The 288,358-nt window shown below is 36.9% G+C and overlaps 1 protein-coding gene and 1 pseudogene across 1 annotated transcript; both read left to right on the forward strand.

Moving 5' to 3' along the window:
- The first annotated feature begins 32,620 nt into the window (after nucleotides 1-32,620).
- Nucleotides 32,621-240,777, forward strand: SLC26A7 (solute carrier family 26 member 7). Its single transcript, XM_068525701.1, has 18 exons — nucleotides 32,621-32,813; nucleotides 88,796-88,906; nucleotides 94,600-94,772; nucleotides 133,088-133,252; nucleotides 158,462-158,614; nucleotides 162,279-162,361; nucleotides 164,987-165,134; nucleotides 167,150-167,263; nucleotides 175,262-175,339; nucleotides 176,517-176,612; nucleotides 184,385-184,491; nucleotides 185,498-185,564; nucleotides 190,675-190,812; nucleotides 196,476-196,524; nucleotides 234,167-234,267; nucleotides 239,424-239,478; nucleotides 239,561-239,664; nucleotides 240,742-240,777. The coding sequence occupies exons 1-18, from the start codon at nucleotides 32,621-32,623 to the stop codon at nucleotides 240,775-240,777; spliced, it is 1,971 nt and encodes a 656-aa protein (XP_068381802.1).
- LOC137751607 (serine/threonine-protein phosphatase PP1-gamma catalytic subunit B-like) lies at nucleotides 185,830-189,539 on the forward strand (annotated as a pseudogene).
- Nucleotides 240,778-288,358: the final 47,581 nt, after the last annotated feature.

Below are 288,358 nucleotides of genomic sequence, written 5' to 3' on the forward strand. Positions count from 1 at the left end.
TAATTTCACTTATTGTGTTGTTCATTACTGTTTGTTTGCTCTTTAGTTTTTTTAGGTCCTTGTTAAACGTTTCTTGTATTTTCTCTATTCTATTTTCGAGATTTGGGTCATGTTTACTATCATTACTCTGAATTCTTTTTCAGGTAGTTTGCCTATTTCCTCTTCATTTATTTGGTCTTGTGGGGTTTTATCTTGCTGCTTTGCCTGCAAGATATTTCTCTCTCTTCTCATTTTGTCTAGTTTATAGTATTTGAGGTCTGCTTTCCCTAGGCTGCAGGGTTGTAGTTCCTCTTGCTTCTGTTCTCTGCCCCTGGTGGTGAGGTTGGTCCAGTGGCTTGTGTAGGCTACCTGATGGGTGGGACTGGTGCCTGCATTCTGGTGGGTAGAACTGAGTCTTTTACCTCTGATAAGCAGGGCCCTGTCAGGTTGTGTGTTTTGGGATGTCTGTGAGCTTAGTGTGACTTTAGGTAGTCTGTGTGCTGATGGGTGGGTTTGAGTTCCTGTCCTGTTTGTTGTTTGGTGTGAGGTGTCCAGCACTGGGAGCTGCAGGCAGTTCGGTGGAGCTGGGTTTTGGGTTCAGATAGTGGCCTCCATGTGAGCTCTTTCCCTAGGGCCGGGAATTCTCTAGTGGTCCAACATCCTGGGCTCAGTTCTCCCACACCAGAGCCTCAGGCCCGACTTCTGGTCGGAGAACAAAGACCTCACAATTCGCTTGTCCTGGCAATAAAGGGAATTAAAAAAAAATTTTTTTTAAAAAGACTAACAGAACCCCAGAAAAATGGTAAAAAGTAAAATCAAACAAACAAAATCAGAAATGAGGAAACACGCACACACACAAAAGAAAAAAAAAAGAATCAAATAAAACAAAAAGCAAGAGAACAACAGACAAACAAAAGAACCCAAGAATGAAATCAAATAATTAAAAAGAAAACTAACAAAAACACAAAACCAATAAACAAAACCAAAGCAGAGTGCCAACTGAAGAATGAAGCAAAGAAACAAAACAAACTGACAAAAATGATAAAAGAAAAAGACCGAACAACAGAAAAGCAACGTAGAAATAGAAATTTAAAAAAAATAATATTAAAGAATAAAAAAATGACAAACAATACCCCAGACAAATGGTAAAAGCAAAATCAAACAAACAAAAACAGAAACAAGGAAACACACACATACAAAAGAAACAAAAACAGGACCAAATAAAACAAAAAGCAAGAGAACAACCAGACAAACAGAAGAACCCAAAGTGAAATCAAACAATTAAAATCAAAACTATCAAAAACATAAAACCTAAAAACAAAACCAAAGCAGTGTGCCCACTGAAGAATAAAGCACAGAAACAGAACAAACTGATAAAAATGATTAAAATTTTAAAAAAGGGAAGAAACACAGAACAACACAAAGGCAAAGTAGAAACAGAAGTATAAAAAAATATGTTAAAGAAAAAGAAGAAGAAAAAAATAAGGGAAAAGAACACAGAACAATAGAAAAGCAAAGTAAAAATAGAAATATATATAAAAAAAATTTAAAAAGATGTTATAAAACACGAAAATCCCAAAAGACTAAATAAAAAAATTAAAACAACAAACAAAAAAAGCCATAACCAACAGCAGAATGAGTCAAAACATATTAAAAATAATAGTAATAATTATGTTTCCCTGAGTCTCAGCTGTAAGTGTCCTTGCATACACTGTGAGCCACAGCCCAATTCTTCCTCTCCAAGAGGCCCTCCTCTGCCTCCGGACTGGTCTCTGGACCTACTGTGGGCCCTGTGGGGACCATTCAAAATCTGATCTGGCCCAATTCCTGCGTGTACTTGCCTCCAAAGTCCTCAGATGCCAGAGCTAGACTGTTTTCATTTGTGGGAACACTCATTGTCTACTCAGATATTACATAGACACAGGGTCTACCTAGTTGATTGTGGGGATTTAATCTGAAGCTTGTGCAGCTCATGGAAAGTTTTTTGATCCTCTTCTTTAGTCGCCCCACCCCTGGGGTTCAGCTTTGGTTTTATCCCCACCTCAGCATGTGGTCCACCCAGAGGAGTCTGGTCCTGAGGCTGCCTTGGAGCTCTTGGGTCTGCCCCAGTGAGAACAGGGTGCAGAGGTGGTATGACTGCTTAGATCACAGAAGCCCTGGGATGCACCAAATGTTCAGGGAAGCCGGTGGCCACAAGCACAAGAGATATGGCCCTAGTGAGGGTCTTTTCTAGCTCCTGGCATAAGTGCATGAGGACCAGCCCTGAGGGGGCTGTTTTTATTGCCCTGAAGCTGGCCTGTGAGGTCCAGCCCTGAGAGGGCTTCTTTTATTGTCCATGCAGGTGCTGGCGTGTGGGGAGAGAGAGGCTACAATAGTGGTTCCTCTCCCTGCGTGGGACTCAGCAGTAGTGCCTGCTTCCATGGCAATCCAGTCTTCCTCCATAGGCATTCCTTGCTATGGATTTCCTCCCTCCCATCCCCTCAGTCTGTCTCCCCACAGCCAACAGCAGTTCTCACCCTGGGCCTGTTCTCCAATCCCAACTCTCCAGCTCCCAGCCCCCTTGCACATCTGTGAACACACATCCCAGTCCAGGGTACATAGGGCTGTGGTATGGACCATCTGTGTAGTTCTCACTCTGTCGTGTCTGCCACAGATTGGCTGCTTCACCCTCTTCCAGCAGACTCAAATGCTTCCCTTCTGTCCCAGTCGATTTTCCTATCAGAAAGAGGTTTCCTCAAATTCGGGAATCTCTCCTCTGTTTCAGGTCCCATGTGCTAGGGTGCAGGTCCCATATCGATTCCTCTCCTCCTCCTTCTCTCTTCTTTTTCTTGTCCTACCCAGTTATGCAGGGATCTTTATAGTCCTTTCCCGTGTCCAAGGTCTTCTGCTAGTGTTCAGCCAGTGTTCTGTGAGTATTGTTTCATCTATAGGTGTATTCCTGATGCATCCGTGGAAAGAGATGAACTCCACATCCTCCTACTCCTCCACCATCTTAACTCTCCTGGATGTATTTTAAAAGTATATGTGGGCACCTACCTGATAGAAATACTCATGGAATTAAATTCTTTCAATTTAAGTACTTTCAGAGGTTATCTAACCAAGTGAATCTGTTCATAATATGTTATTTGTATTTTTGTTCATATGAGGATCTGTGTTATGAACTAGAATTCTGATACATTATATTTTTAGCAAGGTATTTAGAGAAAGGGAGAGAATCTTTCATGTACTAGATACCAGTTATCTTACCACTAATTCCAAACTTCTCATTTAATGAAAGGAATTATTTGTTAGAAAAGTATTTTTCCACTGTACTATTTTTCTTACAATGCTAAGGGGATTCCTATTTGCTTAGTACTGATATATTTTCCAGGGTGTATGTCCCATAATCAGTTCTAGTTGAGCATGTCTTGCTGAATTTCAGAAGCATCTAAGGTAATCACAGTGGTTTGGCATGGGGAAACCATAGTGCCAGAATGCTTGAGTAGGTGACAAGGAGGGGGAAAAGTAGTGAAGATGTTTCCAGGTATGCTAAATTTGTCTATTTCGTGGTGCTAGTGTCTGTTGAATTAACACTCACAGGACTCTAAGTATTATATAAAAAATCAGGCACTGCCTATGCCTAGCAGGCTTATGATACAACTCTGTGTAGCTTCAATGTATACAAAATGTTGATTTGTCTAGGGGGAAAAACGTTTAGACAATACAGATGATTGAACGAGGTGATCTCTTGAGATTTTTTTTTGGTCCTGTGGTTCCAAGAAGGGCTATGCATTTCTAAACCTGGTGATTACTGACAAATTAAGGTCTGACAACTCTAGCCAAGAATGCTGCTCAGTGTTCATTGGGAGAGCTGAAGTATATTGGGAATATTCCCAAGTTGGTGGAGAATGCCCTGGATTTGAAAGATGCTTTCATGACTGATTGTATTTAAATTTTGCATTTTTAGTATGCTTTAGAGAGCCTGATGAAGAAGCAACCCTGAAACAAAGAATAATTTATTTTAGCCTAGTTAAGACTCATCAGATTGACCCTTTCATTAAGGGGACTGTAAAGTACTGTAAAGCAGAGTGAGCCCCAGAAGGAGAGAAGAGGAAATGTGAAGAGAAAAAGGAATAAAGAAGTTGATCACTGAAGAGACAGTGTGGAAAAACAGTAGGCAGCTTTCCCCTCAGAAAACATGGGAAAGGGGCATATAACCTGACATCTTGCTTTTCAAACAAATATGTTTCTGAAACCTGAAAAAGTAAAGTAACTTGTTCAAAATCATACAGTGTGTCAGTGGAAAAGCCTAAACTCTTAGCTCCCTGTGTTTTATTTCAACTATGTCTATACCTTGCCCATAGAGTCTTCCAGAAAACCAGAATTTCTACAACATATCTCTTTAATTTCCTTGTTGCTACACAAATGCTGTTCTTTAAACACTTAAGTGCAGTTATTGCCTTTTAGCCCTGTGACCCTCCTTTACTCTGTCCTTTATCTCTTTTCTTCTCCAACACCCTTAAGGATGGTATTCTAAATCTGAGTTTTCAGAAACATCTGCTTATTCCAAATAGATTAGATGGCAGATGTAGAAGACTGGGACAATGAAAAGAATGGATTTAATTTTGCTGTGAATCTGAAATTCATTTTCATATTTAACTTAGTTTAACTTCTTTTCAACTGTTATACATATAGGCACACCTTGGAGATATTTTTGGTTCTAGACAATTTATGTCAGAGAACCAAAAATTTTTGGTTCTCTGACGTAAATTATAGCAATATTTTTTTGGATCGGTCTCCTAAAGCAAAGGAAATAAAAGCAAATATAAACACATGGGACCTAATCGTATAAGCTTTTGCACAGCAAAGGAAACCATTGACAAAACAAAAAGACAACTGTTGAATGGGAGAAAATATTTGCAAATGATATACTAATGAGGAGTTAACCAAAATATATAGACAGCTTGTACAACTCAACATCAAAAACAAACAACTTGATACAACTTGATTAAAAAATGGGCAGAAGACCTGAATAGACATTTTTCCAAAGAAGACATACAGATGGCCAACAGGCACATGAAAAGATACTCAAAATGACTAATCATCAGAGAAGTGAAAATTAAAACCACAGGTGACCTCACACCTGTCAGAATGGCTATCATCAAAAAGACCACAAATAAATTTTGGCAAGGATGTGGAGAAAAGGGAATTCTCATACATTGTTGGTGGGAATGTAACTTGGTGTGTCCATAATGGAAAACAGTATGGAGGTTTCTCAAAAAACTAAAAAATTAAACTATCATATGACCCAGCAATTCCACACTTGGGTATTTATCAAAAAAAAAAAACCCACAAAAACACTAATTTGAAAAGATACATGTACCCCAATGTTCATAGCAACATTATTTACAATTGCCAAGATATGGAAGCATCCTAAGTGTCCATCAACAGATGAATGGATAAAGAAGATGTAGTATATACATACAATGGAATACTAATCAACCATAAAAAAGAATGAAATTTTGCCATTTGCAACAACATGGATGGACATGAAGGATATTAAACTTAGTGAAATAAATCAGACAGAGAAAGACAAATCCTGTATATCACTTATATGTGGAATCTAAAAAATAAAACAAGTGAGTGAATATAACAAACCAGAAACAGAATGACAGTTATAGAGAACAAACTAGTGGTTACCAGTGGGGAGAGGGGATGGGGGAGGGGCAAAATAGGTGTAGAGGATTAAGAGGTACAAACTGCTATGTACGTATAAGATAAATAAATTACAAGGATATATAATACAACACAAGAAATATAGCCAATATTTTATAGTAACTATAAGTAGAATATAACCTTTCAAAATTGTGAATCACTAAGTTGTACACCTGAAATTTATATAATATTGTACATCAACTATACCTCAACAAAAAAAGAAACAAAAGTTATGTTTACACCAGACTATGGTCTATTAAGTGTGCAATAGCATTATGTCTAAAAAAAAAGTACATGCCTTAATTAAAAAATACTTTATTGTTAAAAAATGCTAACCAACACCTGAACCTTCTGTGAGTCTTACAGTAACATCAAAGATCACTGATCACCATGACAAATATAATAATAATGAAAAAGTTTGAAGTATTGAAAGAATTACCAAAATGTGACACCGAGACATGAAGTAAGCAAATGCTGTTAGAAAATATGGTGCTGATAGATTTGTTCAACACAGGGTTGCCATTAACCTTCAATTTGTGAAAAATGCAATACCTGAGAAGTGCAATAAAGTGAAACACAATAAAAAGAGGTATGCCTGTAATACTCAGTTCTCTGAAATTTTCAGAGTATCTGTTTTTTTTTTTTGGTTTTTTTTTTTTTCTCTTCACAGTGTGACCACCATCCTTATAGGTGTGGAATGTTGGTTAAGAATATATTTTGGGGCTTCCCTGGTGGTGCAGTGGTTGAGAATCTGCCTGCCAATGCAGGGGACACGGGTTCAAGCCCTGGTCTGGGAAGATCCCACATGCCGCGGAGCAACTAGGCCCGTGAGCCACAATTACTGAGCCTGCGCGTCTGGAGCCTGTGCTCCACAACAAGAGAGGCCGCAATAGTGAGAGGCCCGCGCACTGCGATGAAGAGTGGCCCCCACTTGCCGCAACAAGAGAAAGCCCTCGCACAGAAACGAAAACCCAATGCAGCCATAAATAAATAAATTAATTAATTAATTAAATACAAAAAACAAACAAACAAAAAACAAACTTTAAAAAATATATATACTTTGGAGATCACTAGCTTATAAATTAATTGGTTTTAATAAAATCTGTTAGCCTTATAATAAATTTATTAAAAAATTATTGCTGAAAGTTTTAAACCTGTTATTTTTTCATAGTGGCTCCACAAAAGCTTCATTAGTTGGTTTGTGTATTAGAAAATTTTATAGATTCCTTAAGAAGCAGATTATGAAGTAGAATAGTTGCTTATCATTAAGTCATTACTAAAGCAGTTATATATGTATGTATACACACACATATATGTCATAGTTCTTGCATCGATTAAAATTGGGTAGCTCCTCTGTTATTTATGAAAATGTTGCAGAGAGACTTAGCAGTGAAGGGCGCATATCTTTGCCTTCTTTTCATCTGCATAAAATACCTGGCCCATTCTCAATTCTAATGAAGGAATTGAGAAGTTATTTTTTAAGTGTTTGGTGCTCTTAAATAAGACAGCTAAACCTGAATGAGACCCTGTATTTTTTTCAGATGGTAAATGATCATGATTGAAAACAGTGTTATTCAATGAATACACATGTTATGGACAAACAGTCTTCGTGTTGCTACTTGGTTTTCTCAGACATATTCAGATAAGCAGTACATACATTCAAGGAGAGCATGTCATTCTTTTCCTTGACTGACTCATAAATTAGTTCAAGGGGATTCTGTGATATCTCCTGTTACTTCAAATTTAGCTTTTCTTCTAGTAGCAGTCATTGATGTCCTGCAAATAGATGCGACATGAATTAGTGAGGTGGTTTCCCAGGTATGCTGGAGTTGGAGGTTTTTGTGGGATGAAGTGCTCTGGCCTTGTTGCTATGCCTTGGATTTCTGCATGGTAGAATTGTATCTAAGCTATCTACCTCTGGTATTGATAGCTTAGTCCCCCTAAGTCCTAAAAATAACCATCAAGAGGAGAAGGAACAACTAGAGGAGATAGAAAGAAATCTTACAGGACTTTTGTTCATGTTTAGGACTGGTTTTAGGGACTGTGGCATGTGCTTTCTAATAAATTATCCATGTGAATATTTTTACTCATTCTTATCAGGAGAAAAAGAGAAAGTCATAATTCCCACCAGTCCAGGAACGTTGTGAAACAATGTCAGCCATGAAATATTTATGAAAGCTTTTGGATGGAGTCTGGGGAAGAAAGAACTGTGAAAAGTCTGGGAGCCACAGAAATATTTTGATAATTAAGAATCTTTGGGGATTTAAAATATATGTCTAATAAAGTTTGGTTCTTTAAAAGGAATGATTCCTAACGAATGTTTGAAATTGTGTGTATGTGTGTGTATGTGTGTGTATTTCTCACAAACTCAGGAAATATTTCTAGTAGTCATTGATTAATAACTCTTGAGTCATATCTGAGTTGATATATTACCAATTTTAATGCAATGTTTACTTAGTTTAACCATCTGTTAACCACTAGTCCATGGGATTCTGGTTTGGGACTTCTATAATAGTCTCATATAAGAAGTAGATTAAGTAGGGTCAGAGTAAAATCTCCCCCAAAGGCTACTTGGGATTCTTAATTTCTCTTGACATTTTTGGAAGTGATCACAAGCTGCATTATTCATTACTTCTTAAAAATTTTACTTACATACATAACCCTAAGAGCTATAAGTCTCTTATCTCCTTGAGAGGCCTTCAGGACAGAAGCTATAAAATATAACTGGAGTAGACACTGGTTCCCAGCTCATATAGAAACAAAATTTGTAATTGAATATTTATATCTCAATTTGAGTTTTAGAAAAGTAACATCTTTTCTTTTCCCAAAGAAAATCATAGATCCTCTTGACTGCATGCAAAAGAAAAGAGAAACCTCTAACCTGCATAGAAGGAAAATAAATTTGAAGCTGGTAATTAAGTAGGCCTCAAGCTTCATATTTCCAATTCTCCCCACCATCTCCTCCCCTTCTGCTGAGGTTTTCAGGGAATAGTAGAGTTAGGAGATGCTGTGAGAAGTTCAAAAACTGTGAGTAATTTTATAATTAAAACATCCTGGACAGCAGGAATTTGTTTCTTTAACAAAGTATGTTAGACTGTTAGGTGAAGGTAGGTAAAAGCAGCAGATAGCCAATACCCTTCTGTGGGTAGTGTGTGCATTATTTTAATGCAAAGTGAGACGACTTTGATGTAATATATTATGGAAAATATCAATTACCATCAAAGTCATCACTGACATAAATTCGTTAAGTTCTGTGCAGATTTTGCCCTAGCAACCTTTATCCAGGTGTTCGTAATCGTTCGTTGTTGACAACCACTAGGTGACACTGTTGCTTCACCAAGTTAGTGCAGGAAGCTCCATTAGCTACACAAGTTATACAGGAAGCACTATTGTTTATATTAGCCTGAAATTGGACTAATACTGATCATCAGCATTATTACAAATAGTTCTGACAGTACTATTTATTATATAAAATCTACACATGTTTATAATAAAACAAACTACTAAGTACTACTACTGCTGTTGCTACTTCTAGTACCATACACCACCAGGCCAATGTCTAAAATTTGTCAACTCTGTGATGACCTTTGTGCTTTGTACTTTAATTTAATCCTTCTCTCAATCAAACTTGTAGGAGATTACGAATCTAAGAAGTGGCAGAACTGAAATTCAAACATTGTTTGACGGCTTCTCTGGCCCCTTTATTGACAGATGTGGCTGCTAGTCACACAGCGAGCTTAGTGATAGGTTGCCACCTGAGCTCTGTGATGGTATGTATTTCCAATCAAGTTGTCTATATCAAAATAAGAGGGCCTATGGAAAAATAGTAGGGTGAGTTTAACATAAACATAATATAGTTTCCTTTCCATCACTTTTTTTTAATTGGCGTATAGTTGTTTTACAATATTGTATTAGTTTCTGTTGTACGATGAAGTGAATCAGCTATATGTATACATATATCCACTCCCTCTTGGACCTCCCTCCCACCCCCACCCCACCCATCCCACTCATCTAGGTCATCACAAAGCACTTTTTAAAAGGTGTTCTTGGAAACTCATATCTGTGAAAAAACTCTGGGTCTATCTGGTATACCTATTAATATTTTTTATTCACAGGAGGAAACCTTAACTTAGGATTCTTAGATAAAACACAGGATTCCCATTTAAATTTGTGTTTCAGAGAAATGATTTCTTAGCATAAGTATGTCCCATACAAAAATCTGTATTTCTGGTACACAATAAATATATACATTTTTTGTATAAGTATGTCCCCAGTATTGCATGGGGCATATCTATATTAAAAATAAAAATTATTTCTTATTTATCTGAAATACAAATTTAAGTAGGTCTCCTTTATTTTAATTTGCTAAATCTGTCAACATTATCTTATCTATTATTTCAGTTAATTTGGGGCAGTTTAACAAAACTCACTCAATTTTCTCCCTTTCTATCTTGGACTCTCTCCCTTCACTATTTCCCCCTCCATTCCTGAGGAATATATATTTGTCCTTTTAGAGGATGATCCTGTGATCTGTATCCTTTATCCTTTTGCTTCCTGCTTCTCTCCAGACTTGCTCCATTTGTTATCACCATGCCTGTCTCACTTTCACTGTTTTTCTCACTACCATGTCTTTTTCCCATCTATAAAAGTGATTAGAGATTTGTACCTCAAAAAACCCTCAAGCTTCTTCTGTACCCTATTTGGTTATACTTCTTCAAAGAGTAGACCCTATTTTCTTATCACCCATTTACTCTTCAAACAACTGCAACTGGTAATAAAACTTTTCTCCCAAAACTCATTCAACAGCTTTCTAATTGCTAAATTCCATACTTTTCTAAGCCCTCGTCTTACTTTTTTTCCTCTCTATTTGATGGTGTTCCACCTCTAGTTCTTTATTTTAGTCTCTCTGTATTTTTTCTCATGGATGAATCATCACCTTCTTCTTGTGATAGATTCTCAGATTCTCATTGTAGAATGAGACTTGTATCTCCATTGTAGTAATGACATCACCATATAATATACTCAGTCACATAAAAACATTCCTCTTTGACATTTTTTGGCCTCCAATTTTTCTGCCGTATTATGTGGCTTCTACCTCTACTACATTCTTGCATCTCTCTATTCCTTTTGATTTTCATTCTGATTACATTATCATCAAAAGGAAGAGGATTCTTCAAAAGGATTTAAGATTGACAGTAAAGGAATTGTATTTCATCTTTCTCACCTTCATCCCCTTAACTGATGATTATCCTGGGACTGCCAGAAGTAAAAGGCATATTCTGTGGTGGGGTTCTTTTTTTCTGGACTTATGAATAAGTTGATAAGCTCTCTGCTTTCAGCTGGTCGCTATTTGACAGTGATCTTCTAGTCCATGAGAATGGAGGTTAGATATGAAAGTAATTCTTTTCTCCTATACCTGAAATGGGTCATCAGATTCAGAAACTGCTTTGTTGCTGAATGTGATATAGGTACTTTCACTACATTCACTGTTTTGGGCATTATCTGCTTAAGATGCTGATTAGAATGTGAGAAAGATAATACATACAATCTACCTTATTCCTAATCTCAGAAATCAATTCCAGAAGGGAAGTTTAGACCTTGAATTTTTAAATCTATTGTTCTTGGTTTTACAATCCTAATTATGTTGTCTCCTGAAGTATAATTCTCCCTCATTCTTGGGACTTCCTTGGGAATGAATAATCCATGGAGATGTATCAGAAAACATTCTGATCATCCAGTGTAATTTTTAAAGCAACCAATTAAAACAGTGGCTTCAAATAATAAGACTGTTCATTGGATTGGAGACTTTTGGAGTATAAATTTAATTAAGTGGAGTTTTTCTTTTAAGTACAGGTTAATAGGCTGTCCACCAACAGTAATCCCTTCTCTATAGACAGCTGAAAGAATTGACAGGCATAAATACTATGTGCTACTAAGCATATTCATCACTTCTTACTTCACAAGAGTTTTAAGTTTCTAGGTACAGTAAAACCTTGTTTTTATAGATTGGGTTGAGACCCCCCAGTCAATTTGTTAAAAGCAGTTTATAGATGAAAATATTTCTCCTGGCTCTCATAAAGAATTGATTTAGATTAATAACTGCTAGAGCAATAATGTTAAGTTTACACTCCCATCAATAACCATGGCATATATCACTAAGAGATTTATGCAAACTTTCTTGCTGAGCATGGATGCACTGCTTCAGAATTCTTCTGAACTCATTTCAGTAATTCAGTTAAGAACTAATTCATCTGTTTGACCCAGGATATGGATGGCCTTTTTGTTAATCATTTTCAGAATGTAGAAGGTATAAATACCAGAAGATAAAATAAAGTCAAGAGTTTAGGCATTTCAGGATCACCTTGAGGACATGACAAAGGTTAGAGTCTGAAAAGGAAGAATGGAGCTGACATGCAGATCTTCAAACTAAACAGGGATACATGACCTTTTTTTTTTTTTTGAGGATAAATAATGTCATAGTCCAATTCAGAATTTTGATTTCAAGCAAGGCAGATAGAAATAGATTTGGGTTGTTATTCTATTTGGAATCTAAGTAGGCTGGTTTGCAAAAAATATAAACTGGATAAGATTGCTCATCCCAGAAGAAGAAAATATTCCATTCTAACTGAATAATGATGGGAAGTAAGACATTTATGGTTTTCTTACTTTATGCTTTCAATGTATTAAGGCATATTAAAAAGTCAGTTCAAAACTATTGAAATACATTATTCAAATCGTCTTAGCAACTAATGAAAGAAATTTATAGGCACTAACAACTAACATTTATCAGTGCTTTTCCCATATGCCAGACATTGTCCTTGGTACTCTACTTATCTAAATCCTCCCCTCAAAGACCTTGAAAAGTTGGCATGGAATTTTAGCTTTGTTCGCCAATGTGCTGGTTGATTATCTGGCTTCATAGTACAACACTTCAACTGTTTCTTTATTCTTGTTCTCCTTTTGACGTGAATAAAAAGTAATGCTCCCCGGGCTTAGTTTATCTCCTCTAGTATATGTTTTGTTTTTTTTTTTTTTTTTTACTGCCAAATATATAGTGAATATGGTACAAAATATCATTGTAATCTATGTGCAATATAGATCTTGCAACTTCTCATGTAAATTTCAGTTATGCCACTAGTTAATTGGGAGAATGAGAACTCTGGTACTATTCCCTACATGCTACTTCTTGAAGTGAAAGAAATGCTTTATGGAAGGCCTAAAAAGTACCTCAAAGATTTGAATTTTCAATAAGCTAAAATTATTCAAGTATTTGTCTACATCTTCCAATAAATGATAAATATTTCTTTTTTTTAATTTGACTCCACTGTCTGAGTTATACTTAGCCACCCAATTTGACTTCCTATGGGGACAAATAAGCTTGAGCACTGAGAATTTCTGAATATTATTATGTACATTTTGGTAATAAGACATTAGTGGTAGCAACCCATATTTGAATTATGTCGTTAAGTATGGAATGTAAACCAGCAAGAAAAAACTAACTCAAAGGAAAAATATGTTTCGTGGCTTGAAGGTCCCAGGAAATTCTAAGTGTAAGTGCTCTAAATTCCCATTGGGAAGTCAATTCATCCAGAAAACTAGACATCCTTAAGTATTGTGGAAGTCAACATGTAACATGTTGAAGAATGTCCCAATAAGACCACTCAAAAGAAGAATTTCTTATACATCTTGGCTGGCATAAGATGTTAGTCCAAAAAGCCTCATTGGAGCATGAGAACAATATCCACCAAAAAAAATGACATGATTAGTAAGATGTGTATCCTAGTGTTATTTGAAAAAAAAAAAAAAACTCCATAAAACTGGAAGAACCAAAGGATCTATTCCTAGGAAGATGGTTATGTAAACTTTGGTACATATTTATGAGGGAATATTGTGCACTCATGAAAAAAATGGTGTTCTCTAAGAGTTTTTCATGATATAGCAAAGGCTTATAATGTTCAGTGAAATAAAAAAAAGTTATGTGTACTGTATTGTCTCAACTATGTAAAGAAAAATATTTCATAGAAAAAAATGGAACTATGTCAAAATTTTAATCAACAGTGTGATCATGGAACATATCTTTTTTTTTAACACCACCATTTCTATACTTTGCAAAACTTTCTATTTTATAATAGTAATTTGATTATGTAATAATCAGAAAAATTAAAATTATTGGAAAAAATAAATGGCTTCTGAATTCTTATCAAAGTGCAGGTGTTCTACTTTTTGCCCTATTGCTCCTTGGCACAAAGTATGCAAAACCATGGAAGCTGACCACGGAAAGTAAAAGCAATGGAATAAGTAGAAACTTGGGTTTTAATATTTGATATTTTAATACATATATATATATATATGAGAGCATTTGGTTACTTTTCAGTTTTGTAAGTTTACTCATATTTCATATACACAATAATTATCTTTTGATAAAAATACTTTTTGTTGCAAGTAAGTGAGACCCTAAGAGTAATTATCAGTCCTGAATCTTAGACTAGCTCCTTATTTCATGCATAAAAAGCTGAGTGACCGTTTCTCAGGAATGTTATAAAAATGTTTTCACACTGCTTGAATCCTCTTCATTAGGAGTTACCTCTAGGTACTATTTCAACTTTAAGACTTAAGACCTAATGAGGTAACGCTACAAGATCCGTGCTAGTATTGAATTTCCACTAAAAGTAATTGCATAAATCAAACACTGAAAGTGTTGGGGAAACTTGCTTTTTTGATGATCCCTTTGCAGAAATATAGGCTGTATGGAGTATTTTAGGCATTCTTCTTCTGAGTAACACAACAATCCCAGAGTCGATTTTTTTTCTCTGTTATTATGATACCTTCTAGATGAGACTCTGTACCCAGAGGGAAAGTCTAATGAAGTTATTAGACAAACTCTATTATCTCTTTTAATAGAAGTACTAAACTGAAAAATTACATGACTACTGAAGACATATATGATTTCAGTAATAAGTTTGATATGAATTCTTAAGATACCTTTGTGGGCAAAATGAAAAAAACATTATATTTGACTGACTGTTCTCAATTCCTACTAAATAAATTTCAGTCTGAAGGACAGAGTCTAGTAGATGTATCTGGGTTTTCTTATTTATTGATTTGAATAAGGACTTATATGACATGCTTCATCAATTTTTGGGTAATGCTATGGACTGTGTTATGTCTCCCAAAATTCATATGTTAAAGTCCTAACCCCCAATATGATGGTATTTGGAGATGAGGCCTTTAGGAGATAATTAGTTTTAGGTCATGTCATGAGGTACTTCTGCTTTCTCTCTGCTATATGAAGACAAAGTGAGAATGTGACTCTTTGCAAGCCAGGAAGAGGGCCCTCATCAGGAACCAAATTGGCCAGCTCCTTGATCTTATACTTCACAGTCTCCACAGCTGTGAGAAATAAATTCCTGTGGTTTAAGCTACCCAGTGTATGGTACTTTATTATGGCAGCCTGAGCTGACTAATAATACAGGTAACAATGTTTGGAGGAATAGCTAATATGTTTAAGTGAAGTGCATAATTATCAGTATTAATAATGACTAGATCAGATTCAGAAAGATTTTGTCACAACGAATTAATTGACCAGATTCAATATATCAGGTAAGGTTTAATATAAAACTTGGTGCTTAGATTTTTATAAAAGGGCTCCTACATAATAAAGGATGGAGAATATATCACTTAACAGAGTAGGTTTGGAAAAAGAGTTTAATTGTATGGTATTGTTTACACTTTTCAAGCCAGAACACAGCTAAGCACTGTTAAATTTTGGTATCACATACTAAAAGGAAAATCGGCAAGCTGTAGCAAATCATGAGGAGGGTGATCATAATGATGGACAATTTTAAAGTCATATTACATGGGGACCTCCCTGGCCTGGTGGCACAGTGGTTAAGACTCTGCACTCCCAATGCAGGGGGCCTGGGTTCGATCCCTGGTCAGGGAACTAGATCTCACATGCATGCCACAACTAAGAGTTTGCATGCCACAACTAAGAAGCCTACCTGCTGCAACTAAGACCCTGCACAACCAAATTAAAAAAAAAAAAAATCCTTCTTCATGTATAAATAAATAAATAAAAAGTCATATTATATGATAATTTCCAGCTAGAATGGAGTTGCAGGAACATTTATCTTCCTGCCTGAAAATAAGAACCTGACAAAATATGAAATAATATTGTCAAGATTTTGGACATTGGGCAACAAAAGACAATAATCTTGGAGAGGTTGGAAACAAATGAAATGAGCCCAGTGATTGTCCCAATTTACTGCTAGGAGAGTTTCCAGGCCATTGTGCAGCAGAGTATGAAGGTGGAGGAGAACCCAGGAGGAGACAGTCTCCCTAAGTTGAAGAGAAGGACCTGGAAGTCTAGAGAGGCTGAAGTAGCTAGATTTCACATGGCAGAGTGCCAGAGAGAGAGCCCCAGAAATCTACACCTGTGCATAGTGTTAAGCTAAGTAAAGATTAGCACAGAAATGTAGGGAATTTACAGACACTGGGGAAATGATTAGAAGGAGCAATCCCAGGGACTCACACAAGGTTCATGTTTCCATTACCCAGAGTGAAAATTCCATGGTCCACAAAGCGTCAAGTGGCAATGAGTTCAGCCACAATAGTGGGAATAAATTTTGCTCTTGTCCCACCTATCAGTATAATTCAGGTTTGGCTTTTAATTTTTGAGATGAAAAAAAAGATGGATGGAATTAACACTGGATTAGACATGGTAGAGTAAAAAATTAGTGAACCTGAAAACATAGTAATAAAAACTACTCAAAATGAAACATAAACATGTCTTAAAAAAATACACAAAGCACCATTAAACTGTGTGACAACATCAAGTAGCCTAATATATATTTATTTGGAGTTTCCAAAGGAAGTAGGATAGAAAATATTTCGGTAGATAATTGCTAGACATTTTCCAAAAGTGTTAAAAACTGTAAACCCACAGATCTAAGAAGCTCAACAAACGCCAAGCACAAATAAATAAATAAATAAATAAGAGCAAAATATGTTGGAAGGAAGAAATACCAAGGTACAGCATAATGATTGCTTAAAACCAATGGTAAATAAAAATCTTTTTTTTTTTTTTTAATTTTTAAAAAATAGATATTTATTGGAGTATAATTGCTTCACAATACTGTGTTAGCTTCTGGTATACAACAAAGTGAAGAAGCTGTATGCATACATATATCCCCATATTCCCTCCCTCTTGCACTTCCCTCCCACCCTCCCTATCCCAAGCGAAGTGACAGTAGCATCGAGATACATACACTATCAAATGTAAAATAGTTAGCTAGTGGGAAGCAGCAGCATAGCACAGGGAGATCAACTCGGTGCTTTAAGATGACCTAAAGAGAAAATCTTAAAAGCCTCTGGAGAAAAAAAGAAAACATGTACAGAAGAACAATAAAGATGGCAAAAAAATTCCTTGTTGGAGACAATGCAAGCTAGATGACAGTGGAGCAATGTCTTTAAAGTACTAAAACAAAAAGAAAATGACAATAGCAGCAAAAAATACCTGCCAACCTAGAATTCTACACCTAATGGAAATATCTTTCAAAAACAAAGTCAATGAATCTGTAGATTGCTTTGGGTAGTATAACCATTTTCACAACACTGATTCTTCCAATCCAAGAACATGGTATGTCTCTCCATCTATTTGTGTCAACTTTGATTTCTTTCATCAGTATCTTATAGTTTTCTGCTTACAGGTCTTTTACCTCCTTAGGTAGGTTTATTCCTAGGTATTTTATTCTTTTTGTTGCAGTGGTAAATGGGATTGTTTCCTTAATTTCTATTTCTGATCTTTTGTTGTTAGTGTATAGAAATGCAACAGATTTATGTGTATTAATTTTGTATCCTGCAACTTTACTAAATTAATTGATTAACTCTTGTAGTTTTCTAGTGGCATCTTTAGAATTTTCTACATATAGTATAATGTCATCTGCAGTGACAGTTTTACTTCTTCTTTTCCAATTTGTATTATTTTATTTTATTTTTCTCCTCTGATTGCCGTGGCTAGGACTTCCAAACTATGTCGAATAATAGTGGCGAGAGTGGACACCCATGACTTGTTCCTGATCTTAGAGGAAATGCTTTCAGTTTTTCACCATTCAGAATAATGTGTGCTGTGGGTTTGTCATATATGGACTTTATTATGTTGAAGTAGGTTGCCTCTATGCCCGCTTTCTGGAGAGTTTTTATCATAAATGAGTGTTGAATTTTGTCAAAAGCTTTTTCTACATCTATTGAGATGATCATATGGTTTTTATTCTTCAGTTTGTTAATATGGTGTATCACATTGATTGATTTGTGTGTATTGAAGAATCCTTGCATCCTTGGGATAAATTCCACTTGATCATGGTTATAATCCTTTTAATGTGCTGTTGTATTCTGTTTGCTAGTATTTTGTTCAGGATTTTGCATCTATGTTCATCAGTGATATTGGTCTGTAATTTTCTTTTTTTGTGGTATCTTTGTCTGGTTTTGGTATCAGGGTGATGGTGGCCTCATAGAATAAGTTTGGGAGTGTTCCTTCCTCTACAATTTTTTGGAAGAGTTTGAGAAGGATGTTAGCTCTTCTCCAAATGTTTGATAGAATTCACCTCTGAAGCCATATGGTTCTGGACTTTGTTGCAAGATTTTTAATCACAGTTTCAGTTTCAGTACTTGTGATTGTTCTGTTCATATTTTCTATTTCTTCCTGGTTCAGTCTTGGAAAGTTATACCTTTCTAGAATGTTTCCATTTCTTCCAGGTTGTCCATTTTTATTGGCATATAGTTGTTCTTATAATCCTTTTTATTTCTGTGGTGTCAGTTGTAAGTTCTCCATTTCCATTCCTACTTTTATTGATTTGAGCCCTCTCCCTTTTCTTCTTAATACATCTGGCTAAAGGTTTATCAATTTTGTTTATCTTCTCAAAGATCCAGCTTTTAATTTTATTGACCTTTGCAATTGTTTCCTTCATTTCTATTTCATTTATTTCTGCTCTTTTCTTTATGATTTCTTTCCTTCTACTAACTTTGGGTTTTGTTAGTTCTTCTTTCTCTAGTTGCTTTAGTGTAATATTAGGTTGTTTATTTGAGATTTTTCTTGTTTCTTGAGGTAGTCTGGATTGCTATAAACTTCCCTCTTAGAACTGCTTTTGCTGCATCCCATAGGTTTTGGGTTGTCATGTTTTCACTGTCATTTGTCTCAAGGTATTTTTTGATTTTCTCTTTGATTTCTTCAGTGATCTCTTGGTTCTTTAGTAGCGTGTTGTTTAGCCTCCATGTGTTTGTATTTCTTCTTTTTCCCCTGTGTAATCCCTATAAAATTACCAATGGCATTTTTCACAGAAGTAGAACAAAAAATTTTACCATTTGTATGGAAAAACAAAAGACCCAAATGCCAAAGTAATCTTGAGAAAGAAAAATTGAGCTTGAGGAATCAGGTTCTCTGACTTCAGACTATACTACAAAGCTACAGTAATCAAAACAGTATGGTACTGGCACAAACACAGAAATATAGATCAATGGAACAGGATAGAAAGCCCGGAGATAAATCCATACACCTATGGTCACCTAATCTATGACAACAGAGGCAAAAACATACAATGCAGAAAAGACAGCCTCTTCAATAAGTGGTGCTGGGCAAACTGGACAGCTACATGTAGAGTGATGAAATTGGAACACTCCCTAACACCATACACAAAAACAGACTCAAAATGGATTAAAAACCTAAATGTAAGGACAGACACAATAAAACTCTTAGAGGAAACCATAGGCAGAACACTCTTTGACATAAATTGCAACAGGATCTTTTTTGACCCACCTCCTAGATAAATGAATATAACAAAAATAAACAAATGGGACCTAATTATACTTAAAAGCTTTTGCACAGCAAAGGAGACCAGAAACAAGAGGAACAGACATTCCTCAGAATGGGAGAAAATATTTGTAAATGAAGCAACTGACAAAGGATTAATCTCTAAAATATATAAACAGCTCATGTAGCTCAATATCAAAAAACAAACAACCCAATCAAAAAACGGTGGAAGACTTAAATATACATTTCTTCAAAGAAGACATACAGATGGCCAAGAAACACATGAAAAGTTGCTCAACTACACTAATTATTAGAGAAACGTAAGTCAAAACTTCAATGAGGCATCACCTCACACCGGTCAGAATGGCCATCATCAAAAAATCTACAAACAATAAATGCTGGAGAGGGTGTGGAGAAAAGGGAACCCTCTTGCACTGTTGGTGGGAATGTAAATTGATACAGCCACTATGGAAAACAGTTTGTAGGTTCCATATAAAAGTAAAAATAGAACCACCATATGACCCAGGAATACCATCACTGAGCATACGCCCAGAGGAAACCATAATTCATAAAGACACATGCACCCCAATGTTCATAGCAGCACTATTTACAATAGTCAGGACATGGATGCAACCTAAATGTCCATCAACAGAGGAATGGATGAAGAAGGTGTGGTACATATATATAATGGAATATTACTCAGCCATAAAAATTAATGAAATTGGGTCATTTGTAGAGACATGGATGGAACTAGAGAGTGTCATACAGAGTGAAGTAAGTCAGAAAGAGAAAAACAAATATTGTATATTAATGCATATATGTAGAATCTAGAGAAATGTTATAGATGACCTTATTTACCCAGCAGAAATAGAGACACAGACGTAGAGAACAAATGTATGGATACCAAGGGGGAAAGGGGTGGGTTGGGATTGACACACACACACTCTTGATACTATGTATAAAATAGACAACTGATGAGAACATACTCTATAGCACAGGGAACTCTACTTAATGCACTGTAGTGGGAGGGAAATCCATAAGGGAGGGTATATATGTATATGTATGGCTGATTCATTTTGCTGTGCAGTAGAAGCTAACACAATATTGTAAAGCAACTATACTCCTATAAAAATTAATTAAAAACAAACAAAAAAAACCAAAGGGAAGATAAAACATTTTTCAGATATATAAATAATTTATCCAGCAAACCTGCACTAGTAGAAACATTAAAGTAAGTACTGCAGGCAGGAAAATCATACCAAATGAAAATCTGGAACTATCCAACGAAAAATGAAGAATAGTGGAATGGTAACTCTGCAGGTAAATATAAAAGACTTTTAAAATTATTTTAATGTCTTTTAAAGATATGCAACTTTAAAGCAAAAATATATATATATTTTATTTTCAGGTTATAACACATGTAGACATAAATGTATGACAACTGTAGTACAAAGGAAAATGGAATTATGCAGTTGTAATGTCCTTATACTAAATGTGAAGTGGTATGCTATCATTTGAAGACAGACTTTAATAGTTAAAGATGTACATTATAAACTCTAAAGCAATCACCAAAATAAGAGTTATAGTTAATAAACCAACAAAGGAGTAAAATAGAATCATAAAAACAATCCAAAAGATGGTAATAAAAGGAAAAAATAAAGAACTGATGAGATAAATAAAGAATAACAAATTGATAGATTTAAACCCAACCATATCAATAACCACGTTACATATAAATAGTCTATATACTCCAAATAAGGCAGAGATTGTGACAATGGATTACAAAACAAGACCCAACTCTATGCTGCCTATAAGAAATCCACATTAAATACAAGGACATATAAATATTTACACATATTTCCTTCAGCATGAGTGTTATTGCTCCTACAAATAGGACAGCTGAAGCAGCAGTCATAGATCTACAATCATGCACTTCTAAGGAAGTGAATTTCTAGCACTGCATGGGATAATTCCTTCTTGGTATCATCAGATCTTTTCATGTCATGCTGTGTCCCCAGCCATAGTTTATTTTACTTACTGTTTATCAATTGTTGGTCAGAAATGAGAAGGAGCTTTTACTAATCCTTAGTGAACTGCTGTTCTTTATTGTTTCCTTCCTTTTTTCTCCCTCCCTTCTTTCCTTCCTTTCCTCCTTCCTTCTTTCCTTACTTCCTTTCTTTTTCAGTTCAGTCTGCTATAACAAAAATATCATAGACTGGGTGGCTTAAACAACAGACATTTATTTCTCACATTTCTGAAGACTTGGAAGTCCAAGATCAAGACACCAGGAAATTCTATATCTGGTGAGGACCTCTTCCTGGCTTGTGGATTGCCAGTTGCTTGCTGTATCCTCACATGGCTGAGAGAGCAAGCTCTAGTCTCTTTCTCTTCTTATAGACACACTAATCCCAACATGGTTTCCACCCTCAAGACCTTGTATAAAACTAATTACTTCACAAAAGCCCCACCTTCTAATACCATCTCACTGGTTGTTAGGGTTTCAACATAAAAATACTGGGGGGACACAAACCTGCAGTCCATAACACCTTCTGTCTTCCCTCCCTACCTCCCCTCCCCCCATCCTTCCCTCCTTTTTCTTTGAAAATGCCTTGGATCCTGGTAAAACATTCATTTGAAAGTACAAGTGATTCTTTTCCCTAGGCATTTTTTTACTTCACTAGAGCTATTTCCTTTTGACCCCTATTATGAAGCAAAATAAGTCACAGAACATAAACTAATGGCAGAAGAAAAAACATGTTAAAGAAACAGATAGTAAAGTGTTATTTAATCCAAAGAGAGCAAAGTAAGTTACGTTAGCAATCAACACTGAGAGCACAGGTTTGTGCTCATTTTTCTTTACTGGTTGGCTTATCATGGGTAAAATATTAACTGCACTGTTAAGGACTGTAATTGACATATATGTGTATCCACATTTAAATGTAGCAGTTTTTCTAAAATGAACAGCATCATAAAAGCATCAGAGCTTTTTTGGGGATAGCACTAAATGAATTAGTCCTGAGAGGTTGTTATGTGTCACAGGGATTAGGATAAAGACTAAACAGTGGGCGTTTTATTGTATTTTATTTTATTTAAATTTTTTTTTATTGGGGTATAGTTGTTTTTATGATGCTGTGTTAGTTTCTACTATACAGCAAAGTGGAGTTCCCTGTGCTATGCAGCAGGTTATTTTTTTTTTTTTAACATCTTTATTGGAGTATAATTGCTTTACAATGGTATGCTAGTTTCTACTTTATAACAAAGTGAATCAGTTATACATATACATATATCCCCATATCCCCTCCCTCTTGCGTCTCCCTCCCACCCTCCCTATCCCATGCCTCTAGGTGGTCACAAAGCACCAAGCTGATCTCCCTGTGCTATGCAACTACTTCCCACTAGCTATCTATTTTGCATTTGGTAGTGTATATATGTCCATGCCACTCTCTCACTTCGTCCCAGCTTACCCTTCCCCCTCCTGGACCTTCAAGTCCATTCTCTACAACTGTGTCTTTATTCCTGTCCTGCCCCTAGGTTCTTCAGAAGCTTTTTTTTTTTTTTTTTTTAGATTCCATATATATGTGTTAGCATACGGTATTTGTTTTTCTATTTCTGACTTACTTCACTGTGTATGACAGTCTCTAGGTTCATCCACCTCACTACAAATACCTCCATTTCATTTCTTTTTATGGCTGAGTAATATTCCATTGTATATATGTGCCACATCTTCTTTATCCATTCATCTGTCGATGGACACTTAAGTTGCTTCCATGTCCTGGCTATTGTAAATAGAGCTGCAATGAAAATTGTGGTACATGAGTCTTTTTGAATTATGGTTTTCTCAGGGTATATGCCCAGTAGTGAGACTGCTGTGTCATATGGTAGTTCTATTTTTAGATTTTTAAGGAACGTACATACTGTTCTCCATAGTGACTGTATCAATTTACATTCCCACCAACAGTGCAAGAGGGTTCCTTTTTCTGCACACCCTCTCCAGCATTTATTGTTGGTAGATTTTTTGATGCAGGTTATTATTAGTTATCTATTTTATACATATTAGTGTATATATGTCAATCCCAATCTCCCAATTCATCCCACCCCCCTGTTTCCCCCCTTGGTGTCCATATGTTTGTTCTGTACATCTGTGTCTCTATTTCTGCCTTGCAAATCAGTTCATCTGTACCATTTTTCTCGATTCCACATATATGCATTAATATACGATATTTGTTTTTCTCTTTCTGACTTACTTCACTCTGTATGACAGTCTCTAGGTCCATACACGTCTCTACAAATGACTCAATTTCATTCCTTTTATGGCTGAGTGTATTCCACTGTATATATGTACCACATCTTTTTTATCCATTTGTCTGTCTATGGACATTTAGATTGCTTCCACCACCTGGCTATTGTAAATAGTGCTGCAGTGAACATTGGGGTGCATGTGTCTTTTTGAATTATGGTTTTCCCTGGGTATATGCCCAGTAGTGGGATTGCTGGGTCATATCGTAATTCTATTTTTAGTTTTTTAAGGAAGCTTCATACTGTTCTCCATAGTGGCTGTATCAATTTACATTCCCACCAACAGTGCAAGAGGGTTCCCTTTTCTCCACACCGTCTCCAGCATTTATTGTTTCTAGATTATTTGATGATGGCCATTCTGACTGGTGTGAGGTGATACCTCATTGTAGTTTTGATTTGCATTTCTCTAATAATTAGTGATGGTAAGCAGCTTTTCATGTGCGTCTTGGCCATCTGTATATCTTCTTTAGAGAAATGTCTATTTAGGTCTTCCACCCATTTTTCATTAGGTTGTTGGGGTTTTTTTTGTTTTTTTGTTTTTGAGCTGCATGAGCTGTTTATATATTTTGGAAATTAAACCTTTGTCCATTGATTCGTTTGCAAACATTTTCTCCCATTAAGAGGATTTTCTTTTCATCTTGTTTATAGTTTCCTTTGCTGTGCAAACACTTTTAAGTTTCATTAGCTCCCATTTATTTCTGTTTTTATTTCTACTACTCTAGGAGGTGGGTCAAGAAAGATCTTTATAGTGTCGAGTCTTAATTTAGGTTTTTAATCCATTTTGAGTTTATTTTTGTGTATGGTGTTAGGGAGTGTTCTAATTTCATTTTTTACATGTAGCTGTCTAGTTTTCCCAGCAGCACTTATCGAAGAGACTGTCTTTTCTGCACTGTGTATCCTTTCCTCTTTTGTCATAGCTTCGTTGAGCATAGGTGCATGGGTTTATCTCTTGGGTTTCTATCCTGTTCCATTGATCTATATTTCTGTTTTTGTGCCAATACCATATTGTGTAGTATAGTGTGAAGTCAGGGAGTCTGATTCCTCCAGCTCCTTTTTTTTTCTCAAGATTGCTTTGGCTATTCAGGGTCTTTTGTGTCTCCATACAGATTTTAAGATTTTTTGTTCTAGTTTTGTAAAAAATACCATTGGTAATTTGACAGGGATTGCATTGAATCTGTAGATGGCTTTAGGTACTATAGTCATTTTCACAATATTGATTCTTCCAATCCAAGAACATGGTATATCTCTCCATATATTTGTGTCATCTTTGATTTCTTTCATCAGTGTCTTATAATTTTCTGAGTACAGGTTTTTACCTCCTTAGGTAGGTTTATTCCTAGGTATTTTATTCTTTTTGTTGCAATGGTAAATGGGGTTGTTTCCTTAATTTCCCTTTCTGTTCTTTTGTTGTTAGTTTATAGGAATGCAAAAGATTTCTGTGCATTAATTTTGTATCCTGCAACTTTACCAAATTCATTGATTAGCTCTAGTAGATTTCTGGTGACATCCTTAGGATTTTCTATCTATAGTATCATGTCATCTGCATCTTGTTCCTGATCTTAGAGGAAATGGTTTCAGTTTTTCACCACTGAGAATGACGTTTGCTGTGGGTTTGCCATAAATGGCCTTTATTATGTTGAGGTAAGTTCCCTCTATGCCTACTTTCTAGAGAGTGTTTACCATAAATGAGTGTTGACTTTTGTCCAAAGCCTTTTCTGCATCAAAAGCTTTTTCTGCATGAGATTATCATATGTTTTTTATCCTTCAATTTGTTAATATCATGTATCACATTGATTGATCTGCGTATATTGAAGAATCCTTGCTTCCCTGGGATAAACCCCATTTGATCATGGTGTATGATCCTTTTAATGTGCTGTTGGATTCTGTTTGCTAGTATTTTGTTGAGGATTTTTGCATCTATGTTCATCAGTGATATTGGCCTGTAGTTTTCTTTTTTTGTTATCTTTGTCTGGTTTTGGTATCAGGGTGATGGTGGCCTCATAGAATGAGTTTGGGAGTGTTCCTCCCTCTGCTATATTTTGGAAGAGTTTGAGAAGGATAGATGTTAGGTCTTCTATAAATGTTTGAAAGAATTCGTCTGTGAATCCGTCTCGTCCTGGACTTTAGTTGTTGGAAGATTTTTAATCACAGTTTCAATTTCATTACTTGTGATTGTTCTGTTCATATTTTTTATTTCTTCCTGGTTCAGTCTTGGAAGGTTATACCTTTCTAAGAAGTTGTCCATTTCTTCCAGGTTGTCCATTTTATCGGTATTAGTTGCTTGTAATTGTCTCTTATGATGCTTTGTATTTCTGTGGTGTCCGTTGTAACTTCTCCTTTTTCATTTCTAATTTTATTGATTTGAGTCCACTCCCTCTTTCTTGATGAGTCTGGCTAAAGGTGGATCAATTTTGTTTATCTTCTCAAAGAACCAGCTTTTAGTTTTATTGATCTTTGCTATTGTTTTCTTTTTTTCTATTTAATTTATTTCTGTTCTGATCTTTATGATTTCTTTCCTTCTACTAACTTTGGGTTTTGTTAGTTCTTCTTTCTCTAGTTCCTTTAGGTGTAATGTTAGATTGTTTATTTGAGATTTTTCTTGTTTCTTGAGGTAGGATTGTACTGCTGTTAACTTTCCTGTTAAAACTGCTTTTGCTGCACCCCATAGGTTTTGGATGTTTGTGTTTTCATTGACATTTGTCTCTAGGTATTTTTTGATTTCCTCTTTGATTTCTTCTGTGATCTCTTGGCTCTTTAGTAGCGTATTGTTTAGCCTCCATGTGTTTGTGTTTTTGACATATTTTTTTCCTGTAATTTATTTCTAATCTTATAGTGTTGTGGTCGGAAAAGATGCTTGATTTGATTTCACTTTTCTTAAATTTACTGAGCTTGATTTGTGACCCAAGAGGTGATCTATCCTGGAGAATGTTCCATGTACACTTGAGAAGAAAGCGTAATCTGCTGTTTTTGGATGGAATGTCCTATTAATATTGATTAAATCTATGTGGTCTATTGTGTCATTTAAAGCTTGTGTTTCCTTATTAATTTGCTGTCTGGATGATCTGTCCATTGGCATAAGTGAGGTGTTAAAATCCCCCAGTATTATTGTGTTACTGTCGATTTCCCCTTTTATGGCTGTTAGCACTTGGCTTATGTATTGAGGCGCTCCTATGTTGGGTGCATAAATATTTAAAATTGTTATATCTTCTTGGATTTATTCCTTGATCATTATATAGTGTCCTTCCTTGTCTCTTGTAACATTCTTTATTTTAAAGTATATTTTATCTGATATGAGTATTGCTACTCCAGCTTTCTTTTGATTTCTGTTTGCATGGAATATATTTTTCCATCCCCTCACTTTCAGTCTGTATGTGTCTGTAGGTCTGAAATGGGTCTCTTGTAGACAGCATATATATGGATCTTGTTTTTGTATCCATTCAGCCAGTCTGTGTCTTTTGTTTGGAGCATTTAATGCATTCACACTTTAGGTAATTATTGATATGTATGTTCCTATTACCATTTTCTTAATTGTTTTGGGTTTGTTTTTGTAGGTCCTTCTCTCCTCTGTGTTTCTCACTTAGAGAAGTTCCTTTGGCATTTGTTGTAGTGCTGGTTTGGTGGTGCTGAATTCTTTTAGCTTTTGCTTGTCTGTAAAGCTTTTGATATCTCTGTTGAATCTGAATGAGATCCTTGCTGGGTAGAGTAATCTTGGTTGTAGGTTCTTCCTTTTCTTCACTTTAAATACATCATGCCACTCCCTTCTGGCTTGCAGAGTTTCTTCTGAGAAATCAGCTGATTACCTTTTGGGAGTTCCCTTGTATGTATTTTGTTATTTTTCCCTTGACTTTAGTTTTTGTCAATTTGATTACTATGTATCTTGGTGCATTTCTCCTTGGGTTTATGCTGCCTGGGACACTCTGCACTTCCTGGACTTGGGTGGCTACTTCTTTTCCCATGTTAGGGAAGTTTTCAACTATAATTCTCTTCAAATATTTTCTCGGGTCCTTTCTCTCTCTCCTCCTTCTGGGACCCCTATAATGTGAATGTTGGTGCATTTAATGTTGTCCCAGATGTCTCTTAGGCTGTCTTCATTTCTTTTCATTCTTTTTTCTTTATTCTATTCTATAGCAGTTATTTCCACCATTCTGTCTTCCAGGTCACTTAACCGTTCTTTTGCCTCAGTTATTCTGCTATTGATTCCTTCTAGTGTATTTTTCATTTCAGTTATTGTATTGTTCATCTCTGTTTGTTCTTTAATTCTTCTAAGTCTTTGTTAAACATTTCTTGCATCTTCTCAATCCTTGCATCCATTCTTTTCCTGAGGTCCTGGGTCATCTTCCCTATCATTATTCTGAATTCTTTTTCCGGAAGTTTGCCTATGTCTGCTTCATTTAGTTGTTTTTCTGGGGTTTTATCTTGTTCCTTCATCTGTGACATAGTCCTCTGCCTTTTCATTTTGTCTGTCTTTCTGTGATTGTGGTTTTCGTTCCACTGGCTGTGAGATTGTAGTTCTTCTTGCTTCTGCTGTCTGTCCTTTGGTCAACAGTGGGTATTTTAAATAGCAGATCTTGGCTCAATTGCTAATAGGAAAAAATGTTCTAACAATTAGAATGTCTGAAAATTGGAAGAAGCTATTTTTCTAAGCTTGTCAATTACAGTCATTAGCAGAATTAAAACATAGGTTGGATTCAGGGCTGGGCCAGCCTATATGACATTTTAGGTAAATTGTGAAAAAGGTACCATATCTAGTGGATGAGTTAATTAAAGTTGCTCTCTCTGTGTTGATGTATTGCCATGTCAGTTACATGACTTAGTAGAACATGGATTCACTTTCAGCTACTACTTACCTACTCGGATGGGAAACTTTTGCAATGTCCTCTTATTAGGAATGCTGTAGATCAACTTCCTGAAGTAGGCTTGAGTTTGGAGTTAATGCCCTCTAATATTTATGAGTCTACATTTCCAAGTGTAATGTGAATATAAATCACTGCTTTAGGTGTTCTGGTCTCCATATAGACCACATTCAAAGAAGCATAGTGTCACAATAAAAAGTAATGTGAGAAGAATTTCAGTCTTTACTAGTGTTTCTCAAAAACTATTAAATGTGATCCAGTTTACAGTGCACAACTTTTCTTAAAATGTTTTTCTTTAACATTTTTCTTCATTTGTGCCTAGCTCAGTTCCCTTTTTTCATAATTGCTCCAGAGCAATTTTCCTGTCACACACTAACCCTCTAAAACTCTCTCTGAAACTCCTGTCCATGAGGTTTTCTCTCTTTTGTCTCTTCTCTTTCTTCTTCTGCATTTACTCTAGTTTTTCCTCTTTACAGTCTTCAGATTCTATAATATAAGAAAAAGGAATTGTGTTGAAAAAGATAGGATTTTCCTTATATTATGAAAGAATAGGGAGAGGTTGAGCAAGTAAAAACAGAATTTCTCCTTATTTTTCCCACTACTGTCTCTAACTCTCTTTCTATCTCTACCTATTTTCCTGATTATTTAACAGCACAGTCTTGAAACTAGGCTGAGATAGATTAAATGATTCTTTGGTAATTTCAAGAGTAGGGACATTCATATGTTAATACTTACTGAGTAGATCTTATGTCTGCAGAACCTTCCATTAGATCCTGAGGAAAGAAGCAAAGTAAGCTATGTGAATAATCCCTACTCACAAGGAATTTACAATCTCATGAGCCAGACTGGTTAAAATCACACGCAATAAATTTTGAGGAAGAAAATCAATAGACAGTGAAAATGACTATAGCTGTATACCCATGAATAGCCTGGTTACCTGGATCTTGGGTGTTCAGAAAGAACAGAACTGTGGGGAAGCCAGGGAAATTTTCATGGAAGAGGTAAGTATTGAGTAAATGTTTAGACAAGGAAAAAACCATGGAACTAGGGAAATTAGTATAGAAATAAACTGAAGAGTCAGTGTGCAGCAGATAGCAAGTGTACTAACTTGCTAGAACACAGGGTCTAGGCAAGGTGGGAAGCCCTTTTCCTCACTGGGAATGCAACTCTCTATCCTTTGAGCTCCCATGACACTTATTGTGTGACTTGATTGTTAGTTCATCCTATTCTGTCTTTTTCTATTTCCTTCACTAAATAACCCCTAGAAAATAGACAATATCTTCCCCTCCCCCATCCTTCTATCGCATTTCCCACAGTCTAGCAAAATGTGATTGATCAATAAATACTTGCCGATTTAAATAGAGTTGATATGTAGTTAGAGGCGGGGTAGAGATGTGGAGAAATGGTCACATGCTTGTGCTAATAAGTTTAAGTGTAATATTGGAAATCACTGGAAGTTCTAACATGTCAGGGATGTGATCAAAATATTTTAGGAAGAAGAATTTTTCTGTTGTTCTACATGGGAGGTGGAAGATAAGTTCAACTTTTTATTTGTATAGGTGTTACCTGGAGATTTGGGAAGAGATATCTTATATAGATGACATGTAGTACTGAACTTTAAGCTAATTTTAGCCATCGAAACTTTTGAATAAATATGTTTACTCTTGAACTATATGGGCTGGGTAAAGTGCTCTAAGAGTCTCGTGGGTGTGAATAAATTTTTTCACAAAGGTTTTTTGGTATTGCTGGTTATAATAAATCAATCCTACTCTTGATACCATGCTTTGGAGTGAGATTTTGGCATGTTTCAAATAATGTCTAAGCACATGGAGTTGGAAGAAAACCTGGAGTTGTAATTCCAGATTTATACTTAAAAAAATATTTTTAGGAAAGATTTACTGTAACTTTTAGGAGTTTTTTTTCTTTTATTGAGAGACTACAGAACTATTTTATCAAACTAATTTATTTTCCCTCCTGATCTTAGGATGTTTTAGAGCAATTGCTGGCACTAATATGATTAGATATTTCTATATAGATTCATCTTTAATTCTAAAAATTCTATTCATGTGAATTCTTTGTTACTAACATTGAACACAATTTTTTTTTACATGATTGAAATTACACAAATCATAGCTGTTGATTGGTGATTTCAGTATTTAAGCTTTCAATTATTCTTCTCATTTTGTTAACATGGATTTGAATTTTTCACCTAGATATGTTTAGAGAAAAAACTTTACTGCTTATTTTGATTATAAAAGTAATAATACTCAGTTTATATATAGCTTCTGAATTTCTTTGTTTATGTAATGAGTAGAGTATATAAAACAAAGTTAGATTGCTATTTGTGAAGAAAAAGCAACATAGCATCTCTATTAAAGGTGGATTTCCTTATCTGATGAGTCTACTTCTGACACCAGAAGAATAGGGCTAAAATACTACAACTGAGTCTCTGATGGGACTCCAAATCTAAATTAATGAAAGGTTCATAAATGTAACATATGTAAACATTTGGAAAAACACAAAGCAAATTCTATTCTGTACACATGAATAAAGTGTACATATATCACTACATATTTAGGATTCATTGGATTTATAAAAAGAGAGGTATTTTTGCACAGATAGAAAGCCAGTGATGTCATTTTTGGAAGACTGAGAGAGTGGATCTTCACCTTGATTTAAAAACAATGGGAAAAATTATAGCAGGAAACCTTGGAGGTAGCCAAGGTGTCCAAGTACTTCGTTATTCTAAAGACTTCCAGAAAACAGATCTCTACTCTCTGGACAAATAGGCATTAAAAGGGCTCCAGCAAACTTTATACATGGTGTTCTTTTTCTTAGCTTCACAATTTTAGTTAATATATTGGCTTTTTGGTTTAATTCGAATGGCACAGCTCATAAATGTAGGCTTTTTATTCTGGGGGCTGGGCCTTACAATCATAAAATAAAGGTCTTTGACAGCCTGACTGTTCCATTATAAAATGTAACATCTTTTTTAAAATAGAGAAACCCCCCAAAAGTCTTGTGAAAATAGGCCAGAATCATAAAAAATATTGGGGACATTTCAAACAGTAGTATGAACCATATGTCATTCCTCAGAAATTTCAGTTACAAGAGCACGAGTGTGAGAATTATATAATTGGAAAAATAGAGGAAACTGGATGAACAATTCAGAGACAGGAAAGAACTGTTGCCACAAGTAATTGTTCATTGTATGCTTATTTTCTTAGCCCATGAAATGAAATTTCAGTTTGTTTATGAGAACTGGCTATTCTGTTCCCAGACTGGGCAGTGGCTGTCTGAATGTTTCTGTATGAATGAAAATCTCGTCTCCCAGGCAAAAAAAAATAAGGACATTTAGCAATGCCTCTTACGTTTCTGAATGTTTTAGAACTGGCAGTTGTTTGATATATTGAAAATATACACTCCCCAAAGAAGTAAATCTAGATTCTCTGAATACATTTTGCATGGCAAACCTCTCTGGCAATTTTATGGTTTTGCATAGCTTGTAGGGAGAGACGGGAATAGCTAAATGCTTCCTGGGTTCATTAGCATAACCCAGCCCACTTCCAACACATGCCCAGAACTACCTCATTAGCTGCTGGGATTTAAGCCAAAACATAAGACTACAGTGAATATAAGGGGAATTACTGGCAAGAGAACTCTACACCAACTTAACACTGAATCCATTACTTTTCCAAGATGAGAAAAATATTATACTAACAGGGACCATTTCTCCATCTCATTCAAATAAGAATTCAAGGTTTTAATCTGTATCTTTCATCTAGCATAATTAGCTGTACCATAATAACACATACAGCCTGGCTGCATATATTTAAGTGCTGTCTCTCTCCCTCTTTCTTTTATTGATTTATTTTCTGGATTGCTTTGACATTGTAAACCACAGACGAGTTGGAGCCTGGCATTGAAAGGAGGTGTTCTGCAACGATTTTTTTCTTGTTTAAAGAAGTTTACTTCTACAAGAGGTAATCTGAAAATGACAGAGGCAAAGAGAAAAAAGAAAAGTGTGCTCTGGAGCAAGATGCATATGCCCCATTGTGAAGACTTTAAACAGTGGTGTAGAAGGCGGCTACCTATTTTGGAATGGGCAGCACATTACAATCTGAAAGAAAATTTGCTTCCAGACGCTGTGTCTGGGATAATGCTGGCAGTTCAACAGGTGACACAAGGTAACGTACTGCATTTGATTTTCCTGTCTTATGCAGAATAGATATCACTTTGCTCTCTTGGAAGAGTATTGTGACCTAAGATCTACTAATGAAATGTATTTTAATTAACTTTGGGGGAATAAACACATTGAATATCTGTATACAAATGTTTTCCTAGTTGTCTTTTGTTTTTGCTATTTTTTGATACCTAATAAGCATCGAACCAATTTTTTAATGGCATTATATATTTGCAATGTTAAAATTCATACTATATGAGTAAAGATCAATAATTTCAGTAATCGTGGGAGAATGAGTTTTTATAGTTTCACCTTGCTGATACAGCTTCCTACTTAAGCTGAATCAAGCTATAAAATATCTCCTGGCTTGAACAAGTCACTTGTAAACCTAATTAGCAACATGCAATTACCTTTGTAGTCTTGAGAGTTGCTATAAGCAAGAAGTAGACCTTTCTGTACATAAAGGAGGCTCTTTGCCAAGATCATTATTTGCAGAGAGAATCCTGTGTGTCCTTAGAGCTTACGTTTTCACATGCTGATTTAATTCTGTATCACATTACATACTGTTTGTTTCTCAATACGAAATTTAAACTGGTGAGAAGTCTGATTTTAACTTTCCCAAAGCAGATTATAAATGATATTCTGGATTTAGATAGGTGTTTCTCTTGGTGAAAGCTCTTAGGTAACTAATGTGCATACAGTGTATGAGCATGTATCTGTTTTTTTGTGTGTGTATTTTCCTGAAAGGTATATTCATTGTATTCTTAAAAATTAATTCAGGTAATAATTTTCTACCTGTAGCAAGAAAAGGAACTGATTTTTTCAGCCTTGAGAATTTGTAAAATGTTCCTTGGCACAGACTCTGTAGATTTATATTTTTTTTTGCAGTTTTACTACCTCCCTGGCTTGAACTATTATTCATACCGTTAAATTATAAGCACTTTTCTAATTGAATTATTCTGTAGCTGGAACAAACTGGTTTATGTGTTTCTGTTTTCAGTATGATTAGGAACATATGCACTGGCGGCTTTACTTTAAGATCCATAATACTATCGTACTTTCTGGGATTCCATTTCCCTGAATAGTCTTCTATTATATGTTTAATGACCATTTTGCCAAAAGCAAAGCATAGTAGTCTTTCATAAAAATGCAAAGTAAATAGCAGGTTAAGGCATTTTTTAGGATTGTATTTATTGAATTTTAAATTCGAAATGAGACACTACCATGGACTTTGAAACTAAGGTGATGAGCTTACGAGGACTTTTTCACCAGACAGTTTCAGTATATTTTATAAATTTATTTTGCTTTAATTTATTGTAAAGTGAAAGAAAAATATATTTCTAAAGCTAAATTTTTTTCATCTTTGTTAAATATCAGGTTAATAAGAAAATTTGGGGATATGATAAAGATACCTGTGATACATCATTAGCATTATCATTTATGTGTCTTTGGTAGTTAATTGTATGGCTTTTCTTTGGATATAAATATTGAGGGGTTTTGTTTTATGAGTCATGCATTTCACTGGTTATGAAGAAATATGTTGGCCAGCCTCCGACTGATGAGAAGCACAAAGCTTACTCAGCCCTTGTGTCTTGAAAGTTATGGATCTGGCTCTTGGTTCTCTTGGAAGGCTCCCAGGGATTGGGCAAGGAAGGCTACACTGCTAGAAAGAACTTAAAGGTTTTTGTTGGTGTATGGACAGACTAATCCTTCTAAAAGTACTTTAAAAACAATTCTCTCAAACTTTCTCATGCTTACCCACTATGGGTAAATATCATAAGCTACCATTTGTTGTAAGGGGCATTGCTGTAAATCCCTTATATACATTATCATCTTACCCTATCACAACAAAATCCCAAATGATAGCAGTCCTCCATTTTCCATATGAGAAAGTGGAAGCTTAGACAAGTAAATAATTTTCCCTGGACCTCATGCCTGATAAGTGGTAGAGTCAGAACTTGATTCCAAAGCTAACACTCAACATTTTATGCTTTATACTCTACACTGCCAAAATAACTAGACTTTTTTCATAATACCAATGTTATTAGTAATAGAAGGCATTTCTTTGGAAAGGTGCGAATATCCTTTCCTTTAAATTACCTTTGCATTTAGGTTTCACCCCTGTAGTTTTTAGACTCAAAGGCAGAGTGACAAGGGAAATAACTACAGTAGAACATGGAGTAAGGAAGGCACTTAGATATCATTACCTGCTATTCATATGAATAGAGTATTGGCAATCATTATCAACTCCATTTATTTAGGAAAAATTAGAAGAAAAAAGGGGTAATTTTTGCTCTTGCATCATAATGCAAACAATAGAAACAAAGATCTGATTTTACTCTACCAGTCTTTGAAGCAGCTTTTCAGTTATTCAACATAGTTGAATTACATGAAATTGTTGAATTCAATGTTTTTTAACCTACAAATACAAAAAATTATATAATTCAATCCAGTAGTTGTTTTTAATTCTTCTTTCTCTAGAAATGCATTTAAAATTAAGGTTAAAGGAAACTAACATTTGAGCCTTTTCTATATGTCAAATACCAAGGAGCCATTTTAAATTATTTTATTAAAGATTTCCTAGTTGTTAAATATAGACACTTGTCAGTCATCATCATAATTGATTCCTCTGTAGTATTTTCTGTGTTGACTATAGCCTTTCTAAAACCATTTCTTCTCTTGCGCTTTAGACACTGCTCTTCTGTTTACATTCTGCTACCTCTCTGGCCTTCTCTTATTATGAGCCTTTGCAGATTTTGCTTCCTACTCTATCTACCCATTAAACATTAGTGTCCTGGAGACTCAAACCCTGGGCCTTCTTCTCTGAAAATGTCTTAGGCTATTTTATCTGCATCAGAGGCTCTAACCACCTTCACTGTACTACTGAAACTTTCTTCTCAACCCGAGATCCACGTATTCAACTATACAAACCTAGAATCTCCTAAAAGCACTTCAAATGCAATGCTAGTCTTCTAAAAGAAACAAACTGAATGATACCACCATCCTAACCGGAATTATAATAATAAATAATAATAACAGTAATTTTTAGACACAAAAGAACACTTGACATATATACAAAACTGAGGCTTACAGAGAATAAATAACTTGCTTAAAGTCACACAGTAAATGAGTTAGAAGAGATAGGATTTTAACCCAAGTGGTCTGACTCCAGGGACTATGTTCTCACCTTTGTACCAGACTCTCACAGAGTCTCAAGTCATTCACAACTCTTCCCTCTCTTTTGCTACTCTACCATCTAGTGTACAATCAACCACCAGGTTCTGTTGTTTCTATTCCCTAAATATCTTTCCAAACTAATAGTCTTACTTCATGTTCCCGGCTACTGCCCTAGTTCACTGACCTATTGAAATCATCATCTTGTGGGTCTTCATTCTCTACTCTATCTCCTCCTGTAGGCCATTCCATACTGTAGCTGGAATGATCATAAAAATCTAAACATCAATTCCCCGTTCAGAATTCTTCAGTGACCCTCTGTTTTCTCTAGGATAAAAGCCCGATTCTTCAGAATAATCTATTAGATCATTAATAATCTGGACCCCTTAATGCAAAGTTCTACTCAAAGAGATCATTCCTCTGAGAATCCCTCCCAATCTCCTAGGAAAGATGTATGTTTTCTTACCTCCTACTCCCTTTGTACTTTTTACATATCTCTATAATAGGCCTTAACAGATTGTATTGTAATCTTTTGGTACAACTCTTTATGCACTGGTGGGTAAGCTTTGGAAAGAATGTCTTAATCTTTATATTTTTGCCGACTTGTACCTGGTGCATCGACATAGGTTTTCAGTAACATAGGTTTTCAGTAAATGTTTCTCGATATCATTAAATAAACAATTTAGCTCCTGAAGCCTCTGATTGTTCTACGGTAACATGCTGCCACTCTAGGAAGGAAATAAAATTTAAATTAATTCTTATGTTTTCAAAATAAATGTAATAAAGATATCGATAGTAAAAAATACATAAAAATGTGAGTAATTAATTTCTTCCAATTCCCCTTACTTTCCTGAATTTATAAACTTATAACCCACCAGACAAATCTGGTAAAAGATTTGTCTGTGTTTCCTTCGTCCCAGTGTTTAATTTTTCCTCCAACCAACATTAACCCTTCTGTATAGTTCATATGAAAATCTAGGTGCCTGGCTTCTCTTGAAAAAGGGAAATACCTGGCCATAAGGGGCCAATGTTCCCATGTGGTAAAAACCTGCTGGCTCCCCCTGTGGACAGGGCATGTGCTTTGTATTTTGCTACAGTTCCCACCATTCACACATCTGCTACCACCCTTCCTCCTAGTATCCCTATTATCTGCCTATCCCTATGAGTGTCTGAATTTGTATCCCCTGCCAAGACATTTTCTAACATGTTTTGTTGAAATGCCTTGAACTCATTCTTGAATAAAACCTTTAAGAGAGAATACCTAAGACTAGGCTCTTAACTTAAATCTGCACAACTTTCAGGTCTGTGAACTTGCATTAATATATTCTAATATACTTCATTTCCTTTTTTGTTTTTCTTTTGTTTTTAATTTTTTTCTTTCTATTTTTTTTTTTTTTTTCTTTTTTTCTTTTTCAAAGAGCAGGTGCTGGGCCCCACTGCAGGCCAGCGCACCCATCTGGGGAAGGCAAGGGGTTCTGTCCATGTGCTCTGGCACTCGCCACAGTGGCCACTGCGCTTGGGAGGGGCAGCAGCTGGGGGGTCTGGTACCCCAAGGCTCCCTCTCGGATAGCTAGAGAAGGCTTTCTCACCGAGGGCGCGTCGTCCCCCACCCATCGTCTTCCCTTCGGGCCCACGGAGGCGCTCCACGAGCCGCCAGTCCTTTACTGGGCAGAGGACGGGGGCTTCTGCAGTATGGGTAAGCACACGGCCCACAGGAGTGTTCACTGTCAGGGCTGGGGAACGACCTGTGCTGCTCTCAGGCTCGTCTAGCGGGCTCTTGAAGGGGGGGGGAGCATGCCCGAGAAACGTGACAGCACCCCTCTCGCAGGCCCTGGCCCACCGCTATCACCCCCACGCCCGCCTGCGACCCCCACAAAGGGGCACACGTGGCATTCGCCCGGCCTAAGTCAGTCTCCCCAGGGCACACCGCAAGAGGACGACCACGACGAGGTGACACCTAGCTCAACCGAAGGGGGGGACAGGCACGCCTCTCTTACCGTCTGGAACCCCCCAAGAGAGCTGTTCACGGGACACACCACCGTGGCGGGGACGAGAGGAGCACGCTGGGAAAGGGAAATGACACCACCGCTCGGCCTCAGGCACATGAGGGATGACCTGGAGCGCTCCAGGGGCACCACAGAGGGCCCGGAGAGGCACCCTCAGGCACCGACAGGGGCGCGCAGCGCAGCGCAGGGCGGGGGCACGCAGCGCAGCGCAGGGCGGGACCCCCCCCCCCGGGACCACCCCCCCCAACCTCGGGGAGAACCACTGGCGAGGCACACTCCAAGGAGGCAAAGCGAGAGTGTCTGCTGCGTCAGAGGACCACAGCTCCCCCGAGGCTGTGAGTCAGTGGGCGGGAGACTGAGGGTCAGGGCCGGAGGCCGCACCCCTGCCTTCCACACACCCCTCGACAGGGCTGGGGGGAGGGGAGGCGAGGGGCAGGAACGTCTGTCCCTAGTCTGGCGTGGCTTAGGCCCGGCCAGGGAGAGCGTGAATACTTCATGTCTTTATAATTCTATGTATTTTCTGTTACTTATTTTAAGAAAGTATTCTAGGAAGGGGTTCATAGGCTATACCAGACTTCTAAAGGAGTCCCCAAAGTAGATATTTACTCCCCAAAGTACATAAATATAAGTGTATGTGTGCTCATTTCAAAGAAAAAAAGAAAAGGAATTTTAGGTCATTCTTTCACCATGTTCAAATATTTCTTAGAAATGATTTGTGTTTTTTTTAAATATTAAAAACATTTGGGATCTCTCAGTACTAACATCAGGTGAAAACCATTATAACTGGCATCTACCACAATGTTCTTTAACTGACATCTTGTAGGACCTCACTACAGAATGTAGTTTTAAGGTGAAAAAACATTCTAGAGAATGTCATTGACTTAAACTTGTCACTAACATGGTTGGCAAGTTAAGCAGTATGACTCTAGAGTATTTAGTTCACATTCTACCCTGCATGACCACTTGCAGGAAATATTTTCTTTTTTTTTCCAATCTGAAAAACTCAAGCATTGAGACAGGGTGGAGACCTAAAATGCATGACTTGCCATATAAGTACCTAATACACTGAGGAGGAATATGAGAATGTTTTGACTTGCATTCCAAGGGATCACCTAGAATTTTTGTTGCCAAACCATGAAAATTTTATGCTGCCATAGGGTTGCCTGATGTTCAAACCACAGTGTTCTGAGCCATAGACAAAGGGTGTATGTTCCTTATAATTATGTAAAACTTGTGGCATTACTGGCACCAAAATATGTGGAAGCTGAGCTTCATTGCACTCCTGAGGGCAGCTTAGTGACACGTGGAACGATAAGTGGAAATTCCTGAAGCATACTGCACTTTGAAAATTAAAGGCTTATCTGAGAATTTTTCCCTCCATGGTCTCAGCCCTGAGGGTTAAGAATCCTATCATTAGCTACATATCTCTAACCTAACCCCCTTAATCACTATAAACATGTAGATTATAATGTAGAGAGATTATAATGATTTATTATATCTAGTAACTTTTCTCCAGGAACAATGACAGCCAGATATTGCTAAATAAATCTAAATTATACTTTCCCTGACCTCCATAAAAATGTACCCAGGAGCTAGGAACACTCTGCTGGCTTTTCACTTCTCCACTTCCCCTCATCCCATGACACATGCTCTTACCCATAGCTCTAGGCTTCATTCAGCACTTCTGATTTCCTTTTTTTCTTAAATGTAAATTAATGGTGATTTGTATATTAAAAGGCTATTTATATATTTCTGCACTTAGAATAATACTCCCTATAATATTTAGACCTGTTCACATGGAAGAACCATGACCTTCCATTTTAGAGGGTTGAAAACTTGGGAAGGTTTTCAGCAAACAGATGTGTAGTGGCTGTGAAGATAAGGTGTGTGACGTATATAGTAATAGACTTCTGTTTTTGCCAGCTAGGATCCATCCTTGCTTCTTTTAGTAATTATGCCTTGGATTTGTTTTGAGGAACAACCCCTCTTCCATTTTTGGTATACATGGTTCAGGTGAGATTCTAATTTTGGCTCTAGGATGGTCAGTAAAATAAGTCTCCCTCAACCAGGATTCTCAAATTTGGGGCCCACTGGAACCACCTTGGGGCCTAAAAGAACATTGGTACCTGGGCTGCGTGACAAACAATTAAATCAGCTTTCCTGGGAGTAGTTCCCAGACATGGAGGCATTGTGTTTCTTCTTTTTTAAATTGTCCCAGATTCTAATGTGCATCAGTGTTGAGAGCTGCATCCAGACAGTTGTTGGTCCAGGTGAAGACTTGTGGCTCGTCTTGATAATTAGAACAATTCCATACACCTGGCCAGTGATTGGTTCAATGGTGACAATTTCCCCCCTAGGCACAAGGGGGTTTACAACACAACAAACCAGTCATTTCTTATTTTAAAATGGTGATGGCAATACAAATGACCTGAAAGTTCCAATCACTCTGGATCCTAGGACATGTGTGGAACCTTTCAGGAAGAAAGGAAAAGACATCTTCTTTTGTGCTGAGACTACTAACAGTAAGGATGATGTGCCTCTACAACTTCCCTGGGCCTCCAAAGCCTGAAAATGAAGCCACCCAGCAAAGGGCATAGCAGAGAGAAACTGAGTACTGATGATAGCTAGTACACTTCTGACTTTTCACTTGCATGTGCAAACACTTTTTTGGTTGTTGTTAATTAGGTTTAAGTTGGGTTACTTCTAAGCACCTTAACTACACATTTGAGGGTTATTACAATTTAAATGTGTTACAGAAATTGTCTCTAATTTTATAAAACCCAGCAAGATAGATATTTCATACTTTATATTTATACTCCTTTTCATGAGAAGAGGAGTTTGAGGTTGAGAACATTGGGTGACTTGCCCTCAATTCTAGTACTGCTAAGAGGGATTGAAATGTAAATCTGCTGGGCTCCATCTTTCATACCTCACTGATTTCTGTCCTCCAGTTTGCTTTGTGTATAACAGACATAACCTGAGTGGGACTGGGAATGACACTGAGTAGCACACTGCACAACAGCCCCTCAGGCTGCCCCATCACATGATGACATGTCACCTTCCTTGATAAAATAAAACCCAGAGATTCTGGTTGAGAGGGGAAGAGGGCTGTGCCAGTGGGAAGAAGTACCTATACCAGAGCTCCTGTTCTTTCCCTTGAGAGCCTCTCATACCCCCTGCTACACTAGCTTAGGTTGTGGGAGGAAGGAGAGATGTGCTTTAATACTGGCCTGAGCATCAACGAACAATAGCTTTTACCATGTGGCAGAGGTGACACAGGATAAAATGTCTGTATGAGAGTTTACTAAAAGCTAGGGAGCAATAAAAGGGGAAAATAGTCCTTATACTCTATTCTTTATTATGCTGAAAGTCACCCCCATCTATTCAGTTGTCTATGCCAGAAGTCTAGTCGGGATCTTTACTGCCTTTTCCCCCTTCAGCCATATTCAATTATTCAAGTTCTATAAATTCTTTCCTCTTAATGTCTCTCTAATGTATCTGAATGCCCATTGTCCTTGTGGCAACCTCCCTGGTAATAGTATATATTACATTTGTTAAATGCTTAAAATGTGCCACAAACTGTGCTAAACATTCACTGCGTGCTATATCATTGAATCTTCATAATAACCCAAGAGTTTGATATTATTTATATTTTACAGATGAAGGAAAGCTGATTAGTTTGCTTGTATTGCAAGGTAATACAATTTCTATAAAGCATGGGAAGTATTTAAATGTGTGTCTTTCTAACTCTTGAGTCCGTGCTCCTATCTTAATAAAAAGTCACCATTAGAGAATGGACTTGAGGATATGGGGAGGGGGAAGGGTAAGCTGTGACAAAGTGAGAGAGTGGCATGGACATATATACACTACCAAACGTAAAATAGATAGCTAGTGGGAAACAGCCGCATAGCACAGGGAGATCAGCTCGATGGTTTGTGACCACCTAGAGGGGTGGGATAGGGAGGGTGGGAGGAAAGGAGACGCAAGAGAGAAGAGATATGGGAACATATGTATATGTATAACTGATTCACTTTGTTATAAAGCAGAAACTAACACACCATTGTAAAGCAATTATACTCCAATAAAGATGTTAAAAAAAAAAGTCACCATTATTCATTTCTTGCCAGTTAGAATGTCTTCTCATTTATAATTTTGCCCCTCTATTATCTATTTTCAAACTACACAAAAAAATTAAGTTATACAGTGGGTATCTTTGTTTTTTTATTTTTTAAACATCTTTATTGGAGTATAATTGCTTTACAATGGTGTGTTAGTTTCTGCTTTATAACAAAGTGAATCAGTTATACATATACATATGTTCCCATATATCTTCCCTCTTGCATCTCCCTCCCACCCTCCCTATCCCACCCCTCTAGGTGGTCACAAAGCACCGAGCTGATCTCCCTGTGCTATGCGGCTGCTTCCCACTAGCTATCTATTTTACATTTGGTAGTGTATATATGTCCATGCCACTCTCTCACCCTGCCACATCTTACCCCTCCCCCTCCCCATATCTTCAAGCCCATTCTCTAGTAGGTCTGTGTCTTTATTCCCATCTTGCCACTATGTTCTTCATGACTTTTTTTTCCCCTTAGATTCCATATATATGTGTTAGCATACTATATTTGTTTTTCTCTTTCTGACTTACTTCACTCTGTATGACAGACTCTAACTCCATCCACCTCACTACAAATACCTCCATTTCATTTCTTTTTATGCCTGAGTAATATTCCATTGTATATATGTGCCACATCTTCTTTATCCATTCATCTGTCGATGGACATTTAGGTTGCTTCCATGTCCTGGCTATTGTAAATAGAGCTGCAATGAACATTATGGTACATGACTCGTTTTGAATTATGGTTTTCTCAGGGTATATGCCCAGTAGTGGGATTGCTGGGTCGATGGTAGTTCTATTTTTAGTTTTTTAAGTAACCTCCATACTGTTCTCCATAGTGGCTGTATCAATTTACATTCCCACCAACAGTGCAAGAGTGTTCCCTTTCCTCCACACCCTCTCCAGCATTTATTGTTTCTAGATTTTTTGATGATGGCCATTCTGACCGGTGTGAGATGATATCTCATTGTAGTTTTGATTTGCATTTCTCTAATGATTAATGATGTTGAGCATTCTTTCATGTGTCTGTAGGCCATCTGTATATCTTCTTTGGAGAAATGTCTATTTAGGTCTTCTGCCCATTTTTGGATTGGGTTGTTGGTTTTTTTGTTATTGAGCTGCATGAGCTGCTTGTAAATCTTGGAGATTAATCCTTTGTCAGTTGCTTCAGTTGCAAATATTTTCTCCCATTCTGAGGGTTGTCTTTTTGTCTTGTTTATGGTTTCCTTTGCTGTGCAAAAGCTTTTAAGTTTCATTAGGTCCCATTTGTTTATTTTTGTTTCTATTTCCATTTCTCTAGGAGGTGGGTCAAAAGGGATCTTGCGGTGATTTATTTCATAGAGTGTTCTGCCTATGTTTTCCTCTAAGAGTTTGATAGTGTCTGGACTTACACTTAGGTTTTTAATCCATTTTGAGTTTATTTTTGTGTATGGTGTCAGGGAGTGTTCTAATTTCATACTTTTACAGGTACCTGTCCAATTTTCCCAGCACCACTTATTAAAGAGGCTGTCTTTTCTACACTGTATATGCTTGCCTCCTTTATCAAAGATAAGGTGACCATATGTGCGTGGGTTTATCTCTGGGCTTTCTATCCTGTTCCATTGATCTATATTTCTGATTTTGTGCCAGTACCAAACTGTCTTGATTACTGTAGCTTTGTAGTATAGTCTGAAGTCAGGGAGCCTGATTCCTCCAGCTCCATTTTTCTTTCTCAAGATTGCTTTGGCTATTCGGGGTCTTTTGTGTTTCCATACAAATTGTGAAATTTTTTGTTCTAGTTCTGTGAAAACTGCCACTGGTATTTTGATAGGGATTGCATTGAATCTGTAGATTACTTTGGGTAGTAGAGTCATTTTCACAATGTTGATTCTTCCAATCCAAGAACATGGTATATCTCGCCATCTATTTGTATCATCTTTAATTTCTTTCATCAGTGTCCTATAATTTTCTGCATACAGGTCTTTTGTCTCCTTGGGTAGGTTTATTCCAAGATATTTTATTCTTTTTGTTGCAATGGTAAACGGGAGTGGTTTCTTAATTTCATCTTCTGATTTTTCATCATTAGTGTATAGGAATGCAAGAGCTTTCTGTGCCTTAATTTTGTATCATGCTACTTTACCAAATTCATTGATTAGCTCTAGGAGTTTTCTGGTAGCATCTTTAGGATTCTCTATTTATAGTATCATGTCATCTGCAAACAGTGACAGCTTTACTTCTTCTTTTCCGATTTGGATTCCTTTTATTTCTTTTTCTTCTCTGATTGCTGTGGCTAACACTTCCAAAACTATGTTGAATAATAGTGGTGAGAGTGGGCAACCTTGTCTTGTTCCTGATCTTAGTGGAAATGGTTTCAGTTTTTCACCGTTGAGGACAATGTTGGCTGTGGGTTTGTCATATATGGCCTTTATTATGTTAAGGAAAGTTCCCTCTATGCCTACTTTCTGCAGGGCTTTTATCATAAATGGGTGTTGAATTTTGTCAAAAGCTTTCTCTGCATCTATTGAGATGATCATATGGTTTTTCTCCTTCAATTTGTTAATATGATATATCACGTTGATTGATTTGCATATATTGAAGAATCCTTGCATTCCTGGAATAAACCCCACTTGATCATGGTGTATGATCCTTTTAATGTGCTGTTGGATTCTATTTGCTAGTATTTTGTTGAGGATTTTTGCATCTATGTTCATCAGTGATATTGGCCTGTAGTTTTCTTTCTTTGTGACATCTTTGTCTGGTTTTGGTATCAGGGTGATGGTGGCCTCATAGAATGAGTTTGGGAGTGTTCCTCCCTCTGCAATATTTTGGAAGAGTTTGAGAAGGATAGGTGTTAGCTCGTCTCTAAATGTTTGATAGAATTCACCTGTGAAGCCATCTGGTCCTAGGCTTTTGTTTGTTGGAAGGTTTTTAATCACAGTTTCAATTTCAGTGCTTGTGATTGGTCTGTTCATATTTTCTATTTCTTACTGGTTCAGTCTCGGCAGTTTGTGCATTTCTAAGAATCTGTCCATTTCTTCCAGGTTGTCCATTTTATTGGCATAGAGTTGCTTGTAGTAATCTCTCATGATCTTTTGTATTTCTGCAGTGTCAGTGGTTACTTCTCCTTTTTCATTTCTAATTCTATTGATCTGAGTCTTCTCCCTTTTTCTCTTGATGAGTCTGGCTAATGATTTATCAATTTTGTTTATCTTCTCAAAGAACCAGCTTTTAGTTTCATTGATTTTTGCTATTGTTTCCTTCATTTCTTTTTCATTTATTTCTGACCTGATCTTTATAATTTCTTTCCTTCTGCTGGTTTTGGGGTTTTTTTGTTCTTCTTTCTCTAATTGCTTCAGGTGCAAGGTTAGCTTGTTTATTCGAGATGTTTCCTGTTTCTTGAGGTAGGCTTGTATTGCTATAAACTTCCCTCTTAGCACTGCTTTTGCTGTGTCCCATAGGTTTTGGGTCGTCGTATCTCCATTGTCATTTGTTTCTAGGTATTTTTTGATTTCCCCTTTGATTTCTTCAGTAATCACTTCGTTATTAAGTAGTGTATTGTGTAGCCTCCATGTGTTTGTATTTTTTACAGATCTTTTCCTGTAATTGATATCTAGTCTCATAGCGTTGTGGTCGGAAAAGATACTTGATATGATTTCAATTTTCTTAAATTTACCAAGGCTTGATTTATGACCCAAGATATGATCTATCCTGGAGAATGTTCCAGGAGCACTTGAGAAAAATGTGTATTCTGTTGTTTTGGGGTAGAATGTCTTATAAATATCAATTAAGTCCATCATGTTTCATGTATCATTTAAAGCTTGTGTTTCCTTATTTATTTTCATTTTGGATGATCTGTCCATTGGTGAAAGTGGGGTGTTAAAGTCCCCTACAATGATTGTGTTGCTGTCGATTTCCCCTTTTATGGCTGTTAGTATTTGCCTTATGTATTGAGGTGATCCTATGTTGGGTGCATACATATTTACAATTGTTATACCTTCCTCTTGGATCGATCCCTTGATCATTATATAGTGTCCTTCTTTGTCTCTTGTAATAGTCTTTATTTTAAAGTCTATTTTGTCTGATATGAGAATTGCTACTCCAGCTTTCTTTTGATTTCCATTTGCATGGAATATCTTTTTCCATCCCCTCACTTTCAGTCTCTATGTGTCTCTAGGTCTGAAGTGGGTCTCTTGTAGACAGCATATATATGGGTCCTGTTTTTGTATCCATTCAGCCAGCCTGTGTCTTTTGGTGGGAGCATTTAATCCATTTACATTCAAGGTAATTATCGATATGTATGTTCCTATTCCCATTTTCTTAAATGTTTTGGGTTTGTTATTGTAGGTGTTTTCCTTCTCTTGTGTTTCTTGCCTAGAGAAGTTCCTTTAGCATTTGTTGTAAAGCTGGTTTGGTGGTGCTGAACTCTCTCAGCTTTTGCTTGTCTGTAAAGGTTTTAATTTCTCCATCGAATCTGAATGAGATCCTTGCTGGGTAGAGTAATCTTGATTGTAGGTTTTCCTCCTTCATCACTTTAAGTATATCCTGCCACTCCCTTCTGGCTTGCAGAGTTTCTGCTGAAAGTTCAGATGTTAACCTTATGGGTATTCCCTTGTGTGTTATTTGTTTTTTTTTCCCTTGCTGCCTTTAATATGTTTTCCTTATATTTAATTTTTGACAGTTTGATTAATATGTGTCTTGGCGTGTTTCTCCTTGGGTTTATCCTGTATGGGACTCTCTGTGCTTCCAGGACTTGATTAACTATTTCCTTTCCCACATTAGGAAAGTTTTCAACTATAATCTCTTCAAATATTTTCTCAGTCCCTTTCTTTTTCTCTTCTTCTTCTGGGACCCCTATAATTCGAATGTTGGTGCGTTTAATGTTGTCCCAGAAGTCTCTGAGACTGTCCTTAGTTCTTTTCATTCTTTTTTCTTTATCCTGCTCTGTAGTAGTTATTTCCACCATTTTATCTTCCAGGTCACTTATCCTTTCTTCTGCCTCAGTTATTCTGCTATTGATCCCATCTAGAGTATTTTTAATTTCATTTATTGTGTTTTTCATCATTGCTTGGTTCCTGTTTAGTTCTTCTACGTCCTTGTTAAATGTTTCTTGCATTTTGTCTATTCTATTGCCAAGATTTTGGATCATCCTTACTATCATTATTCTGAATTCTTTTTCAGGTAGACTACCTATTTCCTCTTCATTTGTTAAGTCTGGTGTGCTTTGACCCTGCTCCTTCATCTGCTGTGTGTTTTTCTGTCATCTCATTTTGCTTATCTTACTGTGTTTGGGGTCTCCTTTTCACAGACTGCAGGTTTGTAGTTCCCGTTGTTTTTGGTATCTGTCCCCAGTGGCTAAGGTTGGTTCAGTGGGTTGTGTAGGCTTCCTGGTGTAGGGAACTAGTGCCTGAGCTCTGGTGGATGAGGCTGGATCTTGTCTTTCTGGTGGGCACATCCACGTCTGGTGGTGTATTTTGGGGTGTCTGTGGCCTTATTATGATTTTAGGCAGCCTCTCTGCTAATGGATGGGGCTGTGTTCCTGTCTTGCTAGTTGTTTGGCATAGGGTGTTCAGCACTGTAGCTTGCTGGTCATTGAGTGATGCTGGGTCTTGATGTTGAGATGGAGATCTCTGAGAGATTTTTACCGTTTGGTATTACGTGGAGCTGGGAGGTCTCTTGTGGACCAGTGTCCTGAAGTTGGCTCTCCCACCTCAGAGGCACGGCCCTGATGCCTGGCTGGAGCACCAAGAGCCTTTCGTCCACACGGCTCAGAGTAAAAGGGAGAAAAAATAGAAAGAAAGAAAGAAAGAAAGAAAGAAAGAAAGAAAGAAAGAAAGAAAGAGGCTATAATATAGTGAAGTAAAATAAAGCTATTGTAAAGCAAAGCTATACAGACAAAATCTCACCCAGAAGCATATACATATACACTCACAAAAAAAAGGACCAGGGGAAAAATTAATATATCCTGCTCCCAAAGTCTACCTCCTGAATTTGGGATGATTCGTTGTCTATTCCGGTATTCAACAGATGCAGGCACATCAAGTTGTTTGTGGAGTTTTAATCCGCTGCTTCTGAGGCTGCTGGGAGACATTTCCCCTTCTCTTCCCTGTTCACACGGCTCCTGGGGTTCAGCTTTGGATTTGGACCCGCCTCTGCGTGTAGGTCGCTGGAGGGCGTCTATTCCCTGCCCAGACAGAACGGGGTTAAAGGAGCAGCTGCTTCGGGGGCGCTGGCACACTCAGGCCGCGGGGAGGGAGGGGTACGGAGGAGGCGGGGCGAGCCTGCGGCGTCAGAGGCCGGCGTGACGTTGCACCAGCCTGAGGCGCGCAGTGCGTTCTCCCGGGGAATTTGTCCGGGGATCACGGGACCCTGGCAGTGGCGGGCTGCACCGGCTCCCGGGAGGGGTGGTGTGGAGAGTGACCTGTGCTCACACACAGGTTTTTTGGAGACGGCAGCAGCAGCCCCAGCGTCTCACGCCCGTCTCTGGGGTCCACGCTGATTGCTGCGGATCGCGCCCTTCTCTGGAGTTCGTTTAGGCGGCGCTCTGAATCCCCTCTCCTTGCGCGCAGCGAAACAAAGAGGCAAGAAAAACTCTCTTGCCTCTTCGGCAGCTGCAGACTTTTTCCCGGACTCCCTCCCAGCCAGCTGTGGTGAGCTAACCCCTTCAGGCTGTGTTCACGCCGCCAGCCCCAGTCCTCTCCCTGTGATCCGACCGAAGCCCGAGCCTCAGCTCCCAGCCCCGCCTGCCCCGGCAGGGGAGCAGACAAGCCTCTCGGGCTGGTGAGCGCTGCTCGGCGCCGAGCCTCTGTGCGGGAGTCTCTCCGCTTTTTCCTCTGCGCCCCTGTTGCTGTGGGATCCGCGCTGTTAGCTGCGGCTCGCGCCCGTCTCTGAAGTTCATTTAGGCGGCGCTCTGAATCCCCTCTCCTCGCGCACCAGGAAACAAAGAGGCAAGAAAAAGTCTCTTGCCTCTTCGGCAGCTACAGACTTTTTCTCGGACTCCCTCCCGGCTAGCTGTGGTGCGCTAACCCCTTCAGGCTGTGTTCACGCCACCAACCCCAGTCCTCTCCCTGCGATCTGACCGAAGCCCGAGCCTCAGCTCCCAGCCCCCGCCCGCCCTGGCGGGGGAGCAGAGAAGCCTCTCGGGCTGGTGAGTGCTGGTCGGCACCGCTCCTCCGTGCGGGAGCCTCTCCGCTTTGCGCTCCGCACCCCTGTGGCTGCACTCTCCTCCGTGGCTCCGAAGCTTCCCCCCTCTGCCACCCACAGTCTCTGCCCGCGAAGGGGCTTCCTAGTGCGTGGAAACCTTTCCTCCTTCACAGCTCCCTCCCACTGGTGCAGGTGCCATCCCTATTCTTTTGTCTCTGTTATTTCTTGTTTCTTTTGCCCTACCCAAGTACGGAGGGAGTTTCTTGCCTTTTTGGAGGTCGGACGTTTTCTGCCAGCGTTCAGTGGGTGTTCTGTAGGAGCAGTTCCACGTGTAGATGTATTTCTACTGTATCTGTGGGAAGGAAGGTGATCTCCGTGTCTTACTCTTCCGCCATCTTCTCTCTCTCTCCTAGAGTATTTTTAATTTCATTTATTGTGTTTTTCATTGTTGCTTGGTTCCTCTTTAGTTCTTCTACGTCCTTGTTAAATGTTTCTTGCATTTTGTCTATTCTATTTCCAAGATTTTGGATCATCTTTACTATTATTATTCTGAATTATTTTTCAAGTAGACTACCTATTTCCTCTTCATTTGTTAAGTCTGGTGTGTTTTGACCCTGCTCCTTCATCTGCTGTGTGTTTTTCTGTCTTCTCATTTTGCTCATCTTACTGTGTTTGGGGTCTCCTTTTCACAGGCTGCAGGTTCGTAGTTCCCGTTGTTTTTGATATCTGTCCCCAGTGGCTAAGGTTGGTTCAGTGGATTGTGTAGGCTTCCTGGTGGAGGGGACTAGTGCCTGAGCTCTGGTGGATGAGGCTGGATCTTGTCTTTCTGGTGGGCATGTCCACATCTGGTGGTGTGTTTTGGGGTGTCTGTGGTCTTATTATGATTTTAGGCAGCCTCTCTGCTAATGGATGGGGCTGTGTTCCTATCTTGCTAGTTGTTAGGCATAGGGTGTCCAGTAGTGTAGCTTGCTGGTCGTTGAGTGAAGCTGGGTCTTGATGTTGAGATGGAGATCTCTGAGAGATTTTCGCCGTTTGGTATTACGTGGAGCTGGAAGGTCTCTTGTGGACCAGTGTCCTGAAGTTGGCTCTCCCACCTCAGAGGCACAGCCCTGATGCGTGGCTGGAGCACCTAGAGCCTTTCATCCACACAGCTCAGAATAAAAGGGAGAAAAAATAGAAAGAAAGAAAGAAAGAGGATAAAATAAAATAAAATAAAGCTATTATAATAAAAAATAAGAGAAAAAATTAAGAAAAAATTTATTAAGAAAAAAATTTGTTTTAATTTTAAAAAATAAATTTATTAATTTTTTATAATAAAAAATAAGAAAAAAATTATTAAGAAAAAATATTAAGAAAAAAAAATTTAATTTTTAAAAATAAATTATATGAAAAAACTTATTAAGAAAAATTTTTTTTTTAATTTTTAGAAATAGAAAATAAGGAAAAAATTACTAAGAAAACATTTATTAAGAAAAAAAATTTTTTTAAGTAAAAAAAAAAAAAAAAAAAAAAAAAGGATGTACCGAACCCTAGGACAAATGGTGAAAGCAAAGCTATACAGACAAAATCTCACACAGAAGCATACACATATACACTCACAAAAAATGGAAAAGGGGAAAAATTAATATATCCTGCTCCCAAAGTCCATGTCCTGAATTTGGGATGATTCGTTGTCTCTTCAGGTATTCAACAGATGCAGGTACATCAAGTTGTTTGTGGAGTTTTAATCCGCTGCTTCTGAGGCTGCTGGGAGAGATTTCCCTTTCTCTTCTTTGTTTGCACAGCTCCCGGGGTTCAGCTTTGGATTTGGACCCGCCTCTGCGTGTAGGTCGCCTGAGGGCGTCTGTTCCCCTCCCAGACAGAACGGGGTTAAAGGAGCAGCTGCTTGGGGGGCTCTGGCTCACTCAGGCCGGGGGGACGGATGGGTACGGATGCGGGGTGAGTCTGCGGTGGCAGAGGCTGGCGTGACGTTGCACCAGCCCGATGCGCGCAGTGCGTTCTCCCGGGGAAGTTGTCCCTGGATCACGGGAGCCTGGCCGTGGTGGGCTGCACCGGCTCCCGGGAGGGGCAGTGTGGAGAGTGACCTGTGCTCGCACACAGGCTTTTTGGTGGCAGCAGCAGCAGCTTTAGCATCTCATGCCCGTCTCTGGGGTCCGTGCTGATAGCCGCGGCTCGTGCCCGTCTCTGGAGCTCGTTTAGGCGGCGCTCTGAATCCCCTTTCCTTGCGCACCATGAAACAAAGAGGCAAGAAAAAGTCTCTTGCGTGTTCGGCAGCTCCCGACCTTTTCCCGGACTCCCTCCCAGCTAGTTGTGGTGCGCTAACCCCTTCAGGCTGTGTTCATGCCGCCAACCCCAGTCCTCTCCCTGCGATCCGACCGAAGCCCGTGCCTCAGCTCCCAGCCCCCGCCCGCCCCAGCGGGTGAGCAGACAAGCCTCTCCGGCTGGTGAGTGCTGGTCGGCACCGCTCGTCCGTGCGGGAATCTCTCTGCTTTGCCCTCCGCACCCCTGTGGCTGCGCTCTCCTCCGTGGCTCCGAAGCTTCCCCCCTCTGCCACCCACAGTCTCCGCCCATGAAGGGGCTACCTAGTGTGTGGAAACCTTTCCTCCTTCACAGCTCCCTCCCACTGGTGCAGGTCCCGCCCCTATTCTTTTGTCTCTGTTGTTTCTTTTTTCTTTTGCCCTACCCAGGTACCTGGATAGTTTCTTGCCTTTTGGGAGGTCTGACGTCTTCTGTCAGCATTCAGTGGGTGTTCTGTAGGAGCAGTTCCACGTGTAGATGTACTTCTGATGTATCTGTGGGAAGGAAGGTGATCTCCCCGTCTTACTCTTCTGCCATCTTGCCCCCCCTCTCTGTACATTTGTTTTAAATTCCTTCAGCTGTGCCATTGCAAATGGCTTTTTAATTTGCTATTTTACTCTTCATAGCATCCTTGCTTCACACCATCTCACTGGCCTCTTTCACTTTCCCTTACTGTCTTCCTTCTTATCCCTTCTTTCTTGGCTCCCTGGAATTCCAAATACTTCCCTGGAACTGAAACCGCAGGTGCATTTTTGTTGGCTTGTATAATGTTGAGAGCCAACGTATAAATATTAGAAGACTTCATTTTAAAATTGAGAGTTTTTTCCTCATTTAAATCTAATCATCTAACAGCAAAGGGCTAATATTCCTGAATGGAAACAATAGGCTGAAGTTGACCGGTGCCTGCACCCTTTGTGTAGGCATGGACTTTGCAATTTGTCATATTCCCCAACACTCCCTATCCTTTTACATTAATACTGCTTCACTCCTGTTATTCATCCTCTTCAGATCTAGAGTAGGATGTTCTCAAACTCAACTCAAAGACACTTTGATTGTCCAAACCTATCAAAGCATTCAGAAAAACAAGTTGTTTTATATAAAAAGCAAACTATAAATATCCAACTTTTCTCTCTTTACACAGGCATGAACTTCTGAAAATGTTTATTCAAGGCCCTTCAATATCTGGATCTCACGTACATCTCTCCTTACATTCATCCTATGTTCTGGTTACACTGAACTGCTCTTAGTGTTCTAAAGGATCATGCTTGTTTTGCCTCAGGACATTTGCACATACTGCTTCCTCTTAAATGGATAATCTTTCTCCTCTGGCCCCCTTCACCTGATTATATCTTAGCACATTTCAGGCTGGGTTTAGCTCTGTAGTTCTGAACCTTGGCTGCATATTATAATCTCTTTCAGCACTTAAAAAAAATACCCATGCCCAAGCAAGCCCTATGCCAATTAAATCAAATCTCTGAGGAATTTAGGGCAAATCATTTAATGTTCTGCACCTCAGCTTCCACAACTAATGATAAAAAATAAAGCAAAATGAGCAGCTAGGGTTGAGAACTATGGGCTTTCAGAAAATGCTTGATAGATACCTCTATTTTGTTTTCCCAGAGTACCCTCTCTTATTCACTTAATTAACTCTGTCACATTTGTTTTTGATTTATATTTGATTTTTCTTCTAAGCTATAAGTTCCTTGGTGGCAGGGACTGTTTACCGTCTAGGATGACAAATCATCCTGGTTTTAGCAATGAATGTCCTGAGTCCTAGGAAACCCTTTTATCTCTTATCGATGTATTTGGCACATAGTAGGTGCTCAAATGTTTCTTGATAGTAAAAACTCATAATTGAGATGATGGGATAGAGCTTTCCTGTGGCTACTCTCCCCATGGAAACTTTTAATCTCTTACTGTTTCTAATATTTAAGCTTGTAGGTCTGTTGATCATGAAGCTTTTTGAGCATGGTAATTATTTTCACTCTTGTGAGATCTCACCTGTACAATAAGCTACAGTATGAAAACATGATGTATTTTGCCTTAACCCCTCCAGTGATTAAAACCAATGATCTTTGATTAACAATACTTGTCTGTGAACCAAGAGAATGTATTTCTATAGGAATTTTGTTTCATACAGTTGTGTTTCTTGGATATATGTAAATTTACCCTGAGAGATCCACTTGTAATATCACTTAACCCTGAGCCCACTGATGCTGTAAACCAGACAGCTGATTATATTGTAGTTTGTTAATAACAGTGCTAAGACCACCATAAACCAGTTGCCAGAGGGAAATAACTTTTATCATTACCCACACAGTTTGTGTTTGATTTCTTATATATAATTCTTGGAAGTGCCTACTACCACCTAATTATTTTGTTTTCAAGAATATTAATCTGTCTTCCTAAGGTTCTTTATTCATTTCTATTTTTAAAAATACTTGAAAAAATAGTCCTTTGCTATGTTCTTGGAAAGAGAGAAGAAAAAGACAACAATCCAGCCCACAAGGGCCTTATTATTTTTTCCTTCCTCAGAAATTTGTACAAAAGTATATGAGAATATGATCTTGTTATTTCAACCTTGAAGATATTCTGGTGTGGGTACATAAGAGTGGGAACATTTTCTTAATGAAAGTTTGTAGAGTATTGGTTTCAGCCACTTTCTGAATAGACTATAACCTTGGGAGCCGCCAAAGATTTCTGTGTTTTTATTAAGAAAAATGAAGAGTAGTACAATCCTATCTATATAACATGACATGAAATGAATATTTGGTTGTAAAAACTGGATCAACATAGAGAACAAAGTGACAGTCTTAAAAAAAATTGGCAAGATTTGATTACCTAAAGGTACATGGTATTGTATGAAATGGAATTTTAAGAAATCAAGTCCTGCCAAGCACTCTTTCTGTGGAGAGGATCTCAAGGGAACTATATACACAGTTAACATTTAGGGAATGTATCCTACTTTATTAGCTGAATTAGTGTTTTAAAGCATAGATCTAGCAAACCTGGAGTGGAGCAAAACAATTTAGGCGTGAGGTTGAAGAACTATTTCCTTTTTTCTTGTAAAGCTAAGATTTGGATGTGCTTGTAGAAAGAAAAGAGATGTATCAGAGCTGACCTTGAGGCAAGCCCTGGTCTTTTTATCATATCAGTAGCATGGATGAAGAAATAGTACAAGAGCAAAAACATACACGTGTGGACATAGCCTTTCCCATCAAGAAATCTGTCTTCCTCGGTGTTCTACTTTGACCCCTCCTATTAGCAGTCCTCCTCTTGGGTGGGAGAAGTGGAAGGTGGTGGAGAGGAGTCTGAGGACTTCTGCTCTACCACTTGAGCTGAGGTTGTGGCACTGTAACTAGAGAGAGGTGGATGGAATCAAGATATTTGAGAAGGTAGAATTGAGGTCAGGTCCAGGGAGGTTAGCTAAGGCATACAAACTCAGCCTGGGAGTGTAAAGTTTAGCACCTGGGTGTCAAGAAGTGGGACCAGAACACAAAAGGTAAAACTGGAAAATAAAGTGTCAGAAGCTCAGGCAAAGTGTAAGAGCAACTCAGGATTAGTACCTGGGCCCAAGATTCTGGGTAAAAATTTTCAATTACAGTCTGGGGACCCAGCAACATGGATAGATCTCATAGCCTTTTCTAATTTTCTATCCAGGACATGAGCAGGCCTCAAATTTTGGTAGGTGGGCCTGATCCCATAGGAGATAGTGAGAAGATGCACCAAGCTGGCAAAGAGAAATAGGGAAGAAGACATTGGCCAGCAGTTAATGTAAAGTGGGGAGAAAAGTTCTTATCCTCTGCTGGTCCTGGGCCTAGTGTGTGGTTTAGAGGAGTGCTATATAAACTTGGTCCTCAAAAAACAAAACACACACAAAAAAAACCCAATAAAATATGCCATGGTAAAGTTCCTGTTCAACTTTACTCAGAGTATTCAAGGGGAAAGAGAGTCAGGACCTGTGAGAAGCCTTGAAGCTCCCAGTCATGCTCTATGTGGTCAGCACCTCCTAAAAAATCTAGCATTCAGCACCCTTGAGTTGGTACTGGGTTCTGCAATGAACTGCTTATTAACCTCATTTCCTGACCTCTGTATAATTTTCTTGACCACTTAACCTCTCTTATGCCTGCATCCACCTGATAATCAGGACATTATTTGTTTTGATCCTTTGTTTTTCTTCTCATACTCTTCATAGCTTTGGGTAAATGTATCATTTTATTCAAAGGCCTCTTTCTTTGCTTATTGGAGGCCCATGAAAGAGATACCAGTACTTTACTTGACGCACACTAGTTTACTTACAAATGGAATTAATTCTTATTAGCTTCCTTAACAATAGATCTCACAATATAATTGGAGACCTGGACACAAAAGCAGGTAATTATAATAATTTTGATAGGTTGTACAAATGAAGAATGTATAAGGTACAGCAATAGCACTGATAACATTATCAACTCTTCCTAGAGTGGGGATGAGATTGGTAGTCAGGGAAAGTTTCAAGAGGAAATTATACTTTAACTGAATCTTGAAGGCTAATACAAGTTTCCCAGGTAGCCCATGGATAAAGGCCACTATAGAAAGAAGAAAAATATGTAGTGTTAAGAAGAATAAAAGAACATAGCTTGTTTAAATACTTCTCAATAATCTAACTTGGTGGGAGTTGTAGCTGGAGAGGTTAGCAAAGTCCAGATAAAAGTCTTCTTGAGTAACATGGAAAAAGTGTTTGGGCTTATTTTCCAGGGTAATGGAGCACATTGATGGATCTTGAAGGATGCCAGGGAGTGACAAAAGTTTGTGTTATAGAATAATCACTCTGGCAGCAGCTTATGTTACATACTTGACAGAGACAAGAAACTAGTTAGGAAAGACTAATTAGGAGAAATCCTGTTCAGGAAAGAAAAAACGGTGGTCTGAACGGAGAAAGGCAGCATTAGGAGCAGTAGGAGAGACAGAATCCACCAGTATTAAATGGAATAAATAAGGTGATCAATGTGCTCTGCCATGTGAGGGTGAAAAAGAGAAGGAGATAACATTTTTGATAACTTCTAGGTTTCTGAATTGGGTGACTATATGGGTGACAATGCCATTTTCTGAGATAGGGCATAAGTAAACAAGGAACTACCAGCATTTTTGTCTGTTTTGTTTTTAATGCATATTGTTTTGTTGTTATAGTAGAATTTGTTGTGGGAGGGATCAAAATAAATAATTAATAAATAATTTTCATTTTGGGTTTGCTATGTGAGTGCCTGTGGGATCTCCTATAATTGATTTCTAATCTCATAGCGTTTTGGTCAGAAAAGATGCTTGATATGATTTCAATTTTCTAAAATTTACCAAGGCTTGATTTGTGACCCAAGATGTGATCTATCCTGGAGAATGTTCCATGTGCACTTGAGAAAAAAGTGCACAAGGAAACCTTGTGTTTCCTTATTTATTTTCTGTTTGGATGATCTGTCCATTGGTGTAAGTAGGGTGTTAAAGTCCCTCACAGTTATTGTTACTGTCAATTTCTTCTTTTATGGCTGTTAGCATTTGCCTTATGTATTGAGGTGCTCCTATGTTGGAAGCATAGATATTTACAATTGCTATATCTTCTTGGATTGATACTTTGATCATTATGTAGTGTCCTTCCTTGTCTCTTGTAATAGTCTTTATTTTAAAGTCTATCTTGTTTGATATGAGTATTGCTACTCCAACTTTCTTCTGATTCCCATTTTCATGGAATATCTTTTTCCATCCCCTCACTTTCAGTCTGTATGTGTCTCTAGGTCTGAAATAGGTCTCTTGTAGACAGCATATATATGGGTCTTGTTTTTGTATCCATTCAGCCAGTCCGTGTCTTTTGGTTGGAGCATTTAATCCATTCACATTTAAGGTAATTATCAATATGTATATTCCTATTACCATTTTCATAATTGTTTTGGGTTTATTCTTGTAGGTCTTTTTCTTTTCTTGTGTTTCCCACCTAGAGAAGTTCCTTTAACATTTATTGTAATGCTGGCTTGGTGGTGCTGAATTCCCTTAACTTTTGCTTGTCTGTAAAGCTTTTGATTTCTCTGTCGATTCTGAATGAGATCCTTGCTGGGGAGAGTAATCTTGGTTGTAGGTTTATCCCTTTCATCACTTTAAATATGTCCTGTCATTCCCTTCTGGCCTGCAAAGTTTCTGCTGAAAGATCACCTGATAACTTTATGGGGATTCCCTTGTAGGTTATTTGTTGCTTTTCCCTTGCTGCTTTTAATATTTTTCTTTGTATTTAATTTTTGTTAGCTTGATTAATATGTGTCTTGGCATGTTTCTCCTTGGCTTTATCCTGTGTGGAACTCTCTGCACTTCCTGCACTTGATCTACTATTTCCTTTCCCATATTAGGGAAGTTTTCAACTCTAACCTCTTCAAATATTTTCTGAGTCCCTTTCTTTTTCTCTTCTTCTTCTGGGACCCCTATAATTCGAATGTTGGTGTGTTTGATGTTGTCCCAGATTCTCCGAGACTGTCCTCAATTCTTTTCATTCTTTTTTCTTTATTCTGTTTAACTCCACCATTCTATCTTTCAGCTCACTTATTCATTCTTCTGCTTCAGTTATTCTGCTGTTGATTCATTCTTGGGTATTTTTCATTTCAATTATTGTGTTGTTCATCACTGATTGTTTTTTAGTTCTTCTAGGTCCTTATTAAACCTTTCTTGTATTTTCTCCATTCTATTTCCTAGATCTTGGAACATCTTTATTATCATTAGCTGAATTCTTTTTCAGATGCCTTGCCTATTTCCTCTTCATTTATTTGTTCTTGTGGGATTTTACCTTGCTCCTTTGTCTGCAGTGTATTTCTCTGTTGTTTCATTTTGTCTAACCAATTGTGTTTATTGTCTTCTTTCTGCAGGCTGCAGGGTCATAGTTCCTCTTGTTTCTGTGGACTGACCCCTATTGAGTGAGGTTGGTCCAGGGGCTTGTGTAGGCTTCCTGGTGGGAGGGCCTGGTGCCTGAGCTCTGTTGGATGGAGTTGAGTATTTTCCCTCTGATGGGCAGGATTATGTCAGGTGGTGTGTTTTGGGGTATCTGTGAGCTTAGTACAACTTTAGGCAACTTGTCTACTGATGGGTGGGGCTGTGTTCCTGTCTTGCTGGTTGTTTGGTGTGAGGTGTTTAGCACTGGAGCCTGCAGGCAGTTGTGTGGGGTCAGGGCTTCGTGTTGATATGGATACCTTCAGGAATGTGCACACTGATTAATATTCCCTGGGCCCAGGAATTCTCTGGTGTTCCAACATCCTGGACTCTATGTTCCCACCAAGGAGGCCCAGCCCTGACCCCTGGTTGGGGAACCAAGAGCCTGCAAGCTGCACAGTGTGGCCTGACAAAAAATAGAGAAAAGAAAAGAAAAAAGAAAAACAAAAAACCCAAACAACAACAACAAAACAAAACAAAAACAGACAAACAAAGCTCAGGGCAAATAACAAGAACAGCAGCAAACAAACAGTAGCAACAGCAACACAACACACACACACACACACACACACAGAAAAGAAAAAAACCCAAGGGAACAGACAACAAAACAAGAGAATTCTGATATAAGGACAGTCAATAAGGATTATACTAATGAAAACAAAGAATGAAAAATAAAACAGAAACGGGGGCAAGCAAACAACATCAACAACAACAGCAAAGCAAATAAAACATAGAATATACACTTAAAAACAATTGAAAAAAAAGAAAAGGGGAAAATATATATAAAATGAAGAACAAAAACAAGACAAAAGCCACAGAGCAACAAAAAAATTAAAGGAAAAATATAAAAATAAAAACTTTATATATATTAAGAAAATAACATAAGATAAAAACATTTTTTAAAAAGTAGAAAATAAAAAATAAAATGTAAAAAATAATAAAAGCAGCAGCACCAACAAGTGAGCAAAATGAAACAAACCAACAAAGAAATATTAGTACTAAGAATATTTTCCTGGAGCCACCTCCCCAGGAGGACTTCCAATACTTCTATTTAGGTCTGGACCTGCTGTGGACACTGTGGGGCCAGCTCAGACTGATCTGGCCCAAAGTCCAGTGCTGCAAAGGCTAGACTTGTCTCAGATTTTGAAACGTTCGTCTATTCAGGTATTTCACAAATGCAGGATTTACCCAGCCAATCTTGGGGATTTAATTCACAGCTTGTGCTGCTGCCTAGAAAGATTTGTGTTTCTCTTCCTTGGTTGCACCCCCATTAGTCTCAGTTTTGGTTTTAACCCCACCTCTGTGTGTGTGCCACCCTAAGGCATCTGATCCTTGCCCAGGTGAGTGGAAGCAAAAGCAGTGGCTGCTTGGAGCACACTTGGGTACTCCCAGTTGCTGCAGTGGCAGGAGCTGGTGTACGAGAGCGTTGTCAGCCCCGCCCCTTGCGTGCCTCTCAACAACGGCACCTCACCTTCCAGGCAGACCCTGCTTCCTCTAGGGGCATTCCCGGCTGCACATCCCCTATTTCTGTCCCTTCTATGTATCTGTGTAGCCAACTGCCTTTCTCTCCCTGGGTCTGTTCTTCCAACCCCACGCTAAAGCCCTCTGACCCTGCCAGCTTTGGTGGACTCTCATCCCAGGCAGGGGTGCCCAGGGCTGATTCCTAAGGAGATTTTGGGGTGAGCAGCGCTCAGGGTCCCAGAGCCTATGCAGGTGGAGGTGACCCTGGCCAGAGTGGCGGGCAGGCCCACTAAGGTGGGAGCCCCTCCCAATGCCCACAGAGGCCGAAGAAGCCGGCGGGTGGGGAAGAAGGTTATAATGGCGGCTCCGCCCCTTGCACACCATTTGACAATGATGCCTTGCTATGGCTTGTCATGCTTTTTCCACAGACTTTCCCAGTTTTGGTGCCCCTTGCTCCTGTCCCTTTGGGTTGTCTTTTCACAGCCAAGAGCTCTCCTCTCCCTGGGTCTGCACTCCAAACCCCTCTTTCCAGCACCCAGCTCCCCGTTGCAACAGGCAATTCATGATTCAGGCTGGAATGCACAGAGCTGCGGTGTAGATCATGCGTGCGGTTCTTACCTTGTCTTGCCTTCCACAGACCATCTGCTGCATTCTCCTTTGATCCCCCGAAGTTCCTCTTCTGTCCCAGCTGATTTCCCCTCTGTGAGGCAATCTTTTTTAATGTGGGGATCTCTGTTCACCTTCAGCTTCCCTCCAGGTTTTCTGGTCTCTTTTTTGATTCCTCTTTTCTTTTTTCTTCTTTCTTTCATTCTTTTAGGTGTCTGAAGTCTACCGCGACTGTTCATCAGGAGCTCTGTGGGAACTGTTCCATTCGTAAATGTGTTTTTGATGATCTTGTGAGGAGCGACAAATTCTGTGTCCTCCTGTTCTGCCATCTTGACTCCTCCCCCACCTGTGGGATCTCTAGTTGATGTATGTCTGGATCTGGAGTTTAGGAGAGATATTATTAAGATATATTAAGATTAAGATCCTATGACTAATGTCATGGGAATGGATGGGATAATCATGGTTAATGTGTACAATAAAAAGAGGAATCAGAATGGAAGAAGCCTTGGGAAACACTGATATTTTAGTGGCTGAGGGGCTGGCAAAAAGGAATGAGAAGACGTGGTCCGTGAGATCATGGTGCTCTGGGAACCAATAGATAAGAGCTTTAAGAAAGGTATGGTTGACAGTGTAAAAGGTATGTATGAAACATAGAGTTTCCAGGATGAAAGCAATAATGCTTAGAAACCAAAAATGTAAAATTCAACAGAAAGCCCTGGAAAATATTCTTAATGACAAAATCAGTTGTACCAGAATAAAGTGTTTCACAACTCCTCAGGAATGTGGGCAATCTATGGAAAAAACTTGTAAAAATTCTGTCTATCCTTCAACCCACACGTAAATTATAATCTTCCAATAAAAGTTTCTGTGATTGTGTCTCTCATAATTTCTCTATCTTCTCTAAACTTTGACTACACAGATTATTCTATAAACTGCACATATAATTGTTTTATGTTGGATAATGTTTGTTTCAGGCAAGGACCTTATAGTTCATATTTCATGTTCCTGTAAATCTCTCATGGAATTTAATAAGTGGATTTGGATACATAGTAAGAGCTTTATGAGTACTTGTAGGCTAACAGTCAAAGACCTCAGTTTTGAATTCCAGATACATCACTTGGACAAGTGCTTTAGCTGCTCTAAGATTAAGTCTTCCTATATGTACAATGGGGATAATAATACTTAGTACACAGAATTGCTTTGAAGAGTAAAGGAGAGAAAATAAAGCAGTCAGGGCAGAATCTAGTACAAAAGAAGTGTTCCATAAAGACTTATTTTAATGTTATTATTGTTACCATCTTCTATTTCTCACGAGATGTAAACTCCACGGAAGTGAGGATTTTTACATGGGTTGTCAATTGATTTATCTCAAGTGCCTGGCATATAGTAGGTGTTTAATTCTAGGTAGATATTTTTTACCTCTGGGTTTTAACTCTGCTACTTGAAGATAAGAGGAAGGTAAGAAGGTGGAGAATATCAGTTTGCAAGAAATCTTTCTTTTTTTTTTTAATTTTTGGCTGCATTGGGTCTCTGTTGCTGCACACCGGCTTTCTCTAGTTGTGGTGAGCAAAGACTACTCTTTGTGGCAGTGCATGGGCGTCTCATTGCGGTGGCTACTCTTGTGTGGGACACAGGCTCTAGGCATGTGGGCTTCAGTAGTTGTAGCACACGAGCTCAGTATTTGTGGGACATGGGCCCTAGAGCACGTGGGCTTCAGTAGTTGCGGTGTGTGGGCTCAGTAGTTGTGGCTTGTGGGCTCTAGAGTGCAGGCTCAGTAGTTGTGGTGCACAGGTTTAGTTGCTCCACGGCATGTGGGATCTTCCTGGACCAGGGATCGAACCCGTGTCTCCTGCATTGACAGGCGGATTCTTAACCACTGTGTCACCAGGGAATTCACAAAAAAATCTTTCAAAACAAGTAAATTAGAGAAATTCTAGGCCTCTTAAAAAATGTCAAGGACACCCTCCCAAATTTGCCAAGGACGGATACTTTGAACATTTCTCTCCAAATCTTAGCTACTACCAATGTCAATTGTTAGACAGACATCATTTAACATCTGCAGGTAGTCTTTGCATGAATATACACATCTCTGTCTCATTGCCCTTTCTTTCCTGCCCCATCTACCCAGGTAAAATAGAAACAAGTGAAAACAAACAAATCCTAAAGGGAGTGGGAAGAGATGCCAAGTAGCCTAATTAGCATTTTAAGTTCATTGCATCATTCTGTTTGGGTCTCTAGGCACATGAACCAACGTTTATATCCATGATTGAGTAAAAGAACATTTTAGTAGTTATTTGTATCCTATAGGTCCATGACCATTTTCATTAAACTGGGGTATTGCCAGAGGATGGCACTGCACAGAGAGAAGCATCATCATTATTGCCCTGGTACCATCTTGTGTGGCCAAGCCGCCTCCTTCTTTAAGGCTGCATCTTGTGACAAGGGAGTGCCAGCCTGACTGCAGCTCTCTGCACTGGTCTGCCCAGTCTGCTTACATTCATGGTCTGATGTTTACTTATACAATTGTATCACTAAAGCTAAGAGATTACTTCTTTGTTTTTCTTTGAAAATTAGAAGTTTGACTATATATAAGTAACATCTCTTTTATTAAAAATATTAAAAGATGAGAGTGACAAGGAAAAAGACCTTCAGATTGACCTACTTCAAGACCAGGAAAACCAGGGACCATTATGGTAGTCTCTTTCTTTTTCTAATCAGGAGGTCTTAAGAGTCCAATATAAATATGGTAAGAAGAGACAGAAAAATGGCATATGTCATGTATAATTAAGTATATACTTGCACATTTGTCTCTGTTTCATGTCATCATTGGTCACCACATGAAATCAGGTCCTTTCTTGATCATCTTTCCCTTCTCTTCCTCTGACACTGACATGTGTGTCCTCCGCCCTGGCTTGTACTTCCACTGATAGCTTCACAGGAAGCCTTTACCAATGCATCCTCAGGAACCACTTTTTTATTTAATCAAAGTATAGTTGATTTACAATGTTGTGTTAATTACTGCTCTACAACAAAGTGATTCAGTTATATACATATATACATTCTTTTTTTATATACTTTTCCATTATGGTTTATCATAGGATATTGAATATAGTTCTCTGTGCTATACAGTAGGACCTTGTGGTTTGTCCATTCTATATATAATAGTTTACCTCTGCTAACCCCAACCTCCCACTCCATCCCTCCCCCAATCCTCTGCCCCTTGGCAACCACCAGTCTGGTCTCTATGTCCGTGATTCTGTTTCTGTTTCGTAGGTAGGTTCATTTGTGTCATATTTTAGATTCCACATATAAGTGATATCGTATGGTATTTGTCTTTCTCTTTCTGACTTACTTCACTTAGTATGATAATCTCTAGTTGCATCCATGTTGCTTCAAATGGCATTATTTCATTATTTTATGACTGAGTAGTATTCCATGTGCATAGTACATACCACATTTTCTTTATCCATTCATTTGCTGATAGATATTTAGGTTGTTTCCACGTTTTGGCTATCGTGAATCATGCTGCTATGAATGTAGGAGTGCATGTATCTTTTTGAATTATAGTTTAGTCTGGGTATATGCCCAGGAGTGGGATTGCTGGATCATATGGTAATTCTAATTTTAGTTTTCTGAGGAACCTCCATACTGTTTTCCATAGTGGTTGTACCAACTTATATTCCCACCAACAGTGTAGGAGGAGGAACCACTCTTACTTAGGGAATAACTGAACTTTCAGAATTTTCACAAGACATCCTGTTTGCCTTTCTTAAAAGCTGATTCTCTCATTTAAGAGCATTATCTCCCAAACACCCCTCTCAAGTGGAAGCTAATCGTTCTTCCATTGCCCTTGATAATTTATGTATAAAACATATCACACTTATATTTACATTCTCAATATGTATCTTGTTCAGTACTGCATCTCCATTTGCATGTGCCACTTCCAAGGCCAATTGTCTTCACATGGTCATATATTTTTGTAGAATTTCCAGAGATATTTTAACAGAAATTAAGAGTACTGTCTTTTCCCAACTCAACTTCCCTTGAATCATGCTTCTTATGTCTGGTGGCTTTGGAGTGACTGCAGATATTTTTGGGGTCTGATTAAGAGTAAGTTGCCACAAAAAACTGACTTGATGAAGATCAAATAAAGCTCATTGTATAGCATTGTATAAAGGACATTGTCATGACCTGGTTAATTAATGTCTGTAATTTTCAAATAATATTTAAGTTTTTGCATAAGAAAACTTGAAATGCCTTGAAATTTTATAGTTACCAAGAATTCTAATAGAGGTTTTCAGTTTGACAGTTTGAATTTCACATGATATTTTTAACTAGTTATAAAGCTAAAATAAAAATTTCTAACCTATTGATATGAAAAATGAAAAGTATACTTTACTCTGATTCCCCAGAAATTAGAGCCTGAGACAGAGGGCTTATGTACTACTTTATTATTAGGGAGTGTAAGCCCAGAGAGCAGAAGTGAGGGACAGGGGACAGAGAATTCCTGTTACAGGGCTGGCTGCTTCTAAGGGAGACAGATGGCTCTATCACTGGAGCATACCCCCGAGTAGGTATCAACTGCACCTCCAAACCATCTTTCAGTGGGGAGAAAAGAGGAAACATGGACTGCTCACTCTCTCATTGGTCAAAGGCTCATCTCTCAGTGTTCTTCTGAGTTTGCATAGGTGAGTCTGGGCATTAACAGTTGAATCCCAGAGCAAGTGTTAACAGGGAAACCCCAGGGTATGAGAAAAAGTGGAGCTGTCAGATTGCACCACATGAAGTCAGACAGCCTTTGCAGAGCTACAAGAAACAGGCAACACCAACAGCACTGAAATGATGTATTAGAAATGTCTGATATGCAAGAGGAAAGCCAAAATTATCTTTCTATTCTCTCTATAGAAAACATTGCAAAAATCATTGAATATACAGCCTAAAATTGTAAGGGGAAAAGGTATTATACAGGTATATCAGACAGATAGTTAATAAAAATATTATATTTTTTTCTGGATATTTGATCATGGAATTTGCCAGCGTTTTAAAATTTATAATTTGTTGTGATTTCTCATTTTAAATACATTGCCTTTGTAATTAATTTTATATTGTAATTTTATCTTTTTTCTAGGAAGCCCCTATGATATATAGGATTTAGGGCTCACAAAACCTGGATCACTCCTGTGTTCAAGTTTATCCTATCTGAAAACTAATAAAAAAATAAACAAACAAGTTTTCTTATCCCATGTCCTCATTTGGCACCAAGCCTTTCCCTCTCTTCTCTTCACAAACAAGATTTTTCAAAGACTATTTCATGTTTCCTGACTCCTCTCCCTCCACTCATATCTATTTCTTAAACTGCTCCCCTTGGTTCCTACACCCTCGATTCCCCAAGAAGTGCTCTTCTTAAGGTCACCAGAACCCTGTATTATCAATTCAACAGAAACTTCTGCTCTTTTTCATGAATACCATTCTGTGGAGTTGCTGCAGATGCCTGGCCCTGGCTTTTTTAGACTCTTTTCTTCTAGTTCTTTTTCTATGCATCTGACAATTCCTTCACTCTTTGAATTCTGGTGTTGACTAAGGCCTCCAGCCTTCTGCTCATCTTACTCTAATCTGACCACTCTCTTTGAGTGACTTAATCCAGGACTTTAGTTGTCTTTTAGGAGGTTCCTGTCATTTCCTGCTCATATTTAATCAATCAACTTTGGTCCTCTGACATGTTCTAGGAAGAAAGGGTTCTCTGCTAAAGCCAAGGGCAATGGAACTGATTTGTTTTTTTTAAGTGTGTCTGAGTAACATCTATTTATATATGATGGAACTATATTTCCTTGAGAAATGGTGTCTTTTTCTCTACTGCAGCTACCTGGATATAAGCAGTAATTTCCTAACTGTTCTTTTTTCCCACCAATCTAGTGTGTCTTCCATACAACTGTTATGTTGACCACTTAAAAAGCAAACTTCATTACCTTGTTTCCATTAGAAAAAAATCTTCTAAAGACTTGTATAACATTCATGATAATGTTCAGATTGCTTTAAAAAGTCTATATAAAAAATTAAATTGTATGGGTTTATGAACTCATTGTACAAGGTGAAAAAATATCTTTCAAAGATGTATAAGAAACACCAGTAGGCTTGTTCTTGGATTTTTATGTAAATTATATACAAAAAAATATAAGCCTGAAACCTGTCATGTCTAACAATATATAGTGGACATCCCTCCAGATTAATGGCTATGGTTCTAATTCAGTCTTTTTTACAGCTGCATAATATTCCATAACATCATTGTACCAGAATTTATTAACCATCTTCATACTGATGGGCATTCAGGTCATTTCCATATTTAATCAGCACATAAAGTATTGTAATACACAGTATTAGGTATACATTCCAATGTAATTCTTATGTAACTATGTATTCATCTAACAATTCCAATAAAAGTATAATGAGATTTCACTGAACATACATGCATCCTGTGCCCTTCTCTAAACCAGATATTATGGTGAGGGCAGTGCAAACCTCCTATTGGCTGGGCTGAGTCATGTGGCCATGCCTAGATTTGGGGTAGAGGTCAATTCCCTTATTCTCAGCCCATGTATTTCAGGTGGAAAGAGTGATTTCTTGAAGGAAATTGGTGTGCTGCTAACGAAAGAAGGGAGAATGGAGTTGGGTGGCTAAAATATAGCAAACATCTTACCGTAACAGGAGCTAATGGCCTGTTCAAACACTGAGGCAGGTGAGTGACATTGTTCCCATGTTGTAGACAAGGATTTCATCCTATGGGAGCATAGGAAGAACAGAAACACTGAGGCTTTGAAGTTCTATACATGTATCACTTTATTAGTAAAATCTGACTCAATAAAAGTTCAGTTAGCCTAAAGCTATGGTGGGCGACTTGATCAACTTGGAACACATGTCCATTTTGTTTACCCTATAAAGGTTATTATACCCTATCTAGAATTGAGAAGTGAATATTCTCAGCAACATGTAGGAGTCAGTAGTAACTAATTAACTTTGATTTCTAAGGCCTCAGAGGTTTTTCCAAACAGAATCCATGTATCGAGTAAGGGTATGTCTAGGCCCACTTCTCTGGAGGAGCTAAAAGTCAGTGGCCTGTGTAGTATACGGAATGCCCTTTGTTCAGTCTGTCAGTAACCTGCCCAGAAACATTCCACACGGTGTGCAGCTCCTGACTTTGTATGTGCGTGTGTGGGCACATATCCAAAATTAGCTTTCATTATCAGATTTATAAATGCATCAAGTTTGCCTCTATTCCTGGGACAAATAACTTCATTTGAAGAAGAAATGACATGTGTAGCTGATAGGCCATTTGTTGTGACTCAAGATTCTTATCTTCCCACTGTCCCAATGTTAAGAGATTCCAAATATTTCCACCACCTCCCTTTAAATCAGAGAAAATATAAAACTAGTTTAAAAAACAGAGACAAAGAAGAAGGTTAGGAGGAAAAAAGAAGGAGAGAGAGTTGGAGGGAGGGAGAAGAGAATTGCACAATACCTTCATATTTCCTTAAGTAACCATCCTTCTTTCTAATTGTTAACCTAGAAAACTGTCTCAGGTTCACCTTGCCTTCCATATGAACCTTAAGTCGGCGATTAAGGAATGCAGCACAGGATTTAATCTTTCATTTCCTTTTGTTGGGTCTCATTGTTAGTATTTTCTCCAATTCTAAACTGTTTCTTTTATTTATGGAATTATTGGTATTTAGCCCTTGTTCCTTGCAATGAGAACTTTAAAAAAAATTGGTTTTTTTTTGATGTGGACCATTTTTTAAAAGTCTTTATTGAATTTGTTGCAATATTGCTTCTGTTTTATGTTTTGGTTTTTTGGCCACGAGGCATGTGGGATCTTAGCTCCCCAACTAGGGATTAAACCTGTCCCCCCTGCATTGGGAGGCAAAGTCTTAACCACTGGACCATCAAGGAAGTCCCTGAGAACTTTTAAGTGCATAAATTTTTAGCAATTCTAGGCTCAGAGTAAGTTCTGAAAAGCATACAAAAATACCTCTGATGCTCAGTATTCAAGATATCATTCTGTCATTTCCATTACTAACACCCAGGCTTTCTAAGAAATAAGTTTTTGTCAATGGCTAACTTTTATTCATATGAAATACTTTTAATGAGGGGGTGTTTTTTGGATAATGCTATGATTATTTTTTAAATATTATTTATTTATTTATTGAAGTATAGTTGATTTACAATGTTATATTAGTTTCAGGTGTACAACATAATGATTTGATATTTTTATAGGTTATATTCCATTTAAAGTTATTATAAAATATTGGTTATATTTCCTGCGTTGTACATTATATCCTTGTATCTTATTTATTTTATACTGTTGATTGAAAAAAATGCACAACCTAAAAGTTGAGAATTATGATTTACTCGACAGACTTACTGAGGACTAAAGCCTGGATAGCTCTGAGGGACTGTTTCAAAGGGGATGGGAGGAGCAGGATATATAGGAGTTTTTGAAAAAAAAAAAAAAAAAAGGACATCTCAAGCTATTGAATTTAGCACTTTTCTATGTATAGGAAGATGCAAGAGTCTGGCCTTAATGAAATTATTCCTTTGATATGCACCTTAACTGTTTAGAGCCAATGTCCTATTTTTTTCTCCATGACGCACCTTCGGGGATGGCAGCTGCAGTGGCTGATGGCCTGATGGCTGCAACATCTTTTATTTACTGATATGGCAGGCAACATTCTTTGTCCACAGTATCTAGTACTTTGCATCTCTTAATCCACTTCCCCTGTCTTGTCCCTCTTCCCACCCCTCTCCCCACTGGTGACCACTACTTTGTTCTCTGTATCTATGAGTCTGTTTCTATTTTATTATATTCATTCATTTTATTTTTAGATTCCACATATAAGTGAGATCATGTGGTATTTGTCTTTCTCTATCTGACTGACTTCACTAAGCATAATACCCTCTAGGTCCAGATTTCATTCTTTTTAATGGGTAATATTCCATTCTGTATATATACCACTTCTTTTTGTATTCTTCTGTTGATGGGCACTTAGTTTGCTTCCATATCTTGGCTATTATAAAAAATAATGTTGCTATGAACATTGGATGTATATATGCTTTCTAATTAGTGTTTTCATTTTCTTTGGATATATACCAAGAAGTGAAGTTGCTGGATCATATGGTAGTTCTATTTTTAATTTTTTAAGGAACCTCCATATTGGTTTCCATAGTGGCTGTACCAATTTACATTCCTACCAACAGAGAACTAAGGTTCCTTTTCTCCATATCCTCACCAACATTTATTATTTGTTGTTTTTTGACTATAGTCATTCTGACAGGTGTGAGGTGATAGCTCATTGTTGTTTTGATTTACATTTTCCTAATGCTTAGTGACGTTGAATATCTTTTCATGTGCCTGTTGGTCATCTGCATGTCTTCTATGGAAGAATGTCTATTCAGGTCTTCTGCCCATTTTTAAATTGGGGGTTTATTTTTTTTGTTGAGTTGTATGACCTATTTCTATATTTTGGATATTAACCCCTTATCAGACATATTTGCAAATATCTTCTCCCATTTAGTAGGTTGTCTTTTCATTTTGTCAATGGTTTTCTTTGCTGTGCAAAAGCCTTTAAGTTTAATTAGGTCCCATTTGTTTATTTTTACTTTTGTTTTCCTTGCCTGAAGTGACAGATCCACAAAAATATTGCTAAGACTTATGTCAAAGAGCATACTGCCTATGATCTTCTAGGAATTTTATGGTTTCTGGTCTTACATTTAGGTCTTTAATCCATTTTAAATTTATTTTGTACATGGTGTGAGAAAATGTTCTAACTTCATTTTTTACATGTAGCTGTCCATTTTGTCCATCGCCAATTTTTGAAGAGACTGTCTTTTCCCCATTGTATATTTTGATCATAGATTAATTGACCATATGTGTGTGGGTTTATTTCTGGTCTCTCTGTTATGTTCCATTGATCTATGTGTCTGTTTATGTGCCAGTAACATACTGTTTTGATTACTGTGGCTTTGTAGTATATTCTGAATTCAGTGAGCATGATACTTCCTACTTTGTTCTTTTTCCTCAAGATTGCTTTGACTATTTGGGGTCTTTGGTGGTTCCATACAAATTTTAGAATTATTTGTTTTAGTTTTGAAAAATGTCATAGGTATTTTGATATGGATTACATTGAATCTGTAAATTGCTTTGGGTAGTATGGCCATTTTAACAATATTAATTCTTCCAACCCAAGAGCACAGGATATCTTTTCATTTCTTTCTATTATCTTCAATTTCCTTCATGTTTTTTTTTAGCATCTTTATTGAAGTATAATTGCCTTACAATGGTGTGCCAGTTTCTGCTTTATAACAAAGTGAATCAGTTATACATATACATATGTTCCCATATCTCTTCCCTCTTGCATCTCCCTCCCTCCCACCCTCCCTATCCCACCCCTCTAGGTGGTCACAAAGCACCGAGCTGATCTCCCTGTGCTATGCGGCTGCTTCCCACTAGCTATCTATTTTACATTTGGTAGTGTATATAGGTCCATGACACTCTCTCACCCTGTCACATCTCACCCCTCCCCCTCCCCATATCCTCAAGTCCATTCTCTAGTAGGTCTGTGTCTTTATTCCCGTCTTGCCACTAGGTTCTTCATGGCCTTTTTTTTTTTTCCCCTTAGATTCCATATATATGTGTTAGCATACTGTATTTGCTTTTCTCTTTCTGACTTACTTCACTCTGTATGACAGACTCTAACTCCATCCACCTCATTACAAATACCTCCATTTCATTTCTTTTTATGGCTGAGTAATATTCCATTGTATATATGTGCCACATCTTCTTTATCCATTCATCTGTCGATGGACATTTAGGTTGTTTCCATGTCCTGGCTATTGTAAATAGAGCTGCAATGAACATTTTTGTACATGACTCTTTTTGAACTATGGTTTTCTCAGGGTATATGCCCAGTAGTGGGATTGCTGGGTCGTATGGTAGTTCTATTTGTAGTTTTTTAAGGAACCTCCATACTGTTCTCCATAGTGGCTGTATCAATTTACATTCCCACCAACAGTGCAAGAGTGTTCCCTTTCCTCCACACCCTCTCCAGCATTTATTGTTTCTAGATTTTTTGATGATGGCCATTCTGACCGGTGTGAGATGATATCTCATTGTAGTTTTGATTTGCATTTCTCTAATGATTAATGATGTTGAGCATTCTTTCATGTGTCTGTTGGCAGTCTGTATATCTTCTTTAGAGAAATGTCTATTTAGGTCTTCTGCCCATTTTTGGATTGGGTTTTTCGTTTTCTTGTTATTGAGCTGCATGAGCTGCTTGTAAATCTTGGAGATTAATCCTTTATCAGTTGCTTCAGTTGCAAATATTTTCTCCCATTCTGAGGGTTGTCTTTTTGTCTTGTTTATGGTTTCCTTTGCTGTGCAAAAGCTTTTAAGTTTCATTAGGTCCCATTTGTTTATTTGTGTTCTTATTTCCATTTCTCTAGGAGCTGGGTCAAAAAGAATCTTGCTGTGATGTATGTCATAGAGTATTCTGCCTATGTTTTCCTCTAAGAGTTTGATAGTGTCTGGACTTACACTTAGGTCTTTAATCCATTTTGAGTTTATTTTTGTGCATGGTGTCAGGGAGTGTTCTAATTTCATACTTTTACATGTATCTGTCCAATTTTCCCAGCACCACTTATTGAAGAGGCTGTCTTTTCTCCACTGTATATGCTTGCCTCCTTTATCAAAGATAAGGTGACCATATGTGCGTGGGTTTATCTCTGGGCTTTCTATCCTGTTCCATTGATCTATATTTCTGTTTTTGTGCCAGTACCAAACTGTCTTGATTACTGTAGCTTTGTAATATAGTCTGAAGTCAGGGAGCCTGATTCCCCCAGCTCCATTTTTCGTTCTCAAGATTGCTTTGGCTATTCGGGGTCTTTTGTGTTTCCATACAAATTGTGAAATTTTTTGTTCTAGTTCTGTGAAAAATGCCAGTGGTAGTTTGATAGGGATTACATTGAATCTGTAGATTGCTTTGGGTAGTAGAGTCATTTTCACAATGTTGATTCTTCCAATCCAAGAACATGGTATATCTCTCCATCTATCTGTATCATCTTTAATTTCTTTCATCAGTGTCTTATAATTTTCTGCATACAGGTCTTTTGTCTCCTTAGGTAGGTTTATTCCTAGATATTTTATTCTTTTTGTTGCAATGGTAAATAGAAGTGTTTTTTAAATTTCACTTTCAGATTTTTCATCATTAGTGTATAGGAATGCAAGAGCAAGCTCCTTAATTTTGTATCCTGCTACTTTACCAAATTCATTGATTAGCTCTAGGAGTTTTCTGGTAGCATCTTTAGGATTCTCTATGTAGAGTATCATGTCATCTGCAAACAGTGACAGCTTTACTTCTTCTTTTCCGATTTGGATTCCTTTTATTTCTTTTTCTTCTCTGATTGCTGTGGCTAACACTTCCAAAACTATGTTGAATAATAGTGGTGAGAGTGGGCAACCTTGTCTTGTTCCTGATCTTGGTGGAAATAGTTTCCGTTTTTTACCATTGAGGACAATGTTGGCTGTGGGTTTGTCATATATGGCCTTTATTATGTTGAGGAAAGTTCCCTCTATGCCTACTTTCTGCAGGGCTTTTATCATAAATGGGTGTTGAATTTTGTCAAAAGCTTTCTCTGCATCTATTGAGATTATCATATGGTTTTTCTCCTTCAGTTTGTTAATATGGTGTATCACATTGATTGATTTGCGTATATTGAAGAATCCTTGCATTCCTGGGATAAACCCCACTTGATCATGGTGTATGATCCTTTTTATGTGCTGTTGGATTCTGTTTGCTAGTATTTTGTTGAGGATTTTTGCATCTATGTTCATCAGTGATATTGGCCTGTAGTTTTCTTTCTTTGTGACATCTTTGTCTGGTTTTGGTATCAGGGTGATGGTGGCCTCGTAGAATGCGTTTGGGAGTGTTCCTCCCTCTGCAATATTTTGGAAGAGTTTGAGAAGGATAGGTGTTAGCTCTTCTCTAAATGTTTGATAGAATTCACCTGTGAAGCCATCTGGTCCTGGGCTTTTGTTTGTTGGAATGTTTTTTTATCACAGTTTCAATTTCAGTGCTTGTGATTGGTCTGTTCATATTTTCTATTTCTTCCTGGTTCAGTCTCGGCAGGTTGTGCATTTTTAAGAATCTGTCCATTTCTTCCAGGTTGTCCATTTTATTGGCATAGAGTTGCTTGTAGTAATCTCTCATGATCGTTTGTATTTCTGCAGTGTCAGTGGTTACTTCTTTTTCATTTCTAATCCTATTGATTTGAGTCTTCTCCCTTTTTCTCTTGATGAGTCTGCCTAATGGTTTATCAATTTTCTTCATCTTCTCAAAGAACCAGCTTTTAGTTTCACTGATTTTTGCTATTGTTTCCTTCATTTCTTTTTCATTTATTTCTGACCTGATCTTTATGATTTCTTTCCTTCTGCTAGCTTTGGGGTTTTTTTGTTCTTCTTTCTCTAATTGCTTTAGGTGCAAGGTTAGGTTGTTTATTCGAGATGTTTCCTCTTTCTTGAGGTAGGCTTGTATTGCTATAAACTTCCCTCTTAGAACTGCTTTTGCTGCATCCCATAGGTTTTGGGTCGTCGTGTCTCCATTGTCATTTGTTTCTAGGTATTTTTTGATTTCCCTTTTGATTTCTTCAATGATCACTTCGTTATTAATTTGTGTATTGTGTAGCCTCCATGTGTTTGTATTTTTTACAGATCTTTTCCTGTAATTGATATCTAGTCTCATAGCGTTGTGGTCGGAAAAGATATTTGATATGATTTCAATTTTCTTAAATTTACCAAGGCTTGATTTGTGACCCAAGATATGATCTATCCTGGAGAATGTTCCATGAGCACTTGAGAAAAATGTGTATTCTGTTGTTTTTGGGTGGAATGTCCTATAAATATCAATTAAGTCCATCTTGTTTAATGTATCATTTAAAGCTTGTGTTTCCTTATTTATTTTCATTTTGGATGATCTGTCCATTGGTGAAAGTGGGGTGTTAAAGTCCCCTACTATGATTGTGTTGCTGTCAATTTCCCCTTTTATGGCTGTTAGTATTTGCCTTATGTATTGAGGTGCTCCTATGTTGGGTGCATAAATATTTACAATTGTTATAGCTTCCTCTTGGATCGATCCCTTGATCATTATATAGTGTCCTTCTTTGTCTCTTGTAATAGTCTTTATTTTAAAGTCTATTTTGTCTGATATGAGAATTGCTACTCCAGTTTTCTTTTGATTTCCATTTGCATGGAATATCTTTTTCCATCCCCTCACTTTCAGTCTGTATGTGTCTGTAGGTCTGAAGTGGGTCTCTTGTAGACAGCAAATATATGGGTCTTGTTTTTGTATCCATTCAGCCAGTCTGTGTCTTTTGGTGGGAGCATTTATTCCATTTACATTTAAGGTAATTATCGAAATGTATGTTCCTATTCCCATTTTCTTAAATATTTTGGGTTTGTTATTGTAGGTGCTTTCCTTCTCTTGTGTTTCTTGCCTATAGAAGTTCCTTTAGCATTTGTTGTAAAGCTGGTTTGGTGGTGCTGAACTCTCTCAGCTTTTGCTTGTCTGTAAAGGTTTTAATTTCTCCATCGAATCTGAATGAGATCCTTGCTGGGTAGAGTAACCTTGGTTGTAGGTTTTTCTCCTTCATCACTTTAAGTATATCCTGCCACTCCCTTCTGGCTTGCAGAGTTTCTGCTGAAAGATCAGATTTTAGCCTTATGGGGATTCCCTTATGTGTTATTTGTTGTTTTTCCCTTGCTGCTTTTAATTTGTTTTCTTTGTATTTAATTTTTGACAGTTTGATTAATATGTGTCTTGGCGTGTTTCTCCTTGAATTTATCCTGTATGGGACTCTCTGTGCTTCCAGGACTTGATTAACTATTTCCTTTCCCATATTAGGGAAGTTTTCAACTATAATCTCTTCAAATATTTTCTCAGTCCCTTTCTTTTTCTCTTCTTCTTCTGGGACCCCTATAATTCGAATGTTGGTGTGTTTAATGTTGTCCCAGAGGTCTCTGAGACTGTCCTCAGTTCTTTTCATTCTTTTTTCTTTATCTTGCTCTGTAGTAGTTATTTCCACCATTTTATCTTCCAGGTCACTTATCCTTTCTTCTGCCTAGGTTTTTCTGCTATTGATCCCATCTAGAGTATTTTTAATTTCATTAATTGTGTTTTTCATTGTTGCTTGGTTCCTCGTTAGTTCTTCTACGTCCTTGTTAAATGTTTCTTGCATTTTGTCTATTCTATTTCCAAGATTTTGGATCATCCTTACTATCATTATTCTGAATTCTTTTTCAGGTAGACTACCTATTTCCTCTTCATTTGTTATGTCTGGTGTGTTTTGACCCTGCTCCTTCATCTGCTGTGTGTTTTTCTGTCGTCTCATTTTGCTTATCTTACTGTGTTTGGGGTCTCCTTTTCACAGGCTGCAGGTTCGTAGTTCCCGTTGTTTTTGGTATCTGTCCCCAGTGGCTAAGGTTGGTTCAGTGGGTTGTGTAGGCTTCCTGGTGGAGGGAACTAGTGCCTGTGTTCTGGTGGATGAGGCTGGATCTTGTCTTTCTGGTGGGCACGTCCACGTCTGGTGGTGTATTTTGGGGTGTCTGTGGCCTTATTATGATTTTAGGCAGCCTCTCTGCTAATGGATGGGGCTGTGTTCCTATCTTGCTAGTTGTTAGGCATAGGGTGTCCAGCACTGTAGCTTGCTGGTCGTTGAGTGAAGCTGGGTCTTGATGTTGAGATGGAGATCTCTGAGAGAGTTTCGCCGTTTGGTATTACGTGGAGCCGGGAGGTCTCTTGTGGACCAGTGTACTGAAGTTGGCTCTCCCACCTCAGAGGCACAGCCCTGATGCCTGCCTGGAGCACCAAGAGCCTTTCATCCACACAGCTCAGAATAAAAGGGAGAAAAAATAGAAAGAAAGAAAGAAAGAGGATATAATATAGTGAAGTAAGATAAAGCTATTATAAAGCAAAGCTATACAGACAAAATCTCACCGAGGAGCATATACATATACACTCACAAAAAAAGGAAAAGGGGAAAAATTAATATATCCTGCTCCCAAAGTCCACCTCCTGAATTTGGGATAATTCGTTGTCTATTCAGCTATTCAACACATGCAGGCACATCAAGTTGTTTGTGGAGTTTTAATCCGCTGCTTCTGAGGCTGCTGGGTGAGATTTCCCTTTCTCTTCTTTGTTCGCACAGCTCCCGGGGTTCAGCTTTGGATTTGGACCCGCCTCTGCGTGTAGGTCACCTGAGGGCGTCTATTCCCCGCCCAGACAGGACGGGGTTAAAGGAGCAGCTGCTTCGTGGGTTCTGGCTCAGTTAGGCCGCGGGGAGGGAGGGGTACGGAGGAGGCGGGGCAAGCCTGCGCGGCAGAGGTCCGGCGTGACGTTGCACCAGCCCGAGGTGCGCCGTGCGTTCTCCCGGGGAAGTTGTCCCCGGATCACGGGACCCTGGCAGTGGCGGTGTGCACCGGCTCCCGGGAGGGGCAGTGTGGAGAGTGACCTGTGCTCGCACACAGGCTTTTTGGTGGTGGCTGCAGCAGCCTTAGAGTCTCATGCCCATCTCTGGGGTCCACGCTGTTCGCTGCGGCTCGCGCCCGTCTCTGGAGCTCGTTTAGGCGGCGCTCTGAATCCCCTCTCCTTGCGCACCATGAAACAAAGAGGCAAGAAAAAGTCTCTTGCCTCTCCGGCAGCTGCAGACTTTTCCCCTGACTCCCTCCCAGCCAGCTGTGGTGCGCTAACCCCTTCAGGCTGTGTTCACGCCGCCAACCCCAGTCCTCTCCCTGCGTCCGAAGCCCGAGCCTCAGCTCCCAGCCCTGCCCGCCCCGGCGGGTGAGCAGACAAGCCTCTAGGGCTGCTGAGTGCTGCTCGGCGCCGAGCCTCTGTGCAGGAATCTCTCCATTTTTCCCTCTGCGCCCCTGTTGTTGTGGGATCCGTGCTGATAGCCACAGCTCGTGCCCCGCCTCTGGGATCCGCGCTAATAGCCGTGGCTCGCGCCCGTCTCTGGAGCTCGTTTAGGCGGAACTTTGAATCCCCTCTCCTCGCGCACCAGGAAACAAAGAGGGAAGAAAAAGTCTATTGCCTCTTCGGCAGCTGCAGACTTTTTCCGGACTCCCTCCCGGCTAGCTGTGGTGCACTAACCCCTTCAGGCTGTGTTCACGCCGCCAACCCCAGTCCTCTCCCTGCGTCCGAAGCCCGAGCCTCAGCTCCCAGCCCCGCCCGTCCCGGCAGGTGAGCAGACAAGCCTCTCGGGCTGGTGAGTGCTGCTCGGCACCAATCCTCTGTGCGGGAGTCTCTCCGCTTTGCCCTCTGCACCCCTGTGGCTGTGCTCTCCTCCGTGGCTCCGAAGCTTACCCCCTCTGCTACCCGCAGTCTCCGCCTGCTAAGGGGCTTCCTAGTGCGTGGAAACCTTTCCTCCTTCACGGCTCCCTCCCACTGGTACAGGTCCCGTCCCTATTCTTTTGTCTCTGTTATTTCTTTTTTCTTTTGCCCTACCCACGTACGTGGGGAGTTTCTTGCCTTTTGGGAGGTCTGACGTTTTCTGCCAGCGTTCAGTGGGTGTTCTGTGGGAGCAGTTCCACGTGTAGATGTATTTCTAATGTATCTGTGGGAAGGAAGATGATCTCCACGTCTTACTCTTCCGCCATCTTCTCTAAGAGAGCTTCCTTCATGTTTTATAGTTTTCAGTGTACAGGTCTTTCACCTCATTGGTTAAGTGTATTCCTAGGTATTTTATTATTTTTGATGTGATTTTAAATGGGATTTTTTTCTTAATTTCTCTTTCTGTGAGTTCATTATTAGTGTATAGAAAAGCAACAGATTTCTGTATGTTAATCTTGTATCCTGCAACTTTTCTGAAATTATATATTAGTTCTAATAGTTTTTGGTGGAGACTTTAGGGTTTTTTATATAAAGGATCATGCCATTCTGCAAATAGTGATGCTTTTACTTCTTCCCTTCCAAATTGGATGCCTTTTATTTATTTTTCTTGTCTGATTTCTGTGGCTAGGACTTCCAATACTATGTTAAATAGAAGTGAGAGAGTGGGCATCCTTGTCTTACCCTGAAAATAGAGGAAAGGCTTTTAGATTTTCACCATTGAGTATGATGTTAGCTGTGTGTTTGTCATAAATAACCTTATTTGTTGAGATATGTTCTCTCTATACCAACTTTGATGAGAGTTTTTATCATGAATCAATGTTGAATTTTTGTCAAATGCTCTTTCTGTGTCTATTGAGATAATCACATGATATTTATCCTTCCTTTTTTAATATGATGTATCACATTGATTGATTTGCAGATGTTGAACCATCCTTGCATCCCTGGAATAAATCCAAGTTGATCATGGTTTATGATCGTTTTCTATATTGTTGGATTTGGTTTGCTAACATTTTGTTGAAGATTTTTGCATCTATATTCATCAAAGATATTGACCTGTAATTTTCTTTTCTCTTTTTTAGTGTCTGGTTTTGGTATCATGGTAATTGGGCCTTATAGAATGAATTTGGGAGTGTCCTATCCTCTTCAATTTTTTGAATAGTTTGAGAAGCATATATATTTGCTCTTCTTTATATTTTGGTAGAATTTCCCTGTGAAGCAGTCCAGTCCTGCACTTTTTTTTTACAAATTCAACTTCAGTTCTAGTAATCAGTCTGTTCAGATTGTCTGTTTCTTCTTGATTCAGTCTTAGTAGGTTGTATGTTTCTAGAAATTTGACCATTTCTTCTAGATTGTCTAATTTGTTGGTATATAACTGTTCATATTATTCTCTTACAGTTTTTTGTGTCTCTGTGGTATTGGTTGTTATTTCTCTTCTTTCATTTCTTATTTTGTTATTAGGGTCCTCTCTTTTCTTCTTAGTTAGCCCAGCTAAAGATTTATTAATTTTGTTTATAGTTTCAAAAAACCAGTTCTTATTTTCTTTGATCTATTCTATTGCCTTTTTGATCTCTATTTTATTTATTTATTCTCTGGTCTTTATTATTTCCTTTCTTCTGCTGACTTTGAGCTTGTTTGTTCTTTTTCTAATTCCTCTCCTTTCTTCCTAGTGAGCCTGGCTGAAGGTTTATTAATTTTGTTTATCTTTTCAAAAAACCAGCTCTTGGTTTCATTGATTTTTTGTTCTGTTGCTTTTTTCGTCTCTATTTATTTCCTCTCTGATCTTTCCTATTCCCTTCCTGCTGCTGACTTTGGGGCTTTGTTTGTTTTTCTTTTTCTAATTCCTTTAGATGGTAGATTAGATTGTTTATTTGAGATTTTTCTTGTTTCTTGAGGTCGGGATTAATCACTATAAACTTCTCTTAGAACTGCTTTTGCTGTGTCTCGTAGACTTTGGAAATTTGTGTTTTCGTTTTCATTTGTCTCAAGGTATTTTCTGGTTCCCACTTTGATTTCTTCATTGATCCATTGTTTTTTTAGTAGCATGTTGTTTAGTCTCCCCATGTTTGTGTTTTTCCATTTTTCTTTCTGTAATTGATTTCTAGTTTCACACCATTGTAGTTGGAAAAGATGTTTGATATAATTTCTATCCTCCTAAGGTTGTTGAGACATGTTTTCTGGCCTATCATATGATCTACCCTGGAGAAATTCCATGTGCACTTGAAAAGAATGTGTATTCTGCTGTTTTGGGATTGAATGTACTGTAGATATCTATTAAGTCCAACTGGTCTACTGTGTTATTTAAGGCCACTCTTTCCTTACTGATTTTTCTGTCTGGATGATCTGTCCATTGATGTATGTGGGGTGTTAAGGTCCCCTGCTATTATTGTGTTACTGTCAATTTCTCCTTGTGTCTGTTAATATTTGCTTTATATATTTAGGTGCTCTTACATTAGGTGCATATATGTTTGTGAATATTGTATCATCTTTTTGTATTGATTTATTTGTTATTATATAATATCATTCATTGTCTTTTATTATAAACTTTGTTTTAAAGTTTACTTTGATATGAATATTGCTACCCGAGCTTTCTTTTCATTTCCCATTGCATGGAATATCATTTTCCATCCCCTCAGTTTCAGTCTGTGTGTTTCTTAGCTCTGAAGTGAATCTCTTGTAGGAAGCATATAGAATGGTGTTTTCGGTTTTGTCTTATAAAATCAGCCACCCTATGTCTTTTGATTGGTACATTTAATGCATTGACATTTAAATTGATTGTTTGTTATATACTTACTGCCATTTTGTTATTTGTTTTCTTGCAGTTCTTCTCTGTTCTTTTCTTCTTCTTTTAGTATCTTCACTTGTGATTTGATGATTTTCTTTAGTGTTATGTTTATGTTCCTTTCTCTCTAGTTTTTGTATATCTATTGTAAGTTTTTGATTTCTGGTTACCATGGAGTTCATATATATTGAACTATAACTATATCTACTTATTTTAAACTGATACTTATTTAACTCAAACACATTCTAAAAGTTCCATACTTTTTTCCTCCCCCACAACAGTGATTTATGTTTTTGATGTCATATTTTACATCTTCATGTCAATCCCTTAACTGTTTATTGCAATCATAGCTGATTTTTCAATTTTTGTCTTTAACCTTTGTACTGGCTTATTTCAATTGTTGAACCACAGTCTTTAAATTTTCCTTTGCCAGTGGAATTTTCCTCCTCCTGTAGTTTCTTGCTTTTTGTTGTAACCTTTTCTTTTTCACTTAAAGAAGACCCTTTAACACTTCTTGTCAGGTCAATTTAGTATTGCTGAACTCTTTTATTTTTTGCTTCTCTAAGAAGTTATAGCTTCTTCAGTTTTGATCAATAACCTTGCTGGAGAGAGTATCCTAGGTTGTACATTTTTTTTCTTTCAGGACTTTAATTATATTACACCACTCCCTTCTGGCCTGCAGTTGCTGCTGAAAATCAGCTTATAGTCTTATGGGGTTTCCCTTGTATGTGACTCATTTTTTCCTTTTGCTGTTTTTAAATCTTTACCTTTTGCCATTTTAGTTATGATATATCTTTGTATGGGTCTCTTTAACTTCGTCTTATTTGAGACTCTCTGTGCTTCCTGTACCTGGACATCTGTTTAATTCTTCAGTTTTTAGTCATAATTTCATCAAATATTTTTTGAACTCTTTTTTCTCTCTCTTCTCCTTCTGGGACCCCTATAATGTGAATGTTAGTATGCTTGATGTTGTACCAGAGGTCTCTTAAACTGTCCACATTATTTTTAATTTGTTTTTCGTTTTGCTTTCCTGACTCTGTGAATTCCATTATTCTGTATTACAGATTACTTATGTTTTTTTCTGTATCACCTAATCTGCTATTAATTCCCTCCAGTGTATTTTTAATTTCAGTTATTGTTTCTTTAGCTCTGACTGGTTCTTTATAATATTTTCCAGTTCTTTGTTAAAATTCTCGTTATGTTAATCTGTTCTTTTCCCCAGTTCAGTTAGCATTCTTATTAGTATTGCTTTGAACTCTTTATTAGGTAAATTATTTCTGTTTCATTAGGTTTTTTTCAGGGCTTTTTTCTTATTTTTTCATGTGAAACATATTCTTCTGTCTTCTTAATTTGTTTAACTTTCTCTGACTCTATGAAATGATGTGAAACACTTATCTATCCTGATCTTGAAGGCATCCCTATGCAGTCTGCATGTTCCCAGTGCCCTTGTGTGTGAGCATCCCTATGTAGTCTGCATGTGCCCATGTCTTTGGTGGGAGAGCTGTATCTGAAGTGATCGTGAGCTCCTCTTCCTCTGTGCTGGCAGCCACCACCTTAGTGGGTGGTCTGGAATTGGAGGGGCTTGAGCCAGAGCGAGGTGTAAGTCAGGCTTCTACTGTACTCGGTGGTCATCACAGTCCAATTGGGTTTGGGGCCTGAGGGGCTGGAGCAGTAACAAAGTTGGGTTTCTCGAGTGTGATGGCAATCTCCACCTTGGTTTGAGGTGGAGGTGGGAGGTAGCTATGATCTGAGGGCTTGGGGCTGCATTTCTGTGCTGATTTTACTTTTTCCCCAGTGTGTGCACCTTGGTTAGAGGCTGGGTCAGGGCCAGAGAGGTTGGTGCCACACCACTGAGCTGCCCCCTCCCAAATGTGAACAGGAATGCATAGGAAGCTCTTCAATGGTGGTGGACTCTTCCCTGGATCTAGCTTAGCTCCCTTGTGATTGTGCACAGGGGTGCACTCTGGTGGGATAATGCTATGATTTATCATGTAGTCTGACTTATTAGGATAAAAAATCTTACCTTTGGTTTTAAAATAAATATCTCCTCTTCTATTATAGCCAAATGTAGTAATTCACCTGTGAGCTCAACATTTAGAATTGAAAATCATTGTTTGGTTTCTCTTTGGCAACTTCCAAAAAATGAATACAGTGCTTTAACATGATTTTGAGAAATGAATATTTTCAGAATTGACCAAAGCTTTCCATTTTTGTAGAAGGTAGGGGGAAGCTATCAGTGCTTTCTGGAGAGTGGCATTTCCTCAGTCATTGTTCACAAATAAGGTTGGTTAGATTATCTAGCAGGGGGTCCCTTTTTCTAATTTACACAAGGCTATTGAATGATTTAGCAGCAGGTAAGGTTAGATATGGGCTGGCCGCAGAGGCCAAGAGCCTGTAAGAGCTTTGCTTGAGCAGGTCAGCATGGTTTCAGCTTTCTTAGTATTTTTACAACTATTTTCTTTCTTGTGTACTAGAAGTTGGAGAAACTAATGAGACAATTAAATTGTATTACTTCTTGTGGAAGAAGTTACTTCTTGTAGAAACTCAGTTCTACAAAGCCTTGAAAGACTGACCACAGTTCCAAATGTGGTTGGCCCAAATTTACTCACATTTGCCTTTAGACACTCAGTAAGCTCCATTTCCTTAAAGTTATGGAAGCTGAGTACTAAGAATAGTGCCCTTGAGACTCCTCCCAACACAACTTCTAGTGGTGGTACCATGTATAATAGAGATGGAATGGGACTTTACCTTTCACTTCTGAGTTTTGAGTAAGCAGTCTTCAGAAGACTATCTTTAACATTTAGCAACTTAATTTCTAGACACTCATTATTTAGGAACTAAATTGCTTAGATGCTATTTTAGATGATTCAAAATACGAATTTTTAATGATATTATATAGATTTAGGGATTATGAATTGGAAGTTCAAAGTTGGTAATATTATTTAATATTTTTTAAGGATAAGTGTTTCTGTCCTGTTCAGAATGTGAGATTGAACACCACAGCATCAAATGACCTCTTACTTTCTGCTCCCTCCAAAAACTAATACTTGTATGTTTGCTAGGGGTCCTATAACAAAATACCATAAGCTGGGTGACTTAAACAACAGAAATTTATTACCCCACAGTTCTGGAGGCTAGAATTCTAAAATCGAGGTATGAGCAGAGTTGATTTCTTCTGAGAACTGTGAGGGAGAATTTGTTAATGTGCCACTCCCCTAGCTTCTGGTGGTTTGCTGGCAACTTTTGGTGTTCTTGGTATGCAGAATCATTATCCTGATTTCTGCCTTCATCTTTGTATGGCATTCTTCCTGTGTGCTTATGTTTCTTCACATGGCATTCTTTTATCAGTCATATTGGTTTATAAACTCACTGTATTCTGGGATAACTGCATCCTACACAATTACATCTGCAATGACCCTATTTCCAAATAAGGTCATATTCTGAGGTGCTAGGAATTAGGATTTCAACGTATAAATCAGAGTGGGGAGCAGTTCAACCCCTAAGAAAGCCCAAAGGTGTTTCATGAAAAGAATTGACTTTCTGGGAGCAGTGAATTCTACTGGAATAGTTGTTTCATTGAGTTGTGGTAACTGTAGTTTTCTGGGTAGTATTTGAAGCTCCATAACTAAATGCTACAGTCTATGAAATACTGCTGTTCTTGTATTCATGCTTGAGGGGAATAAACCAGTGCCTCTGAGTCTTAGCTGCCTGAACTCTCAATAAAGAAGTGAGGTCACTAAGCCAAGAAAATATAAAGTCCCCAATAGAGCAGCTCTCTGTATGTAATTCCAGCACCAATTAACAACTTCAGATACACTATTCAATTTCTAGACATGATCTTTTGCAGTTCCAGTTTTCTTTAATTTTCTAAATAATTGCTATCAGGCAAATCCAAATAAAACTGGTCTGAAGCTGAAATAAAAATATGTATCTTAAAATATAAAATATCATCTCTGTGATAAACAGTTCTCATTCTCACTAGCAGTGATTGGTCACTTTCTAGCAATCTCAGCCAAGAGATTGTAGTAAGTGCAGAGGCAGAGTGAGCTAACTACCTGCTTTCGTGTTCTTCCTTGGCAGAAGTCAGGCACTCAGTCTAGGGAAGCCATTTTCACTGTAGCCTGGGTTGGAGGGGCAAGGGGTGCCAGTGGTAAATGTCCAACTTCACACTCAGGGTCCCTCAAAAGGTGGGGAGTGTTCATAAGCCCTGAAACTGCTGATAATATTGACATGGGAATATGGAGTCTCTTCTACTATAATAGCCGTTATCACACCTATAAAACATGTTTTCTTAAAAATTGCATCTTTCAAAGTCTTCTAGTGACCATTCTTTAGTGGATATATCAGACTTGCATTACCAATACATGATTTTTGATTTTTAAAAATAATCAGCTATCTAAAGATCTCGTTATGGGTTTTCTCCTCCAATCAATCTCTCTCTCTCTCTCCATTTCTCCTCTCATTCCTCCTCTGTCCCCTTTTGGCACCCTTTGGCCTAATACCCATTTTGTTTTTATTCTTCTATACTTTTGTTTGTTGTGTTGCTTTTGCTCTTATCTAAGTGAGATTAAATAATACAAATATCTATCAGTATTTGCAGCAATTTTCCCCCAAAGTAATAGAGTTCTAATTCTGCTCTGATTGAATTGAACACCCTGTTTTATTAAACATGGAGAAAAGTGTAGATAATTCTACTAATTTTAAGTGACTCTAACTAGTTAATATTTTCATTATTTTTGGAGGATTTAACATATTTTAGTTTGTATGAAAATATGTATTTTGGTTACAGTATGAACCAGAATAATAAATGAATCAGAGAAAGAAAACTTTATGCAGTTTCCTCTCCTTTTTGGAGGTGGGTATGGGAGGGTGGTTTGGGTTTTCTAGTTATCTATGGAAGGGGTACTTGAAATTTTAAAGCATTGTATTTCTGAATTAGTTCATTCCTTCATTTTGGCCATTGTTCATTGTCATATTAGCAGAGAAGTAGATTCTCACTGAGAGTGTACAACACTTGCTTAATGTGAAAGCTCAGTATCAGTGTCATTTGAGATAAAGGAAGTGTCTACATGATTTCTGGTCTTTGAGATCGTTCTTGTAAAATCTACTGAAGTGATATTTTGCATTTATAGGTCTAGAGATCTTTTAAAGATTGCAGTTAGAAATGTTTTCCACGATTATTCCTATTTTAATTTGATAGGAATAAGAGATCCAAAGAAATTCTGTTTTTGAACTAATTTTTTATAGATTTCACTTGGGATGAACAGAGAGAGAGAGAAAGAGAGAGATGAGTTTTGTAATAAAGCAAACAAAACGTACCTACTCACAAGGCAAGAGGAGAGAATCCAGCTGCTTCTAGTTTTGTATTTACGTTTGCTGTTGCAGGTGGAGTAGAAATTAGCCAAATAGGGTACTTCCGGCAAACTTGATTCTGTTGGTATTTACCTCATCTCTCAGAATTTAGTGTCCAAGCAATTCAGCCAAGGTGCTTTTGTTAAATATGCCACATGCATATTTCCCTTTCCCCCCCATCACTGATTTAGTAGATCTGGGTGATCTGAAATGTGGGCAACATTTTTTCTTACTTGGAAGCACTCTGTATTTCTGTCTCTTGATAGGTAATTTTTATCAGGTAACTCATTCTGAAAATGGATGAGAAAAAGTTGCTTTTTAGCTTTCCATATGACTGATTTAATGCACACAATGTTTTTACACAGTTGCTTACACTATAATAAATGCCAGGAGGTGTTTGTTATTGGGGTGGGGGAAAGTTTAGCTTTATACTGTTAACCTGGCTTGGAGACCTGCACTTTCACATGACCTTTCTCAACAGCAAGATTGCTGCCTCTCATCCTGCCTGTGTGAAATTCTAGAGCAGCCTCTGCCACTGACTCTTCTATAACAACTTTTTATTTGTCTTTACCAGACTTTTAGGAATACATTGTCAGCAAACAAGCAACCCAAGCAGGTTTTTTTTGTTTGTTTGTTTTTTTTTTTTTTTTTTTCCCCAAGCAGGTTTTTAACACTGAAGAAGGGACTGGTTATTGGTAGATCTTTCATGCATTTTAATTGTAACTGAAATATCTTGTACTTCTTAAAACAAAATATTTGATGTAAAACTAGAGTTTATTTATTTTAAAGAGATTAAATTTAACTTTAAAATAGTAAAGGTTAAACAGTAGAAAGTACTGATATGGGAACCAGATTGTCAGGCTCCATAGTGTGAATAATTAACTGGCCTAATGTTCAGGTAATCTAGGTTCTAATGCCAGCTCCTTCCTCAAATCTTTCTGTAGCTTGTCAAGTCCATTATGCTCAATCAAATGGCTATCATTAAACCGTGTAAACTTGAACGGATTATCAGAACCTAGCTGAACTGATCTTGGAGAGGCAGCAGTGAGCAGTGGCTTAATTCCCTGCCCAGGAATTGAACCTGGGTAGCCTGGATGAAAACCAGGAACTTGAGCCACCAGACCATCAAGGGCTAGAGGCTAGAAGTTATTTTTCCTCGGCTCTCGCCCCCAGTGAAAAATGCATTTCTCATGGAGGCAAAAACTGTAAAAACAGGTACAAAGTTTATTATTAGAGACATAGCACAACAAGTGGGATAGAACACAAAGAAATTGTTAAGATAGAAGCGAGGCAGAGACGCACACCCAGAGAGAAAGGGTGTGGGCGTCCTCCCTAATGAGGAGGAGAGCAGTAAAGAGGCGGTTAAGTCACTTATATAGGGCAGTTCTTCAGGGTCTTTGTTTACCTTTGGCCAATTATCTGGTTTCTTCTTCCACACCTGACCTGCCGTAGGACGCTTCCCAATATGCACGTGCAACTTTTTTCCATAATGGATTTCAGCCCAGGGGTGGCCTTAGCATCACATATTATGGGGTGGTGCCCCCTCCTTTTTGAGCCTTTCTGCGCATGCGCAGTGTCTCCCTTGCCCCAAGGATGGGAAATGCATGACCTCTTGATCTTTACTCAGACAGGGTTTAGCCCCTCTCTGTTCCTGCCATGACTGTTATCTTAGAGTGTCCTCAGGAGACAAAGCCTAGCTATTTACCCTGTTCTGTTGTTATTTCTATTTCAAAGTGCAGACAGGAGGCTGGTTGTAAATATCTAACCTGGAGCCCACCTATCTCCTGTCTCAGGAAATGTAAACAGGAGGCTAGTTGTAAGTGTCCAGCCTGAAGCCCATCTTTTTCTCTCCCCAAGGAATGTAAACAGGCGGGCAAGTTGTAAATCTCTATCCTGGGGCCCATCTATCTCCTGCCTCAGAACTAGCTGTTTAATGCCAAGGATCAGCGGCAAACAAGATCACTTTAATCAATTTATCCTCATGCATACTGTGGTCACGTTTAAATAGCTAGTGGTAATTTAGACATGTCTAGGAAAATTTTCTATGTGCCTGTGACAAACAAACTGTGCAGGCAGTAGTATCTAAGGAGAACAGAAATGAACAATTTTAAGGTACACCTTACTTATTCTTTGAATAAATGAAGTTGATTATTTTTCACTCTAAGAAATTGTACCTGAATATAGGCTGGGGTCTAGTTATGAGATATGCATGGATTCACACACTGGCCAACACTGGGATACACAATCTTAGGCCAGCCAGCTAGCCAGACAACCAGGCACCTTTGAATGTGTGCATCCTTTTGCCCCAGTCTTAATTACCTTTCATGTCAGGCTTCTTATTTGTCAGTGGTATTGCTACTAGTTCTGCCTATTTCACAGATGCTATTGTGTGAATAGAATGAACTTGTGAAAATGATTCTCACTTTTACCAGGAAGACACTCTGAGCTAATGTCTTCTTGTAGCCATCTCTGTAATCAAGTAAAAAGTAGTAGGCCAAAAAGAATGGTTTTAGAATTGAAATGTAAATATGAGCTAATGAGTAAATTTTCTGTTATTTAGGACAATGATGCTAGTCTTTCACTGAGCAAGTAGAATAATTACATCATAATTCCTTTCATCATTAAATAAACCAATATCCATTCTACTTTGTAATGGACTGTATCTTGGGGTTATAAGATGGTCCTATTTACCGTGGTTCTTCTTCACAGGGTTGGCCTTTGCTGTTCTCTCATCTGTGCACCCCGTGTTTGGTTTGTATGGGTCTCTGTTTCCTGCCATCATTTACGCCATATTTGGAATGGGACGTCATGTTGCCACAGGTAATAATTTCTGTCTATGCTTATGCTTCTCATATTACTAATGAAGGGGACTCAAGTGATCATTTGTTACGGATTACATTTCCAATGTAATTCTTACTTTACTACTGAAAATATTAGGGCAAATATTATCAGCAAATAATATCAGCAAATATTAGGGCAAGACATTTAACTTTCTGTGCCTCAACACATACTGTGATTTATTGCTATATTACTATGTAACCAAGGTTATTGTTAGAGAATCTGTTCATTTTTAAGTTGTAAAAAGACTGTAAGAGAAGGATAAATGTTCTGAATTTACAATGAGATGAAAATAAGCACTTTGAGGAAAAGACTATAAAATTTAGTTACTCAAATATTAAAAATTATTTTCCATGTAATTAATATTTAGATTAAACAATCTTTTAAGTTCTTCCAAGCTAGGTTCTACAATGCCCTCTAATTAGTATATCTCTTACATTGCCTAGCATTTCATTACCAAATAAAATGTGAACAAGTAATCTGATAATAGAGCAGCCTGGTTAAAAACAAGGGCTTGGAAGTTAGATAGACTTGGGTGTGTGTCACATTTGGTGTTTGCTATCTGCATGAGCTTGGGCAAAGTTTTAAAGGCCTATTTGCTGCTTTCTTGATAGTAAAATGTCAAAAAAAAATCATAATTGTATTGATGAGATAATTAATGTACAAGTGTCTAATTTATTACTTTCTACATAAAAATTAATAAAAGCTGGTATCGTTACAAAAATGATAACTTAATCTTAAATATTATGGTAATAATAATAAAAGTACTCAAGGGGAAATATCCATAGAGGCAATTTTATCCATTTTGTTTATGCAAGATATCAGTCTATAAGCAAGTAATACCATTTTGTGTCTATTTCTTCAGTGGTCAGTTTATTGAAGAAAACTTTATTTCCTACAAGAAAAATTTATTATCCCATAGTTTTAAAGATCAGAAGTTTGAAATGAGGCCCACAGGGCTAAAATTGAGATGTCAGTAGAGCTGCATTTCTTTCTGGAGGTTCTAGAGAACAATTTGGTTTTCTTAACCTTTCCAGCTTCTAGAGGCTTCCTGAATTCTTGGCTCAATGCTTCATTTTCAGAGTCAGCAGGGAAATCTCTTTCTGATTATGATCTTTTGCTTCCATCCTCCATGTTTAAAGGACCCTTGTGATTACACTGGGTACACCTGGACAATCCAGGATAATCTTCTTATCTGAAGGTCAGTTTATTAGCAACCTTAGTTCCATCTGCAACATTAATTACCCTTTGACATGTAACATAAGGTATTTACAGGATGTGGATGCATTTGGAAGGCCATAATTCTGCCTACCACATTGATACATGCATTTTCTCATGCAGAAATTAACCCATAAAATAATGTCTTATTTATGTAAATTTGGCTTCTTATGTAATCAACTTTGTCATGGAGGATAGGATCAACAATTATCAGACATTTACAACACTGCTACCTAAAGTATGGTCCGCGAACCAGCAGGATCAGTTTTATGTGGAATCTTGCTAGAAATGTAAAATCTTGGTTCTCACTTAAGATCTATTCAATCAGAATGAGCATTTTCACACAATCTCCAGTTTTTAAAAAAAACTTATCTATCTATCTACACATGTATGTGTATATATGTACTTAAATTTGAGAACCTTAGATGTACTATTTATTAGATGCTTTATTAAGAGCTTTACATATGTTATTTTATCTTAATACAATTATTTTAAATAGACATCATTATTTGCATATTTAGGTAAAAAATACCTCTTCATTTCATAAAGTTTTCTGTGACAGCACAGATTAAGTTGTAGGTGCATGGATTACAACCCAGGTGTGGCCAAATCTGAAGCCCAAGCTTTTCCTCTTTACAACCAGCTGCTCAAGAATGCAGTTTCCTTTAGTGTTGATGTAAAGGGAGAAAAGCACAATAATGAATTAGAAGTTCTTGAAGCCTATTACATTCAAAATTTCCTGCTCCCTAATTTCCTACGGAAATTTATTTTCATTCTTCAAAACATTTAAATATGTCATCAGCAAGAAAAAGCAGATTATTTTTAGAGCTGAACTCAAAACATCTCTGTTAAACAAAGGATAAAAGAAAAGGTAAAAAAAATTTTCCCAATAGACCATAATTACTTTAAGAAGTCAAAAATACTTAACTTGATATACCTAAGTATGTATTTACATAAACCACTTTATTTCCTAAGGAATCATAAACATTTTACTGGTGACATGGTTTTGAAATTGCCATTTATATAAAACTTTGTATTTAACAAATATTATTAACAGCTATAGGAACCTTGTAGTCTACTAGGTAAATAATATACATTTCAAAATACATATAATTTACAGACTTTACTATAGATATGTATAGCACAATAAATGCTTAAGGCATTTTATTTCTGCATAAGCACTTCTCCAAAAGACAGAGTCATCTGGACCTCCTCATTTCTCTTTTTATCCCAACAGATTTAGAAGTCTTTAGAATCAGTAAAGAAGAAATGATCCTTTTTCCTCATAGTATTATATTTATATATATACACATTACCACTTGTATAAGGCTCTGTATTTAACAAATTTAATAATATTAAATATTATATATATAATATATATATATCAGGAGAAATATACAAGCTAATTATTTTTGACCTTCCGATGATCTTAATTATAGGAACCAACCTAAATTTTCTGCAAACATTTAGTACAGAGAACATATTTTTCTTTTAAATAATATTATTGTACTTTATTTTGGTGTATATATGTGTGTGGGAATGCCTACTTCCATTTTACTATTTTACTATTAAGAGATTGATGTTGCTTTCATAAAGAAAAATTACTTTATCTGGGATTTTACCTCTAACTCAGGTAATCAGAATGCAATAATGAATTACTAAATGCAATAATAAATAATGCTTGAGGTATCTTTAAAAGCAAATAATTCAAAAGCTAGAATATAAAGACACCAAATGTGCTGTATTTTTAACAGCACATTTTTCTTATTTAAATTTAAAATACATATATATTTTAAAAAGGAATAAATCATTGATTGCCTCTTGTGACTTGCAAAGAACATAACTTAGAATAAAAAGGAAAAGAACAGAAACTTGGGTATCAATCCAGTGGAAAAAAAATTGTTGAAGATAACCCATATGTGACAATTTGTAGGATATAATTATCTTCTAAATTAGAGAAAAAAATTTTAAAGAGAAAAATATGTTCATTAATTTAGAGAAAAGATTAGGGAGACCATAGAATACTCTGTAGAAGAAAAGAAAATAAGCAAACAATTATTTACCAAATGTGGTAGGAATTGTGACAGATGTTTTTATATATGAAATATCATTTAATCTCTACCCAAATTTTGTAGCCATATATTTTATCATCATCTTACAAATAAGCAAGCTGAGAGAGGTTAGGTAACTTGACTAGGAATTTGAACTTAGGCCTGTCCAATTCTGAGGCCCCAATTCACTTCCTATTACGTCTTGCCACCCACTCTTAAGCTACTAGATGGGTTTAGTGGTATTTAAGGGTACCACTAGTAGGTTTAAAGCCTAACCAGAATGAAAAGTTGAGAAAGTGAAGGAAAGAGCAGAGGAGTAGTAGGGAGGAGATAAAGACAAAGCAAGACCAATAAGATAGAGAAGGTAAAATGTCATTCACAACATCATCATATAGTCACCAGCAGCCTCAACATCCTTGATTGTTCTCAACTGTCTCAGAAACAGCAAAGTGTCATCCTTTGAAAAGAGGCGATACTCCCATAACCATGTTGGCACAGTAGGTAGCCCCATATCCATTGCTGGCAATGTCTCTCTCTAGAGAATTTCTTGGGATGTGACTCACACACAGGTGAGACTCACTTTTCTTTTCTCAACAAAACATTTTTGATGGCTGTTCTCTCTTACCATTCAATTCCTTCTTATCTTCTTTCAAATCTTAGGAAAGCTAGGCCTAAACTCAAAAATTAACTCTAGATCATTTTTGTTCTCAGTTCGCTAGTCATTTGTTCAGTGGCTTTTGTACAAATCATTTTGCTCTATGTTCTAGATTTAAAGACCAAAATACACACTTCTTTACTTTCAGCAATATAAGATTTTGAGAAATTCTGTTGTAGCATATCTTGAAAAAATAAGGCAAGAGCAGATCCTATGGCATTTAGTACTATATGATGAGAAGAGTGATCATGACAGTTGATATTTATTGATGATTTATTGAGAATGACTTAGCTCCCTAAGAGAACTATATTCAATTTGCTCTATGTATTTATATACCATCAATTCAATGGAACAGTGAACATTGAATAACAGACTATAACAGAGCATTCTGGTTTTAATCTTATTAAGAATTACCTTTTTTAGGTGTCAGCTACATGCAATATATTGTGATATGTGGTATAGTACATTATTTCATTTAAGTCTCATCACAACCCCATTGGGTGAGGAATGATTTCTGTCTTTAGATAAAGAGATTAAGATGGTACTGAGATTTAAGGTGAGGTTTATTGGAGGCTACAATCACCATACTATTCTGAATCACAGCACATACTGCCTCGCTTATCCTGTAAAACCAAAGGATTGTCTGTGTCGGCTTTCCACTGAGACCTTGTTTCTGTCTGACTTGGCTCCCTTGCCCTATGAGGCTGAATGCCATTTGTTGAGATGCCTACATCTTGTGACAGGCCCTTTTTTACACAGTGTCATTTATGACCTGGGGCAAAGTAAAGTCTTTAGGTAAAGGGTTGGGGGAATGTTTGCACCATGCTGCAATTTGTTTCTTTAATCCAAAATTGCTGAACCCTCTCTTTGGGAAATGGCATTTCCCTGCCAGTGTGGCTACGTTCTCAGACATGCTGTGCCAAGATAAGAGCATCAGAACTCTTGGTGGGAAGAGGGGAACACACTGAAAATGGTCCTGCATTTGTGTCAGGCCAGGACAATTCCTGGGAAATACCTTTGAAACTTATCTAGTTACAATAGACAGAAATGGTATGTTTCATCATTTTATGGGCCACAGCATGTTGTTGTTATACTATAATAAAAGTGTCCTCTGTTATGAGAGCACAGAGAATGGAAAGATTTAACCTGGCTTGGGATGGATCTATGTTGAATATGGAATTTGAGCCAGAGCAGGAAAGACAAGAATGTTTTCATAAGTAGATTGGAGCAGCAAGCATTTCAGTCAATGAGCCCCAGATTCAGCAAAGAGTCATATTTTCCACTGAGCCTATTGAGGTCTTCATATTTATCATCTCATTTATATTCTTCTCAAACTCTAAAATATAGGCATTATTACCCGCATTTTATGGATGAGGCGATTTAGACTCAAAGTAATGTGCTCTAAATCATGATAGTGATAAATGGAGGAGCTGGATTCAAATCCACACCATGATCTTAATCCCTGTCCTGAGGACATTCTCTATGTAGGTCTGCAGAGAGGTAGGAAAATGTATGGCCTAGGAGGGAATAGCAAGTAGATGGCGTGGTTGTATGTGGAAGAAATATGTGTATATAAAAAGGTGGGCTTCTGTTTATTCCATGGAGTGAATGGTGGAATAGTGGGGGTGCAGAAGAGAGTGCTTCTAATAGATCTGTTTTGGTTTTACAACATGGATTCAACTTTAATGGTGGAATCCAATAATGTTTACTGAGTCTGTTACTAACAGAAGATCCCCCCCCACCCGCTTTAGGCACGTTTGCCTTGACATCCTTAATATCAGCTAATGCAGTGGAACGGCTTGTCCCTCTGAACAGTCAGAACCTTACCACACAGAGTAACACAAGAGTGCTGGGCTTATCTGACTTTGAGATGCAAAGGATTGGTGTTGCTGCAGCTGTTTCCTTCTTGGGAGGTGTGATTCAGGTAAGTATACTGAAACTTGGGAATAAAGAAAGGGAGACAGTAGCAAAGAAAAGGCAATTGGTGCTTTATTTATTAAAGTCAACTTTTCTTGTCAATTGAATTTTTCTTCCAGTTTTATTGAGATAATTGACATACAGCACTATATAAGCTTAAGGTGTACAGCATAATGATTTGACATACATACATCATGGAATTTAAGTTTAATGAACATCCATAATCTCATATAGATACAAAATTAAAGAAATAGAAAAAAGTATTTTTTTCTTGTACTGAGAACACTTAGGATTTACGCTCTTAACTTCCATGTATAACATACAGCAGTGTTAATTACATTTATCACATTGTATTTATTTATCTTATGGTTACATAATATAGTGATTCAATATTGCTATATATTTCAAAATAATCACCATAATAAGTCTAGTTAAGATCTGTCACCATACAAAGATATTACATGATTATTGACTATATTCCCCACACCGTGCATTTCATACCTGTGACTCATTTGTTTTGCAACTGGAAGTTTGTACTTCTATTTTCTTTCACCTATTTCTTTCCTTTCCCCACCCACCTCCCTCTGGCAACCACCTATTTGTTCTCTCTATATTTCTACTTCTGTTTTGTTATGTTTATTTATTGTTTTGTTTTTTAGATTCCATATATAATTGAAATCATACAGTATTTGTCTTTTCTTGTCTGACATATTTTACTTAGCATAATACCCTCTAGGTCCATCCATGTTGTTGCAAATGGCAAGATTTCATTATTTATATGGTTGAGTAATATTCCATTGTATACATAGACCACATCTTCTTTATTCCTTCTTCTACTGATGGGCATTTAGGTTGCTTCCATATCTTGGCTATTATAAATAATGCTGCAATAAACATAGGAGTGCATATATCTTTTCTAATTAGTGTTTTCATTTTCTTTGAATAAATACCCAGGAGTAGAAGTGCTGGATAATATTGTATTTCTATTTTTAATTTTTTGAAGACCCTCCCTAATGTATTCCATAGTGGCTGCACTTACTTACATTCCCACAAATAGTGCACCAGGGTTCCCTTTTCTCTACATCCTCACCAGCACTGGTTATTTGTCGTCTTTTTGATAATAGCCATTCTGACAGATGTGAGGTGATATTTCATTGTGGTCTTGATTTGCATTTCCCTTATGATTAATGATGTTGAGCATCTTTTCATGTGTCTTTTGACCAAATGTATGTCTTCTTTGGAAAAATGTCTGTTCAGATCCTCTACCCATTTTTTAGTTGGGTTGTATGTTTTTTTTTATGTTGAGTTCTATGAGTTTTTTATACCTTTTTGGATATTAAACCATTATCAGATATACTGTTTGCAATATCTTCTCACATTCAGTAGGTGACCTTTTTGTTTTGTTCATAGATTACTTTGCTGTACAAAACTTTTTAGTTTGATGAATCCCATTTGTTTATTTTTGCTTTTGTTTCCCTTGTCTGAGGAAACATATCCAATAAAAGTATTACTAAGGCCAATGTCAAAGAGCATACTACCTGAATTTTTTTTTTTAATTAAAAAAAAAACAGAACCAAAGAACATAATGCCTGTTTCTAGAGTTTTATGGTTTCAGGTCTAACATTTAAGTCTTTAATCTATTTTGAGTTAATTTTTGTCCATAGTGTAAGAGAGTAGTCCAGTTCGATTCTTTTGCTTGTAGCTGCCCAGTTTTCCCAACCCCATTTATTGAAGAGTCTGTCTTTTCCCCATTGTATATTCTTGCCTCCTTTGTTGTAGGTTAATTGGCCATATAAGTGTGGGTTCATTTCTGGGCTCTCTATTCTGTTCCATTAATCTATGTGTCTGCTTTTGTGCCAGTAACATACTGTTTTGATTACTGTAGCTATGTAGTATAGTTTGAAATTGGGAGTGTGATACCTCCAGCTTTGTTCTTTTTTCTCAAGATTGCTTTGGCTATTAGAGGTCTTCTGTGGTTCCATATAAATTTTAGGATTATTTGCTCTAGTTCTGTGAAAAATGCATGCCATTGGGATTTTGATACAGATTGCAATGAATCTGTAGGTTGCCTTGGATAGTATGTCCTTTTAACAATATTAATTATTCCAATCTATGAACATGATATATCTTTTTAACTGTTTGTGTCATCTTTATAAAAAAATTTTATTTATTTATTATTTATTTGGTTGCACTGGGTCTTAGTTGTGGTAGGCGGGATCCTTAGTTGCAGTTCATGGGCTCCTTGGTTGTGGCATGAGAATTCTTAGTTGCGGCATGCATGTGGGATCTAGTTACCTGACCAGGGATCGAACCTGGGACCCCTGCATTGGGAGTGTGGCATCTTACCCACTGTGCCACCAGGGAAGTCCCTGTTTGTGTCATCTTCAACTTTTTCATCAGTGTCTTATAGTTTTCTGAGTACAGGTTTTTACATCATTAGTTAGATTTATTCCTAGGTATTTTATTCTTTTTGATGCAATTGTAAATGGGATTGTTTTCTTAATTTCTCTTTATGATCATTCATTGTTAGTTTATAGAAATATAACAGATTTCTGTATATTAATTTTGTATCTTGGAACTTTACAGAATTCTTTGTAGTTTTTTGGTGGTGTCATTAGGATTTTCTATGTATTTTATCATGTCATGGACAAACAGTGACAGTTCTATTTATTCCTTTCCAATTTGAATTACTAACTTTTTTCTTGTCTGATTGCTGTGACTATGACTTCTAATGCTATGTTAAATAAAAGTGGTGAGAGTAGGCATCCTTGTCTTATTTCAGATCTTAGAGTAAATGCTTTCAGCTTTTCACCATTGAATGTGATGTTAGCTGTGGGGTATATAGGTTCTTTATTATGTTGACGTATGTTCCCTCTATTCCCAGTTTGTTGAGAGTTTTGATCAAGAATGGGTGTTGAATTTTATGAAAAGCTTTCTCTGCATCTGTTGATATGATCACAATTTTTATTCTTCACTTTGTTTATGTGGTGTATCACATCGATGGATTTGCAAATATTGAACCATCCTTACATCCTTGGGATAAATCCTACTTGATCATGCTGTATCATCCTTTTACTGTATTGTTGAACTGGGTTTGTAAATATTATGTTGATGATTTTTGTATCTATGTCCATCAGTTCTATTGGCCTGTAATTTTCTTTTTAGTTTGATACCTTTGGTTTTGGTTTCAGGGTGATGCTGGTGCTGTAGAATGAGTTTGAAAGCACTATTTCCTCTGCAATTTTTTGGAGTAGTTTGAGAAGGGTAAATGTTAGCTCTTCTCTAAATGTTTTCTAGAATTCACTTGTGAAGCTGTTTGGTCCTGGACTTTTGTTTCTTGGTAGTTTGTTTTTTGGTTTTTATTTTTTTTTTAATGGATTCAATTTCATTACTGGTATTTGGTCTATTTGTATTTTCTATTTCTTCTTGGTACAATCTTGGGAGAGTGTACATTTCTAGGAATTTGTCCATTTCTTCTTGGTTGTCCATTTTATTGGCATATAGTTTTTCTTAGTAATCTTTTATGATCCTTTATCTTTTCAAAGAACAAGCTTTTGGTTTCATTGACTTTTTTTTTTTTTTTAAAGAGTTGAATGAAGATTATGAGGGTTAATTTTTTTTATGTGTCAAATTGGCTGGGCCACCATGCCCAGATGTGTGGTCCAGTGTTATTCTGGATGTTTCTATGTGGGTGTTTTTGGATGAGATTAACATTTATTCCTTTTTTTTCACATTCTTTTTTTTTTTAATTAATTAATTAATTAATTAATTTATTTATGGCTGTGTTGGGTTCTCGTTTCTGTGCGAGGGCTTCCTCTAGTTGCGGCAAGCGGGGGCCCCCTCACTATCGCGGCCTCTCCTGTTGCAGAGCACAGGCTCCAGATGCACAGGCTCAGCAATTGTGGCTCACGGGCCCAGTTGCCCCGCAGCATGTGGGATCCTCCCAGACCAGGGCTCGAACCCGTGTCCCCTGCATTGACAGGCAGACTCTCAACCACTGCGCCACCAGGGAAGCCCCTTTCATTGACCTTTTAATTTTTTTTTTTTTTAGTCTCTATTTAATTTATATCCTCTCTGATCTTTATAATTTTTTTCCTTCTGCTGACTTTGTGTTTTGTTTGTCCTTCCTTTTCTGGTTCCTTTAGGTATCAGGTTAGGTTGTTTATTTGAGATTTTTCTTGTTTCCAGAGGTAAGCTTGTATCACTCTAAAGTCCCCTCTTAGTACTGCCTTTTCTGCTTCCCATAGAATTTTGGATCCTTGTCTTTTCATTTCCATTAATCTCCTGATACTTTTTGATTTCCTTTTTCATTTTTTCCTCTTTGATTTTTAAATTTTGTTTAGTAGCATACTGTTTAGCTTCCATGAGTTTGTGTTTTTGCAGTTTTTTTTTCTTGTAATTAATTTCTAGTCTCAAAGTGTTGTGGTCGGAAATGATGCTTAAAATGATTTCAGTTTTCTTAAATTTACAGAAACTTGCTTTGTGGTCTAGCATGGGATCTATCCTGAATATAGTTCAATGTACACTTGAAAAGAATGTATATTCATCTGCTTTTGGATAGAATGTTCTATATATGACTAGTAAGTCCATTTGGTATAATGCATCATTTAAGGCCACTCTTTTTGAATTTCTGTCTGGATGATCTATTCATTGATTTAAGTGGGATGTTAAAGTCTCCCACTATTATTGTGTTACTGTCAATTTCTTTCTTTATGTCTGTTAATATTGGGTCTATGTATTTAGTTGTTCCTATGTTGAGTGCATATATATTTACAATTGTTATATCTTCGTGGATTGATCCTTTTATCATTATGTAATGTCCTTTTTTGTCTCTTATTACAGTCTTTGTTTTAAAGTCTATTTTGTCTCATATAAATATCGCTACCTCATCTTTCTTTTCATTTTCATTTGCATGGAATAACTTTTCCCAACACCTCACTTTCAGTTTGCAGGTGTCTTTATTTCTGAAGTGAGTCTTTTGTAGGCAGCATATATATGGGTCTTGTTTTTTTATCCATTCAGTGACTCTATGTAGAGTGGATTTTTGATTGGAACATTCAGTCCTTTAACTTTCAAAGTAATTATTAATATTTATCTACTTATTGCCATTTTGTTAATTGTTTTCTGATCGTTTTGTGGTGTTTTTGCTCCTTTATTCTTCTTTTGTTCTCTTCCTTTGTGATTTGATAACTATCATTAGTGTTATCTTTGGATTCCTTTCTCTTTTATTGAGTGTGTGTCTATTATAGATTTTTGGTTTGTGGTTACTATGAGGTTTACGTATAGCAACCTCTATATGTATATGTGATTATTTGGGGTTGCTCATTTCTTAAGTTCAAATGCATTCTAACAGTCCTGCATCCCCCACCCCACATTTAATGTTTCATATTTTACAACTTTTAAAAAATATCCCTTAACTACTTATGGTGGTTTAGATGATTTTACTACTTTGGTCTTTAAACCTCCCAACTAACTTTATATGTGGTTGATTTACTACCTTCATTATGTATTTGCCTTTACCAATGAGATTTTTTTCTTCCTCAATTTTTATGTATCTAGTGGTCTTTTTCACTTGGGGAAGTCCCTTTAACATTTCTTGTAAAGCTGCTTTGGTGGTGTTTAACTCTTAGTTTTTGCCTGTCTTTAAAACTTTTCATCTCTTCATCAAATCTGAATGACAGTCTTGCCGGGTAGAGTATTCTTGGTTGTAGGGTTTTCTCCTTCCTCACTTTAATTTATCATGCCACTCCCTGTGGCTTGTATAGTTTCTGCCAAAAAGTCAGCTGATAGCCTTATGGGAAGTCTCTTTTACGTAACTAGTTTCCTTTCCCTGCTTATTTTAATATTTTCTCTTTATGTTTAATTTTTGACATTGTTATTTTAATGTGCCTTTGTGTAAACCTATTTTGGTTCATCTTGTTTGGAACTCTCTGTGTTTCCTGGACCTTGATGTCTGTTTCCTTTTCCAGGTTAGGGATATTTTCAGCCCTTATTTCTTCAAATAAGTTCTCTGCCCCTTTCTCTCTTCTTCTGGGACTCCTAAAATGTGAATGTTAGTATGCTTGATGTTGTCCCAGAGGTCTCTTTAACTGTCCTCATTTCTTTTTATTTTCTGTTCAGTTTCAGCGAATTCCACTACTCTGTCATCCAGCTTCCTAATCCATTCTTCTAATTACTGTTGATTCCTTCTAGTGTGTTTTTTTATTTCAGTTATTGTATTCTTCATCTCTGTTTGGTTCTTCTTTATATTTTCTAACTCTTTGCTAAAAATCTTCTACCTTCTTACTCTGTTCATCTAATCTTCTCCTGAGTTGTCTGAGAATCTTTATGATCATTACCTTTAAGCTTTATTGGGGAGGTTGCATATCTCCACTTCACTTTGTTTTTTTTTTTTATTGTTCCTTCATTTGGAATATATTCCTCTGTTACCTCTATTTGCCTAATTTGTTATTTTTATTTCTATGAATTTGGTAGGTTGGCTATGTTTCCTGACCTTGGAGAAGTTGCTTTTTGTAGGAGATGTCCTATCTGTCCCAGCAGCACACTACTCTCTGATCACCAGTTCTATATATTGTAGGTGTGCCCCTTATTGAGCTGTCTGCATCCTTCTGTTTTTGCGGGCTGACTACTGTAGATGGTCTGTCCAGCTTGGTTGCTAGGCCCTGCCTTTTGGGAAAACTGCCTGCTGCAGATGGGCAGGGCCTGGTAATGATGTGGCTGTTTGCAAAGCCCCAGGTGGTCCCAGGGCTAGTGCTGGTCTGCTGGTACGTGGAACTGGGTTCTGGGGTGCGTGGTTGTGGGCCCAATAATCTTGGATGTAGTCTTGTCCTGCTAGTGGGTGGGGTCAGTTCCTGACGTGGCTGGCTGCAGTGTCTGGGGTTTCCCAAAGCTGGTGTCAGCCTGCTGGTATGTGGGGCCTGGTCCCTGGGGGTCCAGTGGCTAGTGCTAGCTCACTGGTGGGTGAAGCCAGGTCCTGGGGTCTCTGGCTACAGGGCCCTAAGGGTCCCAGAGCTGGAGTTTTCTCGCTGCTGGACAGGACCTGTTCCTGACACAGTTGGCTGGGAGTCTGGGGTGTCCAAAACTGGCGTCAACCTTCTGGTGGGTGGGGCAGGTTCCTGGGGTGGCTGGTTGAGGTGCCCAAGGTGTCTCAGTGCTGACATTGGCCTGCTGGTTGGTGGGCTGTGTCATGACATCGCAAGCTGCAGGGTCACGGTGGTCCTTGGGCTGGTGTCCACCCACTGGTGGTTGAAATCATTTCTTAAAGCTAGTGTGGGCCCACTGGTGGGTGGAGCTTGGTCCCAGGGTCTCTGGCTGCAGGGCCCTGGGTATCTGACATTGGTGTAATGGCCCACTAATGGGTGGTGCCAGGGCTCAGTGAGTCCTAGGGCTGGTGCCTGCCCACTGGTGGGCAGAGCTGGGTCCCAGGGTCTCTGGCTTCAGGACCCTGAGTTTTCCAGAGTTGACGTTGGTCTACTGGTGGGTGGGGCTGGGTCCCTATTTCTGGCTGTGAGGCATGGGGGGTGTGGCCTCAGGCTAGTATGGTTGCACTGGTGTGTCAGCCGTCTGTGGGTAGGACCTGTCCCACGGTGGCTATGGGCTCAGAGGGTCTTAATGCAGCAGTGCTGCTGGTGGTTGGGGCTGTGTCCCTGCCTGATTAGCTGCTTGGCCTGAGGCATCTTAGTACTGGTGCCTACAGGTTGGTGGGCGGGGCTGGGTTCCAGTGCTAATAAGCTAGAGGGAGGATTCCAAAATGGCCTTTGCCAGCACCAGTGTCCTCATGGTAGAATGAGCTCCCTAAAGTGGCTGCAACCAGTGTCTATGTCTCCAGGATGAGTCCCAGTTACCTCCTGCCTCTACAGGAGGCTCTCCAGGGTCAGCAAATGTGTCTAACCCAGGCTCCTTTCAAATCACTGCTTCTGCCCTAGGTTCCAGAGTATGTGAGATTTTGTGTGTGCTCTTTAAGAGTGGAGTTTATATTTCCACAGTCCTCTGGCGATCCCCAAAATAAGCCCCCATGGCCTTCAAAGCCAAACATTCTGGGTGCTCTTCTTTCCACTGCAGGACCTCCAGGCTAGGCAACATGATGTGGGACTGAGACCCCTCACTCCTTATGGAGAACCTCTGCAATTGTAATTATCCTCCTGTTTGTGGGTCACCTACTAGGGGTGTGAGTCTCAACTATACTGTGTCTCCACCCATCTACTCATCTCATTGTGGTTCCTTCATTATATTTTTAGTTGTAGAAGATCTTTTCTGCTAGTCTTCCAGTCTTTCTCATCAATAGTTGCCCTGTATATAGTTGTAATTTTAGATGTGCCTGTGGGAGGAGGTGAGCTCAGGTTCTCCCTACTCCCCCACCTTGGGCACTTACTCTGTTGCTTTATTTTTATTCTTGTTCATGGGTTTGTCTCTCTACATGGATAAAGGGCAGATGTGTTTTATCTTTATGAAAATATTGTCTACTAAATAGAGTAGTTACTTTATAAGTGCCAGTTGAATAAATGAATTAAAATCAATAAATAGAATTTACAGGGAAGGAGTTCTTCACTTTTCAAGAACGAGCTTTCTATAAAATGTTTTTTAAAAGGGAATGGGCTTCCTTGTAAGGCAATGATGTAGTCCTTGTATTCACACAGTGATCAGATCATCACCATAGGATAATGTAGGAAAAATTCCTACAATGGGAAGGAGACATGACTAGATTGCTAGGATCCTTCCCAATTTTCAGATCTTATGATTTTACTGTCTACATCAGTTAACAAATGGTATTTAGTTTGTGCCATAGACTTGCTGGTGTGAGGGTTTGATATTCAGATCTGTACCAGTCTGCCCCTTTCAGCATCAAGCATGTTTGTTGTTGCCAGATCTGCTCTAGTCTATCAGTTTCTTCAAAATATCAGACTATGGGGGCTTCCCTGGTCATGCAGTGGTTAAGAATCCACCTGCCAATGCAGGGGACACAGGTTTGAGCCCTGGTCTGGGAAGATCCCACATGCCAGAGAGCAACTAAGCCCGTGTGCCACAACTACTGAGCCTGCACTCTAGAGCCCACGAGCCACAACTACTGAGCCCACATGCCACAACTACTGTAGCCCACATGCCTAAAGTCCATGCTCTGCAACAAGAGAAACCACTGCAATGAGAAGCTCACGCACTGCAATGAAGAGTAGACCCCACTAGCCGCAACTAGAGAAAGCCCTCACACAGCAACAAAGACCCAACACAGCTAAAAATAAATAAATAAATAAATTTAGAAGATAAAAAAATATCAGACAGTGTAATTTACTGTTTCTAATCAGTTGTCAAAATTAGATAACTCAGAAGTGAAAATAAAATAAATGTTGACAAGTACTGACTATTAGACATGGGTTGCCTACTTGATAGCCATTTTGGCTTACTCTCTCATTTTAAACTGGCTTAGGTATACATTAACTTCCTTGGTGGCTCTTTTCTGGGTTGCTAGAGGCTCTATTTTACAGTATTACATTATTTACAAGGTCAAAGATGGTGTAAATTACAAGAAGAGAGAAAAATAGTTGATGATTGCCTGTAATTGGATGGTAGGAAGAAAAATATAACCTAGAGGGAAAGAAACATTAAAATTCTTAGAGTTACATTGCCTTCTAGCTATGTAAAAAGGATGGAAGAATTAAGTATGTAAGACAAAGAACTCCAGCATTCACAGTTCCTCAGAAAACAGATCATCTGAGTGGTAGCTTTACCTAGGAGATTATCAGACTAGAAGGCCAATAGATATATTCTGTGGCTGAGTCTGTGCTTTCATGAAATACAAACCTGTTGCCTGGGTACCTTATAACCTTTGCTATTTATTTTTAACATGACATGAATGATGTCAGCCTATTTCTGAGACTTGCAAAAGCAAGGTTAGTGGCCTTTTCTTCCTAGCTTGGCCTATGTGAGTCCCCTTCATGAATCTATTATCTGTGTCCATCTCAGAAATAATCAGCCATGTGAACTGGTGATTCAGACTTGGATATGTTGCCATAGATTTGGTATAGATTTTCCTTAATTTATGTTCATTTAAAATAAAAATCTCTGTGTTAACACAGCAAAGATATTATCACTACTTCTTCTGGTCCCATTGTTATCCATTCATATTTCTCTTTGAATTTAAGATTTTTCCTAGGTTTGGACCTTCTCTTATCCCATTCAGCATGGAACAAGTAGTTTTAGGAACACGTAGTTTTAGTATTTTTTAAAACTCTAAGAGCATATATAATTAGCAATAAGATCGAGCAACCTCTTTTATTTTATTTTATTTATTTTTTGAATTTTATTTATTTTTTATACAGCAGGTTCTTAGTAGTTATCCATTTTATACATATTAGTGTATATATGTCAATCCCAGTCTCCCAATTCATCACGCCACCACCCCCCTGCTGCCACTTTCCCCCCTTGGTGTCCATACATTTGTTCTCTACATCTGTGTCTCTATTTCTACCTTGCAAACTGGTTCATCTGAACCATTTTTGTATATTGTACATATATGCATTAATATACGATATTTGTTTTTTTCTCTCTGACTTACTTCACTCCGTATGACAGTCTCTAGGTCCATCCATGTCTCTACAAATGACCCAATTTCATTCCTTTTTATGGCTGAGTTATATTCCATTGTATATATGTACCACATCTTCTTTATCTATTCATCTGTCAATAGGCATTTAGGTTGCTTCCAGGATTAATAATTTAAATGATAATAAAATATAAGTGTAAATGCCAGAATTCTAGTAACATAAAAATAAATGTCTCATTTCCCAGAATGAAACTCCATAGAATCACAAGATTAAAACAAGATATTATCAAAGATAGTAAAAATAGTTTGGTTTTCATGGCCTCTTATTACTTGTAAGATCTGATCCAGAGTTACATATTTTGTCTTGTAACTTCATCAAGCATCTGCTTTCCTTTTCATTAGCTCTGATCCTGGACATGTGACCTATATTTTAGCCAATTTTTAAACAAATGGCTGGACTTTATTTGACCTCCAAAGCCATCTGTCTGTTGTCAACCAAAACCCTATGGTCTGTTGGATCTTTTGGATCCAGGTCCTCAAGTGAATATTGCAATAAAACAAGTCACAAAGTTTTTGGTTTCCAAGTACAAATATAGGTTATGTTTACAGCATATTATAGTCTATTAAGTATTAAATAGTATTATGTCTAGAAAAGCAATGTACATACCTTAATTAAATACTTTATTGCTTAAAAAATACTAACCATCACCTGAACCTTCAGAGGCTTGTGACAGTAACATCAAAGATCGCTGATCACAGATTACCATAACAAATATAATAATAATGAAAATTTTTCAAATATTGAGAGAACTACCAAAATGTGACACAGCGACACAAATTGAGCAAATGCTGTTGTAAAAATGGCACAGACTTTCTTGATATAGGGTTGCCACATATCTTCAATTTTTAAAAGAAACACAGTATTTGCAAAGTACAATAAAATGAGATATGCCTATATTAGTTCAGGAATCTGAAACCTAAGAAATAGCAAACATTATGCCAGGTAATAATTTTGTGATTAAAAAAAATAATTGAGTCTGACATTTGTTGATTTTAATTATGATTATATCAAGAGGGCATTTTAAAAGAAGGCACACTCATAGAATTTCAGTCTCCTCACACTTCACTCCCCATATCCTCATCATTTCTATCCTAGTCTCACTCACCTTCTGGGGGTAACCCATCTCATTCATTCCAGGTTTATACTTCTAGTTTTTCTTATTGCACAATGAGAAGATACATGTGTATTTTCTTATTTGCCACATTTTGTCATATGAAAGGTAGTATTCTTTTGTATTTTACTTTATTTTACAATATATCCTAGAAATCATTCCATGTCAGCTCATAGAAAGGTCCTTCATGCTTTTTTATTGCTGCATAGTACTTAATTATATAGATATATCATAGTGATTCAACACATCTATATTTGAGCATTTTGGTTGATTCCAATATTTTGCAATTGTAAACAATGCTGCTATGTATGTGCACATGAATTTTCATAATGTTAATGGTATCTGTTCAAGGTGAAGTCTTAGAATGGAATTCCTGGATCCAAAAAGTCAGTGCATATGTACATTTGTTAGATATTGTCAAATTCCCTTCCAAAGGAGTTGTAGCAGTTTGCATTCCCATGGAAATGTATGAGATTTCCCTCAGCCTCACCAACAGAATGTGTTGTGAGACTTTTCAATTTTAGCCAATCAGGTAGGTGAGAAATTTGTGTTTCTTAAATTATGAGAGGTTTGACACTTTTTCGTATGTTTAAGACCATTTATATCAGTTTTGTGAATTGTCTGTTCATATATCTTTCCCATTTTTCTATCACAGTTTTGGTCCTTTACCTCTCAAATTTTATGGGTCCTTTATGTATTATGGATATTAGTCCTTTATCCGTGATATATGCTGCAAATGTTTTCTTCTAATTTGACAGTTCTTCTTTAACTTTATTTTACCATGCCATTAAAAAAAATTTATATAGTCAAATTGATGAATTCTTTCTTTTTTTGCCCCCAGATTTTGAGTCAGCATTAGAAATCTTTTTCCTACACTGAGTTTACAGAGGAATTCACCATATTTTTCCACATTAATTTATTAAATTATTTTCTATTATATATATGTTTATATATAATTTTTCTTTTACATTTAGTTTCATGATCAGTGTGGAGTTTATTCTTGTGTGTGGCATGAGATGGATCTAACTTTATCTTTTTTCTACATGGCTTGCCGGTTATGCCAGCAACATTTATTAAGAAGCTCATCTTTGTTTCCATGTTTTAAGATGCAACCTTCATTATATCCATATTTATTTAGATCTAGCTCAGGACTTTCTATTCTATTCTATTAGTCTATACATAAAATCCTCGTGGCAGTACCACCCTGTTTTAGAGATGGAGACTTATAGTATGGTTTAATATCTTGCAGCAGTAATCCACCTTTGTAGTTTTTATCTCTTAGTATGTTCCAGCTATTCCTATACGTTTGTTTTTCCTTATAAAATTTAGCATCATCTTGTCTAGCTCCATACAAAAGTTTGTTGATATTTTTATTGGGATTGTGTTAAACTGACATATTTATGATGTTGAGTTGTCCTATCCAATAACAGGGATGCCTTACCTTTTGTTCAGCCATAATTCTGTGTCTTTCAGAAGTGTTTCCTCTCGTGGGTTTTGCACATTTTTGTCAAGTTTATTCCTATGTATTTAATCATCTTTGTTGCTACTACAAATGAGGCTTTCTTTATCACTATGCCATCTAGTTAGTTATTGTTTGTGTCTATGAAAGCTATTGATTTTTTATATATATCTTGATAGCTTATTGAGTTCATTATTTAAATTCATTTTATTGTTCATTGATTCTCTAGTATTTTCTAAAGATATTTTTACTTCTTTACAAATTCATATAATTTGTGATTTCTCGTGTCCAATTGCATTAGATGATACCTCTATTATAATGTTAAATAATAGTGGAAACAGTGGGCATTCTTGTCTTTTTGTTAAGCTTACTCAAAATGCCATTAGCATCTCAATTAAGATGCTGGCCTTAAAAATAAAGTCTATATATGTTATTATGTTAAGAAATTATTTATTGTTTTATAATTTTGTGTTTTGAATAGAAATCCGAAAAAGTGTTGAATGTTGTTATAGGCTTTTTCAGCATTTATAGAGACAAGTATATGATTTTTTTCTTCTTAAATCTATTATGTGGTATATTATATGAATGGATTCCTTAATATTGAAACAACATCATATTGCTCAAATAAATACCACTTGATCATGGTGTATTTTATTCTTTTTTAAATTGAAATATAGTTCATGTACAATATTAAATTAGTTTCAGTTGTACTGTATAATGATTTGACATATGTATACATTATGAAATGATCACCATGATTAGTCTAGTCCATCTGTCCCATGGAAAGTTATTACAGTATTATTGACCATACTACTTGCGCTGTATATCACATCCTTGTGACTTATTTATTATATAACTGGAGGTTTGTACCTCTTAATCACCTGAAACTCTTTCACTCCCTACCTCCCACCCTACCTTCCTCTGGCAACTACCCATATGCTCTCTGTATCTATAAGTCTGTTTTTATTTTGTTTTCTTTGTTTTGCTTTTTAGACTCCACATATAAGTGAGATCATGAGGTATTTGCCTTTCTCTGTCTGACTTATTTCACTTAGCATAAACCCTGTAGATCCATTCATGTTGTGACAAGTGGCAAGATTTCATTCTCTTTTGTGGCTGAGTAATATTCCATTGTATATACATACCAGATCTTCTCTATCCATTCATCTGTTGATGTACACTTAGGTTGCTTCCATATCTTAGCCATTGCAAATAATGTGGCAATGAACATTAGTGTGAATATATCTTTTTGAATTAGTGTTTTTGTTTTCTTCAAGTGAATACACAGAAGTGAAATTACTGGATCAAATGGTAATTATATTTTTATTTTTTTGGGGCCCCTCCATAATGTTTTCTATAGTAGCTGCACCAAATTATATTCCCACCAACGTTTCATGTGGATTCCCTTTTCTTCACACCCTGGCCAACACTTGTTATTTGTTGTCTTTTTGATGATAGCCATTCTGACAGGTGTGAGGTGGTATCTCATTGTAGTTTTGATTTGCATTTTCCTGATTATAATTGATGTTGAGCATCTTTTCATGTGTCTATTGGACATCTGTTTGTCTTCTTTAGAAAAATGCCTTTTTGGGTCCTCCGCCCAGTTTTTAGTTGGGTTGTTTGTTTATCGATATTGAGTTGTATGAGTTCTTTATATGTTTTGGATATAAACCCCTTATCAGACATATATTTGCAAATATCTTCTCCCATCAGTAGGCTTCCTTTTTGCTTTGTTGATAGTTTCCTTCGCTATACAAAAGCTTTTAATTTGGTGTGGTTCCATTTGTTTATTTTTGCTTTTATTTCCATTGCCTGAGGAGACATCCAAAAAATATTGTTAAGGATGATGTCAAAGAATGTACTGCCTATGTTCTCTTCTAGGAGTTTTATAGTTTCAGGTCTTACATTTGAATCTTTAAACCATTTTGAGTTTATTTTTGTATATGATGTGAGAAAATAGTCTAGAGTGATTCTTTTATATTTAGCTGTTCAATTTTCCTAACATCATTTATTGAAGAGTCTATCTTTTCCCCATTATATAGTCTTCCTTCCTTCATTGTAGATTACTTGATCATATAAGTGTGAGGTCTTGGGTTCTCTATTCTGTTTCATTGATCTATATGTGTCATTTTTGTGCCAGTACAATACTGTTTTGATTATTACAGCTTTGTAATATAGTTTGAAATCAGGCAGCATGATACCTCCAGCTTTCTTGTTCTTTCTCAACATGTTTTGGCTATTCTGCGTCTTTTGTGTTTCCATACAAATTTTAGAATTACTTGTTCTAGTTCTATGAAAAATGCCATTGATTCTTTGATAAAGACTGAATTTGTAGATTGCCTTTGGTAGCTGATCATTTTAACAATATTAATTCTTCCAATCTGTGAGCACAGTATTATCTTTACAATTTTTTTTGTGTGTGTCATCTTCAATTTCATTCATCAGTCTTATAGTTTTCAGGGGACAGTTCTTTTACCACCTTGGTTAGATATACTCTTAGGTATTTTATTCTTTTTTAATGCAATTGTAAATGGGATTGTTTTCTTAATTTCTCTTTCTGATTGTTTATTGTTAGTGTATACAAACAGCAAGTTTCTGTATATCAATTTTCTATCCTGTAACTTTACTGAATTCCTATATTAGTTCTAATAGTTTTTGGTGGTGTCTTTAGGATTTTCTATACACAGTATCATGTCATTTGCTACTTCTTCCTTTATAATTTGGATTTCATTTACTTCTTTTTCTTGTCTAATTGCTGTTGCTAGAACTTCCAATACTATGTTGAATAATAGTGGCAACAGTGTGTATCCATGTATTATTTCTGATCTTATAGTAAATGCTTTTAGCTTTTCACCATTGAGTATGATGTCAGCTGTGGGGTGTATATGGTCTTTATTATGTTGAGGTATGTTCCTTTTATACCCAGTTTGTTGAGATTTTTACAAATGGATGTTGAATTTTGTGAAAATCTTTTTCTGCATCTATTGAGATGATCATATGATTTTTATTCTTCATTTTGTTTAATGTGGTGTATTACATTGATTGATTTGTGAATACTGAGCCATCCTTATATCCATGGGTTAAATCCCACATGATCATGGTATATGATCCTTTTACTGTATTGTTGATTTTGGTTTGCTATTATTTTGTTGAGAATTTTTACATCATTTTTAATCAGTGATACTGTCCTGTAATTTCCTTTTTTAGTGGTGTCTTTGCCTAGTTTTTGTATCAGGGTAAGGCTGACCTCATAGAATGAGTTTGGAAGTGTTCCTTCCTCTACAGTTTTTTGGAATAGTTTGGGAAGGATAGGTGTTAACTCTTCTTTAAATATTTTGTAAAATTCACCTATGAAGCTGTCTGATCCTGGACTTTTATTTATTTGTTTGTTTTAATTACTGATTCAATTTCATTATTGGTAATTGGTCAGTTCATGTTTTATATTTCTTCCTGATTCAGAGTTGGTAGGTTGAACTTTTTAAGAATTTATTGATTTCTTCTAGGTTGTCCATTTTATGGGCATATAATTGTTCATAGTAATTTCCTATGACCTCTTGTATTTCTGTGGTGTTGGTTGTATCTTCTCTTTTATTTCTATTTATTTTATTTATTTAGGTCCTCTCTCTTTTTTTCTTGGTGAATCTGGCTAAAGGTTTGTCCCAATTTTGTTTATTTTGTTTCATTTATTTCTGTTCTGATCTTTATGAATTTTTTCCTTTCTACTAACTTTGAGTTTTGTTTGTTCTTCTTTTTCTACTTCCTTTATGTGTAGATTAGATTGTTTTTGAGATTTTCCTTGTTTCCTGAGGTAAGATTTTATCACTATAAACTTCCCTCTTAAAGTTACTTTTGTGGTATTCCGTGGATTTTGGATCATTGTTTTTCCTTTTTACGTCCAGGTATTTTTTGGTTGCCTCTTTTATTTTCTCAGTGATCAATTGGTTTTTTAGTAGCATATTGTTTAGCCTCCACGTGTTTGTGGTTTTGCATTTTTTCTTGTTGATTTCTGGTCTCATGCCATTGTGGCCAGAAAAGCTGTTTGATATGATTTCAATCTTCTTAAGTTTAGTGAGACATGTTTTGTGGTCTAGCATGTGATCTATTCTGGAGAATGTTCCATGTGCACTTGAAAAGAATGTGCATTCTGCTGCTTTTGGATGGAATGTTCTCTATGTATCTATTATGTTTATCTGGTCTAATGTGTCATCTAAGGCCAGTTTTCCTTATTGATTTTCTGTTTGAATGATCTGTCTATTGATGTAAGTGGGTTGTTAAAGTCTCTCACTATTATTGAGTTACTGTTAACTTCTCTCTTTATTTCTGTTAATATTTGCTTTATGTATTTAGGTGCTTCTATGTTAGGTGCATATATATTCAAAATTGTTATATCTTCTTGTTGGATTGATCCCTTTATCATCATGTAATTTCCTTCTTTGTGTCTTATTACCGTCTTTGTTTTAAAGTTTATTTTGTGTCATATAAATATTGCTACCTCACCTTTCTTTTCATTTTCATTTGTTTACTTTCATTTCCTCATTTCATTTCCTCACTTTCAGTTTGTGGGTGTCTTTATTTCTGAAATGAGTCTTTTGTAGGCAGCATATATATGAGTCTTGTTTTTTTTAACCCATTCAGCCACTCTGTGAAGTGGATTTTTGACTGCAGCATTTAGTCTATTAACTTTTAAAATAATTATTGATAGTTATCTACTTATTGCAATTTTGTTAATTGTTTTCTGATTATTTTTGTAGTTGTTTTTTGTTTCTTTATTCTTCTTTTGCTCTCTTCCCTTGTTATTTGATGACTATATTTAGTGTTATTCTTGGATTCCTTTCTCCTTTATTGTGTGTATATATTATAAGTTTTTGTTTTGTGGTTACCGTGAGGTTCATATATAACAAGTTGATGATCTCTTAAGTTCAAATGTATTTGAAGAACCTTGCATTTTTATTCATCCCCCCCACACTTAATTTCTTTGAAATCTTATTTTGCGTATTTTTGTTTTGTGTATCTCTTAACTACTTATTGTGGATATAGAGGATTTTACTACTTTTGTCTTTTAACCTTTCTGATAGCTTCATAAGTGGTTGATCTGCTGTCTTTACTATATGTTTACCTTTACCAATAAGATTTTACTTTTGTGATTTTCTTAGTTCTAGTTGTGGTCTTCTCTTTTCCACTTAGAGAAGTCTCTTTATCATTTCTTTTAAAGCCAGTTTAATGGTACTGAACTCTTTTAGCTTTTGCTTGTCTGTAAAACCCTTCACCTCTCCTTCAAATCTGAAAAATATCTTTGGTGGAGAAAGTATTCTTGGTCATAGATTTTTTTCCTTTCATTATTTTGAATATGTCATGCCACTACCTTCTGGACTGTAAAACTTCTGCTGAAAAGTCAGCTGATAGCTCTATGAGAGTTCCCTTGTATATAACTAGTTGCTTTTCTCTTGCTCCTTTTAAAATTCTTTCTTTAAGTTTTGGCATTTTAATTATAATGTGTTTTAGTGTGAACCTCTTAGGGTTCATCTTGTTTGGAGCGTTCTGTGCTTCGTGGACCTGGATTTCTGTTTCCTTTCCCAGATTAGGAAATTTTCTAATTTATTTAATTCTTCAAATAAGTTCTCTGTGCCTTTCTCTCTCTATTCTTCTGGAATCCCTATAATGTTAATGTTACTTGGCTTGATGTTGTCCCAATGTTGTCTCAGCGGTCTCTTCAACTATCCTTATTTTAAAATTCTTTTTTTTTCTTTTCTCTGTCTGGCTTGAGTGATTTCCCCTAACCTGTCTTCCAGTTCACTGATTCGTTTCTTTGGTACCATCTAATATCCTTTTGATTTTTTTTTTTTAGTGTATTTTTAATTAATTTTATTATTCATCTCTCTTTGGTTATCTTTATATTTTCCAACTCTTTGTTAAAATTCTGACTGTGTTCATCCATTCTTCTCCTAAGGTCATTGAGCATGTTTATGATCATTACCTTGAACTCTTTATCAAGTGATTGCTTATCTCCACTTTGTTTAGTTCTTTTTCTGGGCTTTTTTCTTACTCCTTTGTTTGGAACATACTCTTCTGTCTCCTCATTTTGCCCAAATCTCTGTGTTTCTTTCTATCTATTAGGTCAGTTATGTTTCTGTATCTTAGAGAAGTGACTATGTAGGAGACTTCATGTGGGGCTCAGCAGCACACTCTTCTCTGGTCACCAGAGCTATATGATTGAAGGTTTCCTCTTATATGAGCTGTGTGGGCCCTTTTAGGGTATACGTGGGCCTAGACACTGGCCTGGTTATTTTAAGAACCTGCTTCATGTAGTGGTTGTGGGATAGCTGGCCATGAATTTTGGGAGATCCTGGGGTGGTTCAGTGTCACGGTTGGGCAGGGCTGCATCCCCAGGTGGCTAGCTGTTGTGGGCTCAGGATGGTGCTGGCCCACTGGTGGACAAGTATGCCCTCAGGAGTAATAGACTAGAGGGAGGATTTCAAAATGTCACTTGCTAGCACCAGTGTCTTTGTGGTAGAACAAGCTCCAAAAAATGGCTGACCCCAGCATCTGTGTCCCCAGTTACCTCCTGCCTCTCTAGGAGACTTTCAAAGATCAGCAGTTGGATCTGACCCAGGCTCATTTTAAATCACTGCCTTCATGCTGGGACTTGGAACATGTGAGATTTCACAAACACTCTTTAAGAAGAGAGTTTCTGCTCCTACAACTCTCTGGGCACTCCTGTATGCAAGTCCTCCTGGTCTTTAAAGCCAGACATTATGGGAGCTCATTTTCTTGGTGTAGAACCCCCAGGCTCGGGAGCCTGATGTGTGACTAGGACCCATCACTTCTTGGGGAGAACCCATGCAATTGTGATTGTCCTCCCATTCGTGAGTTGCCTACCTAGGGTGTGGTTCCTGACTGTACTGCATCTCTACCCCTTCTACCCATCTCATTGTGGTTTCCTTTTTATATCTCTGTTTGTGGAACATCATTTCTGCTACTCTTCAGGTTGTTCTCATAGATAGTTGCTCTGTAAATAGTTGTAATATTAGTGTGCCCATAGGAGGAGGTGAGTTCAGGGTTTTCCTACTCCACTATCTTGGCCACACCTCTATTTTATTCTTATTGTGGTTTGGATTCTGTTTATTAAATTTTTATTTAGTACTTTTGCATTATTCTTCTTCAGTGGTATTGGTGTATAGTTTTCGTTTTTGTACTATCTTTATCAGATCTAGTTATCAATGCTTTTCTTTCTTCTTAACATTATTTTCCAATGTTCTTAAGCAATGTATCATACTTTTGGAACATCTAGTCTTTGAAGGTTTTGTAGAATCCTCCTTTAAAGAATCTCCCATTGAAATCATTTGCTCCCTGGTGCTCTTTGGGGTGACTTACTGATAATGTACTCTATTTCTTCTACAAAAGTTGATCAGTTTAAGCATTCTATCTCTAATTTGTCAAATTTGGCAATTGGAATTTTGCTAGAAAATTTCTGTAGAAAATTATCATTTTCGTGTAGCTTTTCAAATTCATTTGTATGTAGGTCTTTAATTTCTTATGATTTTAAAATAATCTCTTATTTTAATCTTTTTTCCCCTTGGTCAATTCTTATTTTTATATTTGTGCTTTTATCCTTTCTTCATGAACAAATTAGCTGGTGGTTTGTCTATTTTGTTAATTCTTTATTTTTTTAAATAACAGGATTTTGAAATAGTAGATCTTTTTTTTTTTTCTATTGGTATCTCTGCTTTTCTCTTTATTATTTCCTTCCTTTTGCTATTTTTTTAGTTTATTATTTTTCTAGTTTTTGAGCTAGGAATTCAATTTATTTATTATAACTTAAAATTTTTTTATTTATAAAAACATTTAGGACTATGAATTTTCCTATGCTTATCGCTTGAAATATTTTCTATAGATTATGATTGTGTTTCAATATTGATTTTTTTAGAACTTTTGTGATTTCAGTTCATATTTCTCCTTTCACCCAACAATTATTTAGGAAAAGGGTTTAAATTTCCAAATGAATGAGGCTTTTTTTTCCAATTTTGTCTATAATTTCTACTGTTGTTGCATTGTGGTCAGAAATTATTATTTGTAATAGCTCTACATTTTCTAATTTACAAACATTTTCCTTATAACCTAATATATAATAAATTTTTGTGAATGTTTCATGAGCACTTGGGGGGAAAAGTGTTTCTTAATGTCTACCTTACTGATTATGTTGTTATGTCTTTAATATTATTATTATTATTGTCTACTTGATCTTTCTTGCATTAAAAATGGTGCATTCATTACTGTAGGTTGCCTTCATCAAAATAAACAGACGTTGCCTTGTAGTGGTTTGATCACCTTTTAGGTAAACTGTACATATGTGAGTCATAATGCATTCAAATACCTCTCATTCATTGTCATTCATGTAAAATAAATCTTTCCTATTTCTCTTCTCCCTTACTATTTCTTTTATGTTGCTAGTATAAAGTGTACTTTTACACCACAGTGATGTAATGTGATACGTTTCTATGTTGTAGATTACATTATGGGCTCTTTAAAAACATCTTTATTGAAGTATAAATTCCACATATTTGGAGTAAGTTTTGACATATGGGTATACCCATGAAACCATCACAACAATCAATATAATGAAAATATCTGTCACTCCCTTAAATTATTCCCCTGATACTTGACCTTCTTCTCACTCCTTTAGGAAACCCCCTTCTCATCAACCACTAAGCACTATAGATTAATTTATATTTTCTAGAGATTTATAAAAATGTATCCATTGTATTATTTTTGTCTGGTGTATTTCCCTCTGCATAACTTTATTGTTGTTGATTTTCTAGTTTTATTGTAATGGTTTTGTAACACAGTAGGGACCTCTGTGAGTAGAACTCATGCACTATCTGATTGTGACTGAACTAACTGCTCTGGGAATATTTTTATTTCCATTTCTGTCATCTATTTATAAGATACATTAAATGTCTCATTTTATAAAGAAACGCTCATGTTACTGATGTAAGTTTGCACTATTATTGTTACTTTTCAAAACAAGGAAAAATTTTCTAGCCAAAAAACGGTAGCAGCCAAGAGAGGAATTGATTGCTTGCATATAGCAATGAGGTGTTAATTTCAAGGCAAGGTGGAACCATTTTTGTTGGGGAAACAAAGCATTTTTGTTGGGGAAACAAACACTCATAAGCATTTTTGTTGGGGAAACACTCATTAAAAATTATGGCACTTTAAAAACCATTGTTCTCTTTTCCCTGTAGCTCTTATTAGTCTCCATAATGGGCACTTTGCCCATTCCTTTTCCCAAGAACTTAGAGGAGTCTGGGATTGTCCTCCATCCATTTACCTTTGGAAATTTCCCCAAGCTTTACTTTTCTGAAGCAACCACAGGACAAGATTTCTGCCCTGGAGGATGTGGGGATATACGACTCCTTTGTTCAACAGTTGCACAAGCATGGGGTGGCATAGGTGGGGGTGTTTAGTGACAGAGTCTTTTATTTCATACTGGTACATTCTGGAAACACATAGTCTTATGTCTTCACAAATGATAAAAACCAGCTGCAAACCAAATAAGAGATTTTCCATTTACTTTTTATTTTGTACTAAATATTTTTTTGCATTTTCTAAATAATAGGATCATGAGTATAGAAAGGATTTAAGATGTTAACTCATTTAGCCTGCTTATTCAACACATCATTCTTACTCCTTCCAGAAAAATCGAATTTATTCTTTTGTAATGCTGGGGAAGACAATCTAAAGTCCCTTTTGATGATGTTTTACTATTTCACAACCATTACAGACAGGAAACCATTACTCTGTTTACTCTAAATCTTTCCAGCTGTGTTTGTACCTGGCAAATCTAAGATGCAATTCACTTAATAAATTTAGGATTATAACATCCTTAAAATTATAGATTGAAAATTCCTCATATTAAAAACAGTAATAATATTTATTATCTTACTATGTGCCAAACTCTGTTCTAAGCTTACTGCATGTATTCATATATTTGATCTCCATCAGCATTTTATGAAATAAATAATATTATACTTCTCAATATACTGATGAACATATTGAAAGTTAAGCGACTTATTTAGAATCTCATAGTTAGGAATTGGCGGGTAGGAGTTGGACTCAAGTATACAGTCTCTTAAGTGCTATGCTACACAGCTTTTTAAACTAATACTGAGAAAGGAAGCAAGGAAATTCAATCCAGCACCTGCTCCGGCCAGGCATTGTGCTAGTTATCTCCTTAAGAGTAGCAGCAGCCTGTGTGCTAGGCATGACTTGTCTGGTATCTGGTAGGGCAATGGACTTGGCTGTACAACTGTGTACCTGCCATTCTTGAGACCTTCAAGGTCCTTTCTAACACCATTTATATGACAACACTTGTATGTCATTCAGGGCTCAGCTTAAATATAATCATCTCAGACAAATCTTCAGACATCTCTTAATATGGTTTTAAGTGATTATCCTTACTTCTTCTATGAGACATTGCTCATTACTTACATTATAGGACTTCTCATCTACCAGAAAATATTTTCCATGTATTTACCTCCCTTTCTGGACTGTTAGTTTCTTTTTTTTATATAGAATCAATAGCTAAACATACCAATTCTTTTTTTTTTTTTAACATCTTTATTGGAGAATAATTGCTTTACAATGGTGTGTTAGTTTCTGCTTTATGACAAAGTGAATCACCTATACATATACAAATATCACCATATCTCCTCCCTCTTGTATCTCCCTCCCACCCTCCCCTCTAGGTGGTCGAATAGCACTGTGCTGATCTGCCTGTGCTAAACAGCTGCATCCCACTACCTATCTATTTTACAATTGGCAGTATATATAAGTCCATGCCACTCTCTGACTTTGTCCCAGGTTACCCTTCCCCCTCCCTGTGTCCTCAAGTCCATTCTCTACATCAGCATCTTTATTCCTGTCCTGCCCATAGGTTCTTCATAACCTGTTTTTTTTTTTTTTTTTATTCCATATATAAGTGTTAGCATATGGTGTTTGTTTTTATCTTTCTGACTTACTTCACTCTCTATGACAGACTCTAGGTCATAGAGTCACCTCACTACAAACAATTCAATTTCGTTTCTTTTTATGGCTGAGTAATATTTCATTGTAAATATGTGCCACATCTTCTTTTTCCATTCATCTGTTGATGGACACTTAGGTTGCTTCCATGTCCTGGCTATTGTAAATAGAGCTACAATGAACATTGTGGTACATGACTCTTTTTGAATTATGACTTTCTCAGGGTATATGCCAAGTAGTGGGAATGCTGGGTCGTATGGTAGTTCTATTTTTTAGTTTTTTTTAAGGCACTTCCATACTGTTCTCCATAGTGGTTGTATCAATTTACATTCCCACCAACAGTGCAAGAGGGTTCCCTTTTCTCCACACCCTCTCCAACATTTATCATTTGTAGATTTTTTGATGATGGCCATTCTGACTGGTGTGAGGTGATACCTCATTGTAGTTTTGATTTGCATTTCTCTAATGATCAGTGATGTTGAGCATGATTTCATGTGTTTATTGACAATCTGTAAATCTTCTCTGCAAAAATGTTTATTTAGGGTTTCTGCTCATTTTTGGTTTGGGTTGTTTGTTTTTTTGATATTGAGCTGCATGAGCTGCTTGTAAATTTGGGAGATTAATCCTTTGTTAGTTGCTTCATTTGCAAATATTTTCTCCCATTCTGAGGGTTGTCTTTTCATCCTGTTTATGGTTTCCTTTGCTGTGCAAAAGTTTTTAAGTTTCATTAGATCCCATTTGTTTATTTTTGTTTTTATTTCCATTTCTCTAGGAGGTGGGTCAAAAAGGATCTTGCTGTGATTTATGTCATAGAGTTCTGCCTAGGTTTTCCTCTAAGAGTTTTATAGTGTCTGGCCTTACATTTAGGTCTTTAATCCATTTTGAGTTTATTTTTGTGTATGTCATTAGAGAGTGTACTAATTTCATTCTTTTACATGTAGCTGTCCAGTTTTTCCAGCACCACTTATTGAAGAGGCTGTCTTTTCTCCATTGTATATTCTTGCCTCCTTTGTCAAAAATAAGGTGACCATATGTGCGTGGGTTTATCTCGGGCCTTTCTATCCTGTTCCATTGATCTATATTTCTGTTTTTGTGCCAATACCATACTGTCTTGATTACTGTAGCTTTGTAGTATAGTCTGAAGTCCGGGAACCTGATTCCTCCAGCTCCATTTTTCTTTCTCAAGATTGCTTAGGCTATTTGGGGTCTTTTGTGTTTCCATACAAATTGTGAAATTTTTTGTTCTAGTTCTGTGAAAAATGCCAGTGGTAGTTTGATAGGGATGGAATTGAATCTGTAGATTTCTTTGGGTAGTATAGTCATTTTCACAATGTTGATTCTTCCCATCCAAGGACATGGTATATCTCTCCATCTGTTTGTATCATCTTTAAATTCTTTCATCAGTGTCTTAGAGTTGTCTGCATACAGGTCTTTTGTCTCCTTAGATAGGTTTATTCCTCGGTATTTTATTCTTTTTGTTACAGTGGTAAATGGGAGTGTTTCCTTAATTTCTCTTTCAGATTTTTCATCATTAGTGTATAGGAATGCAAGAGATTCCTGTGCGTTAATTTTGTATCCTGCTACTTTACCAAATTCATTCATTGGTTCTAGTAGTTTTCTGGTAGAGCTTTTAGGATTCTGTATGTAGAGTATAATTTTACCTGCAAACAGTGACAGCTTTACTTCTTCTTTTCCGATTTGGATTCCTTTTATTCCTTTTTCTTCTGTGATTGCTGTGGCTAAAACCTCATAAACTATGTTAAATAATAGTGGTGAGAGGGAAACCCTTGTCTTGCTCCTGATCTTAGAGGGGATGGTTTCAGTTTTTCACCATTGAGAAAGATGTTGGCTGTGGGTTTGTCATATATGACCTGTATTATGTTGAGGTAGGTTCCCTCTATGCCTACTTTCTGGAGGGTATTTATCATAAATGGATGTTGAATTTTGTTGAAAGCTTTTTGTCCATCTATTGAGATGATCATATGGTTTTATCCTTCAATTTTTTAATCTGGTATATCACATTGATTGATTTGTGTATATTGAAGAATCCTTGCATTTCTGGGATAAACCCCACTTGATTGTGATGTATGATCCTTTTAATGTGCTGTTTGCTGGTATTTTGTTGAGGATTTTTGCATCTAAGTTCATCAGTGATATTGGCCTGTAGTTTTCTTTCTTTGTGACATCTTTGTCTGGTTTTGGTATCAGGGTGATGGTGGCCTCATAGTATGATTTTGGGAGTTTCCCACCCTCTGTTATATTTTGGAAGATTTTGAGAAGGATAGGTGTTAGCTCTTCTCTAAGTGTTTGATGAATTCGGCTGAGAAGCCGTCTGGTCCTGAGCTTTTGTTGGAAGTTTTTTTTGTTGGAATTCGCCTGAGAAGCCGTCTGGTCCTGGGCTTTTGTTGGAAGTTTTTTAAGTGCTTGTGATTGGTATGTTTATACTTTCTATTTCTTCCTGGTTCAGTCTCAGAAGGTTGTGCTTTTCTAAGAATTTGTCCATTTCTTCCAGGTTATCCATTTTATTGGCATATAGTTGCTTGTAAAAATCTCTCATGATCCTTTGTATTTCTGCAGTGTCAGTTGTTACTTCTCCTTTTTCATTTCTCATTCTATTGATTTGAGTCTTCTCCCATTTTTTCTTGATGATTCTGGCTAATGGTTTATCAATTTTGTTTATCTTCTCAAAGAACCAGCTTTTAGTTTTATTGATCTTTGTTATTGTTTCCTTCACTTCTTTTTCATTTATGTCTGATCTGATCTTTATGATTTCTTTCCTTCTGCTAACTTTGGGGGTTTTTTGTTCTTCTTTCTCTTCTTACTTTATGTGTAAGGTTAGGTTTTTTATTTGAGATGTTTCTTGTTTCTTGAGGTAGGATTGTATTGCTATAAACTTCCCTCTTAGAACTGCTCTTGCTACATCCCATAGGTTTGGGTCATTGTGTTTTTATTGTCATTTGTTTCTAAGTATTTTTTGATTTCCTCATCGATTTCTTCAGTGATCTCTTGGTATTAAGTAGTGTATTGTTTAGCCTCCATGCATTTGTATTTTTTACAGATTTTTCCCTGTAATTCATATGTAGTCTCATAGTGTTGTGGTCAGAAAAGGTAATTGATATGATTTCGATTATCTTAAATTTACCATGGCTTGATTTGTGACCCAAGATATGATCTATCCTGGAGAATGTTCCATGAGCACTTGAGAAGAAATTGTATTCTGTTGTTTTTGGATGGAATGTCCTATAATTATCAATTAAGTCCATCTTGTTTAATGTATCATTTAAAGCTGTGTTTCCTTATTTATTTTCATTTCAGATGATCTGTCCATTGGTGAAAGTGGGGTGTTAAAATCCCCTATACTATCATTTTGTTACTGTCGATTTCCCCTTTTATGGCTGTTGGTATTTGCCTTATGTATTGAGGTGATCCTATGTTGGGTGCATAAATATTTACAATTATAAATATTACAGTTATATCTTCTTCATGGATTAATACCTTGATCATTATGTAGTGTTCTTCTTTGTCTCTTGTAATAGTCTTTATTTTAAAGTCCATTTTGTCTGTTATGAGAATTGCTACTCTAGTTTTCTTTTGATTACCATCTGCATAGAATATCTTTTTTCATCCCCTCACTTTCAGGATGTATGTGTCCCTAAGTCTGAAGTGGGTCTCTTGTAGACAACATATATATGGGTCTTGTAATTGTATCCATTCAGCTAGTCTATGTCTTTTGGTTGGAGCATTTCATCCATTTACATTTAAGGTAGTTATCAATGTGTATTTTTCTATTACCATTTTCTTAATTTTGGGGGGATTGCTATTGTATGTCTTTTCCTTCTCTTGTGTTTCCTGCCTAGAGAAGTTCCTTTAGCATTTGTTATAAAGCTGGTTTGGTGGTGCTGAATTCTCTTAGCTTTTGCTGGTCTGTAAATGTTTTAATTTCTCTGTCAAATCTGAATGAGATCTTTGCTGTTTAGAGTAATGTTGGTTGTAGTTTTTTCCCTTTCATCACTTTAAATATGTCCTGCCACTCCCTTCTGGCTTGCAGAGTTTCTGCTTAAAGATCAGCTGTTAACCATATGGGGTTTCCCTTGTATGTTATTTCTTGGTTTTCCCTTGCTGCTTTTAATATATTTTTTCTGTATTTAATTTTTGATGGTTGTTTAATATTTGTTTAGCATGTTTCTCCTTGGATTTATCCTGTATGGGACTCCCTGCACCTCCTGTTCTTGATTGACTATTTCCTTTCCCATATTAGGGAAGTTTTCAACTATAATGTCTTTAAATATTTTCTCAGTGCCTTTCTTTTTCTCTTCTTCTTCTGAGACCCCTATAATTCGAATGTTGGTGCTCTGAATGTTTTCCCAGAGGTCTCTGAGACTGTCCTCAATTCTTATCATTCTTTTTTCTTTATTCTGCTCTGAGGTAATTATTTCCACTATTTTATCTTCCAGGTCACTTATCCGTTCTTCTGCCTCACTTATTCTGCTATTGATTCCTTGTAGAGAATTTTTAATTTCATTTATTGTGTTGTTCATCATTGTTTGTTTGCTCTTTAGTTCTTCTAGTTCCTTGTTAAACGTTTCTTGTATTTTCTCCATTCTATTTCCAAGATTTTGGATCATCTTTACTATCATTACTTTGAATTCCTTTTCCGGTAGACTGCCTATTTCCTCTTCATTTGTTTGGTCTGTTGTGTTTTTACCTTGCTCCTTCATCTGCTGTGTGTTTCTCTGTCTTCTCATTTTGCTTAGCTTACTGTGTTTTGGGTTTCCTTTTCCAGGCTGCAGGTTCATAGTTCCTATTGTTTTTGGTGTCTGCCCCAGTAGCTAATGCTGGTTCAGTGGGTTGTGTAGGCTTCCTTGTGGAGGGGACTGGTGCTTGTGTTCTGGTGGATGAGGCTGGATCTTTTCTTTCTGGTGGGCAGGACCACGTCTGGTGGTATGTTTTGGGCTGTCTCTGACCTTGTTATGATTTTAGGCAGCTTCTCTGCTAATGGGTGGCGTTGTGTTCCTGTCTTGCTAGTTGTTTGGCATAGGGTGTCCAGCACTGTAGCTTGCTAGTCGTTCAGTGGAGCTGGGTCTTAGCCTTGAGATGGAGATCTCTCGGAGAGCTTTCACCATTTGATATTACATGGAGCCAGGAGGTCTCTGGTGGACCAGTGTCCTGAACTCAGCTCTCCCACCTCAGAGGCACAGGCCTGACACCTGGCCGGAGCACCAAGACCCTCTCAGCCACACGGCTCAGAAGAAAAGGGAGAAAAAAAGAAAGAAAGAAAGAGAAAAATAAATAAAATAAAGTTATTAAAATAAAAAATAATTTTTAAAAATAAAAAAATCATAAAGTAATAAAAAAAGAAAAAAAGAAAAAGAAAGAAAGAAGAGAGAAACCAAACCAAAAAACAAGTCCAGCAATGATAACAAGTGCTAAAAACTATACTAAAAAAAAAAAAAGAACAGACTGAACCCTAGGACAAATGGTAAAAGCAAAGCTATACAGACAAAATCACACAAAGAAGCATATACATACACACTCACAGAAAGAGAAAAATGAAAAATATACATATATCATTGCTCCCAAAGTCCACCACCTCAATTTTGGCATGATTCATTGTCTATTCAGTTATTCCACAGATGCAGGGACATCAAGTTGATTGTGGAGATTTAATCTGCTTCTCCTGAGGCTGCTGGGAGAGATTTCCCATTTTCTTCTTTGTTCGCACAGCTCCTGGGGTTCAGCTTTGGATTTGGCCCTCCTTCTGCGTGTAGGTCGCCTGAGGGCATCTGTTCTTCACTCAAACAGGACGGAGTTAAAGGAGCTGCTGATTAGGGGGCTCTGGCTCACTGAGGCGGGGGGGAGGGAGGGGTACAGAATGTGGGACAAGCCTGTGGTGGCAGAGACTGGCGTGACGTTGCAACAGCCTTAGGTGTGCTGTGTATTCTCCCGGGGAAGTTGTCCCTGGATCACGGGACCCTGGCAATTGCGGGCTCCACAGGCTCCTGGGAGGGGAGGTGTGGATAGTGGCCTGTGCTCGCACACAGGCTTCTTGGTGGCTGCAGAAGCAGCCTTAGTGTTTCATGCCCGTCTCTGGTGTCTGCGCTGATAGCCTCCACTTGCACCTCTCTCTGGAGTTTCCTTAGGCGGTACTCTGAATCCCCTCTCCTCGTGCACCATGAAACAATGGTCTCTTGCCTCTTAGGCACGTCCAGACTTTTTCCTGGACTCCGTCCCGGCTAGCTGTGGTGCACTAGTCCCCTTCAGGTTGTGTTCACGCAGCTAACCCCAGTCGTCTCCCTGGGATCTGACCTCCAAATCCCGAGCCTCAGCTCCTAGCCCCCACCCGTCCCGGCTGGCAGGTGAGCAGACAAGGTTCTCAGCTGGTGAGTGCTGGTCGGCACTGATCTTCTGTGCAGGAATCTCTCCACTTTGCTCTCTGCACCCCTGTTGCTGTGCTCTCCTACGTGGCTCCAAAGCTTCTCCCCCGCCATCCCCCGTCTCTGCCAGTGTATGGGCTTCCTAGTGTGTGGAAACTTTTCATCCTTCACAGCTCCCTCCCAGTGGTACAGGTCCCATCCCTATTCTTTTGTCTCTTTTTTTTCTTTTTTCTTTTGCCCTACCCAGGTACGTGGGGAGTTTCTTGCCTTTTGGGAAGTCTGAGGTCTTACGCCAGCATCAGTATGTGTTCTGTAGGAGTGTCCCACGTGTACATGTATTTCTGATGTATTTGTGTGAAGGAAGGTTATTTCCACATCTTACTCTTCCGCCATCTTGAATGTCTTTCTGGACTGTTAGTTTCTATAGAACAGAGATTGTTGGCCTCTATAATTCTAACAGCTGGTAGAGAATAAATATGAGTTGAATAACTTGTATAAGAATACGATCAATTTAATGCTAGTAGTATCACTATGTCAAATAACCAAAATTAAATTGAGATTTTATTTTTACCTTTTCTAATTTATCATTTTCTCCCTCCATCCCCCACAAGAAGATAGGGAATGTGTCTATAGCCATTTAAATTTTAACACAATTCTTAATGAAAAAAGAGTAAGAAAATGTATTATAATTTTCTAGTTTGGTCATGGATTTTGTCAGATCCATCTAGCTCAAATGTGAAGACTTAGTCAATGAAATCTCCCACCTCTTCTCACAACTATCCCCCAGACAACACTTGAAGAAAAATAAAAATACAACCACTCCTACAACCCCCACTCCTGTGTTCTTTTAATAATATCATGCTCCAGTCATCCCATTTTAAAACTTTGTCATTTTCTTTAGCTAGAACAGAATGGAAGGCAGAAGAGTCAAATTGTTGTCCATCCCTAGCAGTTCTGATTCTCACTGCCTCTTGCTTTAGAGGCTTTTTTTTATCTAGAAAAGTCTGAGAACTGAAAAGATTATGAGGCTGCCTTCAAACATGCAATTCCAAATAAAATAATTCTTAAGCCCTGTGAATTTCTGATATATTCCACAATAAAAAATCAAATAAAAAATAATTTGTGTTTGTTTCCTAAACATATGATAAGTCTGCCTACTGGATAATTCAATATTTGTCTCATATCTGTTCTCCATTCCTGCTATGTCCAGTTTAGCTGCTTTTGTCCTTTTTCCTCTTGCTACTCTTCTCATACTAACCTTTTAAACCACCTAGTTGTTTCACATTTTATCATCAGATTGATCCTACCGAAGCACAGCTCTGATTTTTGAGCCAGTGTTTTGAGCCACACTTGTTTGCAAAATTAAGTGTTTAATAAATGTATGGAAGAGTGATTACCCTCACACCTGGAAAACTCTCTTTTCACTATTTTTAAGGTGTTATATACTTTGACTTCAAAATGTCTTGCTTTATTTTTTTATTACTCCCTTTTGGCTAGTTGTTCTTCTAAACTCACAATGCCATGTCTTCTGAGCATATCCCATGCTGTCCTTCTTTATACTCATATTCTTCCCTCTTTCTGAAATGCTTTCTAATAACTTCTTGCTTCTTGGATTCCTTAGGTGTCAAGATACAATTTTATCCCTGTCCAGCAGTATTGCATTCTCCTTCTGAAAACTAGTGGCACGTTTTCTATTCCTCTCTTTTATATGTGTGCAGACTTGTCTTGGTGTGGTTATTTACACATATCATGCCTCTGAAACCCAGCTGCCTGGAGCTTCTAGAGTCCCTCTTTTCCCCTGTCCCCATGTATGCAGAACTCAGGAATTCATATTAAACAACACATGCATGTTGGAGAAATGTAGACTTACCTGAAGTTTCTGTGAGAGAGGTAGAGGAGGTTTTCTTTCCTTTTCTTTCTTTTTTTAAAAAACAAACCTTGATTTAGAATAATTTTTGATTTTCAGTAAAGTTGCAAGGATAGTACACACAGTTGCCACATACCCCACCCACCCACAGTTTCCCCTATTATTAATATCTACATTAGCATGGTGTATTAGTCACAACTAATGAATCAGATTGATACATGGCTGTTAAGTAAAGTCCATATATGGTAATCAGGTTTCCTTAAATTTTACCTAATGTTCTTTTTTGTTCCAGGATCCCATCTGGTATACCACATTACATTTGGTTGTCTTGTCTCCCGGTAGGCTCCTCTTAACTGTGAAAATGTCTGAGACTTTTCTTGTGTTTGATGATCTTGACAGTTGTGAGGACTACTGGTCAGTATTCTCTAGAATGTCCCTCAATTGGGATTTGTCTGATGTTTTTCTTATGATTAAACTGGGGTTGTGGGTTTTTGGGAGGAAAATGAAAGAGACAGAGTGATATTCTCATCACATCTTATTAAGAGTATCGACTATCAACATAACTTATCACTCTTAATGTTAACCTGGATCACCTGGTTGAACTAGTGTTAGTTTGTTAGGTTTCTCTAAGTTACTCTATTTTCCACTTTTCCATACTGCATTTTTTGGAAAGAAGTCAATATGCCCAGCCCACTCTTAACATGTGAGAGTTATGTTAAAGGAGAGTTAAGATAAAGAGTGGGGATTATCTACATAAATTACTGGAATTCTTCTGAACAGTAGTTTTCCAGCTCTCCCATTTTAAAATTTAATCAATCATTTATATCAGTATGGATTCAAGCATATTTATTTTATCCTTTGGGTTATAATTCAATACTACTTTATGTTGTTCTTCAGATTGTTCTAGCTTTGAACATTGGGAGCTTTTTTTCAGTTGGCTTCTATGTCCCTCCTTAATATACTCCCACTTATTTATTTGTTTGTTTGTTATTTAATTTTGGAGTTCTTTTTCACTTTCTGGCACTACAAGATGATCCAGGCTCATAGTGTATATTTCCTACCCTAGTCCTAGAATCAACCATTTTTCTAAGGAGATCTGGTTTCTTTCATTGGACAACGGTATTAGAGATTAAGATCTGGGTGTGAGGTGTGCCACAGGGGTGTTGTTGGCTTCTAAGCCATTTCAGCTGACACAGCAAGGACATATATGTGTGTATATCAACAAAAGTATGTAAACATACCTATATATTTCTAAATGTATCCATCTATATCTGTGTTAAACTAAACATGGTTTCCTATTGATGTCTGCAACTCTTATCCCTCCCATACTGATCATTCTAGCCTTCTCCCCTTGCTTGTCTATAACTTATTCAATAGTGAGAAACCTGGCTCCCACTGTCGACCATCCATTTACTTGATTTTTCAATTCCAGTGTATATTTATAATGGTTTCAGAATTGTTAACCTCTACTCCCATGGGAAATAACTGTATCAACTCAAGTACAGTGTTTCTTTTTTGCCTTTGGTTTTACATTCTTTACCAATTTCCAGAGTTATTCACATGAGCACATTTTCTGCATTCCTTTCAGTGAGGTTTGTTCATACATTTAGCAAGTCTGAAAAATCGGTATATTGTATGAGTCCATTTAAATGACACTCTAGAAAAGGCAAAACATATATAGAGAATAAATGAAGCATTGGTCATCAGTTAGATTCTTTGTCACATTCTGCATTCCATCCTGGGGTCTCCTGACCTCCAAATGATTTTCTAAATATTTGCACACATTAAGGTTCATGGGTTTTGACAAATGCTTAATGTCATATATACACCATTATAGTATCATACAGAATAGCTTCACCATCATAAAAATTTCCCTATGTTTCGCCTTTTACATACTTTCCAACACCTAAGCCCCTGGCAACTACTGATCTGCTTACTGTCTCTATAGTTTTGCCTTTTATAGAAAGTCATATAAATGAAATCATGCAGTATGTGACCTTTCCAGACTGTCTTCATTCACTTACAATATTCATTTAAGATTCATCCATGTCTTTGCATGGCTTGATAGGCCATTCCTTTTTATTACTGAATAGTATGGAGAAGGGCTTTATATTCTGAATTCCACAGCACATAACCTCATAGGTATCCATTTGACATTTTTTTCTCATGTTCTCTTGTCACACAGAGGTTTTTTCTGCCATATCCCTAAACAGTACTCAGTTGTTCTCCTATTATCACGAGCAATTTAGCTCTCTCCCTCAAAGCTGCATACCATACTTAGTAGAGAACAAAGGGCTTTTAGGGTTTTAGCTCCCACTCAAACAGCTTCTTAGACCTTACCTTCCTATTAACACCTGCATTACAGTTCTTTATGCTCCTGGTTAACGTTCCCTGCTCCCAACATCAACATTTCATCTCACTTTATAAGGTCTTTCAAAGTGTGAACTATATCTTTATCTCTGTATTCTGCAACAGTGTTGTGCCTTGCCCCTAGTAGGTATTCAATAAATATTCACTGAACAAACAAATAAGTGATTTGTTATAATGTGAGAGCCAGACTGCAGACAAACTGACAAAACCTGAAATGCATGCAATATTCCATCCACTTGGGTAGTATAGTTGTTTGCTATGCACTCTTTTCTTTTTTCACTACTTGAAGGCCACTTGCAAAAAATGGCCTGAAATCTGACATACATTCAATTTATATAGAACATATGGTGTTTATAAAAGCATTACCAAATAGTATCATGCTAGTGAACCTTGATAATGTGTGTCAGAGGTTTTCAGCATTAGCCCAGAACATCAACATTACTACAAACAGCTGAAATATATTGTAAGAAATTTATTTTCTCATAAAATGTTGCATGGGCAAGTTTTGGGAATTGGCTAGCCAGATTAGAATTATCATCATTCTTATTATTAGTAAAAGGCGTTGATGTAGCTCTTTATTAAGTCATTAGCTTAAAAATTGTTTAACATTGGCATAAAATTTAAACACTAGTCCTCCAAGCGAAATATTCTAGAAGGATCCTCATTTTACATACTTAAATTCCAGAAAAATCTTGGAAACAACAGTTCCATCTGTGGGCACCTCTTACAAAGCCTGTGTTGCACAGGTACTTGCTGCCTTCAACCTGTGTACCTCAGCCTCTGTATGCTAGATCCCTAATTTTGATGTGAATAAACTGTTGAAATTTGGGTGCTGGGGAAAGGGGAGTTCTTAAATTTCTCCTTCTTTTCTTTCTCCTCCTTGTCCTATCCCTCCCCCTCCTCCTCTTCCTCTTTTTCCCTCTTAAAATGTCTGCCATTGTTTTGGGTTATGGAGAATGTTGTCATCCAGAAGAAAGTAATTTCTTTTTAGCTAAATCTCACATGTTTGCAATCATCCTTCACATACACAATATTTTGTATCAGAAATAAGGTCTTAAGGGGCTTGTTGAACTTTCAAAGTCAAGAATTCTCCATTTTAGGAATTTATTCGTTGTTGGGAAGATTTTTTTTAAAGTATAAAAATGTGTACGAGTAGAATATTACAAAAATACCTTGAGTATTTGGATAAGTTTTAAAGGAGGATACTTCACCTTTTTGATTTATATTGTAAGGTAGGTACATATATTTTGAACATTTGAAAGGGCTGAACTCTTTTTATATCTCGAACTTTTCCCATACCCTTCCATTTGTAGCTTTCAGGTTGTGGAAATGGCAAAGAAGTTGCTACTAGAAGATGGTGGTTAGCTGGAAGTTGTTGGTGTATCACTCACTTCAGGTTAGGTGATGTTTGTTTCTCAGGCATGAGAAATCATTAACCCTTTTAAGTAGATGCTGGGTAGGAAACAAATAAAAACCAGAAAGTAAAATGGTGATGATCTATAAGAGGCCTCCCAAAGGAGTTTGCTTCTCAAAATAAATGAAAATAAGATTTCTTGGCATACAGATAAGAACTTTCTAACATTCCATGTATGCATAAAATTCCATATATGCAAACAGGTTTCACAATTTCAAAGATTTGGATTGCTTGTATACTGCATTTAGCTGAAATGAAAATCCAACTCTCTGGAGTTCATCTCACCCCAATAATATGCTAATTTCATCCTCATGGCCTTTAAGAGTTAGTGTCATAATTTGGAATTAACTAGTAAAAGATACTTGGGAAAAATTGGTTCAATATTTTTCTTAACTAATTGTGTTTTCAGGATGAAGATCAACAGACTATGAATCAGTGTGTTCCAACTGTACCTATACTATTGATTGATTGGGTATTTCCCTTGGGACATTTCTATTTGACAAACTGACACATAGATGCAAACAGTTCAAATACATTTCTTTTTGCACTGATAAATTTGTTCATGTTCTCCAGAAATGGAAAATATGGTGTGGCCCTTTCTACATTTTGAAATCTCGTGGCTAGTTTTCCATGCTGGGTAAATATATATGGCACCTTATGACATTCAAGGTACATCGCATATGTTGCACATTTTACAGGTTTCAAAGCTCTTTCATATATTATTTCATATTCATTTTACAACAATTCTGCAATATCAATAGGGCAGATATCATTCTAATTATTTATAGATCATGAGGCTTGGACATTTTTAACAGACTTTCTATAGTCACAAAAACTAGGATGTGTTAGAGCCAGAATCAGAACTTAAGTTTTCAGATTTGAGCCCAGAAAACTCCACCCTAATACAAGTTTAGAGTATTACTGCTTTTGGCCAAGGGGCATTGTGATATGATGGAAATGATATATTTTGCAATGTATGCTCTGGTGGTACTTAGATAGCACTTTATACTTCTCATTTTTATCACTGTGACCTCTTGATAGAAGGAGATCTCATTGTTATTCTTTCCTTTGCTTTCTTTAATAGTTAATCTTATTTTCCAACAAGAATTTTAAGACCTGACCTAAATATTATAATTAACACATTAAGAGGATATATCAGCGTGACCCACTTTGTGTTCATTTTCCAGTGTGGATACTCATGAATATAATTTAATGTTACTTTCAAAACAACAAATCTCTATGACTGAGTTTACATGGATGCATTCAGTCAAAGAGTGGGCCATCTCCTAAAAGTTCTTTCTCTGAACTAATCATTGCAATGTTAGTAGTTAGTAGAGAAAAGAGAATTGATTTTTGCTGCCATCTTTTGCCCAGCAGAGCTCAATGCACAGCTTCTACTCAGATGAGATGATTTTGTCTGGCCATGAAATAGTTTTGCAATGGAGCATGATGCTAGGAGCAGAAAGGAAAATTTAAGGAGAATGACTTTCCTACTGATTCCTGGGTTTCTTAAGACATATACCTTTAACCTATTTCTGTCTTTTGCTCTTCTCCATATACACATAAGTCCTGATGTTTTCCTATTAATATTTGCCCTTTACAGCTACTTGATGGAGTATCTAGTCAAAACAGTAGGTTTCCATTTCTCAGAACCTGGCAGAAACTCAAGAAATGGCTTTTTCTCCTCAATGCTTTTGAAGTTTTAAGCCTACTGGGTATAAAGTAGTGAATCATGTCCTTTGGATTTTTAAAAAAATATAGATATGATAACGCAAATTTTATTTTTCCCCACAGAACCCCATATATTAACTGATTTGAACATATTTTCTTTTTTGTAACATATATTATTGGGAAAAGAGAAAATAAGTCAATATTCAGAAAAAGACTGTGTTAACTTTAACTGAAGCACTTGTAATCATACCCAAAAACATCTGGGAAATCTTGGAAACTAGTAATGTTCTCAAGAAAACTCAAGCTATTGAATATATAAAATTTAAGGAACACATTTCACATCAGTTCCCTATATCTGTGTACTGAAAATGAAAATGTGTCAGATATTAATCCTTCTAGGAAGCTTGGGAAGTTTCATCTTCCTTTGTCCTCTTAGGTGGCCATGTTTGTGCTACAACTGGGTAGTGCCACATTCCTGCTTACAGAGCCTGTGATCAGTGCGATGACAACTGGGGCTGCCACCCATGTCGTGACTTCACAAGTCAAATATCTCTTGGGAATGAAAATGCCATATATATCTGGACCACTTGGATTCTTTTATGTGAGTTTTTCCATATGTCTTTGTTCATATATTTTGTGTGTGTGTTTCACATAGTAAAATTTGGTTAATTACAATGCTGAGATTTTTCTATTTTAAAGCAACTTGGGCTTAAATAAAATCTTTTAGGATATTTTTAATGGGATTAAGGGTATGAAACTAGTTTAATTAGTAAAACCTACTAATTTGGGGAGCAATTCTTTGTAACAAACAATTAAATACGGTATAATTTGGGGACATGGTTGGAAAAAAATAGCTTGAATTTTTCTGTGACCAGATATGTTGCTAACTTCTAATGGAAGCCATCTACCAGGCTTGTGGCCCAGTGTAACAACAGTACACCTTACCACATTCTTTCCATATTGTGAACCCTGGTATAGATCAAATCAGAGGCTTGGTCAAAATTGGGGTCTGGAGTCCCAATAGCAGACAATCAGTTATTAAAAGTCACTTGAACCTGAGAGAGGAACATGTGTCCAGTTTCAACATATTATCCTAATAATTCCCCATTCTTCTTGGTCTCTTTTTGAAGCTGACCTAAAATCTATGACTGCTCAGGAAGTCACATCCTATTGGAGTTTTATAAGACAATCAATGTCTTGTTAATGAAGTTGAGAGCAACCAGACTTCATTTTATTTAATTTTGTATTGTAGAGGAGGAAAAGCATATTTTCCTTCTATCCTTGAGGAACTGGAGCTCCTGTAACAAAAGACTAACAAGAGAAAAACAAACAAGTTTATTAGCATGTATATTTCATATACACATGGGAGAAACTCTGGGATTAGTAACTCAAAAGAAGTGGCTAAGATTTGGGTTTAAATACCATCTTCAATTAAAACAAAGGAATAAGAGTTAGGGGAAGCAAGTTATGAGAAGGTGACCATGAAAAATACAGTGAACATGGGTAAGGTTTATTATGCAGATTTAAATCGGTGCCTTCTCCATTGGTAAGAATCTCTTGTGATTTAGAGTCATCTTTTTCTTCCTGGTACTGAGAGGAAGACATCCTTGCAAACAGAGATTTTCTATATAAATGTAAATTTCTCTATGAAAGGGTAACTTATACTGTTCTCAGAGGTTCCCTGTGTCTGCTGTTTCTCAAAATAATAAGCTAAAAATAATTCTTATACCAAAGAGGCATATTTTGGAGTGGCATATTCTGGTCTACTACAATGTAATGTTCTATACTGAATTACATTAATGTTTTATAATGAGAGTATTCCCATTCATAAAATTCTTTCTCTTAATCAAGGAATGGCTGAATAGTAGCTCTACATATAGAAGTTTAATAAATTATCTAATTCCTGTTATTGAGGTGGTTTCTGGTATTTCACCATTATACACAGCTCAATGAAGATTTGTTTTATTCCTATGTTCTAGTTTGCATCCCTGATAATTTCATTGAGATCAATTCCTAGTTATGGAATCACTGGATTAAAATATTTTTGCCAAATATCAATCTGAAAAGCTGTACCAATTAATATTTACTCTCATCATTGTCAACTCTGATTATTACTATTTTTAAAATTTGCCATTTTGATATGTGAAAAATAGTATCACTTTTCTGTTTGTGTGTTTCTCTGATTAGTTGGTAAAGTAGTTAATATAGATAGTAATTGACAACACAAAGCTGGAAGCTTGTTCTGAATTTTTGTTATTTAGGTAATATCTTGCTCAGTGATTCATTCATTATAAGAAAGGTTAAAACTAAAACAAGAACACTAAAACTGGAAGTGGAAACAATATAATTCCAAGCTCCAGATCAAACAAAAGTAGACCAAAATAGCTGTAAGTTATCAGGTGACTGGCTGAGTTAAAACTTTTGGTGATGCCAGGTGTGCACCAACAGAACCAAATCAGTACTAGATTCTGTCCTGATCTCCTGGCTGGTAACAGCATGCTTGTCTGTGCATGAGCAGTGTAAAGAAATGCGTGCAGGTTACAAGTTGGCTACTTCAGTCATATTCACATTACACAAATAATCATTCCTCTTTTCACTAGTTGTGTTAAAAGAAGCTGGATAGCCGGATATGAGAACATTCGGTCTTTCAGCTCGTTTCTCTGGTGGCAATGTGTATAAAATGTTACATTGAAGTGTTTTGTGTATGCTTTTTAAAATTTTGTTTGCTTGGAAGGTAAACTGCAAGCTATTTTTTCTTTGCCTTGTAGATCAGACACTGTAATGTGACTTTTGGGGGTCTTTTGTAAGTTCTCATACTGAAATGTAATGAGATTTAGAAATATTGTTAGATGGCTGACTAAATTTGCATTACTCAGTTGGTGGAAGTTTGTATGCTTTGTGCAGATGGAAAACAAAGAAAAGTTGCTCTTGCTTTTCAAAGTCTCAGAGCCCTGCACTGTTAGGCACCTAGGTAGGAATGATGCTTTGGTTCTTGCCAAGGTTTCAAAATTAATGCTGATATTGCAATGTCAAAAATTGTGATCTGAGCATTAGATTAAGAAATAGATTTTGCATCATGCATAGGTTACACTGGGACATTTGGAAGGTGTGCTTTGGTGTAGTTAGGCTAAAAAAGAATCTGATGATAATAATGTAAATCTGAACTTGCCCATGGATCATTTAGGTGGGATGTGAAAGAGGAGAGCTGAACTCAGCACAGAGGTATAGAACAGAGGACAAAATAGAGGCCTTGATCATCAGGTCAAAGAACCTAGAGGAGAGTGATTTAACACATTTTTGGATTTTTTCTGCTTCTAAGTTCTCAAAACTGTTATATCCTTTATGAAAGCTACTCAGGCTGATGAAGGATAAAGAATATGTTACTGATATTCCTTGGAACATAAATTAATATCTAGACTATTTGAGACTCTTATACAATAAGCCAGTCACCACTCCCAATAGTCTCAGCTGGAACACTCAAATTTCCTAAAACAATTCAGAATTGACCAATCAAAATGTGCATTAATTAATTTCAGTAATAGCAGTGCTTCTGGTCAACTTTGAGAGAAAACATAGCCTTTTGTCTTTATCTTGTTCTTAGGTCACTACATGTTGAGGTATCTTCCATCTGCCACTGCAATGGTTTCTACAGTGTCTTCTTCCTAGTGGATGCCTGATTCTGTTCTATTAAGAGAATCTAATTCTCTAGTTTGATTAGCTAAAATCTCTATCTCTTTGGTTACTTAGGGCTGGCAGATGTTCTTGTTTCCATGGAACATTTTAAAGGATTAATTTGAATCAGACAAGGTTAGTGTTACATGCTCAGTTCTTCCCTCTCAGATTATAGAACACACTTCCAATAGATCCTTTTTTTTTGACTTTTATAGTTGATTTACATTGTTTCAGGTGTGATTCTTTTTCAGATTCTTTTCCATTAAGGTTATTACAAGGTATTGAATATAGTTCCCTGTGTTATACAGTCAGGTCCTTGTTGTTTATCTATTTTATATATAGTAGTGTTTATCTGTTAATCCCAGATTCCTAATTTATCCCTCCTCCCCATTCTCTTTCCCCTTTGGAAACCATAAGTTTGTTTTCTATGTCAGTGCACTTTAAAAAGTGCTATATAAGTAATAGATACTAATCCTTTTCCTCTCTAGAGGACTGTTATCAGATAAGCAAATCTAAATAATAAAACAAAATTATATCATTTTTTCAACTTACAAATAAAGATGATTCCAAAATTTATAAAACGTAAAAACTAGCTGCTATTAATGAGGGTTAGTCATCAGAAGTAAAGAAATGCTATGTTTTTAATTTTATTTTTATTTTAAAATAGTTCCATCTATTCAGCTCAATCCCCCCCCAACCAGTTATAAACCCATTTAATAAATTATAAACAGTTCTGCAATATATTGTAAAACAAGCAGAAGCAATAATCTTATGAGTCACTTGTCTTTGGACCCTGGCTCACCAGTTAAATCATTTAATTCCTGTGTTCTCAAATTAAATTTTTTTTCTATTTTGTTATATTTTTTAGCTTTATTTTTTAGACCCCACATATAAGTGGTATCATAAAGTATTTGTCTTTCTCTATCTGACTTATTTCACTTAGCATAATACCCTCCAAATCCATCCATGTTGTTGCAAATGGCAAAATTTCATTTTTTTGTGTGTGTGGCTGAGTAGTATTCCATTGTATATATATGGTATATATATACACACCACATCTTCTTTATTCATTCATCTATAGATGAACACTTAGGTTGCTTCCATATCTTGACTACTGTAAACAATATTGCTGTGAACATTGAGGTACATGTATCTTTTTGAATTAACATTTTAATTTTGGAGGATTAATACCCAGAAGTGGACTTGTTGGATCATATGGTAGTTCTATTTTTAGTTTTTTTGAGAAAGCACCATACTGTTTTCCATAGTGGCTGCACCAATTTACATTCCCACTAACAGTGCACTAGGGCTCCCTTTTGAGAGATATTTTTAAAAAGAAAAATAATTTTGAAGTTTATTTTAATACTCATTAGAAGGCAAATTCTCTAATTGATAAAACCAAAATCTAGAGAAAAAGTCTCACTATGTGAATTTTTGAAGCCTAAAAGCTTCTGGAGAAGGCAATCAGAGAGCAGGAAGATAGCAGGTCAAGACCAAATAAAAATTTTTATCAAATTAAAATTTTTTGACTGCTAGTTGGTCCCACACAGATAACAGGGAAAAGATTAATTATTCTTGTCAATACAAAAATTGATTTTTTATACTGAGAAATGATGATGTATCTTTTTATTAGAAAGGATGTTTCCCCCCAAAAGGCACAATAAAACAAAAATTACTAGTTCATATTAGCAAATGTGAATTTCTTTGAGGTGGCGCCAGTGTCTCAGCCTGTAGCAGCCTATGATAAATTTGGCAAAGCTATTTTCACTGGCATGGCTTTATATGAGAACTCTTCTAAATAATTATGTACAGTTCTGTACATTAAACCCAAGAGCACAAGGCAAGCTTGGCAATATATTCACCTACCCTCTTTGGGAAGTTTTTATTTCCTTTTTTAAAATTGAGGAGTTTCAGAACCAGAAAGCAATTTCATTCCCACTCCCATCCCTGAAGTACAAGCAAAGCACTTTTCTAGTTTGGGTAGCTCTGAAGGCTATGAAGCAGGAACCAAGAATATTAACAAACTGGGATAGAAACATCAGAAGGAAATCAGAGCCAATGAAACATTTTCTTCCATAGAGAATGAGATCACAATTAAATATGTACAAATGAGGCTTATATGTGGAGAACAAATCTACTTTGAAGACACAGGCCCTCTGGGATTTCTGAATCAAGAACATGCTTTGATAGTTTATGACAGCCCACATTTTCTCTGCAGTTATTGTGATATTTCTATTGTGAATTGTGAGGACGTTCAATACACCCTGAAAAATGGACAGAATAAATTGAAGGGGAGAGAAAAGGAATGTTAATCTGCAGCTTGAATCAATCAGGGTTATAGGGGAGAGAAAATGTGGCAGGTTTAATTTGGATATGAAACAATTATATGGGAATTTGTAACAAAAGTTACTTTAAAATTCTAAATCAGAAGGCAAATATTTTAGCAATTCAATTATCTTGGGCTAAGCTTTCCATCCCCCACAATTCACTGAAAAATGCATCAGCACAAAATCCAGTTGCTTAAGTAATTCAAATTAAACTTGGTTTTCTAAACAAGGGATGGCTGGATGCCACTTGGGCCTTGGCATGCTTGATTGTGAGTTTGGTGCAAGTGAGTTTTGTGCACCCATGCTGTCTCTAGCTGTTTAACATACCGTACTTCCCCTAGATCACATTTTGGTTGGAGACTTAATGTATTCCTTAAAGCCGTAGTTTACTGGGATAAATTCCCAGTGTAAGAAGCAGTTATTGATCAGAAATATGCATATAAAATGATGTAAAGAATAATAGAATGTTGTAATTTTTTTCTTCCTTTTGGAGTTGTGTTTGTGTTCAGGAAAACACAGACTGTGTTTGAGCTTTAAACTTAATATTAGTCTTGTTTTTCTATTAGTGTGTGCTACTTTGGGAAGTAGAGGGATTAGGGGAGCTTGATCTTAACAATAACCATTCTAAATTGTTTAAAGATATGTAGGCAAAGTTTATAGGAGACATCAAATTCTTAAGAACAGAGAGAACTTGTGCCAACATCAATTTTGGAATTATCATAGATGGCTTTAATGGTCCCTGAGCAGGAATCTAGATCTGCTTAGAGGTAGAATTCAAATATAATCAAGTTGGGGACTTCCTGGCAGGGCAGTTGTTGAGACTCCGTGCTTCCACTATAGGGAGTATGGGTTTGATCCCTGCTCAGGGAACTAAGATCCCGAATGCCGCATGGCACGGCCAAAAAAAAAACATAAAAAAAAAAAAAAAATGACAAATATAATCAAGTTGAAAGCAAGTTGGGGCAGGGAGAGGGTGTGCCTGGGCAATTGTGGTTCATGTTTAAAGGCTCCAAGGATGTGAAAGCTACCTTAAAAAACAAAAGCCGGGTCCCGCAGCAGACTTCAGTCTCATCTGAAAAGTGGGAGAGTTGGACTAAATGTGAGGTTGCAAAACCAGAAATATTCAACAGAATAATCTACACGTGGATGGGAAAAGATTAGTGTGCATCCTTGATTCAAGAGTTTAAGAACCAATATAATGGACTTACTCAACAGATGTTAATTGACCACCTCATAGGTGATGAGAATACAGTTGAGAAATAACATCCCTGTTCTCATGGAGTTTTATTGAAATGCTGAGGTAGGGGCGATGTGAAGTAGGAAGGGAGGAGAAAAATTGGTGAACAAGATAATCTCAGATAGTGTTAAAGAAGAAAAACAGGCAGTGTAATTGAAGCAGATAATGTGATAGAGTGAAGAAGTGATTATGCTCACCTTATATTAATTGAGTAATTAAATGAGTCACTGTATATAATTGGCTAGCCTAGTGCCTGGAAATGTTAGTTCCCCCACTCTTCTAGAAAGTGATGAATTTTAAACAATCTCTCCTATTCTTTCCATCTCAGTCTGCCCTCCCACCATATGTTTGTGGTAGGGATAATATAAAAATTTCTTTCCATTCGAGGTGGAGAGAAGGAACTAAGGTGAATGCACTGTATAGATACAAGTATACTTTCACCAAATGTGTATATGTTAAGAAAAAACAGTTTTTAGAATAAAATTGGAAGGCATTATTGCTTCCCTTGGATTGACGTGATTCTGCTGCTGGTGTTAAAGGCACAAGGCAGCAGGTGGGTAGAGCTTGTTTGTCTGAGAAGCAGATAGGTGCCATTGAATCCCACCACTAACAAACAAAATCAAAGACTCCATGCTCCATGATAGTCTCTCTTTCAAAGGGTGGCATCTCCCCTCCATATATCCCAAGGGAAAAAGGAAGCACCAGGGAAGTTTGGAAAAATTGTTTGCTGGACTGAAAGAAGAGAATAGTGTGTGAGGCATTGGTGAATGTGTTGCTCTAGGGTTCAGAGAACCTGAGTCACAGTCTTGACTCTGTCACTCACAAGCCAAGTCTCCTAGGATAAGGTAAGTTACAAATCTTTGGAGCCTTGGTTTCTACATCTGTAGAATGAGTACATTCAACTGGTTGATTTCTAAGGTCTTTCTAGCTCTGACAAGTGTCTTCTAAATACTGCCTTTGTTAGGCACTGTAGTTGAAATCCTTACCACAGCTATCCACCATGCCTATTTGTGACAGGTGCTTAATCAGTTGGCTGTCTCTTTTAATGGTACTAATTGTTTAGTCACTGTTACTAAAAGCTTTCTGTTTAGTTTCATTTTGTGTTTTATCTTGGTTACTTTTATCTTTGTTAACTTGAAGAGGAAGGAATTTACTAGGGTATATAGGGAACTCCAAAGGCAAAAGCTGTGAGTCCCTTTGTCCTCTGTATTGCTAGGGCTGCCACGACAAACTGTATAGACTGGGTGGCTTAAAAAATAGAAATGTATTTTCTCATAGTTTTGAATGCTGGAAATCAAAAATCAAGATGCCAGCATGGCTGGTTTGCTCTGAGGCCTCTCTCCTTTGCTTGTATATTACCACCCTCCTGCCTCTTCACATGGTAGCACCTCTGTGCATGTGCATTCCTGGTGTCTCTCTATCTGTCTTAAGCTCTTCTTTTTATAAAGACACCAGTCAGATTGGATTAGGGCCCACCCTAAAAGCATCATTTTAACTTAATTACCTCTTTAAAGGCCCTGTCTCCAAATATTATGGGTCACATTATGAGGTATTGAGGATTTGGGCTTCAACATATGAATTTTAGGGAAACACAATTGAGCCCATAACACCCTCTTTGCATTGTCTTAGCAGTGAGAAGCATTTTACTTGGTAACTGTGTTTGTAGCCTATGGCTACTGTAATAAATTACCATAAACATGGTAACAGCACACAAAAATTTATTCTCTCATTTACAGAGGCAAGAAGTCCAAAATCAAGGTGTCACCAGGGCCACACATGCTCTGGAGGTTCTAGGGGAGAATCATTCCTTGTCTTCTAGCTTCTGGTAGCTCCAGACATTCCTTGGTTTGTGGCTGCATCACACCAAACTGTACCTCTGTCACCACATGGCCTTCCCCTCTGTGTGTGTGTCTGCTCCTCTTCTGTCTCCTATAAGGGTACTGGTCACTGGATTTTAGACAAATGTCTATGCACAGATTATGCCAAATGTGTTTTCAGACCAAAGTCTGAACACATGGTAACAAGCATGTATGAATGTTACCATTTTTCTGGAGATATTCCTGGATTTGTGGTCGATGACTGACTCAAAGTCATATATTGGGAATTAAGATTCATAGATTTCAGATCAGTACTTAATACCTACTACAAAGTAGTGTACTGTCAGATTTATTAAATGTTGCTGGTTATACTATCACTTTGTTGTTTCTCTAGTGAAACACAAACCTATTTTTCTCTGGGCACAGGTGTTTCTATGCAGGGCCTTCTTTAGAACTTCAGTAACAGTTGTACAAGGAGAAACTATTGAATGGGTATGACCGTGGAAACTATTTAAAGGGTATGACCTCCTTTTTTTCTTAATTAAATCCTGAATATGAGGTTTTCTTAGCTTTGGATTTTGCTTCATTCTTATAAAAACAGAATGATTAAACACCTGATTATTTAGATCAGATAACATATATCAAAGATGGATTACTTGAGATTTACTGTAATAATAGGTTTAAAATTTAGATCAATGTCTTGCACAAGTAGAACCTTAATAAACATGTTGCATAAGATTGCTTCTCCAAATAATAGCAGTAGCCATGTCATGATGGGATCTCCAGGTTTCCAGGGGCTACCTCAGAAAGATGGTGCAGTATTAGGATGTGAACTCACCTCTCCTTACAGAAACATCAAAATCACAACTAACTGCTGAATAACCATCAACAAAAAAAATGCTGGAAACTAACACAAAGAATATCCTACATCCAAAGAAAAAGGAGAAACCACAATGAAACAGTCGGAGCGGCATAATTATGATAAAATAAAATCCCATACCCATTGGGTGGGTGACCCACAAACTGGAAAATAATTATACCACAAAAGTTCTCCCACAGGAGTGAAAGTTCTGAGCCCCACATCAGGCTCCCCAGCCTGGGGGTCTAGCAATGGGAGGAGGAGCCTCCAGAGAATTGCTTTGAAGGCCAGTGGTGTTGATTGGAAGAATTCCACAAGACTGGGGTAAACAGAAACTCCACTCTTGGAAGGCACACACAAGGTCTCATGTGCACCAGGGCATGGTGAAAAAAGCAGTGACCTCATAAGAGCTGGGTTCAGACCTAGCTGGTAGAATTGGAGGGTCTCCTGTGGAGGCAGGGGGTGGTTGTGACTCACTGAAGGGACAAATACATTGGCAGTGGTAGTTCTGGGGAGTACTCACTGGCATGAGCACTCCTGGAGGCTGCCATTTTTCCACCAAGAGGGGGCCCCACACAACAGCCTGTAGGCTCCAGTGCTGGGACACCTCAGGCCAAACAACCAACAGGGCAGCAACACAGCCCCACTCATCAGCAGACAGGGTGCTTAAAGTCTTCCTGAGCACACAGCTTCCTGCTAAACACATTCTTTGACACAGCCCTGCTCACCAGAGGGACAAGACTCAGTTCCACAAACCAGTGGGCAGAAACATGTCCCTCCCATCAGGAAGTCTGCACAAGTCTGTTAGACAGCCTCACTCACCAGGGGGAAGAGAGCAGAAGCAAGAAGAACTACAGTCCTGCAGCCTGTGGAATGGAAACCACAATCACAGAAAGTTAGACAAAATAAGCTGGCAGAGGAATATGTTCCAGATGAAGGAACAAGATAAAACCCCAGAACAACTAAGTGAAGTGGAGATAGGCAATCTACCCAAAAATGAATTCAGAGTAATGATAGTAAAGATATCCAAGATCTTGGATGAAGAATGGAGGCACAGATCGAGAAGATATAAGAAATGTTTAACAAAGAGCTAGAAGAAATAAAGAACAAACAGAGATGACCAATACAATAACTGAAATGAAAAATACACTAGAAGGAATCAATAGCAGAATAACTGAGGCAGAAGAACGGATAAGTGATCTGGAAGACAGAATGCTGGAAATCACTGTCGTGGAAGAGAATAAAGAAAAAAGAATGAAAAGAAATAAGGACAGTCTAAGAGACCTCTGGGTAAACATTAAAGTCACTGACATTTCCATGGCAGGGGTCCCAGAAGGAGAAAAGAGAGAGGAAAGACCTGAGAAAATAATTGAAGAGATAATAGATGAAAACTTCCCAAACATGGGAAAGGAAACAGTCACCCAAGTCCAAGAAGCACAGAAAGTCCCAGGCAGGAAAAATCCATGGAGGAACATGTCAAGACACAGAGTAATCAAACTGACAAAACTTAGAAACAAAGAAAAAATGTTAGAAGCATCAAAGGGAAAAGCAACATAACAAACAAGGGAATTCCCATAAGGTCATCAGCTGATTTCTCAGCAGTAACTCTGCAGTCCAGAAGGGAGTGGCATGATATATTTAAAATGATGAAAGGGATGAACCTACAACCAAGAATACTTTACCCAGCAAGGCCCTCATTCAGATTCGATGGAGAATCAAAAGTATTACAAAAAAGAAAAAGCTAAGAGAATTCATCACCACCAGACCAGCTTTGCAACAAATGCTAAAGGAACTTCTCTAGGTGGAAAAGAAAAGGCCACAACTAGTAAAAAGAAAAATATGAATGGAAAAGCACACCGGTAAAGGCAAACATACAGGAAAGGTAGGAAATCATCCACACACAAATATATCAAAACCAGCAATCGTGAGACGAGGAGAGCACAAATGCAGGATATTGGAAGTGCATTTGAAAATAAAAGACAAGCAACTTAAAACAATCTTGTTTATTTATAGACTACTGTATCAAAACCTCATGATAACTGCAAACCAAAAATCTACAAGAGATAAACACACAAAAAAGAAAAAGGAATCCAAACACAGCACTAAAATTATTATCAAATCATAAGAGAACAAAAGAGGATGGGAAGAAAAAGACCTAGAAGAACAAATCCAAAACGATTAAGAAAATGGCAGTAAGAATATACAAAATCAGTAATTCCTTTAAATGTAAATGGATTAAATGCTCCAACCAAGACATAGACTGGCTGAATGGATACAAAAACAAGACCCATATATATGCTGTCTACAAGAGACACACTTCAGATCTAGGGACACATAGAGACTGAAAGTGAGGGGATGGAAAAAGTTATTCCATGAAAAGGGAAATCAAAAGAAAGCTGGAGTGGCAATACTCATATCAGACAAAATCAACTTTAAAATAAAGACTGTTACAAGAGACAAAGAAGGGCACTACATAGTGATCAAGGGATCAATCCAAGAAGAAGATATAACAATTGTAAATATATGTGCACCCAACATAGGAGAACCTCAATATATAAGGCAAATAAAACAGCCATAAAAGGAGAAATCAACAGAAACACAATAGTGGGGGACTTTAACACCACTCTCATCAATGGACAGATCATCCAGACAGAAAATCAATAAGGAAACACTGGCCTTAAATGACACATTAGACCAGATGGACTTTATTGATATTTATAGAACATTCCACCCAAAAGCACCAGAATACACATTCTTCTCAAGTGCACATGGAACATTCTCCAGGATTGATCACATGCTGGGCCAGAAAGCACACCATGGTAAATTTAAGAAAATTAAAATCATATCAAGCATCTTTTCTAACCACAATGCTATGAGTTAGAAACCAACCACAAGGAAACAACTGTAAAAAAACACAAACATGTGGAGGATAAACAATATGCTACTGAACAACCAATGGATCACTGAAGAAATCAAAGAAGAAATAAAAAAAATACCTAGAGACAAATAACAATGAAAACACAATGATCCCAAACCTAAGGGATGCAGCAAAAGCAATTCTTTTTAAAATTAATTTATTTATTAATTTTAATTTTAATTTTTTATTGGAGTAAAATTGCTTAACAATGCTGTGTTGGTTTCTGCTGTACAATGAAGTGAAACAGTTATATATATATACCTATATCCACTCTCTCTTGGACTTCCCTCCCACCTCCCCATCCCACCCACCTAGGTCATCACAGAGCACCGAACTGAGCTCTCTATGCTATACAGCAGGTTCCCACTAGCCATCTATTTTACACACGGTAGTGTATTTATGTCAAACCTAATATCCCAGTTCATCCCACCCTCCCCTTACCCCCCATGTCCACATGTCTGTTCTCTATGTCTACATCTCTATTCCTGCCCTACAAATAAGTTCATCTGTACCATTTTTCTAGATTCCACATATATGCATTAATATACAATATTTGTTTTTCTCTTTCTGGCTTACTTCACTCTGTGTGACAGACTCTAGGTCCATCCATATCTCTACAAATGATCCAATTTCATTCCTTTTTATGGCTGAGTAATATTCCGTTGTATGTATGTACCACATCGTCTTTATCCATTCATCTATTGTTGGACATTTAGGTTGTTTCCATGTCCTGGCTATTGTAAATAGTGCTGCAATGAACATTGTGGTACATGTATCTTTTTGGATTATGGTTTTCTAAGGGTATATGCCCAGTAGTGGGATTGCTGTGTCATATGGTAGTTCTATATTTAGTTTTTTAAGGAACCTCCACAATGTTCTTCATAGTGGCTGTATCAATTTACATTCCCACCAACAGTGCAAAAGGGTTCCCTTTTCTCCATACCCTCTCCAGTTTTTATTGTTTGTAGATTTTTTGATGATGGACGTTCTGAGCAGTGTTAGGTGATACTTCATTGTAGTTTTGACTTGCATGTCTCTAATAATTAGTGATGTTGAGCATCTTTTCATTTGCCTCTTGGCCATATGTATGTCTTCTTTGGTGAAATGTCTATTTAGGTCTTCTGCCCATTTTTTGGTTGAGTTGTTTGTTTTTTTTTGGTACTGAGCTCCATGAGCTGTTTCTATATTTTTGAGTTTAATCCTTTGTCTATTGCTTCATTTGCAAATATTTTCTCCCATTCTGAAGGTTATCTTTTCAGCTTGTTTATGGTTTCCTTTGCTGTGCAAAAGCTTTTGAGGTTCATTAGGTCCCAATTGTTTATTTTTGTTTTAATTTTCATTACTCTAGGAAGTGGGTCAAAAAAGATCTTGCTGTGGTTTATGTCAGAGTGTTTTTCCTATGTTTTCCTCTAAGAGTTTTAAGTATCCAGTCTTACATTTAGGTCTTTAATCCATTTGGAGTTTATTTTTGTGTATGGTGTTAAGTAGTGTTCTAATATCATTCTTTTACATGTAGCTGTCCAGTTTTCCCAGGACCACTTATTGAAGAGGCTGTCTTTTCTCCATTGTATGTTCTTGCCTCCTTTGTCATAAATTAGGTGACCATTAGTGTGTGGGTTTATCTCTGGGCTTTCTATCCTGTTCCATTGATCTATATTTCTGTTTTTGTGCCAGTACTATACTGTCTTGATTACTATAGCTTTGTAGTATAGTTTGAAGTTGGGGAGCCTGATTCCTCCAGCTCTGTTTTTTATTTTTTATTTTTTCCTCAAGATCGCTTTGGCTATTTGGGGTCTTTTGTGTTTCCATACAAATTGTGAAATTTTTTGCTCTAATTCTGTGAAGAATGCCATTGGTAGTTTGATGGGATTGCATTGAATCTGTAGATTGCTTTGGGTAGTATAGTCGTTTTCACAATACTGATTCTTCCAAACCAAGAACATGGTATATTTCTCCACCTGTTTGTGTCATTTTGATTTCTTTCATCAGTGTTTTATAGTTTGCTGCATACAGGTCTTTTGCCTCCTTATGTAGGTTTATTCCTAGGTATTTTATTCTTTTTGTTGTGATGGTAAATATGATTGTTCCTTAATTTATCTTTCTGATTTTTCATTATTAGTGTATAAGAATGTGAGAGATTTCTGTGCATTAATTTTGTATCCTGCAACCTTACCAAATTCGTTGATTAGCTCTAGTAGTTTTCTGCTGGCATCTTTAGGATTATCTATGTATAGTATCCTGTCATCTGCAAACAGTGACAGTTTTACTTCTTTTCCAAATTGTATTCCTTTATTTCTTTTTCTTCTCTGATTGCCATGGCTAAGACTTCCAAAACTATGTCGAATAATAGTGGCAAGAGTGGACACCCTTGACTTGTTCCTGATCGTAGAGGAAATACTTTCAGTTTTTCACCATTGAGAATGATATTTGCTGTGGGTTTGTCATATATGGCCTTTATTATGTTGAGGTAGGTTCCCTCTATGTCCATTTTCTGGAGAGTTTTCATCATAAATGGGTGTTAAATTTTGTTGAAAGCTTTTTCTGCATCTATTGAGATGATCATATATTTTTTATTCTTCATTTTGCTAGTATGATATATCACATTGATTGATTTGTGTATATTGAAGAATCCTTGCATTCCTGGGATAAACCCCACTCCATCATGGTCTATGATCCTTTTACTGTGTTGTTGGATTCTGTTTGCTCATATTTTGTTCAGGATTTTTGCATCTATGTACATCAGTGTTACTAGTCTCTAATTTACTTTTTTTGTGATATCTTTGTCTGGTTTTGGTATCAGCGTGATGGTAGCTTCGTAGAAAGAACTTTGAAGTGTTCCTCCCTCTGCAATTTTTTGGAAGAGTTTGAGGAGGATAGGTGTTACCTCTTCTCTAAATGTTTGATAGAATTCAGCTGTGAAACCATGTGGTCCTGGACTTTTGCTTTTTGGAAGATTTTTAATCACAGTTTCAATTTCAATACTTGTGATAGATCTGTTTATATTTTCTAATTCTTCCTGTTTCAGTCTTGGAAAATTGTACCTTTCCAAGAGTTTGTCCATTTCTTCCAGGTTGTCCATTTTATTCACATATAGTTGTTTGTAGTAGTTTCTTATGATCCTTTCTATTTCTGTGGTGTCTGTTGTAATTTCTCCTTTTCCATTTCTAATTTTATTGATTTGAGTCCTGTCTGTTTTTTTTTCTTGATGAATGTGGCTAAAGGCTTATCAATTTTGTTTATCTTCTCAAAAAACCCGCTTTTAATTTTATTTATCTGTGCTATTGTTTTCTTCTTTTCTATTTCATTTATTTCTGTTCTGATCTTTATGATTTCTTTCCTTCTACTGACTTTGGATTTTCTTTCTTCTTCTTTCTCTAGTTGCTTTAGGTGTAAGGTTAGACTGTTTATTTGAGATTTTTCTTGTTTCTTGAGGTGAGATTGAATTGATATAAACTTCCCTCTTAGAACTGCTTTTGTTGCATTGCATAGGTTTTGGGTTGTCTTGTTTTGTTGTCATTTGTTTCCATGTATTTTTTTTAAATTCTTCTTCGATTTCTTCAATGATCTCTTGGTTATTTAGTAGTGCACTCTTCAGCCTCCATGTATTTGTGTATTTTACAGTTTTTTTTTTTTTTTCTGGTAATTGATTGCCAGTCTCACAGCATGTGGTCAGAAAAGATGCTTGATACAATTTCAATTTTCTTAAATTTTCTGAGGCTTGATTTGTGACCCAAGATGTGATCTATCCTGGAGAATGTTCAATGTGCTCTTGAGAAGAAAGTGTATTCTGCCACCTTTGGGTGGAATGTCCTATAAATATCAATTAAATCTGTCTGTTCTATTGTGTCATTTAAAGCTTGTGTTTCCTCATTTATTTCTGTGTGGATGATCTGTCCATTGGTGTAAGTGGGGTGTTAAAGTCCCCTACTATTATTGTGTTACTGTCAATTTCCCTTTTTATGGTTGTCAGAATCTGCCTTATGTACTGAGGTGCTCCTATGTTGGGTGCATAAATATTTATATTTGTTATAACTTCTTCTTGGATTGACCCCTTGATCATTATGTAGTGTCCTTCCTTGTCTCTTGTAACACTATTTTAGTGTCTAGTTTGTCTGATATGAATATTGCTACTCCAGCTTTCTTTTGATTTCCATTCTCATGGAATATCTTTTTCCATCCCCTCACTTTCAGTCTGTATGTGTCCCTAGGTCTGAAATGGGTCTCTTGTAAGCAGCATTAATATGGATCTTGTTTTCGTATCCATTCAGCCAGTCTGTGTCTTTTTGTTGGAGCATTTAATACATTTACATTCAAGGTTATTATCAATATGTATGTTCCTATTACCATTTTCTTAATTGTTTTGGGTTTGATTTTTGGTGTTTTTTTCTTCTCTAGTGTTTCCCGCCTAGAGAAGTTCCTTTAGCATTTGTTATAAAGCTGGTTTGGTGGTGCTGAATTCTCTTAGCTTTTGCTTGTCTGTAAAGCTTTTGATTTCTCCATCAAATCACAATGAGATCCTTGCTGGACAGAGTAATCTTGGCTGTAGTTTTTTCTCTTTCATCACTTTAAGTATATCCTGCCACTCCCTTCTGGCCTGCAGCGTTTCTGCTGAAAAATCAGCCGATAACCTTGTTGGGATTCCTTTGTATGTTATTTTTTGCTTTTCCCTTGCTGCTTTCAATATTTTTCTTTGAATTTAATTTTTGTTAGTTTGATTAATATGTGTTTTGGTGTGTTTCTCCTAGGGTTTTTCCTGTATGGGACTCACTGCACTTCCTGGCCTTGATTATTTCCTTTCCCATGTTAGGGAAGTTTTCCACTATAATCCCTTCAAAAATTTTCTCATACGCTTTCTCTTTTCTCTTCTTCTTCTGGGACCCCTATAATTCGAATATTGGTTAGTTTAGTGTTGTCCCAGAAGTCTCTGAGATTGTCTTCAATTCTTTTTATTCTTTTTTCTTTATTCTGCTCCTCGGCAGTTATTTCTACCATTCTGTCTTTCAGCTCACTTATTTGTTCTTCTCCCTCAGTTATTCTGTTATTGATTCCTTCTAGTGTAGTTTTCATTTCATTTATTGTGTTGTTTGCCTCTGTTTGTTCTTTAGTTCTTCTAAATCTTTGTTAAACATTTCTTTTATTTTCTTAATCCATACCTCCATTCTCTTTCTGAGATTCTGGATCATGTTTACTATCATTACTCTGAATTCTTTTTCAGGTAGGTTGCCCATTTCCTCTTCATTTATTTGGTCTTGTAGGTTTTTACCTTGTTCCTTCATCTGTGACATATTTTTTTGTCATCTCATGTATTTATTGATTGATTGGATTGTGTTCCTGTCTTACTGGTTGTTTGGCCTGAGGCATCCAGCACTGGAGTTTGTAGACTGTTGGGTAGAGCTGGGTCTCAGTGCCAAAATGAGGACCTCCAGGAGACCTCACTCTGATGAATATTCCCTGTGGTCTGAGGTTCTCTGTTAGTCCAATGGTTCAGACTCAGAGCTCTCACTGCAGGAGCTGTGGCCCAACCCCCAGCTCACGTCCCAAGATCCCTCAAGCCATGCAGAGTGAGAAAAAGAAAAAATGAAAAAAAGGAGCAGTAAATAGCAAAGAGTAAAAATAAAATAAGATTAGAAAAATAAAAGATATGTTAGAAAGATAAAAAATAAAAATACAGATGAAACAACAACTGAAGGTAAAACAGAACCGCAATAGTGAAAAAGAGGAGGAAAAAAAAGCCAGAGGCTTTCGCTGTGTGGGGCCAGGGTTTAGGAAGGGGTGGGGTTTAGGTGGTGGGCGGAGCCTATGCTTAGGATGCACACGGCTAAGGGGGCTAGGGGGTTGGGCTTTGGCTCAGTGTAGCACAAGGCGCCCATCAGTGCTTCTGGCCTTGGAGGGTGGAGGACCAGGTCCAAGACCCCAGCAGGCTCACTGGGCCGGAGTGGGTGGGGGAAATGCCTGCGGTGCTTCCCCTGATTCCCTGGCCCTGGAGGGTCCCCCCAACCACCTCTCCTCCTTTTCCCCCCTCCTCCTTCCCTCCTACATCCCTAGGACCCCTACAGCTGGAGGTGGCCTCAAAGGGCAGAGTACCAGGCCTGGGAACCCAGCAGGCTTTCCAGGGCCCAAGTGAGTGTGGGAAGTGCCCTGCATGCCTTCCTTGATCCTCAGATCCCAGACAGCCCCTCCCCGTCTGCCTCTCCTCTTCTCCCCCACCTCCTTCCTACTCCCCTAGGACCAACGTGGCCTGGAGGGGGCCTCGGAGGGCAGGTGACCCGGCCTGGGAGCCTGGCAGGCTTCTCAGGGCTGAGTGGGCAGGTGAAAGGCCCGCTGCACCTCCCCTGATCCTCCTGTTGTAGAAGGTCACCCACCCACCATCCACCTCTTCTACTCTTTCCCCCACTTCCCTCCCTCACAGGCTCCTAGGACCCACGAGTCTGGAGAGGGCCCCAGAGGACGCAGGACCAGACCCAGGAGCCCAGCAGCATTCCTGGGGCCCAAGAGGGTGGGGGAAATGTCCCCCATACCTCCCCTGATCCTCCAATCCCAGAGGGCCCCTCCATGTTTGCTTCTCCTGTTATTTCCCCTTCTCTCTCCTTCCAACGCCCCTAGGACCCACGAGGCCAGAGGGGGCCCCAGAGAATGGAAGACCCGGCCTGGAGCCCTGCAGGCTTCCTGGGGTCCAATTGGGCAGGCGAAATGCTAGGCATGCTCCCCTGTGATCCTCCGAGACCCTTGAGGGTCCCTCCAGGCGTGGGAGCCCCTCCCCTCCCAGCCACCCCTCAGGGGCACCAGTCATGTCCAGCCTCCACTTCTCCTCCCCCCTCACTCCCCCCACGTCCTACTTGGTCACTTGGGGGTTCCTCCCATTTCTTTGGCATCGAGGTCCCCCAACAGTGTCTGGCAGGTGCCCTAGTTGTGGGGAGACATGAACTCTGTGTCCTGCCCCACTACCATCTTCACAAAAGCAGTTCTAAGAGGGAAGTTTACAGCAATACAATCTTACCTCAGGAAACAAGAAAAATCTGAAATAAACAACCTAACCTTACACCTAAAGCAACTAGAGAAAGAGGAGCAAACAAAACCCAGAGTTAGTAGAAGGGAAGAAATCATAAAGATCAGAGCAGAAATTAATGAAAAGAGATGAACAAAATAATAGAAAAGATCAATGAAACTATAAGCAAGTTATTTGAAAAGATAAACAAAAATGATAAACCTTAACCACACTCATCAAGTAAAAGGGGAGAGGGCTCAAATCAATAAAATTATAAATGAAAAATAAGTTGTAATGGACACCACAGAAATACAAAGGATCATTACAGACTACTACAAGCCACTATATGCCAATAAAGTGGACAACTTAGAAGAAATGGACAAATTCTTAGAAAGATACAATCTTCCAAGACTGAACCAGGAAGAAATAAAAAATATGAACAGACCAATCACAAGTACTAATATTGAAACTGTGATTAATAAACTCCAAAAAAACAAAAGTCCAGGACCAGATGGCTTCACAGGAAAATTCTATCAAACATTTAGAGAAGAGTTAACACCTATCATTCTGAAACTATTCCAAAAAATTGCAGTGTTTGGAACACTTCCAAACTCATTCTATGATACCAACATAACCCTGACACCAAAACCAGGCAAAGATACCACAAGAAAAGAAAATTACACGTCAATAACACTGATGAACATAGAAAAATCCTCAACAAAATACTAGCAATCTGAATCCAACAATACATTAAAAGGATCATACACCAAGATCGTGTGATTTATCCCAGGGATGCAAGGATTCTTCAGTACACACAAATCAATCAATGTGATACACCACATTAACACACTGAAGAATAAAAACTATATGATCATCTCAGTAGATGCAGAAAAAGCTTTTGACAAAATTCAACAGCCATTTATGATAAAAGCTCTCCAGAAAGTGGGCATAGAGGAAACATACCTCAAAATAATAAAGGCTGTATATGACCAACCCACAGCTAACACCATATTCAATGGTGAAAAGCTAAAAGCATTTCCTCGAAGATCAGGAACAAGACAAGGATGTTCACTCTTGCCACTTTTATTCAACATAGTTTTGGAAGTCCTAGCCATGGCAATCAGCAAAGTAAAAGAAATAAAAGGAATCCAATTTGGAAAAGAAGAAGTAAAACTGTCACTGTTTGCAGATGACAGGATACTATACATAGAAAATCCTAAAAATGCTACCAGAAATCTCCTACATCAATGAGTAAAGTAAATTTGCAGGATACAAAATTAATACACATAAATTTGTTGCATTTCTATACACTGGCAATGAAAGATCAGAAAGAGAAATTAAAGAAATGATCCGATTTACCATCATATCAAAAAGAATAAGATACCTAGAAATAAACCTACCTAAGGAGGCAAAAGACCTGTACTCCAAAACTTTAAGACGCTGATGAAGAAATCGAAGATGACACAAACAGATGGAGAGATATACCATGTTCTTTGATTGGAAGAATCAATATTGTCAAAATGACTATACTACTCAAGGCTATCTACAGATTCAATGCAATTCCTATAAAATTACCAATGGCATTTTTCACAGTACTAGAACAAAAAACTTTACAATTTGTACGGAAACATAAAGACCATGAATAGCCAAAGCAATCTTGAGAAAGAAAACTGGAGCTGTTGGAGTCAGGCTCCCTGACTTCAGACTCTACTACAAAGCTACATCATCAAAATAGTATGGTAGTGGCACAAAAAACAGAAATATAGATCAATGGAACAGGATAGAAAGCCCAGAGATATACCCATGCACCTATGGTCAATTAATCTACAACAAATGAGGCAAGACCCTACAATGGAGGAAAGACAGTCTCTTCAATAAGTGGTGTTTGGAAAACTGGACAGCTGCATGTAAAAAAATGCAATTAGAATATTCTTTAACAGCATACATAAAAATATCCAAAATGGATTAAAGGCCTAAATGTAAGACCGTATATTATAAAACTCTTAGAGGAAAACATAAGCAGATAAATCGCTGCAATATCTTTTTAGATCCGTCTCCTAGAGTAATGGAAATAAAAACAAAAATAAACATATGGGATCTAATTAAACTCAAAAACTTTTGCACAGAAAGGAAACCATAAAAAAAATGAACAGACAACCTCCAGAATGGGAGAAAATATTTGCAAACAATGAGACCAACAAGGGATTAATCTCCAAAATATACAAAGAGTGCATGCAGCTCAATATCAAAAAAACAAAGAGCCCAATCAAAAAATGGGCAGATCTAAACAGACGTTTCTCCAAAGAACATATACATTTGGCTAAATAGCACATGAAAAGTTGCTCAACATCGCTAATTATTAGAGAAATGAAAATAAAAACTACAATGTGGTATCACCTCTCACCAGTCAGAATGGTCACCATCAAAAAATCTACAAACAAAAAATTCTGGAGAGGGTGTGGGAAAAAGAGTACCCTCCTACACTGTTGGTGGGAATGTAAACTGGTACAGCCATTATGCAGAACAGTATGGAGGTTCCTTAAAAAACTAAAAATAGAGTTACCATATGAGCCAGCAATCCCACTCCTGGGCATATATCCAGAGAAAACCATAGTTCGAAAAGATACATGCGCCCCAATATTCATTGCAGCGTTGTGTAGAATAGCCAAGACATGCAAGCCACCTAAATGTCCATATATAGATGAAAAGATAAAGAAGATGTGGTACACATATATAATGGAATATCACTCAGCCATTAAAAAGAATGAAATATTGTCATTTGCCTCAACATAGATGTACCTGGAGATTATCATATTAAGTGAAGTAAGTCTCACAGAGAAAGACAAGTATCATATGATACCACTTATATGTGGAATCTTAAAAAAAATGATACAAATGGACTTATTTACAAAACAGAAACATACAGATTAGAGAATGAACTTATGGTTACCAGTGGGGAAGATAGAGGGGGAGGCATAGATTGGGAGTTTGGGATTGACTTATACACGCTGCTATATTTAAAATTGATAACCAACAGGGACCTACTGTATAGCATAGGGAATGCTGCTTAATATTCTGTAATAACCTAAATGGGAAATTAATTTGAAAAAGAATAGATACATGCATATGTATAACTGAATCAGTTTGCTTTACATCTGAAACTAACAACATTGTTAATCAACTATAATATAAAATAAAAATTTAAAAAATATAAACAGAATGAACATGAAAAAATATGTTGAGTGAATGAATAAATGATAACTACAAATCCCCTTAATATGATATAGCTAAGTATTGATAGAAAAGAGGAGTGTGAGTTCTTCTGTCATTTTGCTTATTCAGGGTAACATCTACTCCTATTTACAGATTTATTGTTACTATTACTATGTTAGACCAAATCTTTTATTCATTCAACAGTATTTATTGAGTGCCTGCTATCTGCCAGACACTATTCTAGGAGTTGAGAATCCATCAGTGAAAAAAAAAATGTATTAAGAATGTCCAAATCAGATAAAAACACATTATATAAGTAGTGGTGTGTATGAATGTGTTTGTGTAAAGGTACATTAAGTGCTTCAGAAAAGTCTCCTCTCTAAAGAAAATTATAAAAAATAATATATGTATATGTTGGATAGGCAATTTTCATTCTTTGAAATATCTCAAAATGCATTTGTTTATATATATTGATATTTTTCATTTTATGTCAAGTTATATTAAATGGCCAGTTTAAAGAATTACTAATATTATAGTCTCAAAATGAGCTAAACTCCTATTTTATAAAACAGATTGATCAGTTCTGATGAAATAGTTTACTTATTTATCTATACACATATAAACTATCATTGCTTCTCTGAGGTCTGGGAAATGAATGACGATCTTCAATAGGAATTTTTATCTACTGAAGTGTAGTGTGTGATAGCATACCCAAATGACTCGATTTATACTAGAAATGAGAAATGTCAATGTGTGTTTAGGAGGCCTAGACCTATATTAAATGAGCATGTGTAAACGTGTGCATGTGTGTGTGTTTGCACACACCTGTCCCTGTCCCTATTTCTATCTCCAAATGTCACCCATCTCCTACAAGCCATCTTTAGCTGTGATTTCTCCATGTGGGTCCACATGATAGTTATTAGTATAACTCCTCATCAGCCTATTTTTCTATTGTGTTCTTCGTGCTGGTTGTAACAAGCCTCTGCCCACCTCCATGTTCTTCTGGAGCATCTTGTGAGATGTAATTTGCTCTACAAATTGTAGTTTAATTCAGACAGACAATAAAAACCCTGGGGAGAGTTTCTCATTCCTTTCATTCTGGGGTGGCCATTTTTATTACTGCAAACACATGTTCTCGAAATGCACATTACAGCAAATTTGGTATGGCTTGAGAGTTTTTCACATTTCTCTGATTTCTTATACAAGCACTGTCATGGCATACTTTTAATACCATGGATAAAACAGAAGGAATAAGCCTCTAAATGCTTTAAAACGTTTGGATGCTTGTTTTATTCTTGGCAAATCATCTGAATGATAGTCTCAATTTTATCTTAGGATCATAATAAAAAATCAGAAAGCTGTGTATTTGGACCAAATTTTCTTGACATCCCTCTGACTCCATCTGCTATAGAATATATTTCTTTGAGTAGCATTTTGGATTTTTGTCCTGGGCTTTGAGTAAGGGGTAACCATGAGAAATGGAACCTGCTTCTTCACTTGCTGTAGGAGTTCTGTGAACAGTTATTATCCACAGCTTAGGCAGAGAGGAAAAATATTGTCTGCATCTCAGATAACCATGATATTGTAGTACCTGATTTTCTTTCCAAGGAGTGTGGAATACTAGAATGCTGTGAAAAAGGTAACAATTAAAGCTATCTTAATTATTCCTTAATGTATTTGATTACACAACCAATTTTTTCTAACTGTGTGGACAAAGGAGATTCTGGATTCTACATTACCCCTATCCCTTTCACCCAACAAGGCTCCATGTTAACTGAGTATATTTTCTTTGTTTGTTTGAAAGAGTTACAGTGTTAATGATAATATTCAATATATAGAATCCATATTCAGATAGCCTGATGTACCTCATTTACACCAGGTATGTTCCTGATCCCTGGATCAGATGGGTTCAATTAGGAAACCTACTGAGCAGAATTTTAGGAGATGCTGAGGAACGTAGTCTATATAAATTCTTTTGATCTGTTGTCTATATAGTATTTTAATCCAATATTTTTAGTTGTGGTCAAATTATCTTTGAGATACTAAAAAGAGAGGGCAAAGAACACCAACAAATTGGGCTACTATAAGAATTGTCTCTATGCTAAAGTAAAAACTAGTTTTTATCACTTGAAACTACACTTAATAAATCAGCTGTGGATGAATAGAAATGAGTTTATAAAAATCAGATTTAACATATTCGAAGAAAAGGAGGAGTTGAGACATTTTGAAGATAAGTATTTAAGGCCTATGTGAAACCTTTAAAATTATACAAGTCATACATCTTTGTAAGAGAAAATTTGGAAGATACAGATTATCACAAATATCTCCTTACACAGAGCTATTAGCTTCCAGATATATCCATTGATATTTAAAGTATGTGTGTATTTTGATTCTGGGGTTTGAAGAAGAGTGGTGGGGTTCAAGGGAGCCTATAGTCCCCTCACTTGCTCTTAATGATGAATCTGCATGTAGTTAATGAGTTTTAGCATCTCTGCCCATAAGTGTCTGGGGAGGAGCTGGAAGTGTAGTAGTGTCCTTATGTAGGAAGGAACAAACACTGTGTTTGGTGGAAGAATCAAGGGCAAAGCAATTTTGTACATGCAAATGAATTATAGCTTGCTCTATATCAGCACTGACTACCCTTCTATGTCCCACCTTTCCATTTCCCACCCCTTCAGCTATTTTTTACAAAACATCACTGAGTTCATTTGGGGGCCAGATTTTAGTTTTGATATATTGTGGGTGATCCTGAATTTTGTTTGTATTTTTCCTCATTACTGTAGATCTATGCATATGTCTTTGAAAACATCAAGTCTGTGCGACTGGAAGCACTGCTCTTATCCTTGCTGAGCATCGTGGTGCTTGTTCTGGTTAAAGAGCTGAATGAACAGTTTAAAAGGAAAATTAAAATTGTTCTTCCTGTTGACTTAGTCTTGGTAAGTATGAATCAACATTTAGCATTCTGCCCTGCAATGCTTGCAGTTGCTGTGGGTAACCTGCAGAGGCTCACATTATTGTCTAAAGTAAGCCACAGCTAATCCTGTCTCTCATTAAAGCAGGGCTAATTTGCATGGCTATACATTAATGTAAAGACAGGAAATATTTTGAGTCAATAATTTTAAAAAGGGGGCACACATGTTTTCAATTTTCACAGATGCTTGTATTTTTTTAGGTAAATAAGAGAACATGTAGCTTAAGATTTTAAATAAGGAGACATTTCTAAGGATGAGACCTAAAAGATTTCTGGCATGATTCTCCTAAAGCAACAAAAAGTGATACCACATCCTATTGATATGTTATTTGCATGGTATGATGCACAGAATTATTATCAATTGACAAATGTCCATTAATGATTGATAAATTTATTGACACTGTTTTTATTGACCCAATTTTGCTTTATTAAAGGATACTCATGATTTTCACTAGCCAGGGCTGATTCTCTAAGATTTTTTTGTTGTTGTTGTACTTGTCATAGCAACAAATCATACTTTGCTCCTAAGGCTTATGGCATTAAAAAATACATTTTGAAATTTTAAGTGCCTCTAATGGAAACTCTTAACTAAACAAAGCATTACATTGAAAATGAAATGTTAAACCAACCACAGTTTACTAACTTACTTATTATTAATTGGCTTTAGTTTTTTAATGGTCTTTGGGTTATATACATGTATATGACAAGTGGTGTCTAAATATTTTCACCTATTGAAATATCCCTTCATACTGTTGAAATGGTATAGGTTTATGTAAATGTATAAGGCTAGCACATTGGCAGCTGTCTCTGAGGGATATGACTTTTTTTCTGCATAACTAAGATGGATGGCTTCTCTCCATAATTAGGCCTTGTATAATTTGTAGAGATACATATATATAATCTATATAATGTGTGTGTGCTTGTATATGTGTGTGTATTTCAAATAAGCCATACAAGTGGAGGGTACTATGATTATTAGTAGTTTTCATGGAAACAACTGTGAAACATATTTTATTCCAAAGTCCTATAGGTATTAAGGAATGCTTATTATATCCTGTGTTGTTTTGTGGTTTAATTTCTGAAAGTAAAGTAAAACTTGCCATAAATTAGGAATTGATTTCCCAAAATAAAATCCTTTTTTGTATGATGGTATACAGTTTTCAGTAATGATGTATACAATTGTATTGATTTTTTTCCCTAAATGTGTTATTTTAATAAATATCTCATGAATGAGTTTGAAGTTTCCTTGGATTTTGGAATAAATGGGACTTTATTAATAATTCATCAGATTTGTTAAGAGAAAAAGTCAAGCAGTGAATATAGTTTAAGTGTTAAATATGTAAATGTTAAGTAAGCAACTCTCTGTAATAACAGTTGAGGATAGGTAAGCAGCCTCTTCTGATTGTTTGGATGTAGCGTATGCCTCTTTTGAATTCCTATAATATTTTATAATATATGCCCCACCTTGTAAAAAAAAAAAAAAAGCTTGATTATATGTTTCATGAAACCAGAAATTGAAAATAACCTTGGGGAAGAAGACTCTTGAACTCTTTTTATTCAATACTGAATAAAACACTGAATAAGACAGTTGTTCATTCAATACAAAAATTGTAAGAATTATCCTTACAAAAAATAAAAGGTACTCCTTATACAGTGTTGCCCCTAATATGTGTAAGACCTAAGGCAAAAATAATAATGCAGGCCCAAATACTTAAGAGTTATAGATCAAAATGTTAAATAAAATAGGTTCTATTTTCCTATCTTGACTAAAATACCTTAGTGATTACCTTGAAAGTCAGGTTAAAATAGAGAATTCTCCTAATCCTTTGGGTTCTGCCAGAATGTGGCAGCAAGGGGAAAGCCAGTCCCTTGGCCTGCCTCTTCTCTTCCTACTTCAGCTATATCTCATCTACAGTGGGATTCATAAGTATAAATGTGGATACCCTTGCCCCACAACTGTCCCTTGGCCTTTCCTTGGGCTACACTGGAAGGATAGACCTGGTGAAGGTATTCTGGAAGTAGACTTGGAGCCATTTAGGCAGGAAATTATAGATTCCTGATGATTCAGGGTGTGGTCCAGAAAGAGGAGTCCAGGTTTGAGTTGGGTACCTCCCTTTGCCCCCACAAAACTCCCATTTTATGGGGAGAGCTACAGTTGGAGGATGACCAGATTAGAACCCTCTAAAGCACTGTCTGAAAGACCAAGTTAGTGACTTAGATTACTTAATTTTAATATTGGCTATGTGTATTAAACACCATGTATTCTTCCATTTTCAATAAGGATCCAGCATCTTGTGCCTATGGTGTATTTTCTTTTACAGCTCACAGTATTTTCTGACTTGATATAAATATTTCATTAAAATTGTTAGCAATTAAAGTTTATTATTGGCTTAGGAATTTTTGAATACATTAATACTTCTGATTCCAACCTAATAGCCTGAACTTTTAACTACTACTATATTCTGTAGAAAATACAATTATAGCACAATATCTATAAAGTTTAAAGTATAACCTGTAGAGTTTTGCTGCCTTTAAAAAATATCCTCAAGACTCTTTTGCTTTTTAAGTCTATTCAATGTTTTAAAAACTTCTATAAATTCAGTTAAATATCATCACAGAGAACAGAAATACACAGGAAAAATCCCTACAAAATAATATTATCGGCATTGTTAGATATTCCTTATTTTGCTAGTGTGATTTTGTTATATCTTTTTTCTGACCATGTATATGGTAAAGTTGTACTTTAAATAGGTAATTAACGTGTCTTTTTTAAACAAAAAAGTGTAGTATATAAATAGTTATACCAAACTGATATGATAACCATGTGAAATTTACAGCACCTATTAAATTATCAGAAGAATGAAAAAAGAATGTGAAAATGGATGGAAAACATTAAGGTGGCATGGCTGGTAAAAACAAATGCTGAACAGAATTCTGAACATACATTTTAAAGGTGATCATGGATACTTTCAGAGAACACTTGGTTTCACTTATTATATATCATTATATCATATAACAGAGAGTCATGTACCTGAGACTCCAGGGAGGTAATTTCAAAAGTATCAAGTTCGACACATTATTACCTAGGATATTTTACTTCAAGAAATAGCAAAACTCAAAATTCAAAATTATTCAAGGAGACTGTAAATCATCATTGATTACTAACTTACATTAGGAATATTGATGCAACATCTTAAACTCTTAGGTGGTTGCTGCAATGGAGGGAAAACGTTCTGTGTTATAAAGCATCCCTTCATATTACAAGACACAAGTATTTAGGTTGGATTGTGGTATCTGTACCTACACAAGCATGCACGCATGCACACACACGCTCCTATAGTCTGTGTTCTGCTCCCCTTCAGAATCAGACACAATTGGGAAGGATATAAGAAAAGTTGTATTATTGTAATACCATTAACTTTTTGAGACTGCAAATTAAGTGCTGTCAAATCCCAGAGGGATTTTTTGATTTTTAAAATTCTTCTTAGTCTTTAAAAATCTGTGCAACTGCTATATTACTCGAGAAAATCATGGGGCACATGAACAGTGTTTACTTTTAAAAATAGTTTTAAGATGTTTGAGAAGTCAGGAATAATTTTCTTTTTCTTTTTTCAAATGGAACCACACAGATTATTGCTGCATCATTTACTTGTTATTGTACCAATATGGAAAACACATATGGATTAGAAGTAGTTGGTCATATTCCAAAAGGGTAATGTAATCTTTTTTTTTTTTTCTTTCTCTCTTTCTTTTTCTTTCTTTCTTTCTTTCTTTCTTTCTTTCTTTCTTTCTTTCTTTCTTTCTTTCTTTCTTTCTTTCTTTCTTTTTCTTTATTTTCTTTCTTTCATTTGTTTTTTGATGGAGGAAGCAACTGGGGGTAGGTAGGTATGTATTTCATTTCTTTCAAAGGCTCTCTATGGGACAAAATTCCAATTAATTTCTATTTTACAATGATAGAAACAAACAGTTCACAATAAAGAAAACAATAACTTCTTAGACTGCTTATCTCTTACTTGGGAAGTTGATAACTATTTTATACAGCATTGCTTCAGGTAAAAGATTTGGAAATTACATGAATATTATTTGAAAAAGAAAGCAAGGCATTGAATTTCCAAATTAGAGTCATGCTGTAGGATATAATCTTCCCTAATCCACTCACATATTCCTATGACTATTTTTATTTCACTTAAAACATAGTAAAAATACACAAACATCATCTGAAATAGCAAACCTATAGATATGAGTGGTGTAGAATTTTGAAAGAGAGGGTGGAAGTGGAGATGAGGGCATGTTCCCCACCTGTCTTAAAGCCTTCCTCAGGACACTAAGAGGAAGATTAACAAGAAGAAGAGGTGTTCACCCTAAAAAGACAAAATTTTGTTCCAAATATAGCCTGAAAGAAAATAAAGTCATCTTAGGGGAGAAAGGGGATGTCTCTTTTAATGGGCTGTACTATACACTAATATTTATAAATTTGGGATGAAGTTAGAGTTGCTGAGTCCTCTATATTTTTATTTTCCAGTCCCAAAGTTTGGCTTCTAACTACATTAAAATGGAAGGACAGTAGAAAAATTCTCAGAGATTAAAAAGATAATTTAAAAAATCCTGTCTTTAGCCTTTATGTTAAAGATATAGGCTAATAGTGATTATTGGAATCAACTTGTGTTTTCTAAAGGGTTCTCTACTTTTCACCTTCAAATTTAGTTTATTGTTTTTTTCTCTAGGTTAGTTTATCATTATTAATAATTAGGCAAGCTCAATTTTTTATGAAACAAAAGTTCTTATAGTTTGAAATGGTAGCACTTTTATGTATCATATATCTTAGGGCTTGTAATGGTACAAATCAATTTGACTTGGGGATAAACTTGAAGGAGTGGTTAAAAAAAAATCATGCCTCTCCTCCATCCAGTCTAATTCTTCTTTATTTTGAGTAACCTTTCCAGACCCATCTTCTTAAAGAAGCATAGAAAAAACATGGCATTGATAAGAAATGGAGCTGAGGTTGAATTCATTTTGTGATTTAGATACATTTCTCAAAATGTTTTCTCCTCTATACATTGCATTACTGGTACTTGGTCTGGAGATTGTGGGGAGAATTAAATAAAACTGCTAATATGAAAGTGCTGAGCATTCAATTTACATGCTCAGTATTAAATCAGCATGAATTATTTTCCCTTTTTCTTCTACTTTTGCCCCAGAGGGTTTTTTTTTAAAGAGGGGAAGTAAGTGTCACAAAGCATCTCAGGGATAAATAAACAATGACACTGGGGTCAAGTGGTTTTCAAAAAGACAATAAGACAATGACTGTGTATTAGTTGGAAGAAATATTTAAACAGTTATTTACAACTGAGAAACAGCTAACTGTGGTCCTGTATTTTGCAACAGAGTGTAGCTGGACACTTTATAGATATTTTTCTTAACATGGGATACATAGAGTCAAAAAACAAAATTCAACTGAGTACATTTAGAGGTCTTATTGACTTTGTTCAACAATTTCTTAATTGAACAGCAACCCATCTAGCAAATCAAAAGGAACACTGAAGAGCTGTACAAAATGAAAGGCTTTTATAGTCAGAAGGGGAAGGGCAGGAAAAGGATGTTTCTAGCAAAGAGTGGATTGTTTCAGGCAAGGTCACTTTCCTATGTGGGACAGAAGGGCAAATTACCTTGCTAATGCTGACCAGGTAATTCTAGATTGACTGGCTAAGGTTACATTCCTGGGAGAGGCTGAAACTGCAGTTAAATTAGGTATTAATTCTTGGTTTGCTTACATGGGGCTTAGCACAAGTGACTCCATTGTGGGCCTGTTGTCTCTTTTTTAACAATAGTTAAGCGTACTGTGAAAAAATCATGTTAAAAAACATAATTAAGATTATAAACTCAACGGAAAATTTAAGGATTAGCTCAGGAATCGTAGCTCACAGTAAACTAGTGTTTGCATACAGCACTGTAGTATTCAAGGCAGGAAATACAGTTTCTAATGCCAGCCAAATAAAAGTTTAGGAAGATTCAATGAAAGAATGCTCCATATTTGCTTTTGTTCTGATACAGGAAATTTTTGTTTAGTCAAATTTTCTGTGCTATAACCTGAATTCTCTGTGAGTGAATGCCAGTTAGATACACGGAGCTGTCCTTGTGGTGTTCTTTGTGATTTTGCTTTTCTGCTAAATAATGTTGAAAACAAAAGGCTTCTAAGGGCAAGGTTGCTTGGTTTTCTCAGGGATATTTCATGTATTCTATGTAAACTTCAGAGTCATTGCCATAGCTGAATTCACTGCAAGTTGTTACAGAAATAACATGAAAGTTGATGAGTTCAATATGGTCTTTCTTTCAACAGCATTCCTCCACCTAGAGCTCCCCCAATGAACATCCTCTCTGCAGTAATCACTGAAGCTTTTGGAGTGGCACTTGTAGGCTATGTGGCCTCACTGGCTCTTGCTCAAGGATCTGCCAAAAAATTCAAATATTCAGTTGATGACAACCAGGTGGAGTATGCCCCAACCCCTCTCCACACCTCTCCATAGCTATTGTATCACTGTACGGTGTATTCCCAGATCCAGAAAATATTGAACTTATGAAAAATACAACTTTTCTATGTGTATAACACAAATGGGTAGAAGAAAACAAAAGAAAATATCTAAGTCATTCATTGAAAGGTGAAAATCTGACTTTCTTGGATTGGTTATAGTACACTCTGTGTTTTAGAGAGGGACATCTTGATGATTTGGTTTTAGGAGAGAATCTAAATATATTTATCATTGCATGCTGACTTTCAAAATACAAAAAACACTAATATTACTCTTCTTAGTAAAAAACTAAAGGTTACAAGGGTCTGTTCTTAGAATACCAAAGGATGAAGAGTTTACTGAGCATGTTTCTGAATCTACCTCTGCTAGTGTCTTGTCTCAAGCCCTGTGGCCCTACATTTCTGCACAGGTCTGCAGAGATAGCTATGGAATAGTGGTTAGAATGCCAAAGTACCTATATCTAAATCTCACTCTGAAATTGTTTCTGTGTCCCAGTTTTGTCATCTGTAAAAAAGCAGATTTATTCATTCAACAGGTGTGTATTGAACCCTACTATTTACCAGGTACTGGTCTAGGAACAAGGGATACAATGGTACATAATGCAGACCATGTCTTTCCTCATCTTAAAACCTCCCAGTGGTTTCCCATAGTACTCAGATTAAAAGGCTATTACCGAGGCTTACAAGGCCATACCTGACCTTGTCACCATCCCTTTTCCTCTATGATCTCATATTTCTTTCATAGTTCTAGCCACACTTACTGCCTTGTTTTTCCTTGAGTTCACTAGTCATGTTTCTAGCTCAGGACATTTGTACTTGCTGTCCCCGTTTCCAGGAATTTTGTACCCTCAGGTAGCTACATGCCTCCTTTATTCAAATGTTCCCTTCTCAGGGAGCCCTTCCTTGGTAAGCTAAAATCCTAAATTCCAAAATTTTCCACTCCTTTCTCTGCTTTACTTTCCATACTCATCGCGTTTATTGTCAGCATTCCCTCACTAAAACTCCAGTCTGTGAGGCCAGGGATTTTTGTCTGTATTATTTACTGGCAATAGCAGAAGCAGAAAAACATTAGGAGGCTTTTGCAATAATCTAAATGACACTTGATGACTTGGACCAGGATGTAGCAGTGAAGGAGATGAGAAAGGGACAAATTCTGCATTGGATGTGGACACCATCTGGGAAAAGGGGTAGTCAAGACTATCTCTAAAGCTTTTGGCTCAAGCAACTGGAGCTTGAGACAGGGAAGGATGTGGGAGAACCAGGGTGGGAATATATAGAGCATAGCCTGATTAGGTAAGTTTGAGATACCTGTTAACCATCCAAATGAAAACGCTGAGTGGCAGGTTGGCTATGTCAGTCTGAAGTTCAGAAGAGTGGTCTAGGCTGGAGATATAAATTTGGGAGCTGTCAATGTGTATTTGGGTAGCTAAGATTAGAGAGGGAAGTGGTCCAGTATTTGTGATTGGTTAGATGAGAAGAAACCACAAAGGAGACTGAGAAGTGGTGGCCAGGGAGGTAGGAGAAAACCAGGAGGGTGAGAGGTCCTAGAAGGAGCCTTTAAGGAGGAGGAAGTGAGCGACTGTGTCAAATGCTAATCTTAGGCCAGGTAGGGTAGAAATTAACCATTGGATTTAGCACTGTGGAGGTCACTGGTGGAGTGGCGGGAACAAAACCTTGATTCTAATGACCTGAAAGAGAAGAAATTGACAACAGATACAATAAATGCCTTGTACTTCCCTATAAGGTTGTTATTGTTATAAGGATTAAACAATGAAGTGCTTAGAACAGTTTCTGGCTCATTGTAAGCACTCAATAAATGTTAGCTATTCTTAAAATAATGGTTAAATTACGACCAGTGGAGAGAACAGAAATAGAATACAGAATAAGTCTCATTCCATGACAAGTTTTACCGGTGGTCTCTAAAAGTTGCTTGTGATTAGGAAATGATATATCCTCCTATTATCATTCCTGTAGGAATTTTTGGCCCATGGCCTCAGCAATGTGATTCCTTCATTTTTCTTCTGCATACCAAGTGCTGCTGCCATGGGAAGGACCGCTGTCCTATATAGCACAGGAGCAAAGACACAGGTAACTTTATTTTCAGCAGGGACAAAAGAACTGATGGGTCTTTACTCTCCTTGGAGAGTGGGAAGAATGAGCTTCTCTCTAAAGTCCTGAGAATATTTTTACTTCTTCAATTTCTTAAAACTAGTATCAAGGAATTCTATCTCTTCTCTTTCTTAGGAAAGATCCTTGAGGAGCTGAATGATTCAATGAGCAGACAAAAAAATCCTGTATTAATGGCAGCTTTATTGTTGTCAATCTTTGAACAAATGCTCCCTCTAGCGGTGTCTCTGATTGTACGTTTTGCTAATCTAACCAGTCAATTTGAAATTTTAAAATTTTTGTTCACTTTCTTTAAATAAAATGAAAACAACTGTATGAAAAATCAGTCCTTGACAATGACATTCCTGTCTATAGAGATGTACATGTATGTAAATGAATAATACGATGTCTGTGCACATTTTGATTTTAAGAAACAATTATGTATTTTTAGGAACTCAAATCAATTTGACATTTGAGAACCTGCTATATACTAGTTATTATGCTTGGTACTGATAAGATGTCGATGGTAGTAATAAAGATGTTTCTGTGATGATGATGATGGTGGTGGTGTTGGTGGAAGCATATATCGAGTTATATGCATGTCATACATTTTATATAAATGAACTCATTTAATCTTTTAGGTACCTCTATGAAGGAGGTGTAATTATTATGCTAGGTTTCCACATGAGAAAGTTGAGGAAAAGGGGGTTAAACTGACTTATCCAAGTCACAGAGCTTGTAAGTGGCAGAGCTGGGATTTGAACCCAGATAGATCTACTCCAAATCTTGCATTCTTAACTACTGTTCTATACAAGAAAATTCATGTATATTTTAATTTAATAAATTAATATTAACAGCTAACCATTATAAAACAATTCACATTTATTTTAAATTGGAGTTGAATGAGAATTTATAAAGCATTTTACGTGATAATTTAAACATTTATTAGGAGTTTACCTTATACTAAGTCCTTTTTGGGGGTTGTAGAAGAGTAAATTTGAAAAGGATATTGTTCTTGACGTTGGGGGCAAGTGGCCAGAGAAAGATGGGTTAATGAACATTAAAATATTGCATAAAATTAACCAATAAAATTTGATGAATGCACCATGGAGCAGAGGGGAAGCAGCAACAAATTCTGAATCTATAATAATTTGACATATTATTGCCACAACTCATCATCAAAGATGTGTAATTCTCATTCAACATTGTTTTACATGACAATTTGATTGATTTTTACACAGTTCGTGATTTAAAGCATAAGTTCATCATGTGTATTGGCATAAACATTTTTGCAAACTCTCAGATACTTGTAACCTAAATTTGAATGTTTAATACATAGTGTACTCAAGTATCATTCCTTACTCTGGAGACTCTTCTATCTATAAAATTCTAGGATTCTATAGTGGTTTCCACCTAGTTTCTTACAAGGATGAGTGTGTTAGATTTCCTCACATCATTTCTGCATGGTATTCTATTCATCAGACTTCAGAAGAAACAAAAGGTACCTAACAAAGCACTAGTTCAGGGAAACAAAGTTTGGCAGCACAGTATTTTCATGCTGTTCTGCTTGTTGAGATTGTCGCTAATCTGTTCAACAATTCCCATTAAATTGTACAGAGAAGGAATCTGATTTAATGTGCATACCCAAATCGAGGATGCTTTCCCATGGTAGTCATTTTGGCATTACAACTATTAAGTTTACGTGGAGATAACTGACATGATTTGAAGAAGGCACTGGGCAAGCCAAGTCTTAAAAGTTTTGTTCTAAATAGTCTGTGAAACCAGTTTTCTATGTGACAAGACTTCACAAAGAAATCCCTTAAATAGCTCTGTCTCTCATAGGTACTAGACTTATACCCAGTAAATTAATCTAGAAGAATTTAAACCCTTCAACTTTTAGGCTAATAATAGCCAATCAAAGTAGCAGTGGGAACCACCTTGCATTTGTCAATTATTTCACCAACCGACTCGTTCTTGTTCAGAAACACTATTAGTATTTCTGTAGAAAGATATCTTTTAAAATACAAATATGATCTTGTTACTTCCTCCTAGAACCCATAAAAGGTTTTGCATAGGTCTTAGAATTCAGAACTTTATGTTACCAAAACTGAGTGCTTCCCCCTACAGCCTCATCTTGGACTCTTCTCCACCTCAATCTCAGCTCACCAGTCACAGCTCCTCCTTCCTCGTGGGCTCCAGTGTCTGTTCCTTTTCTCTCTGTGGCTGCCTCCTCTAAGTTAACTCCTCCCATTCTTCAGATCTCACTGACACTTTTGGGTCAACTGTGTTCTTTTCTTCAGAGACCTTAGCTCTGTTGGACTTTAAGTGTTCATCAGTGTGATTATATGATTGATGTCTGCCTTCTTCTCTTGACTTCAGCTCCTAGACAGCCCATGTCTGCTTTGGTTCACCATATCCTCAGTGTCCAGCCCAAGACTTAGCACATAGGAGGTGTTCAATAACTATGTGTGGAAAGAATTAATGAAAAATGAAAGTATCTGATAATTATAAAACTAGTCAATTTTGCTGATATTTTTACCAAGTCCAAGATTGCTCTGCTCACTGCACGAGAGGCCAATAAATTGGGAGACGAGGTGTTGAGGCAAGGAATAGCGACTTTATTCAGAAAGATGGGTGTCTGAGAAGATGGCAGACTAATGGAAATATTCAATTTCTCAGATCCTCCTCTTGGTCTGGAATTTGACCAGTATTTGGGAGACATTTCATGACCAAATTTTGTCCCACAGCACTGGGAGGCTCATCCCAGATCAGGCAAAAATTCTTGTTGATATGCCACTCCAGGTGCTAATTTCTGGATTAGGACCTGTTGATAATTAAAGATTCTCTGAATCTTCTGTCTTTCTAATCTATTATGATCCAAGAAATGTTTTCCCTTATTGCTTCTTCCCATACTTAGAATCATACTATTACAATTATTCTATAAGAGTCATAAATGTGATCTATTTCCTCAGGATGTTTAGCCATCATCAATTTTGTTGGAGCCTGATTGCACACTGTAAGAGACAACAATCTTATAAAATAGACAGGATATAAGTAATGTAGGTAGTAACATTGACAAAGTCATAGTGCATCAGGAAGACACAAAGCATAAACAATTTGGAAACAAAGAATAAACAAAAACAATGCTTAGTATAACTGGTTGTAATCCAGTTACAATAAACCATCAAGTCCACAGGAGAGCCAGTTGGAGAAGCCAAATTCAGGCAGGATCAGGTAGAGAGAAAAAGATAAATGTTTCATCTTTGTTTACAAGGGTATACTTTATCAACTTGTTGTAGGTCATAACATAAGAGAAAAGTAAACAAAAGAGAAAAGGAAAACAAAGGTTAAGGCTAGTACATTTCCCAAAGTCATATAGTTATATATCATATTCATCAGTTCATTCAGTCCCATGTAATTAATTCCTGTTGATCTGGATGAAGTAATCAGTTCATCCAGATTTGTCATTTGTTACCCAGTCTAGTGGTATTATCTAAAGGCTATCAGAAACATATTTGTTAAAAAATGTTCCTTTTTATGAGCCTTCTTGAAGATGTGGCAGTTTTGCAAATCATCACCTAAGCTGCCTATGAATGACAAAAGTCTTAAAAAGGCAAGGTTGAAGATCTGATTAGAATTCTTCTTGGCTAAGAAACTTATCCAAGTTGTTATGACATACAGCATTTTAAGATAACAACTAAAACTATAGCATTATACCAGGACATATGCAAATTTCAGAAACTTTGTATAATTTTTAGAAAATCTATTTTAATAACATTTATTCATACCATATAATCTGAGGAAGCTTATTGCTCATTTGACAATGCTTTCCATGTAATTTAGCATACCAACCAATTCTAGTCAGTTTAATATATATATATATATTTTTTCCCCCTCTGAGGTGCCTTAGGGTCACAGTTCCCTAGCCCCCCAAAAAGGAAGAAAATCCCAACCAACGCTTCGCCGCAGGCAAAACCAATGCAGTAGGGAAGGATACCCTGCTGTTGTCACACACGAGTCCTGTTATGAAATCAGTCTCTCGGGGTCACAGTTCCTCAGCCACAAAAATGGAAGATTCCGAACCAATACCTCATCAGTCCAAAAGGGAAGAACCCCAACCAATGCCCCATCGGAGATAAAGCTGAATGAATGACCAAGGCTAGTTCAAAAGGGAAAATCCCAACCAATGCTCCACCACAGGTGAAACCTATGCAATAAGGAAGGCTCTCTGGGGCCCTCTGAAGCATCCCAAAGCTAGCTGAAGTCAAAAGAACTTTAATTAGAATTTGATAGGAAATTCATCCAAAATATCAAAACGTTTTTTCTTAAAAAGCATTTGGTCAGATAGAATATTTAAGAACAAATACAGCTCAGTTAACGGCAAGATAGTTCACACAATATGTTATCAAAAGCAGCATTCTAAGTAAACTTGTTCTCTTAGCAGAGAGGAGCCAAGTCTGGTCCTGCACCAGTCTACTTTTAATAACAAAATCCATTTACCCAATTCAGTTTAATATAATCTCAGTCTGACCATGCATAACACTCCTTTTTACTCAAAACATATGTCCCACTTTCTTATTATATAGCAAAAGATTTTATTATTTTTAGTAGCTTTAATTACATATTTAAATTAGAGTCCCCAACTCTTAAAAACCTTAATTTTTAGTGAAAACCAAGTGGCAAGTAATAGTTACCAAAATCTGGAGACACTATTTTAGATAATTTTCAGAACATAATTATTCCTATAGCATTTACCTGAAAGCTCTTATCTCATTTACATTTAAAGTTTCATCCTATCAAGTTATTTTCCTTGCAGCAGATGTAATAAGGTCTTATTTGATTCCTAGGTACAATAAAGTATTATGCTAAATATTAATGACTCTAAAGACATGTCTATATTAATTAGATCAACAAGCTTAAGCCACCTTCAATACCAGATATCAGTTTAATGTTGAATATTTTCTAGATCACATGAACCCAAAATTCCTTCTGACCAGTTTTATATTCCTGAGTATTTATATAGATGCTTGATTTTTTTTAAAGGGCAAAACTAAACAGACAAATCACACAAAGAAACATACACACACACACGCTCACAAAAGTGAAAAAAACAAAAAAGGAAGAGAGCAACCAAACCAATAAACAAACCCACAAATGAAAAGAAACACTAAAAACTAAATTAAGATAAACATAAAATCAAAAATAAGTCAAACACAGAAATTAAACCCCAAGTCCACAGTTGCCCCCAAAGTCCACAGTCTCAATTTTGGGAACACTTGTTGTCTATTCAGGAATTCCACAGATGCAGGGTTTACCAAGCCAATTGTGGGGATGTAATCTGCTGCTCCTGAGGCTGCACAGAGAGATTTCCCTTTCTCTTCTTTTGTCGCACAGCTCCTGCAGTTCAGCTTTGGTTTTGGCCCTGCCTCTGCATGTAGGCTACCCTCAGGTGTCTCTTCCCCACCCAGACAAGACAAGGTTAAAGCAGCGTCTAATTAGGGCTCTCTTGCTCACTCAGGCCGAGGAGAGGGAGGGGTACGCTAGTCACAATTGTGATGTGGGGAATGCCTGCGGTGGCAGAGGCCGGTGTAAAGTTGCAACAGCCTGAGGTGTGCTGTGTTTTCTCCCAGGGAAGTTGGCCCTGGATCATGGGACCCTGGCAGTAGTGTGCTGACAGGGTCCCAGGAAGGTGTGGGTAGTGACCTGCACTTGCACACAGGCCTCTTGGTGGCAGCAGCAGCAGCAGTAACAGTCCGTGCCTGCCTTTGGGTCCGAGATGATATCCGTGGCTTGGCACCCATCTCTTGAGCTCACTTAGGCGGTGCTCTGACGTCTGTGGGCATACAGAGCAGGAAGCCCCTCTCCTTGAGCACCCCAAAACAATGGTCTCTTGCCTCTCCAGCAGGTCCAGACTTTTTCCCAGTCTCGCTCGTGGCTAGCTGTGGTGTACTAGCCCCTTTCAGGCTGTCTTCACGCAGTCAACACCAGTCCTCTCCCTGGGGTCTGACCTGCAAAGCCCAAACCTCAGCCCCAGCCCCCACCTACTGGTTGGCACCGATCCTCTGTGTGGAAATCTCTCCACTTTGCCTTCCACACCCTGTTGCGCTCTCCTCTGACACTTTGAAGCTCCCCCTCCCCCACCAGTGAAGGGGCTTCCTAGTGTGTGGAAACTTTTCCTGCTTCACAGCTTCCTCCCAAAGGTGCAGGTCCCATCCTGAGTCCTTTGTCTCTCTCTTTTTTTTTTTTGTTTCTTTTGCCCTACCCAGGTAAGTGGGGATATTCTTGCCTTTTTGGAAGTTTGAGTTCTTCTGCCAGCATTCAGTAGGTGTTCTATAGGAGTTGTTCCACATGTAGATGTATTTTTGATGTATTTGTGGGGAGGAAGGTGATCTCCACATCTTAATCCTCCACCATCTTTGAAAGTCCTCCTCATGCCATTGTCTTTTGATATGAAGTGCACCTTAGTGGTTGGTGTCTTTTTCCTTCCACATAAACATGGATATACTCAGTCACACGGGTATCTGAATGAATCCTGTAATCTGCCTTCTGACAACTAGCTCTCTCCAGTCTAGTGGAGTTACAGGCATAATATTTTGTTATTTAAAAATTATTATCATGTAAAATCACCAGTTACTCCTAAATAATCAGTTTAGTGACAGTTTTGTGTATATAACTTCTTTTATGGACAATCCTTAGTTCTCTAATGACTTATTTCCCACAGAAGGACTTTTCCCCCCTTTATATGCTGGGGAGTGCTGTAGATGAGCTCCACTAAATACGGAAGGAACTTGTATCAAGCTTCTTTCATTTAGTTTAATGGTTTTGAATTTCATCCATGCTGTTGCATGTATCAATAGTCTGTTCGTTTTTATTGTTGAGTAGTATTCTATTGTATGGATGTCCCAAAATTTATCTATTCACCAACTGGTGGACAATTCAGTTATTTACAGTTTTTGGTATTTATGAATAAAACTGCTATAAATATTTACATGTAAGTATTTTCATAGGTGTATGTTTTCATTTCTCTTAGGTAGTTCTGGGTCATACATAACTCCATAAGAAGCTGCCAAACTGTTTTTGAAGTGGCTGTACCATATTGAATTACCACTAGTAGTGTCTGAGAACTCTAGTTGCTCTGAGTCTTTGCCAGCCCTTGCTATTGATTATTTGTTTATATATTTATTTTTAGCCACTCTAATAGGCTTTATTTCCTTTGATTTCTCCATAAAGATATTTTAGGTATCTTTCTGGTCCTGTGAAAGCCCTCTCTTCTCTTGTAAGGCTGACAGTTTGGCTAAGTGTTTCTATTAAGACATGAGCATTTGCTTATGTGAAATTTGTTCTCCATTAAGTGGAGCATAGCTAAGAGTGAGTGTTTTGAATTACCTTTTGTCAGCAAGTTGAGTTGGTTAGAACAGAATACTAATGACTTTTCAGGATTAATAAAATTAAGTCTGTTTCACTGCAGAGACTGCTCCCTTAATCCCATATAACTGTTTCATATTAACAAAGGACTGCAACGAAGAGAGTAAAGGCTTCTGTGGAAATTTGTCATCAGCACAGAAAAACCCTAAGCTGCGTATTCAGTTATTACCCAAACAACTAGGAAATGAGAAGGGGGGCCAGGCTGAACAACTATAGGCTAAAGGACTTTTAGCTGAAATGTCATTTTCACTATTAAACAAACAAACAAAAAAGCCATGCTGTGATGTGTGATAAAAGTTGATGGTGTCCTATTTCTTTGTTTAGAATTGCTTTTTTGTCATTGCTGACTTAATTTGATTGCACCAGTTTGTCAGCTGTCACATTTGGGTTCCTTCAGCTACAAAATATAGATGACAGTCTATTTAATTTAACAATCATGTGCCAACATTTTGTTTCTTCTTATCAAGAAGAACAAAGAATTATCTTTTTCCCCCTATAACTTTGGAATAATAAGGAAGTTCAAGCTTTCTTTTTTGACTGTCTTTTATTTTACAGGTGGCTTGTCTAATATCTTGCATTTTCATCCTGATAGTCATCTATGCAATAGGACCCTTGCTTTACTGGCTGCCCATGGTAAGTAGTGCTTTTTATTATCTACTTTTTAACTTTATTTTTAATGAGAATCATTATATTTTAAAATTTTCTTTGAAGAACAACCTCAGTGATCCTAAATCTGAAACCTTATGTGACATAAGTAATGGTTGAATGGAGGAAAGGTAGAAAGAGCCCACATTTGATGGGGAAGGTATGGGAGGGTACCATGGCTGTTTTCTAATTCTTAGGCTTTTGTATAAAAATGACATCATGGAATTAGATTTATTCTGTATTCATTTGGAAGATGGAACTAGGAAATCTCTGTTATAAGAAGGACATGCCACTCTTTGTTTCTTTTTTTTTGGCTGTGGCATGTGGCATGCTGGACCTTAGTTTACTGACCAGGGATTGAACCCACACCCCCTGCAGTGGAAGCACAGAGTCTTAACCACTGGACCACCAGGGAAGTCTGTTATAAGAAGTAGACTTTGGAAGAATTTTATAAAATTTGTACTCTTAGAAAATGCATGCTGGGCAAGAGAGTAGGCAACAAAATTCATCTTGCCACCCTTGATGCATGGTTATACAAAGTGACTCAGAATTAGTACACTTGTTTACCTTGCTTTTCGGAAGCCTGGGGCACTAAAATGATGTGAGTAAGATCCTGGTCTTCAGAGATCCAGAGACAGTGTCAGTTCTTTCTTGTTCTAATTCTTCATTCATGTAATAAGAATAAATCACTTATGAGAGGATCTCCCAATAACCAAGTTCACTTTTCAAGAGAGTTATAAATATATTCAGGTGAAACCAGAAAATTGATACTCAAGACAATTATAAAGAAATACATGATATAAATATTTAATTTTTGCAACAAACAGATTTCAAACAAATGGCAGTGAATAATTATTATAAAGTTAAGAGGACATTCAGCCTTATAACATTCACCCTTATAATTCATTACTTTTCTTTTTCTTTCTTCCTTTTTTTTAGAATGCCATAACATGTACCCTGTGATTTTCTAGAATTGCTATTATATTCCTAAAGTACAATAATAGGTTAGTTCTAAACAAAATGAATATTACTTCAGTCTTCTAAATGGTTATTGCTTTTCTTTAGTAAGTACTTCAAAGACAAAGACATAAAAATACCATGATTCTTTAAAATTGAGATTAAAATCTTTATCTTGCATCTTCATCAACTTATTTCTTATTTGTAGTGTGTTCTTGCAAGTATTATTGTTGTGGGACTGAAGGGAATGCTAATACAGTTTCGGGATTTAAAAAAATATTGGAATGTGGATAAAATTGATTGGGTAAGTAGAAATTTGATCTACAATTACTATCTTTGGCTTAAACACATGTTACAAAATAAGCTTTAATAGTTCCATTTGCAAAAAATAGTTTTAGCCATTTGAAACTTACATTTTACAAGCTATCTTTTTTCAAATTCAGTAAAAATATTAAAATGTAAAATGTCTTTATAAGAAACAGAAATGGAATTCTGTCAAATTTTGATTGATGTGTCTAAGAACTTTTAAAGAAATGCTAGCTAACTTGATTGGTTTGGGGATTCCCAGTTTCCATTATGAATTGATTCTGGAAGTGAAGTTCATCAAAGAATAGCTAGTAGAAATATGACTATTTATAACATATATGAAAAGCCAGCATTAATTGCTAAGAAATGTATGCTGCATTAATATAGGGTAAACATATTAATAGTGACCATATTCATTCTAAATACAGAATTGTTTTTTAAATGGGTTACATTGAGAGGAGCATTATGTTAATAGGATATTGCTAGGAACAGATTAAATTATTTTGAACAATGATAAAATATGAATTTTACTAACATAAATATTTAATATACTTGTTCTAGAGAAATGTATCTATGCAAGAACATCCAAAATTCTCTCTCTCTCCTATATGGGTGAATTATTTCATGAGTAGCCTCTGTTTAGCTCTATTATGGAATTCACCATATTGAAATGCAATTATTTATGTATTCTCCCTCCTTCAGAGCCTTTGCTCTGAGAGACTTTGGGGGGTTACTTATGCTGGCATGTACTTTAATAATACTCCTCTTAAAAAGAATCATGTACCACAATGTTCATTGCAGCACTATTTACAATAGCCAGGACATGGAAGCAACCTAAATGTCCATCGATAGATGAATGGATAAAGAAGATGTGGCATATATATACAATGGAATATTACTCAGCCATAAAAAGAAATGAAATTGAGTTTTTTGTAGTGAGGTGGATGGACCTAGAGTCTGTCATACAGAGTGAAGTAAGTCAGAAAGAGAAAAACAAATACCGTATGATAACACATATATATGGAATCTAAAAAAAAAAAAAAAAGAAAAAAGGTTTTGATGAACCTAGGGGCAGGACAGGAATAAAGACGGAGACATAGAGAATGGACTTGAGGACACGGGGAGGGGGAAGGGTAAGCTGGAACGAAGTGAGAGAGTGCCATGGACATATATACACTACCAAATGTAAAATAGATAGTGGGAAGCAGCTGCATAAGACAAGGAGATCAGCTCGGTGCTTTGTGACCACCTAGAGGGGTGGGATAGGGAGGGTGGGAGGGACACACAAAAGGGAGGGGATATGGGGAGATAGATGTATACATATAGCTGATTCACTTTGTTATACAGCAGAAACTAACACAACATTGTAAAGCAATTATACTCCAATAAAGATGTTAAAAAAAGATAATATTCCTCTTAAGTCTCAATATTACTGAGCTTCTACCAAGGTACAATAGTGGGTGCCATGTGGAATTCAGAGATGAATAAAGAAGTACTTACCCTCTTTAGACACTAATATTTGTGCAGGATGTAGGCACAGAAACAGTAACTATTATATGAAGCAAGATACAACATAACCTGGAAGCAAAAGAAAAAACTTAGTACTGGAGAAAAATAGAGGCTGGAACATTTAATTTGGACTGGGTTAATACAGAAGACTTACAGCAGAGCTGAAATATGAACTGAGACTTGAAGGAACAGTATTTTGTAGGCAGTCCAAGAGACCAAAATTAACTAGGCTAATGGAGGATAATGACTTTTTTAAGGTGATATATGTGAGGTGGCACATGGAAACAGAAAAATGAGATGTAAACTTATTTAACAAGCTATTTATAAGCCCATGATAAAGGTATTTCTAAGGGACTCATTAATCACGTAAGGGGGGAGCACATTACCATAATGGAAGGGGAGAGGTGTCAGGGAAGGCTTTTTCCAGGAAATGATGGATAGAACATATAGCATGAAGGTGAGAGTAGTAACAGATGGGGTTGGAAAAGTTAAGAAAGGGTTGGACTGAGAGAGCCTGCTTATGTCCTGCAAAGATTAGACTTCATCATGAAGGCAGTGAGGCATCACTGAAAGGAGAAATAGGAATAAGATTTATGTGTAAGAAAGGTCATGTGAGTAATTTGAGGAAGATGGATCGAACTGATGAAGTATGCAACAATTGGAAGCACTCCTTTAATAATTCAGGCAAATAAATGAGGAAGGCCTGGACCACAACTAACACTTGAGATTAAAGAGGAAGGAATAGAGTTGAAAAATACTAAAGAGGTTTCATTAGTTATCCCTCATCACCAATTCATGACATGAAGTGCATCAGTCTGGAGTGGCTCCTAAGTTTTCAGTTAGGAACATCACTGGAGGAAAATGATGTCATTCATTGAATTATAGAATATGGAAGCTTAAATGCATTTGGTGGTTACCTTTAGTCTTTAAAAAAATACAGTTTCACATTCCTGAGTTATTTATTTCAGTTCCTCTAGTTGTATTTCGTATGTTATCACAAAGCAGTTTTCCAAGAAGGGCTCATGTGTCTTATATTCCCAGAGCTACTTCATGGTGAAAACATGTTTTCTTTTTATACTAGAAGGAAGTTTTTGGCTGAGTCTAAAATGCTTTCCCCCAGGCTTTTTAAGCTTGAATTATCTTCAGACATTGAGGGATAAGGCAGAGAAATCACAGGTCAACATAATTTTTTATTATTTAATGTGAGCTTATTTTTCTAAATGGATACTCAGTGAGTTTCTTTCTTGCTCATAAAGTTTGGTAATGTTGTCAGAATATTTCTTGTGGTTGAACAGTTAGTATCAAATTTCTAAGAGAGTGACATATCCTTGTGATCTCGGAATCAAGATTACATACAAAATTTTTCTTCTAATATGTCTTTGAATATTTTTTTCAAATATATATGTTCTGTTCTCTTAATGAATTATGTATTTTTAATTTAATTTGTTTCTTAAAATCTGTACATTTTCCCATGATTATTTTGGGGTGTGCATGTGTGTGTGTGTGTTTGTGTTTGTGTGTGTATGGCTTCTCTGGACTATCCACTGTATCTCTGATTATGTATTTCCTGTTGTGATTATCCTATTTAGTAAATTTTAAATATGGCTTTTATCTCTGTAATATTTTTGTTTCCATCCAATTTCTTTCCCAGTTTTTCTTCTTTGACTCTTCATATCTATTTTTGAGGGTTTTTTCCTGAGATTTTATTGCCTAAACCTATCCTCTGTCTCTATTTTGTTACTTTATTTCTTTTTCCAATTTTTATAAATAGGTTCCTTGATTATTCCTTTATGATTATGATGCATCTTTAGTGGACGTAGCTATGTGCTGAAAAATAATGTGGGGAGGGCAGGAGGTAGGAAGTGAGGTGGAGCATCCCACGACTCTGATTTAACTATGTCATCTGAAGATTTGTCCCTAGTTGAAATAAAGCCTCACAAATCACAGGCTCTCTGATGATCTGATACTAGTTGTCTCCTCTACCTTCTTCACCTTGTTTCATCTCTGTCAGTCTCCTTTGGTTAGGAAGCTAGGTTGTAAGTGATACAAATGGCATTTTATCTTACTGCTCTTCTTTATATAGTATCAAATAGATACCATACGGGTACCTTTCCTTCTTCTCTGGTGGTCCACTATTGCCCCTAGAACTTAAAGCTCTTATCAGAAGATTATTGTATAGAATTTTTTAAATTGTGACATTCATGGAGAAATCTATAATTGATTAAACTTTGAGGATAAATTTGTTGGCTTCCAGTGTCCTTGATATCTTACAAATTTTGCAAGTCTACATTGTATTTTATAGTTAGGAGTTGTGACCATGTTCTTGTTTCATCAAAGTTGGATTTTCCTCCATATATATTCATTTTTATATTGCTTTGGGTGGAGTTTAATAGAGGGGAGTCAAGTAAAAATGATTTTAATACACTATCTAAATCTACTTAGAAAAGTTATTCTGGCAGCAGTATGGCAAATGGTTTACAATGTTGATAACAAAAGCAGATAGTTAAGTAGGAGGCTGTTAGAACAGTTAAAGGGAACAATAACAAAGTATGAACTAGGACATTATCAGTGAATTGAGAAGAGGGTATAATTTGAGGTATTTTTTATTAATAATTGATAGGACTTGGAAATGATTGGACAAGTAGATGAAAAAGGAGAAATAGTAAAATATTATTCCAAGGTTTCTGATTGTAGTGTCTTGAAGAATATTAGTGTTATAACTGAAAGAGAACAGTAGAAGAAGACTTGGGGGGTGAAGTTAATGAGTTTGCATTTGGACACATTGAGTTTGAAGGTATTTGGTAGACTGTTTGAAACTGCTTTAATGGTTCATAATTTGTAATCTCCTACATAGAGGTAATAGTTGAAAACCTGGAGTAAGTAGGGAGTATGGTTTGTGAAGAAAATAATGTTGAGAAAGGTGACATGGATATAGCAGGTACATGATAATGTTGGGTTGGGATGTTGGGTTTAGCTTGACAATGGCCTCCTGTTGTTGAAGTGGACAGGTATCTCTAGTTGTTAAGGAATTGAACAGTGAGAGGCCATGGGTTATTGGAATATGATCTGGGCAAAGCATTTGTAGTGATAACATTGCACAGACTTTTGTGGATATATGCTAGATCACCCAGTAGACAGAATATGTCCAGATAACTCAATAGTTAGGATATACCTAAATATCACGAAGAAAAGTTACCAAAGATGTATGTATGTGTAAAGTAATTTGAAAGTTGAAAGTTTAAGAAAACATGTAAGTAGTCATCACAGATGAAAGGAGAAAGAAAATGTGGCACATATGTACAATGGAATATTACTCAGCCATAAAAAGAAACGAAATTGAGTTTTTTGTAGTGAGGTGGATGGACCTAGAGTTTGTCATACAGAGTGAAGAAAGTCAGAAAGAGAAAAACAAATACCGTATGCTAACACATATATATGGAATCTAAAAAAAAATAAAAAGGTTCTGAAGAACCTAGGGGCAGGATAGGAATAAAGACACAGATGTAGAGAATGGGCTTTAGGACACGGGGAGGGGGAAGGGTAAGCTGGGACGAAGTGAGAGAGTGCCATGGACATATATACACTACCAAATGTAAAACAGGTAGCTAGTGGGAAGCAGCTGCATAGCACAGGGAGATCAGCTCGGTGCTTTGTGACCACCTAGAGGGGTGGGATAGGGAGGGTGGGAGGGAGAGGCAAGAGGGAGGAGATATGGGGATATATGTATATATATAGCTGATTCACTTTGTTATAAAGCAGAAACTAACACACCATTGTAAAGCAATTATACTCCAATAAAGATGTTAAAAAAATAAAGAAAAATTAGAAATTTTTATTTTTTTAAATTTTTTACAGTTTAATAATAATTCTACTTTGAGTTGTAGATCAAAACCCTCTTTGAGATAATGAGGAAATAGGGATCCAAAATGGAAGCCTTACTTATGGACTTAGAACAGAGTTTGAGTAACTGAACAGTAGAGATAGAATTAAAACCTACAGAAATTTAATAATATGGATCAATCACCAAAACAGCATAACAGATGGAGCAGAGAGGTGAAGTGATTGAGTAGCTGCTGAATTGTGTTTTACACTGATACATTTTCTATAAAAGGAAGAGTTTATGTGTTCCCTACTTGAGGCCAACTTTGGAGTTATATTATGTTTAGGGGCTGTGAGTGCCAAATAGGGAGGAGATCAAGTAAGAATGCATAATGCAAAAAAATAGGGTTTCAAAAAAAAAAAAAAGTGTTTCAAGAACCCAATTCCTTATAGCTATGACATCTAGGATTTGGATCTTTAATAGGAATTGTTACAGAATAGTGTTGGGCCTTATTCTAACCAGTGGGACTATTTACTTGTCTATGTTACTAATTTCTATTAGATATTTTTTTCAAAGTTATAAATGTAGGCCTGGAAAATAACTAAGCATTATAAGCCCAGCTTACAATAGATGATATTGTGGGAGAGTAAATTCACTTTAAAAATAGAACCAGATGGTACCAACATTTTTGGTCCCTCTGATGAATCATGGCCTCCAGGCTCTGTGTTTTTTTAAATGGCAGGGACCAGGATCCTCAGTTCTCCATACTATATTGAATCATGGAGGTTGGCCAGGAGGAACAGGACTTATAAAGCTTTTGGTGAAGTCTTATTCTGCCACACCCAGGCAGGTTCAGTAAACATTAGGGGAAGAGTGAGAAACAGAGCAATCATGGCAAGTTGAAGTAACGATCAAAAATTTGCAGCCTTATTTTGTACACAATCAAGTCTGGTGTAATAAGTTGGGAAGGAAAAAACACACTGTGTACAAATAGAAGATCCAAATGACTCTCCATTCACCTGAATAGAGGAAAAACATCTCAGTGTCTAACCTATTAGATGACAGGATGGTGTAATAATAAGTACTAACAGCATTACATTTGTAGGTGATGGATCTTAACATGAGAACACTTAAAATAGAGTTTCTCGTTTATTCCCAAATGTTTGTTTCTTCTATAGCAAAAAGGAATTTTACAGATAAAAATCTGTCCATTTGCTTCCAAGGGCTTAGCTTTTGAAAATAGCTCAACATTAAGAACCACTCAAGCTCAGTGTAGATAAATAATACAGACAAAGGAGAAGTAAAAAATTTCAAGTTAAAAAATACCTTTTAGAAACATTTGTTTCAAACTTGTCTGGATAAAAAAAAAACTACACCCCTCCAAGAATCTGTGCTGTTTTCAGATTATAGAGAAATTTATTTTTCATTAGCATATGGAATTGAATTATGTTGTTAAAAATGTTTTAAAATGGTAATACAGCTATTGGGACAGAAAGAAATCAACTTAGAATTACTTGCATAAAGTAATGCAGATAATTTGGGAGAAAAGAGAGAGTTTGAAAATTTTGTTGGTCTACTATTTGCTAAATGCAGAATTTTGTGTTTAGAAAATATAGCTTTCTGGATTTCACAAATTATTTTCCTTTTAAAGTTATTTTTGCCAGAAATAAACTTAGAATTGCCAATATAATACAGTATCCTGTTTCAAATTGTAATTTCAGGTGGTAGACAAAACTGCAATATTGTTGGAATCCCAATTAAAGGAGAAATAGAATTTTCTTGCAATCTTTTGAAATATTCCCAAGAACTAAGGTGGCCTTGAGTTTTTAGCTTTCACAATTTCACATGTGAGCCCTTGCAAATAAAAGTATAACTATTTTTTATAGTGGTTGGTCTAAAAGTGGCTTTGGTCGTGCTGTTAGAGTCAGTCATTTTAAAAATAGGCTTTGAGAGTCCTATGTATCAATAGTAATAAGCTACCTTATTATAAGAATAATAAGTTCTTTTTATAGCAATCCCAGAAAACAGAATATTGCTGAGAATGACCAAAAATCTACAAACACTTGTTTGTAATATTATTACACCAAATGAGAAAACAGTAGGAAATTATGGAATGCTTTTGAACCAAGCACATCAGCCAACTATTTACAGATCTTAAATAGAAAGTTTGTTGGGGACTGAACTAAGGATTGGCAGCATCTATATAAAAAGAATGCACCTTTTCCCTTTTCCTTTCCCTTAACCTCTGTCACTGGGAGTCCGCTGGGGCCTGGATTTGTTTCTGTGTTCCTGGGCTTCTGTTTCCCACTCCTTGAGTAATGTATTCTTGCTGAGAGATTTCACCACAGGAATGGTAGAGAAGAAGATTGTGAGGAATTTAGCAATCACGAGAAAGATGAGAATACGAAGGACCCATATCTTGTTTCCTGTTTCTCTTTCAGGGCATATGGGTCAGTACATATATATTTACAATATGCTTTGCTGCCAATGTGGGGCTGCTGTTTGGTGTTGTGTGTACCATAGCTATTGTGATTGGTCGTTTCCCAAGGTAAGATCTTATTTAAATGTTGTTTATTCTGACACAGCAGCAAATATACTGTTGCCAGTTACTTTTATTTCTGTGGAATAGATAGTATTACACTCTCATGTTTTATTTATATTTAGAGACAAAAAGAGAAGTTTTTATCTACCTGTGATATAAAATAACACTGCTCTTAATGAGGAGAAATATTTTGTCAGAACTATAAAATAGAATATATAAAATCTATTAAAGTAAATAAATTAACCCCACAGCTCTACAGTGCACCACAGAGCTATTTTTTTAAGTGAATGGATATAGTATCTAATGAGACACAAACCATATAACAATGTAATCATTTGAAAAGTTAAATAACCTCAACAAATTTAATTTTTCAGAAGCTTTATTAATCTAGCTACTTTTTTCTAGATAATTTATTAAAGAACACATTCTTTTTGTTTTCTACTGCACATCTGTAAACCATTCCATATTTTGATCAATTCTTTTTCTGTTTCCCAATGTTCATCATCCGATAATGCTTCTACTCACTTCTCATCCTTCCCTTGAAATTCTTTGTGAAATAATATATTCTTAAAAATTTAAGTTTTACCTCTATAGATTCTATCTTTATGAAGTCTCTATATATAGATTCATTGTTATGTGGTACAATCTTGCCATTGATTCCCTCTTTATTTCCTTTACCTTGAAACAAGATTTTCTTAAATACCGTATACTTTCTAGCCTTCTCCCTTATTGCTCTTCTTTATCAATCCACCTCTTTAGCTTGAAGATATGGTAACTGGGAGCCCAGATGAGATAAATTACATTTTAAAATCTCTATTTAGATGTCTCTGTTTCTGAGGATCCCAGAAAGATACACATTTACCAGTGTCTTATGAACAAATGGGATATAGCATCTAAACCATTCTAGATACGTTCTAATTGTTAAAACAAAATGGCTTATCCTTTTGATTTCTTCATGGTTAATGCAGTAATTTGGAAATGACATTGTATTTTATATCTGCCTTAATTCTAGAGCAAAGACTCTGAGTATAAAAAATATGAAAGAAATGGAATTTAAAGTGAAGACAGAAATGGATGATGTAAGTTTAGTTTCCTTTTCCTTCGTGCAATTAGTAATTTTTGTAAAAGTCAGATAGTTTCAAGGTATCATAAGAAGCAGATAAATTACTACTTTAAAAATGATAATTCTATTTTTGATTAGTTTGAACTTTCAGTGGCATGTGTAACCACCATAAATATAGCAATCAACATGCAACAAATCAATAGAACAACAACAGAAATCTTGTATCAGCATGCAGATAAGAGGATAGCATGGTTCATAGATGTACAGTTCACAGAATAATCATGGTCCAGACTAGTTCAGGTATTTGGAAACCTCTTTTCCATTATTAAGTTGACATAAAACAGTCAAACTAAATTAATAGTCTATTCCAAATAAAATGATGGAGGAAGATAGGGAATAGGGAAGGGAATAAAGCAAAGTGGGGTCATGGTATTTCTTAACACAATCAGTGACCCTCTGTTTTATTAGCAGAGGGTAATTGATGCCACTAGGATTTGTTTCGTGCACAGTGGACAGCTTTTTAAGGAAACAACATATAAATTGTCTCACTCAATCCATGTTTAGGCAGGCCAATTATGTTTGAGTTCTAGCTTCTTGTTCTGAAGGATGACCCAAACAAGTTTAAAGTGAAGAAAGAAAATGTCAACTTGAATTTTTGTCAATTAAAAAAAATGGCCTCACTTTGAACCTGCTTTGTAATGTTTCACTAACATTTTTTTTCTTTATTTTTCATTTTTACTTGTTTTAGTACCTCATGATTGCCCTCAGAACAGAGACAACTGGCCTCCTATAAGAAGGATCAGTGTCAGGGTATTTCTGCGTAGAGTGGAAGTAGAAAGTAGCAGCAGGAGTCCTTCTGTGACACCTTGGGAAATGGCTTGTGCTTTTTAACAAGTATGGAAAGATTTGCTTCATAGAAAGCTATTGGAGTTCAAAGACTTCTTTGAAGGTGTCCCAGGCTCAAGTTTTCCACCAATGCTACCTTTCTTTCCTATCGCTTTCTTTTCTTCCTTTAAATTTTCCATGGGAATTTAATGCTCATGCAAAGTCCCAGACTGACTCAGGCCTCTAAAGTCCTCAGTGTATCCACCTGACACGTACAGCCATGTACCATAGCCTTGACATTCTTAGCTTTGAAACAGAATTCAAGTTTGGTATTTTTCAGTTTAAAGAACACTGGTTAATAAATTCTACCTAAGTCATACTTTCTTCTCAAGCTAAATATGTGAGGAAGTGAATGAGGGTATTTGTAGGAAGATGAAAGTGCTAAAATTTCTCCATGTCTTTAAAACTTGATTTGTTCCAGTCTAGCCACCTACCTGAATAATAACAGTGCCACATGGAAATCTTAATTTTATTAGATTACACCTCACTAGTTATTTAATGTTTTGTATCAAAACTAAGAGGGAAAACACTAAGATAGAGAAAGATTTGAATATGAACTCTTAGGGGGAATTTTTAGCTAACTTCAAGAGTAGTGGTGATCTGTCACTCCTCCCTTCTGTTTATGCACGCTCCCACCCCTTCTTCACATGAAACACTCATTCTCAATTTGGAAGACCCCTCCCCACTCAGTGAATTCAACTCTATTGAAAATTTCTTTTTTTGCCCCATTTGAGTCTCTGTTCCTTAATAAATACCTATCTTTAAAAAGTATATTATCTTAAAGCATATTGGCACAAACATGTGGTGTGATTAGTGAGTCAATTTAAGATGTGGGTCTTTGTCATAACTAAACATGACAGGCCAAATAATTGTGTTTTTTTTGGCTTATAAGAGATTTCCTCTTGATTAAAAGTTAATTTGGTAACTTAAGCGTTTTTGTTTTCTTGAATTGTTTATTTGCAGCAAATCTTCTCACTTTCTAGAGTTTAAACAGTTGTGTAGCTATAGAAACTTTTTGACATTATCTAGCTTAAAATTTTGCCTACGTTAGCTCTCGTGGTTCCAGTGGGGAGAGAAGGAGGAAACAGGGAGCCCCTGCCACCGCAGCCACCACCATGTCTGTGCTGGTGGTGTGGGAAAGGAGGCGTGAATCCCAAGGCGCGAGCCGTAGTTGTTGCCGCTGCGGGAGGGTAGGCGGTGGGAACGTAATGGAAGATATAAACTGAACATCAACAGCATCATCCAATGGCTGCTGGAAGTGAGAGAGTCCAAGCCTGGTAAGATTGTACAGCTACAGGAGAACGAAATCAGAGGACTTTGCTTAAAGTTCGGAGAGATCTTCCACTGTCAGCCTATCCTACTAAAACTTGAAGCACCACTCAAAATATGTGGTGATATCCATGGGCAATACTATGATTTGCTTCGACTTTTTGAGTACGGTGTTTTCCTGCCAGAAAGCAATTACCTGTTTCTTGGGGACTATGTGGACAGGGGATAGCAGTCGTTGGAGACTATATGCCTCTTATTGCCTTACAAAACCAAATATTCCGAGAATGTTTTTCTTCTCAGAGGAAATCACGAATGTGCCAGCATCAATAGAATTTATGGATTTTATGATGAATGTAAAAGAAGATACAACATTAAACTATGGAAAACTTTCACAGACTGCTTTAACTGTTTACCGATAGCAGCCATCATGGATGAGAAAATATTCTGCTGTCATGGAGGTTTATCACCAGGATCTTCAGTCTACAGAGCAGATTCAGTGAATTATTCGACCAATTGATGTACCAGATCAAGGTCTTCTTTGTGATCTTTTGTGGTCTGACCCTGATAAAGATGTCTTAGGCTGAGTTGAAAATGACAGAGGCGTGTCCTTCACATTTGGTGAAGTGGTTGCAAAATTTCTCCATAAGTATGATTTGGATCTTATATGTAGAGCCTATCAGGTGGTTGAAGACGGATATAAATTTTTTGCAAAGAGACAATTGGTCACTCTGTTTTCTGCGCCCAATTGTTGTGGAGGCTTTGACAATGCAGGTGCCATGATGAGTGTGGATGAAACACTAATGTGTTCTTTTCAGATTTTAAAGCCTGCAGAGAAAAAGAAACCAAATACCATGAGACCCATAACACCTTCAAGGGGCATGATCACAAAGCAAGCAAAGAAATAGATGTCATTTTGACACTGCCTACTTGAGACTTGTAAAATATACTATATATCCTTCATTTTTAAAACTGTAATGTATATTGGTCGGCTTGCTCAAATAGTGTTTATGGGGCTCCCCCCTTCCATTTTTGACTTAATGAATGGTATTTTCTGGTTATAACAGCAAATGGAAAATTCTCCACTCCCAAGGAAAAAATGTTTTGTTTTGTTTTGTTCTCTGTTCCTTTTGCCAACAACTTTAGTGATGATGCTAAAGCTATACAGCCCAGGACAGTTTATTCTGTGTAAGGGGTGAGTGTATAGTTGATCTTTTTTAAAAATTCAGTACAGCCCATGAATAATGTAAATGCTCATTTTCTTTAGGATATAGAGACCTAGTGTGCTCAATCTGTACGTTATTGTCATAAAATGCACACTGTTGGATACAAAAAACTGTGAACTTTTTTGTTTGTTTGTTTGTTTCAAAGGAATTTCTTTTTTTTCTCTCATTGTCTTGTCATGTACAAACTAGTTTTTATAGCTATCAAAGTTAGGAGTAACTTTCAACCTTACCAGCATCACTGGTATATATATTTAATTAAAGCACAATTTCCCCTGTGGTATACTTAAAATGACAATTAAAGCCATTATTTTAAAGTTTGTGACTCTTTCCTAAAGCCAAAGTTTCTGTTGAAATATATATTGACACTCCCCTAAGTACAAGGTGGCATGGTTGTGTTCCCCTGCCGCCTTCATGGGGATTCAAAAACAGGTTTTTGGGTTTGAATAGCAATTAGTAACATAGTGCTGTTTAAGCTATTGATTAAAGTTAATAACATTTTGTATGATTTCCATATAGTCTTTTCATTAAATAATCTTTTTACAGTTATATCAGGCTTGAACCCGTCCATTCAGAAAGCTTCAAATTATAGAAATAATACTGTTCTATATGAGTGATCGATTATGCTTTCTTTGGCCTACATTCTTTATTCTGCGGTGAAATTGCGGCTTACAAGTCAAAACAAAGGAACTAACTTACTATCCACCAGTTTATACAGAACTCACAGTATCTATGACTTTTTTGAAACTAAGATCTGTTTAAAAGAAATCTGTTTCAACAGCTGACCATGTACAATACCATGTGGTAAAAATGAATTCAGACTTATTAAATGATGAACTTGTTTAAAAAAATTACCTACTTTAAAAAACAAGGAAGCTAAGAGAGGTTAAACTAATTGTCCAAATTCACATATCTGATATTTTCTTTTATCTTTCTATCTCTGCCTGTATGTGTCTCCTCCTCTATGTGAGTACTAAAGTCTGAAGGAATATTGCTTTATTTAGTTGGTAAGGAGTTATCATTTCATAGAACTTACAATCCTCTCAGTTTCTAAGACAGACCCCAGCCCCAAAGGTCATGGAGAAGACGGTATTGCCAGGAAGACCTGGGCAAATGGCCAAAGCAGACACCTTTTGTATTGAAATTTTTCCTTCCCCATTTCCTCATGTCTTGCCTACATCCTAAATCCAATGTAATCTAGGCCTGCCCAAAGTGAAATTACCTTCCTGATAATACCTCTTGGTTTCTTTCTCTCAATTAGAACTATCAGTCACTTGTAAGGTTATACTCCAGCCTAAGGAAGACTATGTCATTATGAGGTAAATGACTGATAGTGACCCTTTAGGACATATTTTCATTTTTTATAATACTGATGGCTAGGTAAAGGAATTTTAAATTTGTAGACTGAGTGGGAAAGGTACTTTTAGGAGGATAAGTCTTCATGATACTCTTTGGATAGTCTAGGCTGTTGCCTCCCCAAAACCCAATTAGTAGGGATAAGGGCCATTTTTCTGAAAAGCCGCAGGCTTATCTCATGGTTACTAATGTTTCTTAATAAAGAGGAAGTACATATTTTCCTCGAGAAGTATAATAGAATAGCATATTAAATTCTCCAAAGAAATTTTAATGAAAACATCAGCCAGGAGATTGCTTCCATAAATGAGTGGCATTTGGACTTGTAGGATTTCGATTCATTGTAGGATTTATTTCATTCAGAACTCTGAATCTATTCCTTTTTTTTTCTTGTAAAAGGAAACCCTGCAGCAGGTGAAAATTATCTCAATAAACAACCCACTTGTTTTTCTGAATGTAAAGAAGTTTCATGCTGATCTAATGAACATAATCCAAAAAGAAAATGCCAGCAACCAGCCACTTGATGAAATCAGCAAGGTAGGGTCAACTCTTTCATGATTACAATATCATGCTGCAGATAACCTTATATCATGATGCCCCAAAAACGTTATCATGTAAATATAATATGTTATAAAAGTGTTTAGAGACCTCTTCCCTCACAAAACCTTATATTGTATTATACTTTTTTTTTTAGTTTAATTAATTAATTAATTAATTTATGGCTGTGTTGGGTCTTCGTTTCTGTGCGAGGGCTTTCTCTAGTTGTGGCAAGTGGGGGCCACTCTTCATCGCGGTGCGCGGGCCTCTCGTTATCACGGCCTCTCTTGTTGTGGAGCACAGGCTCCAGACGCACAGGCTCAGTAATTGTGTCTCACGGGCCCAGTTGCTCCGCGGCATGTGGGATCTTCCCAGACCAGGGCTCGAACCCGTGTCTCCTGCATTGGCAGGCAGATTCTCCACCACTGCGCCACCAGGGAAGCCCCCGGGAAGCCCCCGGGAAGCCCCCTGTATTATACTTTTTATTTGGCCCTTGTAGTTAGCTTTTAGGTAATTGCTTTTGTTCATTCATTTGTTCAGTTGTTCACTTACTCATTAATTCAGCATATATCTAATGGACATGTGTACTAAGTGCTATAACCCTGAGAAGAATAAATAAGACAAATCACTTAAATCAAAGGATCTTTTTACCAAGAAAAAGAAGAGTTAGATCTACCTCTAAAAGAGAATATGGTAAATGACTCAGAGAAGTATAAACTGTTGCCATCATTATAACGTTATTTTTAAATGCCATCATTCTTTGTCTCCATAAATTATCTCAATTAACACAGATAGCAAATCAAATGTGCATCAGGATGAGTTCATGTGAATGAGCTATCTGTAATCATTTGAATCCTTATGCTCTCTGCAATGTTAAAAGCATGGACTTTGGAGCTAAGCTGCCTGGGTGAGCCACTTAGGAACGGTGGGACCCTAACCAAGTTATTTAATCTTTTCTGTTTCAGTTTCCTAATCAGTAATAGAGATGACTAAATGAGTTAATATGCACAAAGAAATTAGAATAGCACCTGGCTTACTCAATACTATAAAATTTTAGCTAGTATTATTAGTTTGATTGAGTGCAAATAATGCCCTCTCAATGAAGCATTTCTTGACTATTTTAGATAACAAAGATCTCTTTTTTCTCTTGTATCCTTGAGAATATACTATCTCCCAGTCAGTCAGATGCATAGGAGACCTTGGCCCTTCCACTTCTGGTGTCTCAGGAGCTAATTCCACATTCCTGTCTCTGCAGCTTCATGCGTCTGCCTCTGGGCCTCATAGTGATCCACACAACAGAGGTCCTAAATACAAGATCAGATATGAAATTCGCTGGGCACTGTTCAAAATGAAAATGTGAAGTTCCTCGTTCAAGAATTGTTAGGAATTTCAAAATGGTGACAACAGAGCATTAAGCCAAATGAGAGACCCTTCTAAGCATGGGGTCCTGTGTGACTGCACAGGGCTCAAGCCCATGAAGCTGGCCCTGTCTATATATCTCCAGACCTTCTTTACCCCTCACCTGATCTTTAGGATGTCACTTTCATTGTAATATTAGGAACTACCACCTGTGATTTTGGGGTGAGAAGAACTTGCTCTTACGCCAAAGGGGGAGATATATTCCTAATTGTTCAAGTTGTATATTAGGTCTATTTTTAATCACAAAGCCATTCTATACCTTACAGAGTGTTAAACTGTATTATGAGAGAGGTAGGTTCTTGTGGCTGACGTGAAGCTCATAACCACCATGCGTAACAGTATTGTGGGAAAATCTGTCTAGAGTGTCAAATAACCTAATTAACCCACAAGAAGTTGTGGTCTTATTTTACCAAAATTTAAATTTACTTATTGAAATAATATACTAGTTTGTGGGCTTTATCATTTCTAGTAGAGTACCTGACATGAGGATTCTTATAACAAATTATTTATCGATAGTTGATAGTGTTTTCCTTAGAATATTTTCCTGCAAGATTAAGGTTGCTCCAACTTGTTTTCAGAAATTGCAAATTAGCATGTGTTTACCTTGTAGTATACCTTAGAAACAAATCTCATTAACACAGTCGTCTGTGAGAAGCTTCTACATATATGATTTTACCTACTTGGGACTTCAGAAAATTGAGTCTAAAAATCAAATAGAGTTTATTGAATCTAGATTATTGGTACGTAATGGCACCCAAAAGGATTCTTTAACTCAGAACTTTATGATGGTGAGAAAGAATTTGTTGAAACTGAGTTCTACTCTAATGATAATAAAGCAAATATTGTATGTATATTTGTATATTATGAATTTTAAAGGACACACCAAGGATTCAGATGGCACTCTGGAATTCCTCCTCTCAGAGGAACCTGGGGTAAACCTTCATTCAGAATGCTTAAAAGGATAGTCTTGAGCATGGATGCTCTTTTGGGCATCTCATATTGTCCTTGTCACACACTGTCTGCCTATGATATCTACTTATTTTAAGGACTATGCACTTATTGTAAGTTCAGTTTTGGAGTAACAAGTCTGCATCAATTAATCTCTGCTGCAGCTTTGCCTCCCTTTATCAGGCTGAACATAGCAGTCTATAGTTATGCCTTGAACTGGAGTGCTCTGCCAGGGACTTGATCTTCTCTTCTCTGACAGCTGCATTTTCAACAGATAGTAGTGATGGAAGGGCATTTAAAACATTCCAGAGCAGGAAGATTTACATCCTATTCAAAATATAGACTGAAAAAGGATCCCCTGTTAGGTTATGTAACTATATACTTCTATATCATTATACTGCTATACTTCCTGTATATCACTATTAAATATCTCCCTGAATGGAGAAGCTTAAAAGGATCTCAGGCTGCTAGTGTTTGATGGATTCATGCTCATTATTATATAGGCTACAGATATTCACTATAATATTATCACCATTTTGTGGTCTCACTTTGCAAGAGAAGTTTCAATCTGCTGTTTACCTAAAATTTTCTTTTGCTCAGACAAGGTTTTTTTTTTTAAGTAGACTTTATTTTTTGGAACAGTTTTAGATTTACAGAGGAAAATTGAGAAGTTAGTATAGAGAGTTCCTATATACCCCACACCACACACAGTTTCCTCTATTATTAACTTCTTGTATTAGTGTGACATATTTATTATAATCGATCAACCAATATGGGTACATTATCATTAATTAAAGTCCATGCTTTATTCAGATTTACTTAGTTTTACTTAATGTCCTTTTACTGCTCCAGAATTCCAACCAGGATATTACATTACATTTAGTTGTCCTGTCTCCTTAGGTTCTCTTCGCTGTGATAGTTTCTTAGACTTTCCCTTTTTTGATGGCCTTGACAGTTTTGAGTAGTACTGGTCAGGCATTTTGTAGAATGCCCCTCTGGTGGAATTATCTCTTAGTTTTCTCATGGTAGGACTGGAGATATGGGTTTTCAGGAGGAAAACTATAGAGGTGAAGTGCCATTTTCATCACATTGTTTCAAGGGTACATAATATAAACATGATTTATCACTGTTGATGTTGACCTTGATCACCTGGATGAGATAGTATTTGTCAGGTTTCTTCACTGTAAAGTTACTCTTTTTTCCCCTTTCCATGCTGTAGTCCTTGAAAGCAAGTCACTATGTGCAGCCTGTATTAAGGAGTGTGGAGTCATTCTCCACCTTCTCGAGGGTGGAGTATCTGATTTAAAATTCTTCTGCAGGAGAGATTTCAGACAAGATATTTTAAGAGGAGGGAAAGGAAGCACATTTGTTGACTGTCTCTCAAGGGCAAGTCCCTTTAAATGGGCTATCTAACTTAATTGTCATCAGCCCCATGATGTAACTGACTTTACCTGAATGTTACAAAAAAGGAAAGTTGAGACTTAGAAATGTAAAATAACCTGGTGAAAATTATTTGATAACTGTCAGAATCAGACTTAAAATATATAAGTTGAACCACTGGGATTAAGAAGGGAAAATAGGGCTTCCCTGGTGGCGCAGTGGTTGAGAATCTGCCTGCTAATGCAGGGGACACGGGTTCGAGCCCTGGTCTGGGAAGATCCCACATGCCACGGAGCAACTGGGCCCGTGAGCCACAACTACTGAGCCTGCGCATCTGGAGCTTGTGCTCCGCAACAAGAGAGGCCGCGATAGTGAGAGGCCCGCGCACCGCGATGAAGAGTGGCCCCCGCTTGCCGCAACTAGAGAAAGCCCTTGCACAGAAACGAAGACCCAACACAGCCAAAAATAAATAAATAAATAAATAAATAATAAAAATAAAGGAATTCCTTTAAAAAAAAAAAAAAAAGAAGGGAAAATAGATGTTTTGTGGTCACCCTCTAAGATGAAATCTGATTTCATGGGAAAAGCAGTATAATGTAGAAGTTTGAAGCATGAGGTGCAGAGTGGAAAGATATGAGCTCAGGTTTTAACTCAGTTCTTACTAGCTTTGTGACTTTGGTCAAATTATTTAACAATTTCAATCTTTAGAAGTCTTCCAAATTCAGAAATTTTCCAACTTTCAGATGAAAAATGAGTTCAGTAACTTCATAGGATTATTCTGAGGATTAAATGATTAATATAAAGTTCTTGGTATATAGTAAGTACTCAAGAAATAACAATTGCTATCATCATTAACAGTAATAACAATAACACATTTTTGAGAAGTACATAGCATGTTATAATTTTAGAGGCATCAATTATTTTTAATTTCAAAGAAGTTTAATTGTAGGATATAGAGTCGTTTTCATTCTCCAGCATTTTCATAAATCAGGAATGTTTTTTCTTGGACATTTTCATGGAGCTTCAGATGAACAGCTAACTTTTAAAATTTTTATTTTTTTTTGGAGTATGGTTGATTTACAATATTGTGTTAGTTTCAGGTTACAACAAAGTGATTCAGTTATACAAACATATGTATCTTTTTTTTCATATTCTTTCCACTTACAGGTTATTAAAAAATATTAAGTACAATTCCCTGTGCTACACAGTAGGTCCTTGTTGATTATATACTTCATATATAGTAGTGTGTATATGTTAATCACCAAATCCTAATTTATTCTTCCTCCACGCTTTCCCCATTGGTAACCATACACTTGTTTTCTATGTCTATGAGTCTGTTTCTGTTTTGTAAATAAGTTCATTTGTATCATTATTTTTTAGAGTCCACATATAAGCGATATCATATGATATTTATCTCTGTCTGGCTTACTTCACATTACTCAGCCATAAAAAAGAATAAAGTAATGCCATTTGCAGCAACATGGATGGACCTAGAGTTTATCATATTAAGTGAACAACTAACTTTTGTATAATATGAAATATATGGTTGGCGGTCTCTCTTTGAGGGTGCTGTGTTAATGAAGTTAATTTCTGATTAGATAGGTTACAATGAAAAACATGTACAAATGTTCAATTCCTGATCAAATATCAAAACAAACTTAATCTTGCAGAAAATGTTCTAAAGAAGATAGTCTGACTTGATAATTTAAATTATCTACTGAGCTAACATAAACTTAGAACTAATTATTTTATTATTTTAGTTTGTTGTATTTATCATTCTGGAAAAAAAGCTAGGAAAAATAATCATTGGAGACTAGTTTTCTTTGTTATTTATGGAGAAAAGAATGATGTTCTTTTTCAGGGACAGAAATGAATTTTTATAATGTTATTCTTCTTTATATTTGTTTTCATTTCAGTGTGAACAAAACACATTGCTCAATTCTCTATCCAATGGCATTTGCAATGGTGAGTTAGCTTAAAAAAAACTAAGTGTTCTGACTTGAATATAGGCCAGAGAATGAAATCTTCTTCCCCTTCTTCTCCCTCTCTGCCTCCTACTTCTGTCCTCCCTCTCTCCTCCTGATATGCATCCTCCCTCTCCTCTCCACCTTCTCTTCCTCCCTCCTCCCATTCTCTCCTCCTCCATCTCCCTCCTCCTTGCCTACTCCAACCTCCCCTCTTTTTTCTCTCTTCCTCCTTCTTTCTCTTTTCTCACTCCTATTCTATCCTCCCCCTTCCTCCTTCTTTTCTTCTTCTTCCCTCTCATCCTCCTAATCTTTTAGAAGTGAATTTAAGATGTATAAACCTACAAAGGATGAAGGTGTACAACTTTATTATGAGGCATTAAGAATACCTGAAACAGAAATTAATGGTATTTTTTTGTAAAAATGGAAGGAAATACAATGTTCACTGATCAGAATGTACAATATTGAAAAGATGTCAGTCCTCGAATTTATTTATAGATATAAATTGAATCACAATTAAAATTCCAATAGGACATTTTAATGGCAATTGACAAGCTCATTCTAAATTTTGTACAAAAGCTCAAATGGCCAAGAATAGGCACAACTGTTGAAATATATGAACAAGCGGGAGAGCATGTTTTCTTATGTATGTATAGATGTATTATAAAGCCCTAATAATCAGTGCAATGTGGTACTGGTTCAGAGATAAGTGAACAGATCAATAGGACAGAGTAGAGAGCACAGAAGTGAGGAAAAAAATCTCACATGTATTGGTGTTTTATTTGTGACAGAAGTGGCACTGCAGAGCAGTGAGTAAAAGACAGTCTTGTTAATATACAATGATGAGACAATCATGTATCCATAATGAATGAAATTAGACCTTTATCTCATACCATACCCCAAATCAGTACCAGCTGGATCAAAGTCCTAGGAGTGGTAGACAAATTATAAATTTAGAAGAGAATATAGGAGAATATATATAAGAAATGTTAAACATTATCATTAAAATTCACTAGATTATTATCAAGAGCTTTTGTTTACCAAAAGGCACCATATAAAGCATAAAAAGATAAGCCAGAGTAAACGGAGATAGGTGTAACAAATAAAATGGAGAAAGTATTGCACTCCCCAGCATATCAAGGAGTAAAAATGGCAGATGGCCTGTTAGGAAAATGGGCAAGAGACATGAACAGGCATTTCACAAAATGAGACATTTTCAAATATACCAGTAAACATATGAGAATATGCTTAAATTCACTATTGTTATTTATAATAATTATTGAGGAAATGTATATTAAATTCATAATAAAACACTATATATATTTATATATATATATATATAATTGATATTTTTAAAAGTCTGACAATACCAAATATTGGTGAGGATGTACAGCAACAAAAAGTTTCTTGCAGTGCTAGTGGGAGTGTAAACTGTTACAACCATCTTGGAAAACAGTTTGGCAATATCATATAAAGTTGAAGATACCATACCTTATGACCAGCAATTCCACTTCCAGTTATACATTCTAGCAAGTTACATAAACAAGAACATTCACACAGTATTGTTTGTAACTACACAAATCTGGAAACAGCTCATATTTCAAAAAAAAAATTATCAGGTATATATAACTATGGAATATTTGTACATTTGAATTTTTATTTGATATATTTATTATACTATATACATATACAATAATGAAAACTAGATGAGTCATAAACATAATTGGGCAAAAATAAAAAGATGAAAGAAAACATTAAATTCAAATTCCATTATATAAACTTAAAAAATAAAAAAACAGGAAAAGCTGACATATTGATTTTTGTTTTTCTAAAGACAATAAAAAAGGAATCTCTTAATATTTGTACCTGGAAACATATACAAGATTGTTCATAGTAGCTTTGTTTATAATTCTCCCAAATGCAGAAACAACTAAAATATTTATTAACAGTACAGTGGATAAAGAACATATGGAATGTTTATATAAATACTTATTATAATAAATACATATTATAATATCTATTATATTAATTTATGTAAAGTATTCTAAATAAATGTATAACATATAGAATAGAATAAAATAAACATCATATAAATATATGAATTAATTGCATGACCCACATCAACATGGATGCAGCTCAGATGTTAGCTTCTCTGGTCTCTTCTGACTTCTTGTAGCAAATTTACTTTCTCCTACATTGTGCTTTCAAAGGACGCTTGTATAATACTGTTATTGTACTTATTTAATGATCATTTCTTAAGGGTCTCACTTTTCTGCTAATCTGGAAACTTTTTAAGGGCATTCTCACCTCTGCATCACTAAATCAGGCTCACTTTGCACAGAACAGTAGCTGATGGGCATGGTCACCTTTGCTGTGTCCTTGTGAAACTTTGGCACCCAGTGGCCCTTTTATAGTAGCCAGGACTAGTTGACCAGAATATTTTTCTGGTATTTTCCTTCTCTCCCCTCTTCTGACACTCCAAAGTATCCTAGGTTCTCCCATCTCTCACTCTTGTTCAGGGGCAACCTCCTGTTCTCACTTCCCTGAGCTTTAAATCCTCAGGTTTCATTTACTGCTCATGTTCTTGGTTTCCTCTCTCAATTTAACTAGTAAAACCTATAACTCTTGGTTTTATTGCCTTTACATTTTCACTTCTGTGACTCTAATTCTGTCCTTAACCATATTCAAAATGAATTAGTATGACTTTCATATTTTTTATTTTTTCTGCTATGAGACAGTCTTGGTCTTACTACACGGATAGAAAATACCCAGTTTCCCATGCTTACATCAGACAGAATTAATTAATCAAGGCACTTCCTCCTATGAGCCAAAGTAACTTGAGAATCTTCTAAACAGGCAGTTGCAAGAAGCTGCTACAAATGGTTGGTGTTGACACAGAAGCTGAGATGTAGTTGCCATCCCAGCTTTATTCTATTCTGTGATGTAATGACACATTAATCTTAAATCACCTTTTTTTAAAAAGCCTTCTGAGGCATTAGAGATTATAAAGGTTCCCTTCTGAGGATCAAGTGCCCACTACTCATCTTGACACCTAAAACCTTTCCTTATTTTCTCAAACTGATTTCCCTTTTACTACACATTACACAAGTTCTCTTTCCCAATCAGATGAATCAGTTCATGGCCCCTACATCTAATTTTATCGTCCCTGGATCTGATCCTTTATTTATATTCTCCCTTCTAAAACAATCTACTTTTTTGCCAATCCAAATACTATACTTTCTTCAAGGTTTAATAAAGAAGTAAAGTAAATTGAAGGGACACACTCTTTGTCAATCTCAGGTAGACGAAGTCAGCCAGATCCATAGAGGGGAATATACAGTCAAGTGCAGCCTGGAATTCAGTGTCTTCAGCTATAAGATGGAAATCATAGTAACATGGAGAGACTACCACATGCCTCACTCAGTCACATATCACCTTACATGGTTATAAAGTGTTTCATTCATGCATATTTTCCTCCTAACTAGATTTCTAAGGGAAGAAATGTATTTTAAATTTCCATTGCATTATCCTTCATTGTCCAATGAACACTAGGTCAGTAAATGAAAATTACAATGCTAATATTTGTATAGCACTTCCAAGTTTTCAAAGGACATTCTTCTGAATAACTGAAATAGATAATTGGTAACTATACTTCCATTTTCAAATAGGTAATAGGATACTCTTCATTTTACTGATGAAAATGTTGAGGACATAGATAAGTAACTTTCTCAGGATTGTGCAGTTGGTTAGGGACAGAGGAGGAACTCAAGTCCCTATCGAAGACAGATGTGTGTACAGTAAAGGTTGCTTAAAGTTGGGATTTGAGAGTTCTGAGCCAGATGCAGTCTGCAGGAACACAACCAAGAAGGGTGGGTTGGTGCTAATACAGGGAAAAGGAGGTAACAGACAGTGCCATCTTCCTCTGCTTTGGTTGAAAGCTTGTGAAAATGGAGATAGAGGATGGACTTAAAAGAGATTTCAGTATGTAATTAACATAACCAGCACTGTTTGGGTGTTGGGGGAAGAGAGAGGGCAATGCAAATGATGATTTGAAGCTTTGAAACGCTCAAACTGGGATAAATAACAGGAAATCCAGGAGAGTAGCTAAAAGGAAAGGGAAGTTTATTTTAGAAGATAGTGAATTTAAGATACTGTGAGACCAGCAGGAGACATCCATGAGTTTTGGGGACCACTGAAGAGATCTGGAAGTAACTAAAGCAAAAGGAGATATTAGCTGGGAAAGGGAGTAGGAAAGAGGAAAGATAATAAAAAATACCCCCTCCCAACAATCTTTACAGAAGAGGAAGATTGGATTGAATAATCAAAATATGTAAATACATATAAACTACATAAATAATAACATGGAAGTCATCATATTGCTCTGAATAAAAAAAAAATTGCACAAATGTGAACAAATCTTCCATTAACATGTTTAGTATGTTGTGTTCCAAAACACTTTAGTCACATTGTGCCATTACCAAGAGGCACTCTGTCAACGTCTCTCTTAGCATTGTGATTTTTCAGGTTCATTTCCACCACCTTCTTTTTTTTTTTTTTAACATCTTTATTGGTGTATAATTGCTTTACAATGGTGTGTTAGTTTCTGCTTTACAACAAATTGAATCACCTATACATATACATATATCCCCATATGTAGTCCCTCTTGCGTCTACCTCCGACCTTGCATATCCCACCCCTCTAGGTGGTCACAAAGCACCCAGCTGATCTACCTGTGCTATGCGGCTGCTTGCCACTAGCTATCTATTTTATATTTGGTAGTATATATAAGTCCATGCCACTCTCTCACTTTATCCCAACTTACCTTTCCCCCTCCCCCTGTCCTCAAGTCCATTCTCTATGTCTGTGTCTTTATTCCTGTCCTGCCCCTAGGTTCATCAGAACATTTTTGTTTTATTTTTTTAGATTACATAAATATGTGTTAGCACGCCATATTTATTTTTCTCTTTCTGACTTACTTCACTCTGTATGACAGTCTCTATGTCCATCCGCCTCACTACAAATAAGTCAATTTAGTTTCTTTTTATGGCTGGGTAATATTCCATTGTATATATGTGCCACATCTTTATCCATTCATCAGTCGATGGACTCTTAGGTTGCTTCCATGTCCTGGCTATTGTAAATAGTGCTGCAATGAACACTGTGGTATATGACTCTTTTTGAATTACGGTTTTCTCAGGGTATATGCACAGTACTGGGAATGCTGGGTCGCATGGTAGTTCTATTTTTAGTTTTTTAAGGAAACTCCATACTGTTTTCCATAGGAGCTGTATCAATTTACATGCCCACCAACAGTGCAAAGGGTTCCCTTTTCCCCACACCCTCTCCAGCATTTATTGTTTGTAGATTTTTTGTTGATGGCCATTCTGACTGGTGTGAGGTGATACCTCATTGTAGTTTTGATTTGCATATCTCTAATGATTAGTGATGTTGAGCATCCTTTGATGTGTTTGTTGGCAATCTGTATATCTTCTATGGAGAAATGTCTGTTTAGGTCTTCTGCCCAATTTTGGATTGGGGTGTTTGTTTTTTTAATATTGAGCTGCATCAGATGCTTGTAAATTTTGGAGATTAATCCTTTGTCAGTTGCTTCATTTGCAGATATTTTCTCCCATTCTGAGGGTTTTCTTTTCATCTTGTTTATGGTTTCCTTTGTTGTGCAAAAGAATTTAAGTTTCATTAGGCCCCATGTGTTTATTTTTGTTCTTATTTCCATTTCTCTAGGCGGTGGGTCAAAAAGGATCTTGCTGTGATTTATGTCATAGAGTGTTCTGCCTATGTTTTCCTCTAAGAGTTTGATGGTGTCTGGCCTTACATTTAAGTCTTTAATACATTTTGAGTCTATTTTTGTATATGGTGTTAAGGAGTCTTCTAATATCATTCTTTTATATATAGCTGTCCAGTTTTCCCAGCACCACTTATTGAAGAGGCTGTCTTTTCTCCATTGGATATTCTTCCCTAATTTATCAAAGATAAGGGGACCATATGTGCGTGAGTTCATCTCTAGGCTTTCTATCCTGTTCCATTGATCTATATTTCTGGTTTTGGGCCAGTAACATACTGTCTTGATTACTGTAGCTTTGCAGTATTGTCTGCAGTCTGTGAGCCTGATTCCTCCAGCTCTGTTTTTCTTTCTCAAGATTGCTTTGGCTATTTGGGGTCTTTTCTGTTTCCATAAAAATTGTGAAATTTTTTGTTCTAGTTCTGTGAAAAATGCCAGTGGTAGTTTGACAGGGATTGCATTGAATCTGTAGATTGCTTTGGGTAGTAGAGTCATTTACACAATGTTGATTCTTCCAAACCAAAAACATGGTATATCTTTCCATCTGTTTGTATCATCTTTAATTTTTTCATCAGTTTCTTATAGTTTTCTGCATACATGTCTTTTGTCTCCTTAAGTAGGTTTATTCCTAGGTGTTTTACTATTTTTCTTGCAATGGTAAATGGAAGTGTTTCCTTAATCTCCTTTTCTGACCTTTCATTGTTAGTGTATAGGAATGCAAGAGATTTCTGTACATTAATTTTGTATCCTGCTACTTTACCAAATTCATTGATTAGCTCTAGTATTTTTCTGGTAGCATCTTTAGGATTCTCTATGTGTAGTATCATGTCATCTGCAAACAGTGACCTTTATTTCTTCTTTTCCGATTTGGATTCTTTTTATTTCTTTTACTTCTCTGATTGCTCTGGCTAAAACTTCCAAAACTATGTTGAATAACACTGGTGAGAGTGGGCAACCTTGTTTTGTTCCTGATCTTAGTGGGAATGGTTTTAGTTTTTCACTATTAAGAACCATGTTGGGGGAGGAGAGAAGATGGCGGAAGAGTAAGACGTGGAGATCACCTTCCTTCCCACAGATACAGTAGAAATACATCTACACGTGGAACTGCTCCTACAGAACACCCACTGAACGCTGGCAGAAAACGTCCGACCTCCAAAAAGGCAAGAAACTCCCCCCGTACTTGGGTAGGGCAAAAGAAAAAAGAAATAACAGAGACAAAAGTATAGGGACGGCACCTGCACCAGTGGGAGGGAGCTGTGAAGGAGGAAAGATTTCCACACACTAGGAAGCCCCTTCGCGGGCAGAGACTGCGGGTAGCAGAGGGGGGAAGCTTCGGAGCCACGGAGGAGAGCGCAGCCACAGGGGTGCGGAGGGCAAAGCGGAGAGGTTCCCGCAAGGAGGAGCGGTGCCGACCAGCACTCTCCAGCCCAAGAGGCTTCTCTGCTCCCCCGCCGGGGCGGGCGGGGCTGGGAGCTGAGGCTCGGGCTTTGGTTGGATCGCAGGGAGAGGACTGGGGTTGGCAGCGTGAACACAGCCTGAAGGGGTTAGTGCACCACAGCTAGCCGGGAGGGAGCCCGGGAAAAAGTCTGCAGCTGCCGAAGAGGCAAGAGACTTTTTCTTCCCTCTTTGTTTCCTGGTGCGCGAGGAGAGGGGATTCAGAGCGCTGCCTAAACGAACTTCAGAGATGGGCGCGAGCCGCAGCTAACAGCGCGGATCCCACAGCAACAGGGGCGCAGAGGAAAAAGCGGAGAGACTCCCGCACAGAGGCTCGGCGCCGAGCAGCGCTCACCAGCCCGAGAGGCTTGTCTGCTCCCCCGCCGGGGCAGGCGGGGCTGGGAGCTGAGGCTCAGCTTCGGTCGGATCGCAGGGAGAGGACTGGGGCTGGCGGCGTGAACACAGCCTGAAGGGGTTAGCGCTCCACAGCTGGCTGGGAGGGAGACCCGGAAAAAGTCTGCAGCTGCCGAAGAGGCAAGAGACTTTTTCTTGCCTCTTTGTTTCACTGCGCGCAAGGAGAGGGGATTCAGAGCGCCGCCTAAACGAACTCCAGAGAAGGGCGCGAGCCGCGGCGATCAGCGCGGACCCCAGAGACGGGCGTGAGACGCTGGGGCTGCTGCTGCCGCCTCCAAAAATCCTGTGTGTGAGCACAGGTCACTCTCCACACCGCCCCTCCCGGGAGCCGGTGCAGCCCGCCACTGCCAGGGTCCCATGATCCAGGTACAAATTCCCCGGGAGAACGCACTGCGCACCTCAGGCTGGTGCAACGTCACGCCGGCCTCTGACGCCGCAGGCTCGCCGCGCCTCCTCTGTACCCCTCCATCCCCGTGGCCTGAGTGAGCCAGCGCCCCCGAAGCAGCGGCTCCTTTAACCCCGTTCTGTCTGGGCGGGGAATACACGCCCTCAGGCGACCTACACGCAGAGGCGGGTCCAAATCCAAAGCTGAACCCCAGGAGCTGTGCGAACAGGGAAGAGATGGGGAAATCTCTCCCAGCAGCCTCAGAAGCAGCGGATTAAAACTCCACAAACAACTTGATGTGCCTGCATCTGTTGAATACCTGAATAGACAACGAATCATCCCAAATTCAGGAGGTGGACTTTGGGAGCAGGATATATTAATTTTTCCCCTGGTCTTTTTTTTTGTGAGTGTATATGTATATGCTTCTGGGTGAGATTTTGTCTGTATAGCTTTGCTTTAAAATAGCTTTATTTTACTTCACTATATTATAGCCTCTTTCTTTCTTTCTTTCTTTCTTTCTTTCTTTCTTTCTTTCTTTCTTTCTTTCTTTCTATTTTTTCTCCCTTTTACTCTGAGCCGTGTGGACGAAAGGCTCTTGGTGCTCCAGCCAGGCATCAGGGCCGTGCCTCTGAGGTGGGAGAGCCAACTTCAGGACACTGGTCCACAAGAGACCTCCCAGCTCCACGTAATACCAAACGGCAAAAATCTCTCAGAGATCTCCATCTCAACATCAAGACCCAGCATCACTCAATGACCAGCAAGCTACAGTGCTGAACACGCTATGCCAAACAACTAGCAAGACAGGAACACAGCCCCATCCATTAGCAGAGAGGCTGCCTAAAATCATAATAAGGCCACAGACACCCCGAAATACACCACCAGACGTGGATGTGCCCACCAGAAAGACAAGATCCAGCCTCATCCACCAGAGCTCAGGCACTAGTTCCCTATACCAGGAAGCCTACGCAACCCACTGAACCAACCTTAGCCACTGGGGACAGATACCAAAAACAACGGGAACTACAAACCTGCAGTCTGTGAAAAGGAGACCCCAAACACAGTAAGATAAGCAAAATGAGATGACAGAAAAACACACAGCAGATGAAGGAGCAGGGTCAAAGCACACTAGACTTAACAAATGAAGAGGAAATAGGTAGTCTACCTGAAAAAGAATTCAGAATAATGATAGTAAGGATGATCCAAAATCTTGGAAATAGAATAGACAAAATGCAAGAAACATTTAACAAGAACCTAGAAGAACTAAAGAGGAACCAAGCAACGATGAAAAACACAATAAATGAAATTAAAAATACTCTAGATGGGATCAATAGCAGAATAACTGAGGCAGAAGAAAGGATAAGTGACCTGGAAGATAAAATGGTGGAAATAACTACTACAGAGCAGGATAAAGAAAAAAGAATGAAAAGAACTGAGGACAGTCTCAGAGACCTCTGGGACAACATTAAACGCACCAACATTCGAATTATAGGGGTCCCAGAAGAAGAAGAGAAAAAGAAAGAGACTGAGAAAATATTTGAAGAGATTATAGTTGAAAACTTCCCTAATATGGGAAAGGAAATAGTTAATCAAGTCCTGGAAGCACAGAGAATCCCATACAGGATAAACCCTAGGAGAAACACGCCAAGACACATATTAATCAAACTGTCAAAAATTAAATATAAGGAAAACATATTAAAGGCAGCAAGGGAAAAAAAAAACAAATAACACACAAGGGAATCCCCATAAGGTTAACATCTGATCTTTCAGCAGAAACTCTGCAAGCCAGAAGGGAGTGGCAGGATATACTTAAAGTGATGAAGGAGAAAAACCTACAACCAAGATTACTCTACCCAGCAAGGATCTCATTCAGATTCGATGGAGAAATTAAAACCTTTACAGACAAGCAAAAGCTGAGAGAGTTCAGCACCACCAAACCAGCTTTACAACAAATGCTAAAGGGACTTCTCTAGGCAAGAAACACAAGAGAAGGAAAACACCTACAATAACAAACCCAAAACATTTAAGAAAATGGGAATAGGAACATACATATTGATAATTACCTTGAATGTAAATGGATTAAATGCTCCCACCAAAAGACACAGGCTGGCTGAATGGATACAAAAACATGACCCATATATATGCTGTCTACAAGAGACCCACTTCAGACCTAGAGACACAAACAGACTGAAAGTGAGGGGATGGAAAAAGATATTCCATGCAAATGGAAATCAAAAGAAAGCTGGAGTAGCAATTCTCATATCAGACAAAATAGACTTTAAAATAAAGACTATTACAAGAGACAAAGAAGGACACTATATAATGATCAAGGGATCGATCCAAGAGGAAGCTATAACAGTTGTAAATATTTATGCACCCAACATAGGAGCACCTCAATACATAAGGCAAATACTAACAGCCATAAAAGGGGAAATCGACAGCAACACAATCACAGTAGGGGACTTTAACACCCCACTTTCACCAATGGACAGATCATCCAAAATGAAAATAAATAAGGAAACACAAGCTTTAAATGATACATTAAACAAGATGGACTTAATTGATATTTATAGGACATTCCACCCAAAAACAACATAATACACGTTTTTCTCAAGTGCTCATGGAACATTCTCCAGGATAGATCATATCTTGGGTCACAAATCAAGCCTTGGTAAATTTAAGAAAATTGAAATCGTATCAAGTATCTTTTCCGACAACAACACTATGAGACTAGATATCAATTACAGGAAAAGATCTGTAAAAAATACAAACACATGGAGGCTACACAATACATTACTTAATAACGAAGTGATTACTGAAGAAATCAAAGGGGAAATCAAAAAATACCTAGAAAGAAATGACAATGGAGATACGACGACCCAAAACCTATGGGACGCAGCAAAAGCAGTGCTAAGAGGGAAATTTATAGCAATACAATCCTACCTCAAGAAACAGGAAACATCTCGAATAAACAAACTAACCTTGCACCTGAAGCAATTAGAGAAAGAAGAACAAAAAAACCCCAAAGCTAGCATAAGGAAAGAAATCATAAAGATCAGGTCAGAAATAAATGAAAAAGAAATGAAGGAAACAATAGCAAAAATCAATGAAACTAAAAGCTGGTTCTTTGAGAAGATAAACAAAATTGATAAACCATTAGCCAGACTCATCAGGAGAAAAAGGGAGAAGACTCAGATTAATAGAATTAGAAATGAAAAAGGAGAAGTAACCACTGACACTGCAGAAATACAAAAGGTCATGAGAGATTACTACAAGCAACTCTATCCCAATAAAATGGACAACCTGGAAGAAATGGACAGATTCTTAGAAATGCACAAACTGCCGAGACTGAACCATGAAGAAATAGAAAATATGAACAGACCATTCACAAGCACTGAAATTGAAACTGTGATTAAAAACCTTCCAACAAACAAAAGCCCAGGACCAGATGGCTTCACAGGTGAATTCTATCAAACATTTAGAGACGAGCTAACACCTATCCTTCTCAAACTCTTCCAAAATATTGCAGAGGGACGAACACTCCCAAACTCATTCTACGAGGCCACCATCACCCTGATACCAAAACCAGACAAAGATGTCACAAAGAAAGAAAACTACAGGCCAATATCACTGATGAACATAGATGCAAAAATCCTCAACAAAATACTAGCAAACAAAATCCAACAGCACATTAAAAGGATCATACACCATGATCAAGTGGGGTTTATCCCAGGAATGCAAGGATTCTTCAATATACGCAAATCAATCAATGTGATACACCATATTAACAAATTGAAGGAGAAAAACCATATGATCATCTCAATAGATGCAGAGAAAGCTTTCGACAAAATTCAACACCCATTTATGATAAAAGCCCTGCAGAAGGTAGGCATAGAGGGAACTTTCCTCAACATAATAAAGGCCATATATGACAAACCCACAGCCAACATTGTCCTCAATGGTGAAAAACTGAAACCATTTCCACTAAGATCAGGAACAAGACAAGGTTGCCCACTCTCACCACTATTATTCAACATAGTTTTGGAAGTGTTAGCCACAGCAATCAGAGAAGACAAAGAAATAAAAGGAATCCAAATCGGAAAAGAAGAAGTAAAGCTGTCACTATTTGCAGATGACATGATACTATACATAGAGAATCCTAAAGATGCTACCAGAAAACTCCTAGAGCTAATCAATGAATTTGGTAAAGTAGCAGGATACAAAATAAATGCACAGAAATCTCTTGCATTTCTATACGCTAATGACGAAAAATCTGAAAGTGAAATTAAGAAAACACTCCCATTTACCACTGCAACAAAAAGAATAAAATATCTAGGAATAAACCTGCCTAAGGAGACAAAAGACCTGTATGCAGAAAATTATAAGACACTCATGAAAGAAATTAAAGATGATACAAATAGATGGAGAGATATACCATGTTCCTGGATTGGAAGAATCAACATTGTGAAAATGACTCTACTACCCAAAGCAATCTACAGATTCAATGCAATCCCTATCAAACTACCACTGGCATTTTTCACAGAACTAGAACAAAAAATTTCACAATTTGTACGGAAACAGAAAAGACCCCGAATAGCCAAAGCAATCTTGAGAACGAAAAATGGAGCTGGGGGAATCAGGCTCCCTGACTTCAGACTATATTACAAAGCTTCTGTAATCAAGACAGTTTGGTACTGGCACAAAAACAGAAATATAGATCAATGGAACAGGATAGAAAGCCCAGAGATAATCCCACACACATATGGTCACCTTATCTTTGATAAAGGAGGCAAGCATGTACAGTGGAGAAAAGACAGCCTCTTCAATAAGTGGTGCTGGGAAAATTGGACAGGCACATGTAAAAGTATGAAATTAGAACACTCCCTGACACCATGCACAAAAATAAACTCAAAATGGATTAAAGACCTAAGTGTAAGGGCAGACACTATCAAACTCTTAGAGGAAAACATAGGCAGAACACTCTATGACATACATCACAGCAAGATTCTTTTTGACCCAGGTCCCAGAGTAATGGAAATAAGAACACAAATAAACAAATGGGACCTAATGAAACTTAAAAGCTTTTGCACAGCAAAGGAAACCATAAACAAGACCAAAAGACAACCATCAGAATGGGAGAAAATATTTGCAAATGAAGCAACTGACAAAGGATTAATCTCCAAGATTTACAAGCAGCTCATGCAGCTCAATAACAAAAAAACCAACAACCCAATCCAAAAATGGGCAGAAGACCTAAATAGACATTTCTCCAAAGAAGATATACAGATGGCCTACAGACACATGAAAGAATGCTCAACATCATTAATCATTAGAGAAATGCAAATCAAAACTACAATGAGATATCATCTCACAGCAGTCAGAATGGCCATCATCAAAAAATCTAGAAAAAATAAATGCTGGAGAGGGTGTGGAGGAAAGGGAACACTCTTGCACTGTTGGTGGGAATGTAAATTGATACAGCCAGTATGGAGAACAGTATGGAGGTTCCTTAAAAAACTACAAATAGAACTACCATTCGACCCAGCAATCCCACTACTGGGCATATACCCTGAGAAAACCATAGGTCAAAAAGAGTCATGTACCAAAATGTTCACTGCATCTCTATTTACAATAGCCAGGACATGGAAGCAACCTAAATGTCCATCGACAGATGAATGGATAAAGAACATGTGGCACATATATACAATGGAATATTACTCAGCCATAAAAAGAAATGAAATGGAGGTATTTGTAATGAGGTGGATGGAGTTAGAGTCTGTCATACAGAGTGAAGTAAGTCAGAAAGAGAAAAACAAATACGGTATGCTAACACATATATACGGAATCTAAGGGAAAAAAAAAAAAAAAAAGGCCATGAAGAACCTAGTGGCAAGACGGGAATAAAGACACAGACCTACTAGAGAATGGACTTGAGGATATGGGGAGGGGGTGGGGTGAGATGTGACAGGGTAAGAGAGTGTCATGGACATATATACACTACCAAATGTAAAATAGATAACTAGTGGGAAGCAGCAGCATAGCACAGGGAGATCAGCTCGGTGCTTTGTGACCACCTAGAGGGGTGGGATGGGGAGGGTGGGAGGGAGGGAGATGCAAGAGGGAAGAGAAATGGGAACATATTGTATATGTATAACTGATTCACTTTGTTATAAAGCAGAAGCTAACACACCATTGTAAGGCAATTATACTTCAAAAAAGATGTTAAAAAAAAAAAAAAAAGAACCATGTTGGGTGTGGGTTTGTCATATATGGCCTTTATTATGTTGAGGTAAGTTCCCTCTATACCTACATTCTGGAGGGTTTTTTTTTTATCATAAATGGGTGTTGAATTTTGTCCAAAGCTTTTTCTGCATCTATTGAGATGATCATATGGTTGTTCTCCTTCAACTTGTTAATATGGTGTATCACATTGATTGATTTGCATTTATTGAAGAATCCTTGCATTCCTGGGATAAACCCCACGTGATCATGGTGTATGATCCTATTAATGAGCTGTTGGATTTTGTTTGCTAGTATTTTGTTGAGGATTTTTGCATCTATGTTCACCACTGATATTGGCCTGTAGTATTCTTTTTTTGTGATATCTTTTTCTGATTTTAGTAACAGGGTGATAGTGTCCTCATAGAATAAGTTTGGGAGTGTTCCTCCCTCTGCTATACTTTGGAAGAGTTTGAGAAGGACAGGTGATAGCTCTTCCCTAAATGTTTGATAGAATTCACCTGTGAAGCCATCTGGTCCTTGGCTTTTGTTTGTTGGAAGATTTTAAATCACAGTCCCAATTTCAGTGCTTGTGTTTCATCTGTTTATATATTTTATTTTTCCTGGTTAAGCCTCTGAAAGTTGTGCTTTTCTAAGAATTTGTCCATTTCTTCCAGGTTGTCCATTTTATTGGCATAGAGTTGCTTTTAGTAATCTCTCATGATGCTTTGTATTTCTGAAGTGTCAGTTGTTACTTCTTTTTCATTTCTAATTCTATTATTTTGAGTCTTCTCCTTTTTTCTTTTTCTTTTTAAAACGTATTTATTGGAGTATAATTGGTTTATAATAGTGTGTTAGTTTCTGCTTTATAACAAAGTGCATCAGCTATGCATATACTTATATCCCCATATCTCTTTCCTCTTGCGTCTCCCTCCCTCTCACCTTCCCTATCCCACCCTTCTAGCTGGTCACAAATCACTGAGCAGATCTCCCTGTGCTATGTGACTGCTTCCCACTAGCTATCTATTTTACATTTGGTACTGTATATATGTCCATGTATATACACTACCACTCTCTCAGTTTGTCCCAGCTTACCCTTCCCACTCCCCATGTCCTCAAGTCCATTCTCTAGTAGGTCTGCATCTTTATTACCTTCTGGTCCCTAGGTTCTTCAAGACCATTTTTTCTTTTTTCTAGATTCCATATATATGTGTTAGCATACGGTGTTTGTTTTTCTCTTTCTGACTTACTTCACTCTGTATGACAGACTCTAGGTCCATCCACCTCACTACAAATAACTCAATTTCGTTTCTTTTTATGGCTGAGTAATATTCTATTGTATATATATGCCACATCTTCTTTATCCATTTATCTGTCGATGGACACTTAGGTTGCTTCCATGTCCTAGCTATTGTAAATAGAGCTGCAATGAACATTTTGGTACATGACTTTTTGAATTATGGTTTTCTCAGTTATGTGCCCAGTAGTGGAATTGCTGGGTCGTATGGGAGTTCTATTTTTAGTTTTTCAAGGAACCTCCATACTGTTCTCCATAGTGGCTCTATCTACGTACATTCCCACCAACAGTGTATGAGGGTTCCCTTTTCTCCACACCCTCTCCAGCATTTATTGATGATGGCCATTCTAACCAGTGAGAGAAGATATCGCATTGTAGTTTTGATTTGCATTTCTCTAATGATTAATGATGTTGAGCATTCTTTCATGTGTTTGTTGGCAATCTGTATATCTTCTTTGGAGAAATGTCTATTTAGGTCTTCTGCCCATTTTTGGATTGGGTTGTTTGTTTTTTTGATATTGAGCTACATGAGCTGCTTGTAAATTTTGGAGATTAATCCTTTGCCAGTTGCTTCATTTGCAAATATTTTCTCCCATTCTGAGGGTTGTATTCTCATCTTGTTCATGTTTTCCATTGCTGTGCAAAAGCTTTTAAGTTTCATTAGATCCCATTTGTTTATTTTTGTTTTTATTTCCATTCCTCTAGGAGGTGGGTCAAAAGGGATCTTGCTGTCATTTATGTCATAGAGTGTTCTGCCTATGTTTTCCTCTAAGAGTTTAATAGAGTCTGGCCTTACAGTTAGGTCTTTAATGCATTTTGAGTTTATTTTTGTGTATGGTTTTAGGGAGTGTTCTAATTTCTTTCTTTTACATGTAGCTGTCCAGTGTTCCCAGCACCACTTATTGAAGAGGCTGTCTTTTCCCCATTGGATATTCTTACCTCCTTTATCACAGATAAGAGGACCATATGTGCGTGGGTTTATCTCTGGGCTTTCTATCCTGTTCCATTGATTTATATTTCTGTTTTTGTGCCTGTACCATACTGTCTTGATTACTGTAGCTTTGTAGTATAGTCTAAAGTCAGGGCACCTGATTCCTCCAGCTCCATTTTTCTTTCTCAAGATTGCTTTGGCTCTTCGGGGTCTTTTCTGTTTCCATACAAATTGTGAAATTTTTTGTTCCAGTTGTGTAAAAATTGCTAGTGGTAGTTTGATGGGGATTGCATTGAATCTGTTGCTTGCTTTGGGTAGTATAGTCACTTTCAAAATGTTGATGCTTCCAATCCAAGAACATGGTATATTTCTCCATCTATTTGTATAACCTTTAATTTCTTTCTTCAGTGTCTTATAATTTTCTGCATATAGGTCCTTTGTCTACTTAGGTAGGTTTATTCCTAGGTATTTTATTCTTTTTGTTGCAATGGTAAATGGGAGTGTATTCTTAATTTCAGTTTCAGATTTTTCATCATTAGTGTGTAGGAATGCAAGAGATTTCTGTACATTAATTTTGTATCCTGCTACTTTACCAAATTCATTGCTTAGCTCTAGTAGTTTTCTGGTAACATCTTTAGGATTCTCTATGGATAGTATCATGTCATCTACAAACAGTGACAGCTTTCCTTCTTCTTTTCCAATTTGGATTCTTTTTATTTCTTTTTCTTCTCTAATTGCTGTGGCTAAAACTTCCAAAACTATGTTGAACAATAGTGGTGAGAGTGGGCAACCTTATCTTGTTCCTGATCTTAGTGGAAATGGTTTCAATTTTTCACCATTGAGGATGATGTTGGCTGTAGGTTTGTCATATATGGCCTTTATTATGTTGAGGTAAGCTCCTGCTATGCCTACTTTCTGAATGATTTTTATTATAAATGGGTGTTGAATTTTGTCAAATGCTTTCTCTGCATCTATTGAGATAATCATATGGTTTTTCTCCTTCAATTTGTTAATATGGTGTATCACATTGATTGATTTGCATATATTGTAGAATCCTTGCATTCCTGGGATAAACCCCACTTGATCATGGTGTATGATCTTTTTAATGTGCTGTTGGATTCTGTTTGCTAGTATTTTGTTGAGGATTTTTGCATATATATTCATCAGTGATATTGGTTGGTAGTTTTCTTTTTTTGTGACATCTTTGTCTGCTTTTGGTGTCAGGGTGATGGTGGCCTTGTAGGATGTGTTTGGGAGTGTTCCTCCGTCTGCCATATTTTGGAAGAGTTTGAGAAGGATAGGTGTTATCTCTTCTCTAAATGTTTGATAGAATTCGCCTGTGAAGCCATTTGGTCCTGGGCCTTTGTTTGTTGGAAGATTTTTAATAACAGTTTCAATTTCAGTGCTTGTGATTGGTCTGCTCATATTTTCTATTTCTTCCTGGTTCAGTCTAGGAAGGTTTTGCATTTCTAAGAATTTGTACATTTCTTCAAGGTTGTCCATTTTATTGGCATATATTTGCTTGTAGTAATCTGTCATGATCCTTGGTATTTCTGCAGTGTCAGTTTTTACTTCTTTTTCATTGCTAATTCTATTGATTTGAGTCTTCTCCCATTTTTTCTTGATGAGTCTGGCTAATGGTTTATCAATTTTGTTTATCTTCTCAAAGAAACAGCTTTTAGTTTTATTGATCTTTGCTATCGTTCCTTCATTTCTTTTTTATTTATTTCTTATCTTATCTCTTATGGTTTCTTTCCTTCTGGTAAATTTGGGGTTTTTTTGTTCTTCTTTCTCTAATTCCTTTAGGTATGGTTAGGTGGTTTATTTGAGATGTTTCTTGTTTCTTAAGGTAGGATTGTATTGCTATACTCTTCCCTCTTAAAACTGCTTTTGCTGCATCCCTTAAGTTTTGGGTCATTGTGTTTTCATTGTACTTTGTTTCTAGATATTTTTTGATTTCCTCTTTGATTTCTTCAGTGATCTCTTGGTTATTCAGTAGTGTATTGTTTATCCTCCATGTGTTTGTATTTTTTGCAGATTTTTTCCTGTAATTGATATCTAGTCTCATAGCATTGTGGTCAGAAAAGCTACTTGATATGATTTCAATTTTTTTAAACTTACCAAGGCTTGATTTCTGACCCAAGATATGATGTATCCTGGAGAATGTTTCATGAGCACTTGAGAGGAAAGTGTATTCTGTTGTTTTTGGATGGAATGTCCTATAAATATCAATTAGGTTCATCTTGTTTAATGTATCATTTAAAGCTTGTGTTTCCTTATGTATTTTCATTTTGGATGATCTGTCCATTGGTGAAATTGTGGTGTTACATTCCCCTAGTATGATTGTGTTACTGTCAATTTACCCTTTTATGGCTGTTAGTATTTGCCTTATGTATTGAGATGCTCCTACCTTGGGTTCATAAATATTGACAATTATTATATCTTCTTCTTGGATTGATCCCTTGATCATTATGTAGTGTCCTTCTTTTCTCTTGTAATAGTCTTTGTTTTAAAGTCAATTTTGTCTGATATGAGAATTGCTACTCCAGATTTCTATTTTTTTTTAATTTTATTTATTTATTTATTTATTTATTTATTTATTTATTTATTTATTTATTTATTTATTTATTTATTTATGGCTGTGTTGAGTCTTCGTTTCTGTGCGAGGGCTTTCTCTAATTGCAGCAAGTGAGGCCCACTCTTCATCGTGGTGCATGGGCCTCTCACTATCATGGCCTCTCTTGTTGCGGAGCAGAGGCTCCAGACGCGCAGGCTCAGTAATTGTGGCTCATGGGCCTAGTTGCTCTGCGGCATGTAGGATCTTCCCAGACCAGGGCTCAAACCCGTGTCCCCTGCATCGGCAGGCAGATTCTCAACCACTGCGCCACCAGGGAAGCCCCCCAAATATCCTTTGATTTCCATTTGCATGGAATATCTTTTTCCATCCCCTCACTTTCAGGATGCATGTGTCCCTAGGTCTGAAGTGGGTCTCTTGTAGACAGCATATATACGGGTCTTTTTTTTTGTATCCATTCAGCAAGTCTATGTCTTTTGGTTGGAGCATTTAATCCATTTACACTTAAAGTAGTTACCGGTATGTATGTTCCTATTACCATTTTCTTAATTTTGGGGGGTTGTTATTGTAGGTCTTTTCCTTCTGTTATGTCTCCTGCCTAGAGAAGTTCCTTTAGCATTTGTTGTAAAGCTGGTTTGGTGGTGCTGAATTCTCTTTGCTTTTGCTTTTCTTTAAAGGTTTTAATTTCTGCAAAGAATGTGAATGAGATCCTTGCTTTGTAGAGTAATCTTGTTTGTAGGTTTTTCCCTTTCATCACTTTAAATATATCCTGCCACTCCCTTCTGGCTTGCAGATTGTCTGCTGAAAGATCAGCTGTTAACCTTATGGGGATTCCCTTGTGTGTTATTTGTTGTTTTTCCCTTGTTGCTTTTAATATTTTTTCTTTGTATTTAATTTTTGATAGTTTGATTAATATGTGTCTTGGTGCATTTCTCCTTGGATTTATCGTGTATGGGACTCTCTGTGCTTCCTGGACTTGATTAACTCTTTCCTTTACCATATTAGGGAAGTTTTCAACCATAATCTCTTCAAATATTTTCTCAGTCCCTTTCTTTTTCTCTTCTTCTTCTGGGACCCCTAGAATTCGAATGTTGGTGTGTTTAATATTGTCCCAGAATTCTCTGAGACTGTCCTCAATTGTCTTCATTCTTTTTTCTTTATTCTGTTCTGCAGTAGTTTTTTCCACTATTTATCTTCCAGGTCACTTATCTGTTTTTCTCCTTCAGTTATCCTGTTATTGATCCCTTCTAGAGAATTTTTAATTTCATTTATTGTGTTGTTCATGATGTTTGTTTGCTCTTTAGTTCTTCTAGGTCCTTGTTAAACATTTCTTGCATTTTCTCCATTCTATTTCCAATATTATGGATCACCTTTACTATCATTATTCTGAGTTCTTTTTCAGGTAGACTGCCTATTTCCTCTTCATTTTTTAGATCTGATGGTTTTTTACCTTGCTCCTTCAAATGCTGTGTGTTCCTTTGTCTTCTCATTTTGCTTAACTTACTGTGTTTGGGGTCTCCTTTTCACAGCCTGAAGGTTCACAATTCCCATTGTTTTTGGTGTCTGCCCCCGGTGGCTAAGTTTGGTTCAGGGGTTGTGTAAGCTTCCTGGTGGAGGGGACTGTTGCCTGTGTTCTGGTAGATGAGGCTGGCTCTTGTCTTTCTGGTGGGCAGGTCCACGTCTGGTGGTGTGTATCTGGGGTGTCTATGACCTTATTATGGTTTTAGGCAGCCTCTCTGCTAATGGGTGGGGTTGTGTTCCTGTCTTGCTATTTGTTTGGCATAGGGCGTCCAGCACTGTAGCTAGCTGGTCGTTGAGTGGAGCTGGGTCTTGGCATTGAGATGGAGATCTCTGGGAGATTTTTGCCATTTCATATTACGTGGAGCTGGGAGATCTCTGGTGGACTAATGTGCTGAACTTGGCTCTCCTACCTCAGAGGCACATCCCTGATGCCTGGCTGGAGCACCAAGAGCCTGTCATCCACACAGCTCAAAATAAAAGGGAGAAAAAAAGAAAGAAAGAAAGAAAAAGATAAAATAAAATTAAATTAAATTAAAAAGTTATTAAAATAAAAAAACCAAAAATAATTATTTAAAAATTGTTTTAATTAATTAAAAAAAAAAAGAAAGAAAGAAGAGAACAGCCAAACTAGAAAACAAATCCACCAGTGATAACAAGTGGTGAAAACTATACTAAAAAAAAAAAAAAAAAAAAAAAAAATGAAACGGACAGATGGAACCCTAGGTCAAATGGTAAAAGCAAAGCTATACAGACAAAATCACACACAGAAGCATACGCATATTCACTCACAAAAAGAGAAAAAGGGAAAAAATATATATATATCCTTGCTTCCAAAGTCCATATCCTCAATTTGGGGTGATTCGTTGTCTATTCAGGTATTCCACAGCTGCAGGGTACATCAAGTTGACTGTGGAGATTTAATCCATTGCTCCTGAGGCTCCTGGGAGAGATTTCCCTTTCTCTTCTTTGTTCGCACAGCTCCTGGGATTCAGCTTTGGATTTGGCCCTGCCTCTGCATGTAGGTCACCTGAGGGCTTCTGTTCTTTGCTCAGACCGGATGGGGTTAAAGGAGCAGCTGATTAGGGGACTCTGCTTCATTCAGGCCGGGGGCAGGGAGGGGTATGGAGTGCGGGGCAAGCCTGCGGCAGCAGAGGTCAGCATGACGTTGCAATAGCCTGAGGCACGCCGTGTGTTCTCCCGAGGAAGTTGTCCCTGGATCACGGGACCCTGGCAGTGCTGGGCTGCACATGCTCCCAGGAGGGGAGGTATGGATAATGACCTGTGCTTGCACACAGGCTTCTTGGTGGCTGCAGCAGCAGTCTTAGCATCTCATGCCTGTCTCTGGGGTCCGCACTGATAGCTGCGACTCGTGCCCGACTCTGGAGCTCCTGTAAGTAGTGCTCTTAACCCCTTCTCCTCGTGCACCAGGAAACAAAGAGGCAAGAAAAAGTCTCTTGCCTCTTCGGCAGTTCCAGACCTTTTCCCAGACTCCCTCCTGGCTAGCCATGGTGCACTAGCCCCCTTCAGGCTGTGTTCACGCAGCCAACCCCAGTCCTCTCCCTGGGATCTGACCTCTGAAGCCCGAGCCTCAGGTCCCAGCCCCGACCCGTTCCGGCGTGTGAGCAGTCAAACCTCTCGGGCTAGTGAGTGCTGGTCAGCACTGATCCTCTGTGCGGGAATCTCTCTGCTTTGCCCTCTGCACCCCTGTTGCTGCACTCTGCTCCGTGGCTCCAAAGCTTCCCCCCTCTTGCACTTGCAGTCTCCGCCCACGAAGGGGCTTCCTAGTGTGTGGAAACCTTTCCTCCTTCACAGCTCCCTCCCCCTGGTGCAGGTCCCATTCCTTTTTTTTTGTCTCTGTTTTTTCTTTTTTCTTTTGCCCTACCCAGGTACGAGGGGAGTGTCTTGCTTTTTGGGATGTCTGAGGTCTTCTGCCAGTGTTCAGTAGGTGTTCTGTAGGAGTTGTTCCACATGTAGATGTATTTCTGATGTATTTGTGCAGAGGAAGGTGATCTCCACATCTTACTCTTCCGCCATCTTGAAGCTCCTCCTCCTCCTTTTTTTTCTTGATGATTCTGGCTAATGGTTTATCAATTATATTTATCTTCCCAAAGAACCAGCTTTTAGTTTTATTGATCTTTGCTATGATTTGTTTCATTTCTTTTTCAATTATTTCTGATCTGATCTTTATGATTTCTTTCCCTCTGCTAACTTTGGAATTTTCTGTTCTTCTTTCTCTAATTGCTTTAGGTGTAAGTTTAGGTTTTTTATTTGAGATGTTCCTTGTTTCTTGAAGTAGGATTGTATTGCTGTAAACTTCACTCTTAGAACTGCTTTTGCTGCATCCCATCGGTTTTAGGTTTGTGTGTTTTCATTTTCATTTGTTTCTAGGTTTCTTTTGATTTCCTCTTTGATTTCTTCAGTGATCTCTTGGTTATTATATAGTGTATTGTTTAACCTCCACGTATTTGTAATATTTACAGATTTTTTCCTGTAATTGATATCTAGTCTCATAGCATTGTGGTCGGAAAACATACGTGATACAATTTCAATTTTCTTAAAGTTACCACAGCTTCATTTGTGACCTAAGATATGATGTATCCTGGAGAATGTTTCATGAGTACTTGTGAAGAAAGTGTATTCTGTTGTTTTTGGATGGAATGTCCTATAAATATCAATTAAGTCCATCTTGTTTAATGTATCATTTAAAACTTGTGTTTCCTTATTTATTTTCATTTTGGATGATCTGTCCATTGGTGAAAGTGGGGTGTCAAATACCACTAGTATGATTGTGTTACTGTCGATTTCCCCTTTCATGGCTGTTAGTATTTGCCTTATGTATTGAGGGCTCCTATGTTGGGGGCATAAATATTTACAATTGTTATATCTTCTTCTTGGATTGATCCCTTGATCATTATGTAGTGTCCTTCTTTGTCTCTTGTAATAGTCTTTATTGTAAAATGTATTTTGTCTGATATGAGAATTGCTACTCCTGTTTTCTTTTGATTTCCATTTGCATGGAATATCTTTTTCCATCCCCTCACTTTCAGAATGTATGTGTCCCTAGGTGTGAAGTGGGTCTCTTGTAGACAGCATATATACAGGTCTTGTTTTTGTATCCATTCAGCCAGTCTATGTCTCTTGGTGGGAGCCCTTAATCCATTTACACTTAAAGTAGTTACCGATATGTATGTTCCTATTACCATTTTCTTAATTGTTTTGGGTTTGTTATTGTAGGTCTTTTCCTTTTCTTGTGTTTCCTGCCTAGAGAAGTTCCTTTAGCATTTGTTGTAAAGCTGGTTTGGTGGTGCTGAATTCTCTTAGCTTTTGCTTGTCTGTAAATGTTTTAATTTCTCCGTCGAATGTGAATGAGATCCTTGCTGCATAGAGTAATCTTGGTTGTATGTTTTTCCCTTTCATCACTTTCAATATGTCTTGCCACTCCCTTCTGGCTTGCAGAGTTTTTGCTGAAAGATCAGCTGTTAACCTTATGGGCATTCCCTTGTATGTTATTTGGTTTTTTTTCCCTTGCTGCTTTTAATACTTTTTCTTTGTATTTAATTTTTGATAGTTTGATTAATATGTGTCTTGGTGTTTTTCCCCTTGGATTTATCCTGTATGGGACTCTCTGTGCTTCTTGTACTTGATTAACTATTTCCTTTACCATATTAAGGAAGTTTTCAACCATAATCTCTTCAAATATTTTCTCAGTCCCTTTGTTTTTCTCTTCTTCTTCTGGGACCCCTATAATTCAAATGTTGGTGTCTTTATTGTTGTCCCAGATGTCTCTAAGACTGTCCTCAATACTTTTCATTCTTTTTTCTTTTTTTTGCTCTGCAGTAGTTACTTCCAGTATTTTATCTTCCAGGTCACTTTTCAGTTTTTCTTCCTCAGTTATTCTGCTATTGATTCCTTCTGGAAAATTTTTAATTTCATTAGTTGTGTTGTTCATCATTGTTTGTTTGCTCTTTAGTTCTTCCAGGTCTTTGTTAAACCTTTCGTATATTTTCTCCATTCTATTTCCAAGAGCTTGGATCATCTTTACTATCATTACTCTGAATTTTTTTTCAGGTAGACTGCCTATTTGTTTGGTCTAGTGGGTTTTTACCTTGCTCTTTCTTCTGCTGTGTGTTTCTTTGTTGTTGCATTTTGCTTCACTTACTGTGTTTAGGGTCTCCTTCCCACAGGCTGCAAGTTCATAGTTCCTTTTGGTTTTGGTGTCTGCCCCCAGTGGCTAAGGTTGGTTTAGTAGGTTGTGTAGGCTTCCTGGTGGAGGGGACTGGTGCCTGTGTTCTGGTGGATGAGACTTTATCTTGTCTTTCTGGTGGGCAGGACTGCTTCCGGTGGTTTGTTTTGGGGTGTCTGTGACCTTTTCATGATTTTAGGCAGCCTCTCTGCTAGTGGGTGGGGTTGTGTTCCTGTCTTACTACTTGTTTGGCATAGGTTGTCCAGCACTGTAGCTTGCTGATCATTGAGTGGAGCTGCGTCTTAGCGTTGAGATGGAGATCTCTGGGAGGGCTTTTGCCATTTGATAGTACATGTAGCCAGGAGGTCTCTGGTGGACCAATGTCCTGAACTCGGCTCTCCCACCTCAGAGGCACAGGCCCGACACCTTGGTGTAGCACCAAGACCCTGTCAGCCACATGGTTCAGCAGAAAAGGGAGAAAAAAATAAAGACAATAAAATAAAGTTATTAAAATAAAAAGTAAAACATATTTATTAAAAATTAAATAGTAATTAAAAAAAAATGGACAGACAGGACCCTAGGACAAATGGTAAAAGCAAAGCTATACAGACAAAATCACACAAATAAGCATACAAATACACACTCAGAAAAAGAGAAGAAGGAAAAAAATATACATATCTTTGCTCCCAAGGTCCACTCCCTCAATTTTGGGATGATTCATTGTCTATTCAAGTATTCCACAGATTCAAGGTACATCAAGTTGATTGTGGCGATTTAAGCCACTGTTCCTGAGCCTGCTTGGAGAAATTTCCCTTTCTCTTCTTTGTTCACACAGCTCCTGGGGTTCAGCTTCGTATTTGGCCATGCCTCTGCATGTAGATCACCTGAGGGCGTCTGTTCTTCACTCAGACAGGATGGGGTTAAAGTAGTAGCTGATTAGGGGACTCTAGCTCACTCAGGCCAGGGGCAGGGAGGGGTACGGAGTGTGGGGTAATCCTGTGGCAGCAGAGGCCAGCATGACATTGCAACAGCCTGTGGCATGCCATGTTTTCTCCCAGGGAAATTGTCCCTGGATCACAGGACCCTGGCAGTGGCCGGCTCCACAGGCTCCTGGGAGGGGAGGTGTGGATAGCGACCTTTGCTTGCACACAGGCTTCTTGGTGGCTGCAGCAGCAGCCTTAGCATTTCATGCCTGTCTCTGGTGTCTGCACTGATAGCCCTGCCTCGCGCCCATCTCTGGAGCTCATTTAGGCGGTGCTCTGAATCCCCTCTCCTCACGCACCGTGAAACAATGGTCTCTTGCCTCTTAGGCACGTCCAGACATTTTCCTGGACTCCATTCCGGCTAGATGTCGTGCACTAGCCCCCTTCAGGCTGTGTTCACGCAGCCAACCCCAGTCCTCTCCCTGGGATCTGACCTCCGAAGGCCGAGCTTCAGCTCCCAGACCCCACCCTTCCTGGTGAGTGAGCAGACAAGGTCCTCAGGCTGGTGAGTGCTGGTCGGCACCAATCCTCTTTGTGGGAATCTGTCTGCTTTGCCTTCTGCACCCCTGTTGCTGTACTCTCCTTCGTGGCTCTGAATCTTCCCCCCTGCCAACCTGCCCCCCGTCTCCACCAGTGAAGTGGCTTCCTAGTGTGTGGAAACTTTTCCTCCTTCACAGCTCCTTCCCACTCGTGCAGGTCCCATCCCTATTCTTTTGTCTCTGTTTTTTCTTTTTTCTTTTGCCCTACCCAGGTACGTGGGGAGTTTCTTGCCTTTTGGGAAGTCTGAGGTCTTCTGCCAGCATTCAGTAGGTGTTCTGTAGGAGTTGTACCACATGTAGATGTATTTCTGATGTATTTGTGGGGAGGAAGGTGATCTCCACGTCTTACTCTTCTGACATCTTGAAGGTCTCCCTCCACCACCTTCTTACCTGCTTAACTTCAAACTATCCTCCAAATCTCAGGTTACATGTCCCATTCTTCCTTTCATTCCTGTATTATCATGTCCTTGTTCACTCAGCAAATATTTTTATATTTAATGGACATTTTCTGAGTCCTAGGCACAATGACGGATGCTGTATATTCAAGGATGAAGAAAGCAGGCATGATTTCTGTCATCATGGATGCTGAAACCAAAATTAGCTCCCCTCCCTCAACTGCCCCCCCGCTTCCAGTTCCCCAAACCAGCTGTATTTTGTCTGGAGACTCTAGGGGAGAACAATTTTACTTCCTTGTCCTTTTCAATTTCTGGAGGCCATCCACATTCCTTGGCTCATGACCCCTTTCTCCATCTTCAAACCAGCAGTGTTGGCATTTTCATATCTCTCTGACCTCTTCTTCTATCACCATATCTCCCTCTTTGACTCTGACCCTCCTGTCTCCCTCTCATAAGAACCCTTGTAATTACATTGGACCTCCCTCACCGCAATAATCCAGGGTAATCTGCTCATCTCAGGATCCTTAATTTAATCAAGTCTGCAAAATTCCTTTTGCCATGTAAGGCAACATATTCCACAGGTTCTAGGGATTAAGATATGGACATAATTGGGGGTCATTATTCTGTCTATAATATCAGGTCTATCCTGTACCTCCTTAGCACTTTCTGCATAACTTTCCCAGTCTTTGTAACACTTCAGATTACTAGTTCAACTGACTGGTTTCCTAGCTTGGTTGTGAGTCTATTGAGGGTAAGGACCATCATCTCTCTTGTCCATCATTCTGCTTGTATTTCTTAGGACAATGATTAGACTAAGCACCCAATACTTCTATATTGATTGACTGCTTGAATGAATGAATGAATGAGTGAATTAGAGAGATGCTCAATAATATGTGCACATGTTTTCAAATGATAGTGTTTTGGTTTGTCCTAAATATTTCTGATATCCTTGTTTTCTTGAAAAGTTTGAGATGTAAATCTGTTTCTCAATAGTTACTTGATATCAACAGAAAATGCCTTCTTTTAAAAAATTATGAATGACTCACAGACTGTCAAGAACATTTTGAAGTATAAAAGAAGCACTCCTAAATTATGCAACTATGAATACTTTTTAATAAAAAGAGTTAATGAATATTCCGCAGGAAAGAGCTGGCTTGCACAGTCTGGAGTTAATTGCTCACCTACACCTGGTGGTTAATTTCTTTCTGAAATGTTGTGTTTTGTAGATAAAGCCCATCATTTACCACATCCAACATGGGTACAGATTAGTTGTCTCTTTTGTACATGCTCCCAGCTTACCTCATTTTGTATAAGGCAGGATATTAGCTGTGCATTCACTTTACTCTTTTCTATAACAATGTGATTTTTATTGCACTGGTTGATTTACTTAGAAGCTTAGAACCCAAGGATATAGCCATAAAATCATTACAATGGCAGAACTGAGAGTGTAAAAGAAAATTTCACTTATTTTTGGGAAGATTTCAGAAATGTCCATTGTATTTAAATTTCCATTTGAGTGAAATTGTAACTTTGCCATTAAGAATGTCTTTTTATTTACAAAAATCATGAATTGCTTCTCTTAATATAGCTTACTTAAATGATTATCCACAAATACATGGCACAATTCTTTTATTTTCTTTTATTTTGTTTTGGATGATGTGAAAATGTGCATGTATTTTGATTAAAGGAGCAGAAAAGAGGAACCTCGAATGTAAAAATGAAAGACAAAGCAAGCACACTGAAACAATGGAAGGAAAATTTTTGTTTCTCTATTGATTAAACCCAAACATTTTCATAGTTAACAATCTATCATCACTTAAATAATGAAATAATTGCAAGAAAATACAGAGAATGGCAAGTATAATTTACAAGTGAAATAAATGTGATAGGATAGAAAAGAGAAAAAACTTATTTCTTAAATAATTTTCTGTACCTTTTAACCACCATTTCCTAATCATTTAGATCTAGTGATCAATCTCTCCAAATAATATATACAGAGTTTTTTCACTGGAATATTATGTTCAGATCAACAAGTAAATTTCTTATGAACTAGTAGTGACTTCCTGCAGCACTGAATTGATAAAAATTCTGAGGTCATCTTTGATCTAAGTGGAAAAATTACCATGATTGATCAGCCATGTTTGGCTTGCTAAGGAATGGGGATGATAGAACACATGCCATAAAGTTAGTTATGGGTAATAATTTATGTATCTCCTTCAGGAAAAGCAATGCATTGACATTTTCCAAATAAAATAGTTGTTAATATTTTTCAGATTATATTTAATATATATATATATTTAATTATATTAAATATTGCCAATAACAATTATGTTTTCTAGTAAATACAGAATACGGCTTAAAGATCTCAAAAATTCATAATTTATATAATTTGGGGGATTAGATATTAATGATAACTTTTTCTATGTAAATTTTTGGACTAAGGATTTTAGATTTAGCTTATTTTGAAATATGTAATATATTATATATGACATATGTCATTTGTTAAGAACAATGCTGTGTAAGGAGATGTAAAAAAGACTTCATTAATTTTGTTATCAAATTGTATCATCACTGTCTTTTTTTTAACATCTTTATTGGAGTATAATTGCTTTACAATGGTGTGTTAGTTTCTGCTTTATAACAAAGTGAATCAGCTATACATATACATATATCCACATTATCTCGTCCCTCTTGCATCTCTCTCCCACCCTCCCTATCCCACCCCTCTAGGTGGCCACAAAGAACAGAGCTGATCTCCCTGTGCTATGCAGCTGTTTCCTACTAGCTATCTACTTTACATTTGGTAGTATATATAAGTCTAAGCCACTCTCTCACTTCATCCAGCTTGCCCTCCCCCCTCCCCGTTTCCTCAAGTTCATTCTCTATATCTGCATCTTTAGTCCTATCCTGACACTACGTTCTTCAGAATCATTTTGTTGTTGTTGTTAGATTCCATATATATATGTGTTAGCACACAGTTTTTATTTTTCTCTTTCTGACTTACTTCACTCTGTATGACAGTCTGTAGGTCCATCCACCTCACTACAAATAACTCAATTTCATTTCTTTTTGTGGCTGAGTAATATTCCATTGTATATATGTACCACATCTTTATCCATTCATCTGGCAATGGACACTTAGGTTGCTTCCGTGTCCTGGTCTTGTAAATAGAGCTGCAATGAACATTGTGGTACATGACTCTTTTTGAATTATGGTTTTCTCAGGGTATATGCCCAGTAGTGGGATTGCTGGGTCTTATGGTAGGTCTATTTTTAGTTTTTTAAGGAACCTTCACACTGTTTTCCATAGTGGCTGTATCAATTTACATGCCTACCAGCAGTGCAACAGGGTTCCCTTTTCTCCACACCCTCTCCAGCATTTATTGTTTGTAGATATTTTGATGATGGCTATTCTGACTGCTGTGAGGTGATACCTCATTGTAGTTTTGATTTGCATTTCTCTAATGATTAGTGATGTTGAGCATCCTTTCATGTGTTTGTTGGCAATCTGTATACCTTCTTTGGAGAAATGTCTATTTAGGTTTTCTGCCAATTTTTGGATTGGTTATATGTTTTTTTGATATTGAGCTGCATGAGCTGCTTGTAAATCTTGGAGATTAATCCTTTATCAGTTGCTTCATTTGCAGAAATGTTCTTCCATTCTGAGGGCTGTCTTTTCATCTTGTTTTTGGATTCCTTTGCTGTGCAAAAGTTTTTAACTTTCATTAGGTCCCATTTGTTTATTTTTGTTTTTATATCCATTTCTCCAGGAGGTGGGTCAAAAAGGATCTTGCTGTGATTTATGTCATAGGGTGTTCTGCCTATGTTTTCCTCTAAGAGTTTTATAGTGTCTGACCTTTCATTTAGGTCTTTAATCCATTTTGAGTTTATTTTTGTGTATGGTGTTAGGGAGTATTTTGATTGCATTCTTTTACATGTAGCTGTCCAGTTTCCCCAGTACCACTTATTTAAGAGGCTGTCTTTCCTCCATTGTATATTCTTGCCTCCTTTATCAAAAATAAGGTGACCATAAGTGCGTGGGTTTATCTCTGGGCTTTATATCCTGTCCCATTGATCTATATTTCTGTTTTTGTGCCAGTATCATACTGTCTTGATTACTGTAGCCTTGTAGTATAGTCTGAACTCTGGGAGCCTGATTCCTCCAGCTCCTTTTTTTTTTTTTTTTTCTCAAGATTGCTTTGGCTATTCAGGGTCTTTTGTGTTTCCATACAAATTGTGAAATTTTTTGTTCTAGTTCTGTGAAAAATGCCAGTGGTAGTTTGATAGGGATTGCACTGAATCTGTAGATTTCTTTGGGTAGTATAGTCATTTTCACAATGTTGATTCTTCCAATCTAAGACATAGTATATCTCTCCATCTGCTTGTATCATCTTTAACTTCTTTCATCAGTGTCTTATAGTTTTCTGCATACAGGTCTTTTTTCTCCTTAGGTAGGTTTATTACTAGGTATTTTATTCTGTTTGTTACAATGGTAAATGGGAGTGTTTCCTTAATTTATCTTTCAGATTTTTCATCATTAATGTATAGGAATGCAAGAGATTTCTGTACATTAACACTGTATCCTGCTACTTTACCAAATTCATTGATTAGCTCTAGAAGTTTTCTGATATCATCTTTAGGATTGTCTATGTATAGTATCATGTCATATGCAAACAGTGACAGCTTTACTTCTTCTTTTCCTCTTTGGATTTCTTTTATCTCTTTTTCTTCTCTGATGGCTGTGGCTAAAACTTCCAAAACTATGTTGAATAATAGTGGTGAGAAGGGACCACCTTGTCTTATTCCTGATCTTGGAGGAAGTGGTTTCAATTTTTCACCATTGAGAGCAAGGTTGGCTGTGGGTTTGGCATATATGGCCTTTTGAGGTAAGTTTCCTCTTTGCTTACTTTCCAGAGGTTTTTATCATAAATGGGTGTTGAATTTTGTCAAAAGTTTTTTCTCCATCTATTGAGACGATCATATGGATTTTCTCCTCCAATTTGTTAATATGGTGTATCACATTGATCGATTTGCATATAGTGAAGAATCCTTGCATTCCTGGGATAAACCCCAGTTGATCATGGTTTATCATCCTTTTAATGTGCTGTTGGATTCTGCTTGCTAATATTTTCTTGAGGATTTTTGCATCTATGTTCATCAGTGATATTGGCCTGTAGTTTTCTTTCTTTGTGACATCTTTGTTCGGTTTTGGTATCAGGGTGATGGTGGCATTGTAGAATGAGTTTGGGAGTGTTCCTCCCTGTGCTATATTTTGGAAGAGGTTGTGCATTTTATTGGCATATAGTTGCCTGTAGTAATCACTCATGATCATTGGTATTTCTGCAGTATCAGTTGTTCCTTCTCCTTTTTCATTTCAAATTCTATTGGTTTGAGTCTTCTCCCTTTTTATTTTCTTGATGAGTCTGGTTAATGGTTTATCAACTTTATTTATTTTCTCAAAGAACCAGCTTTTAATTTTACTGATCTTTGTTATGGTTTCCTTCATTTCTTTTTCATTTATTTCTGATCTGTTCTTTATGATTTGCTTCCTTCTGATAACTCTGGGGCTTTTTTGTTCTTCTTCCTCTAATTGCTTTAGGTGTAATGTTAGGTTTTTTATTTGAGATGTTTCTTGTTTCTTGAGGTAGGATTGTAATGCTATAAATTTCCCTCTTAGAACTGCTTTTGTTGCATCCCAAAGGTTTTGGGTCTGTGTGTTTTCATTGTCATTTGTTTCTAGGTTTTTTGACTTCCTCTTTGTTTTCTTCAGTTATCTCTTGGTTATTAAGTAGTGTATTGTTTAGCCTCTATGTGTTTGTATTATTTACAGATATTTTCCTGTAATTGGTAACTAGTCTTATAGCATTGCGGTCAGAAAAGATACTTGATAGAATTTCAATGTTCTTAAATTTACCAAGGCTTGATTTGTGACCCAAGATATGATCTATCCTGGAGAATGTTCCATGAGCACTTGAGAAGAAAGCATATTCTGTTGTTTTTGCATGGAATGTCCTATAAATATCAATTAAGTCCATCTTGTTTAATGCATCATTTAAAGCTTGTGTTTCCTTCCTTATTTGCATTTTGGATGATCTGTCTATTGGTGAAAGTGGGGTGTTAAAGTCCCCTACTATGATTGTGTTACTGTTGATTTCCCCTTTTATGGCTGTTAGCACTTGCCTTATGTATTGAGGTGCTCCTATGTTGGGTGCATAAATATTTACAATTGCTTTATCTTCTTCCTGGATTGATCCCTTGATCATTATGTAGTGTCCTTCTTTGTCTCTTGTAATAGTCTTTATTTTAAAGTCTTTTTAGTCTTATATGAGTATTTCTACTCCAGCTTTCTTTTGATTTTCCATTTGCATGGAATATCTTTTTCCATCCCCTCACTTTCAGGATGTATGTGTCCCTAGTCTGAAGTGGGTCTCTTGTAGACAGCATATATACGGGTCTTATTTTTGTATCCATTCAACTGGCCTCTGTCTTTTGGTGGGAGCATTTTATCCATTTACATTTAAGATATTTATGGATATGTATATTCCTATTACCATTTTCTTAATTGTTTTCAGTTTGTTATTGTAGGTCTTTTCCTTCTCTTGTGTTCCCTGCCTAGAGAAGTTATTTTAGCAATTGTTTTAAAGCTGGTTTGGTGGTGCTGAATTCTCTTAGCTTTTGCTTGTCTGTAAAGCTTTTAATTTCTCCATCACACCTGAATGAGATCGTTGCTGGTTAGAGTAATCTTCGTTGTATATTTTTCCCTTTCATCACTTTAAATATGTCCTGGCGCTTCCTCTGGCTTGCAGAGTTTCTGCTGAATGATCTGCTGTTAACCTTATGGGGATTCCCCTGTATGTTATTTGGTTTTTTCCCTTGCTGCTTTTAATATTTTTTCTTTGTATTTAATTTTTGATAGTTTGATTAATATGTGTCTTGGTGTGTTTTCCCTTGCATTTATACTGTATGGGACTCTCTGTGCCTCCTGGACTTGATTGATTTTCTCCTTTCCCATGTTAGGGAAATTTTCAACTATAATCTATTCAAATATTTTCTCAGACTCTTTCTTTTTCTCTTTTCTGGAAACCCTATAATTCGGATGTCAGTGCGATTAATGTTGTCCCAGAGGTCTCTAAAGCTGTCCTCAATTCTTTTCATTCTTTTCTCTTTATTCTGCTCTGCAGTAGTTATTTCCATTTTTTTTTTATCTTCCAGGTCACTTATCCGTTCTTCTGCCTCAGTTATTCTGCTGTTGATTACTTCTAGAGAATTTTTAATTTCATTTATTGTCTTGTTCATCATTTTTCGTTTTCTCTTAGTTGTATAAGTCCTTGTTAAACATTTCTTGTGTTTTCACCATTCTATTTACAAGATTTTGCATCGTCTTTACTATCATTACTCTGAATTCTTTTTCAGGAATACTGCCTATTTCCTCTTTTTTTTTTTTCTGGTGTGTTTTTACCTTGCTCCTTCATCTGCTGTGTGTTTTTCTGTCTTCTCATTTTGATTAACTTACTGTGTTTGGTGTCTCCTTTCCACAGGCTGCACATTCGTAGTTCCCATTGTTTTTGGTCTTTACCCCCGTGGCTATGGTTGGTTCAGTGGGTTATGTAGGCTTCCTGGTGGAGCGTACTAGTGCCTGTGTTCTGGTGGATGCAGCTGGATCTTGTCTTTCTGGTGGGCAGGACTGCGTCCAGTGGCTTTTTTGGGAGTGTCTGTGACCTTATTATGATTTTAGGCAGCTTCTCTGCTAATGGGTGGAGTTGTGTTTCTGTCTTGCTAGAGGTTTGGCATAGGTTGTCCAGCATGGTAGCTTACTGCTTGCTGAGTGGAGCTGGGTTTTAGGGTTGAGATGGAAATTTCTGTGAGAGCTTTCGCTGGTTGATATTACATGGAGCTGGGAGGTCTCAGTGGACCAATGTCCTGAACTCAGCTCTCCCACCTCAGAGGCACAGAGCCGACACCCGGCTGGAGCACCAAGACCCTGCCAGCCACACAGCTCCAAGTCTGATGAGAGGAAAGAGAAATACCAGCTCGTGTGCAGAATCATCCCACAGATCACAGTAATGACACCTTCAGCTTGATAATGGTGATGTTTTCATGAGTGTTTGCATATGTCCAAACTCATTAAATTGTATACAGGAGAACCTTGAAAATATTGCTGGTACAGTTCCAGGCCACTTTTTTTTTTTTTCTTTTGTTTTGCACTTAGTCTAGTTTCACTGGCTCATAGGTTGCAGCCTGCAGAGACCTCAAACCCAGCACCTTCAGACCAGAGTTTCTAGCTCAAAGCAGTTGCACAGCATCCCAACTCAAGATGGAGGCAGAGACAGCAGGCTGTGTGTAGAGCATCACTGTCATTTTAAGATCTATTGCTAAATATGTCAGAGGTTTCATTTATTTATTTAATCCAAGCCATTGAATTTTTAAACATTACTGATTATTTTCTTTGTTTAACAAGAGTACCAGATTTATGTAGTGATGTGCTGGTAAGTCTTTGACAAACAACTCTTGGAGTGGAGGTTATGGCTTGGGGTGGTGGAAAAGCACTGATTTGTTGCACTTGCCAATTTCCATAGTATAAATATGTTTTCTTTAAACATAGAGCTTGAAAAGATATGTACACTATTGACATTCTGAAAAGATGTAAAAAGAGCTGGTCTGAGATGTCTTTTAAAAAATCATATACAGTTTATTTTCTAAAACAGATATATTCAGGAGAATTGCATATGACCCCTTCAAATTTTGAACTCCATGGTACATTGCAAACGATTAGTCTTACTAAAGTTTTTTATATCTAACTTTGTAAGGAAATATCTAATCCATTATATATATTTTATGTATGTTTATCTTGTGAATTATTGAACTTTTGTAGGAAAGCTTATCTGATATTTAATTGTTATAGAATCTTATACTCTGAAAATTCAATAAAATATTTCCAAATTGGATAAAAGTATATTTATGAATCATAAAAAAATTGCAAGGAAATACATATCACAAACAAATAATTGGCCAAATGTCTTAGCAAATCTTTTAATATTGATCTAGTAATTCTGCCTCTGTAATTCTAAGTAAGGTGGAATAAATGTATCTCTAAACTAATTAATGTAGTGCCAACCTATATGTGTGTGTATGTGTGTGCATGTGTGTGTGTGTCTGTGAGACTAGGAGATAAAAGGAATAAATACCAATCAACATTCCACTGTTTATCTTTGCTTAAGATACATATTTTTATTTTTCCTGTATTCTTAAAACCCTCTCTCCAATCTCTGATAATGAGCAGGGACACATTATATCTGAGTTATAAATAAGAGCCCTGGCATAGTAGGGCTAGGTCCTATTTTAGTTAGGCAAATATTGAATTATAATTGTTACTACCAAGTGGTCAGTGGAAGAGCTAAGTTGTGGTCACTTTTCATTTTGTTTGAGTTTCTAATTTACCATTTTGAGCCAGTATCATAGCCTGAATCTATACTTACCCTCAGCCCTCCTTCTCATGGGAGAAAAAGGGAAACAGAAGGCACTACTAGAGTACCTGGCATGAGGTAGGCCCCCAATAAATATTGATTGACTGGGAGCAGGAAAAGTTTGAGATCTCAGACTATCATTAGTGTTTAATTAAAGCTGTCCATATGATTAGAATGCTTACAACTCCATCTTATTTCTACCTTTTAGAATTAAACATAACCTTCAAGCTTACTTTTGTGTGAAGCCTTCCCTGATTGCCCCAAAGACACTTCTTCCTCTTTTAAATGTCCATTCTCTTTCATTTTTAATCATGTGTTATTTACCAATATTATCCTTGGCACTAAAATAAACTCCTAGAAGAAAGTAATAGGATCTTGCACATTTGTATCGTTCACTTCATTTCAAAAAATTTCTTGAACACACTCATGCTCTATAGTTATTATTTCAATTAATAAATATGAATATACATCTAAAGATGAAACTTGGAAACAAATCCTATACCTGAATACCACTCTTAAAATACATTAAAAATTACTTTTTAGCATTTCTTAGTTTTTAAAAATACCCATTTTCCCTCAGACTTCCCTTCAAAGCTAATTGAGAAACAACCATATTCCCATTTTTCTGTAGCCACTATAGAGGAAAACCATGGACATTTTACATAGCAAAACTATTCCAATTAAAAATTTATATTTTCAGAGAATTTCATAATAATGAATGAATTGGAGTTTATTTGAATTCCCCCTACTAATGGTGGGGGAATCTTGGCCTACATGATTTGCTCTCAGAACCTTATCACTCCTTAGAGGGACCTCAGATGTGGTGGCCTGTCACTGTTTAGAAATATGTCATTTCACACGAGAAAACTGTGGCCCTGAGGACATTAGTGAAAAAGAGGTCATGAACTCCTAATTAAAAACAAAATTCCCACCAGGTGCATTCAGAGTCAGATTTACTATGAACCAAATGAAGCTTAATTTTCAGGCCCCTCACACAGAACGCTTCTAAGTCTGAGGGACAAGCTCCAAGATGGAATCCTTTATTTAGTGTGACACGAAAATTGTATAAACTTCAGACACCACAAAATAGGGCTCTACCTCTGGGCATATGCATGAAGGAAAATGTGGGATATTCTGCAAAGAGAATTTTGAGGATGTCTAGCGGCCTCGGTTCTGGGCTGTGTTTGGCACTAACTTGCCAGGTCTCCTTTCAGAATCGTCTAAACTTGCTGAGCTTCAGTTTGTTTATCTGTGAAATGATACTGGTAATTAAGTTAGCCCATCTTCCTATCTGAGGTATGTAATAATTACCTGAGATAACATTTGAATATTCAAAAATCAAAGAGTTCAAAAATAATTAGTAATTAACTGAAAAATGTAAAAATTAAAAGTGTTTGGAATTGGCCTTGTTAAACACGAGGCCACCGTTAATCTTCCCAATGTTCAACAATATCAATAGTAAAAATCTCTAAGAATTCTCCCTAACTCAACTCTGTTCCTCCTACAGAAGAAGCAACACAACCCTGCCTGAATCAGAAGTGTTCTTTAATCCTAGATTGCAGTGGATTGACCTTTTCTGACTATTCTGGAGTCTCCATGCTTGTTGAGGTATTTGCACAACTTGTGTTTGGACTGATTCTTTCCCTTCCCTTTAGTAACAGGGTTTCACCAGCCTCTCTCTCAGCTCTGGGGTTTTGATCCTGCTTGTTTCAATACTCATCTCACCCATTCTCCCCAAAGGACATAGACTTTATTTCTCCCACTACTGTAGATTTCTTTTCAGGAGATGCCGTGAAGTTTCTAGCTGTGTGTGAATCTGGAGGGGGCGGGAGGAGTAGAGGTGGATATTCATGTGGGGTGTTAGAACAGAACATAGACTTGAGATGTAATTGGTATAGCAGATTCTGGGCAGTCAACTCCTAGGCTTCTAGAAAGAAGGAGAAAAGTCCCCTCCATGAGCAAGTGGCCTGATGATGGCAGGATGTTGTCTCTCACATCGTGGATGGGTACAGTCTGACCTGAAACCATTCCTGGTCTCTGAAATAATACCCAGTGCAGGGGTTTTTCTCCATTCTCTCAGACAATGGTGTCCTCTACCCCATGATCTCCATGGGGTCTCCATGATCCTGATTGCAAAAAATAAAAGTTTTATTTCTTTAAAACTGAAGCCGCCATTTAGTTAGATGGAACACCTAATTTTGCCAATTCAAGGAAAACTCAGACACTTCTGGAATTGTTTCCTCCTTTTTTTTTGAGTAAATACTAAGTCAACAAGGAACGTACTCCCTTTCTTATTTCCATTTATTCTCTCCTCAATACCTTAAATATGAAAGAGGATCTTGAGGATCAAGCAGTGTCTATTTCTCAGCTGTCCTCAGTCCTCCATTAGCTTCTGCTGTGTGGAACTTGGTTCACCTCACCTTTGGCTGTTTGCTCCCCAGCGGTTCTCTTACCCTGGCTTCATACAGTCTCATGCTGTGTGAGGCTTTGTATTCAGCCAAAAACTTAATCATAACCTATGGCAATTTCTGGAGCTCTCTCCGTGCATATGTCCCTTCTTTCCATTACTCTCTCCCATAAATTTCACCCACTCAATCCTTCCTGAATGCCAGTTCTGTCTTCTTGCTCAGTGAAGTGGCTGCATTTTGCTTGGGTCCCCCCTCATCATGTCGTGGTCCACAAACTGCTTTGCAGCAGAAAGCTGAGATGATCTGAGAGCTCACCTCATTTGTTTTCTTTCTTCCAGAGAACTCAGTCCTTTGCTGCCTGTTCCCATTGCCGGAAAACAATTTATATATTTTCTCCATTTGTCTACTTATTTACGGACGATAGGATAGTCTTTATACTAATTACTCTTCATGGCCAGAAGTCAAAATTGGACATTGACTTTTAAAGAGTTAAAACCAGTAGTCTTTAGAAGGTCTCACATTGTAGATTATGATCGCTTTCCCATGGTGTTGCATAACTGTTTCTATTCATTCATATTTTAAATTTGAAATGTCCAACCTTTCAAACTCAAGATAGTACAAAGGTCAGCTTCAGTCTGGCTTTCCTGTAAAGATGGGGTGGGACTATGTGAAGAGAAGCAGCTTACTATGTGACAGAGTGTAGTCTCAGATCTATCACACCTGCTGGGAGGTGTTAGGAAAATTGTCTAACCTGTCTGGATCTCAGTTTATTCATTTTGTAAAAATGGGGGGGGCGATTTTGTTTCAGATTTAGTAGATATTCAAAAAAGAAATAAATTATGCAAAAGAATTGAATTTTAAATATCCTAGGCCTTAAATCTAGTGGCTGTTTTTGGTAAATCACCCTTTTCCACGTGTAATATGCTTTTAATTTCTTGTTGCTCACCATAAAAACTTCACACAATTTGGCATAGGGTTCAACCTCAATACTTTTCTTGCATCTAAATCCTGACTGTAAACAGAGAGTCTCTCATCATTGGAGGGCTTCTTGTGTTCAGCACTTTTATTTACTGTGTTGCCAAGGTCTAGAAGAACACTGTTAAACCTATGTGTATAAGGATCACCTGGGGAGCTTATTTAAGATGCAGTCTTTTGATGGAGTGATCATTTTGAAATGTACAGAAATTTTGAAACATTATGTTATGTTAGCAGGAACTAACATAGTGTTGTTGGTCAATTATACTCCAAAAGCAAACAAACAAACAAACTCATAGAAAAAGAGATCAGATTTGTGGTTACCAGAGGCAAGGGGTGAGGGGAGGGGGAATTGGATGAAGGCAGTTAAAAGGTACAAACTCCTGGTTATAAGATAAAAAGTACTAGGGATGTAGGTACAGCATGATAAATAGAATGAGCACTTCTGTATGTTATATATGAAAGTTGTTGAGAGAGTAAATCCTGAGAGTTCTCATCAGAGGAAAAATATCTTTTTTCTATTTCTTTAATTTTGTATCTATATTAAATGATGGATGTTCACCAAACTTACTGTGGTGATCATTTCATGATGTATGCATGTCAAATCCTTATGCTGTATACCTTAAACTTATACAGTGATGTATGTCAATTATAACTCAATAAAACTGGAAGGAAAAAAAATGCAGTTTTCTGAGTCCTGGTTCTGGCCCAGGAATAATCATTTTGAACAATGTAGTTTGTCCAAGGATTATGTTTTGAGCAACACTAGACTAGGATTGTCCTTTTACTGGGAAAAGTCAGTATGTATATTTTTTGTTTAATTGTATTTAAAATTTGTTTTGAATATACTCCAGTATTTATTAGCTGTCCTCTCTAGATATTGCAAATCAGGACTTAGAGTTAGTAAAGAGGAGGAAATGGTTACTTATTGTCAGTGAGTTTAAGATCTAAGGTTGAAAATTCAGAGGAATTCAAATAATCTAGGTTTTGGGCATGCTGAGAAAGAAACTTTTAAGAATTCATCTTAATGGTTTTAAAATACTACACAACATAATGAAGGAATAAGTCAACTGATGCATTTTATTTTTAAATTGGCAGAAAATGACATTTGCCCTTCTGTATATACAAAACCAGCAGTTTTGTATCAATTTGCTATTTTTAGTTTCCTTATTACTATTTAGTTTATTTCATCATGGTTACAGTAAATTATGATGTATGTTATGACCATAGACTTTAAATATAGACAAATTCTAGGTCCAAATATTAGCTACATAACTAGTTCTAGGATCTGGGTTTAAGTATTTGTTTGCTTTTTTGTAAACTGGAAGTAGAAATACTTCAAGTTGTTGTGAAGCTTAGAAATGACATATTGTATATAAAGCATATTAAAAAGGTTTCTAGAAGTTAGTAAGTATTCAATAATGCTAGCTTCTATTATTTGTTCTCATTTTGCAAAAGTCATTTGTTAAAATAATATCACTGCAACTAATACTATTTCTGAGTTCCTGCCACCCTGAAATAGGGTCCAGAGTAAAGAGCCACAGAGTCTCTTCAGCCATGCATGTCTTCCTGCTTCCCAAAAACACTCCCTGGATTATTTTCTTAGTCACTTTGTTATAAGGAAGATTCTCCTAAGAGTTATAGGTTGAAGAAAATGGAGTGAGTTCTATTTATTCTTCTACTTAGGACACTTCTACTTAGTGAAATAGAGAATATGTTTATCAGCATCAACAAACCACCCATAGCAATGTGTTTGTGCTTCACTGAGCTTAAGAAAAAGTAAAACACTGACAGATCACTTTGAATTGTCATTTTATCTTACAAAAACGGGAGCCATTTATTCAATGGCGAGTCTCAGGCCATGTATTATTTATTTGTTTATTTGCTTGTTTATTTATGCTCAGAGTGATGTCTCCTATTATTCCACAATTCTTCTACCATAGAGATAACTGCTTATTGCTGGAAGAATATAAGGGAAATTTTTGGGTGTATCATGCATACTCTTAAAATGTTTTGTAAATGCAGCATTCTACATTTTATATGTATGACACTTTACTATTATGTAACCAAATCCATCCTACTGTTACTAAAACTTCTGGATTTACTGAGTTTTGTCGGCTGACTTTGGTCTGGGTGAATTTAAGATCAGGGCCTTCAGTAAGGTTGTTACTACTTGAGATTTTCTTGGACTTAAAGAAGGCAAGACCCTGCAGTATGTCAAGAAAATTAGTCAGGATCTCTCATCTTGGTGGACCCTATAAATGGAAGTTGGGCAATCAAACTTGGCTTTGATTATAGTGAGGTTCTCAATTTACTGTCCATGGATGGGGTTTAGAGAATCCATGAATGTGTATAAATTGTTGTAAAATATTAAAGTAAGCAGTAGGTAAGCAGTTTCATCATATTCACAGATGGGTCCTTGACTTCCAATAAAAGATGGTTGAAAACAATTTTATATCATTCTTATAGGGAAGGAAAGGTGGTGTTTTTATTTTTATTAAATAAAATGGAAAATGTAAGCAGCAAAACTTAGTTACATAAAAGGAAAATGTCAGGACATGGAAGCAACCTAAATGTCCATTGACAGATGAATGGATAAAGAAGATGTGACACATATACACAATGGAATATTACTCAGCCATAAAAAGAAATGAAATTGAGTTATTTGTAGTGAGGTGGATGGACCTAGAGTCTGTCATACAAAGTGAAGTAAGTCAGAAATAGAAAAACAAATACTGTATGCTAACGCATATATAGAGAATCTAAAAAAAAAAAAAAAAAAATGGCACTGATGAACCTAGTGGCAGGGCAGGAATAAAGACATAGACATGGAGAATTGACTTGAGGACACAGAGGGGGAGGGGGAAGCTGGGGCAAAGTGAGAGTAGCATCGACATATATATACTACCAAATGTAAAACAGATAGCTAGTGGGAAGCAGCAGCATAGCACAAGGAGATCAGCTCGGTGCTTTGTGACCACCTAGAGGGGTGAGATAGAGAGGGTAGGAGGGACATGCAAGAGGGAGGGGATATGGGGATATATGTATACATATAGCTGATTCACTTTGTTATACAACAGAAACTAACACAGTATTGTGAAGCAATTATACTCCAATAAAGATCTATTTAAAAAAAAGGAAAGAAAGAAAGAAAGAAAAAAAGGTAAATGCCTTGCTGGCGTTCATCTTCCTTTGCTAAGACCGTCTCTTTTAGAAGTGGGTCAGAGTATGCCTGAATGTGTTACAATGCCACCCCCTGGTGGTGTGGTATCATAAACACTGGCTTTTTTTTACTAGAAATTCTGCCTTCTGAAGTTCATCTTATTCCTTCCTGCCAGCTATCCTGAATTAATTGTGGGTGTACTATTTTAATTCTTCCAGGTTTACACGGACTGTAAGAACAAGAGTGTGGATGTATCATTAGTCCACTGCACAGGTAAGGGAGTATGCTTGGCTAACATTGGACATGATCCTTCTGCTGCTCCATGTAACCTTATATCACTTGTGTTTTCTTATAGCTTCCTTGATAAAAGCAATGAAATACTGGGGAAACCTAGATTCAGAGAAACCAATTTTTTTTGAATCAGTGTCTGCTGCAATAAGTAACATCCACTTAAATAAGGTGAGTTGAGCAAGTTTGCATGCCAGAATTATAAGAAAATTGGAATGTAGAATACAAGGGCTTTGCATTTTTTTATATTAGCCTATTATCCCACTGACATCTAAAAACCTATTAAAATGGGCCCTCTCCTCAGAGTCCTCTGCTACAAGTAAAGGAATTTTTTCATTCCTTTTGTGGACAAGTTATGAATTGTTTAATAATTTGGATCTTCCAACAATATCACTGCTTAGAGGATTTGGTGATCACCTATTAAGTGCAAACTGCTTGCTTATAAAATAAATGTGTCTTCTAGGATCTACTATCCTGGGAATTGGAATCCACCTCTGTCAAATGCAAAAACTCTAAATATAGCCTTATAGCTTTTTGCTGCTCTCATACCCTTTACTCTAAGCTCATATTGCCACCTTTGGAAATACTATTTGCAGAGCCCAACACTCACATGGTGTGAAGAGTCAAAGTTACCTTCCAATACTGGGCTGTATGGTTAGTTTTAGAACTGTTCCTAGAACTTTGATTTCCCATAATTTTTCTTTGATTTTGAATTGTTTGGCCTTTCCTTATCCCTAGAACAGCATTTGTTATCTCTCTGAGTCATCCCTATTATGTGCAATTAGAACAGTATGTATTTACAAAATAATAATAATAACATTATTGTTATTATTATCATTTCTACTACTACTATTACTGCTGCTGCTGCTGCTGCTGCTACTGTTATATATCTAATATTCACTGTGTGCTCATTATGTTCCAGGAATGTGCTAAGAGCTTTACCTATGTTACTTCACTAAATTTGCCACAACCTCATGAAGTAGATACTATTATTGAACCTATTTTTAGAAATAGGGAAACTGAGGTCCAGGGAAGTTATACCATTTGTAAGTGGTAGAGCCAGTTTCAAAGTCAGCAGTCTGACCTAGAACCTGGAGCTTTAAACTTCTATACTCTGATGCCTCAGAGAATATCCATTTTCTTAGCTTGGCTGGACAGCTTGCTTCAGTTACTACTGTTCTTTGACTATGATATCAACTTAAGGGTTAAGTAAGTAGCAAGTGCTAATTTCTTCCCCTTCTATTTCAGAATTTGAGCAAACTCAGTGACCACAGTGAAATCTGAGACTCTTTTGCTGCAGTACAGCTCTTTTCTTTAGCAACTGCCCCGAAGAGGCCATACTCAAGTATTTTCACAACATTTTTTGTTATGTAGATGCTACAAATGACCTCTACTAAAATAAGTGTGATGTGACTTAGTAACCACATAACCACTGCTCAAGGTTTGCCAACAATTTTATCTAATCTTTGTTAGTAAGCAAATTCACTCTGTAGGTTATTGTATAGTTATTTTATAAAAATCAGTATGCATTTAGTTTTAGTGTACTGAAAGGTAAACATGAATTTATTTCCTTTTTTCATACCAAAGTATTTTGTGTTAATTCAGTTTGTTGTAGTTCATTTGTAAAAGTGAGAAATACTTTGTCATATAAGAGACTTAGAACATTTGCAAGCCATTTGTAAAAATGCAGGATCATCTGTAACTAATACATAAAAACAACTTAGCAAGTGTGCCATTTTCCCTAACCAAAAAAGCCATTAAATATCAATAAGCTTAAATGTTACTTCATGCTATATGATTATGAAATTCACAGAAAGTAAGTCAAACAAAAACAAATGACAAACTAGAAACCGTTCTTCTCCATACCTTTCCATGCATGGATGTCTTCAGGAATGTTTTCAACATAAGTAGTATCCCAGTGAAACCATGTCCTTGACATTAGTCTGTTTTGCTGTGAATATTGGAAATGCTTAGGATCTTCAGACCTTATAGCCCTAATTTCCACATTCCCACCCCATAAAAGTTTCCATTTTCAGCTTTAGTTTTTTTGGAATCGGAGAATGTGGAAGTTGCACATTTTATGTTTTTTTCACAAATACGATTTTTAGAAGAGAAAATATCACCAGTAGAATAGCTTTGTATTATTCCAATATAGGATTGACTATAGTAGTTTGGGACTTTCCTATTTCAGAGAGATAGTCAATATAATATAATACATTTATCTATCTATATCCGTATAGATAGGTAGATCTCCTTAGAATGTTTTTTTTTTTTCTTTTGTTAGAAGGGAGCTTAGGTAAGTGATTATCTTTAAACCCACTAAACCAACAGTGTATTGACAAATAAATACCACAGGCCAGGCTGACTTGTATAAGTTATTGTTTTCATGTTTCTACATATATTTTCAATCACATACAATTATATAGTTTCATATTTTTATCTAACAATTTGATTTACCTATGAAGAAATCTCACTTTCAAAGACAGATGTAGATGCACGTTTTAGTCTTAAGCCATTTTAACTGTTCTAGAAATTACCAGTTAACAAAAAGCCAAGTACTTTAAAGTGAGTTTGAGAAGTAGCTTGAAAACAAAATTAAAAGACTGGTAATTTAGGTGTTTTTGAGAACATCTGTAAGAGTAAATTCTAATATCTGCCGTGTGATGTAATGGTTCCTAGCAAATGTGTAGTAAACATGCACATGGCCCTTATTTTTACCATTGAGTCCTAGGCAGACAATGTAATAAAATGAAAGGGGAATAATAAACATTTCAAATTCTTGTAACTTATTTAGCCATGTCAATTCTGATTGACATGAACTACAAAGGGTAGTATTTTTCCCACAGGAAGCTTCAATCCTTTCATCACTAATTTGGATTGAAATGAGTGAAGCCAATTTTTCTTCCCATCAAATACTGTTCCAAGAAAATGTGGAAGTAATAATTAGAAGTAAAATTTCCTTAAAGAAAGGAATTTCACTCTCCTTTTCTGATTAAATTATTCCAATGGTGGATGGTGGCAACATTCACCATCTCTAATCCATTGGTCATTGGCACATAAACATGAGTCAAGGGAAGTTAAGAAAGAAATATATTTTGCTATGTGTAAATTGATGTATTTCTGTGCAAATTTAGTCTATTATTAAATGCATGCACTGTAAGCATTTTCTAATTTTTTAGAGATTATGGACTGTAGATGGCATTAAAATCATTACAGGTAATCAATGGATGGTTTCTTCTATTTTATTAACAAAGCTGACACATAGTTGTATGAGAAGATGTATTTGAATGCATTTCAGTGTTTATAGTAGACATCTAATGGATAAAACTTAAAAGCTAATAACTTTGGTGTCAAATGTTATTATATTCAAAGTAAAGGAAGACCAAAACATGTACCATAAATAACCCTTTGTTCTAAGGCTTATCTTGCATAATAAGGTCCCAGTGACTAGACCTGTAGGAACCCCTGGATTGAGTTTTGAGAGCTTAATAACTGACTATGAGTTTCAGACACACAAGATTCTAAAACATAAACGTTTATTTCAAAGCAGACATTAATAACAGAAGAACTATAATATGGTACTGATGCTAGACTGTTTCTAGTCATGATGAATTAGTTTTATGAGATTACCTTATTTTTGTATATGATAAATTACTTTCATATTACTTATTATGGTAAAATAAAATTGGGAAAAATTAAAACTGACCTATAAGACCAGTTAAGGACCTAATAGAGTGACATATATAAATTAACCATAAAGTGTGTAACCAGGAAAAAGACAGTTAACATTACATTTATGCAAATTAAATGCCCTTAAATTTTACCATTTGTCTTTCATTTTAAAGGTTATTTTCCCCTGATTATATGATTCAAGTGTTATAAAGTCTAACTTGAATTACTTTGCAGTAATTTATGTGACAGATCTTTATTGTATAAATATGTAATGTAATGAGGAAAGAAATCCCTCTTTTTTAATGAAAACATTAATGTGTTAATACCTTGTATGGATAATGTTTGACATTTAGTGGTTACCAAAATATATTAGTATGTTTTTGAACATACGTATGCCTAGAAATGCATGTTCTGCATTCTGTGGGATGATCGTCTAATTCAATGTAAAATATGCTTTTTGGCAGTGATTTTGTTGCCAGATTTTCAAGAGGGAGTTAAGCGAGGCTTGTACAATCTTAAGATTTTTAGTTAAAAATCGTATCATCTAATATGTCACACATATTTTTATATTTTTCAATGCATTTAATTATCTTTTAAATAATCCTTTGCACTGACTCAGCATATAACAACTAATTTACGTGGAAATAAATTGAAATACGGTAACTACTATGTTTAAATGGATTTGTGTGCATTATTTCAAATTATTTACTCTCCTGTAAAGCAAATATTACATTTTCCTGTCTTAGACTGACCACAGTCTAATGTGTTGAAAATTCCTGGATTAAATATTCTTTGTAATTTGTTCTTACAGAATTTAAACCTAAAATTTTAAGGGATGGTATGCCAATTTATGGAAGGCTAATAAAGTTACTTTTTGCTGCAACACTACATTTACACAATCCTTTTACACCAGGTTTAAATCCTTTGTGTTCTAATTTTAATTAATATATAATTTAATTTTTTAATTTGTTTGGGTTCTTCATTTATATACTGTTGTTTGTCTTTCCTGAGTTTCTAGGCTGAGTTCAATATTCTCCAGCATTTTAAGGGTTACTGCTCAAAGAACAAGAAGATAAGTCACTCTTCTAGGTGTTGGAGGTATGGCAGTGAATAAAGCAGAAAAAACATCCCTTCACTCATGGAACTTACATTCTAACAAGGGAAGACAAAATAAATGGGATAAACTTTAAATACCTTTATTATAAGTTAAATGATAATATGTGCTAAGAATAAGAATAAATTAAGGAAAGAAAATAGAAAGTATGGCAGAAATGTGGGTGCTGTGTCCTGAGATAGGGTGGCAGGAATGGTGATAACAGGAATGTCTTAGCAGACTACTATGATAAAATACCACAGACTGGTGAACTTAAACAATAGACATTTACTTCTCAAAGTTTGGTAAGTTGGGAAGTCAAAGATCAAGGTGGCGACTGATTCAATTTTCTGGTGAGAGCTTCTTTTCTGGCTTGTAGTTAGTAGCTAGTAGTAGACAGCTACTTTCTTGGTGTGTCCTTCACATGGTGGAAAGAGAGTGCTCTCTGGTCTCTTCTAAAGGATCCTATAAACCTATAAGCTTAGGACTTCACCCTTATAGCCTTATTTAACCTTCATTACTTCCCTATATGCTCAATCTCCACATACAGTCACATTGGGGGTTAGGGCTTCAATATATGAATTTTAGGGAGACACAAGTCCATAGCAGGGAGTTATAAATTTCTTATATATTAAAAAATTCCTTTTTTTATGTCTGAAAATTAGGCTTACTAGAATTTTATTTATATTTAATATAATGTGATGTTTTTGCATCAAAAACATGAGAAATAATTGTGAACTGTCTGGTTAAAGCATTTCAATGCTAGAAAGTGTAGGTTAGCATAGATATTACTAGCCATACCTGGCTACTGAGATGAGATTCTGGCCATGAAACATGTGAAGTGGTCAGAATGGGTTTGCAGTATACCAGTGGTTGTTCAGAAGCTGAGATATTATATTCTGGTGATGGTTTCTAATGATTAGCCATCCTGTTTTGAAGATAGAATTGAATTAGTTAGCTTTCCCTTAACTATCATATTGTTAAAGAAAATAACAAGAGACATGCTTAATTCTACCAGTTGTCACAGAGACAGGTGCAGAACAGAGTCCTGATGCTAACTGCAGTGAGAGCTTTCCACCTTTTTGTTTGTTTCTTTGTGTTTTTTTGTTTGTTTATTAAGAAGGAAAGAACACTAGGTTATTACAAATTAGCTAAGTGCTCTGAAATTATGGCTTTCAGAGTGCTCATTATGTAAAAATCCTCACTCATTTTCTATTGATCCAGCAACAGGAAAGTTATCTTGGTCAAACATATTTCTTTTCTGTCCTAAATAATAAAGACCAGTCTCTCTACTAAGTATAGAGAGCTTTTTAGTATTTTTCCCTATTTGGAGCCTCTTGTTTTTATGGCCACATTTAGAAATTAGCTAATGAATAAGTCCAGTAAGAATTTATACTTAACAAGAACAATTGTTGCATTAAAAAAATAAAATGCTTCAATTAAAAAAAATAGAATTGTATCTTTACTTCCCTTGCTTTTAGAGCTGCCTTTTTTCCCTTCTTCGTTTTAAAGCAATTTCTGGCCTTGTGAAGGTAGAAAAGTAAAGAAAGACAGACTCTATTAGACTGTAATATGTTTTCCAAATCAACTTCCATATTTAACAGCCCTATTTCTACACTTCTTTACACCTTGATTTATATGCTACAGAGTTCTCAAGCTTCCATGCTCCCTATTTTCTTAATTTGTAGCAAGGGACCTATTGTTTAAATAAAGGTGCCTTTCCTTAGGCTAATGAAGCCTGAGAGAGAATGGGGAAGGGAGGGCAGTGAATGCAATGCCTAGGCACTAGATGGTTTTGGGGGAGGAGGAAAGGCTGAGGATAAAGGCAGGTAGTGAATAGATGAGGAGGAGGTTGGTTGGCATGGCAAACCCTATGATTTTAGGAATATCTAGCTGTCTTCTGAGTCCAAATATATACTTCATCAGTCTTCCAAGGGACCTGAGATTCTCAGCATTAACCACCTATTTAGGATGGAGTAAATATTATAAGAAAGGAAGAACCCATGTAAGTCCTGCCATGCATTGTGTTAGCCTTAGGAAGAACTGGCTCATCTGATAAGCTTATGACACTGTCATCAAGGGCTGGAAAAAACAAAGCACAGAATGAATTTTGATGAGGAAAGGCTGGTTAAAGATCTCTTTTGGAGTTCAGGGTGCTGCTGAGGGCAGGGATGAGAATGGCGATGTGGCTTTGGGAGACAGGCTGAACAGTGTGCCTCAGGCATAACTGGGTGGCCAGGCCCTCACCCTTTCACCTCACTCCAAAGACACAGACATGGTGGAACTGGTGTTTATGAAGCCAAACACAGTTCTTCCCACATATCAGCTTTTCCTGGAGCTTGGACCCATGCCTTTGGCTTTGGCTCTGGAATTAAAATTTGAGAATAGCAGTGTAACTGCCAAAAATGGAATTGACATACAATTCTTGCCCTGTGTAAACCTTTTTTGTTCAATTGCTCCTCTTCACTCTGCCAATGAAAAGATTGAAGTAGTGAGGGTCTCACTTAACAGAGTAGAGTAGAGGCTTAATCAATTAAAACCAAGAAAATGATGGTGCCAGCTCTCTCCTAAATCTTGGTTAAAATGTGATCCTTATAATATCTGCACAAGAATCACCATGGGTATTTTCTACATATGTAGATTTAAGCACCCTACCCCAAACCTAGTGTATCAGAATTTCTTTGGGGTGACTATGTGGATAAGAATTTAAAAAAAATCATCCACTTTCATTTTACACACTAAAGTTTGGAATCACTGTCACAAAGGCTTTCTTTAGTCTGGTATTAGAAAGAAGCCCTGTACTCTTAGTCACATATGTGTTCACCACTTGTTTTATTTGGGCTTGTGCATCAGTCACAGTGTATTGTGGATATATAGTGGATCTACAGTGCTATTCTTCAGTTACCAGAACTGAGCATAACATGGCAAAGAACTGTGTCAAATTCACCATACCTTTTGATCAATATGAGTTTGTCAGAGTCAGAAAGTATCTGAAACATACTATCCCTATTCATATACTCTTGGGTGAATTTCCTAATACAGGAAGTTTGTATTTAATATCTTTCATCATGGAAAATTTCAGTCTCCTCCTTGTTTCACAAATTTATACTGTTTCTGAAAGATACTAATATTGTCATATAAGAAAATGGTCTCATCCTCCAAGCTGCTCCTCACACATATCTATTAGAAACACTTCATAAAGAGAGAGAGAGATTTCCCTTCCAGACTAAGGCTCCATGGGTGATTATTTTCTTTCAGCACTTTCATTGAAATTTCCTGTGTAATGCTACCAGAGTGAATTGTAATTAAAATCTTTTATTTTGCACGTATGGAGCTAGGATAAAGTGACGGTGTCAGTAATATTACTCAGCTACTTTTAGTTTGGGAATGGGGTTGATGTAAACCCATCATAACTACAGAGAAAATAATATTCAATTATGAATCACTGCCAGATGTGTGAATGTATGTCTTCAGGTTTCATTTTTCTGGAATATTCTTACTTCAGTATATTCCTTATCCACTTTTTAAAGTGATTCTCTTTCTATGGGTAATTGATTTAATTGCATTAAATGTTCAGAAGATCCAAAAATTAATAAAAATATGTATTTGGACTCCATCTCAATCTTTTTAAAATTTCTTTCTTTTTAAAGAAATCAGAAATTGTTCTAAAGTGGATGTTATATAGCAATGTTCTGCAACCCAAGTCCAAGAGGAGCTGTGAGCGGGACCTCTCTGCACATCTTCCCATGTCTTACTTGCCCAGGACAAACCATCCAGGTTAACACCAATGTGAGGGAGAGAGAGGATAAAGCAAAACAGGACATAATAATTGTTAGAAAAATTAGTTGCAGTCTGAGTGAAAATGGAGGGGAATCTAATATGTATAGTCTTGAGATCCTGGATCCCAATTCTTGTGGTATATACAAACTGGGAAAATGTCACATTTCTGCAGATCAGTGTCCCTGAAAAGTCCTAGTCTCTACCACAAGGTGGGCCTTGTGTGCTCTCTGTCAATGTTTTCACTTCTCTGTGCTCAGTGATTCTGCCATTCCTACTTTCCAGTGTTCTAAACCATAACCACATCCTTAATTCCCCTTCTAAATCCTATTCCTCAGGGCCCTCCACAGATAACCTTGTTTCCACCACTTTAGGAAGCCATTATGCATTTTCTCCCTCAAAGTCCTGCTGATCCTAGCCACCTAAAAGATACACACATCCATATCCATATGTACTTACATTGTTTGAGTATATTTGGTTGAGTTGTACTTTCTTCTAATCAAGATCAAATCTGCCACATGCAATTTTCTCCTCCCCACCTTTCTTTGTTAGTTTAGCTTCATTTTTTAAAATCCAAAACTTCCATCTTGCCTTTCCCGGCAAGATCTATCAATTAACTCTTCTTTCTAGTGTCTTATCTTAATCTCTTTTGCTTGACTGGATGTAACCATAGTTTATTAAAAAAAAAAAACAAAAAAAACTTTGTTATCTTATTCCCCTCCTCAAAAAAAAAAAAAAAAAAAAAAAAAATTCCTCACCTGGCCACGCTTTCTTTTCTTGCTCTTCTCTCTGCTTATCTTCAGTCTTGCCTGAATAATATTTATTCCAATTCACTAAAACAGTAGTCAACATTTACTGTCTCAACTTGCCCATCTCTGTCCTTCGCAGTCTGACTTTTGCCCTCATCACACTTTAAAGGATTCCGAAAAAACATGATCATTTACTTCTAAATTCCCAAACTCAGTAGCTACTTTTTAATACACTTCTTATTTATCCTCTTTGCTTTTCATACTCTCAACTACCCTCTCTTCCTTAAAATCGTGCTCTCTCTTGGCATCTGAAAACCATTCATGTGTTCAAAAAGTATTTGAACATTTACTACATTCCATGTACCATGCTGGTTGATATGGATACAAGAATGAGTAATTTCTTGCCTTTAAGGATATTAGTTACTTCCGGGCAAGACATAAATAGGTAAAAAGAGAATTATAATCCTACATGCTAAGTACACACAGTTTAAGATGCTGTTCAAATATCATCCAGGCTACCTTTCATGATCACCTCTTTTGTGGTCACTCTTTAGAGACAAGATGGCTACCCTTTCTCAAAATTTGGCTTGAGAATGATGGTGCCACACAGGCACAAAGGAGGTTTGAAAATATTTGTTACTTACATAATCAGCTTTCTGGGGATAGTGGGCGGGCCTCCTACCCTCATAAAAAATGATTTGAGAGACCAAGGGAAGGAGACTAGCTTGAGATTTTTATGGTGGTTAGGGGGTGTGGCCAGGGAAAGTGTTCTTGAACCTCCCATAACAAAGAAGGAAGCACTCAAGCCTTCCTATAAGTTTGCCCAGATGTGGGGTAGAGGGGGAAAGAAAGGTGTTTGGTTTAAAAGCTGTCAGCAGTAGTCAAATAATGGAGTTAGAGTCTTTATTACAATTCACCCAATTTACATTAGATGCCTACCCATTCCCTCCTCTAAGGTTACACTGACAGTATTTAATGATAATTTTTCATTTGTATCTTTTTAAAGGCATCAGCTATATAGTAATCATTGTTGTATTCCTGGTTCATTAAATGTTATGTTTAATATGTGTTTGTTGAAGAGATGAACGAAATGATGTCAATCCAAATTAACACTATGTAAAGATATTAAAAACCTAGGAATCAACTAAGGAAAAGAGGTTGGCATCTATCTTCAATGGACTCAGAAGGCCAGGGTGTTTAGGACAGAATAAACAGGGTAAACTTGAAGTAAATCTGGAGAGGTAAATAGAACTTTCTTCATGAAAAAGTTGCTGTCTCTACTGAACAATATAAGCCTGCCAGTTTCCAGTCACAATTACACTGCAGTGTCCTAACCTTGACTCCCAGAGAACTAATCTCTAGTTTCAGGTGGAGTAAGCAGGTATCTCTATGATGACATCTGAGGGGGAATCAGAAGTTTCAATTCTCCAAATACCTTGCCAATTTGTGACAATTCTCAGAATTTTTACTGATAAAACTCTTTTCCAGTAAAGCATTAATTCCATATGTCATCAGTAAAAATACTATAAAATGAAAAGAGAAAATTAAGATATTAACTTGTTATTACAGTTGACTATATTTTATTGCCCACCAAAAATCCTGACTTGGGTAAATAGAACTTACATATTGGATCAATAGAAATATGATATTTTTTTGGTAGTCAGTTGAACTGTGTTAATTATCCATTTCTTCTTAACAAACTACTCCAAAACATAGTGAATTATCATTTCTCATGATTCTATTTGTCGGGTGGATTCTGCTGGGCTCCCCTGGGTTCACTCATGTTGCTGCATTCAGCTGGTGAGTTAGCTGAGGGCTGGGCTCACCTGGGATTGTGTGGATGGCTGGGCTTCTTCACAAGCCTAGAGAAGTCATAGGATTCCAAGAGAATGAAGGCAGCAGTTGCAAGGCTCTTAAGGCCTATGCTCGGGAACTCAAAAAATGTCACTTCCACCACACTTCTTCCACCACAAGGCCAGTTCAATTTTAAGGGAATGGAGAAATAGACTCTATCTCTGCATGGGAGGAGTGGCAAAGCCACTTTACAAAGGGATGTGCATAATGTTTTAACCATCAAACAATATATCAGAGTCTACCTCTGCTCACACAAATTATTCACGTTCCTTCAACATGCAAAATATGCTCACTCACATCCAAGGACTCCAAATTCTCACCCCAATTATAGTATCAGGTTTTGAGTCCAGTATCTCATAACCAGTGTCTGGTTCAGTGTGGGTGAAGCTCCTCAGGTCCAGTTCCTCAGGTGCAGCTTCTTTTGATTCTAAGAGCTGGGAACTAGAAACATAAATGATCTTCCAGTCACACACCGCAGTATACAATGGTACGAGAGGGGCAGAATAACCATAATAGACACTCCTGTTCAAAAAATGTAAGAATGGAGCAATGGGAATATTCAACACCCACATCTTGCTTTCTAATTCTATTAAGCAATAGAAGGAACCAGAGCTCCTTGGAGAGATGGCTGGTTCTAGGTCATTAAAAAAAAACTGAAAAACTTAATTAGAGGGTCAAAGACCCCCAGTTCGTCTTCAAAATACCTGACCAGTACACCTGAAAACTGCCAAGGTCATCAAATGCAAAGACTAAGATACCATCACAGAGGAAACTGAAGAGTTGTGATGACTGAATGCACTGTGGTATCTTGCAGAATATTCTGAAACAGAACATTAGGACAGTGGGGGAAATAGTGAAAATTTTCACTATTTAATAATGAAACACTGTGGAGTTTCATTATTAGTAGTGTAATTACTATATTACTATATTGTAATTACAATATTCGTTCCTTAGTTGTGACAAATGTTTCATGGTTGTGTATAATGTTAATAGTTTGGGAAAGTAGATGAGGAGTATATGGGAATTCTCTATTATCTTTGCAGCTTTTCAGTAAATATAAAAGTAATCTAAAATTTTTAAAAACTTTAAGAAAAACAAAGAGACTAAGAGTGGGAAGCACATAGCAGTCATGATTTTCTTGTAATTTTGAAAAACAATTGGGTACATGTCACCAGCTTTCCCTCCTCTGGGATCAAGGCAGGTTCCTTAATTAGGGTCAAGTTCTGCAGCCTGGGAGTGATTCTCAAATCCATTGTTCTTGGATCTTGACTTCAGCTTCAGGCTTTTTGGTTCTGCTGTCTAAGAAGTCTTCTCTTTTTGATAGAAATAGCTGGTTTTGCAGTTGAGTAGCTGTCTTAGCCTGCTCTATTTTTCATAGAAAGTTAAAGTTCCAGAGGCCTTTCTTTTCCTGTTTCTGTTCCTTTTGGTCCAAGGAGGCAGGGTTTGCATCAATATCATTCTCTTCAAATTGTCATGAATCTTATTGGGGTTGATGCCATGCCCCAAAAGTGATATACATAATTCTTTTTGGAACAGATCTCTATCTACTTTGAGCATATAAAACTGCTGTGGGACAACACACTTGATTTTTAGAAAACCTTTGACTAATTAAGCATCAACTAGCCACCACCCTTAGTCTTTCTGAGATCTTAGCAAGGGGTTTTATAACTTCATATTTAAATAGATATTTACTTTATATTTATATATATTTATAGATCATTTCTTACATGAGAATCTTCTGCAGGATGGAAATGCGAATTGGTTTTATATTTTAACCAAGCAATTCTTAGCTTTTCTATATTTCCTTTACATTCTGCTTTCAAACTGAAAATTTCTCTCTTAACTCATCTCTCCTTTCCCTCACCTTACAAGACGCAGCTACAAACAAAAACCAAAACCAAATGGCACTTTCAATGCTACCTGACACTCTCCTTAGCCAGATACATAAATTCATTTTCTATATTCAAATTCCTGCAGGCAATATTCTCTCTGTTGTTCTGCCACTATGTAACTCAGTTTCATTCTTACTAGTCTCCAGCAGCACTTCCTCACTGCTCTTCCAGCCCCTACTAATAAGCCTCCTTCCAGCCTCTATTTTCTCCTCTCCCTGACCTGACAACTCCCACTTCCCAATCTGTGACCTAAACAACTAGTTGCCTCATCCTGTTGGAGGACAAAGGGAACAAAAAGTGCCCACTGAACTGAGCATCATAGCCATATAATCAATGGGTCAGTCGGGTAACTTACAGAGTGAGATCAAAATCAGACAGACAACGATCCAAAAGCATTCACAGCTGCTCTCCGCACTACCGAGGGGCCATTGGGATAATTTTATAGTTAACCTAGGGTATGGAGGTGGGTGCTTGGAAACAGAATGTACATTCCTAAGTCAAAGTTTATGAATTGATAACTAGTCTCGTGGGCACTGGGAATATGTCAGTGAAGTTTTTTATCATTGTTTGGGGACTAATAGACCGTAGAGGCTACTTGATCCTAATGATTAACAAACAATATATATTAACTACAATGCCCTTGATGACAGAGAGTGATTTACTCACAATACAGTCCTGAGTAGAGTCAGTGAAAGGACAGAAGAAACTGTAAGGGCCCAAGATGGCGTCAGTTATGCTAACAGCCATACATGCCCCATCTCATGAATTTCATAGCAAAATTCTTTGGTCAGGATATCCACATAGCATCCTATTTCTCTCCATGATTAAGAGTGGAAAGGCACATCAAGGAGAAACAAATTAAAAAAAAAAAAAAAAAAAAAACTAATTCAAGCCACTGTTGAAAAAACAATATAACATGTCCAGAGATTATTCTCTTCTTCACCTTGACCAATGCCAAGAGGAGGCAAAATCAATATTGAAAGTGACAAAGTAATTGAGGATATAAACAGCTGGTTATATTTCTAGGTTGTTATAAAGTACACCTGATTGATTCATTTTATGAGTGTTGGAAGGTGAAGATATTGAATAATACCCTCCCAAATGAGAAGAAAATTTGATACCAAAAAACAAGGCAGTCAACTCCATAAAATGCAATTGTGAAGATTATTGTGGGTAACTTACATATAGGGAGGATTGGGCTGACGATGGTCCAGAGAGATTTGCAGCTGCATTCTGTGCTGAAAAGGGTACAGGCGAATTTAAAGGGGTCAAAGCTAAAAGTAGAATCTGACTATTAGGGAGAAGCACATCTGCACCCCCCACCAGGGATCTCATGGCCACTATCTGCATCAGCAAAAGGCATTCTTCAGTTTTCATATCAGATAAAGGCAGAGTAAATGTTGATAGGGAACTTATCTGGCTTGGGTACATTCCTTATGAGTAGGCTAAAGCTCAGTCATGTGGAAGGGGGTGGGGCTAGGACTGGGGCCTAAGACAGAGCTGGCAAATTGGAGTCAGTGTGGTTCAGCCACACAGGAGAGTGTCTAAAATGTTAAAGGGTGAAATATAAATGATAATTTATTGATCATGATCTGAAATTTATGGAGCTATAGATCTTGAAATCATTAGTTTTCAAAGCATAATGACAAATTCAGAGATAAAAATCTTAGACTAGGAGATAAGATATATTTAAGAATCTCTTCTGCTCATTTTTCCTATATATATATAAAATAAAGATGGGATTGGGAGAAAAATATGAGATAATATTACAATGCTGTGGTGTATTAATGGTTTTGTGAAAACTTTTTATGTAATTTTTTTCCTAGCATAGAAATATGCTCAGTTCCAAAAATATGGGAAATGCTATGTCACCAAACAAATATTTAGAAGCCAGTATGCAAGTAGTCTCTATTTCTTTAAATTTCCCCAATATCCCAAAGGTCAATGACTGTGAGGAAGATAGTAGCGTAAGGACATGACCTAAAGTCACAAATAAATGGTGTATGGGAAACAATATCAAGTAGTCACACTATATGGGGTTTTGCTTTTGGCAGAGGAAACTGTCCCAGTCAGCTTGGGCTGCCATAACAAAATACCACAGTCTGGGTGGCTTAACCAGTAGGTATTTGTTTCTCAGAGTTCTGGTGCCTGAAAGTTCCAGGTCAAGGTGACAGAAGGGTCGGTATCTGGTGAGAGCTCTCTCCTTGGGTTTTGTTTTTTTTTTTTTTAATAGATCTTTATTGGAGTATAATTGCTTCACAATGCTGTGTTAGTTTCTGGGTTTTTGATGTCTGCTTTCTCACTGTGTCCTCACATGGCCTTTCTTTGGTGCCTGCCATTAGAGAGAGAAAGAGGAAGCAAGCTCTGTGATGTCTCTTTTTATAAAGGCACAAATCCCATCATGAGGCCTCCACTCTAAAGACCTCATCTAAACTCATCTAGACCTCATCTAAACCTCCTAAAGGCCCCACCTTCAAATACCATCACATTGGAAGCTAAAGCTTCAACTTATGAATCGGGGTGGGGGGGGTGGGGGGGGAAATAATTCAGTCCATAGAAACTTCATTGCTTTCTCTTTTTAAAAAAACAAGCATATATCATAGTAGCTTAAAGTTAGAAGCCTCAGTAAAATAGAATGATGATTCCTTTCAGGTTCTAACCAAAGCCCCATCTAACAAAGCCCCCTTATCGTTCATGTGGCTTTAACCCATACTGAGGTATTAAAACAGGGTGAGATTTTTATTCCTTGGGCTTGTATACAGCGAGAGCTATATATATTGCAGAAGCTATATGTCTTGCCTTTTCCTTTCTTGATCTACTTTACTCCAAGTTGCTGATGAGCTACTAAGCTGAATGTAGCTGATGAACACTTGAGAGCAGTAGTGCTAAAGCAACACTGAAAAGGATTGTGCATTGGCCAAAACTGTGAAAGATTATTTTTTAAAAAAACATGAAACAATCTGCAGCCTTAAATATGTATACCAAATTGATGTTATGAATCTGTGAGATTGTCAAATGGGCATATAATGGATAAGGTCATGGTCTGCAGTCCTACAGAATTGGCTTTGGATTTTACCATAGGCATTTATTAGTTGTGTGGGCAAGGGCACATTGTCCTCAGCAAGCTCACAAGAAGATCATTCATTAAATGAGATAATTAATGCAAAGCATTTAGCACATTCTTTCATCTAATGAATGTTTATTGAGTACCAACCATGCACCACATCCCTTGTTATTTGCTGTGTATTGACTGGTGACTGAAAAGGAGCTGGAACCTGACCTTAAGATGCTTTACTGCAGTAAGACAAAAGTAAGGCAAATAACTACTTACAAATTGAGAAAGTGCCCTGAGGAACTAAGCAAGTCACCACCATGATAGAGAATAACACAGCTGGAAGGAAGAGGGGAGAGGAGGGATTGGGAAGGAGGAGGGGAGAGGAGGGATTGAGTGAGACAGTTGGGAACCTAACGCTTATTAGAGAAGATTTTTAAGTGAGAAGTTATGGAGAAGAGGGAGATATCCCCCAAAAAGCAAGTTTAGGGTAGGTGAAGCTGACACAAGAGGACTCCAAGAGGAAAACTCAGCTGCAAGAAAAATCTCAAGTGTTAAAACGTTGAAAGGACAACAGCATGGCTTGGGGGTGATGGTGTGGGTGTTGACAACAGAGCCTGGCATGAAGGAAGAATTTACAAATGCTTTTAGCTTTTATTCTTGACATTTTTATGAGAAAGAAACAAGGTAATGTACGAAAACCGTCTAGTATAGTGCTTGAAACATAATGGGTGCTCAAGCAACAGAATTGATTGCTGTCTTTATTATTTTTAGCAGTACTAGTAGCTTTGCTATTTTCTGAAAAACAGATCTCACTTCGAGTGTCCCCTTTTGATAATGCTCTTATCTGTCTGTCTTTCTGTCAGTCTCTGTGACTCTCTCTGTTGTTTTTATACTTACCTTCAGAGCATTTATATTAAGCTATTGTATCCTCTAGATATTCCACACATAGTTGGTAGTCTCTGTGGAATATGTGTTTCTCTAATATATTTACATTATTTATTCCAACCAAAGGTTTTTTACTTTATTTGCTAAAACATATTTTAGAGAGAAATGACTAAACAAAAATTTAAAAATCAAGTTAGTTTGATAAGATACCCTATATTTGGTAATGAGAGCTGTGATCATTACTGTGATTATCTGGAAAAAAATTAGGAGCCTTGCTCTAGTGAGTGGGATTTGGGAACCCCCAAAAGTATTTGCCCCTCTCCAGCCACAGGGAGGCCTGTTATTCTCCTCAAGCTATCATGAACGAGTGATTTGAGATTCTGGATTCTTCAGAGCTTCTTCCAAATGAACAAAAGACAGTCATGCTTGGCGTCTTGGTGGCATTTAGTCAGCCCTTTAATGTGATTCTAATGTGTGTGTGTGTGTGTGTGTGTGTGTGTGTGTGTGAAAATTAACAGTAAATTCATTATGAAAACCCATTTACCACAGGGTTGACACCAGCAAAAGCCTGAGGCGGCTCAGGGAATTCTGGGACACGCCATCTGTTTCAGTGAACATAACTCAGATCTTCCACATCCGTGCTCACTCACTGGGTCTTAATAGCTTCTTGCACAGCTCCTTTTCTCCTCAGGACATACACATTCAGACACAGAAAACCATAAAGGCCAAATGTCTTCTTTAATCCTCTAAGGCTTAGCTAGCTAAAAGGAAACTGTCAAGAGCCATAGCAGTTGGCTATGTGAAAATAAAATAATAATAATAAAAAGAAGAAGAAGAAGGAGAAAAAAAAGAAGTTAATTTGCTGATTTAATTCATTTAAGATTCTCTTTTTCTCCATATTGTTGCTTTTGTGTCTGATTTTTATGTATATTTAAAATAGAAGTTATAATTTGATTATACCTACATTGTTATGATTTACTCTTCAGAACTTTGCTGAAGTGTAAATGGCCTCACATACTAATTGGGTGTGCTTCCTGTGGCATATGCAAACCGACTCAGAAACTAATGTATGCTGTTATTACTCATAATGGATCAGCTTTGTCTGAAATATTTGTGCCCAAAATTACCATTTGGCATGTTTCCAAATTCAAATCCACCTTCTGCCCTGAGATGAAATTCAAGGATTTGCTTTCTGTTTTATATATTTTGGAGAGGCTGCTTTCACTGCTGCAATAAGGCGTGTTCAGTGTTTACATTATAATGACTATTTATGGAGGTTTAATATGTTGTTGCAAATCGCATCCGACGGAAACTTGGCAAGTGGTGCAGAGATGTGGGACCACATTCAACTATATTTAACATCATATAAGGCAGTTGATCTTTTGAAAATCTATGGTGTTAAATGATATTTAGCATAATCTTACATATTTTTTCATCTTTTGCTTTGTAGAAGTTAAAAATTGTTCTGAGACTTACAGTTACTTTGCCAACAATTTATTAAGGTGAAGGGGCAATGAGAGAATCTAAAATCAACCTACTTGTTTTTTAACTGCTAATGCTTTGTGGATTGTTACTGGACTTTTGTATTTTTGTATCATCATTTACCACATCCTCCTATGGCTGAGTAGAAGATGGAAGCAGAAACTGATCTGGAAAAAAACATGTGTAGATGAGAAAGGGTAACACAATAGCCAAAATGAAATGGTCAGTCTGTATTACAAGAGCAGTTTATATTATACTATACCAGTTAAATTGTAAAGTCTAAACTTCTAGACAGGTAGGAAGAGGAGAAGAAGGTTCTTCATCATTTCATAAACTTTAATTTGTAAAAAATCAGAATTAGATTATGTAAACAATATCATCTCCAGTTAGTGTTTAACTACAAAGGAAGATTGTTGTTTCTTGAAAATAACATTGTCAGGGAAAGCAATTGGCCAGGGCCCTGAGTGTCCCTCAATATTCTTGCCATGTGCATAAACTGCAAGGTTTATCCATCTCCTGGTTCTGAGCAGTCTTCATAGTTAGCCACATGGGCCACTAAGCAAGTTCGGATGACCACAAAATGGCCTCATTCCCTCGTGGAGTGGGACTGGCTTGTGTGCTGCTTGCTCAAGGATTGCATGTCCCTTGGCTCTAGGCATCCATCTGGGCCCATGGTGTTGCCCGTAGGACTTGGGGACCCGGGATCCGGCACCACTATGCTGATGTCCCTGCTGTGTGCTCTGCTATGAGTGATAAACTCTCATCTACATTTGGCATCTATGGAATGGTGCAAGTTTGTTCCCTCCCTTCCTATAAGGTTGAGATTCCTCCCTGACAAATATATTTTGAAAGATCCTCCCTGCCATCCAAATTTTTCTCCTAATTATTAAAAAATTGTACATTGGTAAACGAAGTATAATAAACAATGGAAGTTACAGATAATATAGACACCACTCTTATTATTATTATTTTTTAACTTATTTATTTATTTATTTATGGCTGTGTTGGGTCTTCGTTTCTGTGCGAGGGCTTTCTCTAGTTGCGACAAGCGGGGGCCACTCTTCATCGCGGTGCGCGGGCCTCTCACCATCGCGGCCTCTCTTGTTGCGGAGCACAGGCTCCAGACGCGCAGGCTCAGTAATTGTGGCTCACGGGCCCAGTTGCTCCGCGGCATGTGGGATCTTCCCAGACCAGGGCCCGAACCCGTGTCCCCTGCATTGGCAGGCAGACTCTCAACCACTGCGCCACCAGGGAAGCCCACCACTCTTATTTTTAAAAATCATTGTATAACTTTTATTAGAACAGGGTTAAAGATATCTCCCATTTATTGGTGTCTATTATGTACATTTTTCTCAGTAGCCTTATAAGGTCAGTATTATCATTATTACATACCAGGGAAGTTAGGTGTAGCTAACTCAATAACTTGGCCATGTCAGATAGCTTTTAAACCCAGGTCTGACTGACTCCTAATCCAGTGTTCACAAAGTCTAAATTCAGCTGCCTTAAGACCAAAGACTGCTTTAAATAGTTTATATTAGTTTTATTTCCTGACATAAATTTCATGTGCTAAAACATCTATTCTCAGGAATTCAGTCTGTCACCTCCAGGTGTGGCTCTTGTACCCTTTTCATTCTATTGCTCTGTTGTTCTGAAATCATAAGTTATACATTTGGAATAAGTCATAATTTGAACAAACTTCACTGTCATGGGACCTGGGCTGTTTCTAATAAATAAGGTAGATGTTTCAAATAAACTTGATTGTTCATATTAGTAAATAACTAGATAGTCCCCAAAAGGTTGAAATTATTTTAAGTAAACTGATTTATGGTGCATTTAATTCACCTCAATTTTTTATACAATAGGATCTAGTTTTTCCAGACTCCTTAATGCTATAGATAAATGAGTAGAATCTAGGTTAAGTGAAGGACCAGATGGTCTGAGGTGGATAGGGTGGAGTATATTTGGGTATATTTGACATCTCATGTTTAGGATTTTTCCAGCTGTAATGCTACTACAGTAACATAGTGACAATAAATAAAGCAAAACCAGCTGATTCTGCTATCAGTCTGATTAAATTTATAAAACTTTACTTACTGTCAAATCTTCTAACTGCATGCAAATAATTAATACATGATTGAACATCTATTGGGGCTCTGTAGTATTTAAGCCAAAACTTCAGAAACAGACTCTAAAATGTACTGGGGGAAATAGCAGTGGTGGACACTTTTGTATCCTAATAAGTATACTTCCAAAACGTTGCTTTGGAGAATCACTATCTTCTGTGCTTAAAATAGGAAAGTTTTGTGTAGTTTCAATTCTTAGGCTAGTGCCTGAAGAAAGAAGTAGAAGTTCTAGTTACATAAGATGGAGTCTGACTCGGCATACAGAAATAGCCCAGGCTGGCTTGGTTGATTGAATCTACAGCCCTCAGGCATTGCAACTAAGAAGAAAGCAGGTCTAGGCTCTGTGGGATCTGGAGCTTAAACTATGGGAAGTGACCTCTCAAATCTAGAAAAAGATTATGAAATTAGGTATAAAAATATGTATTTATACTGAGAAAAAAGTTAAATCACATTTTTTAAATGTAACAAAACTGACAAATATCACAAACACCACCAAACCTAGAAAAATAATATTATTTTTAGTTAATTAACTTCTGGATTCACTTCCATAATGGGTTTGTTTTTTTTTTTTTTTTGGCCACACCCCGAGGCACACAGGATCTTAGTCCCCTGAAAAGGGATTGAACCTGTGTCCTCTGCATTGGAAGCACAGAGTATTAAGACCACCAGGGAAATCCCACTTCTATAATGTTTTTAAAACCTTTTTTTCCCTGCATACTCTTTAATCACCACTTCAAATGACAGCAATTATGTAAATTTTTTTCCTTTAAAAATATTTTATTAACTGCAGTATATATTAGGAGTAATGGTGACAGATGAATAAAACATAAGCTTACAAATTCCAAAAAATAATATCTTTGGTATCATAATTGTATATAATACAATACTTGACAATATTTTATTCATGTGACATTCTAATCACAAGATTATTCTGGCTCACTTTTCTACAAGTTCATTAATTAGGTTGGCACAATTTTTACTTTCAGCAACTTCATTTTCAAACAATATAATTGAAAGCAACATCAGTTGCTCTTTTCCAATGCAAGATTCAAATAATTTTTGATAATTTGGGATCTCTTAAGAGTATTTGATAGGCTATGACAGCACTGAGATAAATTTCTGACAAATTATTTTGAAATATAAATTTTAGTACATCTAGAGCTGATGATTCTTGTGGAACATTTTTTCTAAAAAGATTTAACTCTTCATACAAATCAGTTCTGTGTTAAGTCTGAATTTAATTTTAAATGTAAATTTATACCATGGCAATTTAATGGACATTTCCTTGGCAGTGTTGCAGTTTTCAAACCCAGAAATTCTGAACTCTTTGAAATATTCTAATAACTCCCTGATATGCTTTAATGCATATCAGTGGGCTGCCTGTTGACTGTTGTGTCTGTGGGCTTGAACTTGAGTGTGTGCTCACAGCCGCCAGGCGTACCTTTTCTGTTCATGTGCGTGCTTCATGGTCCCATTGGACTCCACATATGAGATGCAAGTTCAAAGAGAACACTATTAAGAAATTGAAAGTGGGCAAACATAGGCTCCTTGTGAGGGTGAGCCCCTGCCACCGCACAGTCGCAGGCCCCTGAAACTGGCCCTGCTCACACCTCCAGGTTTACTGTCTCTGGTCCAACCTTCCTCCCTGTCTCTAATCCCAGAAGAAGCAACCTTGCTTTCTGTTCAACTCTTCTTCCTTTTGGTGCCTCCTGTCACATCACCCAAAGGATCTTGCTCCTTTAGGCATCTCTTTTCTCTCCAACATTTTTAAATGATAACGTTGTTCTTTATCAAGAACTTCTAGATGACTGTGAGTGTAAATTTTTAAACATAGAAAATTTATTAATTCTTTTAGCATTGTTGAGTAATAATTGTATTTTTGTGTTGGTAATTTTGAAAATACTTTAGATTTGTGACTTGGTATTAATAATGTTATGTGGATATTTAGGATAGTTTTCAAAGTTGTGAAAATCTCTATCAAAATTTCTTTTATGTATTAGCTGTCTCATTTCAGGGCATTTCAAGTTTTCTTGTACAATGACTACTTTCAAGTGGCCATTGAATTGACAATTGGCATTAACCAGTTTGTCACTGGTGTTCTTGTTATACTGTAGTATTCTGAGTATTTTATTATCTTTCTCATTGCTCATATTGGTTAAATCAGCAGGCAATTTAAATATTTTCTTCAGATGTGTTAATATAGTTTACTTCTCTTCATTGATTGGATTCTCAAATAAACCAGTGACTATTCATTATTTCTATTTGGAAATGATCCCCTCATACAAAGAATTACTGATTTTAGTATTATGTGAGTTTTTGCTGTGCTGCAATTCATTTCTCATTGTAGAATCATTGTCTTAATTTCCTTTACATATTTTTGATTCTGTTTCCTACTCCATTAATTTTTAATCTGAGTTTTAAAAAACATATTTAATAGGTAAATTTTAAAACAGACAAAATATAAGGTCAAATCAATTATCTGTAATTTCCATTTGTTTTATTGAAACTTTCTAAAACATCCTTCTAAATTTCATTTAATACAGCATATTCCCAGCTTACCTTTTCCTTAGTCAATCCTAAGATATAGTCACAGCTATGCTAAAGTCACCTATCAAAGGTACAATATATGCAGAAGTCATAGGAATGGAAAGAGACACCTGTCTTAATCAATTGAGGTTAAAATGTCTTACTTTTGAAAAATATTATTTAAAAAAAGTTCCATCATGTGAATACATTACTGAAGTCTTTCTCAGGGACTCTGAAAAGACAATGCAGGTGCAGGACCTTGAAGCTTAAGCTTCAATAACTTCATGGTAAATAGGCCTCTGCTGCCTACCTGAGGAGGAATCCAACCATGAGCCATCCCAAGAGCATGGGGGCTCTAAAGCTGTAGATGGCTCCCATGGTAAAAACATTCCAGAAACCTAGCCTTGTATGGGACAGAGAAAGGGGCTAGGGAAGGTAAGTAAGGCCATTTCACCAAAGACTGGTTCAGATTTTAAGAGTGCCAAGAGTGACAACTTGGGCTCAGCTGAAGATTGTTGTCTCTTCTGTTTACTACTGAGAAACAAACCAAGAGTACAAAGTAAAAAATATGTGAGTTAAGGACATTGCTTCCCAATGCTCCCCTAGTTCCTTACCAACAGAAATCAAAACAGTCTCAGAATTGGATAACTCTCGATATCAGAGGGCTAGAAGCCTCTAATCTTTGCTAAGTTACACCAGGAAGGAGTTACTTTGGCCTTCACGTGTCTACTGCTACATTGGGTCTACTGCAGGCCTGACCATGTAGTACCACAAAAAGAGGAAGAGCCAAAGTTAAGGCTTCTAACACAGGCTAGGGGCCAATAGTACTGGCTTTTCCAAGACTGAGGGGTTTCCTTGGAGAAAAGAGGCACTTCTCAGTTAAAACCAGGATAGTCCCAGGAGAATCAGGCTGATGGGTCACTCCTAAATCAGAGAGATTGATCCTCTAAATGGAGCCCTGTATCATAATATTTCCTAAGGGTCAGAATATGGATTTTGGAGTACTACAGTGAGTTTGAATCCAGTTTCTAGTCACAGAACTTGGGCAAATGGCGTAACCTTTCTGGACCTCATTCATAAATCAGAGATGACAATGTCCATATCACAGAATTTTTGTGATCAATAAATTACCTACTAAATGCAAAGGTCCTAGTATAGAGTATGATACTTTGAAAACTGGTGGTTCCCATGTCACTCATATCATCATCATCCAAGGAGTTAGACCTGGTGGGTGAAGTCAGCAGCAGTCAGATGATGGAGATATTTTCAGCCAGGTAAGCTGCAGCATCAGGACCCATAGAATTTGTCCAAATAAAAGCTGCCAAATATAAGGGTCTTTGAGAATGTCTTGGGGTATTAGGGAAGAGGTTTCTGTCTTAGAGAAAGGAATTGGCAAGAACCAAGCAGATTACACAAGTACCAGCCGAATGGGTTAGTTTCCAGGTAGCACATCAATCTCATCAGGGAATTAGTACCACAACCAGAAAGCTGAAGAGGTTGGAATTTTGGCTTTGTGTCCTTGGGCGACAAAAGCTTCTTTGTACCTATGTTGTAGAATTTGTTAGTGGAGATTAGTACTAATGAATGCTAAATTCCTGGGACTAAGCCTAAGTCCTGGTAGGTACTGAATAAGTGGAAAAGAAGGGTGATACAGGTGACCCATCCTCAGCCTAGTAAGGCTTAGGGGTTATGTGCCACTCCTAGAGCCCATGACAAGTATGCCAGTTACCCAGGTACCTTAGTGCCAGGTATGCAAGGATCTCTCTTGGTCAATTGCACATGGGTCCATCTATTCTGTATTGACAATCTGGGTGCCAAAGTGTCTGAGATCAGATCTGCTACCCAAAGAGAACTTTGGGATAAGGTGTTCAAATTCCAGTGATCAGCTGAGCTAAAAAGACTCAAGTGGGAGTACCAATCAGAGCATCAGGAAGCTCTAGACCTAGATATGTGAGAGAGTATAAAGCAAAGGCAGTGGTAAGTAACACAGCAGTGACTGAGCTAAGCTATGAGCCCCTCAAGGGCAGAAGTTTTACTTTCTGTGTTTGTATCTCAACAGTGGCAGTTCCATCCCAGGAGGGCAATAGCTGTTTGCTGGTATTGCTTCTGTTGTAAGCTGGAGTGTTAGCCAAGTGTCTTTTTGAAGCTGGGGAAGTGAGAAGGTCTAACTTTTGTTGGACACATTGTTGGCTTCATGGGATAATTGGGCACAGTGAATACATAAAACTCCACAGATTTCTTTAGATAAGGGGTATGCCCTTTGGTTCAGTTGTGGGCACTATTCTGGGATCTAGAAGGGCAATTGGGTGAGCAACATATTAATAGTGATAATAGAATCCATTGCCACTGGAGAGCAGCAACTATCCATGTATCCTTGGGCTACTGGGGTTGAGAATGCCAGAGAAGCATGATTTGGGCAAAACTGAGGGAATCACTTGTGTCAGAGGGAGATGAGACCTCCCAGGAATAGCACCTGGGGCCTTTGGGAAAAGATATGTTCATTAGTACAGTGATTAGCTTGAAGATGGGTCCAGTAAACATTTGTTCAATGGTTGAACAAATAAAATAATGAACAAATGAGTACTGTGGTTTTCAAATGCCCTGGGTGACCTTAGGCAGAGTTTCCACATTCAGTGATCTGCCAAATACCCAGAATATCAGAAAACTTGACAAAAACATAAAGTTATAGAAATTAGAAGAGAATCACATTCCAGTATTTCTTAGTTGTCGCACAATTATTTGAGTGAAATAGGTTTTCTAAAGCTATTGTACAGATTTGGAGCTGAGGAGTATTTTCACTTGAAATTCTTTCGGCTGATGCTATGAAGCTTTATAGTTACCACAGTGAAGAAGAAATCGCTTGCGTTTTGATGTATTTAAGAGAGCATGATGGGTTTGTGGTATATAGGGGTTGGAGTAATAGAAATTTAAAATGCAAAACCTCAACCAATGTTTTGCGATTTTTTTCAAAATTGTTACATTCTAAAACTTTAAGAGTGAAGAACTTTGCTTTATGTAATTTCCCAACTGCTATCTTTTATAAGGGCTTCTAAAGTAATATAATATTTTCTCTCTTAGAGAAAAACACAAACTTTCTAAATTAATTTAAGCTATCTGCTTTATGGTCCATCACCTCTGGCACATCAAGTAGCAAATCTCACACTAAAAGTCAGCATGTGGAGCATTATCACAATCCACAAAATCTTCTTGGAGGGGAAAAAAAGTAAAGAAACATCCCAAGGCGTAATATGCAAAACCACTTTTCACTATTCAAAGAACCATTGTGGACTTGGCTGACAATCCTATAATGACCTTCGTTGTTGCTCAGAAAGTATATGCTCTGTGAATACAGCACATTCCACCTTACCTAAAACTCAGTATTAAGGATGGAGTCTGTTTTTGGTCCAGCAAGGGAATGAAAGATGACTTTTCACTTAATTCCCATGACTTAGAACATGCCCCTAGCAAAACTGTTGAACTTTCTGTGTTTACATTCATAGAACAGAAATCCTAGCCTGATTAGAAAGGATGCAAAAAACAGTAGCTTGAGCTTGTGATTAATTCAGCTGCATAAACTTACTTTGCATACACTAACTGAACCAGAGAAATTTAGATAGCCTGATCTATAAATTTCATTCAATCCAAATTGACCAAGATTTCTAAAATGTACACTTGATTTTTTTTTCTAAAGTTGGAAAATCCATGCATAATTCTAGTTAATACTGGTTTTGTATTGAAGATTATGGATATTACGTTGATTATATCACCAAGAAACCACTGTTTTCTATTACTATTTTTAGAAGTTAAATAAGAAATTCTCTTGTCTGTGGTCATGATACCTAAAGAAACTCACTTAGTGAGTGGGTTGTATTATCTACTCAAAGATATTACCTGATATTACTTTGAAATGTATTGAAGAGCCAGGATGAGTACTTTGGAGGACATATTTTGGACAACTAATTGACAACCAATATTATCTGTGTAGGACAAAAATGGGGAAAAAATGAACTTTTTTAAAAAATAGAAGTCATTCAACACCTACATGAAAACTTAGGGGAACATCTACACCAAGATGGACCTAACTTCTAAGTCCGTGACTCTACAGAACAACCCACAGGAGATCAGAGTTCACAGAACTTTGAGAGGGTGCCATCACACCCTACAACAGCTAAAGCCATATTCTGGTTCAGCACCTCTTTCTGAGAATAATGTATCAGGGCAACCGTATTATCAAATGCTGAACACTTTTTGTGAGAATTGTCTTCATAAAGAAAGTAAGATGTTAGAAAAATGTTTCTAACACAATAAAGAGATTAATATTATTTATGGTGTGTTTCATTACACTCCTTTGGTTTCAAGTGATTCTTCTTTCAAAAACACTCAAAATCCTCCAAATATGATCCATATTGTTGAGTTGGACTATAGAACAATCATTTAGAGATGCTGGCTTGCCATTTACTCATTCACTTATTTAACAAATATTGGCTGAGCAGTAACTACGTCAGCTAAAAAGAAGGAAGATACTCTCAAGGAGCTCACAGGTTGCTGTTAAGAGAGGACCTCCTAGGGAAATTAACTGATTAAGAAAGTATGGTCTTGCTCTTGGGTTTGTAAGTCCAGGAATTTCATTTTTCAGTGTACCCATCAGTAATTTGACTCAGAAGGATAAATGCATGATTCACACAATTAAAGACAAAGAATCTTGAAAGCATCAAAATAAAAGTGACTTGTTACATATAAGGGTCCTCTCATAAATTATTAGAGGATTTCTCAGCAGAAACATTACAAGCCAGAAGGGAGTGGGATGATATTGTCGAAGTACTGAAAGAAAAAACCTGCCGACCAAGAATACTATATGGGGCAAAACTGACCTTCAAAAATGAAGGAAAAATAAAGAACTTCCAAGATAAAGGCTGAGGGAGTTCATCACCACTAAGCATGCATTACAAGGGTTGCTAAAGGAAGTCCTTCAAGTTAAAATAAAAGACCCTAGGCTGGAACATAAAAGGATGTGAAAATATAAATCTCCCTGGTAAAGGTAAATATATAGACAAATACAGAATCCTGTAATATTGTAGTGGTGGTACATAAATTATTTTCAGTTCATGTATAGAATTTAAATTATAAAAACATAAAAATATACTCATAAAAATGTTAATGGATAAAAAATATAAAAAAAGATGTAATTTGTGACATTGATAATGTAAAGTAGTGGGGAAAATTTAAAGGAGTAGAGTTGTTATGTCACTGTAGTTAAGCTGTTATCAGTTTAAAATAGGTTGTTTTAGCTATAATATGCTTTATATAATCCATATGGTAACCACAAAGAAAATACCTATAGAAGATGCCCAAAAGAAAACAAGAAAGGAATCAAAGTCTGTCTTTACAAAAAATCAATTAAACACAAGAAAGGCAGAAAGAGAGGAAAAGAGGGACAAAATAGCTATACAACATACAGAAAACAATAAACAAAATGACAATATAAGGTTTTCTTTCTTATCACCAGTTACTTCAAATATAAAGGGTTTAAACTCTCCAATAAAAAGACATAGAGTGTATGAATGGGTGAAAAAACAAGGTCTATTGATATATGCTGTTTAAAAGAGACTCACTCTAGATATAAGGACATACATAGGCTGAAAGTAAAAGGATGGGAAAAGATATACCAAGCAATTGTAACCAAATAAGAGTAGGAGTGGATATACTTATAGCAGACAAAATAAACTTTAAGTCAAAAACCATTACAAGATACAAAGAAGGACATTATATAATCATATATAATCAATTCACCAGGAAGACATAATGCTTATCAACACTTACATACAAAATAGCAAAGCATCCAACTATATGAAGCAAACACTGACAGAATTGAAAAGGGAAATAGTAAAAAATAATAGTATATTTCAATACTCTACTTTTAATAATGGATAGGTCAATCAGACAAAAGATCAATAAGCAGAGGACATGAACAACACTATAGACAATTGAACCTAATAGACATATATAGAATATTCCACCCAACAAAAGCAGAATAGATATTCTTCTCAAGAACACATTGAATATTCTCCACATATTTGGCCACAACACAAAATAGCTGTCACCTCCATTCTGCTCCCTTATCTCTAGCAAGAGAATCACCAGTCCACTTCAACTGGAAATGTACCAAAAAAAGAGAATTCTAGGAAATATAGTTCAGTGAAGTGGACACATTACATAGTCATCACAGTCATCCATTAATTCAATAGTGTTCTGTGCAGTATGCCCTTTGTATTCTCAGTTGCCATATCTGCAGATTCAACCAAACACAAATCAAAAAAAAAAAAAAAAAAAAAATTCCAGAAAGTTTCAGAAAGCAAAACTTGAATTTGCCCTGCACCAGAAACCATTTACTCAAAATTTACCTTGGGTTTACAACTATTTACATAGCATCTACATTGTATTAGGTATTATAAGTAATCTAGAGATAATTTAAAGTATATGGGAAGATATGTGTAGGTTATATGCAAATACTACACCATTTTGTATAAAAAGCTTGAGCATCTTCAGATTTTGGTATCTGCATGGGGTCCTGGCATGAGTCCCCAATGAATATCAAGGGACAATTGTATTTTGTTCTTTTCTCACCTTACATATTCTCTTGCCTGCCTCAGCCTCCTCTATGACTTCAACTACCATTTCTATGTGAATATCCCCCAACTTTATATTCCCAGCTTAGCTGACTTGTCTCCTGAGCTCTAGACTTAGATAATCAAGATGCTGCTGGACATCACCTCGATATCTCACATAATCCTCAAGTTATTCAAAATGAACCTCTTTCCTCTTTGCATAGTTCTCATTCTGGTTAACAGTGCCATTATTTACCTAGCACACAAACCAGAAATCTTCTTGTCATTCCATACAACTTTCCTTCTCAAACACCTATGACTAGTGAACACTAGTTCCTATTTACTCCATTTCTCCTAGACTACTACTGCTATTATTCTAAATCAAGCCATTATCATCTCACATATAGATCAAGGCAACCACCTCCTGTCATCCTGCCCTCTCTCTTTTTACCCTATCATACTCTGTGATTTAATTATAGAAACCTGATCTATTGCTCCTCTATTTAAAACCCTTCACTGGTGCCCTTTAAGATAAAGGATGAAAACCAAACTTTGCATAGCATAAAGAATTCTCAATGATCTATGACCTATCTTATCTGTAATAAGGTTGTAGCTATTATATTTGCTCCCTTTTATAAGACTCACACTGACCTCTTTTATTATTACTCCTTCCTTGGAAATTCTCATTCTGTAGCTGGAAGAAAGAAAAAAGCTTTCTTCTCTCTTGATGTTAGGTTAGGATGTGAATCTCGAACTCCCAGTGCTTGTGTTCTTTACACTGTAGAGAAAGCCCTGCATAGTGGAAAGGAACAAACCATAAGATAACAAACAAAGAAGAGATTAGAGACAAAGATGGAGAAACTGAGTCCTAATAGAAGTTGTGCCTCTGGATCCCATTGCCTTAAAGAATATCTTTGTCTTTTTGTAGTTTATTTATTTAAATCAACAGATTTTCCTTATATGTTTAAGTTCATTTGAGCTGTATTTCTTTCTCTTGCAATCAAAAGATTACTGATTCATATAATCCTCACACATACATTTAATGTTTAGCCATACTGCACCACATTCACACACTCCCATCTCATGTCACTGTGTCTTTGCACACAGAATTCCTCCTCATTTTTTGTGGATGAGCTTGAAGAATCATCCTTCAAGACTCTATTTAAACATCAAATCTTACCAAGTTACTTCTTGATACCTTCAGATTAGACTGACCATTATGCTTTGGGGGCCTTACCATAGATACAGAATTTATCACTTTATATTTATTTATTTCCCTTATTAGGTGGTAAAATTTTTGAGAAAAGGGACACTGCCTTCTTCATTTTTATATCATTGGTCACAGTGTCTGAGATAGAGAAAGTGCACAATTAATATTTGTTAAATCATGGGTGATTTTACAATTTATGCTTACTATTTTGAAGGAGGATTATTTTTGTGCCCAGGGAGAAGTCTTATCAATTTTTTGGAAGTACTTATAGAAACGCTCCGTATTATCACTTTATATATATGCTATGGGAACAAAGAAAAGAACAAATGCTATTGTTTCCATTTTATAGAAGGTATAATAAGTCAATTTATAGTATTTGTCAAAAACGTAAGTTAACAAAATAAATGGGAATAAAACCAAAAGGAGATCTCCTTTAGGACATGGGTTTCTAGGCATTGTGAAGTGAGATTGACATTAACAAGAAGCAATCCAGTGGAGACTCATCCAAGTCTTGAGGCAAAGTTTTCATGGTAAATACCCTTATGATTATCACCTTCAAACTTGGTATGTATAATCACCTGAGCTAAGCTTCATATTCATTTTTCAAAGATCAACAATAATAAATTGATGTACCTATACACAATTGTCCATAGAAAGCTCTGTAGCTTCCCAGTTTAGGTCAGTTTCCTAATATTCAAAACAAAACTCTAAGTCAGTTTGTATGAAATTGAACCAGACAGCCTCTGCATTTCATTTTCAAATTATCTTGCATTGTTCACTTCAACCAACACAAAGCAATAATTTTAGTAATTTAATGTTATTTTATTTTACTTGAGATTAATCTCCAAATTGATAAATAGATGTATATAATTCTAGCCAACTAGATTGATATCAAATAATTGCAAAGAGCATTTTAATTCTAATAGAAACATTCATGTATATATGTATATATATATATATATATATATATATATATATATATATATATATATATATATATATATTTTAGCAAGTCTAAAGATAATTTTAGCCTGGTAATACAATACAGCGCTGAGTTCAGGGAATAATAATAGAAAATTTTCTTCATTGAACTACAGAAAAGCTGTGAATCAAACCAGTTCTTTTTCTCATCTGTAGTCAACCACCATTGTATCCCTTTTCCTTTTTTTGAGGATTTTAGCCAAGAAAAAGATCTAGGTTCATCTGATTTTAATCCCATAGGCAGAGATGACCATTTGAATCAATGAACTCTGATTCTTTCCTATAGGAAAGCTGAAAAATCTTTGGGAAATCCATTTACAAAACAACATTGAATGGAGACTTTTTCCTTTTTGACCTTCCTTTTCTCAATTTCTCAAAGAAAAACTGTGACAGAGCTGACTGTTCTCAAACTTTTTTAACTGGGCTACCACAGTGGTTTTTCTTTTCCTTTCTTTCTCTTATCATTTTTCTTTTATCTGTCTCTCTCTTTTTTTTAATGTATGTGAAATACCAGTGAACTAAAAAGAGTTGAAAGAGCACAACTTCTTCCTAACTTTATATTCTTGCCTTTGGCCAACAACTTCTATTTTTCTCTTCTAGGAAGTGCTGGAGGAGTAAATGAAGAATAGTGAGCCAAATTTCAGAATTCTCAAGAAGAATTCAGGAACAGATCTTTTTGTCTTTAACATTTTCCAGCAATGATGGAACCATATGTGAAAGAAATAGATATTAGTAGTAATTTTGCATTAGGGGTGGTCATGGAGTACTGAAGGAAAAAAAAATCCCACTCAAAGTATTATGCTATAAATCATGCAAATTGAATTTATGTTGTATGTGGGCAAATAGGGTTCCAAAGAATCTGTAAACAGAAGAAAAGAGCCTTCTTTTTGTGTTAACTATTTTTATAGTTTTTGTTTGATGCACTATTTATTCTCAGAGATTATTGCTGAGAGTTGCACATAGTAGGCACTCAATAATTGTATGTTGAGTGATTTCTGATTAAATACAGGAATTGTATCCACTTTTATATGGAAAATCATGTTTTCCTTGAATCTTAATCATTATTTTTATTATAATTATTACTACCTATCAAATTTCTTCAATTTGCCCATCATTGTAATATGCATGCATTGTTAGGTATTTCTCTGTGATAATAGGACATTCCAGAGGTATCAAATAATTTCTTAGGAACCAAGTGAATAAACTATTTGATCAGCAAGCATCTGTTATCAATACTCTAAAATTTAATAAAAGAACAATGTTTTATTAGTGGTAATGTTGGTTTTGTTACAAAGTAAAAATTATCTTATATAAGATAAACACATAAAAAACATTAAAATTTTTTCCCAAAAAACTTAATCATCCAGAAAGAAATATTTTTAGTTTGCTGCACTAGTGAGAAGTCAATTGTGAAAAGTATCATGTTTATTTTGAGTTCTATTTACTTGCTTCTTTAATCAGTTTCTTTCGTATAGCATCTGAATATCACAAAGAGTTCTTCAAAGTACCTGTGATGGTGTTGCATTTGGTTCTTCCAAATGTTGTCTTAAGATTTTCCTGGTTTTCCTTACTTCCGTTTAACCTCAGTGTTGTGCTCATATTTTCCTGTCCCATTTTGAATGGCTATAACGTTATCCAAATCTTGATTAGTTGTACATTGGACGTTGCAGATTCTCATCTTTTTACAGCACCAGCACCTTTCACTTCTATCTTTGTTAAAGGAATGGAAACAGTAACAAAACCCACTATAACATAGCACTGGCTTTTCTTTTTGTGAGTATACTATTTCTACCACATTCTGCTGAGAATTTTCAAATAAAGATGTCATATTGCCAAGCAACAGGAGAAGGGTCATTTTTTTTCTTTTGTAGCTTTCTGACCAATGATCACTGATTTAAAGGTAGGAAAAACATTACTTATATCTTATGAAATTGACACCTCATTCAGCGGGGCTGGATCAGCCAGTAGGTAAGCACCAGCCAAGGACAGGTAAGTGTGGGAGTCATACCTACTAAAACCTCTCCAAATAGCAGCCCATACTTCTTGTGGTCTACAGCTCTCATACCTCTATATAACAACAATTCAAGGGAAACATCACCTATTAACTCTGGGAGATGGGATAGTTGTAGGGGGGTTAATTAGATGCTCAGTATCCCCATTATGGTGCTACTACACCCAACCTCTAAGTGGTAGAGAGCCACACTGTTACCGAACCAAACTTGAGTCCACTTGCCCATGCACAGTAAAGCCAATCTACTGACACTGGGTGTGGTGAAGGAAAGTGCAGGGTTTATTGCAGGGTACCAAGCAAGGAGTCTAGGTAGCTAGGCTTAAAAGGCCTGAACTGCCCAAAGACTTTCAGAGAAAGGTTTTTAAAGAGAGGGTGAGGGAGGAGGGATTGTGGGGTGCAAGATCAGCTTGTGTACATTCTTCTATCTGGTTGGTGGTGAGATAATTGGGAATCAACACCATCAACTTTCTGGTTCCAACTGGTCTAGGTTCTACATGCTTGTGGGCAGCATACAGTTAACTTCTTCCACCTGGTGGGGGTTTCACTATCTGTAAAGCAGCTAAAAGGATATGGCTCAGAATATTATCTATAGCCCTTGAGGAGGAACTAAAGGTCCTTGACTTTGTTTATTGGCAAAACAATTATTATTTTGTCTTGCTTGACTGTTTTCCTTTCCTTATGCATTTTCTCACTTCTCTGAATAAATTTACTCATTGGAACTTGGGGAAGGCCTAGGAGGCTAAAGTTTTTCTACAGACAATGTGGAGGACATGGCAGGGTGGGGATGATGTGTCCTGCTTGGTTACAACACTTGATCTCATTGCTCCCAAACAAGCAAGATGCTTTGTAAAGAGCCTACATTAACACGTTCACCACCTGTTTTTTATAGTGTTTCACCAATCTTCTCTTTTCAAACTCTTCCCTCATGGAACAACCCAGCCACGTCCAACCAAATACCCAGTGACATATAGGCATAACTTGTTTTACTGCACTTCCCAGATAATTGGGTTTTTTACAAATTGAAGGTTTGCGGCAAACCTGCTTTGAGCAAGTCTATTGGCACCATTTTTCCAAAAGCATTTGCTCACTTCATGTCTCTGTGTCTTATTTTGGTAATTCTCACAATATTTCAAACTTTTTCATTATACTTGTTATGGTAATCTGTGATCAGTGATCTTTGATGTTATTTTGTAATTGTTTTGGGGTGCCTTGAACTGTGCCATATAAAATGACACACTTAATCAATAGATGCATTTATTCTGACTGCTCCACTGACCAACCCTTCCCCATCTCTTTCCCTCTCCTTCGGCCTCCCTACTTTCTGAGACACAACAACATTGAAATTAGGTCAGTTAATAAGCCTACAATGGCCTCTAAGTGTTCAAGTGAAAGGAAGAGGCACACATCACTCACTTTAAATCAAAAGCTAGAAATCATGCCTTAGGAAGTCATATTGAAAGCTGAGATAGGCTGAAAGCTAAGCCTCTTGCACCAAATAGTTAGCCAAGGAAAAGTTCTTGAAGTAAATTAAAAGTGCTACTCCAGTGAACACATGAATGATATGAAAGCAAAACAGCCTTGTTGCTGATTTGGAGAAAGTTTAATGGTCTAGATAGAAGAATCAAACCAGCCACAACATTCCCTTAAGCCAAAACCTAATCCAGAGAAAGGCCCTAACTCTTCAATTTTACGAAGGTTGAGAGAGGTGAGGAAGCTGTAGAAGAAAAGTTTGAAGCTAGCAGAGGTTGGTTCACGTAGTTTAAGGAAAGAGGCCATCTCCATAACATAAAAGTGTAAGGGGAAGCAGCAAATGCTGATGTAGAATCTGCACCAAGTTATACAGAAGATCTAGTTAAGATAATCAATGAATGTGGCTACACTAATTAATAGATTTTCAGTGTAGACAAAACAGCTTTATACTGGAAGAAGATACCATCTAGGACTTTCATAGGTAGGGGAGAGAAGTCAATGCTTGGCTTCAGAGCATCAAAGGATAGGTTGACTCTCTTGGTAGTGCATAATGCAGCTGGTGACTTTTAAGTTGAAGCCAAGGCTCATTTACCATTCTGAAAATCTTAGAGCCCTTAAGAATTCTGCTGAATCCACTCTGCTCTAAAACTAGAACAAACAAAGCACATTTGTTTACAACATGGTTTACTGAATATTTTAAGCCTACTGTTGAGAGCTACTGCTCAGAAACAAAGATTTCTTTCAAAATATTACTGCTTATTGACAGTACACTGGGTCACCCAAGAGCTCTTGTGGAGATGACAATGAGATTCATGTTATTTTCATACATGATAATACAATACCCATTCTGAAGCCCATGGATTAAGGAGTAATTTTGACTTTAAGGTCTTATTACTTAAGGTAAATATTTTGTAAAGCTATAGCTCCCATAGATAGTGATTCCTCTGATGGATATGTACAAAGTAAGTTTAAAATATCTGGAAAGGATTCACCATTCTAGATGCTGTTAAGAACATTTGCGATTCATAAGAAGGGATCAAAGTATCAACATTACAGGAGTTTGAAAGAGGTTGATTCCAACCCTCATGGATGACTTTGAGGGGTTCAACACTTCAGTGGATGAAGTGATTGCAGATGTGGTGGAGATAGCAAGAGAACTAGTATTAGAAATGGAGCCTGAAGATGTGACTGAACTGTTGCAATCTCATGGTAAAACTTTAATGGACAAAGAGTTGCTTCTTATGGATGAGCAAAGAAAGTGGTTTCTTGAGATGTTATTTTCTCCTGGTGAAGATGCTGTGAAGATCGTTAGAATGACAACTAAAGATTTAAAATATTACATGAACTTAGTTGATAAAGCAGCAGCAGGGTTTGAGAAGATTGACTCCAATTTTGAAAGAAACTTTACTGTGGGTAAAATGCTATCAAGTGTCATTGCATGCTACAGAGTACTTGTTTGTGAAAGGAAGAATCAATTGATGTGACAAACTTCCTTGTTGCCTCATTTTAAGGAATTGCTACAGCTACCCCAACCTTCAGCAACCACAACCCTGATGAGTCAGCAGCCATCAGCATGGAGGCAAGACCCTCCACCAGCAAAACCACTGTGACTTGCTAACGACTCAGATGATGGTTAGCATTTTTAAAAATACATTTATTTATTTATTTATTTATGGCTACGTTGGGTCTTCATTGCTGTGTGCGGGCTTTCTCTAGTTGCGGCGAGCAGGGGCTACTCTTCGTTGCGGTGCGCAGGCTTTCATTGTGGTGGCTTCTCTTGTTGCAGAGCACAGGCTCTAAGTGCGCAGGCTTCAGTAGTTGTGGCTCACAGGCTTCAGTAGTTGTGGCTCTATAGCACAGGCTCAGTAGTTGTGGTGCACAGGCTTAGTTGCTCCGCGGCATGTGGGATCTTCCCGGACCAGGGCTCGAATCTGTGTCCCCTGCATTGGCAGGTAGATCCTTAATCACTGTGCCACCAGGGAAATCCTGGTTAGCATTTTTTAGTAATAAAATGTTTTTAAATTAAGGTATCACACTGTTTTTTAGAAATAATGCTATTGCACACTTAATAAACTACACCATAATGTAAAATATTACTTTCATATGCACTAGGAAACTGAAAAAAACCTGTGACTTACTTTATTGCAATATTCACTTTATTGCAGTGGTCTGGAACCAAACCCACAATATCTCCAAGGTATGCCTGTATTAACACAACATGCATCATGAGATCCCCTTCTCAACTTGTCCTCTGTGTATTTCTCTAACCATAGAACTCTTCCTTGGTACACATAGTTAATATAAATCCCACTCTTCTGCAAGATTTGAACCCTGACCCATCTATCTGACCCTGTATACCATTACCAGCTAGACTACTGAGACAAGAAAGGTTATTATTGGCAATATAGTCACAACACAGTTATTGGACCAATAAAACATGAATGTATTTTTATGTATTAATCCTGTAAACCAAAAGTATAAATAAATGTTATGGACTATTTTAACCCAGGGATATTTTCTAAGAGTGGAAGTTTTGACAGAAGCAGATAAATGTGAGGGTTTATTTCTGAGCTCTCCATTCTATTCCACTGGTCTATATGTCTGCCTTTATGCCTGTAACCCACTTTTTTGACTACTGTAGCTTTGTAGTAAGTTTTGAAATCCAGCTTTGCTCTTTTTCTAGGTTAGTTTGGCTATTAAGGATCCCTTAATAGTCCATGTGAATTTTAGGGTGGATTTTTCAATTTCTGCAAAAAAAAAAAAGTCATTGGGTTTTGATAAGGATTTCAGTGGATCTGTAGATCATTTTGGTTAGCATTGGTTTCTTAACAATATTAAGTCTTCCAATCCATAAATCCAGGATGCTTTTCTTTTTATTTGTCTTCTTTAATTTCCTTCAGTAATGCTTTATAATTTTCAATGTACAAGTCTTCATCATCGTGGTTAATTCTTAAGTATCTTATTCTTTTCAATATTATTGTAAATGGAATTGTTTTCTTAATTTCCTTTTCAGATTATTCATTGTTAGTGTACAGAAGCACAACTGATTTTTTGTGTTGATTTTTTTATTATCTAATATTTTTTATTGGAGTACAGTTAATTTACAGTGTTTCTTAGTTTCTGCTGTACAGCAAAGCGAGTCAGTTATACATATACATATATCCACTCTCTTCTTAGATTCTATTCCCATATAGGTCATTACAGAGTATTGAATGGAGTTCCCTGTGCTATACAGTAGGTTCTTATTAGTTATCTATTTTATATATAGTAGTGGGTATATGTCAATCCCAATCTCCCTATTTATCCCTCCACCCCTTATTCCCTGGTAACCATAAGTTTGTTTTCTATAGCCGTGACTCTACTTCTGTTTTGTAAATAAGTTCATTTGCACCCATTTTTTTTAGATTCCACATGTAAGTGGTATCATATGATATTTGTCTTTCTGTGTCTGACTTACTCCACTCAGTATGACAATCTCTAGGTCCTCCCATGTTGCTGCAAATGGCATTATTTCATTCTTTTATGGCTGAGTAATATTCCATTGTATATATGTACCACATCTTATTTATCCATTCTTCTGTTGATGGACATTTAGGTTGCTTCCATGTCCTGGCTGTTGTAAATAGTGCTGCAATGAACATTGGGGTGCATGTATCCTTTCAAATTATGGTTTTCTCTGGATATATGCCCAGGAGTGGGATTGCTGGATAATATGGTAGCTTTATTTTTAGTTTTTTAAGGAATCTCCATAATGTTCTCCATAGTGACTGTCCCAATTTACATTCCCACCAACAGCGTAGGAAGGTTACCTTTTCTCCACACCTTCTCCAGCATTTACTGTTTGTAGATTTTTTGATGATAGCCATTCTAATTGGTGTGAGGTGACACCTCTTGTAGTTTTGATTTGCATTTTCTCTAATAATTAATGATGCTGAGCACAGTTTCATGTGCATCTTGGCCATCTGTATGTCTTCTTTGGAGAAATGTCTATTTAGATCTTCTGACCATTTTTTGATGGGGTTCTTTGTTTTTTTGATATTGAGCTGCATGAGCTGTTTGTATATTTTGGAGATTAATCCTTTATAGTTGCTTAATTTGCAAATATTTTCTCCCATTCCGTGGGTTTTCTTTTCGTTTCATTTATGGTTTCCCTTGTTGTGCCAAAGCTTTTGAGTTTAATTAGGTCACATTTTTTAATTTTTGTTTTTATTTCCATTACTCTGGGAGATGGATTGAAAAAGATATTGCTGCGATTTATGTCAGAGAGTGTTCTGCCTATGTTTTCCTCTAGCAGTTTTATAGTGTCCGGTCTTACATTTAGGTCTTTAATCCATTTTGAGTTTATTTTTGTGTGTGGTGTTAAATGGAGGAAAGACAGTCTCTTCAATAAATGGTGCTGGGAAAACGGGACAACTACATGTAAAAAAATGAAATTGTGTTGATGTTGATTTTTGTATGTTCATAAGTGAATGATGAATTTTTAAATTAGTTTTAACAGCTTTTTTAAAAAATGTGGAATCATTAGTATTGGTACATATGAGATCATTCCATCTACAGAGATAATTTTATAAATATTTTCCTTTCCAATTTGGATTACTTGTATTTATTTTTCTTACCTGATTGCTCTGATTAGGACTTTCAGTACTGTGTTGAATAGAGGTAGCAAACATGAGCATCCTTATCTTGTTCCTGTTTTTAATAGAAAAGCTTTAGTTGCATCATAGAATTTGATGTTAACTGTGGGTTATTCATAGATGACCTTTATTACGTATTACGAGGTAATTTTCTTCCTAATTTGCTGAATGTCGTGACTATGAAACAGTGTTGAATTTTGTCAATTGAGATGATCTTGTTTTTAATTGTGTTAATGTGATGTATGACATTGATTGATTTTCATTTGTTGAAACAACTTTGCATTACAGGAATCACTATGTTGTACACCTGAAACTAATATAATATTGTAAATCAACTATGCTTTAATTAAAAAAATGTGTGGAAGCAATTTATAAGCTATAAATGCTATGCTTTGATTAGCTGTTGCTTTTGCCAGATTATTATTTCTAATCAGGTGTTATATTCTGACCATTTACAACTGCATTGTATGGACACCAGATTTTCAATCCTATACTTGCTTTATAGAGAGATCTGAGGCTGGAATCTAGAGTACAGTTCAGGTTAACTGGAAGGCAGGGAGGCACTAAGAGCCTAGAGGTAGAGGCTATTTACCAGAAAGTACAGACTATTTCACTATTTTAACCACTAGTATGGTCATACCAGTGGTACCAGCTGAATATAAGTCCTCTTCTTGGGCACCATGTCCTATTCTAAAGAGTCACAGATAGTATTATTTAGGTCTTTTTAAAATAGATTTACCTGTGAGAGTAAAAATAACATCTTTTTATAAAAGACAGAATATATTTATATTAGCTTAATTTTTGGATTGAGTGGATTTCTCTTCATTTACCATGAAAGAATGGTCTTGTTTACTAAAGATAATAAATAATATTTTTAAATTGCTTACTAAAGTGACTCTCAAATTTTAAGCTAGATTGGCAATTATTTGCCTATGAAAGCTGATTTGGTCACATATTCTCTTTTTTTTAAAAATAAATTTATTTAATTTTTGGCTGCATTGGGTCTTCGCTGCTACACGCGGGCTTTCTCTAGTTGTAGCGAGCGGGGGCCACTCCCCGCTGCGGTGTGCAGGTTTCTCATTGTGGTGGCCTCTCGCTTTGCGGAGCACGGGCCCCAGGCGTGCGGGCTTTGGTAGTTGTGTCTCGGGGACTCTAGAGCGCAGGCTCAGTAGTTGTGGCTCACGGGCCCAGTTGCTCCGCGGTATGTGGGATCCTCGCGGACCAGGGCTCGAACCCGCGTCCCCTGCATTGGCAGGCGGATTCTCAATCACTGCACCACCAGGGAAGCCCCACATATTCTCTTTTTTGATAATCAGTTTTCTACCCTTAAAATTAATAACATCTAGACTGGAACTGCATCAAAATTGTCCTAATTTTATATGTCACATGACTCTAGTCAATGATTTTCTCTTGATGTATGTTGCTTTCATGAATTGACAAATTTATATTATTCTAAATGTGATCATAGTTATATTTTTATAAATTAATTGAGATGTAATTCATTTTTCATAAAACTTGCCTTTTTACAGTATTTAACTCAGAGGGTTTTTTTTTAGTATAGTCACAGACTTATGCAACCATTACCACTATCTATTTTTATAATATTTTATCATCCCATACCCATTAGTAGTCACTCCCTATTCCCTACTACCTGGAATCACTAAGCTACTTTCTGTCTCCATAGATTTGTTTATTCTAGACATTTCATATAAATGGAAATATACATCATGCTTTTTTATGACTATGATTCTTTCACTTATCTTAATGTTTCCAAGGTTCAAGTAGCATGTATCAATACTTCATTATATTTTATTGCTGAATAATATTCTATTGTATGAGCATACTATATTTCATTTATCCATTATCAGTTGATAAACATTTGAGTTGTTTCCATTTTTTGCTACTATGAATAATGTTGTTATGAACATATATGCACAAGTTTTCAAATTTGCCCAACTTTTTGAATGGTTAATATAAATGTCAGTTATTTTCAGAGTATATGTATATGTATATTTACATATATATGATTATGTATTTATATATGAAATCTCTGGCATTTATGAGAATGTGAAAATATTTCTTGAAAAAAAATACTGAAATAAACATTTAGATATTCCTTCAGGAAACAATAATGCCATCTACAGAAAATGTCAAAATCCTGAATCCTAAAACACTGACTTGAACATTTATAGTACTAGTCTACTTTTATGCTTTTAAGTGGTAATTTCCTGTTGCCCATTGGCTACTATAGTTGGAGTCCTCTTCTCTAAAGGGCCATTAATAGTGCAGTGTCAATCAAATGAGTACCGAATGTAAAAATATTTAGGATGTGCCTGGCAAATTTAAGCTTTGAATACATGACTTCTACTCTTTTTCTTTCAGTTTATTTCCATCCCATTTCCTAGTTTCTTCCTTTGCTGTGAAATTTTGTATAAACTAGGGAACCAGCAGGTAGTATTTAGTTTAATGGAATAATCATCAGTGGTATTCTACTGAATTAGCTATTAAAACACTTAATTCTAGTCCATATTATGTCTGATGTGTAAAGAGGTGATAAAGACAAAAATAGCTTCATGACTATTGTAAACTTTATTCACAGGATCAATTGCTATCAATGTCAGTAATACACCTCTGTATGTAAATTTGATACTTTACATTTTTTTAGAATATCAGAATGTCCTTCCTCAATCATAAATTAGGCTCAAGATGCAGTTTTAACAGTAATCTTCAAAGTTAGAATAATCTCTTAACCATATTTTAGAGCAAATTTACAAGGCACCCATCCTACTTAAAATATCAAAATCATATGCAAATCTTAACCGACTTTTGAATCTTTATCAGAATTTACATATAAAATCTGGCTTCCTCGCAGATGGATTTTTCCTGTTACTGTTCCTCTTCTGAGAATCATGGTAAAACAAACAAAAACCTTCAAATATTCATCTAATTTTCCACTGGTTATGCTGTGGTTTAACCGAATATTACCATTTTGTAGTTAATGTATCCTTGTCCATTTGTGCTTGGGTGAGGGTTATTTCTGAGGAAGTTTAAGCCCAGTTGCAAATCTCCCATGATTCATAGTTGATCTTTTGGAGCCTGCAAGTGAAGCCAACACAGTGAGCCTGAAATGTTAAATACCAGGATGGTGCTGCTGGTCAACACTCGTAACTCTTTCCTGAAGTAAAGGGGGATAGACTTTATGAGTATAACACAGAAATTATCCTTAACACTTTTAAGAAGTCAATACAATGGGATAAAACTTTTTTAGGTAGAGCTCAAATAGAAAGTTATTATAGGCATACCTCAGAGATATTGCAGGTTCTTTTCCAGACCACTGCAATAAAGTGAGTCAGTTGAATTTTGGGACTTCCTAGTGCATATAAAAGTTATGTTTACACTATACTGTAGTCTACTATGTGCGCAATAGCATTATGCCTAAACAAAACAATGTGCATACCTTAATTAAAAAATAGTTTATTGCTAAAGAATGCTAACCATCATCTGAGCCTTCAGTGAGTAGTAGTAATAACATCAAAGATCACTGACTACACATCACCATAACAAATATAATAATAATAAAGTGTGAAATAATAAAGTATGAAATAAATAATAAATGTGAAATATTGTGAGAATTATCAAAATGAGACCCAAAGACATAAGTGAGCAAATGCTGTTGGAAAAATGGTGCCAATAGACTTGCTGAAGCAAGGTTGGCACAAACCTTTAATTTGTAAAAAAATGCAGTATCTGTGAAATACAATGAAACGAAGTGCAATAAAATGAGGTATGCTTGTACTGCCAAATTTATCCTGTTACTTCTCTCCCTAACTCCTCAGTGACATTACCAAGACAGAAAAAAGGCTATACAAGGCTCTTTGCAAGCAACTAGAGCTGACAACTTCTTAGAATGAGCATAGGAGTTCTAACATTGCAGAAATGAGACGGAGAGCTGGAGGTGTTTAAATCTCCCTGCGGGGCATTTTGTCTTTAAAAGTTCTGAATTGTGAACAATTTCAGATAGATACTGAAGCATATCATTAGTTTCTAAATTTATATAATGAGTAATGGGTGTTGACTGAAAAAAATGCGCAACCTAAAAGTTGAGAATTATGTTTTATTCAGTGGACAAAACTGAGGAGTTAAGCCCGGACACAGCATCTCAGATAGCTCTTAGAGACTGCTCTGTGGAGGCAAGGGGGAGGCCAGGATATATAAGAGTTTTTGCAACAAAGACCAGGTAGTCAGAACATCAAAAGAGTCACTGCTAATTAAAGAAAACCAGATATCTCAGGTTAAGGAATTTAGCTCTTTTTTTCTATGTATGGGAAGATGCAAGAGTCTGGACTCACTGAAATCATTCCTTTGATATGCACCTCAGCTATCTGGGGCCAGTATCCTGTTCTTTCTCTTCCTGAGTCTCCTCAGGGCTAACTTCCCGGGGCAGCTGTAATGTTATGGCTTGATGGCTGCAACATGATTTGTTTATTGATATGGTAAGCAATATTTTTCATTCACATGGGGGAACAGAAAAAGAGGGAGAGAGGTTGAGTAGTTGGCTCAAGAGGAACTCAACGACAATGCAGAACCACTCTGAGGTTAGATTTGTATAAGATTTTAAAGCAGCAGAGTTCAAATTCTGGCCCAGCAACACATAGTTGGTCCTTATTCAACCAACCGTGGATCAAAAATATTGGAAAAAAAAATTCTAGAAAGTTCCAAAAAACAAAACTTGAGTTTGCCCTGTGCTGACAACTATTTACATAGCATTTACATTGTATTTGCAACTGTTTACACAGAGTTTACATGGTATTAGTGATTATAAATAATCTACAGATGATTTAAAGTATATGGGAGGATTTGCATAGGTTATGTGCAAATACTAGACAATTTTATGTAAGGGACTTACATTCACAGATTTTGGTATCCATGGGGTTGGGGAAGAGAGGTCCTGAATACTAAGGGACCACTGCACTAAAGTGCAAGCTACTAAATTTCATCGTTCCTTGGTTTTCTTATCTGTAAAATGGGGATGATCACTTCACTGGTAATGTTCCATCATCAGGTACATTTAGTCTCATCAGTTTCTACACGTAAACTTGCAATGCTAGAAACCCATACTTATTCTAAGGAATCCTCTGCTCCAATGATTGCAAAGGACAGGGCATGGATTTTTCTCCCTGAGCAATGTCATTGAAGGGTTAGGAAGAGGAGTTATAAGACAACCAGGCATTCAGCCTAAAGGAAACAGGTAAATCATAACAGTATTTCATGATGTCAGAATGACCTTAGACTTTATATAAAGCACGTAGAACTGTGTTGGCTTATAGAGTAAGCATTTAGTAAATGTTAGTGATCATGTATGTTTGCTTCTGCTTTTGTTTGCTATTTAAGAATCAATATAAGTTTACTGAATGATGTGAGTTCATTCTCAACAAGTGTTAACAAATCGAGTTGCAGTCTTAATATAGTTCTGATCTAAAAGTCCACTTTAGGTATTATCAAGGGGCATTATTCAAATTGCTGGCTCCAAAACTCAACATTATTGTGCTTCTAAGGCTGACCAGGTGAGCAGTGTCCCTTACAGACTGTGGCAGAGTTAACCTTGTTCCTTCCCAACTGAGCTGCACGTTATGCTAGCAGAACCAATGGGATTGGGATTCATGTTCATTGCCTCAAAAGGCAGTTTTTCCACACATGTTTCTTTTTATGGCCCTCAATTTAACTTTCAATCTCCATATTACATTGGTGGTGAAAAATTCTTTTTATGGTTTCTAGAATATTGTAAGACTACAGGCTCTGCATTCTCCAGCAAACAACATTTCACTCATCCATGCTAGGCTTTCATTTCTTTCAGGACTGACTATTTTAATTGGTTCCTGGTGGCACTCCAGATTGTTTGCTAAACTGGCTGCAGATGGTTTTGAATGCTGCTGCTGCCAGCGTTGTTACTAGGACTTGATCTACAGATCATATTTCTCGCATCTTACAATCTCTATCTTGGCTGCCTCCTAGACAGCATATGGCTTTTAAAATCCTTTTAATGACCTATAAATTTCTGAATGGCCCTGATTCTGTTTACCTTTCTGACTTTTTAACTTTTTTACACTCCAACACAGACTCTCTTGTCATCCAATATTATTGTTGTCTCATCATGCATAACTGATACTAGTGGACTGGTAATTGAGTTACAGTGTAGGCTGATCTTAGCCTGTCCCAGGCACCAGAAACCAGAATGATTTGGAGAGTGCATAGAAAGCAGAGATTTTGTGGCTCATTATTTTAGGTGTATTTAAGAACTAAGCAATTTTCTTTAATTCTTACCTTAACCTCATTGAGATGTCTTTAATTATTTCATACATGTTTTCTTATTTTCTGGCCAAAGAAGTTAAAGGAATGAAGAGGTCCCTCAAATGAATATTTAACAGGTGAGGTTTAGAGCAGTCATTGAGTAAAAGTGCTAGAAGGAAACACTGTTGAGTGTAATGATTTTGGTTGTCCTGAGTAATAAAACAATGTAACGTACTTATCTTGAGGACCCACAAACTGTAAAACCACATACTGAAGCAAGGTATCTTTTGGGCACCATTGGACTTAGTAGTAGGGATCATCAAGTTATTCTCTGGGTAGCAGAGGAGAAACAAGAAATAACTAGTCTTCTTTCCCATCTCAGTGACCATGACTAACACATAGGATTTGTTTCTCTTTTCTTGCATCATTCTTTTTCATCTATCTTGTCATAATTCCACATACAAATTTAGCTAGGAATTAAAAGGAAACATATCTTTTAATATATGCTGTTGTGTTTTTCTTTTTGGGGGGAAGGGTTTCGATAGAATAGGTAACCATTCTTCTTTTCCAAGTTTGGGAAGCAATTGAGAAATAAGACATAGGAAACAGAGAACTGGAGGTCAAATATAAGCTTTATTATATAGATAAACCTGATTGAAGAATATGGCTAGAGGTGGTCAAAAGGTACAGACTTCCAGTTATAAGATGAAAAAAGAATATGCTTATAGATCTACAATCAAATGGAGCTGATAATACTATCTATCCCTCTAAGCCTGTACTTTAGAACAGCCCACATGGGAAGAGTGGTCTTCAGAGCAGTCACGCTTACCCAAAATCACTACTTCACCTTGCACTGAGGCTGAGAAGGAAAAAGAGAACAATTTCTTCACCCTTCATTATTTCAGCTTTTAAGAAATTGGTTCCAAAGAATTCTATTTCTGGGAATGATGAATTAGATTATTTAGATTACTTTCTCTTGCTGAAAACAGTAAGATATAGTGGAATTATATGCTCTTTCCAAATATATATCATATATATCACATATATTATAGTACATATTTAATATATATTATAGTACATATTATATATTATAATAATATATAGCATATACATTAGTATATACTATATATTAATATATAATTATATTAATATATATGGAATAATATGTTATATATTATTATTTATTTTTTACAAGTTAGTTATATATTATTTTTGTATTTTTAATATATACTAGTAGGAAACTGCATATCAAAGATTAAATATTTGAAAAAGTCTAAACCTAGAAAATTAGGCAAAATAAACAGAATATCAGAACACTAAAGCCATTTATTTGTCATTTGTTGTTTGTTTTTTGCTGAGGATATGTGAAAGTGACACTATTGGGCCTCTTGTGGCAAGGAAAACAGAAGCTTAAACTCAAGTTTTTGTTTTTCATAAAAGATCCTACCCACAGTTTATAAGAGAGTCTCTCCCACATTAAGCTAGGACTGGTCTCACTGAGGAAATAAGGGCAACCCATAATTAAAACTATCTTTGTCTTTCTCCCCAAATGCTGAAAAATATGACTTAAGCAATGAACTAGGAGAAAAGAGAAAACAATATCTAAAAATTTATGACAGTAGACTAATATTTCCCTTTATTTTCTTTTTGTCCCAGGTTTGAGGAGATTCCCATCCAAATGCCTCTGGTAGAAGACACATACATCCTAGGGCCTTAGGGAACCTCTATGTAATAAAAAAAAAAAATGCAGTGACTATCGTTCTGCCAAAGATAAATAGACATCAAGGCTACAAGGTAGTAAAAGTGAGAACCAAAGAAGAAAATAGAGAGCAGAAACAGATTTCAGATATTAGAATTATCCAAAGATTATAAAACTTCTGTAGTTTCTATGTTAAAAGAAAATAATTGTCAGACTTCTTTTGATTATGAGAGATTAATTTCTACAGGACTTAAACCTTATCATTATAAATCACTATAAAACTGGAAAAAAATGTATGAAACAACTGTTTTCAGACACTGAACAATGGTGATTTCAGAACTGTGTGATCTGAGAGATGGGAAACAAAAGTAGTGAGCCCTACAATTACAGCAACTGTAGGTCTGGTGGCAATTTCTGAATTGATACAGAGGTAGGGAACCCAAACAGAGTGCAGCAATTTTACTGAGTTGAGGAGACAGAATTTGCAGGTAGAATATCCTAGAGGAAGGAGCTATGCAGAGAAAGAGCTACAGAAATCTGCATAGGGATTTCCCTGAATCTTTGTTTTAATACCCATCTGTGTATATGTAAGGTGAAACTCCAAAGAATATGCAAAAAAAAAAGCTTAAAAATAATAATTATTAAGGAACAGTAAACTGAACACAAAGATTTGGAATCGTTTGTGTTTGCACTAGACAGAGTGGAGAGACCTTGTTGATTGAATATACAGCCTCTAAGTAGAGATATAAAAGGGGCACATATTAGCAGTGGGACTAAACAAAGGCCAGAGCAAAGCATCTCTGACCTGGCCCTACAAAAGCTTAAAAAGAGCCCTAAAAAAAAAAAAAAAAAAAAAAAA

Source organism: Eschrichtius robustus, chromosome 17 (assembly GCF_028021215.1).
Source record: "Eschrichtius robustus isolate mEscRob2 chromosome 17, mEscRob2.pri, whole genome shotgun sequence".
Classification (NCBI taxonomy): domain Eukaryota; kingdom Metazoa; phylum Chordata; class Mammalia; order Artiodactyla; family Eschrichtiidae; genus Eschrichtius; species Eschrichtius robustus.

Coding starts and splice junctions, on each gene's coding strand:
- SLC26A7 (XM_068525701.1), top strand. CDS start 32,621: ATGACAGAGGCAAAGAGAAAAAAGAAAAGTGTGCTCTGGAGCAAGATG. Junction 32,814..88,795: donor AGTTCAACAGGTGACACAAG/GTAACGTACTGC, acceptor TCTTCTTCACAG/GGTTGGCCTTTGCTGTTCTC. Junction 158,615..162,278: donor TTCCTGTTGACTTAGTCTTG/GTAAGTATGAAT, acceptor GGAACCACACAG/ATTATTGCTGCATCATTTAC.